At 43.8% G+C, this 288,358-nt stretch overlaps 5 protein-coding genes and 1 long non-coding RNA gene across 10 annotated transcripts in view; 3 read left to right on the forward strand and 3 right to left on the reverse strand.

Moving 5' to 3' along the window:
• Positions 1 to 14,381: 14,381 nt before the first annotated feature.
• Positions 14,382 to 98,952, reverse strand: ELOA (elongin A). Of its 2 annotated transcripts, XM_033955918.1 has the most exons (11): positions 98,820 to 98,952; positions 88,726 to 88,782; positions 82,973 to 83,085; positions 80,992 to 82,120; positions 80,405 to 80,519; positions 61,285 to 61,443; positions 59,865 to 59,962; positions 44,604 to 44,784; positions 17,349 to 17,460; positions 16,778 to 16,950; positions 14,382 to 16,636 (listed from the first exon to the last, which is right to left on the reverse strand). In XM_033955918.1, exons 1-11 carry the CDS (start codon positions 98,904 to 98,906, stop codon positions 16,575 to 16,577), a joined length of 2,286 nt encoding a protein of 761 aa, XP_033811809.1. In that variant the 5' UTR covers positions 98,907 to 98,952; the 3' UTR covers positions 14,382 to 16,574. The 2 variants fall into 2 exon arrangements, with proteins under 2 accessions (XP_033811809.1, XP_033811810.1); XM_033955919.1 differs by lacking the exons at positions 14,382 to 16,636; positions 16,778 to 16,950; positions 17,349 to 17,460 and adding an exon at positions 42,676 to 42,961.
• A 9,767-nt stretch (positions 98,953 to 108,719) lies between these two features.
• On the reverse strand, positions 108,720 to 132,364 carry RPL11 (ribosomal protein L11). Its single transcript, XM_033954180.1, has 6 exons — positions 132,227 to 132,364; positions 131,232 to 131,379; positions 124,598 to 124,704; positions 124,375 to 124,506; positions 122,186 to 122,296; positions 108,720 to 108,803 (listed from the first exon to the last, which is right to left on the reverse strand). The coding sequence occupies exons 1-6, from the start codon at positions 132,230 to 132,232 to the stop codon at positions 108,774 to 108,776; spliced, it is 534 nt and encodes a 177-aa protein (XP_033810071.1). The 5' UTR covers positions 132,233 to 132,364; the 3' UTR covers positions 108,720 to 108,773.
• Positions 132,308 to 162,815, forward strand: PITHD1 (PITH domain containing 1). The gene is made up of 6 exons (XM_033954181.1): positions 132,308 to 132,560; positions 138,909 to 138,952; positions 139,038 to 139,115; positions 148,639 to 148,743; positions 154,754 to 154,862; positions 162,435 to 162,815. Exons 1-6 carry the CDS (start codon positions 132,372 to 132,374, stop codon positions 162,534 to 162,536), a joined length of 627 nt encoding a protein of 208 aa, XP_033810072.1. The 5' UTR covers positions 132,308 to 132,371; the 3' UTR covers positions 162,537 to 162,815.
• Positions 162,816 to 192,127: 29,312 nt separating this feature from the next.
• On the forward strand, positions 192,128 to 245,916 carry MAN2B1 (mannosidase alpha class 2B member 1). Of its 3 annotated transcripts, none has more exons than XM_033955601.1 (24): positions 192,128 to 192,282; positions 193,912 to 194,014; positions 194,765 to 194,938; positions 195,014 to 195,207; positions 195,840 to 195,972; positions 196,221 to 196,366; positions 196,451 to 196,567; positions 196,697 to 196,779; positions 197,069 to 197,189; positions 213,723 to 213,801; positions 213,923 to 214,032; positions 214,239 to 214,346; positions 214,459 to 214,575; positions 214,727 to 214,930; positions 239,025 to 239,122; positions 239,487 to 239,604; positions 239,940 to 240,058; positions 242,801 to 242,902; positions 243,041 to 243,128; positions 243,263 to 243,343; positions 243,528 to 243,761; positions 243,942 to 244,091; positions 244,704 to 244,806; positions 245,394 to 245,916. In XM_033955601.1, the coding sequence occupies exons 1-24, from the start codon at positions 192,190 to 192,192 to the stop codon at positions 245,489 to 245,491; spliced, it is 2,973 nt and encodes a 990-aa protein (XP_033811492.1). In that variant the 5' UTR covers positions 192,128 to 192,189; the 3' UTR covers positions 245,492 to 245,916. The 3 variants fall into 3 exon arrangements, with proteins under 3 accessions (XP_033811492.1, XP_033811493.1, XP_033811495.1); XM_033955602.1 differs by having other exon boundaries at positions 194,813 to 194,938; XM_033955604.1 differs by lacking the exon at positions 243,263 to 243,343.
• On the reverse strand, positions 245,905 to 246,678 carry LOC117365315. Its single transcript, XR_004540400.1, has 3 exons — positions 246,577 to 246,678; positions 246,226 to 246,340; positions 245,905 to 246,144 (listed from the first exon to the last, which is right to left on the reverse strand). It is a non-coding gene; the product is annotated as an uncharacterized LOC117365315 (long non-coding RNA).
• A 1,851-nt stretch (positions 246,679 to 248,529) lies between these two features.
• The window catches only part of LYPLA2 (lysophospholipase 2), a 184,510-nt gene continuing 144,681 nt past the window's right edge, over positions 248,530 to 288,358 (forward strand). Inside the window, exon 1 of one of the 2 annotated variants that reach the window (XM_033955044.1) lies at positions 248,530 to 248,753. The gene's annotated coding sequence lies outside the window, so the exon portion shown is untranslated. Of the gene's footprint in view, positions 248,754 to 264,742; positions 265,226 to 288,358 lie in introns of those variants that run through there. The other variant, XM_033955043.1, reaches the window with a different exon arrangement.

The raw sequence follows: 288,358 nt of genomic DNA on the forward strand, positions 1-288,358 counted from the left end.
TGCAATATGGCAGACCTGTTGGTAATTTCAGGTCATTAGAAGTCAGTGCATAGATTGGAGTGCTAATTTTAATACTACTGAGGTAATTTGCAAAGCAGAGTAGGAAGCTGCAATGGACACACAGAAAAGCATGAGGTGAGCCATTGTGTACATTGATTGGTAAAATAAAGTCAACTCTAAACCAGTTCAACTAGTGATGATTCTTAGATGCACGGTGAGTTTTATGCATCTGGGCTTTAAGCAGGTAGTGCAGGGTTTAGACTGCATTGACAGTAAAACCTGCCCTAGTGCTTGATATATTTTTCTCACTACCATACTGTGCCTATTTTCTATCTCCTCTTTCTGATCTGTATTAAACATACCATTTAAATTTAGAAAGTCAATGTCATAAAACTTTCTCCAACTGGTTGAAGGTGCTGTTCAGGATGTGGTGCTGAAGTGCAGAGGCCAGTGGGTGCTGATCAAAAGTATGTGATAAGTGTATGATGCTATCGGGATTCTTGATACAGCCTTGGAGGACCCAGGAAGATGCCGGGTCCTCCGAGGTCCCAGTTTTATAGGCTCCGTCCCGACTATCAGGAGGCCACCCCATGGCGGGAAAAACTCACCCACCGCTAAGCTGCCTCCTGTCCTTTTACACCCACCCATTCATGCAGCGCACTCATCTCCATGGGAGGCAACGCGGGCCCTCCCTCCCCCAGTTACAGCCACCCATCGAGACGAGGGCTCTCCTTTAGATCAACTTCTCTTAGTGGGTACCAGAAAGAGAAGATGGTGTGGGAAACAAAACGTGACTACTGGGATTTACGAAGAGGTTCAGCACAAGCGTAAAAGCAATGGAAACAGCCATCTAGTTAAAGGGAGTTTGTCACTCGGAAGCATCAGCATTTTTCTGTTGAGCATCCATGAAAGAGCAGCTGGGGGTTCCTTTATTCCTCCATGCCTGCAGGTGGCACAGACCAAAGGCTCTCTGGACTCTGGTGTTTTCTGTAGACAGCAGGGGAATGCAGCCACACTTGTCTGCCCACCATCCCCTCATCTCAACTTGTTATACTGCTAGGGACAAAACTGACAGGATAAGGGGATAGGCTCAGTCAGAGGACTTCACCAACAAGTGTGACTGCATTCCCCTGTTGTCTATGGAGAACATCTGTTACAGGTAAGCAACTTTGTTTTCTGGTTCCTACTAAGTCAGTGCTAATTTTCAAAGCACTTAGACTTACAAAATTCTTAAGTCTATATCAGACATGTCAAATTCTGGCCAGCGGCCCAAATTTGGCCTGCCAGACAATTTCAGTTAAGCTGGCCCGCTGGCAGACAGGTACAAGCGCCGCATCAGATGCAAAAGCTGAAAGCGTGTGGGGCATTTACCAAACAGTGGCATGCCCAGGACCCACATCACAAAGTTGACACCCAGCAGTGCTTGCACAGAAGCTGAAACCATATCTACCCGAGTCGGAGAAATCACGAAGCCCATGATAACCAAGCCTGCAGCACACACTCCAGCTGGCCCAGCCCACCCCCTAAATACACACCTGCGAGGGGGGGTTGCAGGCATCTTACCCCGGGTGCTAAGTGCACATGGGGGCACCCCTTTACTCGATTTGCAATTATTCAATGCGGCTACACAAAGGATAGCGAGAGGCCGCGAGGCATACGTCACTGCTGGGATCCCCTGGAGCCACAGCTGACGTAGCCGGCCGGTGCCTGGTGGAACTGAGTTGCAACATCTTCACTGTGGGGCGAAGTCCAGGAAACATTTAGTGCCTCCCCTTTCCTCCTAAAAAAACAACAACCCTGAAAAGAGCCAAAGATAAACTTATTTAGTGACTGGTGGATTGTGTTGGTGGGTGACTGCAATGTATGGATTTTTTGAGTTAGTGGCTTGTATGTGTAATGCCCTAATGAGGTTGTGTGTGTGTGAATGAGTGATGGTTGATGAAGGCCAATTCTCTTTCCCGTCCAACCTGCTTTCTTCTATTTGCCCTCCTTCCCTCCCATTGACTCTCCCACCATCCTAGTTATCTTCCTTCTCCTGCTTTCTTCCTCCTCCAAATCTCAGGCCAAAAGGAAAGATGCCAGACCTCCGGGGGAGGGAAGGGAAGAAGAAAGGAGACCCTGGCAAGCAAGTTATGTCAGATTTGAAATGTGTATCCTGCCAGAGCTGGTGTTAGACCGCGAACTTGAGCTAGGATTTAACAGAGAGAGAAGTCTTTTTAAAAATTTATTTTGTTTACATCACAGAGCCGGGGTGGGGTTAGAGAGGTTGAAACCCTATACTTCTACTAAGACTAAGGGGTCCTTTTATTAAGGTGCGAATATAGAACACGCTAAATTGGTTACCGTACCTTAATAAAAGGACTCCTAAATATCTTATAAAAATTCAGACTGCGACTTAGCCTATGTTTTAGATTTTGGCCCCTTATGTGATTGAGTTTGACACCCCTGCTATATGCTTTGAAAATGAGCCCCTTATGTTCTGTATCTAAATTTTAGTTAATTTGGTAGCCAGAGACCCCACTATAACTGTTCACTATAATCTCAAGAAATGGAGGACATAGGGCTAGTCTGGTGGCTCAGTGACATTACTATGTGCTGTCATGCAGAGAGACCTCAGTTCAAAATTAAGACTAGGCCTCGGCTTATCTAAGACTGCCCAGGGCTGAGAAACCTCAGCTATTAAATAACAGGCCTAGTAGCCAGACATGGGCAACAAAAATGATGAGGATTTGACAACTTCCCTGTCTTCAACTTAGATAAGAGACAGCTGAGGGCAGAAAGACAGATGGCTGGTTTAAAAGACTGAGTGGAATGGACATGAATTATTTGTTTATTCTTTCTAAAAATACAAGAATTAGGAGGAGCATGTAATGAAGCTACTAAGCAGTAAATTTAAAACAAAAAAGAAAATATTTCTTTGCTGTACATGGAATTAAACTCTGCAATTCATTGCCAGAAAATGTGATAACAGCAGTTAGCTTAGCAGGGCTTCAGAAAAGTTTGGACAAGTTCCTTCAAGAATAGTCCATAAGCTATTATTAAGATAGAGCTGGTAAAATCCACTACTTATTCCTGGGATAAGCAGCATAAAGTGTTTTCACTCTTGATCACTTGGAAACAGGATAGTGGATTTGATGGACCTTTGGTCTGGCCCAGTATGACAATGCTTAGGTTCTTATGACACAAGGTCCTTGTTTCCACAATCCATATTAATGCATTTCTGCAAGCCTTCCAAAGAAGAGAAGTGAGAACCAATGTTAATATTACCTAATAGTTCCAGTAAAGCAACACCAAGCGATGATGCAGCTTGCAATAAATGCGAGAAATCATTTGAACTTGCATGCCAGAAGAGCTCTGATCTGCAGTAGAATGTTATACAAATGGTGCCAGTAGTTCTGAACCTGTTCTAGGGTAACTGCAAAAACAAAAACAGTGTGGAGACGACAATGTCCAAGATGCAGGTCTTTATTAAAAAACAACAACAGTCAATTAATCCACATGACGAAATGTCAAGGACCCAAAAGAATGGGGACTAAGGACCCAACACGGTCCATGTTTCAACGACCCTGTCTTCCTCAGGGGTCCCTGAAAGTCCTAATGCAAAAACATGAAACCTAAGGTGGTCAAGTATGGGAATGGACTGGTCCAAGTAGAAAACATCAAGAGCTGGAGAAGGGTAACTGCAGCCAGATTGCTTGCAAATTTCTCACATATGCTCGAGAATATCCTGGAAACCTGACTTGGTGAGAGTACTGACAACAGCTCTAGCAGGGAAGTTTAATGTACCTTGATAACAATACATTAGGAGTATTTACGACGTCACAGCAGCTGTTAATGCAGCATCAGTGCTTGCTACCAATCAATATGGTGCTTTTGTAGATTAATGCAGTATTTCCTGAGTTAACAGCTAACACACTATATGGTGTAAAATGGGCAAGACTGCACCTTTACAATTAACACAGCAAGAAACACAACTCAATAGAAAAACATAGGTAAGTTGTATTGCATTATCTACCATTCAGTTCATACACAGTAAAGAGCTTTTTTTCTCTGCACTAACTGAATAGAAAAATGTTAGGAGTATCCTTAATAACCCCAACAGTTACTGAATTTAGTGCATAGGCCCCTAATTTGCACAGAACTACTGAGTACAGCCTCCAGCACTGCAATTTAGTGCTCAGTCTTGTCTTTTACAATTGGTTCCTCAGTTTTTGTCCACATTTTTCAAAGACTGCATCATTATATCTTGGATCCCTGAAGAAGATGTGTTTAGCTCAAACACGACCCTTGTTGGGTCCTTTGATGATTAATGTGGATAGAGATTTTATTGTGGTTTTAGCTTTTATTGTTATCAAGACAGTTTGAATAAACTACAACTCAAGGTCCATGAACATGGTTTCCACAGTCTCGTTTGTTTGAACCAAAAATAGAAAAATAAGACAGATAGATAATCCAGTGTTTGCTTTTTATTAAGATACATATTCTCTTTTTTCATATAATTTACCTAGTTAAAATTTTCTTCATGGTAGTTAACCACAAAAAAGTAACATAGAAAAAAGTATTTACATAATTAGGGCTCAAATGAGTCCTCCATCTTCCTCCTGCCAAGATCATTATACCAAGTTTTTATTCAGACAGGAAAGATCATGGTAGGTTTTGCGCTTTTTTTCCATTAACATGTAAAGTGTTACATTGCACAGACAACCAAACACAGTAAAATAAAATACTGATGCTATTATATATTTGCTTTAAAATCTAAAACACCAGAGTTTAAATTATTCCCAAAGTAGTTAAATATTTCCAACTAGTTACAACAATGCCAAATTAGCTGCTTCCAGCACTTAGTTCAGTTTTACAGTGAGGGAAAGGGAAAGGGAGAGGGAGGGGGAGGGATGCACCTTCATCGATCAGGAGGGAGCAAAGAAAGAAGAATAGGAAAGAAAACGCAGAATATTAATAACTCCTGAGTCTTGCAACTGCTAGAATAAATATTAGAATCATTTAAAAAATTTCAAATGTCTACCAAAGAACAGAGGACATTGGTTGAAGTTCATCCAGCTTAAGCTGTGTTCCTCTGTAAGCAGTAATCAAGTGCAATAATGATTATATTACAGAAATAAAGACAATTGCTGTCTGACAAGGCCAAAAAATGAAGTGATGCCATGTACTGGAAAAGTGTAACACAGAGGGTTAAGAATCAAAGAAGAATAGGATTTCAAAGGCTTCTAATCACAGAGAATGTTTTAGGGTTGTTTTTTTGTTTTGTTTGAGGGTTTGTTTGTTGTTTTTTTTTGGGGGGGGGTGGGAGGGGGCTCTTTGGGCCGTTGATTGCTTTTAAATGATAGGTTTTGGCATAAGTGATTGTTTACTTAGATGTTTCGGGAGGCTAAAGTGGGGAGAGGTGGGGTGGGGCTAAGGTGTTGTGATGTGTTGCCCGCTTGTCCCTCTCCCCTCTTCACATCCCCAAATTGTCCTTCTCTTTCTTTCCATGAGTTCCATCCCTCACCATGATCCCATCTTATCTCCTCACCCCACCCTTTCTTTCCCTCCACCTCCCTTCACTCATTGATGCCTCCATCAGGCTGCTTCCTTCCCAACTTAATAGCAGCAAGAACAAATGGGAAGGGTGACCTTCCCTTCTGCTGTCTCTAAGACAACAGAGGCTGCAAAGAAAATCATGTGCAGGGTCAAAGCCCTGTGCATGCTGCTGCTGTGTCTGCTCATCTCCCTCCTTCTCCTCCCTCCATGAAACAGGAAAGAAAGATTAGGTTCTTACCTCGGTAATCTTTCTTGTATATGTGTCTAGGGCAGACTAGTTGGACCATTCAAGTTTTTATCTGCTGTCATTTACTATGTTATGTAGTAGTCCTGAATGTTAGGGTCTTGTATTTGAACTAGCAAGTTGCTTGCAGAAAAATGTCAATCGTGTTTTCCAACTCCACCACCTTCCCCCTCAGTTTGTACAAAAGCAATCAAGTAGAACTGAAATAAAAGACATAACAGGAAGTGGGAAAACGAGGAAAAATCCCCAACACTACAATTTTGTTCTGCTTTATAACAAACATAGGAAATAACATTATAAAATGCAAACGTGCAACTAGCACCAATTATGTATAGAGCTCAGAGCTACTCGCATGACCTGCTGACAAGCAAACTTAAACCGAGTTTCCAAGTTTATTTAAAATTTTCTATTCCACCCTAGGACGAACCTTCAAGGCAGCTTACAATCTAAAACATATTTAAAATATACAATATACAAAAAATAAACAACACAATACAAACCTAAATAATTTTTTTTTTTTTTAAATTAACATCAATGATATGCTTTTGTCTTCCAAGATCCTCACAGCACTACCTGTTATACCTGAGAATAAGCATCAGAAAAAAGATAAGTCTTTAAGTTTGCCTTAAACTTATCTACTGAGGTTATAGTTTTTAGTGCCAATGGTATCGAATTCCAATATTTAGGACCGTTTACAGCAAAAGTTGCATCTCTTACATGTCCATGTATAATATCTTTGTACAATGGAATTATAAGCAGTTGCTTATTTAAAGATCTCAAATTCCTACCAGCTACATATGGATTCAGCAAACTGTATGCATCATCTTTCTTTTTCTTTTCCTCTTAGTTCCTTTGAGAGACAAAAAATTCTTCAAATCCAGATTGATCCTAAGGCAAAAGGCAAAGCCCATATACAGGGCAGGGCTTCAGGATCACTAGACACATCTATAAGAAAGATTTCCAAGGTAAGAACCTAATCTTTCTTTCTAGTGCGATGTGTCTAGTAGTCCTGATAACTAGGGACATACCTAAGCAGTCCCCAGAGTTTAGGGTGGGCCCGCTGCACCTGCATTTAAGACAGAAGCCCTGAAAGCAGCGTTCTTCCCAGCTGCTATGTCCACACTATAGAACCTAAAGAGCAGGGCTGCCCAAGTCCAGTCCTCGAGATCTACTGGCAGGCCAGGTTTTCATGATATCCACAATGAATATGCATGAGAAAGATTTGCCTGCACTGCCTTCTTGGTATGCAAATCTCTCTCATGCATATTCATTGTGGATATCCTGAAAACCTGGCCTGCCAGTAGATCTCGAGGACTGGATTTGGGAAGCCCTGCTATAGAGGTATGGAGGGTAGACCATGTAGCCACTCTACAAATCTCCTTGGGCAAGACAGCCTTAGTCTCCGCCCATGAGGCAGAAACTCCTCTAGTGGAATGTGCTTTCAATGTAATCTTTGTTTGTTTACCACAGCCCACATATGCGGAGGAAATGGCCATTATAATCCATCTGGAAACCGGAGCTTTAGATGCTGGCTCCCTTACTTGGCATGATTTGTGAGAACAAAAAGGTGATCTGAAAGGCCAAACTTGTTGGTAACTTTGAGGTACTGAAGAATTACCTGCTTGACATCCAGCAGATGCATCGCTTTATTCTTTTTCTTAGACTGTAAGTCGAAAAGCAGGCAAACAGAATTCCTGATTGACATGGAAGGCCAAGAATACCTTCAGTAAAAAGGATGGAACCGTGCGTAAGGAAAGCCCTGCTTCCATTTACCTAAGGAACGGCTCCTTGCAGGGAAGAGCTTGCAACTCGGTAACCTGTCTTGCTGATGTAATTGCCACTGCCACCGGAACACTGTCTGGATTGTAAGATCCAAAAAGGAAAGCCTCCCTTATGGGCTTATACGGAGCAGTACTATGTCAAGGTTCCAGGAAGGGAAAGGGGAATGCACAGGAAGGTGCAACCGCAGAGCCCCTTTTAATGAACCAGAGAACATCTGGGTGAGAGGCCAAGAAGCCTCTCTCCCCTCGAGCTTGGGAACAGGAAAGGCCTGTATGATACTACTTGCACTTTCAGAGAACCTACTGAGAGCCCCTTCTGAAACACCTCCTGCAAAAATCCAGGACTACCGAAATAAGAGCTCACCAGGGTTCTACATCCTTCACCGCACACCATCTCTGAGAGGACTTTCACGCCTTAGCATAGGCTACTGCTGCGGGAGGCTTCTTAGCTCTGAGCAATGTGCCAATGATCAATGTGCTAATGAAAAATCCTTGCTTGTCAGGGCCACCCGCTTAAGAGCCATGCTGTAAGCCCAAAGTGTTCCGGATTCTCAACAGGAACCAGACCCTGAGTAAGAAGATCCACTTGGACCAGAAGTCTGAGGCTTTTGTCCCTCTGTAGACTAACTAGGTCCACATGCCATGGTCTGTGAGGCCAAACAGGTGCCACTAGGACTACCAAGCTGGGATGGATTGCAATCCTGCGAATGACTCATCTGAGCATGAGCCACAGGGGAAACACATACAAGAGCTTGTTCTCTGGCCACAGTTGTACTGTGTCCAACCCCTTGCTTCTGAGCTAGGATCTTTGATTGTATAAGCGAGGCATCTTGGTGTTCACCACTGAGGTCATCATATCCATCTGAGAAGACCCTCACCGCCAAATCATGACGACGAATGCCTCTGGAGACAGAGACCATTCCCCAAGTTTGAGAGCCTGCCAACTGAGAAAGTCAGCCTACACATTTTCCACTCCTGATAGGTGCATGGCCAAGAGAGCCTGTAAGTGAGCCTCTGCCCAACAGAAGAGAAGTTGAGCTTCCAGACACAATGGGGTGCTTCTGGTGCCTCCTTGCCTGTTGACAGATGCTATTGCTACTGCATTGCATAAGAAGAGTCCAATTGCCTTACCTTGTAGAGACTTCTCTAGTGTCTGAAGTGCTAGACAGATGGTTCAGGCAATTTATGGACCACTTCTGCTAAGCCAGACTCCAATGCACCTGGAATGGGTGTCTGTTGCAGTGAAACCCCCCCCCCCCCCCACCATAAAGGCTGGCATTGGTCGCCAGTAACTCCTAGAGAAAATATGAAGAGATAAGCCCCTGGAAAAGACAACCAGCCTCAGCCACTACCACAGGTTGCTCTTTGCTCCTGTATGTGCTCTTTCAATTAACCGCGGGCAGCAGCAGACGCTATTCACTCGAGCTGCAGTTTTCTATAAAATGTGTTGAAAATTTTGTGGATTTTGTACTATTTGATTTATAACAAGACTCCTGGCCCTTGTAGGCCAAAACACGATCGTGTCGAGTCCATCATAATAAAAGACTGAACACCAATTGGTCACCTTGGTGGTTTTGTTTGCTGTTCACTGGTGTGAAGGCAGTTTTTCCTGTTTGTTTCCAAGCAACTCATACTGAGGGGACCAGCAAGAGAAAAGAGAGTCTTGAAGAGGTCTCATGTGTGCTCTGGCCCAAGAAACCACCTTTAGGGTCGCCACCATGAACTCCAGGACCTGCAGATAATGCCACACTGTAGGAGCTCTGAAATCTGCATCTAGAGCAGTATCGCAAACTTTTTTGACCGGGGCACACTAAAACTAGTGTCCCCAGCTTGAGACATCCGGAAATGCGCTGGTGTCAGCATGCCAATGTGAGCGCATGTGCAAAGGCCCTTCAAATGGGCCTTGAACTGAGAGGACTTGCGCTGGAGAGAAGGGCCGGCAGAGAGAAGAGGTGCTGGCGTCGAGAGATTGCTTACAAGATGTGCCTCTCTTCGCGAGAGGCATGTCCTGTAGACAGTCATCCGGCGCCTCTCCTTTTCTCCAATGTACCGTGGCACACCTGAAATCTAAGGATACACACTGGTGTGCTGCGGCACACAGTTTGTGATACACTGCTCTAGAGCTTCAGTCTGCTTGGCTCCAGAAGAAACACTTAGCCAAAGGCCGTGTTGAACAGGACTCCCACGTACTCCAGGGACTGAGTCAGTTCCAGCTGACTCTTCTTGAAGTTGATTATCCAGCCTAAATCCTGGAGGAGTTGCACCACTCTCAAAACTGCCAGCTCACCTTTCTTCTTTGACAAATCTCTGATGAATCAATCATCCAAATATGGGTGCATCTGAGTGGTTGTGGAAGAGCGCTACTACCACTACCATTACCTTGGTAAAGATGCGAGGTGCCATGGCCAGGCTGAAGGGGAGAGCATAAAACTGAAAAAGCTGCTCTAGCATATGAAATCACAGTACCTCCTGTGGGCTGAGAAAATGGGAATGTGGAGATAGACCTCTGATAGATCAAGGGAGGCAAGATATTCCCACAGTACCACTGCTGCTATGATTGACCAGTATCCATGTGGAAGTGCGGTATCTTCAAAGCTGCATTGAATGACTTGAGGTCTAGAATCAATTTACAGTCATCTGTGCCTTTCTATGGCACAATGAAGTATATGGAGTATCTGCATCCGGTACTGGCACTATGGCCCGGAGAGCCAGTAGTCTGAATTTTGAGGGCTTTCTCCAGCCGACCAGAGATATTAAAAAGCGGTTGGGGGGGGGGGGGGGAGGAGGCACAGAAATCAATTTTATACCCCTCCCAGATTACATCTAGAACCTAGCAGCCTGCACCAGAGACCAGACTGACCAAAAGGCCGACAGCTTGACCCAAACTCCTGGCCATCCAGGGTCTATTGTCTGGTAAGGACTTGGGGCAATGGTCCATCACATTCATCTAGGTCCTTGCCAAAGAGCATTTGTCTGTGAAAACGAAACCTGCTTAGCATGGCTTTAGAGGTAGCATCTCTTGCCCACTGTCTGATCCACAGCACAGGCAGCATAGGCCAAGACCTTGCTTATAACTCTGATAAGATCATACAGAGCATCAGCAATATAATTTACCCCAGAGAGGAGTTTTTGAGGATATTCCCTATTTATCTGGTCAGAGGTCCGTGACAAACGTGTACCACATAAAGACGTGGCTGCCGTCTTAATCCGTAGAACCAAAGCTTCAAATTGATGCTTGAGGAGCAAGTCCACTTTGCAGTCCTGAGGATACTTTAACATCAGCCCTCCTTCACTAGGGAGGAACTTTCAGTTACTGACCTGAACATAAGCGAATCCACTTTCAGATGCACAAACAACTGCTGGAAATCTGGCGCTATCAGATACAGCTTGACCATGCTTTTAGCCACTTTTAGTGACTCCCAGTAGTCAGTGACCAGTTTAGTGATGTCCGGATATGAGGGAAAGAACGCTGTCAGAGCCAGAGAACTACTCATAACTGAGCATTGAGAAAATTAAGCTGACAAGACTTCCAGCTTTAACTCTTTCAGCAAGGCAGAAATAACACTTGAAAGTGCAGAGTCCCTCAACAACCAGCACACTGTGGGATCTTCCCCCTGATTCAGTGTCGCCACTACCTCTTAACTGCTGACCTCCACAGAAGCAGACTCTGCCAAGGAGACTTCATCCTGAGATAAAAGCAGCATGAAATCGGACTTGCTATCTTCCCAGTCTATGACAGACTGAACCTCCTGGTCCTAGTCTACGTCCTCATCTGGTTGGGGTACCTGTCGAGGGGGGAACCCCTACACTGACACCACTGGTGCGCTGCTAACAGCTGCTAAGGTCCCTCAGCAATTCAAATAAGCATTCCACATAAGGCTCACAAAATCCAGTGTTTAGCCTTTTACTAGGGGTCTCTCTGACACCGGCAGAGACCCCTTGCTTGTCCCTCTTGGGCTCTATTGCCTCCAAGTGACTGTGCTTGGCCAATACAGATTAAGAGAGTCCTGGGAGGAGTCTATTTTCCTGGAGAGGCACCTCCTGTGGATCCCTAGCCCGAGACTTCCACCCCTTCCCTTTGTGTGACATGAACGCTTCTCAGCCAACCATCCACTACAATGGCATGATATAGGGATAAAAGGGCCTGAGGAGTACATCCCAGTCAATTTTAAGCAAAATTGAGGTGTTTTGAGGCAGATGGAAGCAAAAGAAAAAAAAGATAATTTAAAATCCAAGATGGCCATTGCCAGAAAAATTGCACCAAAAACAGCCTGTGGAGACCTCCTTGAAAGAAACAAAATTACAGGGAAAGGAGCTTTGGAGGTGGGTGACCTGGGCTCTTGGGTCAGAAACCCTCAAATTCAACTTTTAAGGACCCCCCTCCAAATTTCCCCTAGGCTTCCATAGCTTTACTGGGTCATGTGGTGCCTGCCTGCTTTAGCACAGGATTTCAGCTAGAAACAAAGGGAGAAGAAATCTGCCTCACAAATTCACAGAGGAACCTGGTCTTCTGGCTGCCAGTCAGAATGAGGTCAGACTGAACCTCAACCCCTGGGGAAAAGTGCGCCATGAAAGGGGGTAGGAACCTCTGGGCACCGAGTCCTCCAAAGAACACTGAGCAAAAAAAAAATCCAAAAAACCTGAAAATAATAAAATGGCAGAGCAGATCAAAAACACTTCTGAGCAACTTGCTTGCAGAAAACAAACTGAGGGGACAAGAGCAGCTCCCTGGGAAGGAGGTGGAATTGGAAAACATGATTGTCAGTTTTCTGCAAGCAACTTGCTAGTTCAGATACAAGACCCTAGTGTTCAGGACCACTATACACATTGCACTAGAAGTAACATTATGGGGGAGTTAGGAAGAGGAGAGAGATGAACAGATCCAGCAGCGGCATGCCTCTCGAATCATGGAGATAGCAGCAGGGAAGGGAAGATTATCTTCCTATTTGTTCTTGCTGCTGCGGACTTGTGCAAGGAGGGGAATGGGAAGGCTTAGCCTCCACAAGCCTCTCACCTATGGGTTTTGGAAACTAACATGATGCCTTTGTTTTTTGCTCATAATATTTAGGTCACACTAGATTTATATTTTCAGTCAAGCAGCAGGGTGCACTCTCACAGTTGCTCTGAGGGGTAAATTAATTGGGCAGCTATCTGGGTAACTCCACTGAATATTGGCAGTACCTGGGTAACTCTTAAAAAAAGAAAAAGTAAGACAAAACTGCTGTCTTTCTGAAATGTGATCCACGTCACTGCTTCTCAGCCAAGTTTCTCTAGCCTTCTTTATGGGCATTATTTGACCTTGGGGTCTTTAAATGCCCGAGCTGCAGCTTCCATCCTTATGTATTTTAGACTGCTTCCCCCTCTAACCCACCCTGATTTCACTTTCTTGCCTGTCTGTATAGTCTTTTTGACCTTCTACTGCATTCGTATTTCTTCTATGATTTATGTTTTCTGTTCACATAAAGCTTTCCTATTGTCTCAATAAGGACAAATAACCTTAAGATATTAAGGTATTTTCCCTAGTGCAATTCATTGAGAACAATGCTTAGAACCCTGGGCCAAAATTTGAAAGAAACCCATTGAGCAATTTTTCTGCCACCTATGGGTCTGAATGACCCATATTGCATTAACTGAACCAGAAACTGATCTCAGTAGTTAAGATGGAGAAAGCAGATATAAATATTACTACACAGAAAGAACACCTCTGACATCACTGGGGCCCTTTTACTAAAGTGCTTTAGGCTGTTAACCAGAGAGTTTGGTGCATATTAACAGCTAACGCAATATATTTATAAATAGTGTGTGGTAACTTGCACTATAAGGTCACTTTTTGGGAGGGGTAGAACTGGGAAAGGCATGTGTGCAGAAAGCGTGTGGCTTGAATGTGCTGCTTTTTTGTGTGCTAATGCACAGATAGCACAGGACCATTTAATACCTCCTAAACAGGAGGCACAAAGTACTTCCACATGTCAATAGACATTTTAATGTGCTAACAGCAGGTTACATGCTGGGCACAGCCCCCACCCATAGGTACCATATTAATTTTGCACTTGGAATGTATGAATTTCCCGTGTTTAAGTACATTAAGTGCAAAATCTAACATACTTTAGTAAAACGGTCCCACAGGTTTGCCGGAGGAAAGCAGGACTTCTGAAACAAGATGACTTTAGCTACCTGATGGGAAAGCCGTGGCACAAAACAGTGAGAAATACTGCGATGATGTAAAAGATTCATGAATGTTTCCACCTACCATAAACAATACTCCTTGGGCAAAGTAATGCCATTGTGACCACTAACCTTCTTGGGACAAGAGAAACTCTACCTGCACCGTTTAGGTATAATGTAAGAGACTCAAAAATGTAGGAAATGCTACAGAAAAGAAAGAAGTCTATTGTAGATACTACTTAAAATATGTAAACTCGACTTAAAAATGACAAAAATATGTTTCACCTATGTTGGATACTATGAAAGAAATCATAAACTTGCTCTATTAATCCCTAGCCAAAATAGACAGCCATCATTTTAAATATAATCTGTAAATAATTTTCTACAATGTAAAATACTAACTTAATATTTTAAGACAAATACTTCATTCTAGTGTTTTTGTAAAGGTAGAAATACAATTTTCCTGCCAGGAAAGGACAGATCCCATTTTCATCATAAAAAGAAAGATGTGTGAAAAGGCTGAAAAGACAAAGATATCGGCCATCGGATGAAGAAACTCTGCATCAGGTTCCCTTTCTTTACACAAATTTAAAACAAAGTATCTGAAGTTTTAACACCACAAAAAAAAGAAGATAAGTCACAACAGCAGAAGAAAAAGTTCAAGGTTTTTTTAATGTAGGAAGTTTACAATGCAACAAAAAGAGAGAAAAGGAGGGGGAAACAGATAGGTGAATCTAATTTGCTGAGTCTGCACCTCCCTATAGCTAAATATGGGCTAAAAGTACAGGGACTCAACCCTCAAGACACTTCTGATAGAAATATGTCTTTTGACAGCTATCTTGACTTCCTTTTGAGATGTCTCAAGAGGCAAAGACAAAGGAATCTTATTCCACAACGTATGACCAATGATATTAAATAGAGTCCCAGGACATGTCCAGAAAGTCTTGATGGAATGATGAACGGTTTTGCTGGGAGTAACAGAGTGCAATAAAGAATTAACTGGCAACTCAAAAGTAGTAGCAGCCCTGTGTGATGGAAACTGTGAACTATAGCCAGTATTGCACTTTCAAAAGTGGGCCGACATAAGCAAATTGCTCTGTGCCAGTGATTAATCCAATGGCAACATTTTGCATCAACTGCATGTGTCTAATCTCCCTTTATGTGTAGATCTATGAATAGGGCATTGCAAAAGTCTAGATGTACAAGAATTTCTAAGGCCCTAGTAAAGAGCAGATGTGTAGACGGAAGGTCTGATCGGAATCAATGAGGACAGTGGTATTTGCAAGGATAATGTAATTCATTTATGTTCATTCCAGCCCTTATTTAAGTTCAGTTGCATCTGATTATCTTTTAATCAGGTTGCAACAAGGGTCAGTTTGGAACTAGGTGTGGCAAGATTATGAGAATTACAGGGGTCTAAATTTACTAAATTTGTATATCGTCTGCATAGATGTATGAGGGAAGCCATGAAAATATTAAACAAGAATCCCAAGCCAGACTTGGCCAAGTTTTTAACATCAGGGGCAACTTCTCATAACATGTTATTCAACCAAAGCATACAAAAGATCCGTTAAAAACCCAAACAAAGGCTTGTCATTGTTTTAGCTTAGTTTAGCTTTAGCAAACTCTAATTGCTGGAGTACTGATAAGCCTCAATGACATCAGCTTAAAAGGAGTTCAGTGTTTTGACCTTTCTGCAACAAACATTATTCCTAAAGAATATTCTGTATGCAGCAATGGTTTGAAGTCTGTTATTTCATGTGTTTCTGTTTTAAGCATTTCTAAAAAGCCCTTGGGGTTAAGCAATGTCAGAACGCCCTGTGTTACAGTTATCTTAGAGCTCTGTTTAAAAGGTATGATTTGTAAGGGTTTTTTTTTTTCTTTTTATTAGGGATATTTAAATTTTTCTCTTATTTATGCTACCTAGAACATCTCTAAATACAAGTTGGTCCATATGGTTAGTTTATGATACATATTCACAGTTATTCAAAATAGGAATGCTAATTTTTGCCTTTGGTTTTGCACCTATTTTTATATGATCTGCCTTCCCTGGTGTTTTATAGTCCTTGTAATGTTTTGTTTTTAATGTACCTGAAAAGCAATAAAATACTGAGAGACAAAAATAAGAAAAACCTATGTTTCTCATAGGCTTTATAAGTTGCCCTTGATGCAGGCTTAGTGATGAAAAATGGTCAAGTCAAGCTTGGGATTTCTCTCTCTTCCCTTCAACATTAAAGAATTTTTTAAAATTTCTACACTGTTTCTCTCTGCTGTCAACTGACCGTAAAGTATTATATTTCATGGCATCACTGATCAAAGGCATAAATAGGGAGTAGCCAAAAACAGACACTCTTGCTAAGAGGATTTCCGGAAGGAACCTTCTACAATAAATAAATAAAAAAATTAATTGGCTGAAAGCTGGTAAAAGCATGGCACTGAAAAAAAGAAGCCATGTACCATATTGGCACAGAACCCAGGACATGGGGTTCATTATGGAAATAGTTAAAAATTAGGATGATAAAAATAAAATTGGAGGCAATTTTTATTAAAACTATTTCCTTAAATTTGAAGAGGTCTGTATAACATTTAACTATGTCTTAAGTACTAAAATGATAAGGCTTCTCAGATCTTAAAGCCTAATTTCTTTTTTTTTTTCTTTTTAATGACAGGGAGGGACAGAGAGGAAACTGACAAAACTGGGAATGAACAAGAGGAGTGGTTAAGAGGAACTTGTTTCTTAAAATGCTCTCAGGTTACTTGTCCAACTTGTGTTCTTGCTGTTGATGCAATCTATAAAATTATTATTTCTGCCTCCAAAGAAAGTTCACAGTTCTGCCTTCTATAGCTCATCGCCTTGAAAACCGATTCTTAAAAGCTTTAATAGTCTTTGCCATCATTGGTGCAATTTCTGAAAGAAATAAAGCAAAATGTTACCTCCTCCTTGGCCTTTCATTACTTTTTCTTCACATACAACCTGTTTCTGCCAAGACAAATAATACTCAATAGCCTATAGAAATATAATGCAGTGAGTGTGTTTTGTGTGCCTTACTTTTCACTTGAGGCCGCCTGGGATCATGGGCAGCAGGGGTGACAGAATTGACAGGTGCAACTGAATGGGTACTGGTGCTGGGTCCATCATATATCTCCTGATTTTCAGTCTGAGCAGTGACAGGAATACTGATGCTGCCACTGCTGACAGGGGTGAATATAACAGGCTTTATCCTGCAACAGAATCATAGGTAATTATAATAAAAAAAAGAAGAAAGAAACACAGTGAGAAAATATTTGCTAGCTTTTCAGTTAGATAGAAAAAAGATAATCCAAGGGGATGCCATCTGTCAGAAATTCCCCTGCTCTCACCCTTTTGATCCTCACAGAAGCACAGAAAATAGCAGCAGCAAAGGATTGTTTGGCCTGGGTCTTACTGATTCAATAGAAAAACTCTAATAACATTTTGGAGCTTATGATCTACGTACATACTCCACTCATTAGTGAAAAGAATTGTCTTAAATTTCTTTTTTGTTTCCTACCCTTCTTGATATTTTTTTGGGGAAGCTTGCTAGATATTTCTCAGGGAAGAGAATACCTCATCCATTGAGGACATTTCTAATAAATCTTACCTTGTCTTTTCCATTATAGCTGTTCCTCCTGTCCCAAATTTCTCTTGTCTCCTCCTAACATCTCGGGGCGGTTTTGCTACTGAGTTGACAAATGCCATCTTTGCCTGTCTGCCTATCAAATGGAAAATAAACCGGAAACAGTAAATCTGTCAGCTCATTAGAAAGCATTTTGTTTAAGTACACAAGCATATGGAGCTGATGTGATAAATCAGTGCCATCCTTCAGGACAGCAGTTTACTCTGTTTTTTCACGCAACAAAAAAAAGAAATCCAACCGAATCTGCAGGAAAACCACCAAAACCATTAAAACTGCTGAAGGGTAGCATGGTCAACAGGCAAAAGAGCAAATCTATATTTCCTTCCAATATAAAAGAAAGCATAGTTACACACATGTGCAGACGTTATCAGAGGACAGCAAACAGATATTCTCACATGTGGATGACATCATCTACGAAACCCCGGCACAGACAGTCAAAAAGTATACTGTCACTTTAAATCTTTAAGACCACCCATAGCACATACGTGCTGGTGTCTTCCTGCCTGAAGTCAGCTCATGGGACCAACAATGCAGTAAAAAAAAGCTATGAAGCCAACTAGGAGTAAGAGAGTTGTGAGAATATCTGCCTGCTGCCCATAGATAACACCTGCTACAGGTGAGTACCTATGCTTTATCCAAGGACAAGCAAGCAGTCTATTGTCACATCACATGTGGGATTCCCAAGCTGCTAGGATCATGAATTTAAGACTGTTATTGACATCTACCATAAGTCTGGTGAAACAAAAAGGGTTGGAGGGAAGTTGGCATGTAAGTGAAGAATAAATAATGTAGAACTGCTTGGCCAAACTGACTATTCTGTCTAGAATGATTCTCCAAACAATAATGGGATTTGAAGGTATGAATTGAGGACCAGGTGGCTGCTTTACAGATATCCTCAATGGGAGTGGAACATAGATGAGCTACTGAAGTTGCCATTGCTCAAACTTTATATGTGCAGTGACACAGCCTTCAAGTGTCAGCCCAGTCAAAACACAGCAAAAAGAGATATTGTTCGCCAGCCATGTAGAGATGGCTCTCTTGGTGACAGGAGCTCTTGGCCTTTTTGGATCAAAAGACAGGAACAGCTGAGTGGAAGTCCTATGAGGTTTGGTCCGATCTAAGTAATAAGCAAGAGCATGTTTACAGTCCAATGTGTGGAGTGCAGCTTCACCAGGGTGAGAATGTGGACTTGGAAGGAAGACAGGAAAAACTATGGTTCAGATGAAATTCTGAGACAAATTTCGGGAGGAACTTGGGATGAGTGCAACCATCCTATTGTGGTAAAATGTTATATATAGTGGATCTGACACAAGTGTTTGAAGTTCACTGACTCAGTATGTAGATGTGAGAGATATGAAGAATACTACTTTCCAAGTGAGAGGTTTGAGGGATGAAGTCGAGAGTGGTTCAAAAGGAGGTTTTATCAGAGTGGAAAGTACATCATTAAGGTCCCAAGTCACCAAAGGAGGCTTGAGAGGTGGCTTGATATGATAAAGACCTTTCATGAATCTTGATACCAAAGGCTGTACAGACAATGGCTTTTTGTCCAATGGTGTATGAAAAGCACTAATAGCACTGAGATGAACTCTGATTGAAGTAGTCTTGAGACCAGAGTTGGAAAGGTGTAAAAGGATAGCTCAGAACCAATGGGAGAGGACAAGTGATTAGGTCTAGTAGGTGGAGATTACACCAGATTGTGAAGCGAGTCCATTTGAAACAAAAGCAACGCTGTGTAGAAGATTTTCTAGAAGCTTCTATGATAGCTGACACTGGTGCAAAGAGTGCAAAAGCATCTACTTGTTGGGAGAGAGATACCATGCTGTGAGTGCCAACGATTGGAGATGGAGGAGAGAACCCTTGTTCTGTGTCAGCAACTTTAAAAAGATTTGGAGTGTGATGAGTTCTTTAATGCTGAGTTGTAGGAGGAGGAGCTGGAACAACGACTGATGTGGCCACCGAGGTGCTATGAGAATCATGGTGGCATGCTCTTGGCAAAGTTTGAATAGAGTCTTCCCAACTAGCGGAATTGGAGGGAAAGCATAAAGAAACCTGCCCCTCCAGTTGAGGAAGAAGGTATCCAACTCCAGATTATCTGGACTGTAGATTCTGGAACAGAAGATTGAAGTTTGCTGTTGAGGGGGGATACAAAAAGGTCCACTTCTGGGGGTCCCCCAGTCTGAGAATATCTGACATAATATGGTTGAGTGACCATTAGTGCAGTTGTAGGAGTCTGCTCAATTTGTCCCTATGTGGGGGAGCCGGGCAGTGTGACCTTTTCTACTGTCATGCCTTCACCATCACAGAACAGATCCTGCTGCTCACCCAACTTTGGGCAAATCTGTGCCAACAACTGCAGGACCTCAGGCCCTCAGCAGACAGCTCTAGCCATAAATGTACAGCGAGTGATGATGATCTTTACAGGCAGTTTGAGCAGGCGATCATCCAGGATGAACTTGACCAAATTGCAAAGAGAGAACAGGAAGCAGCTGAGGAGAAACTGATTGCCTTCTCTCTACATTTGGAAGAAACCTTCCAGAATTGCTAAATTACAGGGCTTATTTGGGTGGTGAATAACTGGGTTGGGTTTTTGTTTTTAAATCTTTTGGGGGTTTCTGATACTAATGTTTTGAAGTTGCATCATCAGAGGCGGGAAGGCCTAGCAGAGGCTCTAAGGCTGCAGAAGGGAAAGCAATGTTACTTACCGTAACAGTTGTTATCCAGGGACAGCAGGCAGCTATTCTCACTAGTGGGTGATGTCATCCGACAGAGCCCCGATACGGACGTCTCACATGCATACTTGCTTGCAGAAACTCAGAAGTTTCGAGATGCCCGCACCGCGCATGCGCCAGTGCCTTCCCGCCCGATGGTCCGGGCGTGTCTCCTCAGTTCAGGTATCTAGCAGAGAAGCCAACCCAGGGGAGGTGGGTGGGACGTGAGAATAGCTGCCTGCTGTCCCTGGATAACAACTGTTACGGTAAGTAACATTGCTTTATCCCAGGACAAGCAGGCAGGTATTCTCACTAGTGGGTGACCTCCAAGCTAACCTCAATGGGATGGTGGGAGAGTTGGGAACTTAGGAGAATAAATTTTGTAACACTGTTTGGCCAAACTGTCCATCCCATCTGGAGAAAGTATCCAGACAATAATGAGAGGTGAATGTATGAACCGAGGACCAAGTGGCAGCCTTACAAATCTCCTCAATCGGTGTTGATCTGAGGAAGGCTACAGAGGCCGCCATTGCTCTGACCTTATGGGCTGTGACCTTACAGGGAAGTGGTAATCCAGCCTGGGCATAGCAAAAAGAGATGCAAGCCGCCATCCAGTTGGAGATGGTACGCTTTGATACAGGACGTCCCAACTTGTTTGGATCAAAGGAGACAAAAAGTTGAGGAGCAGTTCTGTGTGGTTTGGTGCGATCCAGGTAGAAAGCCAAAGCACGTTTACAGTCCAGAGTGTGAAGAGCTGATTCTCCAGGATGAGAATGAGGCTTTGGAAAAAATGCAGGAAGCACAATGGATTGGTTGAGATGAAATTCAGTGACCACTTTAGGCAGGAATTTCGGATGAGTGCGAAGGACCACCTTGTCATGATGGAATACTGTGAAAGGTGGATCCGCCACTAAGACCTGAAGCTCACTGACCCTGCGAGCAGAAGTGAGGGCAACCAGAAAAACCACTTTCCAAGTGAGAAACTTCAGCGGAGCCTTGTTGAGAGGCTCAAAAGGAGGTTTCATAAGGAGAGAAAGGACGACGTTGAGATCCCAAACCACTGGAGGAGGTTTGAGAGGAGGATTGACATGGAAAAGTCCTTTCATAAATCTGGAAACCACAGGATGAGCAGAGAGAGGTTTCCCTTGTAGAGGCTGATGGAAAGCCGCAATAGCACTCAGGTGGACTCGTATGGATGTAGACTTGAGGCCAGACTGAGACAGGTGTAGAAGATAGTCTAATACAGAAGACAGGGAGGCTCGCTGAGGCTCCTTAGAATTAGAAACACACCAGGAAGAAAATCTAGTCCATTTTTGGGAGTAGCATTGTCGAGTAGCAGGCTTCCGGGAAGCCTCTAATACATCCCTCACTGCCTGGGAAAACTGGTGAGGAGTTACGTTGAGAGGAACCAAGCTGTCAGGTGGAGAGACTGCAGGTAGGGAAGAAGTAGAGATCCCTGATGCTGAGTAAGCAGCGAAGGAAACACTGGAAGAAGGAACGGCTCAATGCTGCTGAGTTGAAGTAGAAGGGAGAACCAAGGTTGTCTGGGCCACCGAGGAGCTATCAGAATCATGGTGGCATGGTTGGTTTTCAATTTGACTAGAGTCTTTTGAATGAGTGGAAATGGAGGAAACGCATACAGAAAATGATTCCCCCAATCCAGTAGAAAGGCATCAGACTCGAGACGATGAGTGTAGATCCTGGAGCAGAACTGAGGCAGTTTGAAGTTGTGGGGAGCCGCAAAGAGGTCTATCTGAGGCGTCCACCACAGAGAGAAGATCTGATGAAGGGGTTTGGAATGGAGGGTCCATTCGTGAGGCTGGAGGAGACGACTCAAGTTGTCCGCCAAGACATTGTCCTTCCCCTGAATGTAGACAGCTTTGAGGAAGGCGTTGTGGCGAATCGCCCAATCCCAGACTCTGAGAGTTTCCTGGCAGAGGGAGGCCGAGCCTGTGCCCCCCTGCTTGTTGACATAATACATGGCGACCTGATTGTCTGTGCGAATGAGGACCACCATGTCGTGAAGCAGATGTTGAAAAGCCTGAAGAGCATTGAAGATGGCTCTGAGCTCCAGCAGATTGATTTGATGGAGGCGGTCCGCACTGGTCCAGAATCCCTGAGTGCGAAGCCCATCCAGATGAGCCCCCCATGCATAGGTCGAGAAATCTGTTGTGAGAACCTTTTGGTGGGGGGGGAGTGTGAAACAGCAAACCTCTGGAGAGATTCGAAGAGGTCATCCACCAAAGTAGAGACTGCTGAAGAGCAGGAGTGACAACGATGTGACGAGTCAAAGGATCTGACACCTGTGTCCATTGAGAAGCCAGGGTCCATTGAGGAATTCTGAGGTGAAGTCTGGCAAAAGGAGTCACATGAACTGTAGAGGCCATGTGGCCCAGGAGAACCATCATGTGTCTCGCTGAGATGGACTGGCGAGAAGACACTGACTGGCAGAGGTGAAGAAGAACATCCAGGCGCTGAGGAGGAAGGAATGCTCTGAGCTGAATGGTGTCCAGAACCGCCCCGATGAAGGGGAGAGACTGGGTAGGCTGTAGATGAGATTTGGGGAAGTTGATCTCGAAGCCCAAACTCTGCAGGAACCGAATCGTGGACAGGGTCGCCCAGACGATCCCCGGAGCCGAGGGGGCCTTGATGAGCCTGTCGTCGAGGTAGGGAAATACCTGAAGACCTTGTGTTATGCAGATGGCCAGGGGGGTAACAAACTCTGCATACTACTGATATGTCTCCTCAAGTCTGCTTATCTGATCTGGGTGTTGCCAAGACAACTTCAAAGGTTTCCACAACAAGTATCTTGACCTTTGTGACCTGGGAGTTGCCCAAACAGCATCAAAAGGACAGATGGAAAACCGGTCTCTATAACACCTCCTTGATTACATCAAAAGGACTGGCCAGGGGGGGTAACTGAAATCCACAAAGTCTGCTTCTCTGGCATCCTGACTTCCTTTTGCCTGTGTGTCTCTCAAATAACATCAGTAAAGCCAGATGGGAAAACCAGTCTCTGCAAACACCTCCTGGGTAACATCAAAAGGACAGGGAAACCAAACAAGTATCTGCTATCTTGACCTCCTTGACCTAGGTGTTGTCAAAACAGAGAACAAAAGAGCAAGACCAGCTGTTTATGCTTTACTAAGAACCCAGCAGCTTTTCACCCAATATAAAAGACGGGACTTGTCTCTAACCTTAGAATCCAAGACGTCTCCAGGGATACAGAATCCAAGACGCCTAAAAGGGACAGTCTCCCGTTTTTCTTCCCACCTATCAATTGCTGCAGGGGTTCCCAATTGTGAAGGAGGTCGATGCCTGGAATTACTGTGAAGTTATTTAATTCTTATATATATATATATATATATAATAAAGTGTTATTGTTTATGCTTTATATTGTATGTGTGCTTTTCTGAGTGTTACTGATCATCCCATTTGACAGAAATAAGTGGCAGAACAAATTGGTACCAGGAGTGGGGTTGATCAATGTGGTCAGAAAAGCTCCCTAGGAAACAAGGGGTTGAGGAGCAGGCTCCCAATCCCTCCATTCCGAATGGGAATGACAGTATAGGAAAATTAATGGCCACTGAGTGGTCTATAGAAGCAGGATTATGTGAATCCTGTACTTTTGGAAGTGGGGATCCACATGAATTATATGCCTCCTTACAAAAGGGGAAAATCTCAAAAGGAGAAGAGCAAGAAGGAATTTCTAGACAAGGAAGGATGATTTTGTCAGACTGGAGGAATTTGCATGAAGCTAAACAGGAATTACAATTGAAATTGGGAGAGCTGGGAAAGAAAAGGTGTAATCAACAGCATGCCATTAAAATACTACAATGTCAGAATAAGTTGTTAATGGATAAGGTAGACACCTATCAAAATGTAACAGAATATAAATATAAGAAACGGAGGCGGAAAGTGAGTTACAGAAAAGTTTAAATCTTAATTTATCATCTGCCGGATGACTGGAATCCAAACAAACGGGATGGGGATATTTGGGATTCAAATTATAATAACAGTGAGGAGGATATATGTGTTGAAGGAGAACAGGCAGAAAGTTTAGAAGCAGAGCCTGTGAGGAGACAAAGATTACAGGGAAGTCTGCAAACAGGAGAAAATCTAACTAGAAATAATGTTATGGAGAATGTTACTCCACATGAAATCATGGATATGATGGCACGCTTTACACAGCAGCCTGGGGGAACACTAATACAATGGGTAATTCGGGTGCAGGAGCTGGGCGCAGCAGGGATTATGTTGGATGCCACAGATGCCCCTAAATTTGTTCAAATTAGTCAAGAAGTAGCAGTACAAAATGCGTTACGGGAGGATCCTTATCCTGCAAAAAATGCCCAATGGTCTTTATTAGAGATAATTAGTAGGGGGTGTCACGAAGCGATATCCACTTGAATCTGATTGGCCCTCAAATGATAAAATTTGGTATACATTAAAAGATGCTCAAATGAAAATTAAGGAGGAGACTATGAAGGTAGCCTTAGTAATAGGTCACACTGACATATATATGTCATTACCTTTTACTGTGTCCATGAGAAATAAAATTATTAAGTATGCTGCACCGGCATACAAACAGGTAATGATAACTTTGTTGATCAATCAAATAGACAGGACTATTTTGGAAGCCTTAGAAGCGGTCCGACAGTTAGGAGATCGGGGGGACTGGGGACCTCAAAATACTTTTGATAAAAAGAGAAAAGGACAATCCAATTCAAACAGGGCTAAGCGGGTGTCTCGGAGGAATATGTTTTTGGCATTAATAAAAGATGGTGTAAAGAGGGAAGAAATAGATGGAAAAGATACAGGGACATTATGGGGAATGTACAAAAGTAGAGGACTGGGAAAGAAATCTATGCCACAAGCACAAGTGAACAAAGGAGAGAGGGAGGATATTTTGGTGCCAACGGCCCCCCCTGAGGAAACTGCTTCCATTCTTTATCCTGATTTAAAAGGGTGGAAGTGTTGGGAGGATCAATAATGTGAATGCCGAGCCTCAGTGTTTGCCTGGACCAAATTAGAACAGCGTCCACAGGTAGAGATAAATATTTAGTAGAAATCTGGGGAGCAAAAGGTACAAGCTGTAATGGACACTGGGGTGGAGGAATATAAATATCAGGATTGGGGAGAAAATTATACAAGCAGGAAGAATATTACAAATTTTAAAGGTTAACATTACAGCTTTCCGATGGAATCTATAGTTTTGGTAAATTGCCAGACATTCCTATGAGAACCAATGCATTTTTACTATTCCTATAGTGGAGCAATGTCCAGAACAATTTGCATCCACTTGGCAAGGGAGGCAATATACATCTACCAGACTACCACAAAAATACTTACATAGTCCCACTTTCTATCACAAGATTATAGCAGAAAGTGGGCAAAAGGATGCCGAGAGGTGATAGAGAAAGTTAAACAGAAAATTGTAAACTTCCCTTCTCCCCAAAGTAAAAAACAGACTTGGGCCTTTTTGGATTCTGGAGGCAACATATTTCACATCTGGGGTAACATATGGGGTAGGTTGGACAATAAAAAAGTAGAAATATTGCTAAGTGACCTTTATAATGTATAAAGTTTTGTTAGCTAGTATAAGGAAATTGCACTCCAAGTAATTTTGCAAATGTGTCTTTTACCTCAAACACTAACATTGTGAACCACTGTACCTGCACGTAAACCTCTCTTGTATATTTTATAGATTAAAACTTGCATTCTCTTACGATTGTGTGACAGAGCTTTGAAATGGAAGAAAATAGAAAAGAAGACCAGTAAAACTATATAGAGCAATTAACTTAAGTTTCTATCTCTCTTTCTTTTAGAAGCTTAGTATCCAGACATGGTCCGGAGAACCAATTTCACTGTGCCACATTTAAAATACTTCCAGCACTGTGACCTGATAGTGGGAATCCAATGGATACCAAATTTGTTTATGACTCTTTTGATTAATAGTGTGCTTATTTACAGATTAAATTCAACCCTGAATCATTACCGATGGAAGAAAGCATGCCGGAGCTCTGTGTTTGTCTGTTTCTGTTATGTGTTGTCTGTTTTAGCTTATGGGGTACCCCAATATCGCACATTGGCCATTTCCAGAGTTTATTCCACCCCTTCTATTAGTCCAAATGGTACCATTTCCCTTTCCAAAAAAGATTCCCCCACTTACAAGAAAGTATCTTATGAAAACCATGCTCACAATGATTTTATGCTATGGCTCATACAGCCCAATGATAATTTAGTTAGGGGTTATATTATAAGAGGATATCTGAAGAGAAAAAATTAGAAAGCATTATACCTGGTAAAATGGTGTTCATTGGTATTTGATATTTGCTAAATAAAATAAAAAATGGTCTCTCTTTATTTAACTTACCAGGTATAAACAGTGCAGTGCACATCTCTGACATAAGTTATTTTGGTATTACGATCAGTATGTGTGTATGGTCTCTCTTAAATGACATAATAATTATGTCCAGAACATAAAAAGGTATTTTCTGAATGTCCTACAGAATACCTTTAAGTGCATTAGTGTTGTTTCTCTTATCTCACACAAATACTACCGTACACACAATAATTGTGTCAAATGTTATCACATTCTGTACGTGTGTATGGTCTCTCTTAAATGACATAATAATTATGCCCAGAACATAAAAAGGTGTATGTTCTGAATGTCCTACAGAATACCTTTAAGTGCATTAGTGTTGTTTCTCTTATCTCAAACAACTACTACCTTACACACCAGTATGGTGTCACATGTTATCACATTCTGTACATAAAGTGGTTTTTCTTTTTTTTCTTCTTCTCGTTTACCACTAGGGGTGTTTAATGTAACTAAAGCATTGAAGCTAAACAGTCATGATGAAATATTTTCCTTGGAAAATCACGTACTGGGAATGTTATTCCATATAGACTTTCATCCCTTTGTGATAGAATTGGTCAGCTCTGCTCTCTTATTCTTATGATTTGGCTAACATGCTGGGTTAAGAGAAAATTTCACCAGATCAAGAAGATGATGACACGCAACCAGACATACAGTGCCGTGCCATGACGCTATTATGTGGCACCGACTTGGGAATAGAAGTGAGCTTATATCCTGCCACTTCACATTAGGGCTGGTCTCTGGGGGTGGTGCACGTGAATCTTACGTGAGTGAAGGCATGTGAGTGGCATAGCAAGCCTATTGAAACTGGAGCATAGCCAGACCCTAACCAAAGCTGCTAAGAAAAACGGGATACCAGATAACTGCAGTGATCGATGGTGAATATGATGCTACCCTAAATGTATGTAAGCCATGAGTAAGAGCACAAATATAATATTAATAAGATTATTAATTTCCATGATTCCCTATACGTGATACTTTCAAGTAAAATGCCTAATTAGCAAGAAATATTAGGGAATGCAAGAATACCAGGTTTAGAATATAAGGAAATAATTTATGAATGGAAAATTAATTTTTTCATTTTACCTAAATGTATAACCTGAGGTATAGTAAATACTATTGTTTCTGAAATACTGGCTGGCAAACAAGCATATTTTGGCTCCAGAGTAGCAGATGTATTTAGATGGGAAGGTGAATGGGTGCCAAATACTGCATATAATTATGAACTAACACTACGATACATGTCGTCAATGATATCACAAAGAATTAACTTTATCTCATTGATTTAAAACCACATCACATTCTGTACCCTTAGATAGAAAATGGTGTAATGTTGAAATGAAATAATGTGTCCTTTTACGGTGATGCCTTTGACATTGGGACCCCAATTAGGGTTTCCCACTTATCATGGGCAACAAATAAATGAACAAAGTAAAACAAACGTGTCATTCTATGACAATTTGTGCCAATGGACCATTCCACTGCAAGGTTATACCTTTATCACATAAAGCTTGCTAGCAGTACTGTTAAACTTGTGATTCATGCTATTCAAGCTCCCTTTTTCAGTATGTGTATATCAAATGTAAATATTAATTTTTCTTTTGCCGATGTATTTTATTGCCATCTATAAAGAAAGCAATGCAAAATATAGCAATCCTAAATAAAGCAAATCAGAAATGTACTTGCATTCTATGACAGATCACATTGAAGCTACCACTGCACACCCTTGGTGGAATGCTTTTACTAGAGGGAGGGCTACGGCACAAAAGGTGTTTCTTCACTCCTTAATCTATATTTGTTTAGTTATTCTTATGTTAACATTTCTTAATTGTGGGTTTACCTATTGTGTAAACAAACGGACACTCTCTCCCTTTATTCGGATGACTTTTTATTCGGAGGTGCAGACTTAAGGATCCAGGGGTGGACTGTTATGCAGATGGCCAGGGGGGTAACTGAAACTCTGCATACTACTGATATGTCTCCTCAAGTCTGCTTATCTGATCTGGGTGTTGCCAAGACAACTTCAAAGGTTTCCACAACAAGTATCTTGACCTTTGTGACCTGGGAGTTGCCCAAACAGCATCAAAAGGACAGATGGAAAACCGGTCTCTATAACACCTCCTTGATTACATCAAAAGGACTGGCCAGGGGGGGTAACTGAAATCCACAAAGTCTGCTTCTCTGGCATCCTGACTTCCTTTTGCCTGCGTGTCTCTCAAATAACATCAGTAAAGCCAGATGGGAAAACCAGTCTCTGCAAACACCTCCTGGGTAACATCAAAAGGACAGGGAAACCAAACAAGTATCTGCTATCTTGACCTCCTTGACCTAGGTGTTGTCAAAACAGAGAACAAAAGAGCAAGACCAGCTGTTTATGCTTTACTAAGAACCCAGCAGCTTTTCCAGCTTTTCACCCAATATAAAAGACGGGTCTTGCCTCTAACCTTAGAATCCAAGAAGTCTCCAGGGATACAGAATCAAGACGCCTAAAAGGGACAGTCTCCCGTTTTTCTTCCCACCTATCAATTGCTGCAGGGGTTCCCAATTGTGAAGGAGGTCGATGCCTGGAATTACGGTGAAGTTATTTAATTCTTATATATATATAATAAAGTGTTATTGTTTATGCTTTATATTGTATGTGTGCTTTTCTGAGTGTTACTGATCATCCCATTTGACAGAAATAAGTGGCGGAACACCTTGGTTCCGGAGTGCAGCGGCCACTACCACCAGACACTTCGTGAAGACTCTGGGAGGCGAGGACAGGCCGAATGGAAGCACTCGATACTGCAGATGTAGATGTCCCACCCGAAATCTGAGGAACTTGCGAGAGGCTGGATGAATGGGAATGTGAGTGTAGGCCTCCTTGAGATCCAGAGAGCATAACCAGTCGTTCTGCTCGAGGAGGGGGTAGAGAGAAGCAAGGGTCAGCATGCGAAATCTCTCCTTGACCAGAAACTTGTTGAGGACCCTGAGGTCCAGAATAGGCCGCAGGTCGCCCGTCTTCTTCGGAACAAGGAAGTACCGGGAGTAAAACCCCCGGTTGTGTTGGTCCACAGAGACCGGCTCGACGGCCCGGAGTCGGAGCAAAGCCTGAGCTTCCTGAAGAAGAAGGGCGGTCTGTGTCAAGTTGGAAGGATACTCTCTTGGAGGGTGGTCCGGAGGGACCCGAAGGAATTGAAGAGAGTACCCTTCCCTGACGATGGTAAGGACCCAGAGATCGGTGGTGATAGCCTCCCATCGATGATAGAAATGATTTAGGTGACCCCCAATGGGAAAAACAGGAGGAGGCAGAACGAGGTTGGTTATGCTCTCTAAGAGAGAGTCAAAAAGGCTGAGAAGCCTTGGGGACAGTAGAAGGCTGAGGTTTTTGTTGAGCCTTCTGAGGAGGCTGTCTCTTCGCTGGTTGTCTCGCAGCCGGAGCTTGCCTCGGAGTATAACGCCGCTGATAGATCAAGGGCGGTCTAGCAGGTCGAGACTGTTGAGGCTTAGGCTTGGGCCGAAGAATGGACTGAAAAGACTTTTCATGGTCAGACAGTTTCTTCGTCACGGTCTCGATGGACTCGTCAAACAAATCCGCCCCTGCACAAGGAACGTTGGCAAGTCTGTCCTGGAGATTCGGGTCCATGTCAATGGTTCGAAGCCATGCCAATCGACGCATAGCCACGGAACAGGCGGCAGCCCGTGCCGAAAGCTCGAATGCATCGTAAGAGGATTGCATCAACTGGAGACGTAGCTGGGACAGCGAGGCAACTACTTCTTCGAATTCGAAGCGAGCCTGAGACTCAATGTAAGGTGTGAACTTCCGAAGCACAGGCATGAAGAACTCCAAATAAGTTGCAAAATGAAAAGTATAATTGAGAACTCTGGAAGCCATCATGGAGTTCTGGTATATTCTCCTCCCAAACTTATCCATTGTCCTTCCCTCGCGAACCGGAGGTACTGAGGCGTACACCTGGGACGGATGAGACCGCTTGAGGGAGGATTCGACCAGCAGGGATTGGTGAGAGAGTTGAGCGCCCTCGAACCCCTTGTGATGAACCGTGCGGTACCGGGCATCCAACTTGCCAGGGACTGCAGGAATAGAGAATGGTGTTTCAAAACATCTCATGAACGTTTGGTCGAGAAGTTTGTGCAGAGGCAGACTAAGAGACTCCGCAGGAGCATTAGGCAAATACATAGTGTCGAAGTATTCCTTGGAGTACCGAGAACCGGAGTCCAGGGTAATGTCCAGGTCATCCGCCATTTGCCTGAGGAAAGAGGAGAAAGACAATTGATCTGCCAGTACAGGCCTACGAGAAGGACTGGACGAAGTCGAGGCCTCGGGATCCACAGAGACCTGGGATCGACAGGGTGAATAAGAGATACACGGCTCCTCGAACTCCGGCCCCTGCAGAGGAGACATGTCCGACGAAGAATACCCCATTCACGGCAGCTTCTTCTGTGGTGATACTGTAGAGTGGCGCGAGGAGTGCCGTGAGGAATGTCTGGACCGATGCCCCTCTCGGTGTCTGGAGGGGGATCTAGAGTGACGATGCTTAGAATGGTCCCCAGACGCCTCTAACGAGTAGATGGGACTCGAGGCCGTAGAGCGCAGAGGCGGGAGATTCGACACCTCTCAAGATGCAGTCCAGGCTTGGTAAGGAGTGCGGAAGAACTCTTCCTGTGATTTGCGATGCCCAGGGCTTCGATTATCCGAAGAGGGATTCCACACCTCTTCGTCCGGAGGCGTTATGGGCTCTAAAGGAGGCCGGCCTCGAGGGACCTGCCGCCAATCGCTGCTCCTCCTCGCCAAGCAGCGAGAGTGACCGGCGAGGAAGAGGAGGAGGGGGCAGTCCGCCCCCCGGAATCGGAACCGGGAGGTCACCCTGGATCGTTGCAATCAGGTTGGGTCCCATGGTTGTCATGAGCTCAACAAACTGAGCCTCCAAAAGGGACCGCAACGAAGCCGACAAGGAGGGATCCGAACCAAAAGGGACCTTCGTGGTCGAGTGCTTTTGCTTGGAAGCCTTCGGCACTTTGAGAACCACGGGTGGAATGGGAGGAGGTGGTACCTGGTCCGAGGAGACAGAGGAAGGCACCGGCGCCGAAGTCGAAACCGGGACAAACGAAGCCGGCTTCAGTAGACCCGGTGTAGCAGGAGTGGTGGAGGGCTTCGTAGATGCAGGCGAAGCGCCAGCCGAAGTCGAAGCTGAAGGGTCCTTTGCAGCTTCCATTTGAACATCGACTCCCACAAAAAACAGTGACGCTTAAACGCCCGCACTGTGAGAGTGGAACAAGGCTGCCACGATTTCGGGAAATGTTCCGGAACAAGACACTGCAGGCAGCGTCGATGCGGGTCCGTCAGCGAAATCGCGCGCTGGCACTTGCTACACTTTTTAAAACCGGTAATTGACCGGGACATAGGCCGAAAAAGCTCCGCCGCAAGATCGAAGGAGTGGGGCCTGAGCCACGCAGCCGACCCGGTCGAATCGCTGGAAGAAATTTTTTTTTTTTGAAAAAGAAACTAAAGAAATAAAACACACGATAAAGAGTAAACCAAACTCAAAACCGCGGCAATAGAAGGCAAAAGAACGGGAATTCAGTCAGCGCAGAATTGAAGTAAAACTTCTCAGCTCCGCGGAAAGAAAAGAACTGAGGACCATCGGGTGGGAAGGCACTGGCGGATGCGCGGTGCGGGCATCTCGAAACTTCTGAGTTTCTGCAAACAAGTATGCTTGTGAAACGTCCGTATCGGGGCTCTGTCGGATGACATCACCCACTAGTGAGAGTACCTGCCTGCTTGTCCTGGGATAATTGATTCGCTAAAGCTACGGAAGGAGAGAGCGGTGCAACTGCTAATACAGGCTAGTGTTACGGGGAGGGTTTGAAAAATCGCCTGGTTTTTTTTCTTTTGTACTTTCTTTACCGGAGTCAAACACAACTTCAGGCTGTGCCGAGTCAGGCCGGGGAATCCACAAGCCGGTGAGAGCCAATGAAAGCCTGTTAATTAGGAGGGGGGCGTGGTGCCGATGGACCTGGGAGACATGAGGGAGGGGGGCTGATAGGAGGAGAGGAGGGAGTGATGCTGCTAGACCTGGGAGGTGAGTGGGTAAGGAACTGCTTCTAGTCAGAGGGGAGGGAAAGGGAAGGGAGAAGAGCCCTGCTAGTTGGAGAGGAGAGGTGCTGTAGCTAGTTGGTAGGGGAAACAGAAATAGAAGTGAGAGGGAGAGGTGCTGCTGGATTGGGAACAGAAGAGAATGCTGCTGGACTTAAAATGGAAGAGGGAAAGCTGAAGCCGGACTGAGGGGAAAGCAGTGGAGGAGGAGAGTGGATGGGGGAAGGGGGAAGAGAAATGCTGTTGCTGCACCCAATTGGGGAGAGAGGGAAGGAGGGATAAGGAAGCCAGGAAGGGAGAGGAGAGGAAAGAGATGCCAAGACCATGGGAGAGAGGGAAAGGAAAAGCAATACTAGACCATGGAGGGAGAGATGTCAGGCATGGGGGGGGGGAGACAGATTCCAGACCAAGGGAAAGGAATGGAAATGGAAGGGGAGGACACAGATGGAAGATGGATGATTAGCATGGAGAAAGAAGAAAGAAGTGAGTTATCAGAAGATAACCAAACAGCAAAAGGTAGAAAAAATCATTTGCTGTTTTGTGATTACAAAATGCCAGATTTGAAAAGTGTATCCTGCCAGAGCTGGTGTTAGACCACAAATGTGACCTAGGATTTAACAGAGAGAGGGAAAGTCCTTTTTGTTTCTTTATTTTGTTTACACCACAGCGCCAGTGTGGGTAGGAGAGGGCAAAGGGGGTGTAAAATCTATAAAATAAACCCACCAGGATGTTTGAAAAAAACACCCAATTGGGCAGGAAAATCGAATCAAAAAAACAATTCAATAGGCTGAATCGAATTGAAATGTTTTTTCCTGAATCAGGGAGCACTAGTGCATGATAATGTTCCCAGCCAATCGTTCAGTTTACCTGCCTGAAAAGCTAGAGTTCTGTCCAGGAATCTTTTGTAACATCAGGCCTTTATTGTTGGGTGGGTAAATATGTGGATTCTACACGTGGGTCTAATGGTACGACCTAAATTAAAGTGGGAAACCAGATACATAGGGGCCAAACCAAAGACTGATTTGAAACAGAGACAAGAAAATTTAAACAAGACTCTTGCTTTGAGGGGCAGCCAATGAAGATTTTGATAATAGGGACTTATGTGTTCCCATTTTTTTAAACCGAAAATCAGATGTACTGCTGAATTTTGAATCATTTGGAGTCTTTGAAGTGTTTTCTTGGAAGTTCCCAAATAAATGATGTTGCAATAGTCCAGCATGCTTAGAACAGAAGACTGCACCAGTAGACGGAATGATGCTGCATCAAAGTATTTTCTGATGGTTCTTAGTTTCCATAATGTCGAGAAGCATTTTCTAGTCAATAAATCCATGTGAGCGTCTAAAGTAAGGTATTGGTCGAGAGTCACTCCCAGAATTTTTATGGAATCGACAATAGGGAAGTCCTGTCCATTCAAGGAAATTTTTGAATCTTTGATTTTATTGTTTGGGCTCGCCAGAAAAAATTTGGTTTTATCTGAGTTAAGTTTCAGTATGAATTCTGTCATCCATAATTCGATTTATTTTAGAACAAATGCCAGGTGATTCTTTATCTCGGAAGTTAGGTTTATGAGGGGAAGAACTATAGTGATGTCATCTGCATAGATATAGAATTCAACTTTTAAGCTTTGCAATAGATTCTCCAATGGGGCAAGATAGATGTTAAACAGGGTGGGGGATAGAGGGGAACCCTGCGGAACTCCGCAAGTGTTTGTCCATCTGCAGGATTGTTTATTATCACTGTAGACTTGGTAAGATCGTTTACTCAAGAACCCCTGGAACCAATTTAACACTTTACCAGAAAGTCCAATTGACTCCAAACAGTCAAATAGAATGTTGTGATTGACTATGTCAAAGGCACTACTTAGATCTAGTTGTAGGACTAGTGCACGGGAACCTTGGCTGAATAAATTATGAAGGAGATCTAGTAGTGAGGCTATAACTGTTTCAGTGCTAAAACCTGAACGGAAACCTGACCGATTCTCTTCAGCATGGAACTCTGGAACACTCTGCATTCAAACTTATTGTGTGCTCTGCCTTCTCTCCCAGGTGGAGTGCTTGATAAGTTCTGGAATTGTATGCCTTTTTCAAAGCAGGCTCCACAACTAAGGACTGGTAGTGTAATTGTAGCCTATCAAGCCTGGGCAAGATTGGATTCTCTACCAAGTATCGAGCTTGCACAGAGCTACTGGGACAGAGTGGTGCTTTCTAATTTTTAAATAAAGCCTCTTTCATTAAGTTATGGACAGGTACCTTTATGCAGTCCTTAGGCTACTCCTTGTAGTCCAAAGTATCCATCAGCTCTGCTCGAGGTTCTGTTTCTGATTCCATATTTATTGAAAGTGCTTGCCCCATCTGTCTGATAAATTTAGTAAAAGAGAGACTTTCTGGTGGGGACCTTCTGCGAGGAGATGGATCTGAAGGTATGCATTAGGACTCCTCTGCAGATAAGTCTGGATAATTAGAAGAAGATTGGCATGTCTGAATCAAAGACAACAGGTCTTCTGGATAGAGAACGTCAAGGTAAGCATCGAGGAAAATGTCACTGTGAACATCTCAAAGAGAACTAAGATGAGCTCTCTAGAAGATGAGGTTGTGTCTTCTCATTCAGGATGCGCGACGCTTTGGTGTCCGAGAATTGTCCCTCGAAGTAGTCTTTGGGCATTGCTCAAGCTGGGCTGAGACTGGGTTCGTCAAAGCAGGCATTTGCACTGAATGCAACTGCATGATCCCAGCTAACTCCTTCTCCAACAGCTGATCTTTAAGAAATGGTGCCAGTACCAATGTTGGCAAGGGTTCAGTGGATACAGGTTGCATCAGGTATCAAGGCATTAGTGACCTCGATGTTGAGGTACGCCTCAGAGAAAACACCAATTGTAGCGATGGTGATCTGGTCTCAGTGTGCTGCTAAAGCACGCCTGGAGGGGGAAACATGTTTATGCGTCTTAGCTTTTTTATGAGGTTACCCCAAGGAGGCAGCATCAACTAAGAAGAGGTGGAATGGGTTGTCGATGTCATCAGTGCCAGTGTCAATGCTGGAGTTGTTGGATGTTGAGTGTTGGTTATCAGAGACTCCAGCTATTCTCGATAGAAATCAAGCTGACCCCAAAAGTTTTAACACTGCAACTTCCTGGCTTTAAGTTACCTCTTCTGCAATTTAGAGCAGAGCGTGCAGGAAATGTCTTGGTGATCAGGACCTAGGCACTAGACATACCAGTTGTGTGGGTCCCGTATCTGAAATAGTCTTGTGGCACAGAATGCACTGCTTGAATCTTCTAGGAGCCTTGGGCATTTAAGGAAAAACTGCCGCCACAAGGTCAAAGGACTCTATGGTCTGGGGAGGTCAAGTAGACAGCAGCCCAAAAAAACTCCGATGCTCACAGCCTGAAAACAGGCTGGTGAGCTCAAAAGCCCAAAAACGAAATTCAATAAAAACATCAAGAACTTTTAAACAAAATGAAGAAAAAAAAAGAAAATAAATTAAATAGAGAAATATGACTTGCTAAGCAAGATGGAATCGATGGGGTTAGGAGAGACACTAACTGCATGGGTCAATGATTGGCTGAGTGGCAGACTTCAGAGGGTGGTGGTTAATTGTACCCTCTCTAAAACATCGGAGGTGACCAGTGGAGTGCCGCAGGGCTCGGTCCTGGGTCCACTCCTTTTCAACATATTCATAGGGGATCTGACTCAAGGGCTTCAAGGTAAAATAACACTATTCGCCGATGACGCCAAACTATATAATATAGTAAGTGAATGCAGTTTACAGAATTATATGGCGCAGGACCTGCTTACATTGGAAAGTTGGTCCTCAACCTGGCAGCTAGGCTTCAATGCTAAGAAATGTAAGGTCATGCCCCTCGGAAGCGGAAATCCATGCAGGACGTACTTCTTGAATGGAGAAACTTTAACTAGGACTTCAGCAGAACGAGATTTAGGAGTAATCATCAGTGCAGACATGAAAACTGCCAATCAAGTGGAGAAGGCTTCATCTAAGGCAAGGCAGATATTGGGTTGTATCAATAGAAGTTTCGTCAGCCGAAAGCCTGAAGTCATAATGCCGTTGTACAGGGCCATGGTGAGACCTCATCTGGAGTACTGTGTGCAATTCTGGAGGCCACATTACAGTAAAGATGTGCGCAGAATTGAATCGGTTCAGCGGACGGCCACCAGGATGATCTCGGGGCTCAAGGGTCTCTCATACGAAGAGAGACTGAACAAATTGCAGCTCTACACTCTCGAGGAACGTAGGGAGAGGGGAGACATGATAGAAACATTTAAGTACCTCATGGGACGTGTCGAAGTGGAAGATGATATTTTCTTTCTCAAGGGACCCTCGGCCACAAGAGGGCACCCGCTCAAACTCAGGGGTGGAAAATTTCATGGCGACACCAGAAAGTATTTCTTCACAGAGAGAGTGGTTGATCATTGGAACAAGCTTCCAGTGCAGGTGATCGAGGCAGTGTGCCAGACTTTAAGAATAAATGGGATACCCATATGGGATCCCTACGAGGGTCAAGATAAGGAAATTGGGTCATTAGGCATAGACACGGGGTGGGTAAGCAGAGTGGGCAGACTTGATGGGCTGTAGCCCTTTTCTGCCGTCATCTTCTATGTTTCTATGACTAAACAGAAGTGAAAATCAAAACAAGAAGGCACAAAAAACTATTAAGTTTAATGCAATTAAAGAAACTGAGAACTGACGGTCCCGCCAGCCAACAGCACACGCGCGTATAAGCGGACTTGTGACAGTACAAGGGTCCATACAAGGGTACTGTGGATGTCATCGCCCATGTGTGAGAATATACTGCCTACTTGTCCTCAGATAATGCGCTCAACTCTGGCACTTAAAAAAAACCTTTTCCTTAGTCCTGACCCTATACTACAGCTCTGAGTGGAAATAAAATTTTTAGCACAGAAGCAAAAGGGTCAACTGAGGTTATCTCAAATGACCCTTGTCAAAAGAGGTCTTTGATGGCTTAAATGGGCTCTGAAATCTTCCCTATCCCCCCCAGTGGACTTAACTCAGAAGACAGGACTGATGGGGCGTGGCTTGGGAGTGCAGCCAGATGGTCGGGTGAGGACTGAGCTCTGCATTTACAAGCATTTGAAAGTTATTTTAAGCCGCTAATTCAGCTTCATTTTTAAAGAATTTTTGAGGTTCAAATCTCATAATGGCCTCGAGTAAACAGGCGAAAAATGAAATGGCTGGCACAGGAGTGGGGAGTGCTAAAAGATCATAGATAGAGCCAGTGACTCCTTCTAAGGTGCCGTTGCCTAAGGATAATAATGGTGACATCATTGCACAGCTGAAGCTAATTACGGATATAGTTTCTGACAATGCTCAAAAATTGAAGGAGGTTAAAGATGAATTTAAGAATCTCATAGCACGTATGGAGCAGTTTGATTTAAAAGTTGAAAACATGAAAAAAAGAATGACAACAAATGAAATGGAATTAAAGAAATGTAAAGTGGGAAAAAGTGGATGCTTTATCTAAGGAGATGGAAGACTGTATTAATAGGGGGAAACGGAACAATCTGAGAATTATTGGGCTCCCGGAGGGAGTTGAAAATAATGATGCTGTTTCTTTCCTTGAGCAATTTCTTCCAAAGATTCTGCCTCTCAAATCAAAATATCCATTAGAATTTGAGAGGGCTCATAGGATCCCTGCAAGAAGAACTGGCAGGGATCCAAGACCACATCCGATGATTTTTAAACTTTTGAAGCATCAGCAGGTAATGGAAATTATTCGGCTTGCAAAAGAAAACAAGAATCTGAAATGTCAAGATTCAAAAATTCATAGTGTGTCAGATTTCGCTAAAACCACTGCTGAAAGAAGGAAAAACTTACTTGATTTAAGACCTCAAATGAGACATCTTGGTGCTAAATATGGATTGCTTTACCCTGCTATAATGAGGGTAACTTATGCCAATAAGTCACTAAGTTTTGATGATCCGGACAAGTTAAAAGAGTTTTTGGATACATGTGAGCAACCGATGGTGTCATAAAAGGAAATAAGGAAAAAAGAAATGTGACTCAATGTTAAAAAGACTTTATTTTGTTTGATTTTTATTTTTTCATGGCAGTGATTGCTATATAAGAGATTGATTCGTTGAAAAGATAGAATCTTATTTAAATTCAATTGCAATAACTGTCTTGGATACATGGTTCTGGTGGATAAATTCTTTTTAGAATTCTTCAAAAGAAGTTTCATGGAATTATGCAAATCAGTTCATGGACTAAGACCTCTAAATTCTATTTGCTAATGATTCCACACTTACTCCGGCGTTGACATTTTTGTAAATATCAGCAGGATTCATCGGACTTCATATGGACATACTACTGGATATATTGGTATAATATTTATGAAAGATATAACGTATTGTTCTTACTTTATGCCTGATCCAGAAATATTTCTTCATAAGGATATGTGCGATAGCGATGGATTTGTGCAAGTGTGAGGGGTCAACGTGGATTGAACTATATCAATTTCTAGTGTTTGAATTTATCGGTTCAGTCTTCTTGGTGAAATGAAAGAAAGATCTTCACTTTGCTTCGGGGATTGTAATTTGGATTTTGGATGTCATTACATGGGTTTCTTATGTAAATTGTTTTTTCAGCATGATTGGAAGGATGGATTTTGCTAATGGTATATTCCTCAGTCTGTTATTGTTCTTCAAAGGTAACACGGAAGCAATTTATACGCTAGAGGAAAAAAAGTTTCAAAGGACTAAGCATCGTTCGTATGAAAAGGAAGAACTGTTGCTTGATGGATGGACATGATGATATGAAACTGTTTAGGTTATTTATTTACACAACCTTGCGATTCTAATGTTTTATTTAATATAAGTTATCTAAATATTTATGATCTAAATAGGATGACTTCGGGTCATATTTAGTTATTATTAATTCAAAGGATAATTACAGAGTGGTGTGGATATTAAATGAAATAGGATGGGTATGTTTTCATTAATATTAGTACTAACTAATACATTATACTTTTGGAGAATTAATTGAGGAGATTTTATTTGTTGTTTAACTAGTTTAAGATTAATTTACTGGAGCACATTTAAGGTTGAATATGTTTTGAATGGAGTTTACGTGATGGTTCTTTTTAATACATTGATTTTTATGTTATGGACTAATAAGGAATGATTTGAGGGGTTGTTTTCAGATGGGACTTTATATAATAATATAAGAGTTTTATATTTTATCTCATTTCATTTTAAGGTTTCTTTAGACAAAAGGATTATAATTTAAAGTTTTGGATAATATTATTATTTAAAATATGGTAAAGTCATTTATTTCTTTGATAATTTGATTCTTAATGGTATTTTTTTAAAGTAAAGTTCATAATTAATACTATTATTTGCTAATGAATAATTAATATGCTTTAGTTACTAATGAAAAATATTTTGTATTCAACTTAATTGTATTTTAGTGGCTTATCATACTGCTATAATCAATTTAAATTTATGCTTGTGTAGAGTATTTCTTCACCTGATATCAAATGTGCGTTTCCAAGATTTCACTATTAAATGGGGGGGGGGGGTTAGGGAAGGTTGGGATAATAGGGGTAAGGTTCAGGTTCATATTTGTAAAATCAGGAAAATGATGCCTATTTATGAAGACTGGGAATATTTGTTTTATTGTTTTGGAAAGATTATTTTACTTATAATTTAAGGATGGATATTAAAATTTTCTCCTTGAATGTAAATGGCCTCAACCATCAGATTAAAAGGAAAAAAACATTAGCATTTTTAAAAAAACAGAATGCGGATGTCTACTATATTCAAGAGACCCACCTGTCTATAATAGAATCAAAGAAACTGGTTGGGTTGGGTTGGGGTTGGGTGAAACAATGTTTTTTCGCCCCTGCAGATGGGAAAAAAGCAGGGGTAGCTATTCTGATTAATAAAAAATGTTCAGCCAATTTTAAATTAGTAGGTTCAGATCCGAAGGGTAGATGGGTCCATGTGGAATGAGTATGGGAAATAATGCCCTGGCTTTGTTTAATGTGTATGCCCCTAATTCGAATCAAAATGAGCTCTTTAAAATGTTACAACAATTGTTACTCCCACTGGCTGCTTCTAAATTAGTTGTGGCTGGAGATTTTAATGCTGTTATGGATCCATTATTGGATAAAAAACCTTGTAGAAATATAAAATCATTAGGGTTAGATAATTTGGCGCATTCATGTGATTTAAAGGATATTTGGCGTATACTTCATTTTAATGATCAGGAATTTTCCTTTTGTTCACAAATTCATAAATCTTTCTCTAGAATTGATTATATTCTTGTCTCAACTCAAATAGTTCAGCAAGTGATTAAAGCTTCCATAGATCCAATTATTTTATCTGATCATGCGGGTGTATGGATTGAACTACAAATAGATCAACAAGAGTATAGTAGACCTATTTTGAGATTCTTAGATGAATTACAAATAAAAATTACTGAATTTTTTCAGTATAATTTAACAGATGAAACTTCTTTGGAAAATGTTTGGGATGCTTTTAAGGCTACTATAAGAGGTAATATTTCATACTCTGCTTTTATTAGAAAACAAATTAAAAATCAATATTCTAATTTGGAAAAGGAAATTAAAATTTTGGAATCTAAATTGATTGATAAGTGGGAGCATGACACTTTACAAGACCTTTTAAAAGCAAAAGGTAAATATAATGAATTAGCTTCGAAATTAATAAGGAAAGATCTTTTTTCTCAGCAAACTTTGTATTATGGAAATTCAAATAAGGCGGGTAGGTTATTGGCAAATTACCTTAAAGCAAAGAAAAGAAGAACAAAAATTAGTGCAATAAAAGATGAGAAAGGAGTTAAGCACAACCAAATTGATATTATTTTAAGTAAATTTTTATAAATATCTATACTCTTCTGAATCTTATGATGGTAGGGAGAAATATGGTTTAGATTTTTTGAATTTAATTATTGGTCCGAAGGTTCCTGATCATATGAAAAGAAGTTTAGATGAACCTATATCACTAAAAGAATTAGAAACAGCGTTGAAGTCTCTTAGAGTTGGATCCGCTCCAGGTGGTGATGGATATACAGTAGAATTGTATAAGTCATTTCAAAATTCCCTATTGCCTCATTTGTTAAATTTATTTCAATCCCAATTATCTAAGGAATATATTACAGGTACTGTGGCTGAATCATTAACAATTGTTTTGCCAAAGCCAAACAGAGATCCCACTTTGGTTTCAAACTACAGGCCTATTTCATTAATAAATGTTGATGGTAAACTTTTGGCTAAGGTTTTGGCTTTGCGCTTGGCCAAGGCTCTCCCTTTTATTATTGATATGCATCAAACTGGATTCGTTGCAAAAAGACATTCTTCTAATAATACTAGATTGGCCTTTCATATGTTAAATTTATCTAAAGAAATTGCTGATCCGGTTTTTTCTATATCTTTGGATGCGGAAAAAGCTTTTGATCGTGTTGAATGGCCTTTCATGTATCAAGCGTTGGAATGGTTTGGTATAGGTTCGGGATTTATACAAATGATTCAAACTTTGTATAGCTCCCCTTCTGCAAGATTATATATTAATAATAATTTCTCTGATCGTTTTACGTTGCAGAGGGGGGTTAGACAGGGTTGTCCTCTGCCTCCTTTGCTTTTTGATATTGCATTAGAACCCTTGTTATTAGCCATTCAACAAGCAAAGGGGATACAGGGTATTCTCTTTTCTGATAGAGAATACAAAGTTTCGGCATATGCAGATGATATTCTGCTTTATTTGAGAAATCCAGAAACTACCATTCCATGCTTATTAGAATTGATTGATACATTTGGAAAGTTTTCAGGTTATAAAATAAATTGGAGTAAGTCAGAAATTCTTCCTCTTAATGTGCATTGTAATAGAGGTTTATTTGATTATTTCTCATTTACATGGAAAAAGGATGAATTAAAACATTTAGGTATCCTAATAAAAAATACTCTGGAAGACACTTTGAAAGAGAATGAAAAACTTTTATTAAAAAAGTAACAGAAATGTGTGAGCAATGGAATCCTTTACATCTTTCTTGGTGGGGGAGAGTTCAAACTATTAAAATGATGATTTTGCCTGTAGTTTGTTATCAAATGAATATGATACCAATTTTTTTCAGGGGTCTTTTTATAAAAAACTTAATGGTATTCTTACAAAATTTGTTTGGCTGGGTAAAAGACCTAGAATAGCTTTAGTATCTCTGCAAAAGTCAATTGAGGAGGTAGGGGTAAAATTTCCAAATTTTTATAGGTATCATCAAGCCTATATTTTATGCCAGGGCATGTATTGGATCCTCCCAGAACTCTTTGACAATGCTCCAAATTGGTTGTACTTGGAGTGGCGTCTCTTGTTTCCTTTAAATTTAGTTCATGTTGTTAGTATCAAAATGCCTAGGAGATATAAACAGAACAAAATTTTGATTGATACATGGAAAACTTTGAGATGCATTAGTAATTTAACACCTATTCCAATAAATAAATCAACAAATCAATCTTTATGGATAAACTCCAAGATTCAAATTGGCGGATCTCAAATCTTATGGAAGCACTGGATTATTGCTGGTATAAGAACTTTAAATGATGTTATTTCAGAAGGTAAACTGCTTGATTTTTCACAATTGCAATGTAAATTTGGTCTTAATAAAGCACAAAGTTTTAAATGGTTGCAATTGAAGTAGGCTATTCAGGTGGGATTCCCTGAATGGAAAACTCTTAATAATCAATATAGTTTGGAGTTCCTATGCTTCCAGGCAGACTTCCTGGGACACCAAGCCGCGCAGTGGTACAAATTATTATCTGGATTTCTTAACAAAAACCCGAAAACTGGTCTTAGAGACATTTGGAGCATTGAGATTAAGCATCAAATTTCTGCTTCTCAATGGCCACGCATTTGGTCTTGGAGAATGAGATGTACAGTGTCAGCATCTATGAGACAAACTTGGTTCTTTTTATTACATAGAGCTTTTGGACCCCAGTTTGTTTGTAGAAATTGGATAGCTCTAAATCTAATAGATGCTGGCACTGTAATCTAGTAGCGGGGACATTGGACCATCTAATTTTTCATTGTCCTTGCATTAAGAACTTTTGGAATTCAATTTGGTCTCAAATAAATTGTTTATTAGAAAACCATGTGGCACTATCGTACGATACTGTTCTGTTTGGTATGTCTATGAGAAAAAAAAGTAAAATATCAGCACATAACAACAAACTTTTAATGATAATGACGGGTGTCGCTATTCAGTATATTACTAATAATTGGAAAAATTATACTAATCTTAATTATACATTTTGGTGGAATTCCTTATGTCATATTTATAAGATGGAAAGAGTAATTGCTTTACAGAAAGGTAGTTTTAATAATTTTATAAAGATCTGGGGGCCATTGGTTAAATATTGTAATGAATAAGCATCGTTTTCCTCTGATGGTATTTCTTTCATATAGGGGGGAGGGGGAAGATGGGGAAAAATTTGATTTAATAATGAGTTTATAATAAATATATGGAATGTTTAATGGTAGGGGGAGGGAAATTAATTTATTTACATATTTATGATATTATTAAAAGAATTTCAAGTGTTGTATGAATGTCTTTCATGTTGTTCTTTTGTACACTTGTTGTAAGTTTTAAAATGAATAAAGAATATAAAAAAAAAAAGAAGACAGGACTGATGTCCATTTGCTGAATATCAGCAGGTAAATCCCCAGACCACCCCCACAAACTGGATAGCAGTCAGCCCAAATGTTAAGAGGCATTATGTTCCACTGAATATTCAGGTTTGGCCTTGTCAAAGTGATTTAATAGGGCAGGACCCTCTCCTGTCTGGTTAAATCACTTTGACTATCGATTCCCTAGGTTTTTTTGTTTTTTTTACTGAGGCAGAAAGTAAAATACTTCAGTAATAAACCTTACATGTACACACACTTTATAACAAAAGCAAGATATCTCCAGGATTAAGAATCCTTTTTCGTTTCCATTCATGTATACTGATCCTGACATACTGCTGCTTTATGAATCTTTAGCAATTTAACACTTACCTTTTGGCTTATTGGCATGAGCAGAACGAATATTCTGCGTTAACATCAGCAGTCGCTGTTCTCTTGCATCATGGAGACGAAGATACATCTCTCTCCAGGACTCAAACTCCTCAGCTTTCTCTTTCTTAAAGTCCCGCTGACAGTGATTCATCCATAATCGATCTGTGTCCTCTACTAACACCTAAAATAGAAAGTCTGTGATAAGATTGGCAACTTCATGAAACACAAAGGAAAAACCTAGATATGGAGTCAGAGCATAGCAGCAGATCTCAGATACACAGCTGGAGCAGACTAGGCAGCACAAGATCACAAATGGAGCAGGACATAGCACAGCAACACATGAAAAAAATTAAGCCATGGTACAGCCATGGAGCAAATCAGAGCATAGCAGCAGATTCTGTAATTCAGCAGAGGACTCGCACAGAGCAGGATCACAACAGGAGCAGGACAGAACACAACAAATGGGGGAAATGAAGCACAGATAACACAGCTGGAAGAGGGCAGGGCAGAACATAGTAGCAGATGGGGAAATTAAGTCCAGGTGCACAGCTGGAGCAGAACAGTGAACAGAAGATAGGAATCATATGGGCGTGTGAGATAAACATCAAAATGACAGATAATATTTGATAAGCACAAGTATATCAGAGTAAGATACAGAGTGTGATACATTAGTGATTTCTATTCCGCCATTACCTTGGGAGTAATTTCATAAAGGAGTTTTCATGCATAAATGGCTTTTATAAAATTATCCCCATGTTAAGAATATCCAAGGTATGCAGGGTCCCTAAAAAGCACTAACATTTAGGCTTATTCTGGGGCACAGTTTTTTCAGAACACAGGTGGAATTGCAAATTATGTGCATTGTTTATAAAATATGCACCAACATTTACACCTGAAAATGCCAACAGCTAACACCAGGAGTTCTTCAATGACTTCTATACCCTCCTCCTGGAAGACAAAGTTCTATTTGCAACAACACTCCGCCAAGCTCTAGATGAGGTTGTTCCTGTCTACCTTATCTTTCATTCTTCTGCCTACATCATCAAGGATTCTGGCCATTATATAAGCTATGAAGGAAAGCATACCACATTCTCTTAAGGCAGTCACACCTGCTTAGATGAAACATTATTCCTCCCTGGCCTATCATGCTGAAACCTCCTCAAAAATGCTTCCTCACATTTTGAACTCACTGCAGATTGGTCTATGGCTTTATGCCCTAGATGAGCAGAAGAGATAAGCTCCTACAGTCTTTCATGTAGGAATACAAAACTGATGTCCAAGGGGCATGCTGCAAGATTTGCTAGCAGAGGGAGGAGTCAAGACTTCCATCAATTGAAGTTTCTTACTTCTCCTGGCAGGCCAGGATGTGCAATACAACACAGTTACTTACCGTAATAGGTGTTATCCAGAGACAGCAGGCAGATATTCTCACATGTGGGAGACGTCTCTGATGGAGCCCCAGTACTGACACTTTAAAAGTGCATCGCCACTTTAAGACTTCAGAAAGTTCACGATAGCCAGCGCTGCGCATATGCGAGGTGCCTTCCTGCCCAATGTAGGTATGCGGTCCCTCAGTTTAGTAAGCCATTTAAGAAGCCAACCCAGGGAGGTGGGTGGGTTGTGAGAATATCTGCCTGCTGTCCCTGGATAACACCTGTTACAGTAAGTAACTGTGCTTTATCTCAGGACAAGCAGGCAACATATTCTCACATGTGGGTGACCTCCAAGCTAACCAGAATGGGATGTTGGGAGTGTTGGTCTTTAAGAAAATAAATGTTGTAATACTGCCTAGCCGAAGTGCCCATCCTGTCTGAAGAAAGATTCCAGACAGTAATGAGATGTGAATGTATGAACTGAGGACCAGGTGACAGCTTTACAAATTTCCTCAATAAATGTAGATCTAAGGAAAGCTACTGAAGCTGCCATAGTTCTAACTTTATGGGCTGTGACATGACTCTCCAGTTGCAGTCCAGCCTGAGCATAACAGAACGATATGCAGGAAGCCAACCAGTTGGAAATCGATCTCTTGGAAATAGGATGTCCCAACTTGTTAGAATCATAAGATCAAAAGTTGAGATCTATGGAGGGTGTTTTCCCCGGAGTCTGTTATAGGGGAAAACACTCTCCAGGGATTCAAGACAAAGTTGGACAAGTTCCTGCTAAACTGGAACGTACGCAAGTAAGGCTGGACTCATTTAGAGCACTGGTCTTTGACCTGGGGGCCGCCGCATGAACGGACTGCTGGGCACGATGGACAATTCTTATGTTGCTTGGTTCTATCAAGGTAGTAGGCCAAAGCTTGCTTGCAATCCAGAGTATGTAGAGCCGCTTCTCCAGAGTGAGAGTGAGGCTTAGGAAAGAAGACTGGAAGCACAATCGATTGATTGAGATGAAATTCAGTGACAACTTTTGGCAAAAAACTTTGGGTGTGTGCGAAGAACTACTTTATCATGGTGAAACACTGTGAATGGTGGATCCGCAACCAGTGCTTGCAGTTCACTGACCCTTCTGGCAGAAGAGAAATGAGAAAAATGACTTTCCAGATAACATACTTGAGATGAGCCATAGACATAGGTTCAAATGGAGGTTTCATTAACCTGGAAAGAACTCCATTAAGGTCCCAAACCACTGGAGGAGGCTTGAGAGGTGGTTTAACATTGAAAAGTCCTTTCATGAATCTGGAGACCAGAGGATGGGCAGTGAGAGGCAGGGCTGTGGAGTCGATAGATAAAGCCTTCGACTCCGACTCCTCAGTTTCTGGTACCCACAACTCCAACTCCTCTGTATTTAATATGCTAATGTATTTTCCACGTTGATTAAAGGAAGGCAACATACACACCATTTAACCACAGAACTACTTGCTAGGAAGCCGACGCTCTACAGTATTGGTCAGTTTAAACAAAAGACAAAAAATGAAAACAATAAGGTTTTATTTATTGTTTTTATCAAGTGGCTATAAAGTAGTAGCATAGCATGCATAAAAATCAGGAACTTTACCAGTTTAAAAATATGAAAAACATTCTTTGGTAGTTTTAAAACAAAAACAAAGCTTAACTACATGAACAAAAACAAAAGCTAGACAACCTAAAACAGTTTATATATTAAACTTGGAATATAGTTGTACAGTAGAATAGCTGTTAAATGAAATCCAAAAATAACTCAATGTAGTGTTGTTCTAAGAAACAGAATTGCTTCTGCCAGATCTTCTTTCATAGAAGCTCTTAAATCTGACTTGATTATTTTTAGAGCTGAAAATAGTCTTTCAACGCTAACTTGGGTGGGTGGCATTGCTGTTATGGTTCTAGCCCCAGAACTGACAGCATTTGACCTGGCTGACAATGAGCCTTTGGAGACTGTGATCTAGGTTTACACCATTCCTTGTTTCACCTAGGTCAGTGATTCCCAACCCTATCCTGGAGGACCACCAGCCAGTCAGATTTTCAGGATAGTCCTAATGAATATGCATGAGGCAGATTTGCATGTCTGTCACCTCCATCTCTCTTATGTATATTCACTAGGGTTATCCTGAAAACCTGGCTGGCTGGTGGTCCTCCAGGACAGCGTTGGGAAGCACTGACCTAGGTCATTTCAGGTTTGCTTCAGCTCAGACATAAGAGCTGCCATACTGGGACAGACCGAAGGTCCGTCAAGCCCAGTATCTTGTTTCCAACAGTGGCCAACCCAGGTCATAAGCACCTGACAGATTTTAAGCTGCTTATCCTAGGAATAACCAGTGGATCTTCTCCAATTCCATCTTAATAACGGATTATGGATTTTTCTTTCAGGAAATTATCCAAACCTTTTTTTAACCCTGCTAAGTAAGCTAGCTGTTTTCACCACATAATTTCTCCAGCAATGAATTCCAGAGTTTAATTACACGCTGAGTGAAGAAATATTTTCTCTGGTCTTAAATCTACTACTTAGTAGCTTCATTACATGCCCCCGAATTCTTGTATTTTTAGAAAGAATAAACAAATGATTCACATCTACCAGTCCACTCCACTCAGTATTTTATAGACACTTCCTCCTGTCGGGTCCCTCAAGGTTCCATACTTTCACCTATTTTGAATTGTAATGAACCTCAGAATATTACTAATTTAAACACTAAATTGTCCAGGATCGCTGACTGGCTCCTTAGAAATGGTCTTAATTCTGAGAAATCAAGTGGACTCCAATAAGGTACAAAGAGCGCCCAACCCTTTCCACGCCAGTAACATTATATCGTTCCATAAGAGCACTCAGAATGATCCTAGATCAAACTATGACCTTTCAGCCTCATATTTGCCAAACCGTTCAACACTATTATAAACATAAAATGATATAAAGTCCCCAAGATAAGAACGTCACAACTTATGTACAATCCATACTTATGAACCAACAATTAACTCATTAATAACATGTGCTTCATAAGAACATAAACAGTGCCTCTGCTGGGTCAGATCAGAGGTCCATCATGCCCAGCAGTCCGCTCATGTGGCAGCCCATCAGGTTTAGGACCTGTATAGTAATCCTCTATCTATACCCTTCTATCCCTTTTTCCTTCAGGATATCATCTAATCCCTTCTTGAACCCCAATATCGTACTCTGTCCTATCATACCCTCTGGAAGCTCATTCCAGGTTTCCACCACTCTTTGGGTGAAGAAGAACTTCCTAGCATTGGTTCTGAATCTGTCCCCTCTTAATTTTTCCGAATGCCCTTTTGTTCTTGTAATTTTTGAAAGTTTAAAGAATCTGTCCCTCTCCACTTTCTCTATGCCTTTCATGATCTTGTAAGTCTCTATAATGTCACCTCTAAGCCTTCCAGGGAAAAGAGCCCCAGTTTCTCTAATCTTTCAGCATATGAAAGGTTTTCCATGCCTTTTATCAATCGCGTTGCTCTTTTCTGACCCCTCTCGAGTATCACCATATCCTTCTTAAGGTACGGCGAGCAATATTGGACGCAGTACTCCAGATGCGGGCGCACCATCGCCTGATACAACGGCAAGATAACTTCTTTCGTTTTGGTTGTAATACCTTTCTTGATAATACCTAGCATTCTATTCGCCTTATTAGAGGCCGCTACGCACTGTGCTGACGGCTTCATTGTCTTGTCCACTATTACCTCCAAGTCCTTTTCTTGGAGAAAAGGCGAGAGGGAGATTTAGAAGTCCTTGAGCATGCGCAGATACATGCTCAAGGCAGGCAGAAGCCGGAAGATCTTCTAGGCACCAGCACGATCTGTGCCTTCGTGCCGGTGCCAGACCGGGGGGGGAGGTAAGTTTAAATTGTTCGGGCAGGGGGGGATGCCGGTTGGAGCGAGGGGGCCTTTGTGAATGGGGGGGGAGCGATGCCAGTTATCGGGGGGGGGGGGTGCTCGCAAATCAAGTCAACACTCGGTTTGCGAGTCAAAAGTTTGCTGAGTGTTTTGCTCGTCTTGCAAAACACTCGCAAACCGGGTTACTCGCAAACCGAGGTTTGACTGTACTTCGTAATGTTGTCACTAGATGAGAGATGAATATAGTAGTCTCTGGTAGGGTAGAAGCAAAAAAACATGACATTTGAAATCATAATTTTTTTTAAATGGCATATATAGTTCAACATGAACAACAAAATTCAAGTACAAACTGTTTAAATTAAAATCTTTCAAAATAGTCTTTCAAGTTGTCTTGTGTGACATCCTGTTCGTAAGGGACACACTGTGAAAGATCAGTATTACAAGTCATTTCTGCAGTACCATCTGCATCGTGCAGTACAGGAGAAACGTCCAATGTGCAGCGGAAGCCAAAATTTGGAGGCCTCTGGGGTAGTTCCTTAGGTTCAAACAATTTTTATTGATGCAAACAACAAAAACATAGTAGCAAGGCACCCCGAAGGTGCACAATACCAAACAAATATGCATCATATAAATAGTATAACATACAAGGACAAAACAAGAGGAATATCAACCAAACTCCCCCCCCCCCCGCACACACCACCGAAAGCGTGCAGTGGAAGGAGAGCGGAAAGGCACTCCGAGGCCCTGGACTCTGATGAGTCCCGAAGATGCCACACCACTCCCCCCCCCACTGAATCTCCTGTACCCTGTCCATAGCAAAAGCCCAGAACCTACCCATACCCCTCAAGCCCACCCCAAACCCCCCACCCTCCCAAAGGTACTCCCCACCAATACTCGTCAGTACTCTCCCAGCCCAACTTTCCGAGCACCCACTTTAGGATATCCATCTCAATACCGCGCTACGGCCCTTTGGATGCAAATCTTGCAAATATGGTTCCCAAATATTCAGGAACAACAACTTACGCTTCCTGGCCCCTCCCACATCTCGCGCCTCCCAGATGGCCAACTGATGCAACTGGTTCCGCCAATTCCAAAACGCCGGAGGGTCAGGGACCGTCTAGCATTGAAGAATACATTTCCTGGCCAGTAAATTCATCTTCCTGCACAGAGCCTGATTCCCCCTAGGCAAGTGGCCAAAAGCCTCTGGCAAATCCAAGACAAAGTGAGCCGGGGTACTGCGCAGGGCTCTCCCAATCAACCCGGACATGTAAGAGATTATACACCTCCAGAAGCGCTGGATGATAGGGCAGGTCCAGGAGGCATGTCCCAAAGTGTGTCCCCCTGACCCACATTTATGACACAGTGGTGTAGGGAGACCCCCACTATAATACAACTGTGTATGAGTGTAATATGCACGTAATGTCACTCTATAATGCGTTTCCCTCAACCAAGAACACGGGGTAACCCCTGGCATCGCCCTCAATGAACGGGCTACATCCCATTGTCCCAAATTAATTTGCAATTCCCCTCCCATTTACCCCGGATGTTCTAGTAATCTTTGGCTGGTTGTAACTCTTGCAAGCTAGCATGAATGCTAGACACCGAGAGGGACACACCCTCCTCCCGAGCAAACAGTTCCCGCAGCCTGGCCCCCCATATGTAATCGCAATTGTGCTCTATCGAGGGATCCCACATAGTGCTCCACTTGATGACACGCAAACTGCGCACCCCAGGTCTGGGGTAGTTCCTCAACTAGGGGCGAGTGCCTGAGAGTGTGTGGTGGTGTGTCTGTGGAGTGTCTGTTGAGTTTTGTATGGTGTGTTTGTAGTATGTGAATGTGCAGTGCGACTGGAGGTTTTGCTTTTGATCTTTACACGAACAAAATTTGCAGATTGCGACTGAAGTGTATGGCGATATCCCATTCCTTTATTTCCTATATTATTTGGAATGTCAATGAGGGCGAAAAGTCAAAGCTCTTACTTATTATGACAGGAGTCGCCTTTCAACAGATTACATTTAATTGGAAAAATTGGAGTAGATTAAACTACAGTTTCTGGTGGAATTCTTTGTGTCATATATATAAAATGGAAAGATCATTAGCCATACAGAAAGGAAATTTTAATAAATTTCAGGATGTTTGAGGTCCATTTACAGAATATTGTAATGAGTACTGTATTTTCACGTAGATAACGCGCACCCATGTAAAACGCGCACACGGGTATAGCGCGTGGAAAACACAAATTTATGTACAGAAATTTTTATATACCGCGCACACCCGTATACCGCGCATGCTGCCCGACTCTCCTTTCGCCCGCCCCGACTCTCCTCTGGCCACCCCGACTCTCCTTTCGCCCGCCCCGACTCTCCTCTCCCCCTTGAAGTCCTGTCCCCACCCTGAAAGCCTGATGCCCCCCCCCCGACGTCCGATTCCCCCCCGCTGGACCGCTCGCACCCCCACCCCAAAGGACCACTCACACGCACTCCCACCCACACCCCCACCCTGAAGGACCGCTCGCACCCCCACAGCCTCCCGACCCCCCCCCCCATCATATAGAAGCTCCTACCAGTGTCCTGCTGCTTTCTCTTGGCGGTCCCGGCCCTTCCGTGAGCCCTGCGCTGCTTCCTCTTCCAGCGGTTCGCCCTTTCTCTAACGTCAATCCCTCTTGCCCCGCCGACTCCCCGACACGATCGGGGCAAGAGGGAGCTCAAGCCCTCTTGCCCCCCGACACGATCGGGGCAAAAGGGAGTCCATGCCCTCTTGCCCCGCCGACTCCCCAACTCCCCGACACGATCGGGGCAAGAGGGAGCTCAAGCCCTCTTGCCCCAGCCAACCGCGGCACCCCCGACACGATCGGGGCAAGAGGGAGCTCAAGCCCTCTTGCCCCAGCCAACCGTGGCACCCCCGACACGATCGGGGCAAAAGGAAGCCCAAGCCCTCTTGCCCCGCCGACTCCCCAACTCCCCGACAATATCAGGCCAGGAGGGAGCCCAAACCCTCCTGGCCACGGCGACCCTTACCCCCACCCCGCACTACATTACGGCAGGAGGGATCCCAGGCCCTCCTGCCCTCGACGCAAACCCCCCTCCCCCCAACGACCGCCCCCCCCAAATAACCTCCTACCGCCCTCCCAGCCGACCCGCGACCCCCCTGGCCGACCCCCCACGACACCCCCACCCCCTTACCTTTGTGTAGTTGGCAGGACAGACGGGAGCCAAACCCGCCTGTCCGGCAGGCAGCCAACCACGGAATGAGGCCGGATTGGCCCATCCATCCCAAAGCTCCGCCTACTGGTGGGGCCTAAGGCGCCTGGGCCAATCAGAATAGGCCCGGGAGCCTTAGGTCCCTCCTGGGGGCGGGGCCTGAGGCACATGGGCCCAACCCGACCATGAGCCCAAGGCCCCGCCCCCAGGAGGGACCAAAGGCTCCCGGGCCTATTCTGATTGGCCCAGGCGCCTTAGGCTCCACCAGTAGGCGGAGCTTTGGGATGGATGGGCAAATCCGGCCTCATTCCGTCGTTGGCTGCCTGCCGGACAGGCGGGTTTGGCTCCCGTCTGTCCTGCCAACTACACAAAGGTACGGGGAAGGGGGGTGGGGGTGTCGTGGGGGTCGGCCAGGGGGGTCGCGGGTCGGCTGGGGGGTGCGGTCGGAGGTTCTTTGGGGGGGCGGTCGTTGGGGGGAGGGGGGTTTGCGTCGAGGGCAGGAGGGCCTGGGATCCCTCATGCCCGTAATGTAGTGCGGGGTGGGGGTAGGGGGTCGCCGTGGCCAGGAGGGTTTGGGCTCCCTCCTGGCCCGATATTGTCGGGGAGTTGAGGAGTCGGCGGGGCAAGAGGGCTTGGGCTCCCTTTTGTCCCGATCGTGTCGGGGGGCAAGAGGGCTTGAGCTCCCTCTTGCCCTGATCGTGTCGGGGGAGCCGCCGTTGGCAGGGGCAAGAGGGCTTGAGCTCCCTCTTGCCCCGATCGTGTCGGGGGTGCCGCGGTTGACTGGGGCAAGAGAGCTTGAGCTCCCTCTTGCCCCGATCGTGTTGGGGAGTCGGCGGGGCAAGAGGGCTTGACGTTAGAGAAAGGGCGAACCGCCGGAAGAGGAAGCAGCAGGACACCGGTAGGAGCTTCTACATGATGGGGGGGGTCGGGAGGCTGTGGGGGTGCGAGCGGTCCTTCAGGGTGGGGGTGCGGGTGGGAGTGCGTGCGAGCGGTCCTTCGGGGTGGGGGTGCGTCGGGGGGGGGGAACTATGTAAAAAAAATTTTATATAGTGCGCTCACGCGTTTACCGCGCAAGGCTATGCACGGTTTGTAAAAACACGTATAACGCGCGCGTTATATGCGTGAAAATACGGTAGATAACATTTTTCCCTTAATAGTATAATTGCAAAGGAGGGGGAGGGGGGATTTCTATTCTTTTATTCAATGTTTAGATTAATAGAAAAGAATATATAATATGATATATGTAATTACATACAAAATGATAGTGATGGGGGGAGGGTTTAAATATCACTAACTTAAGTTGATAATGATAGAAAATCAAGTGATGTTTTTTAAGTTCAAATGTTATTTCCTGATGCACTTGTTATAAGTTGTAAAAATGAATAAAGAATTTAAAAAAAAGGATGGTTAAGAAGACTAAGAATGTTGTAATGCCTCTATATCGCGCCATGGAACGACCTCACCTGGAGTATTGCATTCAATTCTGGTCTCATCTCATGAAAGATATAGCAGTACTAGAAAAGGTTCAAAGAAGAGTGACCAAGATGATAAAGGAGATGGAACTCCTCTCGAATGAGGAAAGACTAAAAAGGTTAGGGCTCTTCAGCTTGGTAAAGAGATGGCTGAGGGAAATCTACAAAATCCTGAGTGGAGTAGAACAGGTACAAGCGGATCGATTTTTCACTCCGTCAAAAATGACAAAGACTAGGGGACACTCGATGAAGTTACAGGAAAATACTTGTAAAACCAGTAGGAGGAAAAAATTTTTCACTTAGAGAATAGTTAAGCTCTGGAATGCGTTGCCAGAGTTAGTGGTAAGAGTGGTTAATGTAGCTGGTTTTAAGAAAGGTTTGGACAAGTTCCTGGAGGAAAAGTCCATAGTCTGTTATTGAGAAGGACATGGGGGAAGCCACTGCTTGCCCTGGATCGGTAGCATGGAATATTACTACTCTTTGTTTTGGCCAGATATGGCCACTGTGAGAACGGGCTACTGGGCTTGATAGACCATTGGTCTGACCCATTAAGGCTATTCTTATGTTCTTCACTGTTGCACAATGCCATACAAGTTTCAACTTTATTCATATTATTTGATTGAACGCTTTACCAAAATACAAAGCGTTGTACAAAAGGTAAAAATAAGATTTTAGAAAAATCACATATACATAATTCGTTACCAGACCTACTTGGATATTTGCTTTTTAAAGCCACGGGAAACAGTAGGAAAGAGGGGAGGAAATACAATTTTAAAGAAAAAGTACATAAAAGGGAAGTACATAAGGAGGGTAGGAAGAAGAGGATTGCTGGCAGAGATGAGATCGAATAAGAGAACTATTAAAAATCTTAATTTGGAGATGGCTGAAATCGTAAAGTATTACATCTTGGTTGGACATTGTATTTTCAGTTAAAGGCTTCTTTAAAGAGAAGGCTCTTTAAACTGCTCTTAAATTTCTGCAAATCTTGTTCGAGTCTTAGATATAAGGGAAGAGAATTCCAAGTCATTGGAGCAGTTACAGAAAAAATAGAAGCACGGCGTGTTCCGATAATTTTCAAGGAAGGAACATTAAGGGTAAACTGTGAAGTAGATCTAAGAACTCTCGATGAGTTCTGTGGAATCAAAAGCCTATCTATAAATGCCAGGGCGTTGGTTTGTATAGTCTTGAAGACTAGAAGAGCTATTTTATATGTAATCCTATATGTAACTGGCAACCAGTGAGCTTTTTGCAGTAATGGGGTGACATGGTCAAATTTTTTTGAGCCTGAAATTATCTTTATTGCTGTGTTTTGTATAAGTTGAAGATGCTTTATGTCTTTTAAGTATGCCCCTTTTAATAAAGAATTGCAATAATCTAATTTAGATATTACTAGGGAATGAACTAGTATATTGAGGGAGTTTTTATCAAGGAGGGGGACTAGTGATTGTATCATCCTCAACTTATAGAAGCAATTTTTGACCAATGCACTGATTGATGTGCGAACGAAACGTAAGTTTATTGTCTATTAGTACACCCAGAATTTTAGTGTTGTTAGTTTGTTTGAGTGGCTTGTTATCAATTAAGACTGGGGCAATAAGTTGTACCCCTTCTTTCCCTGAAAAAAGCACAGTAGTGGTTTTGTTGATGCTTAGGAATAGCTTATTGACATTTAGCCAGTCGTGGATTTTGGCTAGCTTTTGGTTGATGTTAGAAATGTCGTGTGAACTTGTGGGATCAATTGTGTGCAGCTCCCACGGCAGACAGTTGTTTACAGTGTTGGGAATGGGAGACTACTTTGTAGGATGCTCACTCTCAAGCCAATTGTGCGCTTGGTTTAGTGAAACATCCAACATACTTGTTAATAAAACACTGATTTCAAATGTCATGTTTTTTTTGCTTCTTCCCTACCAGAGACTGCAGCACTCATCTCTCATCTGGCGGTAACATTAAGAAGTACATTTCACAAACTTTAAAATGTATACAAGTTATATTAGATTTTCAGTGTTGGTGCATTTTTGAGAGAAAAAAAAATTAGTTGTAGTGACTTATGAATCAAGCCTCGTATAAAAATGAAGCAACTTTTCTATCAAATGGTACTGGCTGCCAGATTCAAGCCAACTTTTTAAAATAGCCAACAATGAGAACATAAGCCGTACCTCTACTGGGTCAGACCTGAGGTCCATCATGCCCAGCAGTCCGCTCACGCGGCGGCCCATCAGGTCCAGGACCTGTATACTAGCCCTCTATCTATACCCTTCTATCCCTTTTTCCTTCAGAAAATTGTCCAATCCCTTCTTGAACTCCAATACCGTACCCTGTCCTATCACTCCCTCTGGAAGCGCATTCCAGGTGTCTACTACCCGTTGGCTCTTTTTGCATCCTTTTCTAAATCTGGGGATATACAGATTTTGCGCCTCGCTCACCGTGTCCTTGAATAAAGACCAGGCTTGCTCTACAGTCTGTGATTTCTTTTGACTTCATTTGACTGATATTACTTCCAGTGTGCCGAAAACGACACTGGAGGTACATTGGCTACCCACAAACCTACAGAGCTGCCTCTGCTGCCCACCCCTCCCCGGAAAGCTGCCATTGCCACTGACACTTTCATAAAGAAACTAGTATGGAAACTGTATGGAAACATCCCAGAATTACTTAAAAGTAATATACTTAGCTACACACCAAAAAGATCTCTGTGTTCTGAGAGTTTAGCTTTACTGAAGACGTCTGTGAATCCAAGACTTGCTGAGACACGTAAAAGAACTTTCTGTTGTACGGAGGTTATGAAACTCCTTAGTGGGTCAGATACGAAATTGCTGTGAAAAGGGTAGGTTCAGAAAATTACCAAAGACGCAGCTATTCGTTGATGCTTTTTTTTTTTACTTATTTCAGCTAAAATTGATGAATTATCTATATGCTCTTCTTTCCACATTATTGTATTTCCCTAAGGATTGTATGAATTTCCTTTTTATTATATGATTATTTTATCATGTATCTGCTTTTATTTTGTCGTCATTTTAACATTGTGTATGTAAACCATGTAAACTGTTTAGTTTTAAACGGTATATAAATTTTTTAAAATAAATAAATTTAGAGTACATTTTGTACCTTTTATTCTGTAATTCTATTAACTTGCATGTGTATGCCTTAATTGTTGATAAAGGCTTATTTCTACAATGTTTAATTGCTTTTTGTTCTATTTAGAAATAAAAGTTTTAGAAAATGAGGGAGACCATCTTCAGTCCATGCCACTAAGCAAAAACACAGCTTCAACAAACTTCCATTACAATGCCCAAGACAGAACTGGGGATCAACAGCTGCAGGAGCAGTACAGTTACTGATGCAGTCTACCAGACTAATCAAGTTTTAAGTTCTTATTAAAATTTGATGTGTACGCAATGTCAAATATTTCAAAGCGTATTACAGATTAAAATAGGGGAAAGACTTTCGAGCAGTTTATTACCAAATAATATATACATACAAAATTCAATACAGACACAAAAGGAAAGGGGGGTGAACTACAATCTTTAAAATAGAAAGACATATTATGGGGGCAAAGAATGAAAAAAGGAAGATTAAAAAAACAAAAAAACCCCAAAAACAAAAGAGAGAGAAATGAAAAGAAGAATAAGAGGAAGATTGAGTCCTATAAGTAAGGCCTGGTTAGAATTAGTTGATTAGGATATAAGATATAAGGTTTTACACATAAGAACATAAGAAATGGCTTCGCCGGATCAGACCCTAGGTCCATCCAGTCCGGCGACCCACACTCTCGGAGGCCAAGCCAGGTGTTCCCTGTTGAGAAACCTTGTTTACTCGTATCCCTCAATGTGATTTGCGAGAAGGTGTGTATCCAACTTGCCCTTGAATCCTGGAATGGTGGTCTCCATCACGACCTCCTCCGGGAGTGCGTTCCAAGCGTCCACCACTCGTTGTGTGAAGCAGAATTTCCTGATATTTGTCCTGGGCCTGGTTGTCTTGTCTATGCCTCAAATGTATCCTTATAAAGGAAACTTTTTAAAAAGCCATTAAAGTTTTCTAATGAAGTTTCCCCACGTAGATAATGTGGTAGGTTGTTCCAGAGCTGAGGAACTATAACTGAAAAAATAGATCTCCTAGTGCCTATTAGAGAATGACACAAGGAAAAAATCTGTCCCCGTCACTGCCCCGTCCCCGGACCACCATCCCCTTCATCGCCCCGTTCCTGCCGTCCCCTTCACCGCCCCATCCCCGAACCCGCCATCCCTTTCACTGCCCCATCTGTCGCCTTCACTGTTCCGTCCCCGCAGCATCCATCCTTCCCTCTCGCCACCTCACCGCCCTTCAGTGGCCCGAGAATCTCCCCCCTCCCCCTTCCCTTCACGGTGCTTTAGAAAATAAACTGATGCTGGTGAGGCCTGCCTGTGCCGCCCTGCAGTTGCGTGTGTGTGAGCGGAAGCTTCTCCTCTGATACAACTGGAAGTTGCATCAGAGGAGAAGCTTCCGCCCACACAAACGCTTCGCCAGCTTCAGTTTATTTTCTAAAGCGCCGCAAAGATAAGGGGGAGGGAGTGAGTGAGATAGATTTCGCCGGAGGTAAGGAGGGGGCTGTGTGCCTTCCCTCCCTTACCTGCGGGGACAAGGCCATTCACCACTCCACGAGGCGGTAGATGGCCTTGATCCTGTGCCCGCAGTGAGCACGTTTCCCCCCCACAATTTTGGCATGTTACCCGCGACTACTCGCAGCTAGCCACGGGTAACTACCACCGTGCCTATGACTTTTAGGGAGGGGATTGTCAAAAGATGCCGATCTGTTGATCTGAGTGTCCTAACTGAGGTATATGGTACAAGAAGACGGATTTTAAAGGTTAATAATACAGTTTTATAAGTGATTCTATAAGAAATTGGTAGCCAATGTGCTTTTCTCAGAAGTGGTGTCACATGATCATATTTTTTTGAATTGTTGATAATTTTTATTGTTGTATTTTGTATAATTTGTAATGCTAAACAAAACAAACCCAAGCAAGTGCAGAGGGACCCAGACATTTTGCTTCTCATTCACCTGATCTGCAGCTGGCAACTCCTGAGGTTAAGAAAATCAAATTTAGAATACTAAGTTGAAATTTCCAGTGACCAGCACTTGGAACCAACTTCCAAAGTGAGATCAATTACGCAAACCTACAATGAATACTGTCCCAGCACTTAAAATCAAAACTTAAAGCATTTCTGACAGAAAAGGTAAAGCTAAGACATAAGATAATTCACTCACTCTTGAGCTGCACTAAATTCCATGTACCCTTGAGGGACTTCCTGCATCCCCCCAGTTTTAGGCATTCTCCCCAGCATTGGTCACTCACATGGTTACACTCCTCAATTCGGTAGAGCTGCTCGGGAGTACATTTTTCCAGGACTGGCTCCAGCACAGAATATGGAACACCACCTACTTCATAGATTGCTGCAATACACAGAGAAAGGACCACAGAGGAAACATTTTAGCACCATTCAAGAGAAGCAGAGTTTAAATCCCAGGCCGTACAAGATCGATCGCTCAAAGAAGAACACTGATAGGTTTTCAGGATAGCCCTAATGAATATGCATGGAGCAGATTTGCATGCTTGTCACTTTCATTATATGCAAATCTCTCTCACGCATATTCATTAGGGTTATCCCAAAAACCCAACTGGCTGGTGGTCCTCCAGGACAGGGTTGGGAACCACTGGTCTAGATGTATACAGAACTCATGCACCATGGGCCTCTTAGTACTGTGGTCTCCAGCCCTTTCCATGTAAAGGGCAAAAAGTTCCAGGGGCCTCCAAAAGATTTTAAGCTTACAATTATAATTTTAAATACTAATTTTCATTCTACTAGCATACTGCCATCAATCAGTTCATCATCATGCAGATAAGTGTAAGCAATGAGGGTGAACACAATACACATTCCATGGCTGCCTGTCAGCCCACCTTGCTGCAAAGTACCACAGACTAAATTTCCAAGATTTATTAAGTCTCGATATACCGCATCACGTGAAGGCAACTAGGTAGTTTACAATGCAAACATTGATGGCATAGAAGTTGACAGAGGAGGGGAGCTGGAAATGAAAACTACAATATTTGATAGGATTGGTGGGCGGGAGGAGGGAGAGAGTCAAAGCAGAAAAAGTAGAGAGCTAGGCTGTGCAGTCATGCAATGTGAACCACAGAGGAGGGGGAGATGGTATGCTGGAAAATAGAAAAGGGCAAATCTAACAAGCTAATATTAAAATGGGAGGTGTATGTTGACCAGCAACCAGTAAACCTGTAATTCCACTTTGCTTAGACTTTCAGAGCTCAGCTGGTGCAAAGGTGCACCATCAGGAGATTTTGCCAATACTGCAGGTAAAGAAAAGGCCTCACAAAGCTCTGCTGGGTTGCGAGTCACTGCGTGATCACATTGATGAGCACGTGTATTCACAGGGAAAGGCGAGTCGACTAGCATTTGCATGTGTGCGAGTGTGTGCACGCGTGTCAATGTGACCATATAGGCACTTGTAACCCAGTGAAATTTCACAGGGCCTTTTCTCTACCCGCAGTAGCAGCAGGGGGGGTCGCTGAATATAGGACAACATGTTGAAGACCACTCACTCAGTAGGTGAAGAGAGAGACAGGCACATTTAGAAAAGAAAGAATATTTTCACTATCATACAGACTCTAAAAGATCTGCAATCCCAATAGCTAGGATAATTATACAGTTATCCTGGAATTTTCCCTCAACATATTTAAAATCCAGTAGCATACTCACAATCTATGTTGTTGGCCAGAACACGGATACATTGTTGATACAGAGACATCATCTTTGGAAGGCAAGTAGTTTTAGAACCAGAATAAACCTGCATCTTGGAGTTCAATCTGCGCCCAGTAAAGCCAGCTGTATCCTCATGTTCGGCTGCTGAGAAAAGCACTGTGAGAGCAAAAGAAGAGAGCTAAAAACCACAATGAACCAACCATTCGGATGAAAAAGTCACAAACAGGCACTGGCATCCCATATGGTAGGAAAGAGAGAAACAAGGAACATGACAGCAGGTGACAACTACAGGTCCTACTTACTATAATTGGCCCAGTTTCCATTTCTAGCATCTCATGACATGAAAAAGTCTCCGTCAACTATGAGGGTCACAAAGCTTCAGGTGGCAAGGATTCAGCTCTTTTCCATATCACTCACATATTTCAAATCAAAAATATACATCAGCAAAAATACAACATAATAACAAAGTATAAAACTGGAGAAGCCTAGTTCAAATTTATTATAGGCTTGATATATGGTCCATTAGGAGCCTTCCACAGTGTTTGCATTACAAATACATCAACAAAGAGGAGGCAGATTATAGAAAGGAACTATTTATTGGTAGACAGGATAGGAGGAGATAAAGAATTTGTAAGGTAGATTCAGACATTGCATCCCTTGATAACTTCCTCTGGTAAGACCTAATGAAAGGAAAGGGAGAATCAGGAGCAGAATGCATCATTGAAAGAGAAATTACGTACTTACCTTGGTAAGCTCTTTTCCAATAGATAGGTGAGACATTCTAGACAGTAGGGTTATATCTCTTTAGTCGCATGGCTGCAGAAGGAATCCACTCCGTATTTTTCACTCTGCCTCTGATCTATTTCACTGTACAGTTTAGCGCCCTCTACAGTTAGCACCCAATCCACATGAAACAGAAGCACCTGTAGCAACAGGCTTAAACAAATTATTCTGCTCAAAAGTAACTAAAGAGTACCGTTAACTGGCAATACAAGCTTCAAAGGAGCTCAGAAAGTACTCCCCAATAAATTGAAACATATATACAAATTCTTCCCAGCCCTACAGGGGCGACAGGCATCCAAGAATCAGCTTGGAGAAGCATAAACAGATTGAAAACTGAAAGCAGACGCAGGAAAGACAGGACGGGAGTCTAGAATGTCTCACCCATAGGCGTCGGAATGGGGGGGTTGAGGGGCGGCAAAGGGGCCATGGTGTAGGGACGCCATTCTGAAACAGGGCGAGATCAGCACACTGATTTCACCGCCCCTGTGAAAGAATTATGAGCCCCTGGGAATATTCCCATTCCCTCTCCCTTCTTGCCATGCAGCCATTCTAAGTAAAGGAAAGGGGGGGGGGGAATGGTTAAAGAAACTGTTGCCACCTTGGACCATGGCCGCTCCAAAAATTGTCCGGCATTAGGGGGGAGCAAATAGGGTAGCTGCCCTATCTAAATCAATTTATTAGGATTTGATATACCACTTATCAAGGTTATCTAAGTGGTTTTTTACAATCAGGTACTCAAGCATTTTCCCTATCTGTCCCGGTGGGCTCACAATCTATCCAATGTACCTGGGGCTATGGAGGGCTGAGTGACTTGCCCATGGTCACAAGGAGCAGCGCGGGGTTTGAACCCACAACCCCAGGGTGCTGAGGCTGTAGATCCAACCACTGCGCCACACACTCCTCCTATCTCCCACAGTAGCCTACAAGCAACTTCATCCATGCTCCAGGGCTCTAATGCTGTGCTCGTCGGCTTCCTGACCCTTCTGTGACGAAACCAGAAGTTACCTCATGATGGGGGAGGGAGGAGAAGCAATATCAATGACTGGTCTGATGTACAGGTTGAACAGGAGTAGGGACAGTAAGGCACCCTGAGGAATCCCATATTTAATGGGTTTGGATTCAGATTTGTTTGGGCCTAGTAGGATTGTTTATGTTCTCTGGTGTAGGAAGAAGGTGTGCCACTGATTCCGAGGTCTGTGAGTCGGTTCAATAGGAGCTGGTGATCAATGGGTGTCAAAGGCAGCGCTCAGGTCTAGTAGTACTACAGTGTTTCCCCGAAAAGAAGACCTACCCCGAAAATAAGCACTAGCATGATTTTCGGGGTAGGTCCAAATATAAGCCCTACCCCAAAAATAAGACCTAGTTGGATTGAACCCCGAAGCCCCTCCCGAATGTCCCTGACACTCCCCAATTTGATGGCGGCAGAACTTTCTCCCCTCTTCCCCTCCCTCATATGCAGCTTCTTTCCATCCCTCCTTCCCATCCTGCACATCAAAACCTCGCCAACTCTCTCACCGCGAGGCTGACATACTTCTGTTCCAAACAGCAATGGCGGCAGAACTGAACAGGCTGCTTCGCGGCCATCTCTGCTGGAACCTTCCCTGTGCTTCCATGTCACCGATGACATCATCAGTGATATGATAGAGGGAAGGCCATGAAGCAGCCTATTCAGTGCTGCCGCCATTGCTGATTGGAATGGAGGTATGTCAGCCTCGTGGTGGGAGGGTCGTTGGGGTTCTGCTGCACGGGAGGATGGGAGGGAGATATGGAAAGATGCTGCCTAGGGGGATGGGTTGTCAGGGCTCTGCTGCACGGGGGATGGGAGGGAGAGATTGAAAGATGCTGCAAGGGGATGGGTGAGAGATGATCGTTGTACACAGACACACAAAAAAAATAAAACATTCCCCAAAAATAAGCCCTAGTGCGTTTTTTGGCCCCATAATTAATATAAGACAGTGTCTTATTTTCGGGGAAACACAGTAGTAGAACATTGCTCCCTTTATTGAGCATTGACCAGCTGTCAGCGATGAAAATGATAGGAGGTTTGCGCCAAAAGACCTATGAGGAGAGACTGGAAGCCCTGAATATGTATACCCTAGAGAGGAAAGGAGAGACAGGGGAGCTTTGATTCAGACGTTTAAGTACTTGAAAGGTATTAACGTAGAACAAAATCTTTTCCAGAGAAAGGAAAATGGTAAAACCAGAGGGTATAATTTGAGGCTGAGGGGTGAGAGACTCAAGAGCAATGTAAGGAAATTCTTCTTTACGGAGAGGGTGGTGGATGCCAGGAATGCACTCCCGAGAGAGGTGGTGGAGAGGAAAACAGTGACGGAGTTCAAAAAAGTGTGGGATGAACACAGAGGATCTAGAATCAGAAAATAATAGTAAATATTGAAGCACTAAGGCCAGTACCGGGCAGACTTGCATGGTCTGTGTCTGTATATGGCCGTTTGGTTGAGGATGGGCTGGGGAGGGCTTCAATGGCTGGGAAGGTGTAGATGGGCTGGAGTGAGCTTTGGCAGAGACTTCAGTAGTTGGAACCTAAGCACAGCACCGGCAGAGCTTTGGATTCTTGCCCAGAAAAAGCTAAGGAGAAAAACTATGATGATGTCAGAAAAACTATGATGATGTCAAGGAGAACCGACTCTGTGCTGTGGCACACCCAGAAGCCAGATTGGGAAGGGAAAAGGGCTGGGGATCCTTGCTCTTCGATGAATGGTGGCAGACGGTGAAGCACTATTTGTTCCAAGATGGCTTATATTCATTTGGGGGCCCAAAAAAGGCAGTAGGCCTTATTTTCAGGTAGGGCTTATTTTTTCATGTACATGATCATTTCTCCTTTCCTCTCCTTCACCCTAATTCTTCCTCTTTCCTTTCCCCCACATGTGCAACATCTTTCCTCCCCTCTCACCCATCCCCTTGTGCCTTCCCTCTGCAGCATCTTTCTTTTTTTTTATATAACTTGAATATCTTTATTAAAAGTTTTTTGTTATACAAGCTACATGTGGATATCAGAGCTCAATCACCCCACAGTATGTGACAATCAAAAGACATCAAAATCAGTAATCACAAAAGCATAAACAAAACATCATGGATACATAGATATCCCCTGCATTAAATCCCAAATCCCCCCCCTCCCCAAACAGACTGAAACATTCCCTGTTGTTCCTTCAGGCAGTTATCCCCACAGCAGTAATCCCCCCCCAATTCCCCCAGCCCCAGTAAACTTAAACCAAAGTATCAATCTTGTCCATAATAACAGTCCAAGTTTGAATAGATGAAAAATAGTGCCCATGTCGTTTAGCAATGGAAAGTTCCATGGTACACAATTGATGAAATTTCAGAGACCATTCTAACATAACAGGTGCCTCAGATCTTTTCCAGTGATTAGCAATTAAACATTTAGCTGCAGCCAGTCCCCACCGACGGAGTTTAGTCTGCCACGTATGTTCACACACATTATGGAAGCCCAGTAAACATTCCACTGGCACCAACGGGAGCACAAATTGTAACAATTGGGATAAACAACCAACAACACGTTTCCAAAAAATTTGTAAAGGAAGACAATCCCACCATATATGCAGAAATGTGCCCCCAGCCCCCCCCCCACACCTCCAACACATTGCAGAAGACCCCGGAAACATTTTATGTAACCTAGCTGGGGTATAATACCACCTGGTAAACACCTTGTAGGCATTCTCCTGTATAAGAACACAAGAGGAGGCCTTACCCACCTCAAGACAAAGTTGGGTCCACTCCCTCTCCGAAAAAGAACACCCCAAGTCCCGTTCCCAAATGTCTTTATATTTAGGGTGAAAGATAACCGAGCCCCAAAAATATTGATAGAGAACTGAAATGGGTTTGGGCAGACTACGAAGTGTAAGCCACAGATGTTCTAAGGGAGCCCTTGACTTGATCGATTCCCCAGTCCAGCCCTGTGATTGAATAAAATGTCGGGTTTGGGAGTAAGCCAAAAAATCCCCCTTAGGTAAAGCATTACTCTTCTGAAAAGCCTCAAAGGATACCAAGATCCCCTTATGAAGGACATCAGAAAATGTCCGGAGCCCTAGACGCTCCCAGCGCAAAAAAACCGCGCTCTCCCTACCCACCGGGAAGAAGGGTTCATCACACAACGCCCCCAAAAGTGAAGGCACCATCCCTGCTCCCCATTTCTTCCGCGTCTCACACCATATCCTCAAGAGGTGAGTCAAAATAGGATTACTCAAAGTTCTGAAAACCACCCGTTCTGATAAAGAAGACCAAATTAAGGATTGTAAAACCCGGTTACCCATTAGTTGCTGTTCCAATTGGACTACACATTTTTGTTCAGCTATATCCCAATCCAACAAAATTCTCAACTGCGCCGCCCTATAATACCAGAACAAATTGGGAAGCGCTCGCCCCCCAGGCTCACGAGGCAACCACATACACTGGCGAGAAATCCAAGGCGGTTTCCCCTTCCAAATAAACTTAAAGAATAAAGCATGAAGTTCTTTCAACACCACAGAAGGGAGCGGTATAGGCAATGTTTGAAGAAATAATAAACGAGGCAGAATATTCATTTTAGTAACCGCTATCCGTCCCCACCAAGACAGCCACAACCCAGACTGCAGCATCTTTCTATCTATCCATCCCTCTCATCCCTCGTTAAGCAGAACCCTTTGCCCAGCTTCCATCCTTCCCTCCCTCCCATCCCTCATGCAGCAGAACCCTTGAGCAACCGCCGCCGCCCTGCAGCTGAGCCGCCAAACCCCTGCTGACCCTCCATCCTTCCTTCCCAACTGATCCCCGCCGACCGCGACCATAAATACCTTCCAGCAGAGGGGCGTCGGGCCAGCAGTACTCACAGGCTGCTTCGTGGCCTTCTCGCTGGGGCCTTCTGTGTACTGATGACATCATCAGTAACACAGCACACAGAAGGCCCCAGTGAGAAGGCTGCAAGTGCTGCTGGCCCGACAATCCTCTGTAGAAACGTATTTATGGTCACGATCGGAGGGGATCGGTTGGGAGGGAAGGATGGAGGGTCAGCGGCGGTTCAGCTGCACAGCGGGGGCGGGGAAAGCGTGGCTGCCTAATACTAGGTGGTAGGGCTTATATTAAGACCTACCCTGAAAATCATGCTAGGGCTTATTTTCGGGGAAGCACGGTAGCTAGGTACTTGGGACCTGGGTTAGCCACTGTTAGAAACAAGATATTGGAGCTTGATGGTAATTCTTATTTTCTTGTGTTCTTCTATCCAATGTGCTACTGAAGCCCTGGAAGCCGGCAGTCCCTTTTTACGTCTTGCAAACACAAACAAATGATCAGTATGCTTAAAGTCATTTGTAGCCTAGACAGTAGACCAGTGTATTTCAAACTGTGTGCCACGAGATGCTGGGGAGGAGGAGAGGCGCCGGTTGACTGCCTCTTGTGGTGAGCGGCACACACAGGTTTAGTGTGTCATGGCTTGACAAAGTTTGCAGGATACTGTTGTAGATAGTAAATAAGCACTCTGTGCATGTCCAGCAGACCTGTAGTCCTCTTCCTGAAAAGACGGCAGAAAAAGAGAATGATTCACATAGAAAGCCAAGAAGACTTTGGGCATAAAGGAAGGTACTGTACGTACAGATACTCCAGCCTCCAAAACAAGGAACGGATCGCAACATGACAGAGCCCGTAACTCCAAAATTCATCGCGCTAATGCCATAACAACCAAAGCTTTGTCTTAAGACTGAAGTCCTTAAGCATTACTTTCTGCAAGGGTTTGAAAGGTAGACCTTGCAACCAACAGAGTACCAACTTGAGGCTCCAATCCGGACAAGTTTTTGTAAAGGAGGGTGAAGGTGGTAAATCCCTTCAGAAATCTAACCATATCTGGTTGCGAAAGGAAGAACCAGAAATCTGTCCCCTCAAGCATGCAATAGCTGCCACCTGAACCTGGAGGGAATTTTACGCTAAGCCTTTGGACATGCCCTCCTGCAAAAAGTGAGAATCTGAGCCATCGATGCTCAAAATGCCCTGCAAACCACATCAAGATTCAAATACACGGCACACTCTAGCATATGTAGAGGATGTAGATCGCTTCCTTGCTTGCAGCAAAGTAGCAATGACTTCATCTGAGTATTCCTTCCGCATTAGTAATGACCTTTCAACAGCCAGGCTGAAAGACAGCCCTGAGACAGCAGATCTTGTTACACCGGAAAATGAATCGGCCCGTCCATCGCGAGCCTCATGAGATCCGAATACCAAGGATGGCGCGGCCAGTCTAGAGCAACTAGGATCACCTTCATTGGGTATCGAGTTATGTTCTTATGATGTATCATCCTGCCTATCATCGGCCAGGGGGGAAGCATGTACAGAAGAGATTGCTGAGGCCATGGTTGAACGAGTACATCTACTCCCTTGGACACTACCTCCAGCTGTCTGCTGTAGAAGCAAAGCACTTTGGTATTGCGAGTCAAGGCCATAAGATCCATCTTTGAAAGACTCTGTTTCTGCACGATGAGCTGAAATACTTCCTGTGAAAGCCCCTGTTCTCCAGGATCCAACACATTTCTGCTAAGAAAATCTGCTTGCTTGTTGGACTTTCCCACTATATGAGGTAACGGGAGAAGTAGGTAAGATTCCGCCCAATTAAGCAGCGTTTGAGCTTCCGCCATCAGCTGAGGGCGCGCATACCCCCCTGCCTAATGTACGCCACTGCTGTGATATTGTCAGACAGGATCCTGGTCACTTTGCCTTCCACCAAGGATGGGAATAGGTAGAAGGGCTGTGTGTACTGCCCTCAACTCTAGGCAGTTGATGGACCAGTGTCTCCTCCAGACTCCAAGTGCCCTGAGTTGAGTAGTACAGGCAATGAGTCCACCATCCCTTCAGGGTCACATCCATGGTGACTACAATCCAGTCTGGGAACGCAAGAGGCATCCCCTGGAGCAAATTGTGACTCTGCAGCCACTAGGGAATACTGAGGTATGCTTGAGTGGCCCAGTAAAATCAGCTATTGTAATCCTGAGAAACTAGAGACCACAGGACAAAAAAGACTGTTGTAACGGTCTCATGTTGAAGCGTGCCACGGTACCACCTCCAAGATCACCACCATGGATCTCAGGACTTGAACATAATCCACACCTTAGGGAGGGGAGATTGTAGAATGTGATGAACCTATAAACATGATGGCAGATAAAGGCCAAATGGCCCATCCAGTCTGCCCATCCACAGTAACCATTAGCTCTTCCTCTCTCTATATTGATCCCAAGTGCTTATCCCACGTCTTCTTGAACTCAGTCTCAGTCTCCACCACCTCTTCTGGAGTCAGGCGGCAAGATGAGCAGAGCGCAGGGCGGTGGGAGGTTGGGGCATAAGATTCCTTTCTAAAAATGTGATTAGCTTTAAGTAAAGCACCATAGCATATTGTGAAAATGTAATGAAGTATAGTAAGCCTGAAAGGCACAAGCATGATACATTTGTGTCTGACCTATGAGTCAGAAAAGCCATGAGCGACTGGTCCCAGCAGTCGCTTCTTCTTGATCGGTCAGCCCAGTCGTTATTCAAGATTTTAGTTTAGTAAATCGCAACCCTGCCTACTTTGCATGCCGTTTCCCTCATTTGCATGCATGGATAGGAATCGGATCGGTATACAGGTTAGTGAATTGGGTTGGAGGGAAATCGGGTCACAAAGTTACTATGAAGAGCCAGAAAATCTGCTAATAAGGGAGTTTCTAGTACTCTTTAACTTTGACCCTACTGAAAATGCTCCCCCCCCCCCCCCACTTTACAGGACCAAGATCTTTTTCAAAAAGAAAATGGCAGACCCTTATTCTAATTTATGCCCCTCCCCCCGCTCAAGCGTAGACCAATTAATAAACTTTTGCTGAAGACAGAATGCCCCCAAAAGTTAGACAGAGGAAGGACTAAATCACTGTTCTAGCATTTTCAAATATGGTTACAAAGTGCTGAAAAATACTAACAACTAGTTTTGTCTGGCTTCTTCTACACAAAGTGAGTGATTTCAAGGAGAGGATGAAATGTTGCTGGATATTGAAGGGAAGAGTGTGGCGCAGCCTCAACGTCCTGAGGTTGTGGGTTCAAATTCACATTGCTCCTTTTGACCCTGAGCAAATCACTTAATCCCCCCCATTTCCCCAGGTACATTAGATAGATTGTGAGCAAACTGGGACAGACAGGGGAAAATGTTTGAGTACCTGCATAAATTCTGAGCTCCCCTGAAAGAATGGTATAGAAAACTGAATAAATAAATATCCATACTTCCACCCAGACAAGTATAGAATGATAGATTTATGGCATTCCAGGATCTGTAACTATTATGATACCTTCATTCCAGACCTGACCGACGCACAGGTTGATCAGTGGTGGAGAGCTGGAACGCTCTTCCAGAGTCTGTTGTAGGGGAAAACACCCTCCAGGGTTTCAAGACTAAGCTGGACAAGTTCCTGCTAAATTGGGACGTACATAGGTGAGGCTGGACTCATTTAGAACACTGGCCTTTGACCTGGGGGCCGCCATGGTGAGCGGACTGCTGGGCAGGATGGACCACTGGTCTGACCCAGCAGCAGCAATTCTTATGTTCTTATGCATCTACCACCGTTTATGTAAAAAAGTTATTTCCTTATTCCCTCCTTCCAAATTGATCCACAATGCCTCTTCCTTGTCCTGCAGATCCTGCAATTGTGTGACTTTAATAGGATCTTTAACTAACAGTACTCGAATACGGTTTTTCATGGGGGAGACCGGAGAGGGCAGCAGGAGAGGCAGGGGAGAGCAGCTGGAGCGCCGGCGAGTGCAGGAAATCACTCGTTGTATGCTCCGACCGCCTCTTCCTGCACTAAGTTGGGCCTTACCAATCAATTGTACTTTTGAATTTATCCAAATTTTGTTGCAGACATTGCTCCCTTTTCCCATCCGTGTAGAGATATTCAGTGATTTAGTTACCTGAGGGCATATACTCACCCGGGGGCTTTGATTACCCTTCCCCATCACTTCTAGTTTAAAGCCCTCTTCAGTAGATTAGCCAGCCTGCTGCCGAAGACCCTTCTTTCCTTCTTTGATAGATGCATACTATTCCTTGGAAAATCATCCCATGGATCCCAAGGCTTGCACATAATCCCACACTTTCAGGAGGCGAGACTATAGAATATGACAAACCTATGACTGAAACGTCTCATACCTGTTTCTCGGAAGGAATACCTTTCCCTGCACCATATCGAAGTGAACTCCTAGATGTTCTAGAGTCTGAGATGGGCTCAGGGAACTTTTGGCAAAATTGATGACCCAACCTAATGACAGGAGAAGAGCAATCACCTGAGCCATCACCCAAATGCTCTCCTGATGAGACGATGCCCAAATTAACCATTCGTCCAAATACAGGTGAAACCGGAGCCCCTCCTTTCTGAGGAAGGGTGCTACAACCACCATCACTTTGGAGAATGTACAGGGAGCTGTGGTGAGACCAAACGGCATGGCTTGAAACTGAAAATGCTGGCCGAAAATGATGACGCGAAGAAAACGCTGATGTGGTGACCAGATGGGAATGTACAAGTATGCTTCCTTGAGATGTAGTGCTGACAGGAACTCCCCTGGCTGCACCACCACAATTACCGATGCTCACCATTTCCATGCAAAAATGTCTAACCCTCAGAAACCGATTGACCTTCTTGAGATCTAGAATAAGTCTGACAGAGCCTCCCTTCTTCGGAACAACAAAGTAAATGGAGTATCTTCCCTGACCTGTCTCCTCAGGAGGAAATTAAACTACTGCCCCCAGGTCTTTCAGTGAATTTGGGTGCACTGAACCACTAGTTTTTTGTCCGAGCTCACACATGGGGACACCATGAAAGCATCTGCAACAGGAGAGGAATAATATCTAAGACCCACTGATCTGAAGTGATCTGGGCCCATTCCTCCAGGAAACGAGACAACTGCCTCCCCCTAAAGTCAGCAGGGTGAGCAAGCGCCCCATCACTGTACAGATCGGGTAGCCTGGGTACGGGTTGTCTGAGACACAGACCCTTTGGCAGGACAAAAGGAATTTTTCTGGGAAAAATTGGATTTCTGATTGAAAGAAGGTTTTCCCGTCCTATAACACATTGAGACTTTGAATCACCAAAGTTTTTAACCAACTTTGTCAAGTCTTCACCAAATAATAAACGGCCTTTAAAAGGAAGTCTGATGAGGCACTGTTTAGACACAACATTGGCCACCCAATGGCGTGGCCATAAAGACCTTCTCAAAACTACTGACAAACATTTGACTAGCCAAAGCCCTAATGATATCGTATAAGGCATCTGCCAGGTACACCAAACCTGTCTCAACATCCAGTAACTCTGCAGGCAGCTGAGCTCCCGAGTCAACCATTGCATCAGTAATCTGCTGAACCCACCTAAGGCATGCTCGAGCAGCGTAGGAGCTACACACCGCTGCCTGCAATGTCAAGGCAGAGACCTCAAAAGACAATTTCAATGAGGCCTCCAATTTCCTTTCTCGAGTATCCTTAAATGCTACTCCCCCTTCGATCAGTAGAGTGGTCTTCTTAGTGACCACTGCCACTAGGGTATCCACTCTTGGCATCTTAAACTTGTCTAGCTCATCTTGAACCAGGGGGGTAAAGCTTCATCACAGCCTTCGCCACTCAAAGTCCCGCCTCCAGTGTCATCTATTGGGCCATAATCAATTCTTGAATGGTTTCATGAAGAGGAAAGGTTTTTGTTGTTTTTTTTTGGGGGGGAGGGCTTTCTAGAGCCAGCCATGAGAGGATAAGTGGGAGCGGAAGAGTGCCTCAGGCTGGGAAATTTTCAAGCCCTGGAGAACTTTAGATATAAACCCTGCCAGTTCCCTTCCTCTCGATGACAATATAGTAAAATGGGTAGTATCCATTTCTGTAATTTTTAAGCAGAAAACCTCTGCCCAATTCAAATGTGGTGTGCCTCAAGGTTTGTTCTTGGGCCTGTTCTTTTTAACATTTTTATATGCAATATTGCTGAAGGGCTGTCAGGTAAGATTGTCTCTTTGCATATGATACCAAAATCTGCAATAGAGTAGACATCCCAGATGGTGTGAATAACGAAGAAATACCTAGCGAAGCTTGAAGAATGGTCTGAAATTTGGTAGCTAAAATTTAATACTAAGAAATGCAAAGTCATGCATTTTAGGCTGCAAAAACCTGAAGGAATGGTACAGTTTAGGGGGTGAAGAACTTATGTACATGATAGAAGAACAGGACTCGGGTGTGATTTATTTATTTTTAAAATTTATATACGTCCACCTGGAACACATTAAAATTCATTAATACTTTAACTCTTACTCCAATACAACAATCTACATATCAATCCCTATGATTAAACCCCAAGATACAAATCGGCAAGTCTAAAATCCTCTGGAAACATTGAACGTTTTGTAGTCTGTGGTCGAAATCAGCAGACTGGCGAGTTATCTGTCCAGTTTTGCTACTCTGGTGGCATCTGAATATCTGACAAAAAAATCTAAAACAAGCCTAAAAGACATTTGGAGCATTGAAACAAAACAGCAGATTTCTGGTACACAGTGGCCACGGATTTGGACTTGGAGAATGAGATGTACAACGTCGGCATCTATGAGACAAACTTGTTTCTTCTGTTATATAAAATTTTTTGGACCTCTGTTTGTTTACAAAAGTTGGATAGTTCAAAGTCTAATAGATGCTGGCACTGTCATCTTGAAATAGGGACACTGGATCACTTGTTTTATTGTCCCTTGATACTCAATTTTTGGAAATCAATATGGGGAAAAGTTAATATGGTACATTGTTGAAAGCTAAGAATCCAATAGACGTTTATAAAAGCAGACTTCTGATTATGACAGGGATGGCCATGCAAATGATAACTAGAAACTGGAAGAATTGGGACAGATTAAATTTTTTGTTTTGGTGGGAAACACTATTACAGATACGAAAAAATGAATGCGGAACAACTGGGTAATAATAAAAAATTTTTTAAAATATGGAGTCCATTAGAGGCATTTGTTAATAAAAAACTGATTGATTGATTAACCTTTAATTCCTTGTTAATTTCTACACACATCCAGAGAGGGTAGGAGGGAGTAAAGTACTTTGTTTTAATATTTGTTTGAAGATAAGTGCTGTTATTTGTTCTATCTTATGTACATTTTGTTTGCGCTTGTATAAGTTCTGAAAATGAATAAAGATTTACAAAAAAACAATTAAAAAAAATTATATACCGTTTTATTCCAAAACGGTTTACAAATAGTTACATACATAAAATATTATAAAATTTAGAACAAACAGATTCAATCCTTACATAAAATCAATGTCTCAAAGAAATGCAAATAATTGTGTTTTCAGCATTTTCCTAAATGAGCTCTTATTTCTACATTTTCGAATTTGACCAACCAGGCTATTCCACAACTTAACCCCTGCACATGTAAGTGTCATGGCATCCATTTCCACATATTTAGGGTTAGCCTTCGTTTTCAGCAATGCTGAACTTTCAGAGCAAAATGATCATAATGGCTGATACTCAAGACATCAAACCTTTAAAAAACTTCAGGGATCGTACCATATAAAAATTGGTGACATATCATAATTGCTTTGTACTGAATTCTAAATGCAACAGGAAGCCAATGCAATTGTCGGAGATATGGAGTAATATGCTCATATCTTGATGTTCCAGTTATCAATCTAGCTGCAGCATTCTGTACCACCTGCAAAGCCCTGCACCTGGTATTAGTTATTCCCAGGTACAGGGCATTGCAGTAGTCCAGACGCGACAAGATCATTGCTTGTACAACAGCATGAAAGTCAGATGGTAACATTGGTTTTAAACGATACAATAAATGTATATGTGCAAAGCATATTTGCACTGTCTTTACCACCTGACAACCCATTGTAAGTCCTGATTGTATATGATGATCTTAAGGTGGCCAAACAGGTTGAAAAGGTGACAGTGAACACTAGACGGATGTTAGGGTGCATAGGAAGAGGTATGGCCAGTAGGAAATAGGAGGTATAAGACTCTGGTGAGACCTCATTTAGAATATTGGTACAATTCTGGAGGCTGCACCTTCAAAAAGATATAAAAAGGATGGAATTGGTCAAGAGGAAGGCTACTAAATGATGCGTGGTCTTCATCATAAGGCGTATGGGGACAGACTTAAAGAACTCAATATGTATATTTTGGAGGAAAGGTGGGTGAGGGGAGAGATGATAGAGACATTTAAATATCTACGTGGCGTAAATGTGCATAAGTTGAGTCTCTTACATTTGAAAGGAATTTCTGGAATGAGAGGGCATAGGATGAAGTTAAGAGGTGATAGGCTGAAGAGTAATCTAAGGAAATAACTTTTTTACAGAAAGGGTAGTAGATGCATGGAACAGTCGTCCGGAAGAGGTGAGGGAGACTGAGACTGAGTTCAAGAAGGCGTGGAATAGGTACTTGGGATCTTTTAAGAGAGAGGAAGAGCTAATGGTTACTGCGAATGGGCAGACTAGATGGACCATTCGGCCTTTATCTGCCATCGTGTTTCTATGTCCCATCATTAAAAAACATGTATTCAAACCAAATATGTATTGACAAATCTCTCAAAGCTTTACCAATTTTTCTCAGTCCTGCTTAAAAGCTTCTATCATGAGTCAGCATAATACACACAAAGAGGAGCAACATCAGAAAATTGAAAAAGAGGATCATAGGGCCTCTTATAGCATTCCGCTATTCCAGTGACAACTCCAGTGATCTAAGTCATATAATCATTTGTTTCTTCCCTCACTCTCTCCCTTATCCACTTTCTGTACTCATAAAAAGATATTCAATCCTTAAATATTTTCAATTAAATATAACTTTTTAGTAACTATAAAAAAAAATTTCTTCCAACATCTGAGAGATTAGAGAAGCTGGGCCTCTTCTCCCTTGAAAAGAGACTGAGACGGGACATGATCGAAACATTCAAGATAATGAAGGGAATAGACTTAGTAGATAAAGACAGGTTGTGTTCACCTTCTCCAAGGTAGAGAGAACGAGAGGGCACTCTCTAAAATTAAAAGGGGACAGATTCCGTACAAACGTAAGGAAGTTCTTCTTCACCCAGAGAGTGGTAGAGAACTGGAATGCTCTTCTGGAATCTGTTATAGGGGAAAACACCCTCCAGGGATCCAAGACAAGGTTGGACATGTTCCTGCTGAACCAGTCTCGGTCAGGGCACTGGTCTTTGACCTGGGGGCCGCCACGTGAGCGGACTGCTGGGCGCGATGGACCACTGGTCTGACCCAGCAGCGGCAAATTCTTATGTTCTTAGTACTTACCTGTCCCTCAGGACTCCAGCGCTGCTATAACTGTCACTCCCAAAGTGGAGGGCACAGCAACTTAACTGCCCCTCCTAGCATTTTGGTCCCCTGACCTGCTTCGGGGGATTCATAACCACACATGCCTAAAACACAAACAATACATAAATCACCCCAGTGTTGAAACTACCACATACAATACCAAACGCTAAACAAAACTCTATAGTTCTTTTACCTCACAGCTGTCCACCGCTCTGACTTTCAAATCAATCGCCAAAACCTGCTCAATCTACCCCTCTGCTACATCACCCATAAATGGCCGCTTCCTTCTCTACGTCATCCCTCCACCTGCCACATCCCCAGGAATATTCCCACCTACAATATCATCGGCACACCTCCTCCCACCTCCCTGGTCTTCAAATCACTGCCAAGTTCAGACATGTAAAACCCCGCAAAGCTAACTTCACCTACATCATCACCAACATCAGTATTCCTCTTCCCTCACACTGCTTCATCGTTCTTCAAATAATCTGCATATCCACAATCTAACAAAACCCCGCCCATCCGTCCCCACTCCCCAAAGCCCCCACAAATTCAAAACTAACAACCTACTCAAAAACCACACATACTTGACTCTTATCCGCATAAACCACCCAACCTATACACACTCAAACATCATCCTCTCCTCAGTTTGAACACTACTCCAACCCCAAACAATACCTCACATACACCTTCATTCACCCAGCCAAACCCGCCCCTTCCTCATTCCCACAGACACATGTATACAGGACTGAGATAAAATTGGGAAAGCGTTACAAGAGATTTGTCAATGCATATTGGGTTTGAATTCATGTTTTTTGATGATGGGAAATTTGAAATGGGCAGAGGTTTTCTGCTGAAGAATTACTTAAATGGACACTACCCATTTTAGTATATTGTGGTCAGAATATTATTGGTGTAGTCATTGAATCATATTAGCATTTCTTTATTATTTGGAGTTCCTCTCAATGAAACAGGTGAAGTGCTGTGGGATCATCTGGCTCACCCCCAGGGATCTCATCCATCTCTAGGTCCCCCAAAGCCAAGTCATCCGAGGATGCGAGCAATGTAGATATAGCTAGGGTTTGCGCCAGGGATGACACAAGGTCATGCTCCAATATCAAGTGCACTCTATGGCGCTTTGAAGCCTGCCGATCCTGAAGCGAACCAAGAGTAAGCTGATCTGCATTTGAAAGGGATGGTTCCCCTAAAAAAGCAGGCAGGAGATCAGTACGTCTAGAGCTGTGCAGCAAAGGCTCAAATCAACAGTAAAACAAACTCAGGGGAAAAAGGCACAGATGGGCCTGCAGGTTGACACATATCCTTAACTGCATCACTTCGCGCCAATGGAGCCCCCGAAGTAAGTGCCGCAGCCAAAGAGGAGTTAATGAGGTCCTGTCCCAATCCCTCCCTATCTGCAGGAGAGCTACCCTGCAAAGAAACAACGGCCACCGAAAGAGAAGGACAATGCGGCCATCTCTCCTCAGAATGTGAAAACAGGGCTCTCTCCAACACCATCATGGCTTTGTCAGCCTCTTCCTCAGCACAGCAGGTCGAACACACTCTCGACAGTGTTTGCCACTTCCCACAGTGGGAACACTGTTTAACTGCCTCTGCCGCCATAGAAATACAGAGCTGCAACTAAAATAAACCTGTAGGTAATTAAGAATTTAAAATGGTACACACCAAATTTTGAGGCCAACAGAGAAAGGGAAAAAGCTAAATAAACTCACCTCTGGGAATTGAGGGAAGATTGTTCTTGTCAGAGTCAGGAGCTGGTGAGGCTCTGGTACTAAGTAGTGTCCTCTTTTTTTTCATATGTGAATGGAGAAAAACCTTAAGATACTAAAATTCCCACAATAGAGAAGGGAGGGTGGGGAAGAAACCTGGGGGGCCAAGGTATAGGCCCCAAAGCTGGCATCGCTCAGCCAGTACTACTAGTGAAGCAAGCAACAGGAGCCCAGAGCTAAACTAGAAGAAGCTAGGAGCTAGAAGACTGTCATTCATCCGCCTGCTGGAGACAGAGCATACTAATAATTTATTTTCTTGTATACCGCCCTACCAGTAGTTCTGGGCGGTTCACAACAAGAGAAACTGAGACATTTCAGTGAAAAAATACAGTACAGAAAACATATTACTACTTTAAATACAATATCAGTAAAAAAACAATTCAATTAAAATGCAAATTCCTATATAAAATACACCATTGTTTGATATGCTGTTGAAAAAGTTAACATTCTTCCTTATCAAATAGGTAAGTTTTCAATAATTTCCTAAATATGAGGTAAGAGTGGGATTGGGCAATCAGAGGGCACATCCAGGAACTCATCTTCCCCGCTTAACATTCTAGTGTCCTGTCCAAAAAGGTTTTATAACGACAGGCCTTTACAGCAGAGAAGATGAACATACCGGAATTTCTGGTGCATTTATTTGACTTAAATAATTTCAGGTAAGATACCAGATAAGAAGGCAGTAAACCGAAAAGTGCCATGTAACAAATACACTCAAATTTAAAAAACGCTCTGGCTTCGAATGGAAGTCAATGCAATCTAGTATAAAAAGAACTTACATGGTCATATTTCTTAAGACCAATAATCAAACAGATTGCAGCATTCCGATCTAATCGAAGTCTTAATAAAATAATTTTTGTTAACCCTAGATAAACGATGTTACAATAATCCAAGGTAGACTGGACCAACAGCCGGAAGGACTCTGTATCAAAATATTTCTTAATGGTCCTCAATTTCCATAGTATTGCATGGCATTTTGTAGTTAACAGATCCATATGCTTCCTAAAAGTTAGACTACGGTCTAAAGTTATTCCCAGAATTTTCAAATTAGGTACTATCTCAAAACATTGACCTTTCAATTGGATAGTTGTTTCCTGGATTTTATCGTTAGGGCTAGCTAAAAAAAAAATCTTAGTTTTTTCAGAGTTAAATTTCAGCTTGAACTGCAACATCCATAGTTCTACTTTTTCCAAGACATTTGAAATCTGAGTAATCAATTCACTCGAGAAAGCTTTACAAGGTAATAATATGGTCAGGAGGCTTTCCATCCAATAAGACAGAGTCAATTCAGTGCTCTTTATCGCCACCTGCTGGTAGATGGACGCAACCCATTGGTCTCTGGATTCATCTGCTGCTGGCACTAAGGAAGTATAAATGCCAAGCCACTTATAGGAATAGAAGCATTTAGCATATGCTTGGGAATGCACCTTTGTAAAGGGACCCATATGTGTCTTTGCCTTATTTGTGCACCTTATTTTATGTAGCTATTTTGTACTCTTTTCCAATTAAATGTGTGCATTCAGTTGTTATTCACAAAAAACTTTGGTTTGCTGGAATATCATTACAATTTAAAGAAATAAATACAGACCAGGGAGGGATGCTAGCTCACTAGCCGAGTGGTGGCCATCTAAAGCAGACTTCCAGTAGACAGTGACAGAATCCAAGCACACACATAAGAAGAGACAGAGAATAAGTAATTCCAGAACTAGCACCTAAGCTTAGAAGGAGGTTACAAGAGCCAGAACAGTGACATAAACCACAGGAGACATAGAAAGGGTCATTCCTAGAACTAGCACCTGAGCTTAGGCACCCTTTGCACACATATATGCACAAAAATATCAATAAGACTCATGTCCACACTATAGCATGTATAGGCAAAGGGGGCAGGGCATGGGCATAATTTCTAGAATATTGTAACGCACCCTTGCTGTATCTAGGCATGCTCAGATGCACCTGCTCTAAAACTGGTGTAAATGCGGGCTCCTAAACACAAGGCACACCAATGCCAGCCTATGTTAGTATTCTTTAATGGAATCTGATGCCCAGATGCTATTGAGGAATCAGCGCTCACTGTGCAGCATCAGGGTATCTACAAAGAGGTGCCCACTTACAGAACTGCCAGCAAGGGGACCAGGTGGCAGAGAGGGAGACGAGCACAGATCAAATTAGCCTCATGGCAGCACAGAAAGTGGGCACAGTTTGCATCTTTTAAGTTTCTGTGTTTCTTCCTTCCAGCTCCTACCTTTCTTCTTCTGAGGATAGAAAGGAACAGCTTCAATAGAGGGTAGAGGCCGATAATTGGGCTGAATCGGAGGCAAAGGAATATCTGGTAATGCTGGTACCACATCTATTTTCATCTGCAAGTAATTAAAAGATAACATTGACCATAGCTCTGCAGAGAAGCTACATATGATAAACGTACCTGCCCTGTAACGATATAATTTGTTTATTCTGCTTATTTGTTGGGATTTATTAACCACTTTTATGAAGACATTCAGCCAAGAGGTTGTTCAACAGGCATAGCTCAATATAAACTTACATTATATTAAAAGTATAAACAATAGTAAAATGAGCAACTGTAAGCATAAGATTTAATCAATCAAGTAACTGAGACTAGCAAATGAAAACTTAGTAATAGCAATGAGCTGATACAGAATCAGAAATATACAAATGATAAAGCTTTAATTTGTAATAGAATGAATTGACCCATTAGCTGACTACTGCTAGTGCTCAATTAACATGCAATTAACTACTTCTAGCTATTTCCATAAGTCGTAGAATTTAGCATAATTCTCATGGGGTATAAAAGTTAACTTTCAGCTCATTTACCTTTTTGGGTTTAGTTGGCGATGACTGTCTCTTTTTTGTCTCTTGATCACAAATACGCTTCTGATCTTTGAGCTTTTTACTAGAATCAGAACTCTTGCTACTGGTCTTCGATCCAGTTCGCTTGCTGTTTCTTCCTTCCTTCTCAGATACTGGTGCTAGGCTATGGACAAGTTTTTTCTTCTTCTTTTGAGGCTGATCATAACTCAGGTAAGATTCAAAGGACATAGTTGGTTGTTCATACTCATCATCCAGCTCAACTTCTTCCAAGTTTGGTGAAAACAGCACAGATTTCTTTTGCTGCTCAGTTGTGTCAGAGCTCTTAGATTTCCCTTCATGCCTTTTACTTTTCTCCACTTTCTGTTTGTCTTTATATGAAAAATCCATGTCTTTCTCTGAGCTCAGTTTTAATTCAGTTGCACTTGTAAATTTCTTTGGATCCTTCTGTTTCTCTTTGATAACCGTATCTGAAAGTTCCTCTGTGCATGGCTGGGGCCTTTCTTTGCCTGAGCTGGTAAAAACAAGCCCACTTTCCCGATGCTTGTTTTTTTTAGACGTCTGCCCTCCACTGTCTAAAGTTTGTAACTTTTCCTGTTTGCTGACTGCTGAGGGCACGTCTCGATGATGTTCTTTCTTAGAACTTTTATCGTCTCCCTTGCTATCAGCTCGGTGCTTTTCTTTGTGGGGGGATTTGTGCTCTTTGCATTGACCTGGTGTACCTTTCTCCAAGGTCTGAATTTGGCTCTTTTCCTGACTTCTATTTGCTTTCCTATGACATTGGTTTTCCTGTGCCTCCAATCTATAATGGTCTCTGTTCAGATCTGGGGGGCTACTGAGGGGTTCCACTAGTTGCCCTTGTTCATCATCAGAATATTCTGGATTTGAATAGTGATCCATGAATGGCTGACACCAGTTCCCATCCTCTCTGCCTTCACTGCTGCTATAACCCGCTATTCTGTCAGTGTCAGAATATTTTTTCTGCTTTTTCCCTCTATCACCTTGACCAGGATATTGCTGGAATGATTTTCCTAAGTCATCGTCTATGTCGCTCTTGCATTTAGGAGAAGGAGCTCTAGGCCTTTTTCGGGAACTGGACTTGTCATACTCTCGCTCCTCAGATGCAACATTATTTCTGCAAAGAAAAGTATAATCCAAAATTACTCCAAAAAAGGTACAAACTTCAAGTCACACTGCACATAAAAAAGAACGATATTACAGGCAGCAACAAGAGAGAGCAGATCTCATGGAAAGCAAAACAGAGAACTGTCCATTTTTCTTTGGGCAAGCCACTTCTTGAATCCTGGCACTAACTAGCTTAGTCTCAGCCAGGAAATTAAAACCAAACCATTAAGTAGCACAGTTTTAGAGAAGAAGACTAAGAGTGGAGAAGTAGCCTAATTGTTAGTGCAACAAACTTTGATCCTAAAGAACTGGGTTCAACTCCCACTGCAGCTCCTTGTGACCCTGGACAAGTCACTTAACCCTCCACTGTCCCAAGTACAAAAACAAAGATTATGAGCCCATTAGGGACAGAGAAGTACCTGCATTTAATGTGTACAGTGCTGCGTTTATGTCTAGTAGTGCTATAGAAATAATTAGTAGTAGTAATAACCGTAGTCTTAGAGAGACAATGAAAACCAAAACATTAACTAGAACCAAAGCATTACCTAGCAGAGTCTTAGAGAGGAACTGAAGATCAAATCTTTAATTAGCACAGCGTGAGCGGGGAAATTGAGACCAAAGCATTTGAAATCAAGCTTTCAGACTATGGAAAAAAAATAGGTGCTTCTTCCTCATATCTAGAGCACCCCAACATTTCACAATCACCCTGCATAAAAGTTGCTCCCTCTTTCTGGGAAGAGAAACCTCTCTCAAATATCTTTTTTTTATATATACTATTCAAATCATGTCACATCTCACTTTAAAGCCGTGCAAACAAGCTTAACAAATATCACAAACAGAAAGGGAAAAGTTCTTGACTTACCGCTCTACCTCCTGTGGAACCAGCTTCTTCCAACGGGCCACAAGGGTCTTAGCAAAGTCTCCAACACATTCATGTTTTCTCAAGCTGTTCACAGTCTTTCCCACACCTGTTTCCTGTAGGACATACAACAGTTACCAAAAGTTTAACCCCTTGAATCCACAGAAGAATGAAAGTCCAAAACAAAAGAAATGGTAGAATCTGATGTTACTGAAGAAGGCTTTTTTAACACGAGAAGATAATCCACAATCTTTATAAAAAATAAAGTTTATCCACAACTTTCGTCAATGAAGAGGACCCAACACGGTCCATGTTTTGACCTTTAGTGTTTTCCTCAGGGGTCACGATTGATCTCTCCAAAGAATTAGTGAATGTAGTAACCTACATCCAAGCGCAGGTGAATATTTTCCTCACTCTTCCAGCATTTTGCTTGGAAGACTGGGCGTCCAAGTGACAGATGAAATTTAATGTGGACAAATGCAAAGTGATAGAAAATAGAGGGTAGGGTTAAATAGTCATTTTTCTCAATGGAGGAGCGTAAATGGAGGAGAGTAAATAGTGGAGTGCCGCAGGGATCTGTACTAGGACCGGTACTATTTAACTTATTTATAAATGATCTGGAAATTGGAATGACGAGTGAGGTGATTAAATTTGCAGATGACACTAAACTGTTCAAAGTTGTTAAAACGCATGCAGATTGTGAAAAATTGCAGAAGACCTTAGGAAATTGGAAGACTGGACATCCAAATGGCAGATGAAATTTAATGTGGACAAATGCAAAGAATAACCTGAATCAGTTACCGGATGCTAGGGTCCACCTTGGGGATTAGTGCCAAGAAAAGGATCTGGGTATCATCGTAGACAACACGATGAAATTTTCCGCCCAATGTATGGCAGCGGCCAAAAAAGCAAACAGGATCCTAGGAATTATTAAAAAAAGGGATGGTTAACAAAACTAAGAATATCGTTCCATGGTGCGACCTCATCTGGAGTATTACATTCAATTCTTGTCTCCTTATCTCAAGAAAAATACAGTGGCACTAGAAAAGGTTCAAAGAAGAGCAACTAAGATGGTAAAGGCGATGAAACTCCTCTCATATGAGGAAAGACTAAAATGATTAGGGCTCTTCAGCTTAGAAAAGGGACAGCTGAGGGGAGATATGATTGAAGTCTACAAAATCCTGAGTGGAGTAGAACGGGTACAAGTGGATCGATTTTTCACTCCGTCAAAAATTACAAAGACTAGGGGACACTGGACGAAACTGTAGGGTGGAGGTGAGAATCCAAGATGGCTGCAGGCTGGATGTGCTGAGGAACACTCCTCAGAGTTTGGCCGATTTCGAAAGGGAATTTTCGTGGGAGCGATCTTACTACCCACCTGAAATGCCGAAGAGACGAGGTCGGAGTGCCGCTGCGGCCTTGTGGCGCACCGGAGGAATCTCTACCGGCGGTATAGAAGAGCTCCTGAGGAGAATGCAAAATGCCCCGTTCGTGTCGGCAGTTGGCCTGCTGGAGACGCTGGGAGTAGGCAGGACCGCAGCAACTCTCCTTGGGCCGGACACCACTCTCAGCCCGGATGCAAGAGCACTGCCCTCAAAGCCTCAGATCACAAGCTCTCCACAGAGTGAGGAGACCCACCAGGTCGAATTATCTCCTCCTCTGGAGGCTAGTATTGTAACATCAGAGAGCCTGGGAGATGGGGCACTCCAGCAAGAAAGCCCCACTATGGAGACTGAGGCAATAGCATCGTTGGGGGAAGGACGTGTCCAGAAGGGAAAGTGGCAAGCTGATTCAATTGATGGTGAGCACTTTTTCACTGAAAGGAAAAAAATTCTTATAAGTAAGCCCGTCGAAGTGACTCTGGAATCGTTATGGGATCTTGTGACTAACTTTGGTAAAGTCATAAGTCCTCATTTCCAACATATAGAAGGGAAACTGATTGAACACACAAAAGAGATAAAAGAATTTAAAATGGACATGGCTTCTTCTAAAGTTACTATTGGAAAAGTTGAACAGGAGCTAACATCTTTTAAACATATTCAAGAGACATTAATTAAAGATAATACAAATCTTAGGAGAAAAATTGAATCTTTAGAAAATAATGCTCATGGTAATAACCTAAGATTGATTAACTTCCCAAGGATCGCTATGGTGTCCCCTAGGGAAATGATCAAGCGATATTTACAGGGAGTTTTGGAGGAATGTTTATCTCCATTCTCTCAGGTTTATTATTTGCTTGTTAGAAGTCAGAATACCAATCATGAAGTATCGGATGTATCAACTTTACTTGAGACATCAGACAAAGAAATGGCAATCTCAGCTACATTAATCTTGACAATGGCTCTTCAGCCAGATAAGGCATGGATTTTGAGATTATTTTTCAAAAAATAATTTCTTGGATTTAAAATTCAGATGTTCCCTGATCTATCACGTGAAACGCAGAAGCGCCGTCGTGAATTTCTTAGCTTTAGGGGCCATATTCTATTTAAGGCATTCCTGTAAGTGTATAGTGTTCCCCCCGTCGTTCACGGTATTTTCAGACCGCGAACCGCCAACAAGGAGAGGGTAGCAGGAGAGAGCAGCTGGAGCGCCGCGAGTGCAGGAAATCACTCTCGGTACGCTCCGACTGCCTCTTCCTGCACTAAGTCGGTCCTTATCTAATCAGAAGCTGCTTTGACATGCAACTCCTGATTGGATAAGGCCTGACAGTGTAGGAAGAGGCGGTCGGAGCATACCGCGAGTGATTTCCTGCACTCGCAGTGCTCCGGCTGCTCTCCTGCTGCCCTCTTCCGCTGCCCTCTTCAGGCTACCCCATGAAAAACCATATTCGCGTTTTTTTTGAGATTCATGGGGGTTCCTAGAACGGAACCCCCGCGAATATCGGGGAAGTACTGTATAGTATATCACCGTGAAATTAAGTAGGTTTTCTTTGATCCTTTTCAATTAACTATCTTCTTGTCGTTATCCCGTTTGGAGAAAGAAAATCATTAGCTCTTTAGATTAATTTAGTCATTAGCTCTCAGCTCTACAGTCTTGATATTATTTGAACATTTGCTTAATGTCTCGCTCTTTATTAACCTTGGATCCTTTTGGAGGACTTGAGTAAAGTTAAACATATATATGTTTCTTTTTTTTCTTTTATTGTTGGAATGTTAATTCTGATGGAATTGTTCTTGTGTTTAACTTCTTTCTGTACAAGTTATTATGTTTGATATTGAAGTTTGAAAGTGATAAATAAATAAATTAAAAAAAACAAAACTGCAGGGAAATACTTTTAAAACCAATAGGAGAAACTATTTTTTTCACTCAGAGAATAGTTAAGCTCTGGAACGCGTTGCCAGAGGTTGTGGTAAAAGCAGATAGCATAGCTGGTTTTAAGAAAGGTTTGGACTAATTCCTGGAAGAAAAGTCCATAGTCTGTTATCGGTAGCATGGAATGTTGCCACTCTTTGGGTTTTGGTCAGGTACTAGTAACCTGGATTGGCCACCGTGAGCAACCGGAAGTTGCGTCAGAGGAGAAGTTTCCGCCCACACACACGCGACTGCATGCAGGCTTGGCAGGCTTCAGCGAGTTACTTTACTAACGCTCCACAAAGGTAATGGGGAGGGAGATAGATTTGGTAGGTAGGAAGGAGGGAGGTGGCCGCACGCGTTCCGTCCCTTAACTGTGGCAATTCACCGCTCCATGGGGCGGTGGATGGCCTTGTGCCTGCAGTGAGCACTTTTTTCCCCTCCACTGTTTCGGCGGGTTACCCGTGGGTAACAGAAACCATGTCATTCTCTACTTCCTTGTGGGTCAAATGCCCTAGGCCATGACCTGCAGCTTGCCATTAATTTCCAGTAAATTTGATGTTCAGGTTTATACATGCAAGGAAATAACCTACATTGTCATAGGTATTGATACTTGATAGGTCTTTTAATGTGTGATAGGATGATTGTTATCTTATGACTTGTTATGTATTTGTTGCTGTCTTTTTATTATGGATGTTCTGTTGTAATCCACATAGAATTATTGGATATGCGGACTATAAATTTGTTTAATTAATTAATTAAACAAATAAACTACACTTCAGTGCTGTTTCTGCAAGGGACTACAATTTAACACTGGCAGTCTCATTCGAACACAGCAGCCTGCCATTATCCCTCAAGCACTGCTGTTAACATGCAGCTTTTGACCACCCCACACTGAACCAAACTAGCACTCCCCCAAGTTGCAGCCAACACAAAACCAATCATTCTGTGGAAATGCAAAAACAAAAGCCTTTACCCCATCTATGTTGTCCACCTCAGTTTACTGTGTTCTCAGTCCTAGTATCCTGGCACAACTTAGGTGTGGGGGGGGGAGTGAATTTGTAAATAACCCAGAGCTCCTTCCAGCTGGCTGCTTCAAGCACTCTTTAGTCTTTAAATCATCATTATTATTAATCAATGCCTTAAACCAGGAGTGCCCAAAATGTCGATCGCAAAGGCAACACTGGAAGATCGCAGAGCCAGTGTTCTCCCTAGCATTCCCACAGTCACTTTCTCACCTTTAAAGTACTGTAATTATGGCAGCCTGCAGAGCGAACATAGGGGCTGCTGTTAGCCTCTGTAGCACGTTCCCTCTGCCGCGGTCCCGCCCCCCGACGTCAGAGGAGGTGCGGGACCGTGCCAGAGGGAACATGCTACAGAAGCCAATGGCAGCCTGCCACGTTCACTCTGCAGGCTGCCGTAATTAACTTTCAACTGTGGTAGGCCCAGAGGGAAGAACTGACCTGACAGTCACTATGTGCAGGGAAGCAGTGAAGGTAAGGCCCCGCACCAAAGGTGGGAGGACTCAAAATGTTAGCAGAAGGAAGATAGAGAGGGAGAAACCTGAAACAAAGGGGAGACAGAAGAGAGGGGGGCAGATGTTGGACTATGGGAGGTGCAGACAGAAGAGACAGAGGGGGAGAGACCCTGAGGAAGAACAGAGGAGGGAGACATGTTGCCAATAGGGTTGGAGGAGAGAGAGGGATGGGGAATGTTGGTTGGGGAATGGAACGAGGTGCACTCGGTATATATATAAATAAATATGGGGTATTTTACTAAGGCGTGCTAGCCAATTTAGCACGCGCTAATCCATAGAATATAATGGGTGCATTAGCACTTAGCGTGTGCTAAATCGGCTAGCGCACCGTAGTAAAAGAGAGGGTATATGTTTAGTGTTTTTATTGTTGGTAGATCGTTTTGACTTGGTCATTTGAAAAGTAGCTCGCAAGCCCAAAAAGTGTGGGTACCCCTGCTTTAATCAAGTCAAATACATTTTTGTTTTCAAGTTGTCTGAGACCAACTCAAACCTGACTCCCTGGTCTAAGAGGAGGGGAGGGCGCCAAACAACTTCATATCTCATCAGGTGTGCTGAGACTGACCATCCTCTGAAGTCCAGAAGAACTGTAGATGGGATGTCGTAACCATCTGCTGGAGAGCAGTGTGTTGCATGGGGGCTTTTACAGGCACAACACACTGCTCTACAATCTGGCATTATATGCTGATTGGTGAACATAAGCCATCAGTTCTGGGCTGGACTGGTATAGTCGGAAAAAAAGGAAGTAAACAGAAATATTATCAAAGGAGCAAGAAAAGTGGGTCACCACAGCAGAAAAGAGCGACAGCACAAAACTCAGGTAAAAAGCCAATTTAGTGATAGAGAATTTTGTTCAGAAAAAAAAAACAATGCATGTTCACAAACTGGAAAAATAAAATAGCAAAAAATTAAATTTTTGAGCATTTCTTACCACAAGGATTTCAACTGTGACTGGCAACTCTGCTAATCTCTTCAGACTCTTCAGCAGCTGCCAAAAAATACAGAACAAATTTTAAACTGAAGATTAATAATTTGAAAGAAAGTACAGCAGAAGCAACTCTCTCTGGAGGGTTTGAAATTAAAATAAAGTCTTCTCAGAATTTAACTGTAAAATTTACCAAGGACACAGGTTATTTAAGAAATAATGCTTCCAAGAACTTAAATCTAGATTCTTAACTTCCCAAAGGTTAGATTATCTGCAAAAGAAATATTTTAAAAAGCATTTGATGGAAATACTGGCGAGGTAGGGAGTAATCCTGCAGCCAGAATCTGCCAAGGGGATACAATATTCTCTTGCACCGAAGATATGTCTCCAGAGGCTTCTGTCCAGCAGGGAAGGGTCAGGATGGACATTGCTGTGGGAGATTCAGTCATTAGCATTCAGATAGCTGGGTGGCTGGTGGACTTGAGGATCACTTGGTCATTTGTCTGCCTGATGCGAAGGTGGCAGACCTCATACCTAGATAAGATTTTAGACAATGCTGGAAAGTAGCCTGCGGTCTTGGTACATGTGGGTTCCAATGACATAGGGAAATGTTGTAGAGAGGCTCTGAAGCCAAATTTAGGCTTAGGTAGGAAGCTAAACTCTAAAACCTCCAGGATAGCATTTTCAGAAGTGCTCCTTGTTCTACACGCAAGACCCAAAAGACAGGCAGAGCTCCAGAGTCGATGAGGGGATGGTGCAGGAAGGAAGGTTTTAGATTTGTTAGGAACCGGGCAACATATTGCAGAAGAGGGAGCCTATTCTGCAAAGATGGGCTCCACCATAACCAGAGTAGACCCAAGCTGCTGGCATCAACATTTAAAAAGGAGACAGAGCAGCTTTAAAACTAGAAACTGAGAGAAGGCCAAGAATTACTCAAAGAGCATGGGTTAGGACATGGTATCTTTAAAAGATATCAACACATTAGGGATGATAAGGTATCCCAAAACAAGACCATAGTTGACCAGGTGTCCTTAAATACAGAGCAGAACAAGTTTAAAGAATGCAAATTATCCATGTTGACTGCTGAGAAAGTTGTAAATAGGAATGACAAACATTGTTTGAAATGCCAGAAGCTTAAGAAACAAGATAGGAGGGTTCGAATATATTGCACTGAAAAGATAGATATTAATAGGCATCTCTGAGATAGGGAATGGGATTGTTTTAACTTTAGTATTAATAAGATGCATTATTTCATTAGTTTATTAAGCTTATGAATTATATTTAATATTAATTGTGTGTTGTATTGAGACTATTGTATTAAAATTATTAAAGAATTAAAAAACAAACAAACGTGGTGGTAAAAATTATATCGCAGTGATAGGGTGGATCGAATTGGTGGAGGCATAGCATTATACAGTACATTAAGAAGGGCCTTGAATCAAATAGACTAGAAATTTCTACAGGAACCAACATAGACCTTGGAATCCCTATGGGTAGAAATTCCATGTGTAAAAGGAATATGTATGGGACTCATTAGCATGAGACAGGACTGAACTGAACAGTCAGTGTAATCAGTTGACCAAGGACTTAGATGAGGCACAAACTAATCTCAACACTAAGAACCCAAATAGTTCAAGCTGATTTGTTAATGAGGGCAGAATTGAAATGTTTAAAGGCTAAATTGGCCTCACAGAGACAGGTTAACACTGTGCCTTGGTCTGTATTAGAGAAACAAATCACCTCAGAAGCTTCATAGTGGGACAGAAAAACGGATACCAGGCCACAAAACCAGAGCAGGAGGATCAGACCGACACAGAGGAGGAAATTTCACAGACATTCCAGAGCAATATCTAGAGCGATAGGGAGGTTACTATAGCCCCTGGGAATGAATGTAGGGCACCAGTAACAGTTGTGCGACAAGACTCCAAGAAAGACAGTGACACTGAAAGAAGAGTGGAGAAAGCTAGCTCTATGTCTTAACATAATTAGTGCAAATGGGATACTGATATTCCGATTCACTGGGGTCTAGGGAAGTATAAGAAGAAAAATTCAGATTTTGATAAGCTTATGCACCTAGCCTTGGGACCACACTATTATAAATTTGGCTCTCTCACTCATTCATACCAGTTTGTAAAGATGGGCACTGAACAACTATTTCATTGCACCCCCTTGCAAGTACTCAGATCTCTTTCACTTTTGCCAACGGACACGCTAGAACAATTTGCATAAAGAGTATGGGTGATAGACGCAGTACTTACAGAGCACGAACACTGGCCCAGTACAGAAAATTATGGTCAGAGGTACCAATAGCAGATTACTTTGAAGACACCTATATTGCCTGAATGAATTGAAGAATACGTCAAGCACCACGGTTTCCAGTTCAACTGAGTGCTCTTGGGATTGGTCCCAAAGTGATGGGCTGGGTCAGGAACTGGTTGAGTGGAAGGTGATCAATGGAGATCGCTCCGAGGAAAGGTATGTTACCAGTGGTGTGCCTCAAGGTTCTGTTCTTGGACCTGTTCTTTTTAACATTTTTATAAATGATATCGCAGAAGGGTGGTTGGGTAAGATTTGCCTCTTTGCAGATGATACCAAAATCTGCAATAAAGTAGACACGCCAGATGGTGTGAATAACGAAGAAAGACCTGGCAAAGTTTGAAGAATGGTCTGAAATTTGGCAGCTAAAATTTAATGCTAAGAAATGCAAGGTCATGCATTTGGGCTGCAAAAATCCGAGGGGGTGAAGAACTTATGTGCACGATGGAATAGCGGGACTTAGGTGTGATTGTATGTGATGATCTTAAGGTGGCCAAACAGGTTGAAAAGGTGACAGTGAAAGCTAGGATGCTAGGTTGCATAGGGAGAGGAATGGCCAGTAGGAAAAAGGAGGTATTGATGCCTATGTATAAGTTTCTGGCGAGACCTCATTTAGAATATTGTGTACAATTCTGGAGGCTGCATTTTCAAAAAGATATAAAAAGGATGGAGTCATTTCAGAGAAAGGCAACTAAAATGGTGTGTGGTCTTCGTGATAAGGCGTATACTTTGGAGGAAAACCGGAAGAGGGGAGATATGATAGAGATGTTTAAACACCTACGTAATATAAATGTGCATGAGTCGAATCTCTTTCATTTGAGAGGAAACCGCAATGAGGGGCATAGGATGAAGTTAAGAGGTGATAGGGTCTGGAGTAATCTGAGGAAATACATTTTTATGGAAAGGGTGGTAGAAGTGTGGAACAATCTCCCGGAAGAGGTGGTGGAAACAGAGACTGTGTCTGAATTCAAGAGGACCTGGGATAGGCACGTGGGATCTCTCAGAAAGAGATAATGGCTACTGTGAATGGGCAGACTAGATGGGCCATTTGGCCTTTCTCTGCCACCATGTTTCTAAGTTCTCTGGGACATGCAGAAAATGTGATCGAGAAGCTGGGACGTTGAGACATATGTTTTGGTGGTGTGTACCCATATAGGGTTTTTGGAAAGAGATACAGAGCTTTATTCTTAGAGTGGTTGGGGTTCTTTTGTGGGGACAAAGGAACAAATGGTGCTGGATTTACCTGGTGACTTCAGAGCCTTGCCTAAGGAGAAGCAACTGTTGTGTCATAAAATGTGTTTAGTGTCTCGGAAATGCATTTTATGACACTGGATTGAAGAGGAGCCCCCTGAGTGGCATTGGAAGGCCTCCCTTTATACATTGGCAGGGATGGGAAGCCAAGGGGAGACGTAAAGCAACAAATACTTTTATGAAGGTGTGGGGTCCCTATTTGGATATCTTATCACTTATTGGGCGATAATGAATTGTGAGGTTGGGGAAGAAGTGGAAGAGGGATGTGGAGGAGGGGGTGGTATTTTGGGGGGAGAGTCTTTGCAATCTAGTTGCTTAAGTTTGGGGGATCAAGTAACAGTTAACCTATGAAGAGAATAGGATTATTTGGGTGAAAGCTGTTGCTAACTTGTTGGTTGGGGTATATGGATTTCTCAACCTATGGCTGCACTAGTTCGGGTCCATAAGAAAACAAGGCCTCGGATTGTTGTTTGTTGTAGTCATGGGGGGGGTCTCTATTTTGCTTTGGGTGTTAAATAGGACTGGGATAAAGGGAGGGGCGAGACAGGTAGGGAGTTGGGGTATTTCTAAGTTAAAATGCATTGATGACTAGACACCCTTGATAGCAGACTTGAGGTTGTATTCTGGATATACTGTGTTGAGAATCTTGTGTTACTGGTTTTGTGGACATTATAAGTCATCAATAAAAATGTTTGATCCTAAAATATATTAAAGGTTCACAGCAAACAACATATGCAGTGTACAAAAACATAGTCCAAAGTTGAAGAACTTCACTTATCTGTATCTTAAACATCCTGCATTCACTGCAAATTCACTTATCCAAAACAACCATAAAGTTCAAACTTATATCTTGACAAAGATCTTCATTTTGATGGTCCTCGCTAGATGCTTCAGGAAATGCAATCCTAACATTTAGGGGCTGATTCTACAAAGGGTGCCATCCTTAAAAGGCTCAACAATTGCTTTAAAAAAAAAAAAAATTATATAAAAGACAGGTGCCTATTGCATGGCGCTTAGCAGCGCCTAACGCCTAAGTGGGCGTTTCTTTGGGCAAAGTGTTACTTAGGCACCACTAAGCACAATTCTCCAAAAACTTAGGTGCCTGAAATATAGATGTAAGTGTTAAAGACCTAATTTTTATACAGTGCTACTAGTCGCAATTGACACGTGGCCAGTACCATTTTTTTCTAAGCAGCAGCCAATTTAGGTGCCATTTAGAGAATCAGCTGCCTATTGACTACTACAACATTTTTTGAATTAGGTAGCTAGTAGTGTATATTAGTGTTATAATTATAAATTTTGGGGTTACTACCTACTTTGAAGACATATGTTCTTGTAAATACCATTGGCCAGTCTTCATTTTTCTCTGTTTGTATTTAGCATCTTGCTGGTAGTTGGGCATAGCTGCTTTATTTGTGTTGGATTCTTTTCAGATAATATCCTTTAAACTCTGTTTTGTTTGGCTTCCTTAAGTGGAAGGTTTGATTTGCTTTTGAGTTTTGTTTGAATAATTTTTTCAACTGATTGATTCTGTTTCTTCGGCATATTTCTGTACAAGATGCTATTATTTGATAGAACCTTTTGCATTTTTATAAGATAAAATTTTTAAAAGGAGTAGCTGCAACAGCTAAGAACCTAAATCAGGTATGAACATTATTTTAAAATACCATTTTGGGAAGAACAGATATATTCCATAAATTAAAAAAGGGTAGAATGATGGCTAATTAGCTGGCATAGTAAAATATAAGGTATGAGAGAGAACTATAACTAGAACATAATAAAGGAAAAAAGATCCAAATGTAGAAAACAGGGAACAGTATGAGCAATGACAAGCAGGGCTGTGGAGTTGGAGTCAGAAGCAATTTTGGGGTTACTGGAGCCAGAGTTGGTGAAAATGTACCAACTCAAACTCTGACTCCTAATAGAGTTAAATTGTATGTCATGTAAATATTATAATGCTTACATTTCTTATTTCACAGATAAATTGATTAACCCTTTTCATGTCTTACTTTTAGAGTACCGTATTTTTTCCTCCATAAGACGCACCTGACCATAAGATGCACCCATCTGTAGAGGAGGAAAAACCAAGAAAAAAATTCTGAACCAAATTGAGTGCCCTGTATCCTGTCCCCCTCTGGTGGTCTAGTGGTAGGCTGGGACAGGGCACTTCTAGTGGTGGGCACATCTAATGGCAGGCAGTCTAATGGCAGCCAGCCAGCCCCAAGCCAGCCAGAAACCCCCCCCCCCCGCTATCTTTTTAAATCCCTCTCAAAACAGCAGTCTCAGTATTTTTATCATCCCCCAGGTACCTTTCTAAAACACCCCCCTCCCCCCGCAGGTACAATTTTTTTAACCCCCCCGTACCATTTTAAAAAATCCCCTCCAAGCCCCTTTTTAAAACATCCCTCCCCCGCAAACACCCACCTTTTTAAAACATTCCCCCCCCCCCTGGCAAATACCCACCGCTGTCGTACCTTGTTAAAAACATCCTGGTGGTCTAGCTGATTCTTCCCTGGCTAGCTGTCTCCTATTTCTCGGACAGGACCAGCAGAGGTCAGGCACGAGATTTCCACGCTCCTGCCTGGCCCTGCACTGCTTTCTGATTGGCTACAGTCATTTCTCATGTCCCCAATCAGAAAGCAGCGCAGGGCCAGGCAGGAGCGCGGAAAGCTCGCGCCTGACCTCCGCTGCTCCTCTCCGGGAAATAGGAGATGGCTAACGAGGGAGGAATCATGCTAGATGTTTTTAACAAGGTACAACAGCACCGGTGGGTGTGTGTGAAAAAGGTGCGGCAGCAGGTGTTTGCTGGGGTGGATGTTTTAAAAACGTATGGCGGCAGGTGTTTGCAGGGGGGGATGTTTTAAAAAGGTGCGGCAGCAGGCATGTGGGGGGATGCTTTAAAAAGGGGCATGCAGGGGGGGGGGGGATTTTTTAAAACGGTACGGAGGGGTTAAAAATTGTACCTTCGCTCCATAAGATGCACCGAGATTTCCACCCACTTTTGGATGGGAAAAAAGTGCGTCTTATGGAACGAAAAATACGGTAAATGTTGATATTAAGTTACTACTACTAGTGGCACCTAGAAAATGATATGGGGACAAAATTTGTCCCCACTCCCACGAATTGTATGATCCCATCTGCACAAGCCTCGAATAGTAATGATTTTATATTGAAATAATTTTATTAAAGTATTTTTAAAAACCAATATTCTGTACAACTGTCATTTTATAGATCACAAATAGAGAAGAATCAATAAAACCCCTGTCTTTCCTCCCCTCTCACAAATATTTCCCTCCACTATCAAGACAACCAACAATCAAATTAGTAAAAAATGTTACAAAACCCAAGGAGTAGCAACATTCCATACTACTGATACAGGGCAAGCAGTGGCTTCACCCATGTCTTTCTCAATAACAGACTATGGGCTTTTCTTCCAGGAAACTGTCTAAACCTTTTTTAAAACTAGCTACACTATCCACTCTTACCACAACCTCTGGCAATGCGTTCCAGAGCTTAACTATTCTCAGAGTGAAAAAATATTTCTTCCTATTGGTTTTAAAAGTATTTCCCTGTAACTTCACCAAGTGTCCCCTAGTCTTTATAATTTTTGACACAGCGAAAAATCAACCCACTTGTACCAGTTCTACTCCACTCAAGATTTTGTAGACTTCAATCATATCTCCCCTCAGCCCTCTCTTTTCCAAGCTGAAGAGCCCTAAACGTTTTAGTCTTTCCTCATACGAGAGGAGTTCCATCCCCTTTATCATCATCTTGGTCACTCTTATTTGCTAACAGAATACCTCACTCACACACAAATGCCAAATCTATAAGAGCTGACCAAAAATGATAACAAATTAAACCAAAATCCCAAGCCACACCTTGCATGTAGTACAACACCTACATAGATAAATAAAGGAGTCGGAGTCAAAGTCAAAAGTTTTGTGTATTAACTCCACAACCCTGCTGACAAGTTACAGAGATTCAAAGCTCTGCTAATGGGAAGAGAATTTGAAAAGAAGCTTGCAGTAGAGGCAAAACCTACAATAAAATCTTTTTCAGTTACATTAGAAACAGAATTCTGTGTGGGAATCAACTGAGCCATTAGATTATTCCTTTTATTCCATAATGCTCAGGAAGAACAAGGCCTTAGAAAGAGACTAAATTACTCCCTCCTTTTACTAAGCCACGGTAAAGGTTTCTACTAGAGAATGACACGGTGACAAAATTCATCACCGTTCCCGTCCCTGCGGATAACCGCGGGAAACCATCTTCATGTCATTCTTTAAGGAGAGAGGGAAGAATCAGAGTATGAATGGCCACAACCACTGACCCGCAAGCTTTGTTTTGAAGAATGATGGTGTAGAAGGACCGAGTTCGAAATAGACACTAGAAAATGACATAAGATTATTTCCCGCGGTTATCCACGGGGACGGGAACGGTGATGAATTTTGTCACCGTGTCGTTCTCTAGTTTCTACTGCAGCCTGGAGCACTAAATGGTCTGATGCTCATATAATTCCTAGGAGTGTCGGAGCAGCGTCAGAGCATTTAGCACCCCAGGCCGTGGTAGAAACCTCTAATACAGCTTAGTAAAAGAAGGCCTTAATTCTTTGCTTAAAAGTCATTACTGAGGAAGATATAAGGGCAGCAAGTCATCTGGACGAGATAGCATACACCCCACAGCACTGAAAACTCAAAAATGAAAATTTGAAGATTTACTATTGGTAATCCGCAACCCATCATTAAAATACTTATAGTACCTGAAGACTGGATGGTTGCTAATGTAATGCCAGTTTTAAAAAAGGATTCAAGAGGTGATCTAGGAAACTACATACCAATAAACCTGAAGCCAGTAGAGAATAAAATGGCAGAAACTATTTTAAAGACCAAAATTACTGAACACAGACATGAATTAATGGGACAAACCAACATAAATTCAGCCAAATTAAGTCTTGCCTCACCAATCTGCTACATTTTTTGAAGGTGTCACTAAACTCCTAGGTATTTATTTATTCAATTTTCTATACCGTTCTCCCAAGGGAGCTCAGAACGGTTTACAATAATTTATTCAGGTACTCAAGCATTTTTCCCCTGTCTGTCCTGTTGGACTCACAATCTATCTAATGTATCTGGGCTATGGGGAGATAAAGTGACTTGCCCAAGGTCACAAGGAGCAGCATGGGTTTGAACTCACAACCTCAGGGTACCGAGGTTGTAGCTTTAACTACTGCACTAGTTAATATAGTGTATCTAGATTTTTAGAAAGCTTTTCACAAAATCCCTTGTGAGAGCCTCCTGTGAAAATTAAAAAAGCTTTGGGATAGAAGGCAATGTGCTAGAGAAAAAAATAAAACAAAGTAAGGTTAAATGGCCAATTCTCTCAAAGGAGGAAGGTGAATAGTGAAATACCAGTACTTAACATATTTATGTTATTTTGAAATAGGATGAACGCAAATGGATGGAGTGTGTCCAAAAGAAGGCTACTAAAATGGCTGGTGGCCTTCTTCATATGGCATATGGGGACAGACTTAAAGATCTCAATATGTATACTTTAGAAGAAAGGTGGGAGAGGGGAGATATGATTGAGACTTTTAAATACCTACATGATGTAAATGCGCACAAGGCAGACTGGATGGGCTATTTGGCCTTTATCTGCCATCATGTTTCTATGAAAGGAAGCTTTGGAATGAGAGGGCATAGGATGAAGTTAAGAGGCTCAGGACTAATCTATAAAGTACTTTTTTTTTTTTTTTTACAGAAAGCATGGTAGGTGTATGGAATAGTCTACCGGTAGAGATGGTGGCGAGAAAGCCTGTCTGAATTAAAGAAAGTGTAGGACAGGCACATGGGATCTCTTAGGGAGAGGAGGAGATAGCGGATGCTGTGGGTGGGCCATCACGTTACTAGGTTTCTAAAATTATTCAACATTATTAAACTGCATGTGAATTATGAGAATGTGCTGGAGGATCTTGGGAGACTGGAAATCTAAATGGCAAATAAACTTTGATGTCGATTAGGGCAAAATGTTGCACTGGGAATAATTCTCTGCATAGCTGCGGCCAAACAGCAAAGAGAAGGAAAGACAAAGAATTTCATGCTGCCTCTCTATTCCATGCACCCTGAGCACTGTGTTCAAGGCTGGTTGCCATATCTCAAAAAAGGCAGGGCGAACTTTGGAAAAGAACTCTTATAAGAGGGACGGCTAAAGAGATGAGACAGCTAAGTGGAGTGGAACAGGGAAATGCTTCTGCACTCAGCCTAGGCAACTTGGACCATCTCTGGAGCTCGTTAGCAGGCGAGTAGGTTTGGGAAGAGTCTCCATTCCCGAGAAGCAGCACGAGCCACGGCAAGACAACGGCCGGGGGCTCGTTGCGCACTCCTAGTCAAGCGTGGACCTTTCTAGGCCCCCTCGTAGGAGGCGAGTGAGACCGGCTCTCGCGCTCTCTGGCTCTAGCCGGACTGCCCAGCCTGCGTTTCCGAACCGAGACGCCTTTTCCAGGCCCACGGACAGCTTTCGCGTCTTCTGCTTTTTACCTTTTTCGGTTCGGAATTGGCCGACAGTCGCGACTGCAGTCTCCCTACAACTTCCAGCACTGATTCCGCCATCTCTACCGCGGGCATTCCATGACCGGAAGTGGCTGCGGCACCCAATGAGCGGCGCGCTTGCTGGGGCGTACGGAAAGGGAACCGGAAATAACGTCTGTCTTGTTTGGGCACCTTTACGCCTGGCACGTTAGCATGACGTATGCAATGACGTCCTCTCCCTGTCTTGGACTACATTTAATTTTGTAGCCCTTAGGCTTATAGCCCTGGCAGGAGAACCCCCAGCGTCTCAACCTTTAATAAAGTTTCAAAAAGAACTAAAGCCTTTCTTCCCCCTTAGGCATCTCTTCCACCCCAATTCAGTTAGCATCACTTTGTTTCAAAACACAAATTAGTTTTGTAATTCTTTTTCACTGAAAGGGTGGTTGATCACTGGAATAATCTTCCACTTCAGGTTATTGAGGCCAGCAGCGTGCCTGATTTTAAAGCCAAATGGGATAGACACTGGGATCTATTCACAAAGAAAGGTAAAGGAGGGTCATTGGGGTGGGCAGACTAGATGGGCCATGGCCCTTACCTGCCGTCTATGTTTCTATGTAAACTCAAGATGATACGGCCCCTTGCATCAATTCTAGAAGCAAAATGTCTTAATAACCTCATTCAGTCCTTGCTTATCTCCACCCAAGACTACTATAATTTCCTTTACTTTGGGCTTCCCCAAAGAGAGACTAGATTACAAATTATTCAAAATACTGCTGCAAAAATTATCAGCAATGCAAAGAAATTAGACCATGTCATACCTAAGGTGACCATACGTCCCGTTTTCAGATCCTCTGTCCCATTGTCCCCACACACAGCTTCAGGACGCCCAAAATGTCCTGTTTTCAGAGACAGCGTCCAGAAGCTGTGCGCAGGGACAACGCAACAGGCGATCGCTTCCTGTCCCTCCCCTGCTGCACCAAAAAAAAAAAAAAAGCCTCCCTCCAGGCCCGATTTAGGTCCACCACCACTGCTCCTCTGCTGCCACTACTCAAACGCGGAAGCTTTCTTCCCGACGTCAATTCTGACGTGAGAGAGGACGTTCCGGGCCAGCCAATCGCTGCCTGGCTGGCCCGGAACGTCCTCTCCGACGTCAGAATTGACATCAGAAAGAAGGCTTCCGGGTTTGAGTAGTTTGCAGCAGAGGAGCAGCGGCGGTGCACCTAAGTCGGGCCTGGAGGGAGGATTTTGTTTTCCACAGTAGGGGGGGGGAGGGGAGGAGGTAGGCAGGCTGGCTGGCGCTGGGGAAGAGAGGTAGGTAAGCAGGTTTGGGGGGGGAGGAGGTAGGCAGGCAGGCTGGCTGGCTCTGGGGGAGGGAGACAGGCAGGCAGGCTCTGAGGGAGGCAGACAGACAGGCTTTTTGGGAGGGGGTGGGACGAAGGCTGGAAGCAGTGAGGGGACATAGGAAGGAGGGATGAAGGAAGGAGAGAAAACGGCAGAGAAGGGGGAAAAGGCCTGGACCAAAGGGGAAAGACAGGAGGCAGAAGCAGGACTTTAGAAGGTGCAGACAGAGGGGGAGAGCCCCTGAGGAAGAGCAGAGAGAGGCAAGATCATAACAGAGGAGGGAGAGAAAGGAAGACCTGAAACAAAAGGTACAAAGGAGAACTGACACTGGATCTGGGGGCACTAAGGACATTGGAAGGAAGGAGGGAATAGAAAGGGACAACTGTTGTGCCTGAGTGCAGAAAGAAATGAAAGATAGGATGCACAGTCAGAGGGAAACGCAACCAGAGACTCATGAAATCACCAGACAGCAAAGGTAGGAGAAATGATTTTATTTTCAATTTAGTGATAAAAATGTGTCAGTTTTGAGAATTTATATCTGCTGTCTATATTTTGCACTATATTTGTCTATTTTTCTATAGTTACTGAGGTGACATTGTTGAAAACCCCCCAAATATAAATAATTAACATTTTCTCTGCGTATAGGGTGCTTTGTGGTTTTTTTAAAATTTTATGGTTACCATTATGAAATAATAAGATAGTGTGTACATTAAAAATGAATGGAAGAAATTGGGGCAGGGCTAGGGCAGGATTGGGGGTGGGACTGAATATTAATAGATGTCCCGTTTTGATGAAAAAAATAAATGGTCACGTTAGTCATACCTCTTTTGAAAAAGGCCCACTGGTTGCCTATCTCCCACAGAATCACATTTAAAAATTCTCTTTCTTGCCTTCAACAGTCAGGCCAATCACTCTCCTTTATTTAACGACAGACTTCTGATCCCGTACAAAACCTCACATACTTTACGATCATCTCTGCAACATCTTCTTACAGTTCCATCTGTTTGTCAGTTATTTTATGGCAACTCACAAAACTATTCTGTAGTCGCTCCTGCTCTCTGAAATACCCTCCTCTTAAAACTGGAAACTAAAATTAATCATTTTAAAACTAGCCTTAAAATCTCGCTTTAAGGATGCTTTTAAGATTTAATTACATGGATTACCTAAATCTTCCCTTTCTCCATAGCATTCTTCCCATTACCTTTTCAATTTTTATTTTATAAAATTGTAAACCCTCCCCTTATGCCATGTTGTGACAATTCAAATTCATATACACACACACATCTATATCTCTCTATATATCCTTTCCCTTGTTTTAATTATTTTTGTTTTAAAAATTGTTTTATATTGTAAACTGCTTTGGCATTAAAGTGGTATATCAAACCATAATGAACTTGAAACTGCACCCTACTAGTACATAAGGGTTATGAAATTTCCTATCTTACCTACTTAAATCTCAGTTTATTTTTGCAAAGTAAATTCAACAGCTGTGTACAGTACTATTAAATTTCAGGTTCAACATAGCATTGCCCTTCAAACATGCATAGGAGGTGTTAGACTCAATATCTATCTTACCCTTGTCATTGTCTTCTACTACACATATTCAATCAACCTACATCACAAGCAAAGCCTAACCTACTTGTTCAAGGGGGGGGGGGGGGATACTAGGCTTAGGCAAAGAATTAAAGTGTTCTCCTCAGGAAGGTCAGAAAATATTGTAAAGTTACTGAAACAGGACATCAAAAGCCTAAAACTACTGATTTGTACCTATTAGCAAAACCAATAGGCTTAAAGGCCTTAAGGAATTCCATCAGGAACTTAAATCCTATCCACATAATAGGGGTCAGACCAGTGTCCAAACCCACATTAGATTATGTTTAACCTCAGATAATTAATGATCAGGAGCAGCTTAACAGATGATCAAATCTCTGCTGCCCTCACCTTTAATTTCTAAATTGCTAGGCCCTTTGGGGATCGGTGTGAGCAAATTAAAACATGTGGCTTTTTGTACTTTTCTCAGGATTGGGGGGGGGAAGCACAGTTAACAATTTCCCCATAGAAAACACATTCGGTAACCTATAACACTTATATTGACTTACCACTGAAAAGGTGTGAACTAGAACTTAGAAACACATGCACAGGGTCTAGACTCCATAAATCACATATAGAGTCTTATTTGACTTATTTATCTTGTTTAACTTATAGACCTCAGTGGTACCGCCTGTATGCCACTATACTTTTAGATCATACAGTATTCAGGCACCCCTAGTCGTCATCGGTCTCAATAATACATACTTTAGATATTTTTAATCGTTTATTTTAAATAATTAAATAAGTACTCATCTTCATCTATGCAGTTGGGGGTAGGCATTCCGACACAGATCTATGTTTCGCTCAAAGGGCTTTATCAAGGAAATCCCCCTTAAATCAAACAGCTCATGTTCCCCGCTTTTGTAGATTTAACCAGTTAAAAAAGGGTTAAGAGCAGACAAAACAGTTACCAAGGTACTCCAGATGCTGAGATGGGGCCAACCGACTCTTGGAGGGGTTGACTACCCATCCCAGCGAATGGAGAAACTTCACCACCCGAGCCGTGACCCGGGTGCTCTCCTGAAACAACTTTGCCCAAAGCAACCAGTCGTCCAGATAGGTATGCACCAGAATGCCCTCTGTCCACAAGGCTGCCGCAACGACAACCATAACTTTGGTGAACATCCGGGGGAGCTGTGGCCAGGTCAAAAGGAAGCACACAGAACTGATAGTGCTGACCCAAGATCGCAAAACAAAGGAAGCGCTGAAGGGAGGCCCGAATTGGAACTTACAAGCAGGCCTCCGTCAGATCAAGAGAAGTCAAGAACTCCCCTGGTTGAACCACTAGAATGACAGACCGCAGAGATTCCATGCAAAACAAGGGAGTTGTGAGAGCCCTGTTGACCCCCGTTACATTTAAGAGGGGCCAAAAGGTCCCCTCTTTTTGGGCACCACAAAACAAATGTAGTACCTGCCGGTGCCGCATTCCTGAGGGGGGACTGGAACAACTGCTTTGAGGTCTAGCAAGCGTTGAAGGGACTGGCGTCTTCCATGCCTGCCCGATACGGTTAGGCTAGAAAATGATCTGGTAGAGAGCGGGCAAACTCCAGAGCATAACCGTCCCGCCCCACCTCCAGGAGCCACTGATCGGACGTGATCTCGGCCCACTTGAGAAAAAAAAACTCACGCAGCCAGGCACCCACTGGACGCAAAGGGGGCACCAACAAGGAGTCAATGGGCAGAACGGGCAGTAGGGGAACCGGCGGAGGGATTTCCAAACCCTCGACGGGTCCCCCGAAAGGACTGCATGTGCTGATAAAAGTGACCCTGGGGAAACCCCGAAGCCTGAAAAGCAGCATCCCTATACCCAGGTGGTATTTGCGGAACTCCCGCAGACGCCCCCAGGTAGTGCCCCCCGAGATGCAGGGCGGGCATGGTCCTCAGGCAGGCAAGGCACTTTACGGTCTGTCAGTCTGAACCAACTTATCTAAATAAAAAAGAACCCCCAAAAGGGAAATTTAGTAAACTTATTTTTGGATGCGGCATCCGCCGATCAAGCGCAAAGCCACAAGGTATGGTGTGCTGCCACTCCAAAAGCCCTAGACTTGGCAGACGTCTGCACCAAGTTAAAAAGAGCATCCGAGAGGAACAAGGCAGCCATCTCAATCTTTGCTACCTCCTGAGCCCCCAAGGACCAGACATCAGACTCACGATCCAGGACACGCTCGGCTCACCAAAACACGGCACGAGCCACCAGTCCCCCCCAAATAGCCACCTGGACCCCCAAGGTAGACACATCAAAATTCTGCTTAAGAATGGTCTCCAACTTACGCTCCTCAGAGTCCCGTAAGGCAGAACCGCCCTCCACAGGCACAGTATACTGTTTAGCAATCGCTGAGACCACCGTGTCCACCACTGACAACTTCAAAGTAGTCCTATCCCCCTCCGGGATGGGATACAAATAAGCCATGATGCACGCCAACCAAAATGGCTCCTCCGGCATATTCCACTTTACCAGTACGAGATCCCTAATATCCTGATGCATAGGAAAAGAGCGGGAAAAAGTGCGGATCCCCCTAAAAAGAGGGTCCCTCACACGCGGGGTCTCCGGTGGCGCTTCCTCAAAATGCAGCACCAAGGAGACCTGCTGAATCGGGTCTGGTAGCTCATCCCTCTGAAAAAGGAGCACCACGAACGCCTCTTCGCCGGAAGGTGGGAAACCCGCCACCCCCTTGAGAGGATCCTGGAAATCCTCAAAAGGGTCCAGGGCCTCATCAGGCCGACACACTCCTCTGACCACCAATCCTCATCCCAAGCCACCCTCGGGCGCTTGGACTAGGGAGGAGGAAGAGGGGACGCCAAAGGAGAAGAGGGAGGCAAAGCCGCAGGGGTGCGGAGGGAACTCCCCCCCCCCCAAAAAAAAAAAAAAAAAAACCCTGGGCACACGTGGGATCCCTAGCCACCTGAAATAGGCTCTGCACAAAGCAAAAATTAAATCAGAGGAAAAACCCCCGGGGTCCCATAGGACTCCCTGCCACAGCAGGGGACCCAGCTGAAACCTGCCCCTGTTTTTTTCAATACAGGGGGAAGGTCACCTGAGGTTACAGACAAAATGGAGGGGCCTGACTGAGAAAATGGCGAAGTTCCCACCAAAAATAACTCCTCCAGGGCCTGTAGCAGCTGGGAAGCCTGAATTGTCCCAGCCGCTAAAGCAGGCAAGCCGGCATCAGCTGTTTAAAAAAAAAAAAAATCAGCTGAGGGAATCCCTCTTTGGGTGGTGGGGGGTGGAAGTCCGGGCTTTCCCACTGCTCCCTGCCAACTCGCAGGGCACTAGGGCCGGGGAGCCCTGGACGCCTGTAGCCGCTGCCGACGGGGCTCCACGACCATACCGGCCCAAACAGCTGTTTTCAGGCCGTCCGCAAGTGCCTCGCATCTAGACCAAATTGAGCACTACTTCTGCTGAGAAGTGCTGAATTGCTCCATACGCGACCTAGCTAAAAGAAAAGTGCCGGTTAAAAAATAGTGATTTACAGCACATTTAAAGGGCAAGCAACCCTTCAGACCGGCAGTACCTCAGGATTCTTTTTATTAACAGAACAGACTCCACTGGCTCTCAAAGCAATATGCTTTGCTTGAATTAGGGGACAAGGCTTACTGCTGAGGCACCTCTAAAAAAATGTGGGGCGGTGGAAGAAATGGGGGGAGGGACCCAGCACAAGACCCGCCAGGTTTGACACCCCCGAGGTCAAACGGAACCCCAAACAGGGCCCACTTAAGTTCAATCCGGCACAAAAACAGGGACCAGGATCCCTAAACAAATTCCAACAGCCCTACCAAGAGAGATGGGTACAGCTCACCACACCTGCTAAAACTGAAAGAAGACTGATTGGAATAGGGGAAGGTACCTCTTATGTACTACTCCAGTTTTGTTTCAGTCTCCACCTGCTGGTCATGATGAGATATTTACCGGGTCTACCAGGCGCTAAAGAAATGGAGATTCACATTCAGTCTGAGTACAATGTCTGCTCCTCAGGTTAACCAGAACTACGTTACTACTATGTTACTATAACTGGGGATAATATGAAGGATGGGTATCACCACAGACCAGCAACACCTATGGGAGGTGGGGGTTGGGGGGGAGCTCAAGACACGTGTATCACACTGCAAAGGCTGCTGCCCTCTGCCTAAGAATTTACTTATAGACAAAGTACTCGGGAACATTTAAATCTGGGAAAAAGTGGATAACTGCATCTAAAAGGTTCAGTGACATAACCTATAAGCTCAAGCAACACAAAATCTGAACTAGCATTAGAAATAGTGGAAACCTTTGAAAATAATTGAGTAGTTTTATAGTCAGGCACAAAGTTGTTGAAACATTTTTCTTCTAATCATAGCAAACTGGCTCAAATTTCTTAAATTTTAAAATCAAGGTTTTTTTTGGTCAGTTCAGTTCCCAGCACACACTGCAAGTTAATATACAAGATCCAATGTTAGTCGTCATTGTAACTCCTTATTACTCAACATCTCTCAAAAAGAAACGCGACATCTTCAAATCATTCAAAACACCGCCATTAAATTGATTTATAATGCAAAGAAATATGATCATGTTACGCCTCTATTTATCGATGCTCATTGGCTTCCTATCAGCCACCGTATTTTATATAAGGTAATGCTGCTTATTTTTAAAACCCTAGTCCACAACGAGCCTCAGTTTATATCAAGAATGTTAATTCCTTATAATCCCGTACGTTCACTCAGATCATCCTCTCAAAACATACTAGCTATACCTTCCCTTAAAACAATAGGAACAAGAGCTGACATGTTTTCTGTTATGGGCCCACAATGGTGGAACTCTTTACCACAACATATTACAAATGGAAGAGATATTCTTTCTTTCAAAAAATCTTTAAAAACTCACCTTTTTAAAGATGCTTTTAATACTCAATATTAAAAATTTTTTTAGTTTTTTAATCTTTTACCTACCCCCGTTCCCTTATGTTTTATCCCGTATTTGTTTTTCTATATATAACAGATGTAATCTTTGCCCTTCTTTCCCTCCCATTTCAAGTCTGTCTTGTCTTAAATTTGATGTTAATGAATTTTAATTTGTATCTCTATAATTTTATGCTTTTTTTACTTATGTACATCGCTTTGTAAACAGATTCAACAATACATCAAATATTAATAAACCTTGAACCTTGTCAAACAAACCCAGATTCTTCCTCAATCCATGGAATGCTCAGCGAACACTAATTTTTGTGTACAATGTTTAAAAAAAAAAATAAATGTCAACACTTTAACCCACCTTCCCAAGGTATATTCTGTTTTTAATAGAACTTATGTACAATGAGTCCCTTCCCCGCTCCCCCCCCAAAAAAAAAAAAGGCCCAGATGCTCTAAGATCGCCATAAAATCCCGTGGGTCACTGTTGTGCCAGTATATTGTCTGATTTGAAAAACAATCGATATTCAAACAACTTCGCATGCAAATGAGGTTTGTAGAGACCTGCAGAGATCCCATATGATCAGTCACTGAAGAAAGTGACCAATATGTATAGAATAGTTCATGGAAAGAGGCATGAATGTGCGCATGCATGAAAGCATCAATTATAGGCATACCTTCTTTTATTAAACTTGATATACCACTTTAGTTGCAGCTCAATTCAAAGCAATTTACAATAAAATACATCAATAAAATGAAAATAGAATGCCATTAAAAAGATAGTATACTATATTCATACAAAAGAAACAAAATCATTCAAAGTCTAACACTGCAAAAATGTGCTCTCCATTAGTTTTCACAATTAAACAAAAGCGGATGTCATAGGGGAGGGGCAAAAGTGAAAACTTTTTTTTTACACTGCTTCTGCGGGTCAAGTGATCCCCTCATGCAATCAGCAGCCCCATCACCAAATATGAACTTTTAGCTCGCATGTAATGGGGGCTCAGATGTGCCTGAGCTGTGTTTACATAACCAGCGCCTCCAGACCAGCCGGTAATTTGGGGGCATTAAAAGTTGGTGCTTCAATTTGTGCATCAACAGGCAATGTCAGAGCATCACTCGGAGCGCTAGTTTTAATATTAATGACCTCAATATACTACATTTACACAGCAGAGTCAGAGGCTGCTAGGAAGCACAGAAAATATTGCGGTGAGCCATTATGAGCATTGACAAGTAAAATACTTTGATGCTACACCGATCAGAACTGGTTTAGCATCGATCGTTAAACTCATGGTAGGTTTAGAACATCGGGGCCTAAGTGGTTACCAATGGCAAAAGACAAAGGACTTGCTAAAGTTATAAGGAGAAACAGTGGGTTAAGTGTAATTTCAAATCCAATTTCTAGTTCAATCCACTGCTCTAACCATTTGGTGACTCCACTGAAGGGAAGTAGGGTTTAGTTTATTTGTTTTATTTTCTTTGGCTCTGAAGAGTGATATCTGGATTAAAATTCCAATAATCCTAATATATTATTTCACCAGAACATAGACCCTTGAATCAACAGCTAGAAACTTCCTCAGCACAAGATCAGGGCAGACTCCTATTTTCCTGGGCGCCACACATCATCCCCTCAACGCAGACTTATTGACTTGTCAAGTGGTCCAGCAAAACAAGAAGCATGGGTCACATTAAGCCAACAGTATATACCATATAAGTCACAATGTTCCCTTCCTACTACCATATAAACTGTCCCCTGACCCTACCTCATACGCTTCACAGTCTGGATCTGTCAGGTCTGCTTAGTACAGATTGCATATGATCTATGGTAAAACAGTTTCCCTAAATAGTTTCTCCTGAACTGTAGGAATAAAATACCCAAGATGTATGGAGTCTGATTTGTGACCATTACTAAGCCCTTACGGAAGCTGTGAAAGGTAAAGAAGCTCACAGTATCCAGGCCTGCCTAGAAGTCTCTAAGATGAAACAGGTAGCTGTAATCCATTCTGAAGATCCTACAGAGTAAGTGCTTCCAGAGTCTTACAAGGTCCAATAAAGGATTCAAAATTTGCTCCAGAAAATGGAGAAAAGGAGACGGCACACACTTGAAATCAGAATTTTCTTTATTAATGCTTGGTAACATACAGAAGCATCTCATTTGCCAGGAAGGATAATTCCATCATACTGCAAGAAAAGGAGAGGCAATTTCAGCCAAGTTAAAGTAATTTTTCAGTTACTAATTTGGTGCAGACACAAGACTAATGTTAAGGACAACAGAAAATGTAAAGGCAGGCACAGACATACATCGAGCACACTGCATGGCCCAAAGTGGGAGGGGAAAATGTTTACTGCACTATGAGTAGGGCTTCTAGGTTTTATATTCAAATTTCATTTGAAATTTGTAGTCAGAGGAAATGAAGGTGTACCATTTTTTTTTTTCAGTTGCTCATTTGTAAGAACTAAGAATATCACTAAGTTGAACCAAGTATTGGCAGCTGCAGGAAGCTCAGAGCTGCCCATGGATGTAGTAGATTTCTGAAACAAGCCACCGATAGCCAGAAGCCCTAGCTATGATGCAGTAACGAACTCCTAGGAAATCTGCACCAAAATCTTTCCCTTTAGAGATTTTATATTACAACTTAGTTATATCATCAACATTTATACTAGTATTAGTCCTGAGTGACTTCTGTACAAGAAAATTAAAAATATTTGAAAACTCTGCACATTTTATATGCAGAATTTTACCATTGTAAGGGCTGGCAACTCCCCCTAAATGAGAACTAAGATTCAATATCAATTTGTGTCAGTACAAAGAAAGAACCATTATGTATCTTACCCGATAATGTTCATTCCTTTAGTCACAGCAGATGAATCCAGACGAATGGGTTGTGTCCACCTACCAGCAGCCAGAGATAGAGAACACAAAGTTGAGCTCTGCCATATTTACGATGATCTGCTCACTGGTACTTCAGTATTCGTCATGATAAAGCAGAAGTGGCCCAGAACTCCCTCCTCACAGCTATAGAGCATACTGAGGTCATTCCAAGCAGGCATTATAACTATGAAGAGGAAGATGCACTCAGGCAGGCATCCAAAACAGCGTTCCACAATCAAAGATAGCAATGTGCTAGGCAGACAACCAAAATGGCATTCCACATCCGAAAAGGACGACGCACTAGGCAGACAACCAAAGCAGCGTTCCACATCTAAAGATAGAGACGCGCCAGGTAGGCCACCAAAGCAGCGATCCACAAGACGCAGTAAGTATACATCGAGAGTGGTGCACTACAACCAAAGATGGAGACGCACCATGCAGGAATGCAAACAAGCTGCACATTTGAAGAAGGAGATGCGCTAAGTAGGCATCCAAAATGGGTGGTCAAGTAGGCAAAGTGGCTGTCTGCATCTAAAGGTGGAAACGCACTATGCAGGTTTCCAAAGTGGCCCTGCACATTCAAAGATGGGAGATCTGCTAGGGAGGCATTTGAAGTAAGGCAGGGAGTCAGTGGCGTTTCACATCCGAATATGGAAAACACACTAGACAAGCATGCAAAGTGGCTGTCTATATCTGAAGATGCATGAAGGGAAAACACAAAATAAAGAGTGGAATTGTCCTAATAAAGACTGGTGAACACAAACTATTGTGTAAATGTCCTTTTATTAATCAAAAGGTTCAAATGACTTTATTCATCCAATAACTCAATGACCCGACCTATACATGTTTTGGCCAAACAGGCCTGCTTCAGAAGTCTTGAGAATCTTCTAGATAATACCAAATCATGTTTTAGATGATATATAGGTTCTTAAGTCAATGTTGCAGTATAGAATCTTCTGCAAAAGAGGTTGGAGCCATAACAGTCCTTGACGTTCTGAAACCACTCCTCAAAGAGACGCCAAACTCGCACATAAGCCCGAGAGGTGGAAAGTCTCTGGGAACCCAAGAGGTGGAAAGTCTCTGGGAACCCAAGAGGTGGAAAGTCTCTGGGAACCCAAGAGGGTGGAGATCATCTTATTTGAATAACCATTTTTTTTTTTTTTTTACTTAGATGTTCCCTTTCAAGAGCCAAGCCATAAGATAAAAGGGACCCGGATCGAACATTGGAATAGGACCCTGCGTCAGAAGGTCAACTGAAAGGAGTAGTAGAAGAGGATGTGTCACAAGAAGACAAACTAGATCTGCGTACTACAGGCACCTGGACCAGTCTGGAGCCACAAAGACCACATGGCCAATGTGACAAGCAATGCGAAGGACTCTGCCCACCATTGGCCACGGGGAAAAAACATACAGAAGGCCAACCATCAGCCAAGGCTGCACCACAGCATCCAGCCCCTCGGCCTGGTAATCTCTGCGCCAACTGAAGAACCTCGGCACTTTGGTGTTGACTCTCGTGGCCATCAAGTCCCTGGCTGGTCCCAAGCCTGCACAATCAACTCGAAGACTGTGGGACTGACACCACTCGCCAGGATCTAACACATGACTGAGGAAGTCCGCCTGGATTTCTCCAATCCTGCTATGTGGGAAGCCGAGATGTGCAGAAGATGTCTGCCCAAGCCATCAACAGAGAAGCCTCCTTTGCCACGAGATGACTCTTGGTGCCCCCTTGACAACCGATGTAAGCCACCATCGTGGCATTGTCCAAGAGAACCCAAACCAATTTTTCCTTCAGCAACATCTGGAACACTAGCAACGCCAACCAGATGGCTCTGGTCTCCAGAACGCCTCTTACGGAGACCAGCTGCCCTGAGCCGAGCGACTGAGACACTGAGCTCCCTAACTGAGGAGACTGGCGTCCGTGATATGCACCATCCACTGAGGCTGATCCAGACTCACTCTCTGCACCAGATTGGAAGACTAACAAAGAATGCCTCAGAAAACTGAGCTTGTTCACCCTTGAGAAGAGAAGAATGCGTGGGGATATGATAGACTTTTAAAATACTAAAAGGATTTGATAAAATCCAGCAAGATGCATCGTTATTCATATTGTCAAAAGTGACTTGGACGAGAGGTCATGGACTGAAATTGAGAGGCGACAGGCCCAAGACAAATGTCTTGAAGTTCTGTTTCACACTGCGAGTGGTGGACACTTGGAACGCTCTCCCGGAGGAGGTTGTGACGGAGACCTCCATTATAGGATTCAAGGGCAAGTTGGATGCACACCTCCTTGCAAATCACATTGATGGATACAGGTAAACAAGGTCTCATCTGGGAACACCTAGGTCTTCATCAGGAAGCACCTAGTTAAGCCTCCGCATGTGCGGGTCACCGGACTAGATGGACCAAGGGTCTATTTCGGTGATTCGGCATTTTTTATGTTCTTATGTAACCACAAGCGGAGGCTGCGACGAACTAACCCACAAAGCAGAACAGGAGAGTCCATATCATGCATCTGAGGCGACCACCGAAGAGCATACTGAAATGGGTGTATGCGAATGCAAGTCCAAGCCCACCTGACCTGTCCAGGGAGGCCGCCATTGACCCCAAGACCTATAGAAAATCCTGCACCCAAGGACACTGACAATCTATCAGGAAGCAAATCTGCAACTGCAACTTGCACACTCGGGGCCTCTGGAAGGAAGACTTTCCCGAGGTATCGAAGAGAACCCTGAGGTACTCCAGGCGATGAGATGGAGCCAACCTGCTCTTGGACAAGTTGACCACCAATCCCAGCTAGAATTCCACAACCCGAGTCGTAACCTGGGAACTCTCCTCAAAGGACTTTGCTTGAATCAGTCAGTCATCCAAATAGTGATAAACAAGGATGCCCTCCTTGCATAAGGCCACCACCATAATCTTGGTGAAAGTCCGGAGCCGTGGCCAGACCAAAAGGAAGCGCACAAAACGGATAGTGCTTTCCCAAAATCACAAAGTGAAGAAATCGCTGATGGGAGGCTTTCATCAGATCGAGAGAAGTCAGGAACTCTCCAGGCTGGATTTCCAGAATGACAGATCTCAGAGTCTCCATACAAAAAGATGGAACCCGGAACACCCTGTTGACACCTTTCAGATCCAAAATGGGCTGAAAAGACCCCTCTTTCTTGGGCATCACAAAGTAAATGGAATACCTGCCGGTGCGAAATTCCTGAGGGTGCACTGGGACCACCAAATGAAGTCAAGCAACCTTTGCAGCGTTTGATGGAAAACCCGATTCTTCCAAGCTGCCTAATAAGGAAAAGAAAGAGGAAACAATCTGGCAAGGGCCAGGAAAACTCCAGAGCATAACTGTCCCGAATAACTTCAAGGACCCACTGATCCGTTGTGATCTGGACCCACTCCTGGTAAAACTCCTGCAACTGGGTTCCCACCAGCATCAGGGAAAGGGCCTGCAAGGAGTCATTGGGACTGGGGCGGCAGAGGGGCTTCTGGAGAAGTCACGACCTCCCACCCCCAGAACCCTGAAAGGACTGCATGCGTTGAAAGAAATGGCACCTGGAAGGAAAAAAAGCTGCTCCCTGACCAGGATGGAATCGATGAAAATCACACAAACACCGGGCAAAGGTGGGCAAGAATGGTCCTCAGAAGACAGACCACCTTAGAATTAGTCAAGGCCTGAACCAACTTGTCCAAATCCTCGCCAAACAAGAAAAAACCCCGAAAGGGAAATTTACAAAGCTTAGCCTTAGATGCCACATCCGCCAACCAATCCTGGAGCCACAGCTCAATTTTAGCAACCTCTTGATCCACCAAAGACCAGTCAGACTCCCAGTCAAAACCACACTCAGATCACTGGAAAAAAAGTCTGGACCACCAGATCACACATCACCGCCAGGGCAGCCATGTCAAAACTCTGCTTAAGAAGAGACTCCAACCTACGATCCTGAGAGTCCCGCAAGGCTGAGCTGCCTTTAACTAGCACCGTATGCTGATGCACATCAACCACAGGAGATTTCAAGGTAATCCCATCCCCATCAGGAATGGGATACAGCCGAGCCATGGACCGCGCCAAATGAAAAGACCTTCCATTGTGTGTGCACTGCTTCCCCAATATCCTGATGCATAGAAAAGAATAAGAGGCTGAACAGACCCCCGAAGCAGGTGGTCCACCACACACGGGGGCTTCCCCAAAGCAAAAAACTAACAAAACCTGAATAAGCTTCTGTAGCTCTTCCCGCTGAAAAATGCGCATCATTGATGTATCCACATCAGCCAGCATCTCCATAAAACACATTTCCGTGTTATCCACCCCACTTCCCTACCCCCGAGAGGATCTTGGGGGTCCAAGTCTTCATCAGGCAAAAACGCACCTGCAAACAGAAAATCCTCTTCCTACGAGATCCGCGGCCACTTGGACGAAGATGGAGGGGATTGGGCCAGAGCCGACGCTGATAGGGCCAAATGGGGGTGGATGCGGAAGGCAGAAACCCTACAGAAAACCCAGAGATCCCTGGGGAAAAAATAGGGCAGCATACAAGTAAGCCATGTACATTGCTAAACCAAAATCTGGGGCAAACCTCCTTGGCGACAAAGCAGAACTCACTGCTACAGCAGGAGACTCAGCACAAACCTGTTCCTGTCTCTCTAAGTTGGGGGGGGGGGAGGGTCACCTGCGGCCACAGGCAAGATGGTGGCACTTCCTGCCAAAACCAGTGAAAAACCTGCCGAAAACAACTCCCCCAAAGCTTGCAGTGGCAAACGGGCCTCAACAGACCTAACTGCTAAAGCAGGTAAGCCAGCAGCTGCGAAAAGGAATCCCTAGCACTATCAGCAGTAAGGGAAACTGCCAGCAGCTGACAAAATTCTTGTGTGGGCAATGGGGGAAGCCTGGGTTTGCCCACTGCCTGCTGCCTACTTGCAGTGCACAAGCAAAGGAGAACCCTGCTCACCGGCACCCGAAGCAGACTAGTATTCCCCTTTGTGGCGGCCAGTGCACTTTTTGCACACACCAGCCACATCGACCATGCACAGAAGGTAAGCATGGAAGGGCACAAGAACATTCCCCAATGTGGCAGAAGGGGCCAAAACGCTAAATCACAAAGTCCTCTATATAGCCCGGGGTTTTAGCAAGAACCAGTTGCCTTACATGCTGGCGAGGAGGGAAAGAGGATCAGGCAGAACACACGTGCTCATATCCCGTAACTATTAGAAATTACAGCACATACTGTGTGGTTAGAAGCTGAAGTAGGCCTCATCAGACAGTATTTAAAAAAATAAACCCCATCCCCATCAACTGGATTTAGTAAATGTGATTATTAAATTTTTTTTTTTTTAAGAGAAGGGAGTTAGGAGTGCAGGATCAAGTTAGGAAGGAGTATATAGGGGATGGGTAGGGAACTGCCACCACCAATTATACCCCAAGAGGCACCCAGAAAGCCTCTTCCCCTGCTCACTGATTCAGCAGAGCCAAAACAGGAGCGAAGCTGCACCTGTAGCTGGACCAAACCATGCTGAACAGCAGATGAGACTAGGAGCAGGATAGAGACCATTCACCTGTGGATAAGAAGAATACTGAAGTACTGGCGAGCAGACCATCGTATATATGCCAGAGCTCAACTTTGTGCTCTCTATCTCCACCTGCTGGTAGGTGGATACAACCCACTCATTTGGATTCATCTGCTGCTGTTAAGGAAAAGTAATTCAGCTTTCTAGTACGACTACAAAGTAAACTGTGTACATTCTAAACATCCCAAAATCAATTGGGAAGAAATGAGTCTCAACAAAAACTCACTTCCCAAAGAGCGAATAACAGAAAACAAAAAAGAAAGTGACTGTATTTAAGCAAGGCGATTCAAGAACACTGCTCATGCACACATTTCAAAAGTACTTAGAGTGGGTTGTCAGACTGCGGGACAAGCCCGCATTGATGAAGCATCTGATATGGTCACCTTCTAATCATAGCATGTGAGTAGTGTATACTTTTTTTCATTTTAAAGCAAATAACGTGAAAACTCAAAAACGTGAAAAGTCTTACAACTTATCTGACAAAAAAGCTGAACAGGATTCAAACACGTTGTGGATTCTGATGCGTTTCACCTGGGCTGACTCCTGTATTGCAGTGTTCAGATATGATTCTAAAACAAAAAAGATAAAAAGGTTACAAATCTGTTGCACGAAACTCAAAACACCAAAAAAAAATGCTCAACTTATACAAAAACCAATCATGACACTACAGGAAGTACCTGCCACATTCAGCTACAGACGTCTTCACAAATGTTGAAATGCCAAGAAGAAGCACACTCAGACATTTAAAATTCCCCCTCCCCACCAGAACTGACCTCAGAGGTACGTGTAGACAGATTTGAATGCGCTGTCATGAATGGTGCAGGAACGCCCACCATTCAACTTCTTTATTAAGTCCCAGTGGTGTCATAGTTTATCAATGAAAGATCCATGTGGACAATGTGTAGTGTGTCCCCATGTGTCGATGATCCTATTCATCCACGGTTACAGCGCACATACTCCTAAGACAGCTACGAGTTGCAACACACTGGGAGTGGTCTACCTTGTGAAGTGCCAGTGTGGGCTATCATACATCGGCCACACTACCAGGAGCATCAAGACACGTATAGTGGAACACTTGAGCAAAATATGCTGCGGGGATATCGCAGCTCCTTTAACTATCCATTGGCATGAAAAACAACATACCCTCAATGACTTGAGATATACTGTGCTAGAGGATCCGACATTAGTGCAGAGGGGGAATCTTGCAGTGATCATTTGGAGAAGGGAGCAGTTTTGGATCTTTCATTGGCAAACTGTGGCACCAATGGGACTTAACAAAGAAGTTGAATGATGGGCGTTCCTGCACCATTCATGACAGCGCATTCAAATCTGTCTACACGTACCTCTGAGGTCAGTTCCAGTGGGGGGGGATTTTAAATGTCTGAGTGTGCTTCTTCTTGGCATTTCAACATTTGTGAAGACGTCTGTAGCTGAATGTGGCAGGTACTTCCTGTAGTGTCATGATTGTTTTTTGTGTAAAGTTTAGCATTTTCTTTGGTGTTTTGAGTTTCGTGCAACAGATTGTAACCTTTTTATCGGTTTTGTTTTAGAATCACAACTGAGCACTGCAATACAGGAGTCAGCCCAGGTGAAACGCGTCAGAACCCACAACATGTTTGAATCCTGTTCAACTTTTTTTGTCAGATAAGTTGTAAGACTTTTCACGCTTTTGAGTTTTCACATTATTTGCTTTAAAATGGGAGAAAAAAAAAAAAAAAAGGAATACACTACTTCTCACGTGCTATGATTAGACGGTGACCATTTCAGACGCTCCATCAATGTGGGCTTGTCCCACAGTCTTGACAACCCACTCTCTGAGCACTTTTTAGTTCATGAGCAGTGTTCTTGAATCACCTTTGCTTAAAGTTTAAGTACAGTCACTTCCTTTTGTTTTCTGTTGTACATTCTAAATGTGACATTTTGCATCTTAATTATGAATACGATTACATTGTACAAACCATGACTTAACTTCCTGTCCAGCCATTTACCGTATATACTCAAATATAGGATGAGATTTTTGGGCCAAAAAATGGGAGTCTCATCCTATATTCGGGTCATCAACCCAACCCCCTCCTGGGCGATTCGGTAGGCCGTGACAGAAGGGATGCCTCCTATCCCGGCCACTTTTTTTTTTAATCCCTCCCGCCCCCCGCAGGCTTACCTGCCATTTTTAATCCCTGGTGGTTCAGCAGTGTACGGGGCAGGAATGATCTTTCTGCACTTTGCCCCGTGCTGAGCCTCTCCGTCCCCTTTTGGCAGCTAGCGGCACACCCAAGAGGGCCGAGCTCTTCCTGCTCGGCCCTGCACCAGTTCTCATGTGACGAGAACTGGCGGCGGCCATTCGGAGAGCAGCGTAGGGCCGAGCAGGAAAAGCTCGACCCTTTCGGGTATGCCACTGGCCGCCAAAATTGAACGGGGACAGAGAGACTCGGCACGTGGCAGGACACAGAAAGATCACTCTTGCCCCGTACACCGCTGGGTCACCAGGGATTAAAAATAGCAGGTAAGAGCGGGGAGGGGGTTGGTTAAAAAAAAGTTAGTCGGCCGGGACATCCCTCCTGTCCCGGCCTACCACTAGACCATCAGAGGTAGGAAGGTGAGGCAGGATACAGTCTAGCATGGAGTGAGGGAGGCTAGGTGCAGAGCCTGGCATGGAGTGAGGGGGCTGGGTACAGAGCCTGGTAAGGAAGGGAACCCTGGGTGCAGAGCCTGGCAGGGTATGGCACTTGAATATTAAGCCCCCTGTCTTATATTCGAGTCAACCATTTTTCCTCCTTTTTTGGAGGAAAAATTGGGGTCTCGACTTATATTTGGATCGACTTATATTCAAGTATATACAGTAAATCGAATACATCTTGTTCAGAATTATTTTCTAGGCTTCTAGTCTTACTTCAGTATATAAACCAATAGCCAGTCATTGGATGCTGTTCCAAATCAATCACTTATAAGAACAAAAAAGGTCCATCAAGCCCAGTATTCTGGTTTCCAAGTAGCCAATCCAGGTCACAAGTACCTATCAGAATTCCCCCCAAAAAACCCAGATTCTGTGCTGCTTAACTCCAGGGATATCACATCAAGGAGAGATCAAACCTATATACAATAATTGATAATCTGTGCAATATTCTAACTTTTTTAATGAATCCTCAGATGGCTGGTGTAAGCAATGAAACACACCATTTTCTTCACCCACTTCAGCAGCCTGACTTCACAGGTTCCAAAACGTTTTATATTTTATTTCACATTTTATTTTCTTTTTCTTTAAATAATAAAAAATGCACTTATCTGCTGACTTATGGCATTGCAAGACTCGCCCCTCTCAACATAACCATGTTTCAACTCTTTCATCAGGGTCAAACATGATCATGTCAGGAGGGGCAATCATTGCAATGCCATAAAGGTACAAGCGGAATAAAAATCACTAATGTAATGTAATGTAATGTAATAAACCAGCAGATAAGTGCATTTTTAATAAATTTAAAGAAAAAAGGAAATGGAAAACAAAGATGAAATGTTATAATGCCCTTGTATCACTCTATGGTATGGCCACACCTCAAATATTGTGAGCAGTTCTGGTCACTATATCTCATAAAAGATATAGCAGAATTAGCCAAGGTAAAGAAGAGTGACAAAAATGATAAAAGGAATTGGTTGACTTCCCTATAAGGACAGGCTAAAGTGGCTAGGGAGAAGAGACAGCTCAGGGGAATAATTTGAGCATGCTGGGTTTACCTGAATCTGTGAAGGACTGACATATCAGTTTTTTCATTCCTGGCTCCCCGAGCAGCTGAGGAAAAAGCCTCAGACGAGAGCCCTACCACCACAGCAGTAGTGTAAGGCGGAGAATCTCATTGGCACAAAAAACCTCCCGATTATTTCAACATGGTCAAGAAATTGGTGAGGGCAACCTCACAGAAGTTCAAAAGAGACGAGCTGCATTATGCTAACCAGTAGGTTTATCCCTGGTTATCTAACCTTTCAAAACAGAAATGTAAGGATTTTGATTCTTCGGACCCTTCAGAAGAGAGGGTTTCATGTCTAATTCTGACGATGATTTTTTTAAACAGAGACAGTTTTGGGGGGTCTAGTTGGAACCAATCCTAGAGGAAGCCCAGAGAGCGCAATCAAAATCGAAGGTGCCTAGCCACCAGGTCCCAAGGAACAGTGTCAAGCATCCAACAACCGAACAGGTAGTGTTTAAGGAATTTTTTTGCCCAGCATCCTTTTGATAACACAGACCAGTCAGTGATTAAAAATGCATCTACAGTATATGGAAACCTCCGACATCCCCAAGTTCCCATTTGGGCACTTTCAAAGCCTAGTCACAAGGGATATTAAGAAATTTGTTGCTAAAGGGATATTATCAACCATATAACCTGACTAGAAATGAATTTTTGGCTCTGAAATCTCTGCGGTCTAACCGCACACTACGCATATGCGATATGCAGAGCGGACAAAGGAGGAGCTGTTGTCGTCCTGGACATGTGCAAATATGAAGCTGAAGTTATGCGACTTTTGTCTGTTCCAGCAGATTACCTCGAATTAGAGCTAGACCCTACACCTTTTTTGATGGATGACATAAAATGTCTGACTACAACAGGCTTTGAAAAACGTTTTTTGACCAAAAAAGAGTTTGAATATTTAAACACCACAGATCCAAGAGTTCCAGTATTCTATATTTTGCCAAAAATACACAAAGATCTTGTGAACCCTCCCGGACAACCAATTGTTTCTAGAAAAGGCTCGGTGTTAGAACCTCTCTACTCGTTTGTTGATGTTTTCCTCAAACCCATTGTGACTAAAGGCTGTTCTTGAGAGATTCCCCTCTTTTTTTGACTAAATTATCAGAGATATCCTCCATTGAAGAGATCACATTTTTTGTAACTTTTGACGTCAAATCTCTATACACAGTTATTCCGCAGGAGGAAGCGATTTCCATCATCACGGATTTTCTATAGGTCCACCTTGTCAATCCTAGAATCTCGGTCAATTTTTTGATCAAACTTTTGGCTCAGGCAATGCAGAAAAATTATTTTAGATTTAAAGACAGATTTTTCCAGTACATATCCGGGGTAGCCATGGGGGCCACAATTGCCCCCTCTGTGACCAATCTTTTTATTCAGAGATTTGAAGATGTATGGATTGTGAACCCATTTTCTAATTTTGTGCCGACTTGGATGCGTTACATCAACGACATTTTTGTTATTTGGACGGGTTCAAAAGAAGATCTTGACTCTTTCCGTAGCTGGCTCAATTCCAAACATCCTAGGTGGAGTTCAGCAATAACAGTATCAGGTGCAGATCTCTTTTCTAGATGTCTGTCATCAGAGGGCCCAAGTCTATTGTGACATCTGTCTTCAAGAAGTCCACTGCTGAGAATTGCAAAAATGTGTTTCTAAGAACCATCCTTCATCATTGAAATGCAGTCTTCCCACTTCAGTTTTTTAGGTACTGTAGGATCTGTTCAGATATGCCTCGTTTTAAACATCAAAATAGACAACAGTACACACGTCTGAGAGACTGTGGTTGCCCCACTGCGGTATTAAAGAAAGCTTATAAAAGAGCGAAATTTTTGAAGAGATTTACTCTTCACCCCCAGAGTGAAAGACAAAGATGACAACACTGTTACATGAATCCTACAATATTTCCCTAAGATGACAATGGTAACTAAGATTCTTAGGAAGCATTGGGAAGTGATGCAGCTTAGTCCCAAGTTCGAAGACAACCATTTCCGTATTACCTACACAAGACAAAAGAATTTTAAAGAACTGCTGAGCCCGTCAGATGTTGGTATAAAAATGCAGATGGACAAAGGGATGGGGGGGCCACTACAGATGTGGCAATTGTTTGACCTGTAACATCACTTTGGAATACATAGGAACATAAGAAACGCCTTCACCGGATCAGACCTTGGGTCCATCTAATCCGGCAACCCGCACAAGCGGAGGCCAAGCTATGTGCTCCATGATGGAGACCTTAATTACCCGTATCCCTCAATGTGATTTGCAAGAAGGTGTGCATCCAACTTGTGCTTGAATCCCAGAATGGTAGTCTCCATTACAACCTCCTCCAGGAGAGCATTCCAAGCGTCCACCACTCGATGTACGAAACAGAACTTCCTGACATTTGTCCTGGACCTGCCGCCCCTCAGTTTCAGTCCATGACCTCTTGTTCGTGTCACATTTGACAATGTGAATAACGATGTTTCTTGCTCTATTTTGTCAAATCCTTTTAGTATTTTAAAAGTCTCTATCATATCCCCTCGCAGTCTCCTCTTTGAGGGTGAACAGTCCCAGCTTCACTCACCCATGTACTGGTAAACCTATGCAATAAGATATGTTACTAAATGTACAACTTTTTGTAGTATATATGTTCATTTGACCTTGTCCAAGGATTTACATATGGAAGACATCACGCTCGTTCAGAATCCAGGTGACTGAACACAAAAGCTGCTCTCTCACAACAAGTTAGAACCTTCCCTTGTCACCCACTATTGAAATGGCTTCGGGAAATCCACTGCTTATTCCTAGGATAAGCAGCATAGAATCTGTTTTGTTACTTTGGATCTAGCTAGGTACTTGGGATGGCCACTGCTGGAAACAGGATACTGGGATTGATGGACCTTCAGTTTGTCCCAGTATGGCAATTCTTATGTTGTGATAGTTTGATATTTTAAATCTATTTATAATAGCCACATTTAAGTTCCAACTCCAGGGATAAGCAGCAACTTTTCTCCACAGACTTAACAAACCTGTTTTAAAATGTGCTAATGTTGCTGTGTGCCCCTTATGGAATTCTTTTCAGAAAACCCAACTGATTAGTAGATACCTGTTCCCCTCAGGAATGGAGTTGAGTGAGATGAATAAAAGCAAATCGCTTTACACACGTTCACTTGACCCAAACTGATGGCTTTCAAATTTGTATTATTTGTGCAGCATGCTACTAGTTTTGTAAAATGCAAACAGGTTCCTCAAGGGACTAACAGTGTGCAAGCCAGAAGGGGCTGCAGCAGATGACAGGCTGCAAAGACTAGTGGACAGGTTAAGTGCTTACGATGGCCCTATCAAGCTGTAGGGCTGAGAAGGGGACATTACTCTCCTCCTCTCCCTGCCAATTCTTTTTCCTTGTTTACCTTCTGCTGAAACCAACGCATGGCCTCCTCTTTACCAATTCTGTGTTTGGCTCCAATGCAGCCAGTCTTGCGTTTTTTGTCTGCAATGCTGAAACCAGGCCTGCCCAGTACCTGTACAGGAGAACATATTTACTGCAAGGAAAGCAAATTGAGCACAGCACAAAGACACCCCAACCAACCCCTTGATATATGGAGTCAGGTACACCGTACTACTAATGCCTTTGAGATGCATCTGTCCGAAGGGGCTAGTTCAGCAGCACTGGAGAGTACTGTTGGTGCAGTTCCTCCAAGCCTCCTGGGAATGAAAATCAAGGTTGGAGAAATATTTGGAAGGCAAAAAACAAAAGGAGAAAAAAGCAATACAGTCTGCAGTGAGTGAAGCACAAACCAAAACAAAGAGAACTGCAGACAAATGTACAAAGATGCAGGCTAAATTTATTAAATCAGAATTTATGAATGCGGATAATGTTACCACCTTGAACCAAACCAAAGGACCCGACATGGTCCGTGTTTCAGTAAACACGCCTTCTACAGGGGTCCCAGGTGGATAAGGTATCAAAAAGAGCCCCAAACAAAAAAAAAAACTTAGCCTGTGCAGGGAAGAACAGTAGCAATGAAACAATTGCTACGGTGGAGTTTTTAATGTGATTGTTTCATTGCTACTGTTCTTCCCTGCACAGGCTAAGTTTTTTGTTTGCGGCTCTTTTTGATACCTTATCCACCTGGGACCCCTGAAGAAGGCGTGTTTACCGAAACACGGACCGTGTCGGTTCCTTTGGCTTGGTTCAAGGTGGTAACATTAACCGCATTCATAAATTCTGTTTTATTAAATTTAGCCTGCATCTTTGTACATTTGTCTGCAGTTCTCTTTGTTTTGGAAATATTTGGAAGACCAGCACGCAACAGCACCTTTTCCCATAATGCAAACAAAATTCTCTTTGAGTCCCTATCCAAAACTGAAACATACTGTGGTTGCCAAATTGAATAAAGACCAGACCATTCTATTCTATCCTTTCATATTCTATACTGCAAAATTTACAGAAAAATTTATAAAGGATAATACAGCAGTTTTCCTTAAATAATGAACTAATAAGGTTTGAAATAGAGAATGACACGGTGACAAAATTCATCACTGTTCCCGTCCCCGCGGATAACCGCGGGAAACCATCTTCATGTCATTCTTTAAGGAGAGAGGGAAGAATCAGAGTATAATTGGGCACAACCACTGACCCTTAAGCTTTGCTTTGAAGAATGCTGGTGTAGAAGGACTGAGGTTGAAATAGACACTAAAAAATGACATGGGATTATTTCCCGTGGTTATCCACAGGGATGGGAACGGTGATGAATTTTGTCACCGTGTCATTCTCTAGTTTGAAACAAAGTTTTGTGGGAGTTAAAAAAACAAACCACCACCAATCGGGAATTACAGCCTCTTAGATAAGGAGGAAGGTTGTTCCAGTGAGATAGATAAAGAGGAAGATTGTTCCAGTGAGATAAAAAAAAAAACAAAAGTAAAAGCACAAGAAAAAAATACCTTTATCTACCGAGTCAGTAAATGAGATACATTAAATGAAGATATAGTCGACAGCCATTTCAGTGGCTGGCCCACAATTATGGAAAGCCTTATGAGGTTCTTTAAGATTATGTAATCATTTGCAATCTTTTAAAACACAGTTAAAAACTCATTCGTTTAAGGAATTTTAATAAAATGGATGATTTTTGAAGAAGAATCATGTAGCAGATCTTGAGACTTGTAAACTTATTTTTTCTTGTTTAAATGAGTTTCGCAGTTAATAGTTCTGTAGTAGTTTTAATGTATGTGATGCATTGACATGTTAAGTTATGTATGTTTTATTGTAATCTGCTTAGGTTTTAAGCGGAATGGAAATTTTTAAATACTTTTAAACATTCTGATCTATCCAGATCACACCAGAGCAGTGCTTGCCAAACTTTCCAAAGCCACACCACCATTATTGCAGCCATAGAAAATACATGACCATTGGCAAGACAGACATGTTTTTATAGACAGCCCACCCAGACTGTGATCCCATTTGAGAAGCCCTGCACTTAAGCAATGAGCTGTTTGACTTAGTAAATGTGCAAGTGATTATGATTTGCCATCCCACACTGACTGGACAAGGTATTTTATTACAAATTTTCATTACTAAGAGTAGAAAGAAAATACATACCACATAAAAATCCAGGCCATAAATGCCAATGCTGGGATCATATTTGATTCCCAGATCGATGTGTTCCTGGATTCCAAAGCCAAAGTTGCCAGTATCAGAAAAGTTGTTTTTCCGCAACTCATATTCTCGCACCTGAAATATTGTAATTTATGTTTAATATAATTTCTCCAAGCAGCAAGTGATCACCCCCACCCTCCCTCAGGAGCTATAGAGAAGTCCTCACCTTCAATCCTTTCTCTAAGATCTCCTCTGCTTTAGCCCCACGTACTGTACAATGGACTGCGATCTTCTCATTTCTCCTGATGCCAAAGGACCTAACAGTATACCGAGCTACAAGAGAAGGACTGCATGAGAAGCTATAAACCCAGCAGAAAAGTTACTATATAAAGACCCCAATTCTTCATTCTTAGTTACAACATCTGTGATTAACATTAGTGCTGCCCGATTCACGATCCGAATCAGTTCACTGATTCACTTCGGGTGAATCGATGCGAATCGGTTCAAAACAAAAAAAAACCCGGTTTCCCGATTCGCCTGACCCTCCCCCCTCACCCCCTAAAGCAGGAGCGGCAGCTGCTGCACCTGCTTTAGAAGGCGAGGGTCAGTCGGGAAGTGCTGTTGTCGGCTTCCCCCCCCCCCCGGCGTCCGGCTCCCACCCCTTCGGCCTTCCACTCCCCCCGGCCTTCCCTCCGGAACAGCCTGCAAGCAAGATCGCAGTGTTAGCGATCAATACCGCTTCGGAGCTGGTTCCTCTGTCGCGGTCCCGCCCCATCTCTGACGTTAGAGAAGGGGCGGGACCGCGACAGAGGAACCAGCTCCAAAGCGGTACTAAGATCGCTAACACTGCAATCTTGCTTGCAGGCTGTTCCGGCTGGAAGGTAAACAGTGCGGGGAGGCTAGGGGGGGGAAGTGGAAGGCCAGGGGGGTGGAAGCCAGATGCCGGGGAGGGTGGTAGTGAGCAGTCCTTCGGGGTGGGACAGGTCTTCAAGGGGGGACAGGCAGGCCTTCAGGGGGGGAACAAGCCTTCAAGGGGGGAGGCAGGCCTTCAAGGGGGGGACAGACCTTCAGGGTAGGGGGGCCCTGGTATAGAAGTACACGGAGGAAGGAAAGGGGGGGTTCAAAGAGATGTGCATATGCTGAACTTTGGGGAGGAAGAAATGGGTCTGAAAATAGAGGAGAGGGAGAGAGATGATGGACAATGGGATTTAGGGAGGGAAGGAACAGAAAGGGAGAGAAGTTGGACGCAAGGGATGGTATGGGGGGGCGGATAGAGATCCTGGATAGGAGGGTAGTTGGGAAAAGAAAGGGAGAGATGGTGGACCCTGGGGTGGTGGGGAAGGAAGGGGTTATTCCATGTCAAGTGATCAAGGGCTCCCTGCATGACCATCACAGATTTTGATAAAACTTTATGCACAAAGTCCCACATGTATCGAACGAACTTTGGTAGTTTTAGTTTCGCCTGTGGAATATTCGTAGAGATATAGCCATTTGTTTGACATACAGTACGACAGTGACATTCTGACAACTTTGAGACACAATATCTCACGAGCTATGTTTCCAAAAAAACTGAAACTTAGCTACCCTGCACAACTTTTGGAGCTCTATTCAGTGCTACCAATAATAATTTTTGTCGTGCACTGAGTGAATGGCTGAATTACAGTAAACTTGGCCGAAAAAATTAGTGCTCCAAAAAAAGTCAAAGTTTGACATTACTTAGCTCCCACAATAATTGAGTAATAAATGCGAAATTTGGCGTTTTTTTCAAAAGTACAATTTCAACCTCCAAGCTCTTTCCATTAGTTTACAAATTAAGTGTAAAGTTGCTAATTTGTGTAAAAAGGCCAAAAATAGGGTATTTTCAGCCTGCTTTTACAGAAAAATACCTTTCAGAAACTCTTTCAAATCAGACTCATTAGAAAGAGCATATTTCAAACACCCTAGAAAAGTGGGCTTCATTTTTCAACGCAGGTTAACAATGCCCGAAAAAGGGGGGACAAAGTTGGGAGATGTCACCATGGCAACGGCCTACGTTTCAACTTACAATTATGTCACTTTTCCCACTGTTTTTCCCTGTTTATTTTTACTCAAACTTTGGGTACAATTATAGTGTTCTTAATTAATGATTATTCCTAACTAGAAATTGAGGTGATAATTTTGTTGCATGCAGATCACAAATTACAACTTGTTTTCTTTTTCAGATCCACATTATTATTAATTCAGTTTAAAATGGATGCCAACGAATTGACTAATAATAATCCTTTTCTGCCAGACTGTGCCATTGTGCAAACATTGTTGTCAGTGTCATGACAACACATTTTATTCTAAAAAATGTGGGCTCATTTTTTTACATAATTTGTCAACCGATGAAAAATTGCTTATCACTCGGCGCTCTGAAGTTGAACTGATGGATAAAGACCAAATCTGCCTCCACTACAAAGCAAAGTATCTCGACAAATACGAATTAAAGCAAACATCGTGTTGTAATCCATTTGAAAAGAAAAATCACATTGTTCAAAGTGGATTGTTAAAAGTCGATCTTGCCATGTCTAATGATTTTAGAAAAGTGGCAAAAATAAATATCAAGCCAGGTCAGAAACTTTGCAGTAGGTGCAAAGCCCAATACGTTTCAATGAGTGAAGCTACTGCAGCATCTTCATCTTCAGACGATTTTGATATCAGCATCTCCGATGCAGTTGATCAAAGCTTGACTGCTTTAGGAACCTCTCCATTGAAAATTCGAAGGTTAGCTAGTAGAGATAAAGCCGGCTATGTGATACGACAAATTGAACGTGTGCAGAATGTGATAGCCAAGAAGATTACATCTGCTGCTGGAGTTTCAGATGAAGAAGTTGGGCCGTCTCGTCAGTCTGAAGGATGCAAGTTATGTGAAGATTACACTGACCTCATTGAAGAAATGAAAACGAAAATTGCAATATCCAACAGATCAATGAAAGTTCAATTATTGACGATGGCCCCAAAAAGTTGGTCAATAAAGGAAACAGCAATGAAGTTTGGCGTTTCAGAGCGCATGGTCAGAACAGCCCAAAAAGTAAAGAAAGAGAAAGGCATTTGTTCTACACCTGATGCAAAAATTGGCAAGTCCCTTCCAAAAGAAATTGCAAATAGAATTCAAGATTTTTACGAAGACAATGAATTCAGCAGAATATATCCTGGCAAAAAAGATTGCATTTCAGTCCGCCTCAATGGTTTAAAAGTACAAAAGCGGCTGCTGTTGTGTAATTTAAAAGAGCTGTACGTGGCGTACTGTAACAAATACGGAACTGAAATTGGTTTTTCCAAATTATGTGAGCTCAGGCCAAAGTGGTGTGTAACCGTTGGTGCATCAGGTGCACACTCCGTGTGTGTCTGCACGATACATCAAAATGTAAAGCTCATGCTACAAGGCGCCAATGTCAAAGAGAACTACAAAGTTCTTATGGAAAAAACTGTGTGCGACCTAAATGTCAAGGACTGTATGCTACAACGATGTCAAAACTGCCCTGGTGAAGAAGCACTAACAGCATACCTGGAAGAAATATTCAAGGATTTAGATCCAGAAGAATCAATAGAATTTAAGCAATGGGTTCACGCTGACCGTGAAACATTAGAAACAAGCGTACTAACCATGGACAACTTTATTGAAAGACTTGCAAGCAAGATTTGGAAGTTGACAAGCCACCATTTCATTTCAAAACATCAAAGTGAATATTTGAAGATGTTGAAGACAGGCTTAAAAGAAACGGAAATGATCGTTTTGATGGATTTCGCTGAAAATTACTCATTTGTTGTACAGGATGCCGCCCAAGGCTTTCACTGGGAAAATTCACAAGCTACGGTACATCCTTTTGTTGCATATTACCTCAATGAAGTGGGCACATTGCAAGTTGTAAACTGTTGCATTATTTCTGATCATATGCAACATGATATATCTGTACACGTGTTCATTCAAAAGTTGATCGAATTTTTGGTAACTCAAACAAACATTACCAAAATATACTACTTCAGTGACGGCTCAGCTGCACAATATAAAAACTACAAGAACTTTGTGAATTTGTGCAATCACAGAAATGATTTCAACATTGAGGCTGAATGGAATTTTTTTGGAACTAGCCACGAAAAATCACCCTGCGATGGAGTTGGTGGAACAACTAAACGACTGGCTGCCCGGGCTAGCCTCCAAAGACCATCAACGGATCAAATATTGACGCCAAAGGATCTATTTAACTTTTGTGACCAAAATATACACAGAGTTAAATACATTTATGTTCCAAAAGAAGAAATTGAAGAAAGCAAAAAGTTTCAAGAAGAAAGATGGCATGAAAGCAGCACAGTAGCCGGTACCAGAGAGCACCATCAATTTGTACCAGTCGACTCAAACTCGGTTTGTGTCAGCAAAGTTTCAAATGACACAATAAATTTTGTTGCCAAAATTTCTGATACTGCCATTCCAAATTTGAAAGTGTCCGAAATCTTTCCTGGTTGCTACGTTGCCTGTACTTACGATAATCAATGGTGGATAGGCAACGTTGTTGAAGTCTCAATTGAACAAAATGATGCATTGATAAAATTTATGCATCCTCACGGTCCAGCTCATTCGTTTTATTGGCCAGAAAGGCAAGACGTTTGTTGGGTTCCAGAGCAACACCTCATCTGCATGCTTTGTGCCCCTTCAGTTACATCATCCGGCCGCCAATATCAATTTCCAGAAACTGCATTGAAGAAAGTGGCTCAAAAATTTAACAGAATGTTATAAAGATTGCTGGCAGTTAAAATCAAAGTGGACTTCACTTCGGCTTGGGAACTATATAAGATACCCAATTTAGGCTTGGGAACCTAGGATAAGACACCTTAATCATTGGCTTTGGAACCAGAAAGATACCAACAAAAGGCTTTGGAACCTTGACAAAGAAACCAAATGCGAGGCTTGGGAACCTGGACGAAGTGGCCCACCCGTGGCTGGTATTGCACAGCTATCGGGCGTGACCCCTATGGCGATGGGGTTGCCAGTTCAAACTCTTGAACTGGTAGTGACAATGTCACCATGGACCAACGCAATAGAGTAGTAGTAATACTACGTCAATACAAAACTGTAACTTTAAAAATGACAGAACTATGTTGAAATAGAGGTTGTTGCCGTGGCAACGTCTCCCAACTTTGTCCCCCTTTTTCAGCCATTGTTAACCTGCGTTGAAAAATGAAGTTCACTTTTCTAGGGGGTTTGAAATATGCTCTTTCTAATGAGACTGATTTGAAAGAGTTTCTAAAAGGTATTTTTCTGTAAAAGCAGGCTGAAAATACCCTATTTTTGGCCTTTTTACACAAATTAGCAACTTTACACTTAATTTGTAAACTAATGGAAAGAGCTTGGAGGTTGAAATTGAACTTTTGAAAACAACGTTGTACTGAGACATTATGCGCCAAATTTTGCATTTATTACTCAATTATTGTGGGAGCTAAGTAATGTCAAACTTTGACTTTTTTTGGAGCACTAATTTTTTCAGCCAAGTTTACTGTAATTCAGGCATTCAATCAGTGCTCGGCAAAAATTGTTATTGGTAGCAATGAACAAAGCTCAAAAAGTTGTGCAGGGTAGCTAAGTTTCAGTTTTTTTGGAAACACAGCTTGGGAGATATTGTGTATCAAAGTTGTCAGAATGTCATTGTTGTACTGTATTTCATTGTGGTATGGGGTCAAACAAATGGCTATATCTCCACAAATATTCCACAGGCGAAACTAAAACTTTACCAAAGTTTGTTTGAGACATGGTGGACTCTGCATATGAAGTTTCATCAAAATCCGTGATGGTCATGCAGGGCACTTTCCAAGAATCTGATCACTTGACATGGAATGATCCGAAGGAGAGATGCTGGATGAAAAGGTAGTTAAGAAAAGGTGGATCTGTGGAGGGAAATGAAAAAAAGGAAAGATGCCAGACCTCCTGGGGAGGGAAGAGAAACGGAAGGGGAGGACAGAGATGGAAGACGGGATGGTTAGCAGGGAGAAAGAAGAAAGGAGACCCTGGCAAGCAAGTTTTCAGAAGACAACCAGAGCCTGAGACCAACAAAATTTGAATAATGACCAGACAACAAAAGGTAGAAAAACTAATTTTATTTTCTGTTTTGTGATTACAATGTGTCAGATTTGAAATGTGTATCCTGCCAGAGCTGGTGTTTGACCGCAAACGTGAGCTAGGATTTAACAGAGAAAGGAAAAGTCTTTTTTGTTTATACCACAGCACCAGTGTGGTTAGGAGAAGGCAAAGGGGGTGAAGAGGCTGTAAAATAAACCCAACAGGATGTTTGGAAAAAAAAAAACCAAAAACCACCAATTAGGCAGGAAAATCAAATTGAATCGAAAAACCAATTCAATAGGCTGAATCGAATCGAAATTTTTTTCCTGAATCGGGCAGCACTAATTAACATCCCCTCTCCCACAGGCACAGCATGAACACTAACCCTTTCTGAACAGGGTTATGGCATCAATTCAAGCTGTATATCCAAACAGAATTCAAGGCTACTAGTAGATACGTGGGATTCAAACAAGAAGGCACTAGTCAGACATAAAAGGTGCACCCTGTACACATGTCCATCAGTATACATTTCTCTAATACATCAGATGGGAAAACCCACCACCATAGCAAGCAATCCATATCCATATCTTGGGAACGTTGACCAATTTGTGCTCCACAAAACAGAAAAGTACCCCCAATCATAACTGAAAAATGGCAGCTGTGTCTCATCTTCAGTTATTCTTCAAGTAGGAAAGATGCAGTAATTGAATATCCCATATTCCTCCAATCTTAAAAGAAAATTAAAACTAACCATACCTTCTTAGAAGCACTTACACCACTGCCTTACCTTTGGAGAAGACTGGTGTCTGACCAGTGAGCTGTTCCAGCACCTTAGCAGCACGTGTCAGTCTATCACCACTTTCACCAACACAAATATTAAGACAGAGTTTACGAATGCGCAGTTCACGCATAGGATTCTCCTTTTCACCTTGATCCTAAAGAAAAGCAATTCAGAACATTATAACACTGGTCCTCCCCCAAGCATTAACCCATGTAACAAGGGAGTAGCCAATAGTTTATGGATTTTTCTGCTTTAAATTATTTTCAAAAGCTACTCCTTACAATTTTTGTCCACTTTCCTAAAACACAAACATATTATTACACAAAGAAAATATAAACCTACAGCAACCATCATCAAACTCACCTTTATAGCATGGGTAAAAACTTTTTCAGGTGGGACCCTAGCCAGACCAGCAGTAATAAAAATAATACTAATTAGCCTGAAGATATTCTGAACTTATAGGAAACCATAACACAGTTTCAGCGCTTGCCGATTTCCAAACTGAACATTTTACTGGAATCGAGATCATTTTATTTATTAGAATTTATTTACAGGTGAAACTTAAGCCATAGACCGTTACAGCAGTAAAAAAATATTCAAATTACAATGAAAGTATGGCACAGTCTGCTACATTACAAGGTCGACATATGACAAAACATGATGTTAGCAAAGGTGGAGCATATAGAGACAGCAGTAGGAAACTAAAGGGACTCATTGCAAGAAGTTGCAGAGGTCAGAATTGTAAGCCCGGGTGGGGGTGGGAGCGGGTAACAGTGCTGTTGCTGCTGCTGCTCCCCAGGCGTTTGCTCCGAAGAGAAGGAGGAGGCCGTAGGAGACTCCAAGCAAGAGGTCTGGCGGGAAACCCGGTCCCTCCTCCAGCTGCGCCAGCCGCACTCGCTGCGATCGGCCGGGCCGGCACGGCTGTTCGTCTCCTTGCCATTCTACCAGGCAGAACCGCTTCAGCAAGGCGGATGCAAACGGATTGCCGAAGCGCCACTCACCGCCATCCTGAAGAACCAGAAGAGAGAGCGAGACTTCCGGCTCCAGCTTTTCACGCGCTCTATTTCAACCGGAAGTGAAGGCCGCCGCCAGGATTGGGCTATTCTTTATCACGTGACTCGGAAGCCGCTGTGGCTCGGGCTCAATATGGCGCACAGTCACGGCGGCGGGGGTTGTTCGTGTGCGGCAGAGCGGGAGGAGGACCCGGAGCGCGGCGTTGCTTATGGGCTCTTCCGTAGGATCGACCTGGCGAGGCTGACGTGTCTGAACGAGAGCCGCGAGGGCAGCGGGCGGCTTGTCTTTAGAGCGTGGGAGGAGCGCGAGGACCGCACGCAGGTGACTGACTGGTTACCGCGTTTCCCCCCTGGGGCAGCAGAGTCGAACTTCCTCTCTGGACAAGCTTGAAATTCGTGTCTGCTGCACAAGTCTGTGCCCCCCACTGTCCGGTTGATAGCCGGCTCCCACAACCGCTCCCTTTCTCGTAAGCCCCGGTTCGGTACTTTCCTCTCTTATATACGTTTTGTCGGGACAGATTTCCTGTTTTGGGCGACGCTACAATCGGGATATCTCATTCAGCAGACTGAAGTTGCCATCCAGTAGCTCCTACTGTTGTCAGTGCCTGCAATTAAATCTCTAGTTCTTTTGCTTTCAAAGGATGTTTGTATGTCACTCTAAAATAAATATATGCTAGGTTCCCTCTTTCAGATCACCCGTTTTACTTTGTTTGCTTGCAGTTTTTATATATAGTCACGTTATTCCTTCTTTCTCCCTATGTTGTCTTTCTGGCATAGCATATAGCTTGAGAACTGTATTCCAGCCATATTCTCCACTGCCACATGTATAATATGACCCCCATTAAATCTAAATTGTCATCTTCTGTGACTGTCTCTAGATCTCAATGACCTACTTAAACTTGTAACTATGACTCTCCTCATGAGACAGATCAGCCAGAGCTTCTGCAACAGCTGGTGTTTCTTGTCCTCATTGCACTGCTGTCTTTCATGAGGTGCCCTGTAGCTTCTTCAGATTTCTACAGTAATGAGTTTTCCAAGTTTTATTTCTTTGTGTTTGGCTTTTCATTAGCTCAGTGTAATAATCCTCTATAATAAAACCCTAAACGCGCATGCGCACAGGGTTTTGTGATCCGTGACAGCATGCTGTGTCCTTTCGTGGCCATATTCTATTTACGGCGTGCAGCGGCTTACGACGGCTATCGGAGGTGCAGGCATTTGAGCGGCGGTGGCAGTTTCACTGCTGATAGCTGGCGCCTAGAGGAACGGCTTGAGGGTGATGTGAGGTGTCCCATGCTGGTAAACATTCTGAAATGCTCAGGGAAGTGGAGGAGGAGCAGGGAAGAGGTTCTGCTAGATTGGGGGGGGGGTGAAAGGAAGGGAGAGAAGAGCTGCTGCTGGACAGGGGAAGCAGGGAAGGGGTGGTAGTGGACAGTCGAGGAAAGAGACAGACAGAAAGAAAGACAGACAGAAAGCGGCCAAGGAGAGAGAAAGACAGACACACACATCTATTCTAGCACCCATTAATGTAACGGGTTTAAAGACTAGTAATAATAATAACAGTTTATATACTACAATACCGTTAAGTTCTAAGCGAGGTACAAATTGATTGAATTTAAGAGGGGGAAGAGGAGAGTTAATAGGACCGGAAATGCGTTGTTGAGGAGAAAGAGATTAATAGGACAGAGGAATCACTATGGAGGAGAAAGAAGATGAGTGGGTCAGTTGTCTAGATACTTTAGGAACAGGTGAGTTTTTAGACGTTTTCTGAATTCCTTATAAGTAGTGGGTCTGTGCTTTAATGCAATACCACCAAATATGTTCGAAAGTACCTATTTCTACACAACCTCTCCAACATTTATCCGATCCATTCCCATACATAGCTCGCAATCGTACTGGTGTATAATACCAGCAAAAAAACATTTTATATCCATTCTCTATCATATTACTGTCTATAGTTCCATATAAAAGAGTGTAATATTTTTAATCATTCCTTATCCAAATAAGTTTTACCTATGATCTTTTCCCAGCAGCGTCTATAGTTCAAGGGGGGATGAAGATGCTCCAATTGTGCATTATATAATCTAGTGATACTTCCTCTCCCACTGTCTTGTAACATGGCCTTCCCCAAATCCCAGTATTGAACAACAACTGATTCTTTTAGAACCACTTTTCTAATAAAACTTTCAACTTGTCTGTAATAGAATAAGTCATTTGGTACATATTCTTCTTTCAGTAATTCAAAGGGAACAATTTTCCTGTCTTCCAACAATTGATCTAATATTTTAAGACCTTTCTTTCCCCAAACGTGAAAGGCCACATCAACTTCTCCTGTAGTAAAATTGGGCATATATATAATAGCTGCCCCCATAAAATATTTTTCTTTAGCACTCTCCAGACCAGTAGAGGTTAATGTTTACGAATGGGTATACAGTATATCCAATCATGACCAGCAGGTGGAGACCGAAAACAAAACTGTGAGATAGTACATAAGATATCCCCTTCTCTATTCTCATCAGTCTTCTTTCAGTCTCCAGCAGGTGTTGAGTGATCTGTACCCATCTCCCTTAATAGGGCTGTTAGAATTTGTTTAGGGGGTTTCTAGTCCCTGTTTTTGGCCGGACAGAGCTTGGGCGGGCCCTGTTTGGGGGTCTGTCCAACCTCGGGGGTGTCAAACCTGGCGGGTCTTGAGCGGGGTCCCTCCCCCCACTTCCTCCACCTCCCCATATTTTTTTTAGAGGAGTCTCAGCAGTAAGCCTTGCCCCCTAAATCAAGCAAGGCATATTTTGCTTCGAGAGCCTGTGAAGTCTGTTCTGTAAAAAAACAAACCAAAACTTAAACAAAAAAAAACACAAATGCTGAGGTAGTGCTGGTCTGGAGGGTTGTTTCCCTTTAAGATAACTGTATTTTACTGTATTTTTTCATCTAACCAGCACTGTTTCTAGCTAGGTTGCATATGGAGCAATTGTGCTCTTCTTCGGGGGAGTGTGACACAATTTGGTCCAGCTGCGAGGCACTCGCGGCTGGCCTGAACTCGGCGGTTTAGGCCGGTGAGGTGGTAGAGCTCCATCGGCAGCGGCTGCAGGCCCAGAGCTCCCCGCCGATGGTGCCTCGCGAGTTGGCTGGGAGCAGTGGGGATGCCCGGTCTTCCCCAACTGCCCACGGAGGGATTCCCCGAACCAGCGATCGGGTTGCAAAGGATTCCCTCTCAGCTGATTTTTTGACAGCTGATGCCGACTTGCCTGTTTTAGCGGCTGGGACTGTTCAGTGTATCTGAATCCACAAATCAAGAGTATGTCGTATTACAGAGTTAGAATTCTTAGCTATTACAGAAAGTTGTTAAAGTTGGAGCCAAGGTATCGTCCACAGTGGGGGCGCTCCCAATATCACCTGTTCCATACATACCCAAGATTTTCTACTATCCCATTTCCAGTTAACTAAAAATCATAATTGGGCAGCTTGATAATAATATTGAAATTGTGGTACTGCCAATCCTCCCAGTTTTCTAGGTTGATACATCATAGCTCGGGAAACTCTCGGAGTCTTATGGTGCCAAATAAAAGCAAATGTCTTCCGCTCTAACTGTAGGAAGAATTTTTTGGGTAAGGATGAAAAAAGATATAACAACCTCGGAAGCACCACCATCTTTATTGTTTGTACTCTGCCCAGCCAAGAGATGTTTAAATGTTTCCATCTTTCAATATCCTGCCAAATCACTTTCAAAAGTGGGGGATAGTTGGCAGCATATAGCAAATCTATATATTTTGTTAAATTGATCCCCAAATATCATAATGATTGTTTTTGTACAATCTCTCTGGAAGCTGAACGGATGGGATCTTATATCTCTATTGGCTTCAGCTGCAGGGCAACTGTAGTGCAGGAAATTAGAGTAAGCGATGTCTCAGCATAGCTGCCCATTGAAGATTGCTCGTGTACTCGAAGCACCTTTGATGCAATAAGTACTTGTTCTCCTTACAGTTGCATAGTGGACCCAAGACCATAGTGATGAGGATGTGGTCACTATTATTATGATCTTTGTTAGTGGCAGCCTTTAAGGAGCAGCTCATGCAGAAAATCAGGGACTGGATGGAGCACTTCTTTGCTCAATGCAGTGCTGCAACTTTGAGGGCAGATACCATCTATCCAATACTGGAGACTTATGCACTGCCTGAAAGAGACACCCCAACACTGAGGTGTGGAGGGGGATAGAGCCATACTGGTGTCCATCCCTAGTTTTTTAGGGGAAGGAGGTTCGCTGATACATTAAGAATGCTCATAGTCTCAATGTCTCAGAAGGCCTGATCTGCAGTCAGTGGTGTGAGGGAGGCAGAAACCCAGACTTTACCACCTGAGTTATTTTTTGAGTCTGAGTCACTGCACTGCTGGGAACCTCATGATGAACCTGAGTGCAGTTAGATCTTACCAGGAAGAAGGTAAAGCAGTCTCTGCACAGCTTTTTAGCTTTTCACTTCATGTAGGGCTTGCTTCTTCAGAAGCCTTCCACAGGGTTGTGTGACTTCAACCTTGTACTGACCTAGCTGATGACAGCTTGTTTTGCACCAGTAGGTACTGCCTCTTGAAGTACTAGACCTGGAAGATCTTAGTTTCATGGTGGGGTATACAGTCTGCCGAGTTAGTGAGCTCCAGAACCTAGTGGCTGATCCACCTTAACACATTTTTTTTTTTAAATTCTTTATTCATTTTCACTTCAATTAACAAGTATTCAATATGATATCTTATAATATACAAAATCACTTGTACATTCTTAACCATAAATCTTAAATACTTTAAATTACCCCCATCCCATCCTCCCAGCCCTCCCTATATCAATAAAATTCATTCATATATGTATTGTATCCCTTCTTATTATAAAATTTCAAACATTTAAAGGTGTCTAATCATTTGAATATTCAATCAGTGGCCCCCATATCTTTCTAAACCTATCATAATTCCCATTCTGTAAAGCAAGAACTCTTTCCATTTTCTATGTATAACATACTGAATTCCACCAAAAGGTATAGTTAAGTCTTGTATAATCTTTCCAATTTCTAGTGATGTGTTGAATGCCAACTCCTGTCAATATTAATAATAATTTATTGTTAGATATTGAAATTTGACTTTTAAACCTCATTGAAGTACCAAATAAAATTGTGTCATATGACAAGGCAACAAAGTTTTCTAATAACAAATTAATTTGGGGCCAAATTGATTTCCAAAAGGTATTAATACAAGGACTGAAATAAATTAAAAGATCTAAAGTCCCTGCATCCTTTACCTTAACACATTTTTTAAATAATAGTGATTCTGCACACTCATTATTTCCTAAGCTAGCGTCGGAATTCCATAACCAGGCAATTGTCTTTCCAGTTTTTTTCCTAAGCCTCATTTTCGCAAAGGTAAAAGTTCACTGCATACTGTGGAAAGCTTTGGGGGGTTTTCTCTGGAGTAGACTCAACCCCATAGAAAGTCCACCCAGCTTTTTACCCAAATAGGATGGGGCCTGTCTTTGGTAAAAGCACATTATCCAACTTGGCTATCAGATTGTATTTCCTTCATTTATGCCCAGGCTGGGCTGGCTCTAGAAGGTTATGTTGCAGCTAATAATGATTGTGTTGGTAGCCCACTGAAAATTGGTCTTGTAGAACTCTGACAAACATCTGTCCACACTTTCAAACCCCACTATTGCTTGAACAGGACTTGTACCAATGCTGTAGATTTGGCCAGCTTGACCACCCTCACTTCCCCCCCTTCTCTTTCAGTTCCAGACTGCTTTTCTTAAAAAGGAAAAATTTGGCCTGTTGCTGTATGAGACAGACCTAAGTGGTTTACAGCCTAAACAGAAAGGAAGTGAATGCCAGTTATGAGGGTCATTTCATAAATAACGCACACTACTTTAAAAAATGTACGTTTGTTTGTTTTTCAAGTATTTCTTTACAGTCCTTCAATATAGTTTCCTTTCTTTGCAATGACCGAGTCCCAACGTCTGGGAAGCTTCATTATTCCATCCAAGACACCGTTTTAGTTAGTTGCCGAATGGCTCGGGTACTGGCGGAAGAAAGCTCTTCCAGAGATGCAAAACGATGTCCACACATAGGTTGTTTCAACTTTGGAAAAAAGTTGAAATCTGGTAGTCTCATGTGCGGCCTGTAGGGAGCATGAGGTAACGCCTCCCAGCTGTATTTAAGTAGTTTTTCAATGACATTCCCTATGTGCCGGCGAGCATTGTCGTGAAGAATAAGTGGCCCAGCCAAGAGCATCTGAGGTCAGGTTTTGTGCATTTTTTGCAAAAAATCACGATAATACACTGCTGTGACACTTCTTCCACATGGAAATTTGTCTGTGATGATGATGCCTTCATGATCATAAGCAAAAATCATTATTTGTTTGACTTTTGGTTGAGCTCATTGAAATTTTTTTTGGTGATGGGGAAGAAGGAGCTCTCCACTTGTCATTGAAAAACTACACGAATACGGCTGGGACTCGGTCATTGCAAAGCAGGGAGACTATATTGAAGAATTGTAAAGAAATGCTTGAAAAAAAAAATAACATGTAAATTAAAAAAAATAGTGTGCATTATTTATGAAATGACCCTAAGTATGATAGGAAAGAACATAACAAACTCAATAGCTTTTCTAGAAAATATTTGTTTTTGATGGCATGTTTTTTATTTCAGTTTGTGGAGAGTGATGATGATGAGGAGCTTTTGTTTAATATTCCGTAAGTATTTCAAATGGATTAACATTATTAAGATATTACTGGTACTCTGCCTTCTGGTTTCTTCTCATCATGCTTTTTTTATTAGCTTTACAGGTAATGTGAAGCTAAAAGGAATAATCCTTATGGGGGATGATGATTGCTCTCACCCATCTGAGATGAGACTGTAAGTGATACCATATTGGATTCTGGACTTAACCTTCATTAAAGGCAGATAATTTTATTTACTTCTATTATTCAGACCTTGGGTGCTACTTTGTTTCAGGTTCCAAAACTATGTGAAGACTAAATGAGGCTCCTTATAATAGTCCTATCTCTGGAGTTGGGGGATATCAAATGATTTTAGTTCTTTGGAGGAATCTGAAAAAATGTTTATTCTTTATTGTCCCTCCAGACCGGCACAGAAACTGATGGGTAATAGCTCACAACAACTAGCAAGCAGGTGGAGACTGAGACACAAACTTTTAGCTATAGTGCAGTCTCAAGTACAAACAGTCTGCTCTCAGTTGACAGCAGGTGGAAGTGGTAAGCCTGTGCAGTCTTTCCCTGGTTTAGTGTAGAGCTGTTGGATTTTATTTAAATTGGCCTTTTTGTCCCCGATTGTGGTGCCGGATTGAGCTTGGGAGACCCTTTCGGGAGTCCGTCTGACCTTGGGGGTGCCACACTCGACTGGTTGAATCCCTCCCCCCCATTTCCCCCACCTCCCCAAATTTTTATCTTTAGAGGTGCCTCAGCTGTAAGCTTTGCCACCACTGCCTGTAAGGCATATAGATTTGATGGCCAGTGGAGTCTGTTCAATTATAAATTAAAGTTGTAGTTAAAAAAAAAAAAAAGTCCTGAGGCAGTGCTGGTCTTAAGGAAAGCCTTCAATTAAGGTTAATTGACTTTTATTGTTAACTGGCACCTGTATTTTTTTCTTGTGATTTTTGCAATGAGCACTTTTAAAGGGAAAAAGTGCTCATTGTGTACCAGATGTGCAGTTGATGCGGCTGGTGTGTGCACAAAATGTACCGGCTGTCGCAAAGAGGAATCCTCGCTGACTTCAGGTGCCAGCAAGCAGGGTTCCCCTTCGCACATATACCGCAAATTGGCAGCAGCCTTCCAGTTTCCCTTCTTTAATGGCTGGATCTGTTCAGGCCTCTTTTCCACTGCAGCCTTCAAGGGAGTCTTGTTTTTTGTTTTGTTTTTTCCAGTGTGTTTTTTGCTGGGAAGCTCCGCCATCTTGTCTGCAGCTTCATGTGACATTCCCCCTGTCTTAGATAGACAAGAGCAGGTTAGAACATAAGAATAGCCTTACTGGGTCAGACCAATGGTCCATCTAGCCCAGTATCCCGTCTTCATGGAGGCCAATCCAAGTCACCCATGCAAAAACTCAAATAGTAGCAACATTCCATGCCACCGATCCAGGGAAAGCAGTGGCTTCTCTCATGTCTGTCTCAACAGCAGACTATGGACTTTTCCTCTAGGAACTTGCCCAAACCTTTTTTTTTTTTAACTAGCTACATTAACCTTAAAAAACATTGTTTTTTTATTTGTATTTTTTTGTAGGACAAGGCAGTTAAGACAAGTCTGTGTTTCAATGTATGTGTTTTTGTAATGTGTGTTTTTGGGTTTGTTTGTTTGTTTGTTTTTTTTTACTATGTATGTGCTTCTAATGGGTCTCCTGCCTTGGCAATTAGTCCTGCTTTGCCACCAGGGTATTTTGGGGTTTTGTTTTTTGTTTTTTTTTGCAGAATTTGTTTTAGCCTTGTGCAAGGCTTATGTGCAAGCAGCCAGGTGTCCTGTTTCTTCCCCAGGAGCTTTTCAGGAGAGAGGGGCTTTTGCCTTCTATGTCTACCCCTGTTCAGCCCCCTTCAATGTCATCCCTGGACCCATCCCTCCCCCCCCCCCCCGGGTGTTCAGCCAAGCGGCTGCGGGTCTCGTGGGAGAAGGATGTTTTTCTTTGGGGAGACGTTTTCTCTTGAGGAGGACTTGTTGGATATCCAAGATCCGTTTGGCGGGACAGATGCCACTGGAGTGTGTTTTTCGGAGCCACCAGCTGGCGAGGTTGCGTCGGTGGTGCACATTTTCCAGCGGGAAGAGCTCCAGGAACTTATTCTTCAGGTTTCATCGGTTTTGCATTTTGAGGAAGACGCAAAGAAGCCCCTGCTTCGGGGGATCTGTTCAGCCTCCTGTTCTTTTCCTATGCATCAGGATATTTGGGACATAGTACTCATGCAATAGAAGGCGCTGTACATGCCTTTTCATTTTGCGCAGTCCATATATTGGCTATATCCCATCCCTGATGGGGATAGAGATACCTTGAAGTCTCCTGTGGTTGATGCTGTGGTCTCGGCCATAGTGTGTTGACATATGGTGCTGTTTGAGAGCGGCTCGGCCTTGCAAGACTCTGAGGATCGTTGGCTGGAGTCGTTTCTTAAACAGAGTTTTGATGTGGCTGCCCTGGAGGTCCAGGCAGCGATGTACGTCGGTCTAGTGGCTTGGGCTTGTTTTTGGTGATACGAGTGTGTCCTTGACTTGGAGCTGGTTGACTGGTCCTTGGTGGATCAGGAGGTGGCTAAGATTGAGCTGGGCGCTTCTTATCTCTCAGATGCCATTTATGATCTGTGGGCTTCGGTCAAGTCCATGGCTCTAGGAGTGGTTGCTCGCCTTACCTTGTGGCTCCAGGGTTAGTCGGCGGATGCAATGTCTAAGGCTAAGCTTACTAAATTTCCCTTTTGGGGTTCTTTTCTTGTTTGTCGAGGATTTGGACAAGTTGGTTCAGGCTTTGACTGACTCAAGGTGCCCCATCTTCCTGAGGACCATTCTCACCTGCTTTTGTGGGGTGGAGTTGCATGGGGGCGTTTGCGTGGTGTTTGTCCATTGGGGGCAGTTTCTTTTCCTTTCAGGGGCCATTTCTTTCAGTGCATGCAGTCCTTTTGGAGTGCCCATGGGGGTGGGGGGGTGATCATGACTCCTCTGGAGGCCCCTCTGTTGCCCCCCCGGACCAATGATCCCTTGTGTGCCCTTTCCCTGGTGCTGGTGGGCATCAGGTTACAGGAGTTTTACCAGAGGTGGGTCAAAATCACAACGGATCTGTGGGTCCTGGAGGTGATTCAAGACAGATATGTTCTGGAGATTTCCTGGCCCTTGCCAGATCATTTCTTCTCCTTGTCAGGTGGCTTGAAAGAAACGGGCTTTTCGTCAGACACTGCAAAGGTTGCTGGACCTCAAAGCAGTGGTTCCAGTGCCTTGGGAGTTTCGCACCAGCAAGTATTCCATTTAGTTTGTAGTGCCCAAGAAAGAGAGGTCTTTTTGGCCCATTTTGTTTCTAAAAGGAGTCAACATGGCGCTCCGGGTTCCGCCTGTTCACATGGAGACCCTGAGATATGTCATTCTGGTGGTCTAGCCTGGGGAATCTCTGGCTTCTCTAGATTTGACAGAGGCCTACCTACATATTCATATTTGGGCCTCTCACCAGCATTTCTTTTGCTTTGTGATTTTGGGAAAGCACTGTTAGTTCGGTGCGCTTCCTTTGGTCTGGCCATGGCTCTGCGGACTTTCACCAAGATTATAGTGGTGGCGGTGGCCTTATGCAAGGAGGGAATTCTGGTTCATACCTATCTGGATGACTGGTTGATTCAAGCAAAGTCATTTCAGGAGAGCTCCCGTTGAGGAGTTCCTGCTGTCGCTGGGATGGATGTTTTAAAATAATTAGCTAGCATATTCGGGGACGGAGGATTTTCATGTTGTGAGCAACAATTTGAAGAAACACTTGTCAAATTGGTAACCAGTTTAAACAATAACTTTGTGTCTAGTACAGTTGATCTAATTTGGGTAGCATAATATGCTTTTTTTTCCTTGGTAACTTTTTATAGTCGCGGGCTAAATTTCTACATTTTTGTTCAACAGATTTTTAAGCCATGCTCACTTAAGTCTTCTTACTGAGCTGTTTAATGTTAACAATTTCAAATCCAACCACTTATCCATTTTATAATTATATATTTTAATCATTTACAGTTAGGGGCGATGTCATAGAGTAATATATGACTTATTAAATTCCATTGCTTGTAGAAATTAGCCATGGGCACAATAGTGGAGATTGAATCAGATTTAGTCCAAAAATCTGCTAATATAAGATCTTGTGAATAGCTGCTGCATAATGGTCTGGTTACATTTTTTAGTTAGCTGCCAATTGAGATTGACCTGATATTGATAATGATCTGAGTACAAGGATGGCGTTCATATTCCCTCTGCTACTGAAATAGCAGGAAACAAGGAATTCTTCCTTTGATAATGTTACTAGGTCTAAGTGATGACTTTTACAGTGAATGGAGGAGAAACTAGGAATACTATATTTTATTATTGATCATTTTATTTTAGTATTTCTATACCACTTATAACCTAAGTGGTTTACATTCAGGTACTCAAGCATTTTTCCCTAATGTACCTGGGGCAATGGGGGATTGAGTTGTTAAATGCATGTGGAATGTGAAAAATTTGACAAATATACTAGAGAGATCAGATGTAGAACCAGTTCTAACTGCCACGTTGTTTGTTCAATTAGCATTGGATTCGGATAGAGACTGGTTATTAAAAAAATGGTTTTCAAACATAAAGATAAATTATTTATGAATTACAAAATTAGAATGTATCCGGACGTATCCAGAATAACTCCAAAAAAGAGGAAGCAATTTTTACTTTTAAGACCTATTCTATATTTTCTTTTTTGTTATGTTGATACTGTTATTTTCTAAATGATTGTTGTGATCATGGAAAATTGAAAATTCAATAAAGAAATAATTTTTTTTAAATGTGCAAAAATAAACAAAGCCAGAATCTTTAAACACAATAAGGAAATAAGAAAACCAACCTTTCGCATAGTTTGAGAGTTAAGTTCTTTATCTATGCAGATGATATTACTATAGTGCTTCACAAACAACCACACTCTCAAAATGTTTGCAGCACAGTAAACACACACGCCATGTGAATGCTAAGAAGTAATTCACAAATAGTATCTCAAACCCTAGCTAGAAACAAGATAGGGATTAGCATGCACCACCGGCTTAATATTGTGAAAATTATCACGAGGTAGGAAAAAGCCTCATATCTCCTCCTTCATCCCAACAATATATAAAAATTGTAGATATATAGGAGGCTTTATAGGGGTTAGTATAATCACTGGCATAAAAAACCTCCTCTATAATGTTTCACTAAATGAAAGCCTTGTGCAATGCAATAAAATCCCTACGTTGTTTATACTACATTGAGAGACTACAAAGTGACAGAGCAACTAATGCTTCATCAGAGCAATACTAAATATACTTGGAGGAGATATACCACCCATCTATACTATAATGCTTCCAGTTACATCCTTTACAGGGGAGATAAAAAAACCAAATTTCTTCATTATTAATTCATATTGAGCAATGGACAATGAGGGCCAAACTTAAACTTAATCTGGAAAAATCAAAATTTTTTTGGCTAGTCCTTCTGATAATATAAAAGAAAAGGAATTACTATTGAATGGTCAAACTTTCTTAATTTCTGCCTCAATCAAAATCGTGGGTGTTATAATGGACCGCCATTTAACTTTGGATGATCACGCAAATCTATTGACAAAAAAATGTTACACAATTTTGTGGAAACTTAGGACGATAAAAATTTTTTTTGATAGTGTATCTTTTAGATTATTAGTACAATCCTCCATTTTATCTGTTCTGGATTATTGTAATATAATATATGTGGGATCTCATAAAAAGCTTCAAAAGAGATTGAGACTTATCCAGAACACGGCAGTGAGAGGTTGTAAACTGAAAAAACACCATGAACATCTTCTCTCGCACCAAGCAGCATCATGGGGTAAAGACCTAGAACAATTGCTTTCGCCCACTACTTATGAGGAATTTAGGAAACGTCTGAAAACACACCTGTTCCTAAAGTATCTAGACAACTGATCCTCTCTTCTCTCTCCCCTCTATAGCGATTAATTTGTTCTATTGATCACTCTCTCCTCAAAAATTGATTTCCTGTCCTATTAACCCTCTTTCTTCCTCCCCTCTTAAAGTCAATCAATTTGTACCTTTGCTTAATCTTTGTAAACCGCATAGAACTTCACGGTATTGCGGTATATAAGCTGTTATTATTATTATTTTTGGTCTGAAAAAATATGGCCATGTTACTCCATTTTATCGACAGTTGCAATGGCTGCCTTTTGAGGTATGTCCTTTAGGAAACTGCTAGAAACTGATTTGTTTGATAAATTTGTAAACTGATGTCTTAGCATTTTGATTGGTATATTGTTCACATATTTGCTATTTTAGCTGATTTTAATGTATTTTTAATAAATTGTATTTTATCTCATGTTTGAATTTTCTACTGTATATGAACTGCCTAGAACTATATGGTATGGCGGTATATGAAAATAAATTCTTATTTATTATCTTATTTTTATTTTTTTTTTACTAAGGTAGACTAACCGATTAGCGTGCGCTAAATGCTAACGTGTGCATTTTAGTCTATGGACGCGTTAGTGTTTAGCGTGCGCTAATTTGTTTAGCGCACCTTAGTAAAAAAGGGCCTTCGAGCTCCTTTTACAAAGCTGCAATATTGTTTTTAGCTACATCCACGCTATGCGGCTAGAACTAACGCTAGCACGCACGCTAAAACCACTAGCACAGCTTTGTAAAAGGAGCCCTTAGTCTTCTAAACATATTTGCTGTTCTCTGAGGTACTCTTTTACTAAGCTGTGTTAAGCCCTAATATGTGTCTATCAAAGCTTAAAAGGGCTTCACTCAGGCATGCACAAAGCACATGCAAAATAATGGAGTGGAGAGTGGGCGTTTCTGCTCTAATCGGCACATTTACTGCAGGCTGTTTGAGCTCTTACTATCTACAAAATAGATGGCGGTAAACTGCTCACATGCTAATTTTGGTTAATATGCCATGTGCTAATGCTATACTAGTGCATGACTATTAGTTGAGAAAACAGAATATTGGCCATTTTCCAGCAGTGAGGAAAAAATGACTTTAGCATACTCTTATGTGGGTGTTTCCTGTGAGCTAAGACCAACTTTTCCTACACCTTGGTAAAAGGACCCCTAAATGTTGTTTCTCCTGCTCAATATTAGTTTTACAATACTACCATATTTTTTGCTCCATAAGATGCACTTTTTTCCCCCAAAATGTGGGTGGAAATAAGGGTGCGTCTTATGAAGCGAATACAACAACGCCCCCCCCCCTCCCCCCCGGATATAAAATGCCTGCCCTGCTTGACAGGATTGGGTTACTGCCATTGTCCATTGCAGTTCTCCAAGTGCTGCTCGGCTAAGCCTCCCCCCCTGCTACTCTGGCACCGAGTTGCTGGTGAACTGCAGCTACTTGGGACTGAGCCACGTCCCTGCCGATCTCCCTTTGCAAGAGAGGAAGAAAAACTTTTGCTTCCTCTGTCCAAATGCTGCTCAGCTAAGCCTCCCCCCCCGGGCTGCTCTGGCACAGAGCTGCTGGTGAACTGCAGCCACCTGGGACTGAGCCACGCCCCCACCAATCTCCCTGGCTAAGCAGCGTCCATGTAAGTGCTGCAAAAGCCTTATCTCGTTTCCCTGTCACAATGATAAGTTGCAAGGGGGGAAGAAAAACTTTTGGTGCCTCTCTTCCCCCTCCCCCCCGTTACTTGAATGATGCTCCATGCTACATTTTGCTTTACTTTGACAGCATGCATATTGTTTATTAACTTTTGCCTTTGACCGCTTTAGTTTTGATTTGTAGAGTGAGTTTGTTTGTGTTGTTGGGAGTGGTAAATGTGCTCTTGTTCTTTTTCTGGGCTGTGATCGGTGCTCCCGCAGAAATATCTAACTTAAGATTATCGGTCATTTTCTTCTTGCATTAAGACAAAGTGAAAGGATTTGGTGAATGGAGATAGATGTTGCTCTAAAGAGCACAAGTGATCTGTCTGAGATACAGTAGGTTATCACATTTTTCAGTACATCTTAATTCTTAATTACCCTGTACTCTAAATTATGCAGTTTCTAGAAGAAAGTTAGAACAGGCTTTAAACACCTGCACTGCTAAATGTTTTGGGGTTTTTTAATATAAAAAATTTTAATGAATGCGGGACATTATCTAACAGTTTTACAATACAGAGTTATTGGGTGGGGGGACCCTGCCTGCCTGCCCTGTCCCAGCCTACCACTAAACCACCAGAGGGGAGGACAGGGTGCAGAGCCTGGCAAGGAGTGTGGGGTTGGGTGCAGAGTCTGGCAGGGAGAATTTGGTTCAGAATGTGTGTTTTTTTTTTTTTGTTTTCCTCTAAATCTAGGGTGCATCTTATGGTCAGATGCATCTTATGGAGCGAAAAATACGGTATATACTATATCCGACAGCCTGGAAAGGCATTCAAGGAGTACAAAATTGCTGCTGGATTTTATCTATGTTAAGAGTAAAAAGGCTGTCAGTCAGGAGCAGTGAGGAAGGACATTGGGAGGAAGAGGAATTTCCCATAAGGCTTTATTTTGTTACTAGTCTTATAGCCCGTTATATTAACGGGTGCTAGAATATGTGTGTGTCTGTCTTTATTTTTTTTTTTCTCTCTCCTTAACCGCTTTCTGTATTTCTGTCTTTCTTTCTTTTTTTTTTCCTTGGCTGTCCACCACCACCCCTTGCCTGCTCCCCCTGTCCATTCTCCCCTGTGTCCTCCACCACCCCATCACTGCTCACCTTATCCAGCAGCAGCACTTCTCCCTTTGTTTTACCTCCTCTTGTCCATCATCACCTCCTTCCAGCAGTAGACCTGCTTTCATTTTTCTGCCCCCCCTGTCCATCAGCACCTCTTCCCCTGTCCGTCAACCCCTTTTTCCTGCTCCCCCTGCCCAGCAGTACGCCTCCCTTCCTTTTTCTGCCCCTCCATTTCCCTGTGCTGCAGCATTTCCCTCCCACCCCACTTCCCTGTGCAGCATTTTCCTCCCCCCCATACCTTCCTCTTTACCTCCATGCCATACCATTCTCTCCCCCTCTGCTGCCTTTCCTCCTTCAACTTCATCGGGCGGCAGCAGCAGCATTTATAATTAATTGCTGATGCCGGCTTCAGGTCTTCCTCTCTGGCGGGTCCTATCTTCATGAAAACATGAAGTCGGCAGGACCCGCCAGAGAGGAAGGCCTGAAGCCGGCAACAGCAGCGAATTTTAAACGCTGCTGCTGCCTGAAGAAGCCAGGCCTTAACCACAAAGCTGGGGTGGGGGGTGGAGGTTTTTAAAAGGTACAGTGGTGGCGGTGTTGGGGGGGGTTTGAAAAGCCATCAGCCGTGAAGTATGTTGCCTGCATACTTCACAGCCGACGGCTTTTCAGGACTTTAAAAACTTGCCTGTTTTATTTTTAAATGCTGTCCGGGCTCGGCCGCCACGATCTGCAGCCACCGATTGCCGCCTCGGGGGGGAGGGAGAGAGAGCTTCGTGCGCATGCACACTCCTACCTGCAGTGCCCTACAGCGCACGGAAAACAGAACACACAGATGGAGTGACAATGCGCGGCTAGCGTTTTATTATATTAGATATAAAAAACTAAACAAAGCTATCATTTTTGTTAAATGCAACTAACTTTTGCTATTACCATAGAGGATCTAAAGCTGAGCAGTCTATTTGGAATATGAAGTGTGGGATTGTATGATGGATCAGGCTTCAGTTTATGTTGCCTGACATTCCCTTCTTCTTTTTTAGGTACAAGAATATGAACCATATGTGCTTTGATGACACAATTCGGGAGGCTGATCAGGTGTTCAGTCTGAATAGAGACATCCATGGTGAACTGGAGTATCCTACAAAGTATGGGAGTGGTGGTTGTTCTGGATGAGGCTTTTAATCTTACAAAGTATGAAGGGACTGAAAACTGGGAATGAAGTTGATTCTCATGGAGAAGACCCTGAGATTTATCTAGGGGCCAAGGATATTCAGTGCTGGTATTGGCTAACTATGCACATAAGTAAGAAAAGAGAATAAGCTGCCTAGAAAATGGTGGTGAATATGCATATTTCTAATGGTCAGCACCATTCAAGAAAGTGTGGGATAGGCATGTGGGATCTCTTAGAGAGAGGAAGAGATAATGGTTACTGAGGATGGGCAGACTGGATGAGCCATTTGGCCTTTTTCTGCCATCATGTTTCTATTCCCAATTATTGTGTTGCTGAATATCCAGCTTTAACTTCAAACACCAGGGCTTGCATTCAAAGAAGCTCTGACTGGCATTTGAATATTTCCTTGATCTATACTTTCGGCAAATAAAGAGCTGCTTCTTATGCTCCCTTGCAGCAAACTAACTTATGTACAGTTCTTCTATATGTGAACTGCCTAGAACTATGTGGAGTGGCGGTATACAAAAATATATTATTATTATTTCTTACATATTTCCTGAATGCTATTGAAACAGGGTACATTCAAGTACAGTAGGTTTTTTGGAGGGGTTTCCTGTCTCTAGACAGCTCACTCTGAGGCATTGAAGGGTTAAGTGACTTATTCAAGGTCAGAAGCCATGCTGGCTCGCCCTCAGCTGTCCATTGTTTTCTATGTGCTCGCAGATGCTGTCCTTAACCAGTGCTTCCATCATCTTTCCCGGAACCGAGGTCAAGCTCACCGACCTGTAGTTTCCTGGGTCACCCCTCGATCCCTTCTTGAAGACAGGCGTGACATTTGCTATTTTCCAGTCCTCCGGGATCTCGCCAGTTTTTAAGGATAGGTTATATATTTGCTGGAGTGTTTCCGCTATTTCGTTTCTCAGTTCTTTTAATACCCTTGGGTGGATTCCGTCCGGGCCTGGTGATTTGTTGCTCTTCAATCTGTCTATCTGTCAGAGGACATCCTCTTGGCTTACCTCTATTTGCTCCAGTTTTTCATCTTGATCCCCACTTATGATCTCCTCGGGCTCCGGAACATTGGATGTGTCCTCGCTCGTGAAAACCGACGAGAAGAACTTGTTTAACCTGTCGGCTACCTCTTTTTCCTCCTTTATCACTCCCTTTCTGTCTCCATCATCCAACGGTCCCACTTCCTCCCTTGCCTGTTTCTTTCCCTTTACGTACCTGAAGAACGGCTTGAAGTTTCTCGCTTCCCTCGCCAGCCTCTCTTCATATTCTCTTTTTGCTTCCCTAACCACTCGGTGACATTCCCTTTGGTGTTTTTTGTGTTCCTTCTGGTTGTCTTCAGTCTGGTCCTTCTTCCATTTTCTGAACGATATTTTCTTGTCCCCTATCGCCTTTTTCACTGCATCTGTTATCCACATCGGGTTTATTGTTTGATTCTTTTTGCACCGTTTCCTAAACCTGGGGACGTACAGGTTTTGTGCCTTGTGCACCGTGTCCTTGAGTATGGACCAGGCCTTCTCAATGGTCTCCAGCTTCCCTGAGCCGCTTCTGAATTTCTTTCCCTCATAGCGTCGTCATTCCCTTTTCTGAAATTGAGAGCTGTCATCGTGGTTCTCTTTACCTTTGATGTTCTTACTTCTAATTTGCACTGGATCATGTTGTGATCACTATTTCCCCCTATTACTACCACCTCCTTTGCGAGTCCCCCTAGTCTGTTGAGGATTAGGTGGAGAGTGGCATCTCCTCGCGTCGGTTCCATGACCATCTGTTCCATGAAACAGTCCCTCACAGCCTCCAGAAATTTTGTTTCCCTCGTGCAGTTGGAGTGTCCAATGCTCCAGTCTATCCCAGGGTAGTTGAAATCCCCCCATCACCACCACCCTTCCGCTTTTGTATTGCTGCCTCAATTCAGCTTCCAGGTCCTGGTCTTCGGCTTCCAGTTGTCCTGGTGGGCGATAGTATAGTCCCAGTTTTATGTCAGCCCCATTTCTTCCTGGTAACTTAACCCATAGTGATTCCAAACCGTCCGCCCTTATTGCTGTTTCCATCCTGGTCGAGTGAATGGAGTCCCTTATGTATAGCGCTATTCCTCCACCCTTCTTGTACGTCCTGTCTCTCCTGTAGAGTTTGTACCCTGGTAGGACCACATCCCATTTGTTGTCCTCAGACCACATCCCATTTGTTGTCCCATGTTTCTGTGACTCCAATTATGTCTAGGTCCTCTTTGTTGGCTATGACTTCTAGCTCTCCCATTTTGGTTCTTAGACTCCTTGCATTTGTGTATAAGCAATTCAGGTCCCGGTTGTTTGCTTTCCCTGCTGGTTTTTCTCGTGGTTTGGTGTTCCCTCTGACCCCCTTATGGGCTGTTGGCTCCTGAGGTTCACTTTGTTCTTCCTCCTTCTGCGGCATGCCTTCCCCATCCTCAGCCTGCTTCCCCAATTTCACATGTCCCTCTATCTCCTGCTGTTCGTTCTTCTTTTTGCTCTCTAGTTTCATTTGTTCCTAGTACCCCTGTATTTCATCCTTTAGTTCTTTTTCATATTTTTCCTGCTCGTCCTTAAGTCTCTCTCTACTTTTCCCCCGTTCAGTATCTTCATTTGATACTCTTGTCCGAAGCGTCGTTGTTAGATCGTCTGTCGGCTTTCCCCTTCTCCTCAGTTTAAATCCTTGTCTATTTCATTCTTGACGTTGCCAGCATTCTTATTCCTGCCGTGCTCAGGTGCAGTCCATCCCTCCTGAAGAGCTTGTTCTTTCCCCAAAAAGTGGTCCAGTTCCTTACAAAGTGGAAACCTTCCTCTTCGCACCATCTCCTCAGTCATCTGTTTATTGTTTGCAGCTCGGTCTGCCTTCTCGCATCCGCCCTCAGTACTGGCAGGATCTCAGAAAAAGCTACCTTCCTTGTCCTCAGCTTCAGTTTCCTTCCCAGGGTCGTATCTCCCTTGTCCCTCCTTTCCTCTAGGGCAGGGGTAGGCAATTCCGGTCCGCCAGAACCAAGTCAGGTTTTCAGGATATCCACAATAAATATGCATGAGATAGATTTGCATCTCAAGGAGGCAGTGCATGCAAATCCATCTCATACATATTGTGGATATCCTAAAAACCTGACCTGGCTCCGTATTCAGGGCTTCCAGTCTCTCCTTGTACGTCTTCTGGCACAAACCTCCTGCCATTTTCATTGCCTTCCACTGGACCGCTTCGCCAGATACGTCTCCAAAATTGAACACAATACTCCAAGTGGGGCATCAACATCTACTTACTTCTATTGGTCACAGCCTAGCATCCTTCTGGCAACAGCCACCGCCTTGTCACACTGTTTCTTCACTTTTAGATCTTCAGACACTATTGCCCCAAATATCATTTAAGTTATTTAAAATGCTCAAACAAGGCACTTTTCTTATTATATTAAGGTTCTGTCGATATGTTTCGCCTCCTCGGCTATGTCGAGGCTGTCCCCTAGGTGCAGAGAATAAGCAAAATTACTACACTTAGTCTGTGTTTATTCCCAGTGTTTTATCCTAAGAAACATCAGTTTTTAACATTTTATTCTCCTATCAAGTTTGTCTCCACCAAAAGCAAAGAGGAAAAAATACAATATAAAGGATCGATGACAATCTGAGCAGCTCTCTTAAGACAATATGATAGATTGCTGCGCTCAACTCTGAAGATCCTGAAAAAAGTAAAATGATTTCTTAGAGTTGAAGTCGATTGTGATTGCATATTTGGGGTGATATTTCCTTTTGAATACTCTTGCAGTCAAAGATTGGAGCCATATTTATACTCCTATAAAAGTTTATGCACCCATTGTGCAAAACATAGCACACTTCTGCTCTCAAAGATACTGATGCAAAGATGTGATCTGGGAAGCAAAACACAAGTTTTCCATGTGCCAGCACCACCTAGTTTTCTTGTCCAAATGTAAGAGGTTTTTACCCTAGATCAGTGTTCCTCAACCTTTTTACACCCGTGGACCGCAGAAATAAAATAATTATTTTGTGGACCGGCAAACTACTAAGACTGAAATTTTAAAAAACCATTTCTGCGAGCTCGGTCCCCACAAACCATCTGATCCCATCTGCACAAGCCACAGTTATGATTTTACATTGAACATATTTTATTAAAGCATAAAAAGAAACAATATTCTGTACAATTGTCATTTTATAAATACAAATATACAGAGCAAGGACCAACAAAACCCCTGTCTCCCCTCCCCTTCATATATATCCCCTCTACTATCAAGAAAACTGAATAAGCCAAATTATTGCAGAATGCTATACAGAAATATCATGCTAACAGAATACCATAGTTACACATGACAGGAATAGTGTTAGGAGAGTGCCCCCTGGTCAGAGAGAGCCCTGGGCTTTGCAGTCCCCAGTTATATCTCTAGCAGGATATATATTTCAAATCTGATATATTCTAATGACAAAATAGAAATAAAATTATTTTTTTCTACCTTTTTGTTTTCTCTGATTTCTGCTTTCATCTTCTTTTCACTCTTTTCCTTCCAGCATCTGCCCTGTCTCTTCAATCCAGCATCTGCCCCTTCCTCCACTGTTTGCCTTCTCCCCCTTCCATATGTATCTGACTTCTTTCTATGCCCCTCTCCCCTTTCCATCCAGCCTGTGCCTCCTCTCCTTTTTACATCATTTATTCCAGCTTCACTGCTTTCTTCATTTTTATCTCTCCTACAGCAGATCTAGCATCTGCTTATTTCTCTGCTGACCCCTTCCCATCATCAATCTCTCTACTTTCTCATATCTCTATCTCCTCTTCCCCTCCTCTAATCACCCTGCTAGCTGTTTCCTTCCTTTTTTCCTTCTCCCTTCCCTCTTCCTCCTATCCAGCAGTAATTCTCTTCCCTTCCTCCCCTCCCAACAGCATCTCTCCTTCTCCTTCCCTCCAGGTCCAGTAGCAGCTGTCCCTTTTTTCCCTTGTCCAGCAGCTTTCCAGACACCTTTCCCTCCTCCCCTTCCAGCAGCATCTCTCCTTCTCCTTCCCTCTAGGTCCAGTAGCAGCTGTCCCTTTATTCCCTTGTCCAGCAGCTTCCCAGACTCCTTTCCCTCCTACCCTCCCAGCAGCATCTCTCCTTCTCCTTCCCTCCAGGTCCAGTAGCAGCTGTCCCTTTTTTCCCTTGTCCAGCAGCTTCCCAGACTCCTTTCCCTCCTCCCCTCCCAGTAGTAGCTGTCCCTTTTTTCCCTTGTCCAGCAGCTTCCCAGACTCCTTTCCCTCCTCCCCTCCCAGTAGCAGCTGTCCCTTTTTTTCCCTTTCCCAACAGCTTCCCAGACTCCTTTCCCTCCTCCCCTCCCCTCCCAGCAGCATTTCTCTTTATCCTTCCCTCCAGATCCAGTAGCAGCTGTCCCTTATTTTTTTCCTTGCCCAGCAGCTTCCCAGCCTCCAACAGTGGCTTTCTCCCCTCCCAGCAGCTCTCCTTACTTGCCAGTGCAGTGATTCAGGAAGGCAGCCTCTGGTCCTTTGTTGGGTTGCGCCGCCTCTGAGGAAAGAGGAAGGTACATCATCAGAGGCAGCCGTGACTCAGCAAAAGCCCCACAGCTGCCTTCTTGAATTGCTGCGCTGGTAAGTAAGGAGAGCTGCTGAGAGGGGAGAAAGCCACCGTCGGAGGCTCCCCATGATCTCTCCGGCCTGGCGCGGACCAGCTGGAAATATCTCATCGATCTCGCCGGCCCTGCATGGACCGGCAGAAATTTCTTGCGGACCGGCACCAGTCCACGGACCAGCGGTTGAAGAACAGGGCCCTAGATGATATGTTGTACAACAGTTGTTGGTACACTGTTCTGTACCGTTTTGGTGATGTGAAACTGGAAGACTTTTATATAAGTGTTCAAGAGCAAGTAGAGGTGAAACAGACATGATTTGCAGCAAAAGTTTCTTTTGAGTTACTGTTCAAATGGAAAATTTTGTACATTACTCTGAACTCTGATCTAGATGGAATCAGACTTTATTTAATTTTTGTTTTTCAGAATTGCTCGGTTTTCAAATGTATACCATCTCTCTATTCATATATCTAAAAATTTTGGAGCTGAAAAAACTAAAATTTATTACATAGGCCTGCGGGGAGAATGGACAGAGGTAAGCTGTCATGACAAACTACATCACATAGTAGGAATGTAGAGAACTATATATCCAATTAAAACTGTATATGAGGGGCTGCTGAAAAGTTCTCAGCCCAACCAAGAAGAGAATGATGTGAAGCCATGAAACTTACAAGTTATTCCACACTTTTCTTGACACTTTTCATTTCTTTTTTTGAATATCATTTTTATTAAAGAGGCAACCAGATTTCATTTCATATCATTGAAACAAAAAATGTGGAACTTGTAAAGATTCATGGCTCCACATCATTCTCTTCCTGGTTGGGCTGAGAACTTTTCAGTATCTCTTGATAGCAAAGGCAATGTGTAGAAGAGGAAGTTGAAACATGAAGTCATGTCTGTCTGTGTAATCCTGATAGTAATGCCTTGTTGGGTCTTTTGACTTATGCCACATGCAGAAAGTGATGCATAGAATTTTATTTCACTGAATTAAACTCCACAATTTTTAGATCCTCAGTTGCTGAGTTTCAGTTACTAACAAACCTTTAATTTGCCTTTTTTTGTTTTTAATACCAGGGAAACATTTGACAGTTTTTCTGTCCCACACACTTTTCTTGTTTAATAATTGTGGAAACTGCCAAATGACAGACGTGCAGCATGAAGAATTCTGTTCCATCCCTTTAACCGTTTCTGGTTATGGTTCAGATGAAGACTCTGGTCTTTTTCAATGACCCCTAGTCTAAAGATTTGTTGAAGCATATCAGGTGGTGTGGTGGTTGGGGTGGGCTAGCAGCTCTCACTTTTTGTAGCAAGATAAATTGACAGAATGGCGCATCTTAAGAGCCTAAATATTTGTAAGTATGAGGATCTCTTCTTATGGGTAACTATGGACAGGGTCCCTGGCCTTCCATAATGCAAAATCAGTCTTTCTAAAAAAATATCCCAAGAAATTGAAACATAGAAAAATGAAGGCAGATAAAAGACCATATGGCCTGTGCATTCTGTCCATCCATGCCATCTAGTCTCCCTTAGAGATCCCATGTATGTGTCCCAAGTTGGTTAAAAAAAAATATATATATATATTATCATTTATCTTAATCATTCAAAGAGCAAACTTTTAATACCAGGCAATACATTTAAAAAAAAGAAAGAGGAAAAAATATATAATCTACTCCAATTATTTCTCTCATTTCCTCTTTCCACCTTTGCTAATATGTGGAATACATCTGGTCTGGGCTTCCATGATTGCATTTTTAAATAACATCCATGCCTGGTTTACAGCCCTAACCTTTGCAACTGATCTTTTTAGCTTCTTTTTAACCATTTTCCTCATTTTATCATAGTCACCCTTTCGAAAATTAAATGCCTCTATATTAGATTTCTTTTGTGATGTCACTCTCAATATCAGCTCAAATTTGATCATGTTATGACCATTGTTTCCCAGCAGACCCAACACAGTTAACTCCTGTACTATGCCTTGCATTCCACTATGGTCCAAATCTAAAATAGCTCCCCTCTTGTCGGTTCCTGGACCAGTTGCTCCAAGAAGCAAAAATGACATATTGGAATTTTACCTCCCTAACACTCATTGATGTAACATTTAACCAATCAATGTTGGGGTAATTGAAATAATACTATTTTGAAAATTGAGAAGCATATGGTGTTTCACTCGTGTGTAGACACATACTCGGTTTCACTAGTCACTACCGTGTTTCCCCGAAAATAAGACAATGTTTTATATTAATTTTTAGGCCCAGAAAAGGCACTAGGTCTTATTTTCAGGGAGGTCTTATTTTTTTCATGAATAATGATTATCTCTCCCTTCCTCTCCACTCCAATTCTTCCTCTTTCTTTTCTCTCCCCCACATGTGTAGCATCTTTCCTCCCCCTCCCTCCCATCCCTTGTGCAGCAGGACCCTTGCCCAGCTTCTATCCTACCCTCCTTCCCATCCCTTGTGCAGCAGGACCCTTGCCCAGCTTCTATCCTACCCTCCCTCCCATCACTTGTGCAGCAGGACCCTTGCCCAGCTTCTAGCCTACCCTCCTTCCCATCCCTTGTGCAACAGGACCCTTGCCCAGCTTCTATCCTACCCTCCCTCCTATCTCTCGTGCAGCAGGTTCCTTGCCCAGCTTCTATTCTACCCTCCCTCCCATCCCTTGTGCAGCAGGATCCTTGCCCAGCTTCTATCTTACCCTCCCTCCCATCCCTTGTGCAGCAGGACCCTTGCCCAGCTTCTATCCTACCCTCCCTCCCATCCCTTGTGCAGCAGGACCCTTGCCCAGCTTCTATCTTACCCTCCCTCCCATCCCTTGTGCAGCAGGACCCTTGCCCAGCTTCTATCCTACCCTCCCTCCCATCCCTTGTGCAGCAGGACCCTTGCCCAGCTTCTATCCTACCCTCCCTCCCATCCCATGTGCAGCAGGACCCTTGCCCAGCTTCTATCCTACCCTCCCTCCCATCCTTCGTGCAGCAGGTTCCTTTCCCAGCTTCTATCCTACCCTCTCTCCCATCCCATGCAGCAGAACCTTTGAGTGAGCACCGCCCCCAAGCACCTACACCCACCATGCAGCTGAATCCCCATCCTTCCCACCCTCCCATCAGAACCCCACCATGAGCCTTACTTACCTCCCTAAGCAGCGTGGGGCCGGCAGCACTCTAAACAGGCTGCTTTAGCCTTGTTCGCCCGTGAACTCTACAGCGTTACTGATGACATCATCAGTAAAGCGGCAGAGTTCAAGGGCGGACAAGGCCAAAGCTGCCAGCCCAACGCTGCATAAGGAGGTAAGAGGGCCTGCAGCCAGATTCCGATGGGAGGGAGGGAGGGAAGGATGGGGATTCAGCTGCGTGGTGAGTGCGAGTGCCCGGGGGGGGGGCTATCTCAAGTGTCCTGCTGCTCAAGGGATGGGAGGGAGAGATGGGAATCTTCTGGCAAATCCCAGGACTAGGGCTTATTTTGGGGGTAGGGCTTATATTAAGACCTACCCTGAAAATCCTGCTAGGGCTTATTTTCGGGATAGGGCTTATTTTCGGGGAAACACTGTAGAACCCCCCAGGTTGTCATAAATTAATCCCCAGTCAGAACACTACTATCGGACTTCTGAGGAACACCTGAAAAATTTTTGGGGGAGAAAAATATGGGTCTTTAAAAACTCCAAAATCAGTGCTACTAACTCGGCTTAATAAATTGTATTTTTAACATCTTCAATTCACACCCTCGAGAGACAGTCCCAGGAGACCGTCGATAATCCAAATGTGCTGTAACACAAAAAAACAGCACTTCTATTCATCATAAAAACGGAAAGGAGCACTTAGCTTCGGCACAGGATCCTGCAATGTTCTACTTTCTGCCGGTCCACTCAAAATCCAGGCTACAGATGTCTTTTTCAATGTCACCCAACAGGGAATCCCCCGTTTCGCTTGTCAGAGCTATGTCAGGGGTTTACCAATAAGACAGCGCTTCTGCAAATATACTTTTGCACAAAATCTCTCGAGGGTGTGAATATGCTTTATTTACTGTTTCTTTCTTAGATAGTCGTAGGGTCATATTATATGCTTATTTACTGTTTAATTCTTTAAAGGTAATGAAATATAAAGAGTTTTCCTGTTGTCCTAATTAGAATAATGGACAATAAATTGAGACTATAAGTAAAGAAATGATCTAGGGGTGGGCAGGAGAGTGGAGGGTGGGAGGGAAAGGAGAATAAGCTAGACCCTATCTCTAGCAGCAGGTTCAAGCTTACAAAACTGTAGAACTATAAAAGGCTATTATTCTAAGGAGACTAGCTGAGTAAAGTTTGCTCTTTTAAGATCTAAACTGTCTAAAGAAAGTAATCTACAATTGAACTATTAAAGCTCAGAGCAAAATAATGTATGTTACTCAAAGATATGTCTTCTACATTTCTCCTTTCAGAAAGAAAATGTCCTCTTCCCTCTTTCTCTCCTGTCATATCACCCTGTCTCTTTTTTCCTCCAGAGTATACTGTATATCTTTAGATCATCCAGTATCTCCTTATAAGTCTTGTGGTGCAAACTAGAGAATGACACGGGGGAATGTAGGAATGCCACAAAAGAAACACACACACACAATCTTAGAATCGGGAGGAGGCGCAAGTAAGGGCTAGCTCCGAGTCCCTATTTATTATGCTTCTAAGCTAATGACATCATAGTAACTCCCTCGTTTACACATCTCATGATTGGTGGGTACAAAGGTACATGGTTTTACATTGGTGGATACAAAGATAGGTACATGCTTTTTACCACGTGATCATCCTCCAACTCAGCACTTAGACAAGGGCCTGATTAACACGTGGACAGGGCCTGAGTCTTTGCACATATGCAATGACTGTGCAATGCCTGTCAGCCGATGTTCTTACCAAATAAGGACAGTTCAAATAAGATAAGCATGAGACAGTCCAAAGATTATAATGCATGCTCCTTAGCCTTAAGCTGTAGGCAAAGTCTGATTGTTGCCCATATAAGGGATGCTTATACAAGATAAGGAATAAGGGTAAATGTGTCAGGTTAATATGTGACAAATGCAGTCTTGTGACAAGATGCTAGTATTTTTCCTTTACTTAGAATGGCTGCATGGCAAGAAGGAAAAAGGAATGGGGATAATTCATAATTCTTTCCCAGGGGCTCATAATTCTTTTCCAGGGGCGGTAAAATCAGTGTGCCGATTTCGCCCTGTTTAAGAATGGTAGAATGGCGTCCCTACAGGGGAAAAATTCTGTCCCCGTCACTGCTCCGTCCCCAGACCACCATCCCTTTCACCGCCCTGTCCCCGCCGTCCCCTTCACCGCCCCATCCCTGCAGCATCCATACAAGCCTCAGTACTGCAATATTTAGCTTATTCCTTCCTTATAAATCAAAGTTCTGGCTGCTGAACTAGAGAAAGAGATGTTCAGCTGGCAGGGCTTTGTTTATACATTTTTATCAACACAACTAATATACTACTTTATCCTAAAGAAAAAAAAAAGGAAATAAATAGAATTTTTTTTTCTACCTTTGTTGTCTGGTTTCTGCTTTCCTCATCTTCTCATTCAGTTCCTTCCATCCACTGTCTGTCTTCTCTCAGCGTCTTCCATTTGCTCTGTTACTGTGCCTCTCCCTTCACTCCCCCCCACCCCAATTGGTCTGGCACCAGGGCCGGATTAATCAATAGGCCCAGTAGGCACGTGCCTAAGGCCCAAAACTGTGAGGGGGGTCCGCTGAAGGAGGAAGATTCACCTTGCTATTTTTTTTAAACAGCAATGCCCCCCCCCCGGCAACGGCAATGGGCCCCCCTCCGACGGCAACAGACTGTCCCCCTGCTCGCAGCAACGGCAACACAGCTGGATCTGTTACTGGATGGTCCCGCGATGACTGACTGCTTCTGCCAGTCCATCCCCCTCCGACGTCACTGGCTCTGGAAGAAGTGACGTTGGAGGGGATGGACCGGCAGAAGCAGTCATCATGGGACTTACCTGTAACAGATTCGGACACATTGCTGTTGGTGCAGGGGGGGGGGGAGGCTGTTGCCATTGCTGCAGTGGGGGGGCATTGCTATTGCTGCGGGGGAGGAGCATTGCCGTGGGGGGGGGTAACCCGTTGCCGTCAGTGGGCAGAGCCGTCAGCAGCAATGTTTGGAGGGGGGAGAGAGAAAGGAGCATGGTAGGGTAGTGGAGGGAGAGAAAGGGTCAGGGTGGTATGGAAGGGTTGTGAGAAGGATGATATGGAAGGGTGGTGGAGGAAGAGAAAGAGGGCAGGGTGGTATGGAAGGGTGGTGGAAGGAGAGAAAGGGGCTGATGGAATTGGTGTGCAGGGGAAGAGGAGAGATATAAGGGGAAGGATACTGGATAGAATTGGGTTGGAGGGAGAGAAAGGAGGCAAATGCTGACGGAAGTGGGAGGAAGGGAGAGGAGAGAGTGAAATGCCCGACCATGGGGGTGTGGGAGAGGGAAGGAGAGGAGAGAGATGCCAGACCATTGGAGGAGGAAAGAGAAGATGAGAGGGGAAGAAGAGATGGAAGGGAGAGACATACAATTTCTGGAAGAAATACAGAAGGACAGAAGATGAGGAGAGCAGAAACCAGAGAAGACAAAAGTAGAAAAAAAAATTTCTATCTATTTTTTTTTTGCTTTAGGGGAGATGCATCACTGTTTCTGTGGTGTTGCATTGTATGCAGAGTCTAGCTTCTTGGTGGTTCTATTTAACCTTTGTCTATGTATTTCTATTTTATCCCCCCTTTTACAAAACTGTAGAGCATTTTTTAGCGCTGGCCATGGCTAAAAATCGTACTACAGTTTTATAAAAGGGGGAGAGGTTAGTTTGTGATTACATATTCCATCCTAGGCGAAGGTGTTTTCTGTGTTCTGTTTGTATGAAAGACATGGTTTTTTTGTTAGCGTTGACTAGCCTTGTTGGCGAAATGCATCAGGCATAGTTCTTGGGAGCATCTTGAATTAACCTGATTTGAATCTCCTTATTTTCTGCCAGTCTTCTTTTGTTTCACGTTGGATTCTTTGGTGGACTGCTTGCCTTGTTGTTTCGTTGCAAGTTAACATACATGGAGTGGAACGTACTAGAGGAGTTACAGATTTGGTTGTTTATACATATGGGTTACGTTGTAAACTTGCTTATTAATATAGACTTATATTTCAGATAGTATTACTGCTTTACAAATATTTGAACACTTTTATATATGCGTGGAAAGGGTTCAGAGTTAAAGTCCTGGGTAGGTAGGTGGGAAGGGAAGAAAGGGGGATTTGTTCAGAGATGTTTGGGGATTGCATAGAAGAAAAACTGTGCACTGGTATGCTAATCTTTGTTTTGAATTTTTTTAAAAAAGAAATACAAGTGGAAATAAAGAAGTAAATAAGAAAACAGATAAATGGGGCGGGACATGGGTAGGGGTGGGGCGGGGCCTATATATATATATATATATATATATATATATATATATATATATATATATATATATATACACACATATATATATATATATATATATATATATATATATATATATATATATATATATATACACACACATACACATAAGGTGGGATGTCAGCAATTTGCCAATATAGCAACCGTGGCTGTCATAGGGAAAGTGCAATTTATCAGACATTGAAAAAGGCATGATCAGCTACTGGGCCAATGATGGCATCATTTCAGAAACGGTGGAGTTTATGAACTGAGTGGAACCTTTTTGACAACAATGTGGTAACTATTAGCAGGTGGTCATAATTATGTGACTCAACCATGTATATAACTGTTATATATTAATAGAAGAGAGAGTGAAATGTGTTTGACTTAAGTCTATTGATTTTGTGTATTATGTATGATGATTTGTTAGGTGTAAGTAGTTTGTATAGATTTTAAAAATAAATATTTCACACAAAGCACACTTTTTAGTGGTTGAAAGTTCTAGGACAAGGGTCATAATGTGTATCACAAATGAGGTTAAATCAGGAGTAATGATAGAAATGATTTCTTCCAGCAGACTTCATTGTGAGAAGTGAGACAAAAGCTAGTGTTCTAATTGGATCTGTGGCGCTGCAAAAGGAAGCGCATACTGAGTCTTAACGTCCTCAATGTGCAGTCATATTTGTTTCTCTTGTACAGGCTCATCGACATGAAGTGACTCTGTGTAATTATGAAATTGCACCTAATCCAGCAGATCACAAGATTGAGCAGATATCACCTCAGATGCCTTTCATTTCCTAAACCTGACCAGGCAGCTGCTCCTCTGGCTTTAGCAGCAGGAAGAAGCATTCTTGGTTTATTCTGAGATTATATCGAAGCTACCTTTTGGTTGTGAATTTTTATTTATAGCTTGATATGAGATTGTGTATCAAATTTGTGCCTTCTCTTGAGTTCTGATGATCATTCAGCTGTCCTGGAGGACCCCAATCAATTTTTGTTTCTTTTGATATGGAATTGGATGGATTTTCCTTGAACCTCAAAAATGCTAATGACAATAAATGGATGTTTCACTAAACAATATCCAGGTTTCTTTATTTTGCATTCTGATAATAGTTCTAAATGCTTATAAGTGCAATGAAAATGTTAGTGATCTTAAAACATCTTCATTCTTTTGATGTGCATAAGAACATTAGTTATAAGTACCTAGAAAAATTCCCCCACCCTCAAATTAGCTGGCATTTATGCTATTAACCTAGGGGTAAACAATGGTTTTCCCCGTGTCTACATTATCAGTAACTTTATGGGCTTTTCCTTCAGGAACTTGTCCAAATTTTTTTAAACAGAGCTATTACACCTGCTTTTGACACATTCTCTAGAAATTAATGCCAGAGCTCAATAACATGTTGAATGAAAAAAATATTTTCTCCAATATGTTTTAAACCACTGCTTAGTAACTCCGTTGAGTGTCCTGGTAGTCTTTTGTACTGTTTGAAAGACTAAACAACAGATTAGCATTTAAAGGAGCTTCTGGAATTGTTAAAAACTTGGTAGCTCCAAGTCCATGCAGAAAAATGCACACATGAATTCATGATGAAGTTAACTAAAGGAGCAACACAATTCATTTAAAACAATCGGAGAAAATATTTTTGTTCTTCAATATTGCATAGTTAAGTTGCTTTGGACACATCACTAGAGATAAAGTCCATAAATCATTAAGGCAGACATGGGGAAAGTCACCTGGAATCTGTTCTGTGTCTTTGCCACTTTTGGAAACTGGATGCTGGGCTAGACAGACCTTTGATCTGACCCAGTAGGGCAATTTGTATGTTCTTATGACATGTGTGGGAGGGGAATATGTTGGACTATGTTGAGGAATGCATTGCTGCAGGTCCAGCAAGAGCAGGGGTGGAAGGCTGCATGAATACTGGCACTATCCCTAGGGCTGTAGGGAAGAAGAGAAATAAAGTAGTCTGTATTTTCCTTCCCCACCCCCATAGTCTCAAGAATCTCTTCCTTCCCTCTCAATGGTCTCATGCATCTTTCCTTCCTACCCCTTTCTGTGCCCCACAGTACACATGCAGTAGTTCTCTTCACTTCCTTAAAATCCAAACCCAGTAGTTCTGTCTCACCCCCAATCCCAACATTGTGCCTCTTTCTTACTCACTGCAAACAGTTCTTCCTTCTTTCTTCTGATACCATAAGACTAAAGAAAAGTTCCCAGCCCAACTTGGTACAGTACTGACGATTAACTTCAGCACGGAGGCTCCTTTTGATCTGTACCCACTGATACATACAAAGTGTGAACAGAATGTGTCACAGGGGATGGAACCAGCAGGGCCTTTGTGTATGTTGTGCCAAGGCTTCTCTGGGTTGAAGTTTAATTGCTGGTACTGAGTTGGGCAAAGCACTTTCTTTAGTCTCACGGGACTGGAAGGAAGAGGGGAGATCTGCTTGCAGGCCACATAAAATTTGTTGTCAGGCCGGTTGCCCACCTCTGACCTAGACCCTTGGTCTTCACTCCCAATCTCTGAGAATAGCCAATGGGTCAGATTTTCAGGATATCCCTAATGAATATTGAAGACCCTAGGCCTTCACAGATAGACCACTCAACTCTATGCTGATACAAATAATATGAGTTTTAATAATCAAATAGTAATAGCTTACAGGAACAAATCAAACATCATACAGAGTGATAGAGCATACACCAGACTGGCCAGACTGATGGAGAACTTCTGATGAGTTCTGAAACTATGGTTGAGGGAGCTTTCTTTTATATGATTCTGGCAGCTCTGGCCCACGTTGGTGCATGTTACATTTCACACTTTCATTGGTTAATCATATTCGTTATTTCATATATTAAGCTATGGATTGGTTAATAATTGAGTGATTCTGTGTCACGCCTTTTTCCATCTAATTCTACCCTCCTTTCCCCATAAGTGTTCTCTTAATATATCAAGAACCTCCCTCGAGCACCTGGGCCTAACGGTTCTCCAGCTCTTTGGTTAGCCTTCTTGTATACTTCTGTCCGTGGTTCGTCTTTCCTCTGGTGAAAGTTATCATGTTGCTTATATTTTTCATTAGAACTGTTTTTCTCTATAACTACGCTCTCTGTTTCTAGGAAAAAGCAAAAGTGTCTTTCACAGTTCACAGCTTCTCTCAGAGTTAATAATTTCTAGTCAGAGAGCCTATTTTGCTTTTTCAGCAGCCATTTTAGGGCTTAGCTGTACTGGCCTTGCTTTGGCCTGCTACTGCTGTGACAGGGAAATTTTCAGGGGTCTTCACCTGAGCTTACAGGATTTTCCCTCCCCCTCCTCAATATGTATATGAGAGATTTGCATTCCTATTTAACCTCCATTGTATGCAAATGTCATGCATTTTCATAACATAAGAATAGCCTTACTGGGTCAGACTAATGGTCCATCAAGCCCAGTAACCCATTCTCAGGGTAGCCAATCCAGGTCACTAGTACCTGGTCAAAACCCAAGGAGTAGTAATATTCCATGCTACCGATCCAGGGCAAGCAGTGGCTTCCCCCATGTCTTAATAACAGACTATGGACTTTTCCTCCAGGAACTTGTCCAAACCTTTCTTAAAACCATCTACGCTATCCACTCTTACCACATCCTCTGGCAACGTGTTCCAGAGCTTAACTATTCTCTGAGTGAAAAAAATTTCCTCCTATTGATTTTAAAAGTATTTCCCTGTAACTTCGAGTGTCCCCTAGTCTTTGTAATTTTTGACAGAGTGAAAAATCAATCCACTTGTACCCGTTCTACTCCACTCAGGATTTTGTAGACTTCAATCATATCTCCCCTTAGTTGTCTCTTTTCCAAGCTGAAGAACCCTAAACGTTTTAGTCTTTCCTTATACGAGAGGAATTCCATCCCCTTTACCATCTTGGTCGCTCTTCTTTGAACCTTTTCTAGTGCCACTATATCTTTCTTGAGATGAGACTAGAATTGAACACAATACTCCAGATGAGGTCGCACCATGGAGCGATAACCAGGGGCATTATAATATTCTTAGTCTTGTTAACCAACCCTTTTTTAATAATTCAAGTTCAAGTTTCAAGTTTAATAAAATTTTGATTAATCGCTTATTCTTTAGCACTCTCCAGACCAGTAGAGGTTAATCTTTACGAATGGGTATATATCCAATCATGACCAGCAGGTGGAGACTGAAAACAAAACTGTGGGACAGTATATAATATACTCCCTTCTCTATTTACATCAGTCTTCTTTCAGTCTCCAGCAGGTGTTGAGTGATCTGTACCCATCTCCCTTGGTAGGGCTGTTGGAATTTGTTTAGGGGGTTTCTAGTCCCTATTTTTGGCTGGACAGAGCTTGGGTGGGCCCTGTTTGGGGGTCCGTCCAACCTCGGGGGTGTCAAACCCGGCGGGTCTCGAGCGGGGTCCCTCCCCCCACTTCCTCCACCTCCCCACATTTTTTTAGAGGAGCCTCAGCAGTAAGCCTTGCCCCCTAAATCAAGCAAGGCAAATTGCTTCAAGAGCCTGTGGAGTCTGTTCTGTAAAAAAACAAACAAACAAAAAAATCCTGAGGTAGTGCCGGTCTGCAGGGTTGCTTCCCTGTCAGTTTACTGTATTTTACTGTATTTTTTTCATCTAACCGGCACTTTGTTTCTAGCTAGGTCGTGTATGGAGCAATTGTGCCCTTCTCCGGGGGAGTGGGACACAATTTGGTCCAGCCACGAGGCACTCGCGGCTGACCTGAACTCGGCGGTTTGGGCCGGTGAGGTGGTGGAGCTCAGTCGGCAGCGGCTGCAGGCGCCCAGAGCTCCCTGCCGATGGTGCCTCGCAAGTCGGCTGGGAGCAGTGGGAAAGCCAGGTCTTCCCCAACCGCCCACAGAGGGATTCCCCGAAGGATTCCCTCTCAGCTGATTTTTTGACAGCTGATGACGACTTGCCTGTTTTAGCGGCTGGGACTGTTCAGGCTTCTCAGCCGCTACAGGCCATGGAGGGAGCATTTTTGGCGGGAACTTCGCCATTTTCTCTGTCTGGCCCCTCCATTTTGTCTGCAACCTCAGGTGGCGGGACCCCTGCTGGGGCAGGGAGTCCCTGGGGACACCCAGGGGTTTTTTGCCCCCAATTTAATTTCTTTCTTTGTGCAGACTATTGGGGGTCCCACGTGCACCTGGGGGGTTTCAGGGGGGGGGGTTCCCTCCGCGCCCCCTGTGGCTTTGCCTCCCTCTTTTCGTTTGGCGTCCCCTCTTCCTCCTCCCTCATCCAAGCGCCCGCGGGGGGCTTGGATTGCAAATTGGTGGTCAGAGGAGCGTGTTGGCATGATTGAGGACCTGGCCGCTTTGGCGGGCTTCCAGGATCCTCTAGAGGGTACGCCCGCTGGCAGCGGGGCGGCGGGTTTCCCGTCTTCCAGAGCAGATGCGTCCATGGTGCGCTTTTTATTCAGAGGGATGAGTTTTTAGACCTGATGTAGCAGTTCTCCTCGGTGCGGCATTTTTGAAGTTGCGCCACTGGAGACCCTGCGTATGGGGGCCCCTCTGCTTCAGGGGGTCTGTCCTGTTTCCCGCTCTTTTCCTGTGCGTCAGGATTTTCGGGATTTTGTCCTGGCGCAGTGGACTATGGGCGCCATTTCGGTTGGTGCGCACCTTGGCTCATGGGTATCCCATCCCGGAGGGGGATAGGGCTACCTTAAATTCGCCAATGAGGGACGCGGTGGTCTCGGCACTTACTAAGCGGCATAGCGTGCCTGTTATGGACGGTTCTGCTCTTAGGGTCTCTGAGGAGCGTACGTTATAGACACTTCTTAAGTATAATTTTAATGTCTCTGCCTTGGGAGTCCAGGCGGCTATTTGTGTGGGGCTGGTGGCTCGCACCGTGTTTCGGTGGTCTGAGCGTGTCCTGGATCGTGAGTCTGATGACTGGTCCTTAGTGGATCAGGAGGTGGTGAAGATTGAGATGACTGCCTCGTCCCTCTCGGTTGTTCTTTGTGACTTGGTGCGCGGCTAAGTCTGGGACTTTTGGTGGCCGCACGCTGTACCTTGTGGCTTCGTGCTTGGTCGGCGGTTGCCGCGTCCAGAACTGAACTTCCCAAAATTTCCCTTTCGGGGGTTGTTTTTGTTTGGAGAGGACTTAGGATATGGTGGTTCAGACTCTGACGGACTCTAAGGTGCCCCATCTGCCTGAGGATCGTGCCCGCCCGTGCGTCTCGGGTTGGCATTGCCCGGGAGCGTCTGCGGGAATTTCGCAAGTTTCGCCTGGGGCATGGGACTGCTTTCCAGGCTTCCGGTTTTTCCCCGGGGTCGGTTGGCTTAGTGCATGCAGTCCTTTCAGGGGGCCCGTCGGGGGGGGCTGGGAGTTCCCCCCCGGTTCCCCTGCTGCCCATCCTGTGCGATGGCTCTTTGCCAGCGCCCCCTTTGGTTCCCGTGGGTGCCTGGCTTCGCAACTTGTTTCCCAAGTGGACCGAGATCATGTTCGATCGGTGGGTCCTGGTGGTGGTGCGGGACGGTTATGTTCTTGAATTTTGCCCGCTCTCTGTTGGATCATATCTAGCCTCTCCATGTCAGGTGGCATGGGAGACGGTAGCCTTTTGCCAGACCCTTTAGTGCTTGCTAGATCTCAAAGCAGTTGTCCAGTGTCCCCTCAGGAGTGCGGCACCGGCTGGTACACCATTTCCTTTGTGAGGCCCTAAAAGGAGGGGACCTTTCGGCCCATCCTTGGTTTAAACTGAGGTCAACAGGGCTCTCAGAATTCCCTTTTATTCGCATGGACACTCTGCAGTCTGTCCTTCTGGCGGTTCAGCCAGGGGAGTTCCTGACTTCTCTCGCTCTGCCTGTTTCCATTCGGGCCTCTCCATGAAAGATCAGGTGGACTCCATAATCAAAAAGAGTTTTTTCACCCTCTGGAAACTTAAATCCATTAAAGCATACTTTGATAACTCTGTCTTCAGAATCTTGGTACAATCCCTGTATTAAGTCAACTCGACTACTGTAACATCGTCTACTTATCAATCCCTCAAAAGAATATGCGACGATTGCAACTAGCGCAAAACACTGTGGTCAGACTAATCTTCGGTCTAAAGAAGTTCGATCACGTGACGCCATACTTCAAACAGCTACACTGGTTGCCGATGGAAGCTCGTATAAAGTTTAAGTTCGCCTGCCTCTGTTTTAAAGTTTTCTACGGTCTAACCCCCAAATACATCACTGACCTATTCTCCTTCTCAGCCAACAAACACAAGAGAAGCTCCCACTCGCACTTCGTTTCTCCCCCGGTTAGAGGATGCAAACTAAAAAAACACCATGAGTATCTTCTCTCGCATCAGGCTGCTCTATGGGGTAAAGACCTAGAACAACTCCTATTGCCCACCACTTATGAGATATTCAGGAAACGCCTCAAAACCCACCTATTCCTGAAAGACCTAGACAGCTGACCCACTTCCTCTTTCCCCTCTCTTGCCCTTTCTCCCAATTGTTCCCCACATCCCTTAAGTTAATTCAACTTGTATGTCAACTCAACTTGTACCCCAATAATCTTTTGTAAACCGCATAGAACTTAACGGTATTGCGGTATATAAACTGTTATTATTATTATTATTATCAGCTCTTTCTTTGCTTTGCAATGTTGGGTCTGCACTATCAGTTCTGTATGCTTCCCTTGGGCCTAGCCACGACTCCCCGGACGTTCACCAAGTTGATGGTGGTCATCACGGCAGCATTGCAGTCGGAGGGCATTCTGGTGCACCCCTACTGGGATGACTGGTTGATTCGGGCGAAGTCGTTGCAGGAGAGCGCCCGAGTTAGGGCTCGGGTGGTTGAGTTTCTCCGGTCACTGGGCTGCGTGGTCAACCTTTCCAAGAGTCGGTTGGTCCCAGCTCAGCATCTGGAGTACCTTGGGGTTCTGTTCGACACCTCCTTGGGGAAGGTCTTCCTTCCAGAGGCCCGGGTAAGCAAATTGCAATCTCAGATTCGCCTTCTTTTGGCGTCCCGGTGTCCTCGAGCGCAAGATTTCCTCCAAGTCTTGGGGTCGATGGCAGCGTTTCTGGATGTTGTGAGGTGGGTGCGGGCCCACATGTGCCTCTTCAGTATGCTCTGCTCCGTAGATGGTCACCCCAGAGGCACAGTTTGGAGGTCCCTGTCCCTCTGCGAGGCTTGGCGCGCTGCAGTCTTCATTGGTGGCTCCAGACCTCTCATCTGGTCCAGAGGGTGAGTCTGGATTATCACAGTGGACGGTGCTTCTCACGGATGCCAGTCTCCTCGGTTGGGGGGGCTCAGTATCTAGGTCACTCAGCTCAGGGCACCTGGTCCATGGAGGAGGCGTCCTGGTCGATCTACGTGTTGGAGACCAGAGCCGTCCGTCTGGCGCTGTTAGCCTTCCGCTCCCTCTTGATGGGCAAGTAGGTCAGAGTCCTGTCTGACAATGCCACAGCGGTGGCTTCTGTCAATCATTGGGGCACAAAGAGCGCTCAGGTGACGGAGGAGGCGGCTTGGCTCATGCTTTGGGCGGAGTCATGCCTTCTGGACCTCTCGGCCTCTCACATAGCCGGGGTGGATGTTCAGGCGAACTTCCTCAGTCACATCTTAGATCCCAGAGAGTGGTGTCTCAGCCCCGTGGCTTTTCAGTTGATAGTGCAGGCTTGGGGTCAGTCCCTGATGGACCTGATGGCCACGAGTGGCAATGCCGAGGTGTTCCGCTTCTTCAGTCATCGCAGGAATGGACTGGCCGAGGGTCTGGATGCTCTGGTTCAACCATGGCCAACAGAGGGGCTGTTGTGCATGTTCCCTCCGTGGCCATTAGTGGACAGAGTTCTTCTCCGCATTGTTCGCCATCTGGGTCTGGTGGTTCTGGTGGCTCCACATTGGCCTCGACATCCGTGATATGCGGATCTGGTGACCCTCTGGTGGCGGATCCTCTTCCTCTGCCTCCCTTGGACGACCTTCTGACGCAGGATCCCATTCCCATGTTCGACCCGTCTCCCTTCTGTCTTACGGCTTGGCTTTTGAAAGGGTCGCCTTGGTAAGAAGGGGTATTCAGATAGGGTGATCTCTACACTCTTGGGGTCCTGGAGGCTTTCTACCTCTCAGGCTTCTGTGTGGGTTTGGCACTTCTTTGAGGGGTAGTGCCAGTGCGGGGAGTGGTCTCTCTTCGCGCTTCTCTACCTAACATCCTAGAGTTCTTGCAAGATGGCCTGGATAGAGGCCTGGCTTCGGCTTCTCTCCGGGTTCAGCTTGTGGCCTTGTCAGCCTTCGGGAGTTTGTGACGGTCAGCGTTTGACAGCCATTCCTGATGTGATTTGCTTTTTGCGGGCGTCCAAGGTGCTCAGGCCTCCCGTGCGGCCCTCTGTTCCCTCTTGGAATCTCAGTCTGGTTCTCTCTATTCTGATGCACCTGCCCTTCGAACCGTTGGGCGGCTGCTCTTTGAAGGACCTTACTCTGAAGGCGATCTTTTTGGTGGACATTTCTTCCGCTAGGCGTGTTTCTGAGCTACAGGTTTTCTCTTGTAGGGCTCCCTTCTTGGAGTTTTCTAGGGAGCAGGTTGTCTTGAGGCCTGTTCCTTTTTTTTCTACCAAAAGTAGTTTCTCCTTTTCATGTCAATCAATCTGTGGTCCTCCCGGTCTTGGGTAGTTGGGAGGGCTCTTCTGAGCAAAGACAGCTGTGCAAGTTGGATGTTGGTCAGGTCCTTCGCTCTTATGTGCAGCGGACCCAGGAGATCAGGAAATAAGATCATCTCTTTGTCCTTCTGACTGGTCCTCTTAGGGGGCTTGGCGCTTCTAAGGCTACTATTGCACGCTAGATCAAGGAGACTATTGCTTCCGCTTCTCTTCTGGGGCAGAAGCCCGTTCCGGAGTTTCTCAAAGCTCATTCTACTCTGGGTTAGGCGGCTTCTTGGGCTGAGTTGTCGCTCGTGCCTCCAGTGGACATTTGTAAGGCTGCGGTTTGGTCTTCCTTGTATTCCTTTGTCAGACTCTTTCAGGTAGATGTTCTGGCGCGTCAGAACACGGTGTTCGGTGTGTGTGTTCTGGTGTCAGCCCTTCGGGGGTCCCGCCTGTGTGAGGGACTGCTTTGGTACGTCCCATTCGTAAAGATTAACCTCTACTGGTCTGGAGAGTACTAAAGAAGGAGAAATTAGGTTCTTACCTGCTAATTTACTTTCTTTTAGCTTCTCCAGACCAGTAGAGGTCCCCACCCTCTCTGTTATTGGTGTGTTGGTTCTGTTGTGCGGGCAGTTTTTTTTTTGCTGCGGGTTCTAGTATTTTTCTAGGGCCGGGGAGAATTAAAGAACAGCGGCTGTGGCTCGGCTGGCTTAGCTGGCGAGCTGTGGGGACATTTTTCCTTTGGTATTTCTCCTCTGCATTTTCCAACAGCATTTGGGTATGTTAGTTGTTACTCCTGTTCGGAGTATTGTTTATTTCTGTTTCCAGTTCTTAGTTCTGCTTGGCTATTTGGCAGACTGATGTAAATAGAGAAGAGAGTATATTATATACTGTCCCACAGTTTTGTTTTCAGTCTCCACCTGCTGCTCATGATTGGATATATACCCATTTGTAAAGATTAACGTCTACTGGTCTGGAGAAGCTAAAAGAAAGTAAATTAGCAGGTAAGAACCTAATTTCTCCATCTTGATTCTAAGCGATGTACATAATAAAAAATTACAGTGTTGGGGAAACAAAACAATGCATGACAAAAATAAAGTCCTACGGGACTATTAACAAATTTGACAAAACTAAAAACAGAGGGAAAAGGAAAAGAACTATAAGTTATTTAACAGAAAGCGAGACATTCAGGGAAAAATCATGGGGGGGGGGTAAAGTTTAAAAGCTTCAATAAAATAATAGAGTCAGATTAAAATTGACTAAATAACTAATTTTCAAAGGCATCTTTAAAAAGAAAACTCTTCAATTTACTCTTTAATTTCTCCAAATTGTATTCTTCCCTCAAGTAAACAGGAAGAGAATTCCAGGCTTGGGGAGCCGTAACAGAAAAAAATAAATTGTCGTCTCGTATTAATAATTTTGAGAGAGGGAATCGTTAGCAAATGCTGTTCATTGGATCTCAACATTCTATTGGAAGTATATGGAATTAATAATTTATAATTCCTAGTATCCTGTTTGCTTTTTTGGCCACCGCCACACATTGGGCGGAAGGTTTCATCGTATTGTCTACGATGACACCTAGATCCTTTTCTTGGGTGCTAATCCCCAAGGTAGAGCCTAGCATCCAGTAACTGTGATTCAGGTTATTCTTTCCAATGTGCATCACTTTGCACATTAAATTTCATCTGCCATTTGGACACCCAGTCTTCCAATTTCCTAAGGTCCACCTGCAATTTTTCACAATCCGCATGCGTTTTAACAACTTTGAACAGTTTAGTGACATCTGCAAATTTAATCACCTCACTCGTCATTCCAATTTCCAGATCATTTATAAATAAGTTAAAAAGCACCGGTCCCAGTACAGAAGACCTCTGCAGCACTCCACTGTTTACTCTCTTCCTGTGAGAAAAATGACCATTAACCCTACCCTCTGTTTTCTATCCGATAACCAATTCCTAATCCACAACTGAAGTTTGCTACCTATCCCATGACACTTTAATTTTCTCAGGAACCTCTCGTGAGGAACTTTATCAAAAGCTTTCTGAAAATCTAGATACACAATATCAACCAGCTCACCTTTATCCATGTTCATTAAGGGTATCCTGAAAAACTGTCCTGTTTGCCTTGAGAATTGGGAGTGATAACCAATTGCTTACCCTAGAGCAGTGTTTCTCAACTTGGTCCTGGAGTACCCCTTTCCCAGTCAGGTTTCCACAATATGCATGAACTTGATTTGCATACTTGGGACCTGGGTTGGCCACTGTTAACCACAGGATACTGAGCTTGGTGGACCTTTAGAGCAAGAATAGCCTTACTAGGTCAGACCAAAGATCCATCAAGCCCAGTAGCCTGTTAGCACAGTGGCTAATCCAGGTCACTAGTACCTGGCCAAAACCCAAAGAGTAGCAACATTCCATGCTACCAATCTAAGGCAAACAGTGGCTGTCCCAGTATGGCAATTCTTATAGTCATTGTTTATATTTATTGAAAGCTTCTATACATTACATTACATTACATTACATTAGTGATTTCTATTCCGCTTGTGCCTTGCGGTTCTAAGCGGATTACAACTAAGAAGATATCTAGACATTACCTAGAGAATTATATAACAGTGATTCATGTACATTCCATGATACAGTTGAGAATTACAACTTAGAAGATATCTGAGTTTATCCAATGGAATTACATAGTAAAGATTCGAGTACTTACAGGGTACAGTGAAGATTAACAGTATATTCAGGTAACAGAAGAAGATTACCTGACATTGAAGGAAGAAGCTTATTTGATACATGTGGTAGATGCTTATTTAGGAATCTGGATATTTTTTGGTAGGTATGGTTTGAGGGATTGACTTATGTGTTACTCACGGGGGAGAAGGCATGTACGAGTGGGAGGAGATTAGTAAGTGAGGACGTGTTTTTTGAATAGAACAGTTTTGATTTCTTTTCGAAACACTTTGTCTGTTGTATTGATTATCAGTTTGGTGATGGTGGGGTCAATTTTCGCTGCCTGTGTTGCTAGTAGGCTGTCGTATACCGTTACTAATGACCAGGGAGTCAATTCAAAGCGCTTTACATGAGCTTCTGTAATGGTGTTACAATTACAGGTGTGGAGGGGCATAATCAAAAGATATATCTAAGTCCGATTTGGACGTAGGCACTATTTGCCTAAAGTCAGCAATGGCAAAATGTCCATTCTTGAAAATTACATCCAAAATGCTTTTTTTTTTTTACAAAAATTGTCTTATCTGTACGTCCAGATGTTTGATCTTCCAGACCGCCACTACATTTATCTTTATACCACATTTTTGACCAAAAATGTGTCCAACTCCCAAATGCCTAGAACCAGACCTTTTGGACCTGGGAGAAGCCAGCATTGTGATGGACAGGCCACCCCAGACATGGAAATAGAGTAGTGGGGCAACTTACAGGGCACTGCTGTGAACTTCACAAAAAGGGTGCCACATAAACATCTCTCTAGAACTCCTTTATAGGTTATGGTGAGCCCCCCATAACCCACTATACCCACCTATCTACAACCCCAGTAGCCCTTATGGCCGTACAGTAGGGTTTGGGGGCCTCACATTTTCCATGAATGTAGTTGCTAGAGTGGCTTATGGCCTGAGCTGTCCTCTCTATGGTTCACTAGCTCACTCCCCAGACTACTTAAGCCACCTCTGTTCAGCTCTACTAGGCTGATGTTCCGGAGGCAGATATGTACATGTGAGGGGATCAGTGAACCTGTGGGGAATGTGTGTGGGTGTTTACTGTCAGCATTTTCAGTTGGCCTAACCAACGTCAGCAAAGGCCTATATCAATCTGACTCTGGAATGTTGATGCACATAGATCCTAAATGCTCCTGCACAAAATTTACATACATTAAGCATCCAGCCAGACTGGATTGTTTATCAAGAAGATAGGCTACTTGATTGGGACAAAGAAGCCAGAGACTAATCCCATCTACCATGCCTGCAAGTATCACACTTTTCCTTATCAATTAAACTAACCATTGTTTCAAACAGTTTAGAAATTATAAACAGAAAGATACTGGGAAATACAATAGTTTCCATATTTAGAATAAGATTCCAAGCTTATAAAAGCCTCCTCTCTGCAACATCTCTCTCTCTCCCCCCTCGCCCGAAGCTTGGAATATCACCCCCCCCCTCCTTTTCTCTCTCTACCTCTCCTGAAGCTTGGAACATCACCCCCACCCCGCTTTTCTTTCTCTACCTCTCTTTGTCCTCACAGCACCTATTCAGGAAGCTGTCTGTTCTCTCTCATTCACAAGAGCACAGAAGCAGTCTCAGTATTTGTAAAACTTATTCCTTAATTGTAATCATTATGAATCTTGCTTTTCTGTAATATTAAGCTTATTCTGCACAATATATATTTTGTCTATGTAATCACTTCTGGCTATGCTTGTCATTTAATTTTACTTCCTAATGAATCTTCTTCGAGGGTATTGAACCCGGGACCTGGCAGATTATAAGGCCGCTCCAACATTACCCCTCCAAACCCTACATTTGAGGGGGGGGTAAACCTTACATTTACTTTGTCCTTGCAGTGGTTATCTGGTCACTTTGAATGGTTCATAGACAAAACCGCCGAAGACAAAGGCGCGCGCCGACAACTGAGCGCAAGATGGAAGTGCGTGCCGAAGAAAAAGAGTGTTTTTAGGGGCTCCGACGGGGAGGTTTGTTGGGGAACCCCCCCACTTTACTTAATACAGATTGCGGCGGCATTGGGGGGGTTGTAATCCCCCTCATTATACTGGAAACTTAACTGTTTCCCTGTTTTTTAGGGAAAAAGTGAAGTTTTCAGTAAAATGTGGGGGGTTACAACCCCCCCCCCCCAAACCCCCCACAATGCCCCCACAACGCGGCACAATCTGTATAAAGTAAAGTGGGGGTTCCCCCCACACCCCCCATCGGAGCCCTTTAAAACAGTCATTTTCTTTGGTGCGCGGCTCCGCGTTGCGCTCAGTTGTCTGCACGCACCTTGACCTGACACCCTTTGTATACCTTTGGGCACTTACATTATCTAACTCACAAAGTATAAGTTTCATCTAGGCCAGGGGTTTCAAAGTCCCTCGAGGGCCGCAATCCAGTCAGGTTTTCAAGATTTCCCCAGTGAATATGCATGAGATCTATTAGCATACAATGAAAACAGTGCATGCAATTAAATCTCATGCATATTCATTGGGGAAATCCTGAAAACCCAACTGGACTGTGGCCCTCGAGGAGGGACTTTGATACCCCTAATCTAGGCAGACTCGTCAAACATTCGATTATCGCTATAGGATGATTTAAGTCTAGGTCGGCTCACATCCTACTCTAACCACTTTTCCCCCCCCAAAAAACCCTTTCAGCTCTGTGTACACAGCAGGATTCAAAGGCCTAAAACAGTGGTTCCCAATCCTGTCCTGGGGGACCCCCAGCCAGTCAGGTTTTCTAGATATCCCTAATGAATATGCATGAGAGAGATTTGCATATAATGGAAGTGACAGGTATGCAAATCTCTCTCATGCATATTCATTAGGTATATCTGAAAACCTGACTGGCTGGGGGTCCCCCAGGACAGGTTTGGGAACCACTGGCCTAAAATGTTCCTTGATATGTCCAAAAAGTAATTTTGATTATTGGCACTTGGATGACCTGTCTTTTAGATCGTCTAAGTGGCAACTTGGGTAGGTTTTTAGACGTATTTAAGTTTTGATTATGAGCCCCCTAGTGTTTTCTGAGATGGATTTCCATATAGACACATTTATACCATAGTCAATCATCCTACATATACAGGCAGTCCCCAAGTTAGACACCCGACTTAAGTACAACTTGTACTTAACAACACAGTTGTGGCTTCATTTGATTTCAGAGCAGCATATCATAAAAACATAAGAATTGCCGCTGCTGAGTCAGACCAGTGGTCCATCGTGCCCAGCAGTCCGCTCACACGGTGGCCCTTAGGTCAAAGACCAGTGCCCTAACTGCTTACGTTCTGTGGTTTAGCAGGAACTTATCTAACTTTGTCTTGAATCCTTGGAGGATGTTTTCCCCTATAATAGCCTCCGGAAGAGCGTTCCAGTTTTCAACCACTCTCTGGGTGAAGAACTTCCTTACGTTTGTACGAAATCTATCCCCTTTTAACTTTAAAGAGTGCCCTCTCATTCTCTCTACCTTGGAGAGGGTGAACAACCTGTCTTTATCCACTAAGTCTATTCCCTTCATTATCTTGAATGTTTCGATCATGTCCCCTCTGTCTCTTCTTTTCAAGGGAGAAGCTGCCCAGTTTCTCTAATTTCTCACTGTACGGCAGCTTCTCCAGCCCCTTAACCATTTCCAGTGGCATAGTCTCCTACACTTATCCTATAGCAGACTAAGGAATGATGCATGGCCATATTAAGAACAATGTGAGGTTGCAAATGCTGTACCTTGGAGGGAACACTGGTAGGGACAGTTGGACCTTTTGGGAGTAGAGGTAAGCAGCAAGAATCTTAAAATCTGCAAGTTCTGAGTTACATACAAATACAACAAGAACACTGTTAAAAATGTAACTCATTCTTAACTCAGGGACTGCCTGTATACATATATAATATAGTATTGTTTACTAAGTTCATACTAAACCTACTTATTTGCACACAGGATATCCTGAAAAACCTGACTGGCAAGGGAGTACTTCAGAACCGAGTGCTGGCTGTATCTCAATGGTTCCCAAACCTGGTCCTGGACGCACCCCAGCCAGTCAGCTTTTCAGGATATCCGAAGGGCGAACTTCCCCAGGACCTGCAAAACTGCTCCATTGCGGTCCAAAGTTGGCTGCTGCATTGCAGGGGTAGAGGCCAAGGCAGCTTGGGGCGCAAGTTTAAGACCGCTGATTTAGATCCTCCCTCATGTTGTTCACACATTCGGGTGTCTACCCATTTGCAGATGTTATCTACAACAGTGTTTCTCAACTTCTTTAAGCCAAATACCCCCTAAGCCTCACAAATATGAAGAGTACCCACGCCCAAGCTCCACCTCAGACCCACCCAAGCTCCTCCCCTGACTCTACCCCATAATAATACTAATTGTGATGCAATTTCTTCTATCCATTTTCCATATACACACAATATAATCTTATCTAATATAATAAAACGCTAAGCGTGCATGCGCACTCTACCACCGTGTTGCCTGATGTGTTGTTCCGTGGTTGGCAGAGTGCGCATGCGCGCATACAAGGGTCCCTCACTTCATCTAACATAGCGGTCTTGGCAGCGACTCCCCCCTCCCGTCCTCACTTCATCAAACTGGCCGGCAGCGCTGGACTCCCTGCTCTCCACCTCTCAAGCTGTGGTATTGGCTCCTCTCACGAGCCTTCACCAGCGTCAGAGAAGGCTTCCGATGCTGGCGGGGATCATGAGAGGAGCTGCCGGCGGCACTTTTAAACTTTAAAAAAAACCTTCAGCCGCAGCAGGCCAGCTCGCAGGAAGGGAAGGGGGGGCCGAAAAAGAACAGGACTCCAGCTACTGGAATGCAGGCTACACCGCGGGAAGGGAAAGGGGAGGGGCTGAACGGAGTAGGCCAGATCGTTAAGAAAAGAGAGGGGCCAAACGGAGCAGGACAGCTCGCGGTAAGAGAAGGGAATGGGGGTGGGGGAAAATGCTGCTACTGCTTCACAGGGACCTGGAGGGGAAGGGAAATACCGCTGCTGCTTCTGCAAAGGAAAGTGGGGAGGGGAGAGAAGGGAATGGGGGGTGGGGGAAAATGCTGCTACTGCTTCACAGGGACCTGGAGGGGAAGGGAAATACTGCTGCTGCTTCTGCAAAGGAAAGTGGGGAGGGGAGAGCAGGGAATGGGGGGGTGGGGGAAAATGCTGCTACTACTTCACAGGGACCTGGAGGGGAAGGGAAATACCGCTGCTGCTTCTGCAAAAGAAAGTGGGGGGGGGGAAGGAGGGAAATGTTGTTGCTGCTGCACAGGGAAATGGGGTGAACATGCTGCTGCACAGGGAAAAGGAGGGAAATAATGACAGACAGACAGCGGGAGGGAGGGAGACAGACAGAAAGAAAGGAAGAAAGATACAGGGGCAGGGAGAGGGACAGAAAGACAGACAGAGAATGGTGGCCAGGGAGAGAGAGACACACAGTGGGAGGGAGAGAGACGGAAAGACAGACAGACATATATTCTAGCACCTGTTAATGTAATGGGCTTAATGACTAATGAACACATAATGGTGACCACAAAATTAAAAAAAAACCACAAAGCACACTGTACACAGAGAAAATGTTAATTATCATTTATATTTGTTTCTTTTTTTCCAAAGGGGTCAAGGCAAATGACTTTAAAATATGCAGTGTTGCCTCAGTAACAACTACAGAAAAATAGACAAATATAGTGCAAAATATAGACAGCAGATATTCTCAAAATTGACACATTTTGATCACTAAATTTAAAATAAAATCATTTTTCCTACCTTTTGTTGTCTGGTGATTTCATAAGTCTCTGTTTGCACTTCCTTCTGACTGTGCATCCAATATTTATTTATTTCTGCTTCCTGCACGCTTCATCTCCTCCGGACCTCATTCCTTTCCCCAACCAACATCTCTGGCCTTCCCTGCATTCAACTTTTCTTCCTCTCTCCTCCACCCCTATTGGCAACATATCTCCCTCTCTCTCTCATTGTCCATCTGTCTTGAGAGTTCCAGGCACCTCCCCCACCCCCTCTACTACCACATCCAACATGTCTCCCTCTGTCATCCCCCAGATCATGTGCAGCATTTTTTTCACCACTGCCCACCAGCCCCATGCCCATTTCTCCTCTTATCACCCCTCTCCATCACTATGTTCAGCATTCCTCCCCCTTGTATCCCCTTCAATCTGTCCCTCTGGTCCCTTTCCATCACCATATCCAACATTTCTCCCTCTCATCCTTCTATTCCCCATGCAATCTCTACCTCACTCCTCTCTCTCTATATGCCCAATTTTCCTTTCTTCTTTTCCCCATGTGCACCATCTCACACACTTGTGCCCACCAATTCTCCCTTTCTATTCTCTCCCTCCTATGCCCCAAGTTAGTGCTCCCTTCCTCCATCCCTTCTGTGTCCCATGTTCATGCTCCCCCCTTCCTTCTGTGTTGAGTTTGTGCCCCTCTCCCTGCCTTTCAGCCTTTGTCCCAAAATTAAATTGTACGCCGGGGATCCCTGTCTGCCCTGAAGCTGCTACCAGGGATCCCACCTGCACCCCCCCCCCAAAGCCGACCAATTTACTTGCTCTCTCCGCCCCAGCGAACTTTGTGCAGGGACAGAGTGAGCAGCGATTCACACACTGCATGTGGCTGGCCTACAAGCCTTCCTTTGGATGTCAACTCTGATGTGGGAGAGGAGGTTTCTGGGTCAGCTACTTACGTACAGTGTATGAGTTGCTGCACGTTAATATGATTATGCATATGTGATTATGATCTGTCTTGCTGATTTTGGAACACAGACCATAGAAGTATGCCCAGTATTGGCCTTTCTTTCCCATTGCTGGAGTTGTCTTCTAAGCACTACCATTAATAGCCATTATGTAATTTACACTTTTTTTAATACCATCTGTTTTCTATTTAGGGATCCTCTGTGTTTATCCCATACATTTTTATCTCCACCACCTCCATCAGTCCTCAAATTTATTAGAAATTTCTGTCCTGCCTAATTGGCCTAATTGCCTTCTAGGCAACTTAAAATTAAAATAGAGGAAGAAGTGCTAAGAAAAAGATATAGACATGATTGTGAGGAGAGGAGGGAGGAACTACAATGTTTTGAAGAAAAGTGTGTGTGTGTGTGGGGGGGGGGGGGGGGGGTTGGTGATAGATAGAGGCTAAATGTGTCCTAGATACCTGTCCTGAGCTTAGTTTAAAGAGTATGAATCTTTAAAGAGAAATTTTTCAGATCAGACAGTACCGATAGTTCCTTTAGAGCCCAGACTTGGACCCATCTCTCATTAATCTCTCAGAGACCTTTGATTTCAGCTGAACGTCGGCACCAAAGGGAACGTGGTCTTCCAACTTGTCTCTATTACAAAGAGTCTGTGCATCCAGCACCAGAAACCTCTCTCGTTAAATGTCTTATAGGACTGTTATTGATATTGAATGTGTGGGACACATGGGATGCAGTCCTCTGTTTAGAGGAAAATCAGCCAGGATGCTGGGGTAGGGTTTGGTCCAGAGATTGAATTCAGGAGACCGAGCAAAACAAGATGTAGCTTTTGTATGGGTGAGAAATAAAGTTCTGTAGAGTTACATGGATGTGGTGGTGTTTATCTTGCTGTCCACAAAGGTTAAGAAGAGACAGTAAATGTTCTATTATCTGCTCCTGTAAGGGGAGAGTGACACTCACTTTAGCAGAGTAAATCCTAAATGGAGGTGTTGGCTCAGAAGAACTTGCTGTGGTTAGGTGAATGGCCTTTGGAGGAGGAAAGGACCTTGCCAGCACCAAATGTGGCTCCTTCACCCGTTCTTCTCCTGCTGCTTGCACCTTTCTGAAGTGATCATTCTGTTAAGTTCAAATTAATCTTTACTGTAATTCTTGGGTTAAAACAGATCAGAAGCAAGCTACAAGAAATAACACAAATAAAGTCACCACTAGTTCATCAATAAACTTAAAGAACTAATTTTTATTTTTATTTAGAACTCTGCTCAGAGACATGAAGGCTGAAAACTCGGCCTCACCTACCAATCATTGCAGTGTTCAAAAAGGATTTTAAATTTAAAGAACCTTTAAATATGCTAGCTAAAAAGCTATGCTGAGAATATAAATGCTTCCATGAGTTTTATAGTTATGAAAAAAAGACTTAGCTTTGAATAGTGACTGGTTCCGACGTGCACGTTTCGTGGCTGCGTCAGGGAACCGACAATACAGCTGGATTTAGAGCTGGTAGTGAAGTCACTGAAAACAAAAGATAAATGCTATGAAACAACAATTCTTTACAATACATTTAGTTTACAAAAGCGTTATAGCTCTATCTTATGGCTATTTACCGGAAGAGTACACTCACCATGCAATTAAAAAGCTAGATCTCTCAAAAAGACGTTTCTTCTCTAATGTCTCAAACCGGGCAAGCAAAGTACAGACGCTATTTAAGGATAATGCAGTGCCGGTGAGACTACTACGTCAGAACCCTGAATGCTATTGCATCATTATGCTCACTAAACTTTAAACTATAATGCTGCACTCGTTCTTCACAGAAAACTGCTACTCGCTAGTGAAAGTGAAACAAAAACGAAACAAAGTAAATTGTACAAAGTAAATTGTACAAAGTAAGTTGTAAACGTCCTTCCTTAGCAGAGAACATGTACAAAGCCAATGTTATAAACAATCACAAGAAAGCTCTCCATTCAACCTCACTGTTTAACCCTTTAGGGGACAGGGTGCCCAAGGTGTAGATCCATTTCTGCTCTAAGGCATACAATTTAGCCTGCATATCACCTCCCCTAGGTAACATTGGGGCATCTAGAATTGAAAATCGCAAGGAAGACACAGGATGTTTTTTCTGAAGCCAATGTGGTGTGAGAGGAGCTTCTACAACTTCTTTGACTATCCTGCTCACATGTTCCCCAATGCGTACACAAATTTTTCTAACAGTGTGTCAACAACTGGCAGGGGCATTGAATGATATATACCACATTTTTGGTGTTACAATGAGTGGGTTTTAAAGATCTACGGTTGATTACCCATTCAGGAAGTTGTAAGTCTTCCAGCTTAACACTGTACTGGCACATAGAACATGCAGAACATGGTAAATGAATTCCTCTCTCATTTTGTTTAATCGTTTCAGAACGATAAAGGGCTTTAGTGAGGTGTTGCCTCAGATTCCATGCTCGCGAGTAGGCAAATTTTGGAAAAGTACTGAAGCATTCATGATATTGTAGAATGCTCCAATGCTGTTGTATAATATGTTTTATCTGGAATGCATGCTGAGAATACGGCAAAACACACACTGTTTCAGCTTCATTGGACTTCACAGTCGGGGACAGCAGCACTTCTCTATTTGACCAGTATGCTCTTTTATATGCTTTCTTAATGACGGAGGTGGGATACCCCCTTTCCTTAAACCGCTCCTTCATTTCTTCAGATTTATGCTCAAACTCAATCCTAGATGAGCATAATCTTCTTAATCTAAGAAACTGACCCGTAGGAATATTTCTACGTAAATGTCTCGGATGATGACTGTCATATCTGAGAAGATTATTACGGTCTGTTGGTTTCCTATAGATAGAAGAGCTGAATTTCCCATTTACAATCGAAATCCTCATATCAAGAAATGGCAAAGAATGCATGTTAGTTTGGGCAGTGAATTGCAACGTGGGGTCTTGTTGATTCAGCCACTCTAGAAAATTCTCTAATTCAGTATTTGTACCAACCCAGACAGCAAATACATCATCAATATATCTTTTCCATAATAAAAAATTTGGAAAGTTCTGGGAGGGATATAGATGTTGATCTTCAAATGCTGCCACATAGAGGCATGCTATCGTGGGTGCCATCTTTGCTCCCATGGCAGTGCCACAAATTTGAAATAAAAAATGTCCATCGAATTCAAAATAATTTTTACTTAGTGCTAGTCGTGCTATGGTGACTAAAAAATCAATCCGCTTGGTGGACAATCCTTGAAGACTCAGATGTTTCTGTATAATCAAAACGGCTGCTTCTTGTGAGATATTTGTGTACAGGGCCGCTATGTCAAGAGTAATTAGAATTGCATGATCTGGAATATCTTGATAGGTGTTCAAAATATTCATCATGGAGGCAGAGTCTTTTACATAAGAGGCACATAAAGGGACTTGATCTTTGAGTTGAAAGTCCAAAAATTCCGATAGTGGTTCTAAAATGGAGCCTATGCCTGCTACTATAGGTGGATCTATCAAAGATTTATGGATTTTAGGCACAAAGTAGATGACAGGTGTAATTGGATGTTGACATATAAGAAATTTATATTCACCTTCAGTAAGAGTCCCTGATTCTAAAGCTTGAACTAATAGAAAGGAAATAATTGCCTGTAATTCTTCTAAAGGGTCATTATCAATAGGTTGATAATATGCAACATCTGACAGCTGTCTCCAGGCTTCTCGTGTATATGTACTGGCATCCATAACTGGCCTTCATGTCTCTGAGCAGAGTTCTAAATAAAAATAAAAATTAGTTCTTTAAGTTTATTGATGAAATAGTGGTGACTTTATTTTTGTTCTATTGACCTCTTGAGTCACTCGATAGTAATTTTGATTTGAATAAGTTACCCCTGCATATCTTTTTTGACTTACAAGAAATAACACAGCAAAAGTAGATTAGTCACATTGAACATTGTCATTGACTGATGCCATCCTGTTTTCTTTTATGAGTATATAGCAAACTGCTTGCCTTTTTTGGATCTTATTTCTTTTTACAGTGCAGTTATCAGACCAAATTACATTAGTAACCAAAATTAGAAATTTAACATTGTGGTTTAGAAGTTGGGACATTGGATCATTTGATATTTTTCTGTTCCTATATAAATGCCTTTTGGAAGTTAATTTGGCCCCAAATTAATTCACTGTTAGAAAATCATGCTGCCCTTTCATATGACACTATATTATTTGGTAATTCAATGAGATTTAAAAGCCAAATTCCAGCTAATAATAATAAACTTTTATTAATTTTAACAGGGGTTGCCATTCAGCAGATTACAGAGAATTGGAAAGATTATACTAAATTAAATTATACTTTTTGGTGGAATTCAGTGTGCCATATTTATAAGATGGAAAGGGTATTTGCTCTGCAACAAGGTAATTATAATAAGTTTAAAAAGATTTGAGGGCCATTGGCGATTTATTCTAATGATCAGACATCTTAAACACCAAAATATTAAATAAGATAAGGGGGTGGGATTCTGAAGGATAATAATTGTTATTTATTGGTATATGGGTAGGAGGGATGGATTTCTTATATAATTATTTATTTGAAGTAATACAAATAAGAATGTCAAGTGATGAGTTAAGGTATTTCTGAATGATTGTTGTACACTTGTTGTAATTTATGAACATGAATAAAGATTTTTTTTTAAAGAAGTTTAACATGTGAGCTTAACAGGTTGCTTGGAAAGCCAATGAAAACCATTCATGCCTAGATGCCAATTCTCCTGAACTGCAGATGATTTAAGAAAATTACAAAAGAATAAGAAAAGTAAGATTTTAGCAATGGTTTATCATACTCTTCTACAAAAAGAATAATAATTTATAATAATAATAATTTATTTTCTTATATACCCCCTCACTAGCAGTTCTGGGTGGTTCAGCAAATAATATACAATTCCACAGTGGTAATACATTGTGAACAATCAAAACAGCAATAGCTAATATACGATTTAAAATCCTATAATTAATAAAATAGATGCATATATTTAGTTTGGCTGGCTTGCAGTTGGATGATCTAAGATGGGATCTAAATAATAATAACAGCTTATATACCGCAATACCGTTAAGTTCTATGCGGTTTATAATAGATTAAGCGAGGTACAAATTTATTGAATTTAAGAGGGGGGAAGAGGAGAGTTAATAGGAACAGAAATGCGTTGTTGAGGAGAAAGAGATTAATAGGACAGAGGAATCACTATGGAGGAGAAAGAAGATGAGTGGGTCAGTTGTCTAGATACTTTAGGAACAGTTGAGTTTTTAGACGTTTTCTGAATTCCTCATAAGTAGTGGGTGAAAGCAGTTAGAAACATAGAAAAATGACGGCAGAAAAGGGCCAAAGCCCATCAAGTCTGCCCACTCTAGTGACCCTTCGCCTTGATTTTGCTGACCACCCCCTGCCTTTACACCATTAGAGATCCCACGTGAATATCCCATTTATTTTTAAAATCTGCCACGCTGTTGGCCTCAATCACCTGCAATGGGAGTTCGTTCCAAAGATCGACCACCCTTTCGGTGAAGAAATACTTTCTGGAGTCACCATGAAATTTCCCTCCCCTGATTTTCAGCGGATGCCCTCTGGTGGACGAGGGTCCTATAAGACGGAAGATATCCTCTTCCACCTCGATACGGCCTGTGATATATTTAAATGTCTCAATCATGTCCCCTCTCTCTCTTCGTTCCTCAAGTGAGTACAGCTGCAATTTATTCAGCCTTACTTAATACGGGAGATCCTTGAGCCCTGAGACCATCCTGGTGGCCATCCGCTGAACTGACTCAATTCTCAACACATCTTTCCGGTAATGTGGTCACCAGAATTGAACACAATATTCCAAATGAGGTCTCACCATGGATCTGTACAGTGGCATTATGACTTCTGGCATCCTGCTGACAAAACCTCTATGGATGCAACCCATCATTTGCCTTGCCTTGGAGGAAGCCTTTTCCACTTGATTGGCAGTTTTCATGTTATCACTAATGATTACTCCTAAATCCCGTTCTGCCGTGGTCCTAGCTAAGGTCTCACCATTTAGCGTGTAAGTTCTACACAGATTTCTTTTACCCAGGTGCATCACTTTACATTTTTTAGCATTGAAGTTGAGCTGCCAAGTCGATGACCATTGTTCCAATAGTAGTAGGTCCTGCGTCATACTGTCAGGCATAGTGCTTTTACCTACTATGTTGCACAGTTTGGCGTCGTCGGCGAATAATGATATTTTTCCTCTGAGCCCTTGGGTCATATCACTTATGAATATGTTGAATAGGATTGGGCCCAAGACCGAGCCTTGTGGCACTCCACTGGTCACATTCGATGTTTTGGATGGGGTACCATTTACCATCACCCTCTGAAGACTACCGCTCAGCCAATCCTTAACCCATGCAGTTAGTGTTTCCCCTAATCCCAGCGATTTCAGCTTGTTCAATAACCTGCGGTGTGGGACGCTATCAAAAGCTTTGCTGAAGTCCAAATACACTATGTCCAGGGACTCCCCGGCATCTAGTTGTCTTGTTACCCAGTCGAAGAAGCTAATCAGATTTAATTGGCAGGACCTGCCCTTGATAAAACTGTGTTGATGGGGATCACGTAGATCTTCCTCATCCAGGATTGTATCAAGTTTCTGTTTGATCAGTGTTTCCATGAGTTTGCTCACTATGGATGTGAGACTCACCGGTCTGTAATTCGCAGTCTCTGTCCTGCAGCCCTTTTTGTGGAGTGGAATAAAGTTAGCTGTTTTCCAGTCCAAGGGGACTCTTCCTGTGCTTAGGGAAAGATTGAAGAGCACGGATAATGGTTCCGCCAGGACTTCACTCAACTCTCTGAGCACCCTGGGGTGTAGGTTGTCTGGTCCCATGGCTTTGTTTACTTTGAGTCTTGAAAGTTTGCAGTAGACGTTACTGGACGTAAACTTGAAGTCTTGAAACGAGTCTTTCTGGCTTTCCCTTGTCCGTAACTGTGGACCGGATCCCGGCGCCTCACAGGTGAAGACCGAGCAGAAGTATTCATTTAGTAGTTCGGCCTTAGTGGAATCTGATTCTGCATAATTCCAGTCCGATTGCCTGAGTCGTTCTATACCATCTTTGTTTCTTTTCCTGTCACTAATATACCTAAAGAAGGATTTATCCCCTTTCTTAATGTTCTGCGCTAGATTCTCCTCTATTCGGAGCTTGGCCTCTCTGACTGCCTTTTTGACAGCTTTAGACCTGTCTAGATAGTCTTCTTTTGCCTCCTGCTTTCCTAAATGTTTGTAGGCAATAAATGCTTTTTTCTTTTCCTTAACGAGGTCTGAAATTTCAGAACTGAACAACTGGGGTCTTTTGTTTATCCGACTTTTGCTGACTGTTTTTATATAGCGATTTGTTGCTTCATGCAGGGTGGATTTCAGAGTTGACCACATATTCTCCACGTTGTCAGTTTGTGCTTGGTTTTGCAGCTCCCGATGGACAAAATCTCCCATACGTTCGAAGTCTGTGCTTCTAAAGTTGAGGACTCTCGTCACTGTATTTGATCTAGAGAAACCCCTCTTGAGGTTAGGCCACACCATGTTATGGTCGCTGGAGGCCAGCGTATCGCCTACCGATACTTCTGTGATGCTGTCTCTGTTGGTGAGTACCAGGTCCAGTATCGCCTGGTTTCTAGTGGGCTCCAGTACCATTTGTTTGAGTCGTGAACCCTTTATGGAGGTTAATATTCTTCTGCTGCCACAGGTAATCGCGGAGAGTGTGTTCCAATCTGCATCGGGCATGATGAAGTCCCCTAGCAGAACTGTGTCCCCACGCAAAGTGATGTTCTCTATATCTTCGATCAGTTCTATATCTTTGTCTTCCTGTTGTCTTGGAGGTCTATATACCACACCAAGGTATAGGCATTTTTCGTTCCCTCTGGCCAGGTTCACCCAGAGGGATTCCCCGGAGTATCTAACATCCGTGATTCTGGTAGTTTTGATGTTTTTTTTTAGTGTATAGTGCTACCTCTCCTCCTAACTTGCCCTCTCTTTCACGACGAAGCAGGTTGTAGCCTGGCATAACCATATCCCACCCGTGCGAGTCCGTGAACCAGGTCTTGGATATTGCCACCACGTCTAGGTCTGCATTCATTATTTCAGTCTCCAATTCTAGAATTTTGTTGCCCAAACTGTGTGCATTAACATGCATAGCCCTCCATATCTTATTGTTGTTAAGTCCCTGTGAAGAGATTCCCTTCTGATTTAGTGTGACTCCCAGTTTATCGTGTATAGTATGGGTACTTACCTTGGACTCAGAAGTGTGGTTGTGGCTCACCACCTCAGGATAGTTTCTTACTGCTCTGGAATGTGAGTGGGTACCCTCCCCCAACTTACCTAGTTTAAAGCCCTACGAAGTAGGCAGGCAAGTCGATGTCCGAATACGTTCTTGTAGACCCTTTAGCGCCTCTCCATGGTCTAGGAATCCAAATTCATCTCTATGCATCATCCGCGAAGCCACTCGTTAGTCCATTGGATACGCTCTTCTCTGGCTTTGCCTTTGCCTCTTACTGGGAGGATCGATGAGAAGACCACCTGTGCTCCTATCTGCTTTAGCTTCTTAACCAGGGCTCCAAAGTCTTTGGGTATGTTCTCCAAGGTGCTCCTGGCAGTGTTGTTCGTACCTACATGGATGAGAAGCATGGGGAAATGATCATGAGGTTTTAGAAGTTTATCTAGACAGGTGGTGACATCTCGGATCTTGGCTCCAGGGAGACAGCAGACCTCCCTTGAATGCATATCTGGTCTGCAGATTGGTCCCTCAGTGCCCCGCAGCATGGAGTCCCCAATGACCACCACTCTGCGCTCCTTCCGGGGGGGGGGGGGGGGGGGTTGAACCGTGAGCTCCTGAATTGAAGCTATGTGCTGGGTATCTTCCTGAGCCTCTTCTGGTACCTCCTCGGCGGTTTCATCTTGTAAGATCTGGAATCTGTTCCTCAGGGTGAGTTGTGGGATCAATGTAGAACTACCCTGTTTGTGAGAAAAGAAAGAAGAAGGAACTGAGAAAAGTGGGGGGAGGGGTTTCTGTGCTTGCCCATGGAGGAGGTTACCAGCTGCCAGGAACCAGCATCTCCAATCATTTCCTGTACCCCAATCGTTGAATTTAAAGCTGGAGGTTTGGGTGTCACGGGGATGGACTTGTCATGGGTCTGCTCTGTTGATCTAGGTCTTTACCCCACAATGCTGCATGATGTGAAAGAAGGTGTTCATGGTGTTTTTTTTCAGTTTACAACCTTTAACTGGGGGGGAAATGAAGTAGGAATGAGAGCTTTTCTTGTTTCTGTTGGCAGAGACAGAGAAAAGGTCAATTATGTATTTAGGGCAAGTCCGTTTAGCGCTTTAAAGCAGAAGCAGGCGAATTTAAACTTTATGCGTGCTTCCATCGGTAGCCAATGTAACTGCTGGTAGTAGGGTGCTACATGATCAAATTTCTTTAGTCCGAAGATTAATCTGACCACTGCATTTTGCATTAGTTTTACACGTCGCATATTTTTATGGGAAATGGCTAAGTAGGCAATGTTACAGTAGTCATGTTGACTTAGTATGAGGGATTTTACCATGGTTCTGAATGCCGACGTATCAAAATAAGCTTTAATGGATCTGAGTTTCCAGAGAGTGAAGAAACCCTTTCTGATTAAGGAGTCCACCTGGTCTTTCATGGTTAGGCATTGATCTAGAGTTACGCCTAGTATCTTTATGGTGGGCTGGATGGGGTGATTAAGTTCATTGATGCATAGAGGTGTTTTGGTGTCAAACAGATATGATGAAGCAATGAAGAATTTCTTTTTTTCTGAATTAAGTTTGAGCTTGAAGTTTGTCATCCATTGCTCCATCATGTTTATGGCTTCTGAAGCCTTGGGAATAGTTTCCGAGATAAAGTCAGCAAATGGGTTTATAATCGTGAAGTCATCTGCATAACTGAATAGTTTTATCCCCAGCTGAGTTAATTGCAAGATCGGTGAGGACATGTAGACGTTAAATAGCAATGGAGACAATGGTGACCCTTGTGGCACACCGGATGGATTGCTTCAGGTATCGGAAAGCTCATAATTGAAGCGTACCCGATAGGTGCGGGATGTAAGGAAGCCACGAAACCAGTTCAGCACCTCTTCTTTGATACCAATGGCGTCTAGGCATTGTAGCATTTTCCTATGGTTTACCAGGTCAAAGGCTGAACTCATATCAAATTGCATAACCAATGCATTGAGGCCCCTGCTAAACAGTAGGCGCAGGTTGTCTAAAATAGCTGCAATTACTGTCTCCGTACTGAATAAAGGTCTGAAACAGGATTGGGTTTCGTGTAGAAGAGAGAACTGATTAAGATAGTCCATCAGTTGGGTATGTACTAGTCCCTCCATGATTTTTACAATAAACGGAATGAATGCTATTGGTCTGTAGTTGGTTATTAGGGCTGAGGGTTCTTTGCAATTTTTTTAGAATTGGGGTTATTATTATATGACAGTTATTAGAGAGGAACTTCCCGTTTTTTAAGTTGTGGGCCAGGTATTGTAGCAGCGATAGTTTGAATTGTAATGGTGCCACTTTCATAATTTCTGGGGGGCATGAGTCCAGAACGCAATAAGTTTTAGAGTATTTGTTGTATAGTTTGGTGTAATCACTCCATTTTAGGTCTTGAAAGGAGCTCCAGATCATGTCTGCTGATAGCAAGTGTGAAGAACATGAAGACACGTTATGTGTTTCAGCCACATCGGAGCCTTAATTTTGGTTGTCAGCCCAACATCTAATACATATGCCTCTGGCAAAAATAGAATGTCTAGTAATATTCCAATGGTGTCCAACAATGTACAAATGCGTGTACTACTTGGAGGAAAAGTTCAACCATACTGGGAGGCCGGCCCCAAGCTCTTATCAAAGCCGGGGCCTTCCAAAACCCACTGGGTAAATCCGGACAGCTGGTAATCCTATTTACATTGTTACTGAAGATATTCTAATACTATGCTTGTCATGCTATGTCTCACCATGTTATGCTTCACCATGCTTTTGTTAACTGGATTCCCATATCTACCATTTTGTATTTTGATTGAGAAAATTGCTTTTGTAAAAAAAAAACCCCAAATGTCAACATAAAGTGATATAACAAGTTTTGTTATCACAATAATGAAGAAAAAGTATGAACAAAGATAAACTTAAGCCCACGTGGTAGTTAACCTTTGTTCATGTAAGAACTACCACGTGGGCTTAGGTTTAACTCTTTTGCGTTCTCTTCATAATTGTGATAACAATAAACTACTTGTTCTGTAATAAAAATACAGAAATTGCATTAACCGAAGTTGGGCGTTGCCTCGGATTCCTTTTACAGTATAAGCCTTCTAAGCCGCTCGGGCGCTTCCAACGTTACGGCGTCCGTGGCGTCAGGGGGCGGAGTCACGCTCTGCAACGGATCCGCCTACGTGTTGGCCAATTGGAGGGGAGCCGCGCCACGTGACGTTGGGGAAGTGTCAGCTGCTGCGGATCATATGACCACCGGCTGGCTATGGCGGCGGCTGAGAGACCGTCGGCTCTGCTGCTGCTCCTCTTTCTGCTTGTCCTCCCGTTCCCGGGAGAACTGCAGACCTGTGGATACCCGGTAACTGGGGAAAAGGGCGTGAGATCGGTGGGGAGGGGCACGTGGCTATACGGTAACTGGGGAGGGAAAGGGGCATATGGCTATCTGGTAAGTGGGGAAAAAGAGGGATCAGGGGGCTTATGGATAGCCAGTAACTGGGGAGGGACTTGGAGGTCTTCTAATCAGGGAGGGGGCCCTATGGATAACCAGTAACTGGGGAGGGGGGTGGGACTTGGAGGTCTTCTAATGGTGGAATGGGCCTATGGATAGCCAGTCACTGGGGAGGGGGAGGGACTTGGAGGTCTTCTAATGGCGGAGTGGGCCTATGGATAACCAGTCACTGGGGAGGGGGAGGGACTTGGAGGTCTTCTAATGGCGGAGTGGGCCTATGGATAGCCAGTCACTGGGGAGGGGGAGGGACTTGGAGGTCTTCTAATGGCGGAGTGGGCCTATGGATAGCCAGTCACTGGGGAGGGGGAGGGACTTGGAGGTCTTCTAATGGCGGAGTGGGCCTATGGATAGCCAGTCACTGGGGAGGGGGAGGGACTTGGAGGTCTTCTAATGGCGGAGTGGGCCTATGGATAGCCAATCACTGGGGAGGGGGATGGACTTGGAGGTCTTCTAATGGGGGAGGGGCCTATGGATAGCCAGTCACTGGGGAGGGGGAGGGACTTGGAGGTCTTCTAATGGGGGAGGGGGCCTATGGGTAGCCAGTCACTGGGGAGGGTGAGGGACTTGGAGGTCTTCTAATGGGGGAGAGGGCCTATGGGTAGCCAGTCACTGGGGAGGGGGAGGGACTTGGAGGTCTTCTAATGGGGGAGGGGGCATTTGGGTAGCTAGTCACTGGGGAGGGGGAGGGACTTGGAGGTCTTCTAATGGGGGAGAGGGCCTATGGGTAGCCAGTCACTGGGGAGGGGGAGGGACTTGGAGGTCTTCTAATGGGGAGGGGGCCTATGGGTAGCCAGTCACTGGGGAGGGGTCATGAATATCTGCAATAGCTTAATGGTTAGTGCAGCTCCTTGTGACTCTGGCCGAGCCACTTAACTCACTGTTGTGCCAGGTACAAAAATAAGAACCTGTATACAATATGTAAACTGCTTTGATTGCAGCAATAGAAAGGCAGTAGATCATACCTATCCCCTTTCCCTAGTAGTCAGGGAGGGAGAGAGGTCTGTGGATATCCAACAAGTGGGAAGTGAGGAGGATCCTGTTGATATCTGGTAATCAGGGGAGAGGGAGGAAAATCGATGGATCCTTATCTGCTGGGGTTTGGGAAGGGGAGCAACCTTGTGTGTACCCTGAATCTTTCTTAGCTCTGGTACCTGGATATGGATCTCCGGGTTTTTTCGGGGCAGGCTGGTACCGACACTATGAGAAAATATCAAGGTCAGGCTCCTACCTGGCAAATAAGTAAAACCAAGATCCTCTAGATTTCATGACTTTCACCTCAATCCCTGCTCCTCTTATGGCTCCCATTTTGCAAACAGTCATCTGCTGGAAAAGTACAGAAAGAACTTTGTTTCTTAATTGCTTGTTTAGGGTTGTTTTTTTTTTTTTTTTTTTTTACTGTCTAGAGTATTGGTTTTAGTAAGGGGCTGCTGCTCTGATCTGTTTTAGACTCTTATCAATGTTGATTTTATTTTACTCTAGTCCTGCCCTGCCACCAAACCAGATCTTTTGAATGTCCATCTGGTGCCCCACACTCACAATGACGTGGGCTGGCTGAAAACTATAGACCAGTATTTTTATGGAGGTGAGTGTGAATGATGAGCTCTTCTCTGTAATAAGTGGCCTATTGTTAAACAAAACTAAGTGTGTGTATGCCAGGTTCTTGGTTACTGGGAGTTTTGGATTCAGAGTCTCTCTCAGTGCTGCTCTGACCTTGGGGATTATGATTAACACATGTGTGTTCTGGCATTGATTATACTGGAGGCAGTGAGGCAGCATGAATATGTCCTTGAGTCTTGCATCATCTGCTTTCTGCTCAGATGAAAGCGTGCATTATATTCAAGAACGATGCTAATGCTTTCCTTGAAGCCTACGTCATTGCCCTGAGCTCCTCTGTACACAATCGCTGTCATGGAACAATGTCAAATTCATTGTATGACTTTACTATCCACCTGCCCAGGCCAAAATAGAACAGACCAAAATAGAACCTTTCCAGCAGGTATCCAAGCCGCCCACTGGGGCAGCCACCTCAGCAGTTATGGTGAGGGTAGAGTAAGATCGAGAGAAAACCTAAAATGTGAAATAACTTACTAATTTCACATTGAATGGTGAAAGTGGAATTGTTGTGTGCTGTGACTTTAAAAAGGCAGAGTGGCAGGCTGCTATGTGGAGCTCTGAAACCTGCAGAGCCCCCTATTAATTTGCATTGCTGCCTCCTCCTGTTTATGTACAGACTGTAAGCTCCTTGGGGTAGAGGTCCTTACAACTTCCACTTGCAGTGCTGTTTCTCTGTTTGTCTGCTCGCATCATTAACTGTTTTCATTCTGTCCCACAGCCCGTTCGAGTATTCAACGGGCTGGGGTACAATACATCCTGGACTCAGTGATCCCTCAGCTCTTGGAAGACCCATCCAAGCGCTTCATCTATGTCGAGATTGCATTCTTTTACCGTTGGTGGAAGCAGCAGTCAGAGGGCATGAAGCAGGCAGTAATTCAGCTTGTTAATGAGGGTGAGCATCAAGTTTAAAATGACAGTTCCAGAAGCAGGAGAGCTCTCGCACTGACTCTTTCTTCCCTTCCTGCAGGGCGATTGGAGTTCATTAATGGAGGCTGGTGTATGAATGATGAGGGGACCACCCACTATAGTGCCATAATTGATCAGATGACTTTGGGCTTGCAATTCCTGGAGGAAACTTTTGGGGAGTGTGGCCGCCCACGTGTGGCCTGGCATATTGATCCATTTGGGCACTCCCGTGAACAGGTGTCCCTCTTTGCTCAGGTATGCCACGGTTGGAAAATTAAAAGGGGGATGTATCAGGAGAGGAGCTATAAGGGGTTTACAGATTTTAGCACTGTACAGCTACATCCTTTTCTGTGAGACAGAGACTGTCTGAATTCAAGAGGGCCTGGGATAGGCACGTGGGATCTTTCAGAGAAAGAGAAAATGGTTATTGCGGATGGCCAGACTAGATGGGCCAGTTGGCTTTTATCTGCCATCATGTTTCTATGTGAGTAACTGGGTGGCACAATCAGCTAGTATCAATTACCCGTGGACCACTTCCTGGGTTCTGGAATAGGACCAAAGACTGGAGATGGCAAGCAGTATATCTAATCTAATCTTCGATTTTTATACCGGGACATCTCCCAACGGAGCTCGACTCGGTATCCTCTTAGCTTTAGCTGACTGGTGAGGAGTTGAATGTTACATAACAGAAAAGGGAACTGGCTTTTCTTTAGTCTGTCACACACCTGGAGCCCACCATAGGCTCCCACTTCTACTGAATTGCCAGAGAGGCCAGATAGGAATTGAGACTGAAGCCTGAGGTTGGGGGAGGGGATAGCTCTCGCTTCCTTTTTGGATTGTCTTAAGAGACTTCTCATTTGCTTGTGCCTCCCCTTTTCTCTGATGAGATGGGTTTTGACGGTTATTTCATTGGTCGCCTGGATTACCAAGACAAGAACAATCGAGAGAACTTGCAAACAATGGAGTTTATCTGGCGGGGCAGTGCCAGCCTGCAGCCTCCGGCAGCAGATCTCTTCACTGGTGAGCACTGGGTGGGGAAGGGGCTGTGGGGGAGTACTGCACAGAGGATTTCCAGTTAGTTTAGGCAGATGGTGTTGCCGAGGGCAAGAGGTATGGGGTAAATTCAGCAGCTTCTGATCAGTTGGGGCCTGGGAGCACAGGAGAGCTGATTTGGCAGGGCAGTTGGGGAATGTGTTGAGAGGACTGCATGTTTGTTGGCTAATGCTTTGGCCTATTTGGGTGCCCTAATGGTGGCCTTTACTCTCCAGGCGTGTTACCAAATGGATACAACCCTCCTGTCTTCATGTGCTGGGATGGGTTCTGTTCCGATGATCCCGTGATGGATGATAAATCTTTGGACGGTTATAATGTGGACATTATCGTTTCCAGGTTCATGACAATTGCATATTCACAGGTATGCATGAGGTGATAAAGGGGGGGAGGGAGGAGGGGGTTTAGAAGAGAAAAGCAGGAGAATCAGAACATGTTCTCTTTGCAGGCTGAAGTTTACCAAACCAACCATCTCATCATGACAATGGGCTCAGACTTTCAGTATGAGAATGCCAACCTGTGGTATAAGAACATGGACAAACTGATCCGTTATGTGAATGCTCAGGTACCAGTAAGGGGGGAGGGCTTTCTCACAACATGACCCAGCTTTGCCCAGAAGTGTTATGTCTCTCCCACCCCCCATTTTCTAGTGTCAGATAGAACAATATTAGTTTTTTTGTTTGTTTCTCTGCAGCAGTCCAATGGCAGTAAAGTGAATGTCCTGTATTCTACTCCCAGCTGCTATCTGAACCAGCTGCACCAGGCCAACCTTTCCTGGTAGGAAGAGCAGAATGGGTGGGATTGGGAATATCCTGACCAAGGCAGGGATGTATGTGTCCCATTGGGAAGGAGGACAGGTCTGGGCTTTAGCCCTATGAGCCCTGTGGATGCAGTCATGGGGATTTAACTCCCTTTTTGCGGTGGGAGTGGAAGAGGCTCCTAAGTGACACCATGTGTGTTAACTTGCTCTGCTCAGGAGCCTAGAGAGGTGACGACATTGGGGGAGGGTCTTGTATCCGGTATTGATTCCTTGATGTCCTTAGTTGAGCCATTCTCTTCCATACAGGCCCATGATACATGAAGACCTCTTCCCGTATGCGGACGGTCCACACCAGTTCTGGACTGGATATTTTACCAGCCGGCCTGGCTTCAAGCGCTATGAGAGGATGAGCAATAATTTATTGCAGGTGAGGACTCCCAGTTCCTGTACAAAGAAGAGTGTTTTGGGGAAGGGCGGATGCTCAAAACTAAAGCAGTTTGTGCATTATTTGCATACATGTTGTGCTCTGCAGGGTGCGGTAAAGATGAGCTGTTTTATTTGGGTTTTTTTAAATTATGCTTATTATGTATGGTTACTTGGAAACTGCCTAGGTGTATTTAAATGGCTATTAATGAGGGCCTTTGCAGGTCACAGAATTAAATAATGGCCCTTAATGTCAGGGACAACATGAGTGGTTTTCAGGAGACTTCTTATCAATTTTTCACATTAAACTGTGGCTTTTTGTAAATTTTGCTGAGAGTGAAAAACAAACGTCTGGATCCAAGATGGCCACTTAATGAAGTGTGGCACTGCAGCTCTCCATTTATTAAACTTTATTTCAAAGCCCTTAACAGCTGATGCCTAAGCGGAAGGGTGGGTCTCGGGCTTCCTTTTGCCTATCTCAGCTCCTTTCTTCATGTCTTTGATTATATGGCTGCTAATATTTCAGGTATTTTGGATGATCTGGGCACTGAAAAGAGCCCAGATATCAGAAGCAAAGTTTTGCTCGGGTCACACACAATGAATAGTTAAGTTCTGGAACTCATTGCTACAGGATATGATAACAGCAATTAGTATATCTTGGTATGAAAAAAGGTTTGGATGAAAAGGCCGTAGTCTGCTATTGAGACGGGCATGGGGGAAGCCACTGCTTGCCATGGGATTGGTAGCATGCAATATTGCTACTATTTGGGGGTCCAAAATCTTGCTACTCTTTGGGGATTCTGCATGGAAAGCACAGTTACTTACCGTAACAGTTGTTATCCAGGGACAGCAGGCAGATATTCTCAACATGTGGGTGATGTCATCCATGGAGCCCCGCAGCAGACAGCCTCACAAGCAGACTTGCTTGAAGAACTTTGAAAAAGTTTGCGAGTGCTGCACCGCGCATGCGCAAGTGCCTTCCCAACTGAGTCAGGGTGCGCGTCTCCTCAGTGTGTCCTCAGTTCAGATAGCTAGCTAAGAAGCCAACCAGGGGAGGTGGATGGGTTGTGAAAATATCTGCCTGCTGTCCCTGGAAAACAACTGTTACAGTAAGTAACTGTGCTTTATCCCAGGACAAGCAGGCAGCATATTAACATGTGGGTGACCTCCAAGCTAACCAGAAAGGGTTTGTGGGAGTGTTGGCAATTTAGGAAAATAAATGTTGTAAAACAGACTGGCCAAAATGACCGTCCCTTCTGGAGAAAGTATCCAGGCAATAATGAGAGGTGAAAGTACGAACCGAGGACCAAGTGGCAGCCTTGCAGATTTCCTCAATAGGAGTTGATCTGAGGAAAGCTACAGACACCGCCATTGCTCTAACTCTGTGGCCTGTGACTCGACCCTGCAAAGGGAGACCAGCCTGAGCATAGCAGAAAGAGTTACAAGCAGCCATCCAGTTGGAGATGGATCTCTTCGACACCGGATGCCCCAACTTATTTGGATCGAAGGAGTTGAAGAGCGGTTCTGTAAGGTTGGGTACGTTGCAAGTAAAAGGCAAAAGCACGTTTACAGTGCAGAGTGTGAAGCGCTATCTCTCCAGGATGAGAATGAGGCTTTGGAAAAAACACTGGTAGAACAATGGATTGATTGAGATGAAATTCTGAAACCACTTTAGGTAAGAATTTAGGATGTGTACAGAGGACTACTTTGTCATGATGGAAAACTGAAAGGTGGATCAGCAGCTGGAGCTTGTAACTCACTAACTCTTTGAGCTGATGCGAGGGCAACGAGAAACACCACTTTCCAAGTGAGGTATTTAAGATGAGCCGAATCTATTGGTTCAAATGGAGGCTTTATCAAGTGAGTAAGAATGAGATTGAGATCCCAGACCACCGGAGGCGGTTTGAGCGGTGGTTTGATATTGAAAAGTCCTTTCATAAATCTGGAAACCACAGGATGAGCAGAGAGGGGTTTCCCTTCAATAGGTTGATGGAAAGCTGCAATTGCACTGAGATGGACTCTAATAGATGTAGATTTGAGGCCAGAGTGAGATAAGTGCAGTAGATAATCTAAAACTGTAGACAAGGATGTAGATAACTGTTGCATATGATAAGCAGTATACCAAGTAGAAAATCTAGTCCATTTCTGGTTGTAACATTGCCTAGTAGACGGCTTCCTGGAAGCCTCTAAAATGTCCTGTACAGATTGAGAAAACTGTAGAGGCAATTAAGTGGAAAGGAACCAAGCTGTTAAGTGAAGAGACTTCAGGTTGGGATGAAGTAGAGACCCCTGACTCTGTAAGCAGAGAGGGAAAAACTGGTAGAAGTAGAAGGTAATACCATGGTTGTCTGTGCCACCGAGGAGCTATCAGGATCATGGTGGCATGTTCTCTCTTGAGTTTGATTAGAGTCTTGACAATCAGAGGAAATGGAGGAAAGGCATAGAGAAACTGATTTGTCCAGTCCAGAAGGAAAGCATCCGCCTCGAGGTGCAAAGGAGACTATATCCTGGAGCAGAATCGAGGCAGTTTGTTGTTTTGGCGGGACGCAAAGAGGTCTATCTGAGGAGTCCTCCACTGAGCAAAGACTTGATGTAGAGGGGAGGAATTGAGTGCCCATATGTGAGGTTGGAGAAGGCAACTCAATTTGTCCGCCAGACAGTTCTGCTGACCTTGAATGTAGACAGCTCTGAGGAAGATGTTGTGAAGCACTGCCCAATTCCAAAGCCTCAGAGCTTCTCGACAAAGGGGGAGAGATCCTTTGCCTCCCTGTTTGTTGACATAGTACATGGCAACTTGGTTGTCTGTTCAAATGAGGACTACCTGGTCGTGAAGAAGATGTTAAAAAGCCTTGAGAGCATTGAAAATCGCTCTAAGTTCCAACAGATTGATATGACATAGACGATCTGTGCAGGACCAATGGCCTTGAGTATGGAAACTGTTGAGATGAGCCCCCCAAGCGTAAGTTGAAGAATCTGTTGTGAGAATCTTCTGATGAGGGGGCGTGTGGAACAGCAAACCTCTGGAAAGATTGGAAGAGAGCATCCACCAGTGGAGAGACTGTCTCAATGAAGGAGTCACTTGTCACCGGCAGCCTCAGGGCAATGGGTCCTAGGGCACCAGTGTCAAGAGAAAACTCTTGTGAGCCGCTGCGGGCAGCACATGGAAGAAAAAAAAAGGTTAGCAGAAGTGAACACCACCACACCAGGTAGGTATTGTATCAAAACAGCAAACCAAACCAAAAGGAAAGACCAAAGGTCCAACTGTCTGCAGTAAAAAACAATCCAGAGCAAACAAACCAAAAACTGCAGACTTTGTACACGATGCAGGCAGACTTTATTATGACAAGTAAATCTTTGATTAAAAACCTTTTACCAGGCAAGGGACCCTTGCCTGGTAAAAGGTTTTTAATCAAAGATTTACTTGTCATAATAAAGTCTGCCTGCATCGTGTACAAAGTCTGCAGTTTTTGGTTTGTTTGCTCTAGGTATTGTATCAAGCAATAACTGGGTTTATTCTTCAGAAAAAAATATTCAAACCAGCTTGCTTGTTTCAAGTTCAATCAGTTTCATATTAAAAAAAACACAATCTTGTCAGGATGTTCCAGAAATAACATATAGTCCCAAAACAAACAATACACTGCTTAACAGTCTCTGGATTAATGTCAGTCAAAGTTCAAAAACACATAATTCCAGCTTTTCCAAAGCTGCTGCTGGCTCTCCAGCCGATTAATAGTACAAACTTTAAAACATTAAAAAAACCCAGTCTTTTGGGCTGATTTCCCTCAGCCTGTGCTAGTGCTATGGCACTAGGCCCCAGCAGTTGACTTGCTGGCCAGGGAGTGTGCTCTGCGTGGTTGCAATTTGCCAATCGTAAGCCCTCAATCCCACCACAGAAAACGTGGAGCACTCTCCACTGCCTGGGACTGGTAACAACCCTTCCCTCACCCAGGAGAAAAAAGAAAAAAAAAACCCCAAAATTTAAAATAGTTCTTTTTCAGTTCTTAGAGGTGCCTCTAAGCACCACACCTTCTTCAGGGTTACCAAAAAAACCCCCACACCTTCAGTCAACTTAGTTAAGCAGTGTTTCAGTTAAACATTTAGACAGTTTAAACTACTTGCCTCCAGCCCAGCAAACCTCCCTTGGCAGGACTCCATTCCGTGGCTCAGCATATGGCTCCAGCTCCATGTCCTGGAAATCTTCAGGCATGAAGTTAGGTGGTTCTAAACCAGCCTCAGTCAGCTCCATACTTTCCAGCTGTTCACTGCCATTCAGAGCTCTCAACTCTGAGTCTCTCTGCCTTTCCTCTTGCTGCTGCTTCTCCTGCCTCTTTAACTGTTCAGCTCTCTAGTATAATAGCCTGCAGTCACGCCCCAAACCCTCAGGTGAAAAGGTTTTCCGGCTGTTTCTACTTCCAGCTTGCAGATGACTGCTGGGAACTAACCTAGAGCTGTGTGGGGGTTGGGAAACCTGCAACTCTGCTCTCCTGCTCCCTCTAGGGGTCAAAGAAGGAAAGTCATCAAAATACTCAGTTTGGGGTTTAAATTGAGCTGTTTGTGGAGCGTCTGCTTTTGGGCTGTGCACTGCTCTGGGGACACTCCTAGCAGGCATAGGCTGAATACCACACACTGTAATGTGTTGAGAGAGTGGGTCACAAGCTTGCTGCCACTGAGATGCCAGGGTCCACTAAGGTGGCATAAGGAGTCATGTGAATTGTATAAGCCATGTGACCGAGTAGAACCATCATTTGTCTCGCCGAGATTGACATGAGAGGAGACACTTGGTGGCAAAGGCGTATGAGAGCATCTTGATGTGGTTGAGGTAGGAATGCTCTGAGCTGAACAGTGTCCAGTACGGCTCCGATAAACTGTAGAGATTGGGAGGGAAGCAACTGGAATTTTGGAAAATTGATTTTGAAGTCCAGACTTTGGAGGAACGTAATAGTCTGGGTCGTTGCAATAACCCCTTGTTGAGAGGGGCATTGATGAGCCAGTCGTCTAGATATGGAAAAACTTGAAGGCCCTGCATCTGCAGGGCTGCAGCTACCACCACGAGGCACTTCGTAAAGATCCTGGGAGATAAGGCGAGCCCAAAAGGAAGGACTCAGTATTGAAGATGGAGATTCCCCACCCGAAATCTCAGGAATCTGCAAGAGACTGGATGAATTGGAATATGAGTGTAAGCCTCTTTGAGATCCAGGGAGCATAACCAATCCCCTTGATCAATCAAGGGGTACAGCGTTGGTAAAGAGAGAATCCAAAACTTCTCTTTGACTAGAAATTTGTTGAGGGCTCTGAGGTCCAGAATAGGTCTCAAATCCCCTGTCTTCTATGGGACTAGAAAATAACGGGAATAAAACCCCATGTCCCGTTGATTCAAGGGAATCTCCTCAACAGCTTGGAGGCGAAGAAGGGCCTGAGCTCCCTGAAGAAGAAGGGGAAGTTGAGACGCATTGGAAGGAAACTCTCTTGGAGGGAGATCTGGTAGTACTTGCAGAAATTGAAGTGAGTACCCCTCCCGAATGATGTTGAGAACAAACTTTTTCAAAATTCTTCAAGCAAGTCTGCTTGCCAGGCTGTCCGCTGCGGGGCTCCATGAATGACGTCACCCACATGTTGAGAATATGCTGCCTGCTTGTCCTGGGATAATGTTGCCACTCTTTGGGGGTTCCAAAATCTTGCTTATTCTTTGAGATTCTGGAATGTTGTCACTCTGGATTTTTGCCAAGTACTTGTAACCCAGATTGGCCACAGTGGAAACAGGATGCTGGGCTAGATGGACAATTGCTCTGACCAAGTATGGATATTCTTATGTTGTAAAAATGTTTGGACAGGTTCCTGGAGGAAAAGGCCATAGTCTGCTATTGAGACAGGCATGGGGGAAGCCACTGCTTGCCCTGGATCAGTAGCATGGAATGTCGCTACTCTTTTGGGGTTTTTGCCAGGTACTTGTGACCTGGATTGGTCACAGTGGAAACAGGATCCTAGGCTTGATGGACCATTGGTCAAACTCGGTATGGCTATTGTTATGTCTGAAAACCAGGCATCCTTTTCCCTGAACAAACTGATGCTTCACCGTAAGACTTTTAAATGTAAGAATTTTGAATTTTCCACTGATGGTGACTTTCATCTAAGGAGCTAGTTTATAGATTTCTCAAGGAGATGATATGTTATTCTCAAGATTCTTTCTCACCTTTTGCAAAATGTTTAGTGGCCTTGACCAGTTGTGAAATCTTTTTCAACTGTTGAACCTCCATTGGTGGAAGTTTCCTCAATTTATTTATTTATATTCCACTCCGTCAAAATATTTCTAGGCTGTTTCCAGCTTAACATATATAATTATTTTTTTTTTAAATTCTTTATTCATTTTCACTTCAATTAACAAGTGTACAATATGATATCTTATACTATACAAAATCACTTGTATATTCTTAACCATAAATCTTAAATACTTTAAATTGCCCTCCCTATATCAATAAAATTCATTCATATATGTATTATATTCCTTCTTATTATAAAATTTCAAGTATTTAAAGGTGTCTAATCATTTGAATATTCAATCAATGGCCCCCATATCTTTCTAAACCTATCATAATTCCCATTCTGTAAAGCAAGAACTCTTTCCATCTTATACATATAACATACTGAACTCCATCAAAAGGTATAATTGAGTCTTGTATCGTCTTTCCAATTCCTAGTGATGTGTTGAATGGCAACTCCTGTCAATATTAATAGTAATTTATTGTTAGACATTGAAATTTGACTTTTAAACCTCATTGAAGTACCAAATAAAATTGTATCATATGACAAGGCAACAAAGTTTTCTAATAGCAAATTAATTTGGGGCCAAATTGATTTCCAAAAGGCATTAATACAAGGACGGAAATAAATTAAATGATCTAAAGTCCCTGCATCCTTATTACAATGCCAGCATCTATTAGACCTAGAAGTATCTACTTTATGTAAACGAACTGGGGTCCAAAACACTCTATGCAATAAAAACAACCATGTTTGCCTCATAGATGCCGACATTGTAGACTTTAATCTCCAAGAACAAATTTGTGGCCATTGAGATGCAGAAATTTGGTGCTTGATCTCAATGCTCCAAATATCCCTCAACCCAGTTTTCTTTTTTTTATTCAGATATTAATTAAGTAATTTATACCACTGTGCGTCTTGGTGACCCAAGAAATCCGCCTGAAAGCAAAGGAATTCTAAACTATATTGATTATTAAGATTCTTCCATTCAGGGAACCCCTCCTGAATAGCTTGCTTCAACTGCAACCATCTAAAATTTTGGGTCTTATTTAAACCATATTTATGTTGCAATTGTGAAAAACTAAGCATCAAATCATTTAAAATAATATTATTCAAAGTACAAATATCTCCACTAACCCATTGCTTCCAGCCGAATTGACATCCGCCAATTTTAATCTTGGAGTTCAGCCAAATGGATTGATGTAATGATTTAGAAATTGGAGTAGGTGTCAAATTACTAATATAACGTAAAGTTTTCCAGGTATCAACCAATATTTTATTCTCTTTATATCTTCTAGGTATTTTTATACTAATCAAATGCACCAGATGTATAGGAAACAGGAGTCGCCATTCTAAATATAACCAGTCTGGGACATTTTCCATGAGCTCTGGGAGGATCCAATACATACCCTGACATAGAATATAGGCTTGATGATACCTATAAAAATTTGGAAAATTTATCCCTCCTTCTGAAATTGATTTTTGTAAAGATACTAATGCAATTCTTGGTCTTTTACCCAACCAAACAAATTTCATAAGAATACCATTCAATTTTTCATAGAAGGACCCCTGAAAAAAAAACCGGTATCATACTCATTTGATAGCAAACTACAGGCAATATCATCATTTTTATAGTTTGAACTCTCCCCCACCATGATAAATGCAACGAATTCCATTTTTCACACATTTTTGTTACTTTTTTCAATAAAAGTTTTTCATTCTCCTTTACTGTATCTTCAATATTGTTTTTAATAAAGATACCTAAATACTTTAAACCCTCATCTTTCCAGCTAAAGGAAAAAGAATCAAATAGTCCCTTGACACAATGAATATTAAGCGGGAGAACTTCAGACTTACTCCAATTAATCTTGTATCCTGAAAACTTTCCAAATCTCTCTATCAATTCAAGTAAGCATGGAATGGTGGTCTCTGGATTTCTCAAATAAAGCAGAATATCATCCGCATAAGTAGAGAGTTTATATTCCCAATTCGAATAAGGAATACCCTGTATCTCCCTTGCCTGATTAATAGCAATTAACAGGGGCTCCAAAGCAACATCAAAGAGCAATGGAGATAAGGGACAACCCTGTCTAACACCCCTACGCAAGTCAAATCTATCTGATAAACTATTATTAATGTACTAGTCATTAAGCCCGTTACATTAACGGGTGCTAGAATATGTCTATCTGTCTTTGTTTCTTTCTGTCTCTCCCTGCCCCTGTCTCTTTCTTCCTTTCTTTGTCTCTCTCCCTCCCACTGTCTATCTTTCTGTCTGTTTCTCTTCCTGGCCCCCTTTGCCTGTCTGTGTTTCTTTCTTTCTGTTTCTCTCCCTGCCTGCTGTCTTTCTGTGTGTCTGTTTTTCATTCTCATGCGCTGCCTGCCTATCTTTCTGTCTCGCTCCATGGCCCCCTTTTGTCTCCCCCAAAGCAAACCAAGATTGCTCCCTGGCCCCCTTTCCCTTTCCCCCCTCCCCCACTTCCCTGTGCAGCAACAGCAGCATTCCCCCTTCTGTGTAGCAGCAACAGCATTCCCCCCTTCCCTGTACAGCAGCATTCACCCACACTTCCCTGTACAGCAGCAGCATTCCCCCTTTTCCTGTGTAGCAGCAGCATTCCCCCTCTTCCCTGTGCACCCACCCCTTGCCTGCTCCCCCTGTTCCCTTCCTTTTCCCTCCCCCATCCAGCAGCATTCATGTTCTGCTCCCCCTGTGCATATGCCCCACAGAAATTTACTTGCCTCACAGAAAAGCGCTGCACCGCGCTGTTGCTGGCCTCGGTGTCTTCTCTATAGTGCGGCCAACCCTAGCGGAAACAGGAAGTTGTGAGAGGGCGGGCCGCAGTGGAGAGGAGATGGTGAGGCCAGTGGCAGCACAGCGCAGCGCTTTTCATTTAAACGCTGTGAGCATGCGAGAGGGAGCAGGATGAAAAATAGATGCCGGCAGGGGGGTTTGGAGGTCAGGGCGTGTGCGGCAAGCCGCCGCTTGCGCCTGAAGATTTTAAAAGGGCGCTTGGCGTTGGGAAGTTGGGGCGCATGCGGCAAGCCATCGCTGGCGCCTGAAGATTTGAAAAGCAAGTCGGAAGTCCGACGCAGGCATGGATCGTGAGAGTAGCCATCGCTGCGTCTTTGAAAGAACCGTAAGCCGCGCATGCGCACTTCCTATGTGTGCTACAGCTCACGGAAAACGGACGCACGCATAGGAAGTGCGCATGCGCGGCTTACCGTTTTATTATATTAGATAATCTTGCACCAGGGGAGCTATACAGCGTCTGAATCATTTGAATAAAACCAGATCCCACCCCAAACCATTCTAATGCTTGATACATAAAATTCCACTCCACTCTATCAAATGCCTTTTCTGCATCTAGAGAGACCAAGAAAGTTGGATCATTCATATTTTTGTTAAATTTAAAATATGAAAAGCCAATCTAGAATTATGAGAAGAATGTCTCCTTGCAACAAATCCTGTTTGAGTATCAATAATAAAAGGGAGAGCTTTTGCCAATCTTAAAGCCAATAATTTAGCAATAATTTTCCCATCCACATTTATTAATGAAATAGGCCTGTAGTTTGAAACCAAAGTAGGATCTCTGTTTGGCTTCGGCAAAACTATAACCAACGAATCTGCCATAGTACCTGAAATACAACCTTTAGTCAGTTGATATTGATATAACTTTAACAAATGTGGTAAAAGGTTAATTTGAAATGATTTATAAAATTCTACTGTATATCCATCACCACCTGGAGCGGATCCAGCTCTAAGAGACCTCAATGCTGTTTCTAATTATTTTAGAGATATAAGTTCTTCTAAACTTCCTTTTATATGCTCAGGAATTTGTAGTCCAGTAATTGAGTTTAAAAATTGCCTACCATCTTGTTCTTTGTTTCTATAAGTCTCTGAAGAATATAATTCCTTATAGAAAGCCAAAAATTGTTGTAAAATATGCTCATTTTTAGTATATGATTCTCCTTTGTTATCTTTTATTACAACAATCTTTGTTTTCCTTTTTTTTGCCTTAAGATAATTTGCTAATAATTTCCCAGCCTTGTTTGAATTTCCATAATACTGAGCTTGCTGATGACATATCATTCCTATCAAGCTTTGAAGATAATTCATTATATTTGACTTTAGCTTTTAACAAAATTTGTAATGTACTTTGTTCCCATTTATTAATTAACTTATTTTCTAGAATTTTAATTTCTTTTTCCAAATCATAAAATTGTTTTTTAGTTTGTTTTCTAACATGCGCTGAATATGAAATATGACCTCTCATTGTTGCTTTAAATGCATCCCATAACACCTCACTATTAATATCACCAGAATCATTAAATTGAAAAAACTCAATCATTTTTGATTTAAACTCTTCAAGAAAATTTAAATCTGCAATCAAAGTATTATCAAATCTCCAAATCGGCTTTACCTCAACTTGTTCATCTAATTGTAATTCAATCCAAACACCACCATGATCAGATAAAATGATAAGATCTATGATGGCTTTAGTCACTTTCTGAGCTATTTTATTTGAAACAAATATATAATCAATTCTTGAAAAAGACTTATGAACTTGTGAACAAAAAGAAAATTCCCGATCATTAAAATGAAGAATACGCCATATATCTATTAAATCACAAGATTGAGCCAAATTATCTAACCCTAATGATTTTATAATTTTACTTGGACTTTTATCTACAATCGGGTCCATTACAGCATTGAAATCTCCAGCCATTACCAAATTGGAAGCAGCCAGTGGTAATAATAATTGTTGTATACTTTTAAAAAACTCCATTTGATTCGAATTAGGAGCATATAGATTAAACAAATCAAGGGTATTATTTCCCATGCTCATTTTGACATGCACCCACCTTCCCAATGGGTCAGCAGCAACCATCTGAAAATTCGTTAAACATTTCTTACTTATTAATATAGCAACCCCCACCTTTTTTCCATTTGCTGGAGCAAAAAAACATTTTGAAATCCAACCTCCTTCCAGCTTCCTAGATTCATTAAATGACAGGTGCGTCTCTTGAATGAAATATACATCAGAGTTCTGCTTTTTAAGGAAATCTAACATTTTCTTTTTCTTGATCATATGATTGAGGCCATTTACATTTAATGAAAAAAATTTAACCATCATTCAACTAAAAATCTATTCAATATACATTTTTAATTATTATAGAATGATTAGACACCAGCACTATCTTAATTTCTAATAATAAATAGATTAAATATCCATTCCCTTTATTCCCAAAATTCCTCATTAAGCTTATTATTAAAATCCCCCCCATCCCCATCCCTCCCAAACCCTCCCACCAATTGGTAACACTTGTAACGCACATAGGATATGTAATCCCTACACTCCCCCCAGGCAACGTTTAAAACATTTCCTCTTTATCATAAGAATAAAAATATATTTGTTTTTAAAATAGCCTTATCTTAATTCATTTAATTAAAAAATTAAATACTCCTAATAAAGTAAAATTCATAAACCTTTATATTTGATCAATTCTTAACTCAAAAAATCAATTAATTACCCTCATATACTATCCTTTACCCCATTATAATTACATTATCAATCAATCACATTTAATATAATTGCTCCATAACTCATTATTTTAAAAAGAAAAAAATAAAATAAACAAATCAATTATATAGTTAATGAAATCACATTTCATAGACATAAATCTTATAAAATCGAGACACCATGCTTCAAATTCTTAAATTCATACTCAATTTCCTCTAATTCATTAAATCCACTGCCTCAATTAATAATATCCAACCAAATCTTAAAAAGAACCCAGTAAACAAATGACACATAACATTTATGACATCCTTCCATCATCATACCATGACCTTCATTCAAAAGAAAAAATACCGAAAAGAACACAAATAAATAAACTCAGACCAGAAACATCCTTGAAAAGCAATAGACTCTCTTTAGACTTAACAAAAGCTCAATAATAATATAACTTTAAGACGGTTAATCCTCTTCATTTCTTCCTTCTTCTATTTCTAAAATAATATATCTGGAAATCAGTTAATCCTCTTTATATCTTCTTTCTTCTTTTCCTGAAATAACATATCTGGAAATTAATCAATCTTTTTCATTTATTCTTTCTTTTATTCCTGGAAACACTTCACATAGACATTGGCTTTGATGTGGCAAGGAAACTTTTCAGTTTTTCTGGATCCTCAAAGTAAAGTGACTTATTTCCAGAGGAAATTCTCATTCTTGCAGGGTTGTATAAGCCATATTTGTATCCTTTCTCTTTTAATTGCGCTCTAAGTTGAAGAAACTGCTGCCTTACAGCCACAGTACTTTTTTCAAAATCTGGCAAGAATATCAGCTTAGAGCCTTTGTAGTTTAAATTTGTATCAGCTTTTGCTAAGCTCAATATTTCAAATGCTTGACTGAACCTCAGAAGTTTGAAAATCAGAGGTCTAGGCTTGGAGTTTTGTGTGCTAGTTCATTTTCTAGGGGGTACTTAGTGTTCAGCTGCAGCAGTTTTGGGAGCAAATTCTCAGGAACTGAACCGGGTTTCCCCCCTCCAAATTTTCTGCCAGTCCAAAAATTTTAATGTTCTTTCTTCTACCACGGTTCTCATAGTCCACCAGCCTTTTCTGTAACTCTTTGATGATTTTATTATCTTCTTTAGCTTGAACAGCAGTTAGTTCCATCTGATCCATCCTGGATTCTAAAACTGTCATTCTTTGAGAAGCAGCCTGTAACTGCCTGTTAATGTTTAACACTTCTTCTTTTACATCTTGAATGCTTTCTGCATTCTTCTGGATCTGTTTTGAAATTTTTTTAAGTTCAGCCATTATGTCTTTTTTCCCCGATTTCTTCTTCCTCAGGAAGTGGGGCTTTTGCCGCCGCCGCCAAATCTTGCTTGAGGCGCTTTGCCGTACCGGATGTCGCAAAAGCCGCCTCAATTTTCCCCTGGCGTGTGCTGGTCATCTTCTCACAGCACCCGGACGACAAAAATTAATAATATATTTATAATAACCGCCGCCTGGCTATCAGAGCTCCACGATCACACCTCCATCCACTGCACGTGCCAAGCCACGCCCCCCTTAACATACATAATTAAAAACAAACAATACAAACTTATCTAAAACAGTAGACAACATCACAATTGTACATAGTAACAGCAAATATCAATCCTAATTCTGATACTAAATACAGTGTTCCACAGGGGGCTCTGCTATCCCCCTATTATTCAAGCTCTACATTAGGCCCATCCATAGCCCCCAAATACAGATACACTCCTTCGCGGATGACATCCAACTGTATCTACTGCTAAGAAAAATCCGTGATGCCCAGATCACAAAACTCCTAAACTGCCTCTCGGAAATCAAAAACTGGATGTCCGTCAACAAATTACAACTAAAAGCTTCATCCGCCCCTCGCTGCACTGAGACTTGACTACTATAACTGCGAAAGACCAAGCACCCAGCCTAGGAATGCTCCTCGACTCCAAGCTATCGCTTTCCGACCACATCTCTCGGGTGGTATCTTCCTCATTCTATACTACCTACGCCAATTCCAAAAAATAAGGAACTGCTTTTCTGAGTCTGACTTCACCCAGCTACTCTATGCCTTAATCCTCTCCCGCTTGGACTACTACAACGCGCTATTCAATGGTCTCATGGCAAAGAACGTACGACGTCTCCAGCATGTACAAAACGCAGCAATCGGACTTCTAAAAAAACCTCCATCCCCGCGTCATCAGCTCACTGGCTGCCCACAGCCAAACGTGTCTTCAAGGGCCTGATGCTAGTGTTCAAATCCTTGCACGACTTGGCATCGGGCTATATGATGACCAAGCTGAACAGGTCCCTTCGATCCCAGGATGTAATACGCCTCAAAACGCCCCCTTGCTGTGCCCTTCAACTGCAAACCACTAAACGATGTTCCTCCTCCCACTTCATACTGAGCCACTGGAATCAATTGCCCCCACAGATCAGATCCCTTGAAGGACTCCTGAAGTTTAGGAAAACAATAACCCCCCCCCTCCCATGACCGATAGATGACAAAGAAATGTATATGGATACATGACCCTCGATAGGTGTTACGTTAGGATAAAAATTTGTAATCTATATATTATGGACATTGATATTAGATCCCAGGTATGTGTTGAATTAGTATAATAACTTTATAGTATGTATTAGGATAAAACGTGTACTGAAAATCTTACACAGTAAGGAAAACTATGGCAAATTGTAACCGGTAAAACTGTATATTAATATTAGACCCCTAATATGTCAGGCTAGGATCAAAACTTGTACTGAAATTATGAATGTTAACCTGTAACCCATTCTGAGCTATTTGGGGATAAAAAACTTTTTTTTTTTTTTTTGTAAATAATTTTTATTCTTTTTAAATTCTTACATCAAGTGAAATACATGTATTACATTCAATTATGAAGAAACACTTGAAATTATCAATAAATGTTCTTACATTGTAAATTAAAGAAACCCTTTATCAAAATTTTATATCATATTATTATTACAATATTTTTCCCTTCCCTACCCCCTCTATATGTTCTATACATGTGTTATGATATCTGATCAGTAGAATAATTTGTCAATGGTCCCCATATTTTATTAAATTTTTTAATATAACCTTGTTGTAATGCCATTACTTTTTCCATTTTATATATATGACAAATTGAATTCCACCAGAAAGTGTAATTTAATTTAGTGTAATCTTTCCAATTCTGAGTAATTTGCTGAATGGCGACCCCTGTTAGAATTAATAAAAGTTTATTATTGTTAGCTGATATCGGACTCTGTGTTCTCATTGTTGTTCCAAATAATATTGTATCATATGATAGTCCAACATGATTTTCTAATAATTTATTAATTTGGGGCCAAATTAATTTCCAAAAGGAATTAATACAGGGACAAAAGAATAATAAATGATCTAATGTCCCCACTTCTATCTTACAATGCCAGCATCTATTAGATCTACTACTATCTAATTTCTGTAATCTTGTAGGGGTCCATAAAACTCTATGTAATAAAAACATCCATGTTTGACTCATAGATGCTGACCTTGTAGTATGTATTCTCCAGGACCAAAATTTTTGCCATTGAGATGCAGAAATTGTCTGTCCTATCTCAATACTCCAAATGTCCCTAAGTCCTGTTCTCTTTTTTTTGTTTGAAAATTCATATATAATCTTATACCATTTTGCAGCTTGGTGTCCTAGAAAATCTGCTTGAAAACAAAGGATTAGCAAACTATATTGATTATTAAGATTCTTCCATTCAGGGAACCCTTCCTGAATAGCCTGCTTCAATTGCATCCATTTAAAATATTGTGTTTTTTCTAATCCAAATTTTTGTTGCAATTGTGAAAAACTAAGCAGTGATCCATTTATTATTACATCTTTTAAAGTACGTATACCTGCTATTATCCATTGTTTCCATACTATTTTAAATCCACCAATTTTGATAAAAAACTAATTAAATAAAAGAGAAACCTTTGGAAAGGCTCACATTTAAAACTGCAAAATGGCGCTGATGTGCACTTGCACTCAGGGTTTGTCTGGACATGTGCACAAGAGCCACACTTACTGGCACATTCCTCCCCTTACTTAAGCATGCATATCATTTGCCTATGATTTCTTCTGAGTATGCTTTGCATTAAGGGCTTTTGAACATTGATCCCTGAGGGCATAGGGGCTGTGGTCTTCCCAACAATTGGCGCCCTCCCAGCATTCTACCTTAAATCTTTGGGCAGCCACTGCGCAGTGTCAAGGAGCAGGTCTGCCCCAGAACCCTTCATTCTACTTCCGGAGGCAGGCCTGCTTCTTGACACTGCGCAGCGGCTGCCTGAAGATTTACAACTACAGCACCGGGAGGAGGTGGTTTGTGAGAGGTGATTGCGCTGGGGCAGGCGGCACTCCTGGCCCCCCCAAACAGGATAGTATTCCACAACCCATGCCTGAGGGGAGGGGCGAAGCCAAGTCTGAGAAATGAGTGAGCTGGTACTGAAAGGGGTACAGCAACCTGCTGTGGGATCGGGGTAGGGTGGAAGGAAAGGCCAAAAAGCAAGAAAGCTGGGTTCAAATCCCACTGCCACCCCTTGGGAAAATCACTTAACCCTCTATTGTCTTGGGTACAGACTTAAATTATAAAGCCTTCTGGGGACAGAAAAATTCCTAATGTATTTAAATGTACCTTGCCTTGATGGCAGGTTGGGAAAGCCCAGGGTTTTTGTTTTTAATGAATCGAGGAAGTGAAGAATCCGAGTGCTTTTCTGCTTTTCTCTCCTCTCAGATGTGTAATCAGTTGGAGGTTTTGGCTGGCCCAGTGTCCAGGGAAGGACCGTACGGGAAGGGTGACAGCTCCATGCTGAGTAAGAACCGATTTATTTCTCTCTCTGCTGGGCCCTGGTGGGGTCATCTGTTTCTTGTACTCAGCAGCCTGGCACCCACATGCATGTGATCTCGTGTTCTCTTGGGATTTTTTTCTTACAGAACGGGCAATGGCCGTGGCTCAGCATCATGATGCAGTTTCCGGCACAGAGAAGCAGCATGTGGCTAATGACTATGCCAAGCGCCTGGCAGGTGGCTGGGATTCATGCCAGGTAATAGCAGCAGGGTCTCTAATTTCTCTTCTTCATTTCCAGAGCTCAAAGTGAATGTGGCTGAAAGTAACTGCCTATCAAAAAGGAATTTAGATGTGCTCTGAACAGGAAGAGCTGCTGTTGTGTTTCAGGAACTCGAGAGGTGCCTGGGTGGGGTTGGCAAGGTTCAATGCTGCCACCTGTGACCAGGTGCTTTTTCTTTGCAGATATTGATCACCAATGCTATGGCCAGCTTGATGGGTAGGAAGGAACATTTTGTGTTCTGTAACTTATTGAACATCAGTGTGTGCCAACTGACTGCAACCTCCAGCGAGGTAAGAAGCTGGGGGCCCCTCAAAGCATATGACATCATGGAGACCTTCAGCAGGGGCTCCCCTCTCTTTCTCCCCCATCCTTGTGTAACATAGGTTGCTTTTGTTTGTGCAGTTCCGGGTGATCCTTTACAATTCCCTGGGGCGCAACGTGCAAACGTACGTGCGAGTTCCTGTCAGTGGACTGGTGTTCAATGTCACAGACCCCAGTGGGCAGAACATACCAAATGAGGTAGGCAGTGTGCTTGGGATATGTCTTCACATTGTCAGCTGCACCTGAACTAGCACAGGAACTAAAACGAACCGCAGCAGGGACGTGCGTACATGAGGACAGGATTACCTTTCCAGTGTAAATGTTTTGGGCTTTTCTCTCTCCCCTTCAGGTCGTTCCCATATCTAACTTCACTAGAGCCCTGAGCTATGACGAGACCCTGGCTAACAACGAGCTCCTTTTCCAAGCATCAGTCCCTCCGCTGGGCTTCTGTGTCTATTCTGTAACTAAAACCTCTGTGGATCCGCTGCAGAGGACCAAGGCAGAGCAGGAGCTGCATCGTGCAAAAGCAGTGCCGCTGCAGATCGAAAACAAGGTAAGAAGAAGTGACACCAATACATGCAGAACAAGGTAAGAGGGCAGGCCTCCTACTATAGTGCTGAAAGGCCTATGCAGTGTTGTGGCTATGCTGGGCCAATGGAGAGCCTTCCTCCTTTTGAACTTGTGCATTGCTGATTTTTTTATTTTTTTTATTTTTTAACGAGGGTGAACCACGTAAATCTGAGTATGGGGAAGTTACTGCTTTAAATTTTGTTCAAAAATTTTACATTACCTTCTTCCAGGTTACCACCTCTTCCCCCCCCCCCTAATGTTTTTTCCATTTATGGTTCTCTCCTGCACTCTAAAAATATTGAATTGTAGTTCTGCCCTTTTTTTACCTAGTGTCTCTGTTGGTCTGTAAGGGGTAAATTCTCTATTACTGCGTTTATTTTAGGCGTGCTTTAGACGTCAGAAGTAAGTGAATAATTACGGAGTTAAGGGTCTTAATTAATGTTAATTGGGAAATAAACGGCACATAGACGTCCCTAAAAGGTAGTTGACGGACTGACGTCTATAGAAAGCATAGTCCCGTCTCCAGCTCTGGACTTGGGCGTTCCGTGGGCGTGCCATGGGCATGCCAAATGGAGATGCTAGATAGGCGCTACCTGAGCGGACAACTGCGTCTAAATATCGTGTATTATGTAGGCGTAAGAAACCCTGGTCTAACTTGGATTTCAATGCCGTTTCAACTTTCGTAATTGCGGCTCTTTGTTAGACGCGAGGCAGACGTCCCCTGTGTTTTTTCATCAATAATTCCAATAGTGAGTTTGAATAGGTAATTTTCATCTTTTCTCTGTCCTAATAAATATAATGACACCATATCAATGGAACACATTATATTGCATGGATAACAAACCACATTTCTGCCCAAACAATAATATAATTTACACATGGCTTTTACAACCCCCTTTTTTTTCTCAACAAACAGCACTGCAATCGGCTCTCTTTTGAAAGCAAAGAAAAAACAGCACACATTATCAGCACTTAAAAAGAGAATAAACAGATACACACCTTAACATTCAGCTTCCCTCATTGCAAAATGGAGGTCTTCAGTTGCACAAAACTGACTTCATTGTGACCTCATCAATCTGCACCTTCAAAGTAGTATGCCACAATTAAAAGATGTGCTGGGTGTAGAACTCACAACCTCTGGATGTTAGGAGCACAGGCTGGCTCCTAACACATAGAGCTACAGCTGCTTCTACTTAGGTCCATCTCACCACCCTTTCATATCATACTTGACTGAGCTGCCTATGCTCATTAGCTATCATATCAGGATGAACTCAAATAAGTTTAAGCAAAGGAATGCCTAAAGATTTGGAAGGTTTTCAAGTAGAAAACAAATATCAAATATGTATTAAAGAATTGCAGCACAAATGACGCTGATCGGTAAGGGCAAAAAAACACCACTTCTTTAGCACTCTCCAGACCAGTAGAGGTTAACTTTACGATTGGGTATATATCTAATCATGACCAGCAGGTGGAGACTGAAAACAAAACTTTGGGACAGTATATCCTAGCCCCTCCTCTCTATTTCCCTCAGTCTTCTTTCAGTCTCCAGCAGGTGTTGAGTGATCTGTACCCATCTCCCTTGGTAGGGCTGTTGGAATTTGTTTAGGGGTTTATTGTCCCTGTTTTTAGCCGGACGGAGCTTGGACGGACTCTGTTTGGGGGTTCGTCCGACCTCGGGGGTGTCAAACCCGGCGGGTCACGAGCGGGGTCCCTCCCCCCACTTCCTCCACCTCCCCATATTTTTTTAGAGGAGCCTCAGCAGTAAGCCTTGCCCCCTAAATCAAGCAAGGCATATTGCTTCGAGAGCCTGTGGAGTCTGTTCTGTAAAAAAAAAAAAAAAAAAAAAATCCTGAGGTAGTGCTGGTCTGGAGGGTTGTATCCCTTTAAGAAAACTGTATTTTACTGTATTTTTTCAACTAACCGGCACTTTTTTACAGCTAGGTCGCGTATGGAGCAATGAGCACTTCTAAAGGGAAAAAGTGCTCATTGTGCTCCAGACGCGAGGCACTCGCGGCCGGCCTGTGCAAGCGGTGTTCAGGCCGGTGCGGTGGAGGAGCTCCGTCGGCAGCGGCTGCAGGCGCCCAGAGCTCCCCGCCGATGGTGCCTCGCGAGTCGGCAGGGAACGGTGGAGAAGCCCGGTCTTCTCCGTCCGCCCACGGAGGGATTCCCCGAGCCGCCGACGGTCGGGTTTTAGAGGATTCCCTCTCAGCTGATATTTTGACAGCTGATGCCGGCTTGCCTGTTTTAGCGGCTGAGACTATTCAGGTCTCTCAGCCGCTGCAGGCTGTGGAGGGAGCCGTTTTGGCGGGAAAGACGCCATCTTCTCTGTCTGGCCCCTCCATTTTGTCTTCCACCTCAGGTGACCTTCCCCCTGTTTTGGCTAAGCAGGGGCAGGTTTCTGCTGGGTCCCCTGCTGTGGCAGGGAGTCCCTTGGGACCCTCGGGGGGTTTTTCCCCTGATTTTTTCTTTTCTTTATGCAAAGCCTATTTTCAGGCGGCTGGGGGTCCCGGTTGCGCCCAGGGGGTCTCGGGGGGTGGGGTTTCCTCCGCGCTCCCTGCGGCTTTGCCTCTCTCGTCTGACGTGACGTCCCCTCCGCCGCCTCTCTTGTCCAAGCGTCCGCGGGTGTCGTGGGACGAGGATTTGTGGTCGGAGGAACGTGTCGGTCTGGAGGAGGACCTGGACCCTTCTGAGGAATTCCAGGACCCTCTGGAGGGGACGGAAGCTGGCGGCGGGTTGTCGGGTTTCCCGTTCTCCAGTGACGAGGCGTCCGTGGTGCGCCTTTTTCAGAGAGATGAGCTGCCTGACCTTATTCAACAGGTTTCTTCGGCTTTGCGTTTTGAGGACGCGCCGCCGGAGACTCCGCGTGTGGGGGACCCTCTGTTACGAGGGATCCGGTCCGTTTCCCGCTCTTTTCCTATGCATCAGGATATTCGGGATATTATTCTTGAGCAGTGGAAAACGCCGGAGACGCTGTTTCGGCTGGCGCGCAGCATGGCTCGCCTGTATCCCATTCCTGAAGGGGATCGGGCTACGTTAGCTTCGCCAGTCGTGGATGCGGTGGTCTCGGCTATTTCCAAGCGGCATACCGTGCCTGTTGAAGGCGGTTCTGCCTTGCGGGACTCTGAGGAGCGCAAATTGGAGACCATCCTTAAGCAAAATTTTCAAGTCTCTGCCTTTGGGGTCCAGGCGGCTATTTGTGGGGGACTGGTCGCTCGCGCCGTGTTTCGGTGGGCGGAGCGGGTCTTGGATCGAGAGTCTGACGACTGGTCTCTGGTGGATCAGGAGGTAGCGAAGATTGAGATGGCTGCCTCATTCCTCTCGGATGCTCTGTATGACTTGGTGCGGATCTCGGCTAAGTCCATGGCTTTTGGCGTGGCCGCAAGGCGTGTGTTGTGGCTGCGCGCTTGGGCGGCGGATGCTGCGTCCAAAGCTAAGCTTACTAAATTTCCCTTTCGGGGGTCGTTTTTATTTGGAGAAGACTTGGATAAGTTGATTCAGACTCTGTCGGACTCGAAAGTTCCCCGTTTGCCGGAGGACCGTGCCCGCCCGGCGTCTCGGGGTGGTGCGGCCCGGGGGCGTTTGCGGGAATTTCGCAAGTATCGCCCTGGGCGTGGGGCTGCTTCTTTCCAGTCTCCGGGGTTTTCCCGGGGTCGGTTCTTCCAGCGCATGCAGCCCTTTCGGGGGGCCCGTCGGGGGGCAGGGAATCCCTCCGCCGGTTCCCCCGCTTCCCGTCCTGCACAATGACGCCTTGCCGGCGCCCCCCTTGGTTCCGGTGGGGGCCCGGCTGCGCGACTTTTTTCCCAAATGGGCCGAGATCACGTCCGATCAGTGGGTCCTGGAGGTGGTGCGGGACGGTTATGCCCTGGAGTTCGCCCGCTCTCTGCCGGTTTTTTTCCTCGCTTCTCCATGTCAGACTCCTGGGAAGACGCTGGCGTTTCGCCAGACCCTTCAGCGCTTGCTAGATCTCAGGGCAGTAGTTCCGGTGCCCCCCCCGGAGTGGGGCACGGGCAGGTACTCCATTTACTTTGTGGTGCCCAAGAAGGAGGGGACTTTTCGGCCCATCCTCGATTTGAAAGGGGTCAACAGGGCTCTCAAGGTTCCCTCTTTCCGTATGGAAACGCTGCGGTCGGTCATTCTGGCGGTTCAGCCGGGGGAGTTTCTCACTTCTCTCGATCTGACGGAGGCCTACTTGCATGTTCCTATTCGGGCCTCTCATCAGCGTTTCCTGCGCTTTGCGATCTTGGGTCGGCACTATCAGTTCTGTGCGCTTCCCTTTGGGCTGGCCACGGCTCCCCGGACGTTCACCAAGGTGATGGTGGTCGTCGCGGCAGCCTTGCGGTCGGAGGGCATCCTGGTACACCCCTACCTGGACGACTGGTTAATTCGGGCCAAGTCGTTGCAGGAAAGCTCCCGGGTTACGGCTCGGGTGGTGGAGTTTCTCCGGTCGCTGGGCTGGGTGGTCAACCTTTCCAAGAGTCGGTTGGTTCCGGCTCAGCGTCTGGAGTACCTCGGGGTGCTGTTCGACACCTCCTTGGGGAAGGTCTTCCTCCCAGAGGCCCGGGTGAGCAAATTGCAGTCTCAGATTCGCCTGCTTTTGGCGTCCCGGTGTCCTCGGGCGCGAGATTTCCTCCAGGTCCTGGGGTCGATGGCGGCGTCCCTGGACGTGGTGAGGTGGGCGCGGGCCCACATGCGTCCTCTCCAGTATGCTCTGCTCCGGAGGTGGTCTCCCCAGAGGCACGGGATGGATGTTCCGGTTCCCCTGCGAGGTTTGGCGCGCTGCAGTCTGCGTTGGTGGCTCCGGACCCCTCACCTAGTTCAGGGGGTGGGTCTGGATCTTCCGCAGTGGACGGTGCTCCTTACGGATGCGAGTCTCCTGGGTTGGGGGGCCCAGTGCCTGGGTCACTCAGCTCAGGGAACCTGGTCCACGGAGGAGGCCTCCTGGTCGATCAACGTGTTGGAGACCAGGGCGGTCCGGCTGGCGCTGTTGGCTTTCCACTCCCTTTTGTTGGGCAAGTCGGTCAGAGTCCTGTCGGACAATGCCACGGCGGTGGCTTATGTCAATCGTCAGGGGGGCACCAAGAGCACTCTGGTGGCGCAGGAGGCGGCTCGGCTCATGGTTTGGGCGGAGTCGCATCTTCTGGACCTTTCGGCCTCTCACATTGCCGGGGTAGAAAACGTTCAGGCGGACTTCCTCAGTCGTCACTTCTTGGATCCGGGAGAGTGGTGTCTCGGCGCCGAGGCGTTTCAGTTGCTAGTGCGTGCTTGGGGGCAGCCCCTGATGGATCTGATGGCTACAAGTGGCAACGTCAAAGTACCCCGCTTCTTCAGTCGTCGCAGGGACGGTCTGGCCGAGGGTCTGGATGCTCTGGTCCAACCGTGGCCAACGGAGGGGCTGTTGTATGTGTTCCCTCCTTGGCCATTAGTGGGCAGAGTACTGCTTCGCGTTGTTCGCCATCCGGGGCTGGTGGTTTTGGTGGCTCCGGATTGGCCTCGTCGTCCGTGGTATGCGGATCTGGTGAGGCATCTGGTGGCGGATCCTCTTCCTCTGCCTCTCGGGTGCGATCTTCTGACGCAGGGTCCCATTCCCATGTTCGACCCGTCTCCCTTTTGTCTTACGGCTTGGCTCTTGAAAGGGGCCGCCTGAGTAAGAAGGGATATTCCGACAAGGTGATCTCTACACTTTTGGGGTCCCGGAGGCTTTCTACCTCTCGGGCTTATGTACGGGTTTGGCGTCTTTTTGAGGAATGGTGCCGAGCGCGGGGAGTGGTCTCCTTTCGCGCTTCTCTGCCTAACATTCTAGAGTTTTTGCAGGATGGCCTGGATAGGGGCCTGGCCTGGTCTTCTCTTCGGGTTCATCTGGCGGCCCTGTCGGCTTTTCGGGGGCTGGTGACAGGTCAGCGTTTGTCAGCCATTCCTGATGTGATTCGCTTTCTTAGGGCGGCCAAGTTGCTCAGGCCTCCCATAAGGCCCTCGGTTCCCTCTTGGGATCTCAATCTGGTTCTCTCTGTTCTAGTGCGCCCTCCTTTCGAGCCGTTGGATGGCTGTTCGTTGAAGGACCTTACGCTGAAGTCGGTCTTTTTGGTGGCCATTACTTCCGCTAGACGGGTGTCGGAGCTACAGGCTTTTTCTTGTAGGGCTCCCTTCCTGGAGTTTTCGAAGGAGCGGGTTGTTTTGCGGCCTGTTCCTTCCTTTCTGCCGAAGGTAGTTTCTCCTTTTCATGTCAATCAATCGGTGGTCCTCCCGGTCTTGGGTAGTCGGGAGGGTTCTTCTGAGCAACGACAGCTGCGCAAGTTGGATGTCGGTCGGGTCCTCCATGCTTATGTGCAGCGGACCCGGGAGTTTCGGAGCTCCGATCATCTCTTTGTGCTTCTGGCGGGTCCTCGGCGGGGGGCTGGCGCTTCTAAGGCTACTATTGCGCGCTGGATCAAGGAGATGATTGCTTCCGCTTATCTTCTGAGTCAGAAGCCGGTTCCGGAGTTTCTCAAGGCTCATTCCACTAGGGGTCAGGCGGCTTCTTGGGCTGAGTCGTCGCTTGTGCCTCCGGTGGATATTTGTAAGGCTGCGGTTTGGTCCTCCTTGCATTCTTTTGTTCGGCATTATCGGGTAGATGTTCAGGCGCGTCGGGACGCGGTGTTCGGTGAACGTGTACTGGTATCGGCCCTTCGGGGGTCCCGCCCGTGAGGGGACTGCTTTGGTACGTCCCAATCGTAAAGTTAACCTCTACTGGTCTGGAGAGTGCTAAAGAAGGAGAAATTAGGTTCTTACCTGCTAATTTACTTTCTTTTAGCTTCTCCAGACCAGTAGAGGTCCCCACCCTGTCTGTTGTTGTTGTTGTTGGGGCTGTTGCGCGGGCAGTTTTTGGTTTTTGCTGCGGGTTCTAGTATTTTTCTAGGGCCGGGGAGTATTGAAGAACAGCGGCTGTGGCTCGGCTGGCTTAGCTGGCGAGCTGTGGGGACCTTCTTCCTTCGGGAATTTCTCCTCTGCATTTTCCAACAGCATTTTTGGGTATGTTATTTGTTACTCCTTTCGGAGTATTGTTTTTTCTCTCTGTTGTTTTCCAGTTCTTGGTTCTGCTTGGCTATTCGGCAGACTGAGGGAAATAGAGAGGAGGGGCTAGGATATACTGTCCCAAAGTTTTGTTTTCAGTCTCCACCTGCTGGTCATGATTAGATATATACCCAATCGTAAAGTTAACCTCTACTGGTCTGGAGAAGCTAAAAGAAAGTAAATTAGCAGGTAAGAACCTAATTTCTCCTTTTCCGGGTATGACGCCTAAACGGAACAGATTACTTACAGTCATATATCCATTAGTACAGTGCTTAGAATGAAGATTAGCGTGTGAGAAAAATGGAGCTCCATCTCACATGTATTCAACCACACTTGGGAATATGGGTTTGGGGCTCAGTGAAAGCAGCGCTTTTAACCATTGAGCTACCACTCTTTTGTCTCAGCCTACTATGAAATTATAGCTAAACTCCTTTTCCCTTAGCACTTCACTAAGATATGATATGACAAGGGAGCCAGAGACATTGGAGCAAAAGGTGCTGTAGCTCAGTGAGTAAAGGCACTCTACCAATCTTCCGGGCTTTGAGGGTTCAAATCCCAGCCTGTATTTTTTTTTTTTTTTTTTTTTTTGAAATAATGTTTATTAACAGAGGCAACACAGAAAGTACAGAAATCCAACGATACAAGGACACAAGGTCCAAAAAGAGGAAATATAACTCAAACTGTACAAAACAAGCAGGCAATCACAAAAAAGAAAAAATTTCGCCGGACAGGCTCTGCACCCTCCAGTCGCCATCTGCAATTTCTTTTTATTAAGAGAGAAAACAAAAGCAACCCCCCCAAGCATACCACAAATGCACTAACACCAAACATACCATACGATCCACAACAATCACTCCACAGACACCCCCAACCCACTCACAACAGCCCACACCATTCAAGGCTAGCTGCACCAAAGCCCTTAAACAAGAAGAAAGAGAAAAAAAAAGAGAGAGGAGAGAAAAGAGAGAGAAAAACAAGGGAGAAAAGAGAGAGGAGAGACAAAAGGAACTGAGGCCTCAAGAAGGGGTATCCAGCTGTGCCATTGATTCCCCAGGACAGAGCAGCAAAGCCGCCCTCCAGAACCCCACATAGCAGCGAAGATCAATCCCCCCCCCCTTGGGAGAACGATGAAGTTCAAAGTGGGCTACCTGAGCAAGCCGGTGTAGCCAATGAGTAAAGGAAGCCACCTGGTCAGACACCCAATACTGCAAGAGGAGTTTTTTCACCAAGAGGATGGCTAGATAGAGGAATTTCCGCTGAGGGAACGAAAAACCAGCCTCCTCCAACACTCTCTGATCTCCCAATAAGAGCATGCCATAGTCACGCGGAATAGGGCGGTGCACAATTTGCTCCAAAAAAGGAAGAGCCTTCAACCACAAATCAGTGGAGGGGCATTCCAAAAAATGATGAACCAAAGTCCCAGCCGAACGGCTACACCTGGTACATTCCGCCCCCTCCCAAAGGCCCATAAGAGCCCCGCGTTGCCTAGAGATATACGCCCTATGCAATATCTTGAACTGCATTTCCTGGAGATCGGAGGAGCCCCCCAACCGTCTTAGATGGCCAAACAGTGCAAGAAACTCACTCCGATCCCCCCCCAGTCTGTATTTTACTTGTGGCATATCTACCTTCCAGGTGCATCTTGATGATGCTTTCCACTTCTTATAGGAGTTGAATATAACATTACTGTACAACTTTGCTGTGTAGCAGAAAAATAAACTTTTCCCCCTTCCATGCTAAGAATTTGAGTTCAACTCATCTTATATTTCTCCTTTTAAACATGGCATACTTTGTTAGTTTTTATCATGGTAAAGTATACATTTCTGAAATCGTGAAGAAACAATAATATACAACTGCAGTGTTTTGTCTCCTAGCAGAATTAACTGCCTATAAGAAGCAGTATAAGCAAATCAAAACTGCTATAAGCACAAGAAAGCATTTCTAGCTCAACACGGTAATGCTTCTGTTCCGACCTCTGACCTCTGAAACTCCCCGGTTCGACTCCCACCTTTGCTCATTTTAATAAGGTCCTAGTTTTTTCCTATTAGCTCTTATAACAGGGTCTACATGGTGGACTTTGCCATTTGTAAGGTGCACATTTCCCTTTCCAGGCAAACCTATTTTCAACTTACCATGGCTCGGACATCCTAAGCAGTGATGAGAGGAAACCTTTCCTCTGACAGCAAGATGACATTTGTGGATCGCCTGGTTAATGTGCTCTATTACGCCTTGTCCATCTTCTCAAGCACCCTGGTTCAAATCCCATCCTCACCTTCACTTTTGTTTCCTTGCATCCTAACAGTTCTCAGAAGTGGTGGAATTTGCTGTTTCTCCTCAGCATTCTGCAGCCACAGGTGCATGAGATACTTTCATTTGCTCCTAACTACAAGCCATTCTAGTAGGAATGTGTTTCTTTTGATGCAATATAGGCATTGGCTAACAGCTATGAGTTAAATCAAACTTCAGAGGGCTTGGACAGGTGTTGAAGAATGATCCAGTTAGGGGGGATGTTTTTGGTGGGGGGAGGGTGTTCAGCATGAGAGAGAACAGGTTGCATTAAATATTAGACAATGGCTGCACATAATAAAAGCTGAAGCAAAATATTGATATGTAAAGGCAAGGCTAAAGAATTACCAGGTGTCCTGGCTGAGAAATGAATATAAACTATTTGCTAACCTTACTCAAGACTTGAACCCTCTGAAGTATGGAAGATGAAAAGCAATGCCTTAAGGCATAGAGCTATAGAGGTAACTTTGTTTAGAACATAGAGCTTCGTATCAAAGCTTAGAACGTCACTACAGCTGTATATGGCAAAACGACATCCAAAGCACTTCCAATTAGATTTGAATCCTAATGGTTCCTATGACGTCAGCCGCTAATTAGGCGTGCTTAGTATATAGAAAGCTTTAACACAGCCATTTTTCCTATGTGAGTTGGTGTTTGTGGTGTTCCGTTTCCTCAATGATGAAACTTTGTACTATGACTTGCCTGTTCTCCTTTATACTCCCTTCTGCCTTTGACACTCCTCCCCACCCCCATTATCTGTATTTCTTTAGTTTATGGATTTTTCTGGGTGTTGATGTGAGGGATTGTTGAGGACTTAGGTTTTGTGTTAAGTGTGGAGGGGAATCAATTGTTAGGGAAAAGAAGGGGCCAGGCCAGGTTACACACAGATGCCCACACCCACCACTCTCTCTGCTTTCATAATGTCATGGTCTGCCCCACCTCCATATCTGCAACTCTTCATGCAAGAAATTCGATTTCCGTTTTGGAGTCATGTTGCAAGGTGCAGTCATCTTTTCAGGCTACTTGTAGAACACGTTCAAACACACCCCCATAGGACACCCAATGAGGTGTGATGGGCGTGGTTAGGAAGCGGGACAAGCAACCGCACCTGTACGGCGCCCAATAGGCATAGAGACCGTTTTCACGCCATACTGACGTCAGATGCATGGGTATAAGAAGGTCCAGGTGAGCAGTGTTTCCTTTCTATTCTGTCCTATTGCTTATGCAGATGTTTGAGACTTTACTCTGTCTTAATCTTTTACATTTTTTTTCCTCTCTCTGCCTCCCATTTCTCTCTATTCCACAGAGCCATTAACAAGCTACATGTCATTCTAATATGTTGTTTTATCTTTTCTAGAAGAAGCTCAGATAGTAAGTCCAGGTGAGAATGATATTTTGTAAGCTACTTAGGTGTCCTTATGATAGAACTAAAGAAACCAACCAGCAATAACTAACTTCTCTTTATGGGCTTTCATTGTGTGCTATTGTTTATAATAGTTATTGTATTTCTGATATCTCCTACTCTCCATTCCACAGGGCTGACAAAAATAACTGAGAAGACTGATAAAGACCATGCTGGTAGAAATTTTGCTGGTAGAAAAATGGATATGTAAGTAAAATGGATGTGTTCACACATCTGAGAGGGTTTACTCATAGAGCTAAAGTTAATTCTTTGTAGAATCAAATTAAAGGCAAGTTAAAATCAGGTGAGGAATGGTTCTGTGTATTAACTCATTGATAAAAATAGGTCGGGTGTGTTGGTGGGGGGGGGGAAACACTGCCATTCAGTGGACATCCAATCAGTGTACATGGTTCAGGTGGAAAACTCCTAATGAGTACCTAATGGCTGCCATTTTTAATAAGGAGTCTAAAGGTATGTTAGCACCTCTGTTACTTCTAGGTGTGTGTTCTGCCACAACTTCAGTGTTTAATTTTGGAGACATAGGTCTTTGTTAACAGTTTCTCTCTATTCTTCATTTCAGGTTAACTATGCTCATCACCTATGTGTTTGCCAGAGAGAGACCAGATGAGCAGCTCAGCACACCAGCTTGCACCTAGCCAAACAGTTGTAGGTGAGAATGATATATGGTAACCTTTATTTGCTTACTCTACTATTCTTCACTTGAGTCACTCTTCTGATGAGTGAAATAAATGTTCACAAAGCTAACATGTTTCACACTTCTATTGTTCTCTTCACACAGGTATCCTTGATGACTTTCAGGAACAATAGTAAATTGATAATGTTGGCCTCATAGAACACCATGGCACGCATTCCTGCTGTTATATGCACACAAACTTTTTGTTTTCAGTTAGTCTATTCCCTCACATGAGTTCTAAACAGTAGCAATGGAGGATTACAGGTGATATTAACCCACACCATCAGCGAGTTAAGGTTATTGCTTTAACAACTATACCACGGTGACATCTAAGCAGCTCAACATAAATGAGGTTAACACATTGCTTCAGGGAAGGGAGGACAGATATGGACCTTGGGGGTTGAACCCCCTGTTTGTGAACCTTGTGTAAACCAGCTTCTTCTCTTTTCTGTTTTCAGGCAACTGTAGTTTTTCCTGCAGTATTGTCAGATGGAGTTTTGTATTACTGAGAGCAGTGCAGCTGTGAGCATCTTTGTGGTTTCCACACCTGCTTAACCAAAATAGTGCAGCTCAAGAACCAGGAGGATAGATTGAGGTATCTGGCCTTTACTTCCATCACCTTCAGTGAAAGGAAGAAAAACCCACATGTCTCATTTGGATTCTCCTGGTGTGGAGCCACCTCTTACTAGCAGTAACCCTATTCCTCAACAACAAATCTACCACAGTGACTTATATTCTCTTCCTTATGTAGCCATTTACTTTGGAACAGGGACTGGCTTACTTTGCACATCATAGCTGAGATGTCATCATCTACCTACAGTTGCATATACCCTTGCATTCACTTGCTTCTTTCCTAGATTCTGCAATGATTTGACATAAGAGTGGCTAGCAGGTAATAGAATGAATGACAGACCCCAATAAAGATTGTCAAACTTTCTATATGTCACCTTGTTGTTATATGACACCGCCTAGCCCGCCTACTCCACAGGGCTTTAAACTAGGTAAGTCGGGGGAGGGTACAGGCACAAACAACATACCAGGCGAACTAAAATGCCAATACATTTATGAGGCTGAGGAAAGTAGACACCGAAATTCTGGGTCAGGGGTGAGTGCACACACTTTTGAGTCGGGAGTAGGGTCACATCATATTTATGGGTCACATTGTAATTCCGGGTCTAGGGGGAGTACACACTGTAGTTCTGGGTATATGGGGAGTACACATTGTGATTCTGAGCCTCAGGAAAGCACAAATAACACAAACAATGCTAAAGGTGTTCAAATAGCTCAAACAGGAATATCCCCACTGAGACATAACAAAAATATAACATGGAGGGCTATGTAGGTCAACGCACACAGTTTAGGAAACAAGATCCTGGAATTGGAAAAAGAAATAAGGAATGCCGACCTGGATGTGGTGGCGATATCCGAAACCTGGCTCACAGACTCCCACGGGTGGGACATGGTCATACCGGGTTACAACTTGCTTTGCCGGGACAGAGAGGGTAGGAAGGGAGGGGGTGTAGCATTATATACTAAAGATGACATTAAGGTCACGAGAATCTCAGATGTCCAGTATACTGGGGAATCCCTTTGGGTTAATTTGGCCAGAGGGAAGGACAAATGCTTGTATCTTGGCGTAATTTACAGACCCCCAAGACAACAGGATGACCTGGATATGGAAATAATCGAAGATATAGAAAATATCACCTTGCGTGGGGACACAGTATTGCTAGATGACTTCAACATGCCTGATGTGGATTGGGTTACACTTACCTCTGCTTCCGGCAGCAGCAGGAGGCTATTAAACTCTATGAAAGGAGCAAGCCTCAGGCAACTGGTGTTGGAACCGACAAGGGATCAGGCAATACTGGACCTGATACTTACCAATGGAGAAAGTGTCACAGAGGTCTCGGTGGGCGACACATTGGCCTCCAGTGACCACAACATGGTATGGTTCAATATCAGGAAAGGTTTCACTAAATCTACTACACTAACCAATGTCCTCAAATTCAAGGACACAAATTTCAAAGAAATGGGAGACTTCGTTCACCAGGCGCTACAAAGCCAAGAAGAAACCGATAACGTGGAAGACATGTGGTCAACTTTGAAAGCAACCATACAAGAAGCAACAAACCGCTATGTAAAATCAGTAAGTAAACGGCGAAGGAACAATAAGCCACAGTGGTTTACTGCGGAGATCTCAGACCTGATCAAGGAGAAGAAAAAAGCATTCATCTCTTACAAACAATCAGGGAAGCAGGACTCTAGAGCAGACTACCTGGCCAAATCAAAAGCCGTCAAAACAGCAGTCAGGGAGGCTAAATTCCTCATGGAGGAGTCTCTAGCAAAGAACATCCAGAAGGGAGATAAATCCTTCTTCAGGTATATCAGTGATAGAAGAAAAAACTCAGGCGGGATTGTACGTCTTAGGAAACCAGACGGAGACTATGTGGAAAAGGATTCGGAAAAAGCCCAGCTATTAAATGAATACTTCTGCTCAGTCTTCACCCGAGAAGCGCCAGGGCTCAACCCTCAGCTACAGACAAGGGTTGGCTCAGTTGACCCGTTTAGTAACTTTGAGTTTACGCCCAGCAGTGTCTACGGTGAGCTGTCAAAGCTCAAGGTTAACAAAGCAATGGGGCCGGACAACCTGCACCCCAGGGTGCTTAGGGAGCTGAGTGATGTCTTGGGCGGAGCCACTGTCCGCGCTCTTCAACCTCTCCCTTAGTACAGGCAGCGTCTCGTTGGACTGGAGGACGGCTAACGTCATTCCACTCCACAAGAAAGGCTCAAAGATGGAGACAGCAAACTACAGACCAGTGAGTCTAACATCGATAGTGAGCAAACTAATGGAAACTCTAATCAAACACCAATTAGATAAGATCCTGGATGAGGAGAATCTACGGGATCCCCGACAACATGGATTTACTAAGGAGAGATCCTGCCAATCCAACCTGATCAGTTTCTTTGACTGGGTAACGGGGAAGCTGGATATTGGGGAGTCCCTGGACATCGTGTACCTGGACTTTAGCAAAGCATTCGATAGCGTACCACACCGCAGGTTACTGAGCAAGATGAGTTCTATAGGATTAGGTAACACATTGACGAAATGGGTTGGGAGCTGGTTTGGAGGTAGGCTCCAAAGGGTGGTGGTGAACGGCACCCCCTCCGAAATGACGGAGGTGATTAGTGGAGTACCACAGGGCTCAGTCTTGGGCCCAATCCTATTCAACATCTTTATAAGAGACTTGGCAGAAGGGCTTCGAGGTAAAATAACATTATTCGCCGATGACGCCAAACTGAGTAATGTAGTGGGCAAATGCACAACAGACGTAGATTCAGTGCCAGACAACATGATGCACGACCTACTCCTACTGGAGCGATGGTCTAGGACATGGCAACTCAACTTCAATGCCAAAAAATGCAAAGTTATGCACCTGGGCAGCCAGAATCCATGCAAGTCTTATACCCTTAATGGCGAGATCCTAGCAAAAACGGTAGCAGAACGAGACTTGGGGGTAATCGTCAGTGAGGACATGAAGTCTGCCAATCAAGTGGAGCAGGCTTCGTCCAAGGCAAGACAAATCATGGGCTGCATACGAAGGGGTTTCGTCAGTCGTAAGGCGGAAGTCATTATGCCATTGTATAGATCCATGGTGAGGCCCCACCTGGAATACTGTGTGCAATTCTGGAGGCCGCATTATCGCAAGGATGTGCTGAGACTGGAGTCGGTGCAAAGAATGGCCACCCGGATGGTCTCGGGACTCAAAGATCTACCATACGAAAAACGGCTTGACAAATTACAGCTATACTCGCTCGAGCGCAGAGAGAGGGGGGACATGATCGAGACGTTCAAGTATCTTAAGGGCCGCATCGAGGCAGAGGAAGATATCTTCTTTTTCAAGGGTCCCACGACAACAAGAGGGCATCCGTTGAAAATCAGGGGCGGGAAACTATGAGGTGACACCAGGAAATTCTTTTTCACTGAAAGAGTGGTTGATCGCTGGAATAGTCTTCCACTACAGGTGATTGAGGCCAGCAGCGTGCCTGATTTTAAGGCCAAATGGGATCGGCACATGGGATCTATTCACAGGGCAAAGGTAGGGGAGGGACATTAAGGTGGGCAGACTAGATGGGCCGTGGGCCCTTATCTGCCGTCTATTTCTATGTTTCTATGTTTCTATATTGAAAAGGGCCCATTCAGCAGTCCCTCCTGAACCCCTATCTACCTTGGACTCTGTCCACTAAGCTGATGATGCTACAAGGCTAAAACCACACAGGAAAGTTTAAAGTAAATATAAACCAATATTTTTATTAAATTATTAAAACTTTTAAAAATGTAAACTTTTTAAAAAAACTATTTACATATATAACAACATATAACGCAGGGAAAGAGGGTGGGTGCCCCCCAAGAACAGCTTGAGCTACCTCAGGCGAGGGGGGCGGAAGAGGTGCAGTCATTGAGAGGGTGTATGGCTGCTGGCACCATGCCCTCTTTCGGCTACCAGCCGCAAGAGGGCATGTTCCATCCTCTCCACACACCCTCTCAATACCTGCACCTCTTCCAAGAGGGCAGAGTAGGGCTCTATCTCCCTGACCGCTGAGGCTGGTCGGGCTGTTCCTGGGGGGGAACAGCAAGGAAAGGGGGTGGGATGGGAACAGGAAGGGCAAGAGAGTGAGGGGAAGGGCTATGGGTGGGGGAAGGGGAAGGTCCAACAGGGGATGGTGGTGGGGGTCCTGGAGGTAGTGGTGGGGCAGGCGGTGCGGGTCCAGGGGGCAGTGGTGGGGCAGGCGGTCCAGGGGGCAGTGGTGGGGCAGACGGTGTGGGTGGCTCAGCGAGCTGCCATGGGGAATCTTCCTCTTCTTCCCCCTCCTCTTCTTCCCCCTCCTCCGCTGATGACAATGACGGAGCCCCCTCCCTCACTTCCGGGGCCCAGGGTGGGGTCATGGGTGCCACCTCCTGAGGGGGTGCCTGCGCTGCTGCTTGACAAGAGGGAAATAGGATACAGTCAGTTATGTCCACAACACTTTTGAACATGACATTCTTTACTATGTTATTTTCTTCAAATGCTAATAACAGGATGCAAAGCACCTACTCCACTGTAAACATCAAAATGTAGCGTAAGTAAGTGAGGCAAGTAGAACACCATAAAGCCATTGTGACATGATATCACAATAGCAGGTTTACTGCAGATTTTATGATTACGAATGGTTTACAGCTACTCAAGCATTTTCATCTATTTATTCTGGTAGGCTGATCACAAAGAAACACACGCTGGAGTCATTACTCACCGGCTTCAGCGCGCAATTCCTCCCTCACCCCCTCAAGGAAGGCCCGCTCCTGGCGCCTCAGCAGCCGACCCCTTTTCTTGAGATCCTCAACCTGGATAATAGAGAGAGAGAAAGAACAGAGAGGGAGGGATATGATGAGTGCCATCTAGCACTGTGGCATAACATGTTTACTTAAGTATTGACCTCTATAAGCACATAAAAATGGAGTAAGCTGCCCTCCAAGAGCCCCTATCCGCTTTGCTGCCTGCCTCCACCCCCTTCTGCCACATGTTTTACATGAATGTATTCACGTACTCCAGCATTTTCCCCTTTCTGTGCTGGAGGCATCGCTATCTCTCTACTGTACCTGGGACAGTGGGGGGGGGGGGGGGGGGGGTTGAGGTGACATGGCCAGCATCACAAGGAGGAGTGTGGGATTGAACTCACAACCCCAGGGTGCTGAGGCTGTAGCCTATCAGCACTGCCCCACATTACAGCATGTCCTGGTGAGCTTACAATCAAGCAGCAGGGGCAATAAAATAGTTTGATCAGAAGGAGCAGCGTGGCTTGAAACCCCTGACGTCAGGGTACTGACGCTGTCACTTTAAACGTCATGCCACTATCTCCCTAGACTAGCAGATTGATACAGGAAAGTTGTAGGTACTTGAAATGACATAGCAGCACTTTAATATATTTGTTTTCCTTTGGCAAAGTTGATTTCAAGATGTTTCTATTACAAATGCGATGCTCGTGACCCAAAAATTAATTGTGTGCATGTTGTGAATGGAATAAGAACATAAGCAGTGCCTCCGCCGGGTCAGACCATAGGTCCATCCTGCCCAGCAGTCCGCTCCCGTGGCGGCCCAAACAGTTCACGACCTGTCTAAATCACCAGAAGGGGCCCCCATGCCTCCTTGGTTTCCTAATTGAGTCCTATCTTCCTATCAAAGTCCTAGCCCTCCGGTCTTGCACCTGCACGACCTGGTTGGGTTTCTACATTTATTTTCTGGTTAGCTTTCTCAGTATCCCACGATCCCTTTATCCCTCAGGAATCCATCCAGTCTCTGTTTGAATCCCTGTACCGTACTCTGCCTGATCACTTCCTCCGGTAGCGCATTCCAAATGTCCACGACCCTCTGGGTGAAAAAAAACTTCCTTGCATTCGTTTTGAACCTATCTCCCTTCAGTTTCTCCGAATGCCCCCTCGTACCTGTTGTCCCCTTCAGCCTGAAGAATCTGTCCCTATCCACCCTCTCTATGCCCCTCATGATTTTGAAGGTCTCTATCATATCACCCCTGAGCCTCCTTTTTTCCAGAGAGAAGAGCCCCAGCCTATCCAACCTCTCAGCATATGGGTAGTGTTCCAGCCCTCTTACCAGTTTTGTTGCTCTCCTTTGGACTCTCTCAAGTACCTCCATGTCTCTCTTGAGATACGGCGACCAATATTGAATGCAGTATTCCAGATGCGGACGCACCATCGCTCGATACAGTGGCATGATGACTTCTCGCGTCTTGGTAGTTATGCCCCTCTTTATGATGCCCAGCATCCTGTTGGCTTTTTTTTGAGGCCGCTGCGCACTGTGCAGATGGCTTCAGTGATGCATCCACCAGCACACCCAAGTCTCTCTCAAGATGCCTTATAGGAGCTGAATTTGTCATTTGAATATAATAATAATAATAATAATAACTTTATTTTTCTATACCGCCATAGTCAGGCGACTTCTAGGCGGTTTACATTGCAAGAAGGCTGGACATTCAGCGAATAACAAGAGGTCTCAATACAATACAATAGGTCAACATATAATACAGTACAATGAGTCTATGTACAATACAGTACAATGTAATGCAACATGTCTAGATACAATACAATATAATAGATCTAAATACAATACAATACTTAAGTCTTGATAAGTCTTAATACAATACCATACAATGGGTCTAAATATAATACAATAGTGTAGAAGGAAAGTCCTGTACAGATTGGTGTTCAGAGGGTAAAGAATATCTGAGTATTTTTTTTTTTTTTTTTTTTTTAATTTCCATTTGAATTGGAGTTCTAGGAACAGCGAATATATGAGTACATGAGGAGCTTCTTGCGGGAGAGAAAGAAAGGCATTTTCAGGGAGGGGAGTCCTAAAGAGGGAGGGGATAATATTAGTCAGTTAATTTTGCGAATAGGGCGGTTTTGATTGATTTGCGGAATGCACTGTAAGACAGATTGGGTTTGTTTATGTAGTTTTTCAGCCAGACTTGCTGTCTGTTTGCTTGGAACTTAAAGGTTCTATCCAGGAATGATTTGTATCCTACTACTGCTCCTTTGGGATGTGCTTTAATTTCAGTATTCAATGTAAAAGATTTATTATGCACAATTGTAGTTTTTAAAAGGAATCAAGATTTACCCACAAAAACATGACCAATTTGATTGAGACAGGTTTCCATCATCATTACTTTTTACATGATTATTTGTGAGGGCCTGACTTGGAATACTTACTTCCCTGGGACATGAGGCTCTTCTGTTATACCGCCGGGTCAGGCGGGTCCAGGACTCTCTATACTGCAGGTATGACCTGCGGTGGCCAGGAACCACGAAGTAGTGATGCTCCCAGGGGAGAAACAGCCTGGCCAAGAGTCTGGTGTCAGCTGTGGAAAAGTTTGGCTGTCTCCTGGCAGCCATTTTAGGAGAAATAACTGCGTATGAAGAACGGGTGATTCTATGATGTCACAACGCAAAAAAAACGCAATGATGTTTTTGTGCCGCTTGGGCGTGCTTGCAGCGGCTGATCCGCGCTACATCAACACTGTTGATTACATCCTAAACCACGCCGATATCGCTGTTATACAAAAAAGTATAGCAGAACGCTTAGAAGCTTACCATATAAACTTAATGAAACTTCACCTCCCCCAAACACAATGACAAGTTATAAATGAAATAAATGAAGAATGGGAAGTAATAGGCATAATCTCAGGAGGTTCACATATTTTAGCTATGCATGTTTGGGTGGGTGGAAAAAAAAAATAATATTATGTCTTTGGTAACCTTAGTCAGGACTTGAACCCCTGACCTTTGGAAGATACATGCAGTGCTTTTAAGCACTGAACTATGTTGGGGATTTGGGAATGGGAGTCTCCAGAAATGACTTTAGGTACAAGCTTAGAAGCTTACCATGTAAACCTAATGAAATTTCACCTCCCCCCATGTATTTAGGTTCACACTATCTACATTTGAACAAACACAATGACAAGTTATAAATGAAATAAATGAAGATTGGGAAGTAATAGGCATAATCTCAGGAGGTTCACATATTTTAGCTTAGCTATGCATGTTTGGGTGGGTGGAAAAAAAAAATAATATTATGTCTTTAGTAACCTTAGTCAGGACTTGAACCCCTGACCTTTGGAAGATACATGCAGTGCTTTTAAGCACTGAGCTATTTTGGAGATTTGGGAATGGGAGTCTCCAGAAATCGCTTTAGGTACAAGCTTTGACAAGGGGCAATTATTGCAAGTATCTACAGGTGTATTTGATCTGAGAACACCCAATGAACGTCCAAAACGATTTCAAAATTCTAACGGCTTCTATGACGTCAGACGCTACTTTATGGTTAGGGTTAGGGCTAGAGTTAAGTAGCTCAGTGAGTAAACGCGCTGTACCAATCATCCATAGGTTGTGAGTTCAACTCCTGGCTTGTCTTTTACTTGATTATAATATGAGGGGTTTATGCTGCAGGAGTGTGTTGTTGGGGTGTTGCAGGGGTGTCTAGGATGACAGCGAACAGTCACTTGCGTTTTCAACAACGCATTTGAATTTCTTAAGACGGAACCTTAGTGAGCCGGGGGAGGAAGGTCACTGCAGCCTCGCTCCTCAGATAAAAAGGTTCATTTTTTAGGGACCGTGTAAGCTGATCTGGGACAGTCTTCAGTGACTCGGAGCCCTCCTCCCGGCTGGGCAGAAGGAGGAGGCTTTGGCGGTGGTGGTTTTGGTGGTGAGTGAGGGCGGGAGGGGGGAGTCACCTGGCTGCTGCATCTGCACTCCTGCTGGCCACAGACCTACTGATCACAGAGCAGAGATCAGAGAAGCACACAGGTATGTGCGCATGCGCGGCTAGGGTTTTATTATATAGGATATACACCTATCGCATCTCATTTTCATCACAAACACATTAGCGAGACTATACACAATACATTACAAAGTTGAGCTTGGGTTTGATAAAATAAACAGCATAATTTTAACTCTATTATATTTATTGAACCATACTTAAGAATATGGGTGTTGCATCCGTGACAACGGTGCTTTACACCATTGAGCTACCAGTCTTTTGCCTCACCTGACTGTGATATGATAGCTAAGTAGAGTATACTTTAGCACATCACTAAGGTATGCTATGACAGGGGAACCAGAGACACAGGTGTAAAAGGTGGTGTAGGTCAGTGAGTAAAAGCACTATATCGCTCATCTATAGGTTGTGAGTTCAATTCCCGGCTTGTCTTTTACTTGTGGCATATCTACCTTCCAGGTGCACCTTTATTTATTTGGATTTTTATCCCGTCCTCCCAGTAGCTCAGAACGGTCTACAATTGAACATACACAGTGGAGAGTAACTAGACATATAAGTAATACAACAGGTTTAAGTGATTGGACTTATAGATTGTGGAGAGAATTAACAGGGAGAATACAGCAGAATGAGAGAAGGGGGAAATACAGTAGTTTAGTTTAAGGAAAGTTATATGTGTTTAGGTACAATTTGTCAGTGGAGGGAGTAAGAGAGGATTATACTGGAGTTTGGGGAGGTGATAGGAGAGAGGAGGGGTGGGCGTAAGGGGGGGAGAAGACAGAGGAGATCTTTAGTTGAAGAGGAGGGTCTTTACCGATTTACGGAATGTTAATAATGAGTTCTGTTGTCTGAGTTGGGGGGGGAGTTGGTTCCAGAGGTGTGGAATGAAGTGGCTGTAGGATCGTTTGTGGGCAGTTTCTGTGAGCAGGGATCTTCCGGGGGGGGGGGGGGGGTGCATAGGCGTATCTCTGACTTTGAGTGGAGGGTGCGAGTGGGGTTGTAGATGGGAAGCTTGGATTTTATGTAGGAGGGGGTGGTGGAGTAGATTCTCTTGTGGGCAATTGCCAGGGCTTTGAAAGTACAGCGTTGGCTAATTGGGAGCCAGTGTTCAGCATGGAGTGCCGGGGAGATGGGATCGTGGTAGTTGAGGTTGTGTAGGAGGCGGATGGCTGCATTTTGGACCCGTTGGAGGCGTTTGATATTATTTTTGGTTAGTCCATTAAATAGGGAGTTACAATAATCCATTCTGGAGAGGACATATGCGTATAGGAGTTGGGCGAGGTCTGGTGTGGAGATGTAGGGTTTGATCCTTTTCAGTTGGCGAAAGTAGTAGAAGGAGGTGGAGATTACTTGGGATATGTGGGCAGATAGGGATAGGTGTCCGTCTAGGGTTACTCCCAGGCTGCGAACTTGATCTGCTGCCGTTAGTAGAGTGGAATCCCATGTTAGTATAGGTCGTAGGTATTTGGTGTTTTTGTTTCTGATCCATAGGAGTTCGGTTTTGGAGGCGTTAAGTTGAAGTTTGTTGTTTGACATCCAAGTTTTCATGTCAGTGAGGCAGAGTTCAAGGTTAGCAATTTGGGATGGCCGGTTTTCGCCTAAGGGGAGAAGCAGCTGGATGTCATCTGCATAAGAGTGGATTTTGATGTTATATTTTTGCGCTATGTCGATGACAGGTTTGATGTAGAGGTTGAATAGGAGGGGGGATAGAAGGGCGCCTTGAGGAACACCATATTTGATAGGCTTAGGGTTAGATTTATGTGTCCCTAGTAGGACAGTTTGGGTCCTTTGGTGGAGGAAGGAGGTGATCCATTGGAGGGCTGTGTCTTTGATTCCGAGGTCGTGGAGTCTAGATGTGAGGAGGTGGTGGTCAACTATGTCAAAGGCAGCGCTAAGGTCAAGTAGGACTAGTAGGGCGTCGCTGCCTTTGTCGAGTATTGACCAGCTGTCGTCGATGATATCAAGGAGTACTGATTCTGTGCTGTGGCCTTTACGGAAGCCGGATTGGGCTGGGGATAGGGCAGCTTGTTCTTCAATGAAAGGGTGTAGACGGTGGAGCACAATTCGTTCAAGGAGTTTGGAGACAATTGGGAGGTTGGAGACTGGGCGATAGTTGCCAGGTTCATTAGGATCAAGGGAGGGTTTTTTGAGAGTGGGCTTGATAATAGCTGATTTCCAGTCCAGGGGGACAGTTCCTTGATGATGTCACAATGAGGTCAGCATTGTGCTGCTGGCTACTTCCTCTTCCTGTGAACTAGAAGCCACATTCAGGTCTGATCTGTGTTTTGATTCTATTTCTAAGTTGGGCCAGTTTAAGTTATGGGATTTACCTTTGTTCTGAAGAATGAGCTGATTGTAGGAATGTTTTAAGACCAGGAGAGTGTTCTTTCGAGCAAGATATCACTTCTAAACTATCCTCTCTGAAATAATGTCTCTGGGAAATCCAGAGAAAGCTTATTGGATGACTTAGGGTGCCTTTCCTGCCAGTCTTTGTGGAACTTAAACAAAGTTTATAAGAAGTCTATATGGTGTTCAAAGTCCTATCCTTTCAACTTCTAATAGGAGGTGAGTATGACATTCCTGTACAGCTTTCTGTGTAGCATATATCTACCGGTTCCCACCTTCCATACTGATAATGTAAGTTCAACACCCACTCGGTATGTTTCATCTTCTAGTTCTCCTTTGAAACATAACATATTTTTTTTCCTTGTATTAATGGTAAACTGTACAATTCTGATATCCTAGAGGAAAAAGATACAACACAGCAGTGTTCTCTGTCTGCCATTCCCTACCTCACTGATATTGACAGATCAACTAATATATAGTTTACAAAATGGTATACTGTGTTTTGGTTATCCTTTTCATCATCCTATACTTACAATGCTGAATGACTGATAATAAATCAGTAAAGAGTATAAAAAAGTATAATCTAAAAAAAAAAACAAAAAAACATCGTACCGACGTCTATCTGGCGTCTAGGAAAGGTCCATTGGAGACGTCTCAATGACGTTTCAGAAAACTGCGTCTATCTTGCGCCAAGCGATTGTAGAGACGTCTACCGTACGCCTAAGTAACGTTTGATTGACAGTTGCGTTTGCCGGACGTCTAAAGCACGCCGAAGTTAGACGTAATAATAGAGAATTTGCCCCTAAGTCTGTTGGTCTTAACTATTGTTTCAAAATTTTTAAATGTTATTTTAAAATAAATGTTGTTTTTTTTTCAGTGTTGTAACTCGCTTAGTAAAAATTAAATTAAGCGACTCATCAAATTAAAATAAACTTAACCCTTGGGGAATGAGGATCTAAAATTTCCTTTTCCTTCACAGCACCTCCATGTTCTGTTTGACCCAGTTACAGGGCTTATCAGCAAGATCGAGAACTTGGACAGTGGTATCACCCTCCCCATCACCCAGAACTTGTACTGGTGAGAGGCCCTGAATTAGGGGATGCATTTCATCATCTCCCGCGGGAGGGCAGGGTGTTTGGATTTAGCTCAGGCCTTGCTGGTAGCAGCCAAGGTCAGTAGGTATTTCTTTGTCCCTGGAAGCCTTAGTCTGTTTGAAGCTGATGCAGCAGAGGGTTAAGTGACTTTACCTAAGGCTGCCAGGAGCTGCAGTGGGATTTGTATTCTGGCTTTTCCGATTCTCAGCCCCTGCTCTAACCATTACACCGCTCTCTTGTTTGGTAAGGGGATGGGAGAGGGCATGAGGGCAATTTGGGGTGCTTGTTGTTTTTGGAGGGCATAGTATTGATGTTTTTATGGATACGTATTTTCCTGCTTCTTGCAGGTACAAAGCTAGTTCAGGAAATGCCGACAATCCCCAGGCCTCAGGAGCTTACATTTTTCGACCCAACCACTCGGAGCCAATCCCCATTGCTAAAGCAGTTCAAACACACCTGGTGCAGGTAGGTGGAGTTTGCCAGCTTCCCCCCTCCTCCCTGCTGCAGATGGGTGGGGGAGGCTCTAGCTAAACAAGTGTGTTCCTGGTAGGGGTCTATGGGCTCCTCCTGGTGCAGTTGTTTTCTCTTCAGGCCTGGGCAGGATCTGTGTTCTTCTCTTTCCATCTTATCCTTGTGGGTGTAGGTCTTATACATTGTGCATTGTGGACAGGGGAAAGAGGGGAAGTTAATACAGGACACTAGCCTCCACCCCAGCTGTAATGGGGGCAACTGCTGCCTTGCGTTTGTTAAAATGTAGAATCTGACATACCTGCCTTGTCTATTCTTTGTCCCATACGTAGAACACACTGGTGCAGGAGGTTTACCAGAATGTCTCCTCCTGGTGCTCCCAGGTAGTTCGTCTCTACGCGGGGCAGAAGTTCTTGGAGCTGGAGTGGACAGTGGGGCCCGTACCCTTAGAGTGAGTAACCAACTTGCATTCTCTTTCCAGATAAGGTGTGTGAGGATTTCTGCAAGATGCTATGTTAACACTAATTCCTGGGATGGAGGATGGCTGTATGCTTTGAGGGGTAGAACATTGGCTGGCCAGAGGGGTTCATTCACGCAGAAACTGACGCAGAAATGATGGAGGAAATCAAACAAGAATGCAAGACAGGCAATGTAATTATATTGGGAGACTTCAATTTCCCAGGGATAGACTGGAAACTAGCAACCTCCAACTGCGGCAAGGAAGCCAAGTTCCTGGAGGTGCTAGGGGATTGCTTCCTGGAACAAATGGTAAAAGAGCCGACAAGAGGCAACGCCACCTTGGACTTGGTCCTAAATGGCCTCACGGGACCGATAACAGAAGTGGAAGTCATAGTTCCACTGGGAACGAGTGATCATAATGTAATCAACTTTAAACTACACATCAGGAAAGGGAAACATGCCAAAACCTTAACCACCACCTTGAACTTTAAAAAGGGTAAATACGATAGCATGAGAGCCATGGTAGAAAAACGACTCGAGAAGATGATGGACAAACTTGAAACGGTTGATCAGGCATGGACACTACTGAAAAATACTATCACAGAAGCACAAGATCTCTACATTCCGAAGATTTCCAAAGATCGGAGAACAAAGAGCAAAAGAGAACCGGCATGGCTTACCATACAGGTGAAGGAAGCCATAAAAGAAAAGAAGGACTCTTTCAAAAAATGGAAATGCATAAAGACAACCGAAGCCTGGAACAAACATAAAGATGATCAGAAGAAATGTCACAAGGCGGTGAGGAATGCAAAACAGGAATATGAGGAAAAAATAGCCCAGGAGGCCAAAAACTTCAAGCCCTTCTTTAGATACGTGAAAGGGAAAAAACCTGCAAAAGAGGCAGTGGGACCCCTGGACGACCAGGGAAGAAAAGGGTACGTCAAGGAAGATAAACAAATCGCAGACAAACTAAATTCCTTCTTTGCGTCCGTCTTTACGAAGGAGGACACCTCAACAATACCTGAAGCGGAGAAAGTGTTTGCAGGAGAAATAGAAGACAGCCTCACCACAGTTGAAGTGGACTTAGACCAGATATACTATCAGATCGACAAACTTAAAAGCGACAAATCCCCTGGACCGGATGGGATTCATCCGAGAGTCTTAAAGGAATTGAAGGTTGAAATCGGAGAGTTATTGCAAAAACTTGCAAACCTGACAATCAGAACTGGACAGATACCGGACGACTGGAGGATAGCGAACGTCACCCCAATTTTCAAAAAAGGATCGAGAGGGGAACCGGGCAACTATAGACCTGTGAGTCTTACGTCTGTCCCTGGCAAGATGGTTGAAGCACTGATCAAGGATAGCATAGTCCGGCACTTGGACGCATATGACTTAATGAAACCCAGTCAACATGGATTCAGGAAAGGGAAATCATGTTTGACTAATTTACTCCAATTTTTTGAGACCGTGAACGAGCAAATCGATAGTGGGAAGCCGGTGGACATAATATATTTGGACTTCCAGAAAGCGTTTGACAAAGTTCCACACGAAAGACTTCTCAGGAAACTACATAGCCATGGCATAGAGGGGGATATACAAAGATGGATAGGCAAATGGCTGGAAAACCGAAAGCAGAGAGTGGGCATAAATGGGAAGTTCTCCGACTGGGAGAAAGTGACTAGTGGTGTGCCCCAGGGCTCGGTACTTGGGCCGATCCTTTTTAATATTTATATCAATGACCTAGAGGAAGGAACATCCAGTGAGATCATCAAGTTTGCAGACGATACAAAACTATGCCGGGCAATCAGATCGCAGGATGATAGCGAGAAACTCCAGAGCGACTTGTGTCAGTTAGAAACATGGGCGGAGAAATGGCAGATGAAATTCAATGTGGAGAAATGCAAGGTAATGCATTTAGGCAATAAAAATAAGGAATACGAGTATACAATGTCAGGTGCAACTCTGGGGAAGAGTGAACAAGAAAAGGACCTGGGTGTGCTGATAGACAGAACCCTGAAGCCGTCGGCACAATGCGCGGCAGCGGCAAAGAAGGCAAATAGAATGTTGGGCATGATAAAGAAAGGAATCTCGAGTAGATCGGAGAAAGTTATAATGCCGCTTTATAGGGCAATGGTCAGACCACACTTGGAATACTGCGTCCAACATTGGTCTCCCTACCTAAAGAAGGATATAAAACTGCTGGAGAGGGTGCAGAGACGAGCAACAAAACTGGTGAAGGGTATGGAGAAACTGGAATACGAGGACAGACTTATAACACTAGGATTGTTCTCCCTTGAGAAAAGGAGACTGCGTGGGGATATGATCGAGACCTTCAAAATACTGAAAGGAATCGACAAAATAGAGCAGAGAAGATTATTTACATTGTCCAATTTGACACGGACTAGAGGACATGTAATGAAGCTAAGGGGGGACAGGTTCAGGACTAATGTCAGGAAGTTCTGCTTCACTCAGAGAGTGGTTGACACCTGGAATGCTCTCCCAGAGGAGATTATTGCGGAATCTACCGTCCTAGGCTTCAAGAGCAAACTAGATGCATATCTCCTTAAGAGAGGCATATAAGGATATGGTGGAATATAAATTACGCCAGGTGTACACCTGGCAGGGCCTCCGCGTGTGCGGATCGCCGGACTTGATGGACCGAAGGTCTGATCCGGAGAAGGCAGTTCTTATGTTCTTATGTTCTTATGTTCTTATGTTTCCTTGCTGGCAGTGACGATTACGGGAAGGAAATAATCAGCCGCTTCGAGACTCCCTTGGCGACCGAGGGGATCTTCTACACCGATTCAAATGGACGGGAGATATTGGAGAGGAGGTAAAGCCAGGAATTGCTTTCACTTAATCTCAAAATGGCTGGGAGGAAAAGGCCCTCTGCTGTCTTGGTTGTGCCCTCTCATTTCTGGGGGTGGGGAGCACCAGGACTTGTTATTGATCAAATCTTGTGGTATTTCAGGAAGGACAGCCGTGAGACTTGGAAACTGAGCCAAACTGAGCCAGTAGCTGGAAATTACTATCCTGTCAACAGTCGTATTTACATTAAGGTACGAACTAGCACATTTTCTCCAGTGGTATACTTTGCACTCTCTGGATTATTCCGGCTGCCTAGAGCTGAGAAACCACTACCAGTATCTCAAGTTGACATTTAAAAAAAAAATTAAAAAGAATTCCCTTTCAGGATGAAAAGATTCAACTAACTGTGCTGACGGACCGGTCCCAGGGAGGCTCCAGCCTCCTGAGTGGCTCTCTGGAACTGATGGTAAGAGCCCCCATTTCCACAAGTCTGTGTTTCACCCCTCCATACTCAGAATAGAGACCCTGGTTTTGGAAGCATATCCTCAAATCCGCCTTCCATGTGGTTAGGACCAATGAAATGTCCAAGATCAGTTTCACTGCCTTCCTTCTCTCCCCTCCCCTTCTTTTTATATTGCATCCACATTTAGGTTCATCGACGCCTGCTATTTGATGACCATCGTGGGGTGGGTGAGCCGCTGCTGGAGGATGGAGCGTATGGCAAGGGCCTGATCGTCCGGGGCAGTCATCGCCTCTTTGTGGACAGCGTGGAGGCATCAGCAGATCTGCATCGGCTGCAGGCTCAAGTGGAGTTCATGGCAGTCCAGACAGTCTTTGCTCCTGGAGTGGAGTCCCCCAATCATCAGAAGGCCGATTATAAGAAGGTATGGAGGCTTGGCTTTCATGGGTACATTTTTACTCTGACAGCCATCTGCTGTACTGTACCCAAGCAGTTGTTGCAGTAGCGACTGACAGAGCTGCTCCTTGACAGGAAATGGCTGGGTTGGGAGGTTATGGTTAGAATGAAAGGCCTTCTCTCTAATAGTTGTCCCTCTCATTGACAGTTTTCAGCTCTGCGGGAGGCCTTGCCCCCCAACATCCATTTGTTAACACTGGCACAGAGAGACCCGAACTCCATCCTCCTCCGACTCGAGCACCAGTTTGAGAAAAGAGAAAGTGCTAACTTCTCACGGCCAGTCACTGTTAACTTGCTGGTACAGTTGCCTCCCATCTCTTACTCTGTGTGCACCGTCCAGTGATTTCATATCATTCAGGGAGAAAGTATGGAGTCTGGGTAAAATCTGGGGTTGCTAACTTGCATGAGTCATAGTAGCATAGTAGATGACGGCAGCTAAAGACCCATGTGGGTCCATCATTCATTATCAAGGCAATGTTGAATTAACAATAGTCCCGTATACGATGTCATCCCCTGAGAAGGCGACACGTGTACTCAGATGATCTGAATGAAGATACGCATACTTGTGAACTGACATCAATGCTGGACACAGTCCATATAAGTTTGTCCAGCATCAGCTTCGCTTCGAACACCATAAATGAAGTTAGTGTTTTTGATCAGTTCAGTTTTGTGTCGATACTATCCTCTTTCTATCCCACACCTTCACCGTTTTTGCCTCTACAGGGAGAGTATTCCAGGCATTCTCCATGAAAAAATATTTCCTGACATTACGTTACAAACTCATTATGTCCTCTAGCTTTTCTACTTCTCTGGGCTAAAGCCATCTATCCTTTATCAGATCAGAGAGGAAAGATCTAGACCCTGTTCTTGGCCAGGTCCATGTGTGATTCATTAATTCTGCTCCTTTTAGGATCTCTTTTCCCATTTCAAAATCACTTCTGTCCAAGAAATGTCCTTGGCTGCAAATCAAAAACAAGAAAGCACATCACGCCTGCGCTGGACTGCAGCAGCTGGTGAGTGACTGATTTTGTGTTTGCTAAAGTTTCTTTATTATACATTGCAAAAAAGTTAAACTCCCTTAAAAAAAAAAACCCACACCTATGAAAAGGACATTCAACTAACCAGATTCTATCATCTATTCCTGTATGACTCTAGAAGACATTAAAGGCTTCAAACATTTTGTAGGCCTTTCTTAAAATGTTAAAGGTTCTAAATTTAGGGGGGGGGGGGGAGAGCCTATTCCAGAGACAAGTTCTCAACCCTGGCCTTGAAGAGCCCCACTACCTATGCATGAGGGAGATTTGTACATCTTACCTCCATGTTGGGTAAGTTTCTCTGCTGTAAAGTCATTGTGGGTATCCTGAAAACCTGACTGACTGCGATGAGAACCCCTTATCTAAAGGGATGAAAACAGAAGGGAACTTAAAAATGAAGGGGTATAAGGAGACAACAGATCATTTGGCACCAACAGAGGCATGGGGGCTTTAAGCTCCGCAGAAACACATGTATCCTTTTTAATAGGGGGGAAGAAGAGAGAAATCTTTTACTAGAGTATTGTTCTGCTGTGTTCCCCCCCCCCCTTTTTTTTCCCATTTTGCAGATAACACTCCTCCTCCACCCAATACTCCAAGTCTTAATGCCATGGCTATCACCCTGGAGCCCATGCAGATACGTACCTTCATATTGACCGTGTACTAGCAGAATTCCGTATGAAAGCAGTGGCCAGAGGCATCTAATGTTCTACTTCAACCCAAAATACAGCATCAAAGCTCCATCATCACAGCTGATGTGACAGTTTTTAATGCTGAGCCACCATGGGAGGGAGAGAATGTAGCTTTTGGAGAGGGAATAGGACAGCACTGCCTCCTGTTCCCTTCAATGCTGTTCAGTTACTTGTATCACAAGAGGTGGTGAGTGAGAATGGAGTTCCAGACGCCACGACAATTAGTGATTAGAACAAGCCATCTATGTCAACATCCCCCTGAAGCACCCAGGCCCTAGCCTTTATGCTGTACAGGGACTCTCCCAATAACACCAGATGCCTTCTTGAATAGCAGCATTAAGGGGTTCAAGTGACTTCAGCTGTGCCTTACTTTAATAAAGATGCTGACTTGAGTAAAACATAGCGGTGTTTATTGAAAGCTCTTTCATCCACACATGCTTGAAGAGCCACAGCAGCCTCCAAATGGCCTGAGGTTGGGCCTGTGCCAGTTGGTCAGTCCCTGAAAAGCTGTTTCTTAGAGCAGGAGTCCTCTTTAGGAAACAAAGAGGGCCTGGGGCGGCTCCTCTGCTGTCACAGACACCACAGAGTCATGGGAATAGCAGCAGGCCTCAGGCCTTGTACAGCAGCCCTGGAGAATTGTGAAGAACCACAGTTAGCACAGACTTAATCACCCACCCACCCCCCTTCTTCAGAACCCGGCCTACACTACCTGGGGGAACTTTTTGTAGGGGAAGTTTATAGTTCACTCTGATCCTCTTCCTGCTCTTTCCGCTTATTCTGGTGTCGCTTGCTTTTTTTCTGTCGGAGATGTTGAAATCCCTCCCCTGAAAGACAGTACAAGATCAGGGGTGGAGCTGTACTAAGCATGTTACCTTCACTCCTGTGTTTGGGGGGGGGTACAAGATGCACCTACAAACTCACCAGAATATATCAGCATTGGGGAGCGACAACACTTCCAGACCCCAGACATATAAAGGAGAAAGAGGGCAGGAGCCAATTTCCCCTCCAACCCAAGATCCAGCAGTAGCTACCCCATCTGTGCCCCCCTCTACAAACTTACCCCACTTTAGCCTGGGTCTTGGGTCCCCAGTAGGCTTCAGGGTTCTTCTGGAAGCGTTTCAGACCCTGTTACCGAGATTTGGGGTTGGCATCCTCTCTCACATCGAAGCAAGCCTGGAAGCTTAGCAGGAGAAAACAAGAAGATTGCAAGGGAGGGGGAAAAAAAAAAAAGAGGCACTTGGCTACATTTTCAGGGCCTGGGTACCACAAGCAGAGCCCTCTGCATGCTCCATCACAGCTGGGCTGGCACAAGAGAACTAGGACTGCAGGGAAAAAAATGTACAAGCTTACACATTTGTAAAGAGCCCATCCCCACACTCATAGCTAGAGGAACCTCTGGTGTGTTATCCCAGATCTTTTGACAGGCTTTTTGCCACCCTTCAGCTCCTGCTTGGGTAGAGGCCTCTTCCCTTTGCACAAAGATTCAGTACTTGCAAAAGCCCGACATGACAAAGGTAATCCCTCTCCCTCCCTCCCTTTCAGCAGCTCTTAATGAATGAAAGCTTAGGTGCCCCACCCGATCTACAGTTCTCAACTCCCATCTTCAACAGAAGCATGACCCTCTAATACAGAGAAAGACATACTATAATGTTCAATGCTAAGTTTGTTTATAAAATCCCTTAATCTGATTAGGGCTTTGGTTCTCTTCAATAAGGTCCATAGTAGCCCTTTCAGGACCAAGGGACATATTTGTCCCATAACTTTAAAATCCTATAAATTTTGATGGGGATAGTCTACAGTTCTAAATTTGATATGTACGGATTCCATATGATACTGCCTTTATGTAAACAAACTGGTTCCGACATTCATTCATTAGCGTCGTTGCCAGATTGACGAGAAGATTCACTTGCCACACTGTCCATAAGCCAGAAGTGTGATTTTTTTTAAAAAAAAATAATGATATTTCACAAAAAAAAAATCAATTTTTTGGCATCTGCAAGCCCTTTTTACCATAAAAATGTCGTCAAAACCACAAAAATTGGCCTACGATCCTTATGGTCCTGAAAGGGTTAAAAAGTGCAATAAAATCCTGGTTCTGGGCTTTGCCCTAGAGTCCTAACAATTTCTCGATATATTTGAGTTCTCTGTGTGTCCTGTTTAAAAAGAATAAATCAAAAACATTAGACGAACAAGTGAAATTAGGTCTTACCTGCTTTGTTTCAAGTCCTTCCAGACTAATAGCTATTTTAAAAAAACCCAGCCCAACCTCTCCTACCAGCAAGTGATGCCCAAGAAGAGCTGATAATAATAAGTGGTATTGTTTCCACAACAAGAACTTCCCCATCGGAACCAGCACTGAGAAACTGAAATGAAGAAGGAGAATCTCCCTTATGGCTTCTGCTTGAGCTGTCCTTCAATTCCTGCAACAGCCTGGGTGGGTTCTAGCCTGGTCTGCAAGGACTCGAGGAATGAAAGTTAACAAGTTCTAAAAATCTCTCATCCTTTCATCAACCCACCACATCAATCTACCAGACTGAACCACAGTGTGCAGGATAACTCACATATCACCTACTGGAACCTAAGAAATACCATCTGGCTAAAGCCTTAGAGGAGAGTTATTGGTACTTGCTGATACCCCCTCACACTCCTCTCTACCTTGGCTTCTCCTTAGCTACACTGTTTCAGCGAATGCTGTTAATATGCGATTTATTAGAGAACCTCAGGCCCTCTCCTGCTTTTGTCCCTGCTCACACAGCCTCCGGTAAAGCTGCCCCCTGCCTCGTATCTAGGCTATGCTGAGGATATGGAAAGCTGGGCTGCTGCCAGACAGTCGCTCCCTCTTGACAGGATTCTTCTTTTCCTGGAATGGGAAGTACAATACTCATGAGACAGAGGCCACATGTACATAGTGGGGGGGTTAGAGGAGGGTGCTGTAACTGTCTTTCCTAACCCCCTCCCCCTCCAGTGGCAGCCAGCCCTCTCTCCTCACCCAGCTACTCATGATTTCCCAGATGAGAGAGGAAGGTGCATCGTGGCCAGCACGGAGTTTAGCAGATCTGGAGATGGGAAAAGAAAGGCAGACATCTGGTTACAGCACTGAGTCCCTGTTCCCAAGGCTGGACTCCACCCCCTCTCAGCAGCTGCTGTACTCACCTCATCTGTAGGAGGGGAGGGATGTGACAGTGAATGACACTGCTGAGTTTACGCAGGTTGTAATATAAGGGAACATCCTGCCAGGTGAGAAACTGCATGTTACAAGAATTCAGAGAGCGCAGTTCAATTTAGTCTGGAATTCTTATGCTTTCAGGTAGATTTCATGGGACATCAGGCCGCAGTGGTATAAATTAATATCTGGATTTGGTAATAAAAAACCAAAAACTGGTCTTTGGGACATTTGGAGCATTGAGATTAGGCATCAAATTAATGCGTCTCAATGGTCACGAATTTGGTCTTGGAGGATGAGATGTACAGTGTCTGCATCTATGAGACAAACTTGGTTTTTTCTTCTTCATAGAGCTTTCTGGATCCCTGTTCGTTTGCAAAAATTAGATAGCTCTAAGTCTAATAGATGCTGGCACTGTCATCTTGAGCCTGGGACATTAGATCATCTTTTATTCTATTGTCCATTTATATTATTACTAGTGTTTAAGCCCGTTACATTAACGGGTGCTAGAATATATGCCTGTCTATCTTTCTTTATTTATGTCTCTCTCCCTGCTCCTGTCTCTTTCTTCCTTTCTTTCTGTCTCTCTCCCTCCTGCTGTTTTTCTCTCTCTCCCTGGCACCCTTTGTCTGTCTGTCTTTCTTTATGTCTGTCTCTCTGGTCCCCTGTATGTCTTTATTTCTGTCTGTCTCTCTCCCTGGCCTCCTTTGTCTGTCTGTATTTCTTTCTTTCTCTCCCCCCCCACACTTTCCTTTGCAGAAGCAGCAGCAGTATTTCCCTTCCCCTCCAGGTCCCTGTGAAGTAGTAGCATCATTTTCCCCCACCCCCCCCATTCCCTTCTCTCCCTCCCCCCCCACTTTCCTTTGCAGAAGCAGCAGTGATATTTCCCTTCCCCTCCAGATCTCTGTGAAGTAGTAGCAGCATTTTTCCCCCACCCCCCACCCCCCATTCCCTTCTCTCCCCTCCCCCCACTTTCCTTTGCAGAAGTAGCAGCGGTATTTCCCTTCCCCTCCAGGTCCCTGCTGAAACAGTAGCAGCATTTTCCCCCACCCCCATTCCCTTCTCTTACTGTGAGTTGTCCTGCTCCGTTCGGCCCCTCCCTTCTCTTAACGCGATCTGGCCTGCTCCATTCGGCCCCTCCCTCTTCCCTTCCTGCGGGCTGGCCTGCTGCGGCTGAAGGTTTTTTTTTCAAGTTTCAAATTACCGGCGGCTCCTCTCATGATCCCCGTGGTGGCTGATCCTCCTGTAAAGAGCAGCCTGCGATGGTGGCCGGCTTTAGCGAACCTTGCAGGCCGCTCTCCAACTCGGTAGCACGTTCCCTCTGATGCAATCCCGTGCGTCAGAGGGAACGTGCTACCGAGGTTGGAGAACGGCCTGCGAGGTTCACTAAAGTCGGCCACCATCGCAGGCTGCTCTTTAGAGGAGTATCAGCAGCAGTGGTGGTGGTAGCGGCGAGTTAGAGCGGGAGGTGTGTTCCCTGCTGAGGACGCGGGCAGGGAGAGAGCTTGCCTGGCTTCCATGGTGAGTGAGGGTGGGAGGAGGGGAGTGGCCAGAATGTTCCCTGCTGCCGGATTGGCGGCCACGGATCACACACCACAGCGGCAGGGAACACGAAATCCTAAGTGCGCATGTGCGCTTAGTCTTTTATTATATAGGATTTTGGAAATCAATTTGGCCTCAAATAAATAGGATGTTAGAAAATCCAGTGGCCTTGACATATGATACTATTTTATTTGGCACGTTAATGGAGCAAAGAGTCAGATTTCTTCAAAAAAACAATAAGCTTTTATTTATTTTGACTGGAGTTGTCATTCAACAGATTACATTCAATTGGAAAGATAATAGCAGATTAAATTACAGCTTCTGGTGGAATTCCGTTTGTCATATCTATAAAATGGAAACAATATTAGCAACACAGAGAGGATATTTTGGTAAATTTCAGGAGGTGTGGGGACCATTAACAGATTTCTGTAATGAGTAATGAACATTTTCCCAAAGATAAAATAATTGTAATGATGGGATGGGTGTGGGTGGATAATATTTTAGAAAATCGTATAATGTATAAATAATATATGAATATGTTTGGAGTATTTTTTTTTTTTTTTTTTTGTTCAAAAAAGTTTTATTGGTTTTAAGAAAAGCATACCAATATATGGAACAATGCTAACAGAAAAGATCTTACTGTGTACACAAATACAAGCAGATGTAAAATGGCACAAGTACATTGGTATAAAGGATTAACAATTTAGTATAAAATAATATCTTAGACTAGTAAAAGCAATGGCATTGAGATATGAAAGCTAAAGGATTGGGTTACTTGGAGGCTTCACAATATCGGGTAAGAGGTGACCAGACACGTTCGTATACATGCAAACTGTTGTTTTTTTCGGCTAATACCCTTTCATATTTTCCTGTCAAGCAGATGGAGTTCCACCAGGTATGGTAATTAGATTTCGACAAATCTTTCCAATTGTAAAGAACATTTTGAATGGCTAATGCCATAAGTATTGTGAACAATTTAGCAGAATGCTAAATTGACCCTGGGCCATACATATTATTATGGAAAGAGAAAGTGGTTCATCTATGTCCAGTATTTCTGATATCGTGGACCAAACTTTGGACCAGTAGTCTGTAAGTAGTGTACAGAAGAAGATAAGGTGTGACAAAGTACCAGTTTGTGTTTGACACGACCAGCAGTAAGGTGATGTAGAGGAGTCAATTTTGTGTGATAAAAGAGGAGTCCATGTAGCTCTGTGGAGTAAGAAAAATATCGATTGGAGTAATGATGCAGATCTAATCGATTTGAAAAATTGGAGCCATACATTGTACCAATCAATTGCATCTGAAGGAAGATTTAGGTCATGGGTCCACTTGGTCACAGTGGGGCTAGGGGCGTCAGTTGAAGACAAGGTTTGAAGCAGTTTGTACCATAAAGAAGCTGTGCCACCCATCACCGATATTGAGATGTTGTGTGAGATGAGGCTAGGAACCGTCTGTACAGAAAGGATGGAAGGAAAGGAGCTCAAAATACAATGTCGTAGTTGTAGCCAGGAAAAGTATTGACTAGAGGGCAATTGGAATTTGTCAGACAAATCCAAAAACGATATCCAGTTTCCTTGGTTCAGGATGTCTTGAATGTACTGTATTCCACATCTTTGCCATAAAGGCCAGGAAATAGGTTTGTCTTGGATTCTTAGCTGCGAGTTATTCCATAGAGGTATCAAACTGGTGGCAGACCATGGAATGGGAAGGGATTTGTCAATTGAAGATATAACCTCTTTCAATGAAGTCAGAATCGGGCTCATCCGTTCGGTTTTGGATAAAGAGAGGCATGCGATACATTGAATTTTGATTCTACCATAAACGGCTTCCTCCAGTTTAATCCAGGCGGGTATGCTGGCTTGAGGAGAGGCAGAAGAGGAACAAGACCATTGTTGAATTAGGAAAGCCTGATGATATTGTAGAAAGTGAGGAAAGTTTACGCCACCTCTAGCCCTTACTGTCTTCAACTTTGATAAGGCAATCCGGGGGTGTTTCTTGTTCCATAAGTATTGGGAAAGTAAGGAATCCATTTGTTTATATATTTGTTTGGAGAGAAGGAAAGGTAGCATACTTAGGATGTAGATTATTTTAGGTGCTATAACCATACGTATTGCTTCAAGTCTGCCCCACCAGGAGAGTGAAAGAGGAGACCATTTTTGAGTCAGATGTTTAACAGTGGCTATCAGGAAATCAGCATTGAGTTGACTGGTTTCCTCTAGAGTTGGTCCAAAAAGGATCCCCAAATATTTCATTTGAGAGTCTGACCATTCGAAACCGAGTTGACTCACGTCATATTTAACGTCTGGGCAGTTGAGGGGCATGATTATGGATTTATTTTTATTAAGTTTATACCCAGACTCTATGGAATATTTCCCAATCGTATTCAGTAAGTAGGGAAGAGATGAAGGTGAGATATATAACAATATGTCATCAGCATATGCCGAGATCTTTATTTCTTGGTTAAGATGGCGGAAACCTTGTATATCTGAGTTGTGTCGTATGGCAATAAGGAGAGGTTCAAGAGCCAGATCAAACAAGAGTGGGGACAAAGGGCAGCCCTGTCTAGTTCCTCTGCTAGGATTAAATGAGGAGGATAATTTACCATTTATGTATGTCTTGATCGAGGGAGACGTATACAACAATCTAACTCTTTGAATGAATGTAGGTGGGAATCCGTACCATTGTAATACTTTAAAGAGGAAGGGCCACTCAACCCTGTCAAATGCTTTTTCAGCGTCTAGACCTATAGCTAATAATGGATGGTCGGAAAGAGAGGTTGTATCATGTAATAAAGAAATGATGGTTGAAAAGGTATGAATATTGTCTGAGGATCGGCGTCCAGTGATAAAACCACATTGATCAGGGTCAATAAGTTTGGTACTAATCTGTTGAATTCTGGAAGCCAAAAGTTTGGCGTAGATCTTGGCGTCGACATTTATTAAGGAGAGTGGACGATAGTTGGTGATCTTTTGTGCATCTTTGCCAGATTTTGGTAAAACAATTATGGTAGCTTCAGTAAACGAGCCATATGGGTTGCCAGATTCGAGTAGATGTTCAAGATAGCTGAGGAATTGAGGTAATATTAAATCCTGGAACTCCTTGTAGAATTCCACAGTTAGCCCATCTGGACCAGGAGTTTTACCAAGAGCCATCATATGAAGTGTTTTGGAAAGTTCTTCAAGGGTGATGGGTGAGTCCAGTGCTTCAGCCTCCCCTGATTCTAGCCTGGGCCTGGGCAGGTCATCTAAAAAGGAGAAAGCAGAGCAATTTTTTCCCAGTTCTGAGGTGTATAGAGTGCGGTAGTAATTCATAAAGGCCTGAGATATGTCCATTGAGTCGGTGAGAATAGTTGAGTCATCCAGAGTAATACTAGCTATATCCGATTTCCCTTGTTTATTTTTCAGAGAAGCAGCTAGAAGATGGCCACATTTATTACTTTCAGCAAAGTATGAAGTCGATTTCTGGAAAATAGTATGTGCTGCGGATTTACTCAGTGTAGTGTTATACTGATATTTCAATTTGCCAAGTTGTTGCAAAAGAGACAAGTCAGAGGGGGTTTGCTGATGTAGAGTTTCCAGACGTTTGATTTCCAAATCCATTTGATTCATTTCAGATCTCTGTTTTTTGTGTTTGTGGGCAACATATGATATGATATGGCCTCGAATACATACCTTAAAGGCATCCCACCAGGTGTTCCACGAAGTGTGCTCCGGTAGATTGAGGAGAAAGTAGTCGTTAATGGCTGTTCTGACGTGTTCAGTAAATCCAGGATCTTGTAAAAGGGTCGAGTTAAACCTCCATTGCTTTTGTGTTGGTGCAGGTAGCGAGATGTTGAAAGTCATAGTGATTGCAGCGTGGTCTGAGATAGTAATAGAGTGTATGGTGGATTCCGTCACCTCAGTTATTAAAGAATTACTAATCAAGAAGTAATCTATTCGTGAGTAGGAGAGGTGGGGGTGGGAGAAAAAGGTATAAGCAGAGTGATTAGGGTGCTGAAGTCGCCAGACATCAGACACGTTCAATGCAGTGTAAAGTTGTTGTAATGCAAGCCAAGCTCTTGATTTTTTATATCTCACCTGAGATTTGCGATCTTTTCCAGGGTCAGGAACTAAGTTAAAGTCGCCACCAAGGATGGTTTGTATATTGGAGTGGGAAAGGGCAGAGGCTGTGATTTCGTGAAAAAATTCAGGGTTATCTGTGTTTGGGGCATAGATATTATATATGGCATAGTTGTTTGTACCACAGGTAATAGTGACCCTAACCCATCTGCCATGTAAGTCTGAGGACGAGGAATGCACAATTAACCCCTGACGCTTCCTTATAAAAGTTAAAACACCTCCTTTCTTATCCAACGCAGGGGAAAAATAAGGGGGGAAAGCCCAGGATAAAAATAATTTCTTAGAGGCATTTTCATCTAGATGGGTTTCTTGTAGCAGGACTATATCCGGATTGAATTTTTCTATATATGATAAAAGTTTCTTTGCTTTGATTTGATTGTTTAAACCTTTAGCATTCAAGGATAGAATTTTAAGTGCCATGAGCAGTCATGAGTTGAAGGAATGCAGACCTAGATACATATACTATCTCATGGGCAGAACGACCATATACATATGCTGAAACATTATACCAACTTATTATGTGAACCGTGTGTTTGAAGGGGGAAAACATCTTGTAGTATAATACACAGTGACACTGTGATGGAGACATCACAAAACTAAAAATACCTGTGGGGAAAAACAGCTTAAAGACATCAAGGAACAGCAGGGGGAGAAAGCACCTAGAATAATGAATTTTAAGGATGAAATATTCCACACTGAGAGAAATAAAACAGTAAGGCATCCAGTAATGAAGCTGATACCACTTAAATCAGTTATTAAGGTAGTAATATATAGTAATATATACGATCATAAAGCATGCCACAGAAAAGGAAGAGTGATATGTGCACCATAAACGAGGGAAAGAGAAAAAAACATGCCAGTAAACACCCATATATAATACAGTCATGCAGAGTGTTATAACATGCTAAAAGTTAACCCAATTAGCAGAAACCTGGCAGACAAAGAGTCAGTGCATGGAGATCAAGAATTGCAACACACACAGCATGCATTAACCAGTGAACTAGCATGCTATGAAAAGTGTCATTTTAAAGTTAATGGTGCCATAAAATCAGTGGTGGCATAAAACATGCATAGTGATTCACAGCACACATCAAACCTGATGAATGGGAGTTGGAGAGTGTTGCTCAATAAAAGCAGCCAGATCCTCAGGGTTGAGAAAATCTTTTGTAGTGTTGTTGAGAGTCACCCTCATTCTAGCAGGGTAGAGGAGCCCATATCTTGCAGCGAGCTGCTTCAGCTGAGGGCGATATGAGAGAAGTTGTTTTCGCTTGTAGGCCGTCGTCTTACTGAGGTCAGGGACGAAAAGTATGGCGGCTCCCTCGTGTTTCAGAGGAGCACGTATCTTGGCACGTTGCATGATGTCAACTACTTGCTGGTACCGGAGCAGTTTCACCACTACAGGGCGAGGGAAGCGGTCCGAGGAGGAGCGATGCGAAGGAATGCGGTGCGCTCTTTCTATTTCAAAATCTTGCGTGAAGGTGAGGTCAAGGAACTTCGGGATCCATGTGGTCAAGTGTTTGATTAGGTCGCGGTCAGGTATTTCCTCAGATAGCCCCAGAATTCTAAAGTTGCTCCTACGAGAGCGATTATTGCTGTCTTCCAGCTCCCTTTCCAGTGCTGTGATACGCTGAGCCTGTTTCCTGAGATCAGTTATATTATTAGTGTTCACCTCCATCTTGGTTTCCAGAGAGGTGACACGTGTTTGGATAGCCAGGAATTCAGCAGTGAGAGAGCTAAGTTTTTCATTAATTTCTTCTGTGTCCGATTTTGTGTCAGACACCAGGCATTTTAAATCTTTAATTTCGTCAAGCAACTCCCTGTTGCTGACCGTCGGCGTTTCCGGGAGCGGCGTCTTTGAGGGAGAAGACGGCTCAGGCTTGTGCCTCTTGTTGATCTTCTTGTCCGACATTGCCGTTTCGGACGCTGAGTTGAAAACGCGGTGCTGAAACGAAGCAGGAAGGGTGCAGAATCACAGTGCTGATTTTAGCGTGCAGGAACGATTTTCGATGCGGGTGGAATAAAGATTCTTGAAGTTGGTGCAGGAGCTATTCTCTCACGCTGCCATTCCTCGCGGGCTCAGCAGCGCCCCCATGTTTGGAGTATTAGGGTTGGAATTATGTAAGGGGAAGGTTGGGAGGGGAGGGATCTCAGATCTGGTATTAAGGGATGTAATTAGGAATATTTTTAGTATATACTAAAAATATTCCTAATTACATCCCTTAATACCAGAATTATATATACTGAATTATATATAATTTAGGTATTAAAAGGGTTGGGAGGGGTTTTTTATTCATTATATTTATGTGGTACCTGAAAGTTACTACTGCACAAATAATGGTAACAAGTTCAAACTAGATACAATAAAAAATGCAACGAATTTGTGTTATACTTGACTGGAAACTATCCAGATCGAGTAATACTGGTTTTTATATGAAACCCTCAAGAGTCCTGCACTGCTCAGTGTACTCACTGAAACAGCTGATGGCAGGTAAGCAGTTATCTTTCATTGGGTTTTCATATTTTTGACTTTTTTTTTTTTTACTTTTTTACGTTTTTTTACGTTTTTTAGCAAGTAATCTCTTAAGCGTTCTGAATGCACTGAATTACATGCGACTTAGCACAAATAACTGGCGACACTTATCTTTAGTGAATCGCTGAATGTGTAACAGGAACGCTCAGCCGGTACACAGAAAGCCCGACGGGACCCGTTTCGCCGGTTGTGGCTTTATCAAGGGTCAAGCTATTCAGGAAGAGATAACAAACATTAATTATCTGTACTCGAAATCAAATTTGAACAGTCAAGTTAAAGTATATGCACTAACTGAAGATACTCACTGTGCACAGCTAGACCCGCGCTTCACAGGTCAAAAATGGCGCAGGCAAACTGCCGGAAGTACACTACTGTATTTGATATCAAGAGTTTGATGATGTCACTAATTACTTCCGTGTTCAATTTAATGTTTATTCTGTTACAAACCCTTGCTTGTTGGTGATTAGAAGAAAGCATACCAATCTATAGCACTATTCAGACCAACTGGTTTTACTATATTTAGAGCAAAAATCCACCGGCATTCTTTTTGATGTAATTGCCTCTGTTTATCCCCCTCCTCTGACGTGGGCCTCAATTTTGTCTATGCAGAAGCATTTGAGGCCAGTGAACTTATGTTTAAAGTGAACACAATGTTCAACAAGGGGAGCTGTCATTTTACTGTTTTTAAAATTGGATTTATGCTCTATTAATCTGATTCTAAAAGGTCGGGTTGACATTCCGACATACCATTTGGAACAAGGGCAAACTATCACATAAATAATGTGATCTGTATTGCATGTCAAAAAGTGTTTAATGGTATAACTTTTTCCGTTGGCAGGGTTGGATTGGATCATTACACAACACATTGATCATTTTGAGTTTGATACGCACATTAAAACCACTGACAAAAATACTTTTTTAGATTTCAAAAGTTGTCATCCTTTGGGTCTCAGAAGAAATTTACCTTTTTCCCAGTTCCTCCGTTTAAGACGTAATCGCTCATCTTTATCTATTTTTGAGAAACAAGCTAAAAGATTGAAGAACAAACTAAAGGAAAGAGGATACCCTGATCATATCCTACGGAAGATAACCAATGTTATGCCCATCTTTAAAAAGGGATCGAGAGGTGACCCGGGGAACTACAGACCGGTAAGTCTGACCTCGGTTCCGAGGAAAATGGCTGAAGCGCTGATAAAAGATAGAATCGAGGAGTATCTAGAGAGGCATAAACTTATGAAAACAAGCCAACATGGCTTCTGCATGGGAAGATCGTGCCTGATGAACTTATTGCACTTCTTCGAAGGAATTAACAAACGGATGGACAAAGGGGACCCCATAGACATTGTATACTTAGACTTCTAAAAAGCCTTTGACAAGGTACCCCATGAACGCCTGCTTTGGAAACTAAAGAACCATGAGATGGAAGGATACGTACACAGATGAATCAGGAATTGGTTGGCGGGCAGAAAGCAGAGGGTAGGAGTAAAGGGCCAGTACTCGGACTGGAGGAAGGTCACGAGTGGTGTTCCGCAGGGGTTGGTGCTTGGACTGCTGCTATTCAATGTATTTAGAAATGATCTAGAAACGGGGACAAAGAGCGAAGAAATAAAATTTGCAGATGACACCAAGCTATTCAATGGGGCTAGGACTAAAGAGAACTGCGAAGATTTACAAAGGGACCTAAACAAACTAGGGGAGTGGGCGACGAGATGGCAGATGAAGTTCAATGTAGAGAAATGCAAAGTCTTACACGTAGGAAACAGAAACCCGAGGTACAGCTACACAATGGGAAGGCTGTTATTGATGAGAGTTCCCAAGAAAGGGACTTGGGGGTAATAGTGGACATGACAATGAAGCCATCGGCACAATGCGCAGCGGCTGCTAAGAAAGCAAATAGAATGCTAGGAATAATTAAGAAGGGTGTTACAAGCAGAACGAAAGAAGTTATCCTGCCGTATCGGGCGATGGTGCACCCACATCTGGAGTACTTAGTCCAATATTGGTCGCCGTACCTGAAGAAGGATATAGCGATACTCGAGAGGGTTCAGAAGAGAGCGATGCTTTTGATAAAAGGTATGGAAAACCTTTCATACACTGAAAGATTCGAGAGACTGGGGCTTTTTTCGCTGGAGAAGCGGAGACTTAGAGGGGATAAGATAGAGACTTATAAGATCATGAAGGGCATAGAGAAAGTGGAGAGGGACAGATTCTTCAAACTTTCAACAACTACAAGAACAAGAGGGCATTCCGAAAAATTAAAAGGGGACAGATTCAGAACCAATGCTAGAAAGTTCTTTTTCACCCAACGGGTGGTGGACACCTGGAACACGCTTCCAGAGGGAGTGATAGGACAGGGTACGGTATTGGAATTCAAGAAGGGATTGGACAATTTTCTGAAGGAAAAGGGGATAGAAGGGTATAGATAGAGGGCTGGACCTGATGGGCCGCCGTGTGAGCGGACTGCTGGGCATGATGGGCCTCAGGTCTGACCCAGCAGAGGCATGGCTTATGTTCTTATGTTAAGTCTATTCCCTTCATTATCTTGAATGTTTCGATCATGTTCCCTCTGTCTCCTCTTTTCAAGGGAGAAGCGGCCCAGTTTCTCTAATTTCTCACTGTACGGCAGCTCCTCCAGCCCCTTAACCATTTCCCGTGGCATAGACTCCTACAATTCTCCTGTAGCAGATTAAGGAATGATGCATGGCCATATTAACAATGTGAGGTTGCAAATGCTGTACCTTGGAGGGAACACTGGTAGGGACAGTTGGCCCTTTTGGGAGCAGAGGTAAGCAGCAAGAATCTTAAAATCTACAAGTTCTGAGTTACATAAAAATACAAGAACAATTTTAAAAACATAACTCATTCTTAACTCGGGGACTGCCTGTATACATATATAATATCGTATCGTGTACTATGTTCATACTAAATCCTACTTATTTGCACATAGGATATTCTGAAAAACCTGACTGGCAAGGGAGTACTCCAGGTCCGAGTTGAACATCTACCCTAGTGCTGGATGTATCTCAATGGTTCCCAAACCTGGTCCTGGAGGCACCCCAGCCAGTCAGCTTTTCAGGATATCCGAAGGGGGAACTTCCCCAGGACCTGCAAAATTGCTCCATTGCGGTCCAAAGTTGGCTGCTGCATTGCAGGGGTAGAGGCCAAGGCAGCTTTGGGGTCTTCCCCCTCTCCTTTCCTATCTTGAAATAAGTCTTAACACAAACTACACCAATGTTTCACAGAGCACGAGGTGCAATGTAAGTGTATCTTTCCTTTAAGTGCCATCTTGGATTCCCCCCCCCCGATTGTCCCTCCACTTCAACATATTCGTAAGTCCTCTTGCTGTCCTGATTCAGTTGTATTCTCTTATGCCCTATTTTTATGCAGACAATATAATGTTAATTTCTCACTAGAACCCATTTTTTCCTGATCTGAGTGCTCCTCAGTCTTGCCTCAATCTGTTTGTGACTGGCAACAGACTCCAGGCTCACTGCTTGGTCCTTAATCCTTCAAAGACAATAACATCTCGGTCACTGACCAGTCACTGTGCCCCCTCCATTATGCCGATCTCTCTGGTGAATTATTTTTGATATTTTGGCATCCACATTGATTACTGTCTTTTCTCAGCTCTCAAGATTCTTTGTGTGAAATTGTTTTTTTTTTTGTACCTGCCTACTGCTAAATAGGCAGAAGAACCATCAGCAATCTGAGATACACAGATGATACTACCCTGCTGGCAGAGAGTGAGGAGGACCTCAAGAAGTTGATCTTGAAGCTGAAAGAAGAAAGTGAGATGGGACTTAACCCGAACATAAAGAAGACTAAAATCATGACTACCGCCAACAAGAAAGTACATATTAAGATCAACAGTGAAGAAATAGAAGTGGTTGACTGCTTAATTTTCCTTGGATCCCTCATTGATCACAGTGGTGGTTCAACAGTAGAGATCAAGTGACGATTAGCAGCCATGGTGAGCATGGACCAAATATGGAAGTGCAAGGGCGTCTCAGTCACCATCAAAGAGTGATCACTGCCATTGTATTCCCAATTGCAGCATATGGCTGTGAGACATGGACACTAAAGAAAGCAGATAGAAGAAAAATTGACACCTTTGAGCTGTGGTGCTGGAGACTTCTACGAAGCCCATGGACAGCTAGGATCACCAACAAAGATGTTCTTGATCATATAAACCCAGCGTTATCCCCGGAAGGCAAGATTACCAGACAGAAACTGACCTATTTTGGACATGTGATGAGGGCAAATTCACTAGAAAAGGAGGTGCTACTTGAAATGGTCAGTGGTAAAATGAAGCAGGGGAGACCAAAGCCTCATTGGCTGGACATCAAGAATGACACATGAATGAACATCAAGCAATTGAAAGAAGGCATGGAAAACAGGAAAGCATAGCGAGGACTGGCCTGCAGAGTATCCAAAGGTTGGACATGGCTGAATACATAGTAGTAGTAGTAGCTTACTGTTAAAAAGGGACATACTCAGTTTCTTGGATGTCAGATCAGAATGTTCGCTGCCCTAAGGAAATTCAGAAAATGAGAAAATTTTCCTTTTGCTTAAACCTGCAGTACTTCAGATGGGAGCTCCTTTTTTTATTTATTTTTAAAAAAAACCTTTTCAGCTTTCTGCCTTTTTGAATAAGACAATGGACTCTAGTTTTCCAATTAGAAATGTAACTGTTGATACACATGATACATGATACACATGGTGTTAGTCTTTAGAGTGCAATCAATTCACAAGTATTATTTTCAAACTTCTTTATGGAATATTTGATCCTCTGATTCCCTTACATTGGAATGCCTGTAGAACAGGGGTGAGCAACTCCGGTCCTCGAGGGCTGGAATCCAGTCGGGTTTTCAGGATTTCCCCAAAGACTATGCATGAGATCTATTTGCATGCACTGCTTTCAATGCATAATCCATGGGTCTGCAAAGTCCCTCCTTGAGGGCAGAATCCAGTCGGGTTTTCAGGATTTCCCCAATGAATATGCATTGAAAGCAATGCATGCACATGGATCTCATGCATATTCATTGGGGAAAATCTGACTGGATTCGACCCTCAAGGAAGGACTTTGGAGACTCCTGGCATAGTCAGTGGGGAAATCCTGACTGGAATCCATCCCTCAAGGACCGGAGTTGCCCATCTCTGCTATAGAATCTGCTAGTTGAGGAACATACAGAAGTACAAATTATCATTTCCCTCTTTCAAGGGAATGAAATCAGCTGGGAAACTTTGTCAGTCCTATGTTTCCAAGTTGGTAGAGATTTGGAATGGACTTCCTGGTGTTATTAGAATGATAGACCAATTGCAATTATTTTGGAAAATCTTAAAAACCCTGTTATTCTCACAATATCTAATTAGCTTACTTCCAGAACCTACTAATTGTTAACATTTCAAGATTTCCTTCTATAATAAATTTAACTAATTTTTATTATCTTTTATTTCTCCTTATTTTATGTATATTCTAGTCTCTTGACTTCTTGTAAACCGAGTCGAGCTCTGAAGAGAGATGACCCGGTATATAAACTGAAGACTAGATTAGAATATATTATGCAATTTAATGTAGATATATAGTCATGATATTTCCTTTGATTTTCTACCCTGCATTGCTGCGGACTTTATAAAAAATTATTTGTCCTTCTTGTGTAATGGCTGGTATTGCCGTTTCCTCTTGGGTTGATTTCTATATTTCTTTTCAAGTGAATTGTTCTTGGAATAATATTTGAAATTTCTAATAAAAAATTATGTTTTTATGTACACTGTCAAGATCTGTGCCGTGTGTAGTTATGTAGAAAAGTCTTCTGTGCAATGCTTTTGGTGGTGAGTTAACTAAACTATTACAATTATCACGTGCTTGATTTAGTAATGCCCACTTAAAAAAAAACAACCCAACCAACCTGCAACCTGTTCAAAATACAGCTATTTGTATCTTGATTTGTGTATGGTGATTTGAGCACATCACACCATTTTTAATGTGTTACTAGTGACTCCCAGTGCAACACAGGATTAAACACAAAATCATAATTCACCTAGCACTTCCTATACAAAATCCATCATGCATCTGGCCTTGCTAATAATTCCTTATACAGTGGTGCCTCGCATAACGGACGCCTCGCACAGCGAACGCTGCGCACAACGAACTTCAGGTCTTGCTTCCCACAACGAACTTCGTTTCACACAACGAAGTCGCCCGAGCTGCATCCTTCCGCGCAGGCACCGCGCTTAACTGCCCTCTCTCCGCCTGGCTCCCTGTGCAGTGGCGACTGTCGGCTCGCAGGGGCCCGGCGCCTACTGCTGATGCGTTGGGGGGGGCGGAGCTACTCTCGCCGCGCTCAGAAGAAGAAATGTTTTATGTAAAAGCAGCACAAACTCGGGGGAAAACGGCAAATGCTGGGACTGTGAGCTGCCCCGCCAGTAGAGCAGAGATCTGCCTTGCAGAAACAACTGCCTTCTGACCGGCCTTTATCGCTGAAACAAGCACTGGCGCTACAGCCGACACCCCGCCGAGAAGAGAAAGTGATGTCGGCAGGGAAAGAAGCACGGTATCAAGCAGCTACTACATCTTCCCCCGAAGCGTCCACATACCCTGCAGCGCATAACCCCGATGGTGTTTGCCGCTTCCCACACTGGAAACAACTTTTAACCACCTCTGCTGCCATGTTACTGCACCGAAAAAGAGAAAAAACTAACACCACAGAACATGAAAACCACCGGGCCAACCAAAAATAAGCCAAGAAAAAAAAAATGAACAGGTAAGTCCCAGTTTTTGCCGCTGAGACTCTGCCCTCTCTCACTGTAAAATTAGACTCTACTTAGTCTGTCTTTAAATTTAAAAAATGTGTGTTGTTTTAAAAAACAATTATGTTTTTAGATGTATCTAAATAAACATAACAAAAAATTTATCTTTTTTTATGTCATCTTAGCATATTTTATGCTGCAGAACGAATTATTTTTTTTAACATGTATTGTTATGGGAAAACGCGTTTCACATAACGAACTTTTCGCATAACAAACTTGCTCCTGGAACCAATTAAGTTCGTTGTGTGAGGCACCACTGTATTCCTACTCCTTGGGTTTTGGCCAGGTACTAGTGAGCTGGATTGGCCACCATGAGAATGGGCTACTTTGATGGACCATTGGTCTGACCCAGTAAGGCTATTCTTATGTTCTTTCTAGTGCACAGAGGGTGATGAGATGGTGCTAGCTTTTTGGAACTCTTTACCAAGAGCTCTAGTTGCAGATGTATAACCATTTTACAGGAAGTTCAAGGTGGAATGTAAGGCCTATGACTAAAGATGCAGATATTTTTTTTTATAGTGGCAAGCCTTAATTGATGGAAAAACAAATAGAGCATGTGTGCTTGGAGAACATATATAGGTAATTTGCAAAAGTGAATGAGTGTACAAGATAATTGGGCATTTGACCTGATACCATCTATGCATCCAAACAAATTTCACTCTAGCCTCTACAGCCAGCCAATGGAGTTCACGAAAAAAAGGAGTAACATGATCGAACTTTTCAGATTAAAAATCAGTTGAAAATGCATTATAATAACTTTATTTTTTATTTGTTTTTATTTATTAACCTTTACAAATAGGCTACCACATTACATTTAATTGTAAATTAAAGCCGTTTAATCTTTCTAGTAGTGCTGCCCTCCACTGGGGTAATTCTGCGCAACTGCGCTGCAGAGGCTGGGATTTGTGCAAGATGACCCGAGTCCCGACGAGACGCCGGCGCGAGCTGATTGCTTCGAGGACGTGCCTCTCGCGCTGGCGTCTCCTCAGGAAACGGGTTGAGCTCGCGGGCAGATGGTGCCAACGCGCATGCGCACATGATGTCACAATGCGCCGACGTCACGTGCCGTCGTCTGTACGCTTCCGGCCGGGGGACTGGGCATCTTTCTCTTCCCCCGCAGCGTTGCCTTATTTCTCGCTCTCCCCACTGCTCCTATTTTGCCCCACGGCTGGCCGCGTGCGCTGGATTGTGGAACGAGTTTGGGCTGGAGCGAAGCGAGTTGTCCGTGGCAAAGGCTCCCCGCCGCCACCGCTTGGAAAAGAAGGGCCTTCCTGGAAGTGACGTCATATCTACGGGCGACGTAAGACGCTAGCGGAAGTTGCTGGGCGCGAGGCGGCTCGTGCCGGAAGCGCCGGGGAGAGAGGACGGACGGACGGACCTGGGCCCAGACGACCTCAGCGAGTCCCCTCTCCCCGCACGGCCATCCCTGGCCCAACGCCTCCCAGCAGGACTCTCGCGCGCGCCTTCTGCAGAACATGCAGCGGAAAGAGACTCGCAAGGCAGCTTAAAGGCCACCAGGGAAGAGCCGCATCTTAGAAGAAAAACTGTAAGTTGCTACTTGTTTGCTCACGCTTTTCCTCCAATCTCTAGGCTTAACAGGACGGCTGAAAGGGAGCCTTCAAGCCATTCCCCGGACATCTTGATTCCAAAACACAGAACTGCATGTTACAACTTGAAAATAGTGCAAAAACGCTACCACACACATTTACACCTACTTGAAGTTTCTGTCCTTTACTGCTTTTTTTTTAGCATTCAGTTTTAGCTGTGCTTCGGACTTCATTTAGATCAGTGGTCTCAAACTCAAACCCTCTGCAGGGTTACATTTTGGATTTGTAGGTACTTGAAGGGCAATTTTGCATGAGGTAATAAATTATAAAGAGTTTTACCTCATACAGAATTGTCATTTCTTTAATAAGGCATTAACTATTTTTTTCTGTGGCCCTCACAATTAAAGTTTAACATCTTTCCTTTCTCAAAGGTGACATTTTAATTACTATATTGAAAATAAAATCATTTTCCCTATCTTTATTGTCTGGTGACTTTATTTTTCTGTGCTTTTAACTATGTTTCCAGGTCCTTCTTGTCCATTGACAGTTTTTCTCTCCGTCTTCACTTTCTGCCTTGCATCCATTTTTAAATAAATAATATATGAACTGACTTCGCATTCAACACAAACCTGTCTATGAAGTGTAATCAATATGTTTTAAGTTGCTCAGAAATGTGAAACTCAACAAGGGGGGAACGCACCCCCCTAGAGTGGGAACAGAGTTTACCTCCCAGTCATTGCAACTGTTTCTGTAGAGATCACACTTCAAGCCAGGATGTTGGTTAATAAAAATTATTACAGTCCTTGAAATGATATAAAGTATAGGATTTTCTCCTTTCTTCTTATACTTGTTTTATACTTGTCAGAACATCACTTATGCATGATTAATAGAATCATAACTTAGCTCAATGAGGGGTTTGGGGACCCCAAACCCCTCATTGAGCTAAGTTATGATTCTATTAATCATGCATAAGTGATGTTCTGACAAGTATAAAACAAGTATAAGAAGAAAGGAGAAAATCCTATACTTTATATCATTTCAAGGACTGTAATAATTTTTATTAACCAACATCCTGACTTGAAGTGTGATCTCTACAGAAACAGTTGCAATGACTGGGAGGTAAACTCTGTTCCCACTCTAGGGGGGTGCGTTCCCCCCTTGTTGAGTTTCACATTTCTGAGCAACTTAAAACATATTGATTACACTTCATAGACAGGTTTGTGTTGAATGCGAAGTCAGAAGCAATAGGGATTAAGTGACTTGCCCAGGGTCACAAGGAGTGTAGCTCTAACCACTGGATTTAGAAGTTGGCTTCTTTTGGGATCTTTAACTCATCGTCTGCTAGGACTCGAATCTGAGTCCGTGGCACCTAACACAGAATGGAATTAGTATGGCAAAGTAATGAAGAATGGTCCAGCAGCCCCCACCCTTCCTCCACCTCACCTTATATTCCTTCCGAGTTTGCCGGCTTCCTTTTTCCCGAGCCGCACGCGTTCAAAAAAGCCCTGCACGCGCGGCTGCGCGAGTCAATCAATCTTCTCCTCTGATGCAACCGGAAACAGGAAGTTGCAGGAGAGGAGAAGTTTGATTGACTCGCGCAGCCGCAAGTGCAAGGCTTTTTTGAATGCGTGCGGCTCGGGAAAAAGGAAGCCGGCAAACTCGGAAGGAATATAAGGTGAGGTGGAGGAAGGGTGGGGGCTGCTGGACCATTCTTCATTACTTTGCCATACTAATTCCATTCTGTGTTAGGTGCCACGGACTCAGATTCGAGTCCTAGCAGACGATGAGTTAAAGATCCCAAAAGAAGCCAACTTCTAAATCCAGTGGTTAGAGCTACACTCCTTGTGACCCTGGGCAAGTCACTTAATCCCTATTGCTTCTGACACAATGGGCAGTTCCAAAGACCAAGACTGGCCAATGTCAAAGACAGGATGCTGGGCTTGATAGACCCTTAGTCTCCTCTGTTTTTAGTGATCAACAAAGTTCTATGTTTCTATAATCACCCTAATTCTGTTAGCATTGGACTAGATATTCAAAATGATTTAAATGGCCAGGACAGGCTCCTGGCTGTTCAAATCATCTGTCCAGGGCTAACCAGGCATTTTCAATCTTCATGTTCAGCCCAAATGGTGTCACACAATTCAGCAAAAATACCCAATGTTGTTCCTCATAATTTAAATATTGCTCATAGAAGGAACAACATTGGATATTTTTGCTGTCTGTTGTTCTGCTGAGCACTGGCATTGAAACAGCAAAATGCATTTATTGCATACTTGTCCTCTGTCGGAAACATTATGGTGGTATATTAGTTGTGTTGATAAAAATTTATAAACAAAGCCCTGCCAGCTGAACATCTCTTTCTCTAGTTCAGCAGCAGGAACTTTGATTTATAAGAACGGAATAAGCTAAATATTAGAGTACTAAGGCTTATATGGATGTTGCGGGGACGATGACGGTGAAGGGAACGGCGGTGATGGGGCGGTGCAGAGGATGGTGGGACGGGGCGGTGACGGGGTCAGATTTTTTCCCTGTGTCATTCTCTAGACTGAAGCAAGCAAGAGCAGCAAGTTGTAGGTCTCTCTCTCGCTCTTCTGTGCCTCCCTCCAGCGAGTATTTAGTTTCTGGCTGGCTCCCATGCTGCAGGTGTTTTTCTGTTTAAAACTGCGGGTGATGGCTCCTCGCGCGATCTGTGCCTGTGTCAGAAGCCTTTTCGGGAGCACTTCTGAACGGCTTCTGACGCAGGCGCGGATTATGCGAGGAGCCACCGCTGCATTGAACGGAAAAATGACTGCAGCAAGAGAGCCAGCCAGAAACTAAACACTCAATCATTGTGTACAGACCACGGGCCGCAAAATAGTACCTGGTGGGCCGCGAGTTTGAGACTGCTGATTTAGATCCTCCTCGTGTTGTTCACACATTCAAGTGTCTACCCATTTGCAGATGTTATTATCTACAACAGTGCTTCTCAACTTCTTTAAGCCAAATACCCCCTAAGCCTCACAAAGATGAACAGAGTACCCATGCCCAAGCTCCACCTCAGACCCACCGAAGCTCCTCCCCTGACTCCACCCCATAATAATACTAATTGTGATGCAATTTCTTCTGTCCATTTTTCATATACACACCATATAATCTTATGAATACATAATGGTGTCGATCTGGGGGCAAATCAATAATATTCTTCAAGCTGATATCCCTTTGACATATGAAGCAATAATATTTGGAACTATTCTTCATGTTAAACCCACTTTGGATAAAAATAGTAGTCGCCTTTTTATGATTTTAACAGGAATAGGAGTTCAACTGATCACATCTAATTGGAAACATCATGATAGGATTAATTTTAGTTTTTGGTGGGCAACTGTATGTGCAACATATAAATATGAAAAAATTATGGCAGAACGTTTAGGGATTAGTAAATCCTTTAATGGGATATGGGGTCCATTAACTAACTTTGTTACATTATAATTATAGTAGATTCCTTTGCACATCCAGGGTGGGTGGTGGATTATTTGTTTTAATATTATTCATAGTATAATATATAAGACTAGTGTTTAAGCCCGTTAGATTAATGGGTGCTAGATGTCTCCTGCTTTTGAACCTGGGCAGGGGCAGAGCCGGGGCGGGAGGGAGTGACGGTGGGAGAGCAATTTCAAAGCTTCAGCAGCGGCGGCTCCTTGACCAATCCGCGCTTACAACGTCCCCACACTTGTGGCTGGCTCCCCCACCAAAGCCCTTCGCAGCGGCAGCCCCTCCCGCATCCGTCCCCACGTCCCAAGCCTCTCCGAAGGCCGGCTCCCACGAAAATGGTACCCCTCTGTCCAAAGCCGCGGCGGAAGCCTCCCTCAAGACACATTTCAAATCTGACATATTGTAATCACAAAACAGAAAATAAAAGTATTTTTCTTACCTTTTGTTGTCTGGTCATTATTCATATCATGTAGGGGTCCCAGGCTATGGTTGGCTTTTGATAACTCGCTTGCCAGGGCCCCTTCTTTCTTCTTCCCTCCCTCCATCCCTGCAGCTGAAGACAGGCACCTCCCCCCAGTGGTCTGAGACAGGAGGGAGCAGTTAGGACAGGGTCTGAGGGCAAAGAGGGGCTCAACAGCACACAACCACCTTTCCTTCCCTCCCTCCATCAGGTGCTCCAGTGGTCTGAGACAGGAGGGAGCAGTTAGGAGAGGGTCTAAGGCTAAAGAGGGGCTCAACAGCGCCCAACCACCTTTCCTTCCCTCCCTCCATCAGGTGCAGTGAATCCACCAATGTTAAAAGGAGCCGCGTCGAAATCGGAGGCCTGCCACTGCTGTAGCACGTTCCCCTCTGCCTTGGTCCCGCCCCTTCTCTGACATATGGGACCGCGGCAGAGGGAATGTGTTACGGTGGCGGCAGGGCTCCAATTTCAAAGCAGCTCCTTTTAACAAAGGCGGAGGTGAACTGTACCTGATGGAGGAAGGGAAGGAACGGTGGGCCAAATTTCGGCAACGGCAGGAATTGTTTTGCGGGCCAAGCACCGTGAAACTTTGTTTCTTTAGGCAGCCCCGGTTGTTTACTTGGATTCAATGTGAGCCGGGTAAGGAAGGCCGCCGCAGCCTCGCGGCTAGGTAGGGGGACAACAATGGCGCTTATACTCAAGCCCCCGCCGCAGCTCCTCTCTCGATCCTGGTGCGGTTCGAGAGGGGAGTCGTGGCGGTGGCTTGAACATAAGCGCGATTGTTGTCCCCCTACCTAGCTGCGAGGCTGCGGCGGGGTTTCCATGGCAACCCGATCGCGGATCTCAATGTAGGGCCGGGTCTGGCGGCGCCATGTAGTGCGGAAGCGGGAGGCGGGACCTCAGCACAGCGCCGCCGGCCCCCAGGAGCTCGAGGCCGGCTGCGGACATTTACTGGCGTGGCATGGTGCAGGAGGAACAGTGATCGGTGGAGAGCAGATGATGACAGTGATAGGTGGCGCGAGGTGGAGAGTAGGTGATGACGTAAAACGTGCGCATGCGCACTCGTGTTTTCGCGACGGATCAGGGAACACGTTTTTTTTAGTGCGCATGCGCAGCCTAGCATTTTATTATATTAGATTACTGATTATAATTAGGATAAGAAGGGGATTAAAATTTGATGAATGTAATAATTTTTTTTTTTATCAATAAATGTTTATTGAAAGTTTTTTTTTTTAATGTAAAAATATACAAACCAGAAATGAAATATCAGGGACAACAGATTTGCAAGCAAGCATACAGAGACCACAACAAAAGATCTACAAGTCTCATAAAGCTCCCCCAACAATACCAACAAGCCTCCAATATTCATCAGTTACCAGAACTCCACTTCCCCCCCCCACCCCCCAGCTCCACCTCTAAAAAAGAGGGACACCCTGTTGATTCTGCAGGAGAGTCCCCCATCCACAATCCCCCCCCAAGAAAGAAGCTTAAAATAAAGATTCGATTTTTTTCAAGTATTCGAGTCCAAGTCCGTGTGTAAGTATAATAGTAACCATGACGCTTTGCAATAGACAGTTCCATTTGATAAATAAACTGAAGCTTTAAAGTCCAATCCAATTGAGTAGGTGCCAGTCCCTGTTTCCAATGAGCAGCAATCAAGCATTTGGCTACCGCCAAACCCCAGCGTCGAAGCTTAGTTTGCCAGGAATATAAACATACATTACAAAGACCTAGCAAACATCCTTGTGGAGAAAAGGGCAATAAAATTTGTAACAATTGTGATAAACATCCCACTACCTTCCTCCAGTAAGGCTGTAGAACAGGACAGTCCCACCAGATATGCAAAAAGGTCCCCAAGGCCAACCCACATCTCCAACACAATGCCGAAGCACCAGGAAACATTCGGTGGAGACGTTCCGGTGTATAATACCACCGGATGACCACTTTATATGCATTTTCCTTAATAAGTGCACAAGAGGAGGCCTTGCCTACTTCCGTAGTAATCATTGCCCACTCCTCAACAGAAAAGGTACAGTTCAAATCCACCTCCCAAGCCCGCTGGTAGAGAGCCGGAAAAGAAAAAGAGCCCCGAATATATTGGTAAAGAACAGAGATAGGTTTAGGAAGGTTCCGAAGAGTGACCCACAGGTGAGCCAAGGGATCGAGAGATTGAATGGACCCCCGATCCCACTTCTGAGAGTGAAGAAAATGACGTATTTGAGAATAGGCCAGAAAATCTCCTCTGGGCAAGGCAGCACTAATCCGGAAGGTTTCAAAAGACACCAGGACCCCCTTCTGAAGCACATCTCGAAAGGTATATAACCCTAATTGTGCCCACCGCACAAAAACAGAACTCTCCCTACCGGCCGGGAACAGGGGCTCCTCCCGCATCGCACCAAGAACTGATGGGACTACCCCAGCCCCCCAACGCCGTCGAGTAACACACCACACTTTCAAAAGATGTTCCAAAAACGGATTCCCCGGAACCGCCAATTTCCGGACACCAATGGAAGAGGACCAAAGCCAATGTTTCAAACATGGGCGTCCAACAAAATGCTGTTCCATCCGCACCGCCAATTTAAAGTCGTTGATCTCCCAATCCAATAAGAGCCGTAGTTGAGCGGCCCGGTAATACCAAAACAGATTCGGCACCGCACGCCTCCTTCTGTCCCTGACCGCCCACAACGCAGCTCTGGAAATACGAGGAGATCTCCCCTGCCAAATAAAACGAAAAAACAAAGAATGTAACTGTTTCAACACCAAATAGGGGACAGAAATCGGTAACGTTTGAAAAAGAAAGAGCAAGCAGGGTAAAACATTCATTTTTAAAACTGCAATGCGACCCCACCACGACAACCAAAACCCATTCCAGCGTTGAAGATCTGTCCGGATTTGGTGAATAATCCGAGCATAGTTAGCTGTATACAATTGGGATAAGTCAGCAGGTAAACGAATCCCCAAATAGCGGATATCCCCAGGAGCCCAGCGAAAAGGAAACCAGACAGCCAAACGACGTTGATCCTCCGCCCCCAAATTAACACTCAGCAATTCAGATTTATCCATATTCACCGTAAACCCCGATACCTGCCCATACTCCAAAAAAAGATCAACCAAAATTGGCAACGAGTCCTCCGGGTCTCAGACATACAATAACACATCATCGGCAAACAGTGCTAAACGATGTTCAATATCCCCCACCGTCACACCTAATAAATCTCCATGTTCCCTTATACGAATGGCCAGAGGTTCCATAGAGAGAGCAAACAACAGAGGAGACAAAGGGCAACCCTGTCGAGTGCCTCTCGCTATGGAAAAAAACTCGCTATAAACCCCATTAGTACGCACAGTGGCTCTAGGGGCCTCATAAAAGGCTTGCACCCAGGTCAAATAAAAAGCCCCCTACCCCATCCGAGTCATCACCCGCCATAAGAACTCCCATTCAACCTGATCGAAAGCCTTCTCTGCATCAATCACCAAAAAGGCAATCTTAGCAGAAGTACGCTGTGCAGCCCACATGAGATGTAACGTTCGTCTAATATTATCACAAACCTGCTGCTTTTGAACAAAACCCGATTGATCCAAATGCACCAAAGAGGGCAGTACCCGTCCTAAGTGAAGTGCTAAAACTTTCGCTAAAATTTTTGCATCAGTATTCAATAACGAAATCGGCAGATATGACCCACACCCAGTAGGATCCCTGCCCGGTTTAAGCAGGACCGAGATCCCGGCCTCCCCCATAGTGGAGGGCAATGGGGAACCGCCCCGTACCCCATTCGCAACCCTAACCAACAGCGGAGCAAGAACCTCACAAAAAAGTTTATAAAACTGATTAGTATACCCATCCAGGCCAGGCAATTTACCCAACTTCAAATTCGCAATGACTCCCAAGACTTCTCCCAATTCAATAGGCTCATTAATCAAATCTCTATCCACGTCCGAAAGTCGAGGAAGCTGCAACTCCGAGAGATATCCCTCAATAGCAGTGGGATCTTGCCCCCTCGAAGTCCGATACAAATCAGAATAATATTTATGGAAGAGCGAGCTAATAGCTGAATCTGTACGATGCACTGTACCCCTCGAATCCCTTATCGTTGTAATAGCCGCTCTCGCCTGCTTCAGCTTAATAAGCCTAGCCAAGCGAGATCCAGGTGTATTATTATACTCATAAACCGTTTGATGCAAGCGCTCCCTCAAAAACTCATATTCCTCCATCTGCAGTAAAGAAAGTTCTGCACGTACCTTAAGAAGATGCTCATATACTAAGGGGTCCTGATGTCTCTGATGTAGCCTCCCCAACCGCTCTAACTGTTCATGTAGTGCCAATGAACGCTGCGCCCGTAGACACTTACGACGAGCACCCCACTTAATAAAAATACCCCGTATCACCACCTTCAGGGCATCCCACAAAGTCGCATCGCTGACCGTGTTATTATCATTAATCTGAAGGTACTGGTCTACTGTCACACTCACCTTCCGAACCACAGCTGGATCTTTCAATAAAGACTCATTTAGTCGCCAAAAACGACGTCCCTCCCCTGCCCAATAACCCGTACAAGCTACCCATACTGGCGCATGATCAGAAATTTGAATAGCTCCAATTTCAGCCTGTCGAATCCCACCCCACGAATTACGATGGGCCCATAACCCATCTATACGTGCATACGATCTATGTGCATGTAAATAATGAGTATAGGAGCGCTGTGTGGGATGAGACAACCTCCAGCAGTCCACCAAGCCCAGAGAAGAAAACAAAGACAGTAAAGCCCGTCTAGCAGCCTTAGACGGAGATCGAGTCCCACCCACAGAATGATCCAGAGTAACATCTGGTGTAACATTAAAGTTCCCACCAAGGTAAACAGATCCCCTCACCAAACCGACCAGATCAGCTTTAAGAGACCCAAGATAGCTGGCCTGGCCTGTATTGGGGCCATACAAGTTGATAAGGGTGATGGTACAACCCTGCAAAGTAGCCACAAGGGCTAAACATCTCCCTGCACCATCACGGTAAACTTGAGTGACCACAAGCCCCAATCCCTTTCGTACTAATATGGCCAGACCCCCCACCTTCTTCCCTGGTGTCGACCCCTGGTGGGTCCAGATCTGATCATAAGATGGGGAACGTAAAACTGCCACATCTCGAGGCCTCAAGTGTGTTTCCTGAAGTAAACAAACATCCCATTGCATGCGAGCCAATTCTTTACACACAATACTATGCTTATCCGGACTATTAAGCCCATTAACATTCCACGAACCTACAGTGAAAAGCTTCTCATCCACCCTCCCCTTCCCACCCCCCACCCTAACCCCCCCAGACCCCACGCCCCTCCCCCTCCCCTGCGCTGCATCGAACCCTTAGCTCCAATATTCGCCAGCGTGTAGAAAGTGCAATCCTCCCCCAAAGGCAATCATCACCCAACCATAAAGTCAAAGAAACTCCCAAAGAATGCATCCACCAACAGTCACAATGTGCCACCCAACACCTCTACCCTGTATTCAACTCCCAAGCACTCCCCCCACTCACCAATCCCCCAACAGGCAAACAATGAATCTCATCACAACCCAAACCCAAACAACCAGATAACCATACAACCCAATACACGCACTTTGGTAATATTACGTGCTAAACAGAAAGAAAAGCACCAGTCCAAGAGAACATTGATTTAATCAAAGTCTCCAACTCCACCAGGCAGGTCCATAAGGTCCACTCGTAACCGGCCAAGTCAAAGCCCGGTATCAAGGCAGACCAAAAAAGAGTTATCAGTGTTCAAACACCTTCAGGTCTGGGACCTCGCAGATTTCTTGCCCGAGCGCAGCGCGGTACTCCAAGGCTCACTCTGTGCAGATGTAGATGCCACAGCCGGAGGTCGCTCTCCGTCCAGTAGAGACCCACAGCCCAGGGCTCGCATCTCCGCCCAGGCTTCCGACACCGTGCTCACACGCCGAGATGAACCATTGATGGTCAGCCACATGCCGAAGGGAAAGAGCCAACAATATTTATGGCCCCCAGAGTGCAACGCTCGCGTGACCTCTTGAAACGCTCTACGCTTCTGCAATGTAGACCATGCCAGATCCTGAAAAACTCCCACAGTCAAATCTTTCCACCGGAGAGCAGATTGTTGACGGCCTGCCAGCAAAATCCGTTCCTTTAAGGTAAACTCCCCAAAGCAAGCAATGATATCATGAGTGCCCTGGGCTCGGGCAGCACCCAGACTGCAATGGGCACGCACCAGCACAATGGTATCAGGTATATCAGCCCCATCAGCGCGCAGCAAATGCTCATAAAAAGCTCTAACCACCGCCTTACAATCTCTGTAAGCCTCAGTTTCAGGGATGCCTTTAAAGCGCAGATTGCAGCGCCGAGAGCGGTTTTCAAGGTCCTCAACTTGATTCTGTAGATCCCAGAGCTCATTGGATAGGCGTCCCGTAACATCAGTGGTAGTGGACACCGCCGTAGTTAGTGTGGCCACGTGGTCTTCAGAAGCCGAGACACGGGCTCCCAATGCACTGACCTCAGCTCTGCAATCGCCGCTCTTACATCCCCCCGCACTCCGATGATTTCAGCCTTCAGGTCTTTGAACCAGTCTGTCATGGATTTCGGAGGTGCATCTTCAGCCTCCCCCATCTGATCCGGAATGCCCTCATCCTCCGACTCAGAGGGAATCGCCGATCCGGCCGCCATCTTTTTTTTCTCCCCCATGCTGCCCGATTTTTCCGGCGGGTCACCAAAAAATTTAAATTTTTCAAGGCGTTTGCGAGTCGCCATAGAAGGGAGACCCCGGATCGCGCAAAAAAGTGGCAAAAAACCGCACTTTGGAAGCGCCCAGCACACAGTTAAGCAAAAGCCCAACGGAGCTCCTGCTTTAAGCTGCCATTCAACGAGATGACGTCACTTCCTCTCTCTGAATGTAATAATTTTGATGATAATAATGTATTTTCATATAGTTTTTTCTGATGTTTAAATTGTATACATTATAAAGTTTGAAATATCAATAAAGATTTATAAAAAAAAAACAAAAACAAACAAACCCCACAAAGCACACTGTACACAGAGAAAAGTTAATTATCATTTATATTTGTTTCTTTTTTTCCAAAGAAGTCAAGGCAGATGACTTTAAAATATGCAATGTCGCCTCAGTAACAACTATAGAAAAATAGACAAATATAGTGCAAAATATACATTTTACATTTACATTAGTGATTTATATTCCGCCATTACCTTGCGGTTCAAGGCGGATTACATCCAAACTAAAACAAAACTTACATTAAAAATTTGAAGGAATAGAATAAGCGATGACATATAATTTTTAAGGTAATATATGTTGGGTAAAGAGTTACCAGAGGGAAGTGGAGGTCTTTAGGAGATAAGAATAGGGTGAAATTATGAGTTTTAGATAACGTTTGGTAGATAGAAGAGTATTAGACAGCAGATATTCTCAAAACTGACACATTTTGATCACTAAACTGAAAATAAAATCATTTTTCCTACCTTTTGTTGTCTGGTGATTTCATGAGTCTCTGGTTGTACTTCCTTCTGACTGTGCATCCAATATTTCTTTCTTTCTGCCTCCTGCACGCTTCCTCTCCTCCGGACCTCATTCCCTTCCCCAACCATCTCTGGCCTTCCCTGCATCCAACTTTTCTTCCTCTCTCCTCAAGTTCCTCTATTGGGAACATGTCTCCCTCTCTCTCTCATTGTCCATCTGTCTTGAGAGATCCAGGCAACTCTCCCACCCCCTCTACTGCCACATCCAACATTTCTCGCTCTCTCATCCCCCAGATCATGTGCAGCATTTTTCACCCCTGCCCACCAGCCCCATGCCCATTTCTCTTCTTATCACCCCTCTCCAATACCATGCCACATCTTTCCCATCACTATGTTCAGCATTCCTCCCCCTTGTATCCCCTTCAATCTGTTCTTCTGGTCCCTTTCCACCATCATATCCAACATTTCTCCCTCTCATCCTTCTATTCCCCATGCAATCTCTTCCTCCTCTCTCCCTCCCTATGCCCAATTTCCTTTCTTCCTTTTCCCATGTGCACCACCTCACACACTTGTGCCCAACAATTCTCCCTTTCTATTCTCTCCCTCCTATGTCCCAATTAGTGTTCCCTTCCTCCTTCCCTTCTGTGTAGAGTTTATGCCCCTCTCCTGCCTTTCAGCCAAAATTAAGCTGTACGCCGGGGATCCCTGCCTGCCCTGAAGCTGCTGCCAGGGATCCCGCCTGCCCCCCCCTCCCAAAGCTGACCAAGTTACTTGTTGGAGCTGTGCTTGCTCCCTCCACCCCAGCGAACTTTGTGCAGGGACAGCATGAGCAGCGATTTACACACTGCATGTGGCTGGCCCACAAGCCTTCCCTCTGATGTCAACTCTGATGTTGGAGAGGAGGTTTCTGGGTCAGCTACTTAACGTACAGTGTGAGTGTGGGGACGTTAGTATGATTATGCATATGTGATTATGATCTGTCTTGCTGGTTTTGGAACACAGACCATAGAAGTCTGCCCAGTATTAACCTTTCTTCCCCACTGCTGGAGTTGTCTTCTAAGCACTACCATGAATAGCCATTATGTAATTTACACTTTTTAAATACCATCTGTTTTCTATTTAGGGATCCTCTGTTTTATCCCATACATTTTTATCTCCATCACCTCCATCAGAAGGGTTTTCCAGGCATCATCTACCCTCTCTCTGGAAAAGTATTTCCCGATGTTACTCCCCATACCCTTTTTGTCATCTTCCTATGAGCTGCTTGGCCTCAAGCTCAACACAGTACTCAAGTTTATTAGAAATTTCTGACCTGCCTAATTGGCCTAATTGCCTTCTAGGCAGCTTAAAATTAAAATAGAGGAAGAAGTGATGAGAAAAAGATTGTGTGTGGTGGGGTTTTGGAGATAGAGAGAGGCTATATGTGCCCTGAGCTTAGCTTAAAGAGTATCTTTAAAGAGAAAAGTTTTCAGATCTGATGTAAATTTTTCAAGAGAGGTAGGAATGCGTAAAATGACGGGGAGTTTGTTCCAGAGGTTAGGATTGTGTGCAGAAAAAAATGATTCACGGATGTGATAGCTGACAGGTTAAATGAGTTCTTCACGTCAGTCTTCACGATGGAGAATATAACCAACAATCCGGAACCCGAGGAGATCGTAATAGGAGACCAAGACGATAAGCTGGTAGATTTAGAGGTGAGCCAAGAGGATGTACTCAAGCAGATTGACAGACTAAAGAGCGACAAATCGCCAGGTCCGGACGGCATTCACCCAAGGGTACTCAAGAAACTAAAAGACGAAATAGCGGAGCCACTTCGACAGATATGCAACCTATCCTTAAAAACCGGAGAGATCCCGGAGGATTGGAAAATAGCAAATGTCGCGCCCATCTTCAAGAAGGGCGCAAGGGGGGACCCGGGAAACTACAGGCCGGTGAGCCTTACCTCAGTCCCGGGAAAGATGATGGAGGCACTTATTAAAGACAGCATCTGTGAGCACATCGAAAAAAATGGGCAACTAAAACCGAGTCAACATGGCTTCTGTAAGGGTAGGTCATGCTTCACAAACTTATTGTACTTCTTTGAGGGAGTAAACAGCCAGGTGGATAAAGGGGAATCTATAGACATCATTTACCTTGACTTCCAAAAAGCCTTCGACAAGGTGCCACATGAGAGACTGCTTAAAAAGATATGGAACCACGGGGTACAAGGGGAGGTCCATCGATGGATCAAAAACTGGCTGGCAAACAGGAAGCAGAGGGTTGGCGTGAAGGGCCACTACTCAGACTGGAAAGGGGTCACGAGCGGAGTTCCGCAGGGGTCGGTGCTGGGACCGCTCCTGTTCAATATCTACATAAACGACCTAGAGGCGGGAACCAAGTGCGAAGTCATTAAATTTGCAGATGACACCAAACTATACAGCAGGGCCCAAACCAGGGAAGACTGCGAAGATCTCCAAAAGGATCTAACGCAGCTGGAAAAGTGGGCCGAAAAATGGCAGATGAGCTTCAACGTGGAGAAATGCAAGGTCATGCACGTGGGGAAAAAGAACCCGATGTTCACATACAAAATGGGGGGAACACCACTAGGGGTCAGTAACCTGGAGAGAGACCTGGGAGTGATGGTAGACGCATCACTAAAGGCATCGGCGCAATGCGCCACAGCCTCTAGGAAAGCAAACAGAATGTTGGGTATCATTAAGAAGGGTATTACGACCAGGACGAAGGAAGTCATCATGCCGTTGTATTGTGCAATGGTACGGCCGCATCTGGAGTACTGTGTCCAGTACTGGTCACCGTACCTCAAGAAAGACATGGCGGTACTTGAGGGAGTACAAAGAAGAGCAACTAAACTGATAAAGGGAATGGAAAATCTCCCATATACCGACAGATTGAAGCAGTTGGGACTTTTCTCCCTGGAGAAGCGAAGACTTAGAGGAGACATGATAGAAACCTTCAAGATCCTGAAGGGCTTAGAAAAAGTAGACAGGGACAGATTTTTCAAATTAAGGGGCACCACGAGCACAAGGGGGCACTCGGAGAAATTGAAAGGGGACAGGTTTAGAACAAATGCTAGGAAGTTCTTTTTCACTCAGAGGGTGGTGGATACATGGAACGCGCTTCCAGAGGCTGTTGTAGACAAGAAAACCTTAAATGGTTTCAAAGAAGGTTTGGATAGATTCCTAGAAGAAAAAGGGATTGAGGGGTATAGATAGGTATAGACCATTGCTCAGGCAATGGGCCTGATGGGCCGCCGCGGGAGCGGACCGCTGGGCAGGATGGACCTATGGTCTGCCTCAGCGGAGGCAACTTCTTATGTTCTTATGTGTTTATGGATGACTTTACAATAGGATGGGATGACTAATTGGTTTTGATCAGCAGATCTTAACATCTTATGAAGTATGTAAGGAGTAAATAGACAAGAGAGATTTAAGAGGTTCATCTGATTGAAGAGTCTTGTAAATGAGTGATAGTGTTTTGAATGTTATTCAGAGGTTATAGGGAACCAGTGAGATTCCTTTAGTAATGAGATGATATGATCATATTTCCCGGCATTGTATATCAGTCAGATGGGGTATTTTGGATGATTTGAAGTCTGGTGCCTATGAACAGAGAATTACTGAGTGAATTAAGATATTGAGAGCTGGGGAATAGAGATCAGTGAGCGGATTGATCTTATTTGCCAGATATGAAAAAAACATATTTTAAGTATCTGAAAGATATGTGCAGTAAATGAGAGTTGCAAGTCTTAAGATGTGTGTTGAGTTTACAAAATGTCGATGTGTTGTATAGTAAAATTAGAGCAGAAAGGTTGACTTGGTCTTTAGGATCAAATAAGATGGCTTTAGACATCTGTGTTTAGTTTTAACCTATGCTGGAATAATCAGTTTGAGATGATAAGTTTGTGTTGATGTCATTGATCTCAGCCATGGTATTATTATTGGCTTCATAAACATAGAATGTGAGGCCCAGTGATTGACCTAAGGTTAGTAAAGGGACAGGAAAAGATTAAATAGCAGCGATGATGAGATTAATCCTTGGAGTACCCCAGTTTTTGATTTAAAAATTGTTGACATTGAATTTTGAAAGTTTACCTTGTATGTATGATTGGATAAGTAAGAGGAGAACCATTCCAGGACTATATCACATACACCAATTTCTTCTAATCTTTGAAGGAAGAGTGTATGATCTATTAAGTCAAAGGCTCCAGATAGATTCATAGATCATAATAACTGGTTTGGATTGATCAAAGGCCCTATAAATTAATGTAATGCCTAAAAGGGCTGTTTCGGTACTGTGTTTTCCTGAATTATGTTTGGTGTGGGTGAAGTGTGTTTGAAATCATAGAAAGGATGAATGGTAGTAATGAGGATAGTGATTTCTTAAAGAATGTGGTTGGAATGGGATGTTTGATTGTTATTGTGGTACGCATTGATGTAATTGTATGTTGAAGTTCTTGAGAGGACGGTATATTGAAGTTAAAGAACATACTACAATAGAGAATGAGATTTTGTGTTGACTGTTGTTTTTACATAAGGCTCTGTTGCGGCAGAGTAGATCTTAAAATTGCCATTGAGTATCACATTCATTATAAATTGTTGCTACTTGTTTTTACAACATTGATTGGCAGGAAATCTCCAATTTTGTTAGACTTCCTTGAACCTCAAATCCCCCCTCCCTCATGACCTCAAGCCCTGAAGCTGAGACATGAACCCCCTTCCCCAAAGCACCAGTGTAGCAGTGGTCCTGAACTGCAAAGTGCCCCTCCTTCAAGCCCCGAAACGGCAGAAGCAGACAGCGGACCAGAGCCATGAACCCTCTCGCTCCTTACCTGAAGCTCAGCCGGTCAACAGGAGGCAGCCTCAAAACAGGCTCCATTTTGTCTTCCCCTTGTAGTACACTCCTCCTATCCTCTCTTGTTTCGTCTGGCTCCCTTGGTTTTTCAGCTCCATTTGTGTCTTCCCAGCACTTTCTCCACTCAGTATCTTCTCGGGATACTGGCTTCCGAATCATCGACACCTGGTTGACTGTCGGCTTTCCCCTTCTTCCTAGTTTAAAGCTTGTTCTTTTCCTCTCCTGACGTTGTTTGCTAGTAGTCTCGTTCCCGCCGTGCTCAGGTGTAGTCCATCTCTCCTGAAGAGCTTGTTCTTGCCCCAGAACGTTGTCCAGTTCCTCACGAAGTGAAATCCCTCTTCCTCACACCATCTCTTTATCCACGCATTTATTGATAGTAGCTCCGTCTGTCTCTTCACATCCGCCCCCGGTACTGGCAGGATCTCCGAGAACGCTATCCTCCAAGTCCTCATCTTCAGCTTTCTTCCTAAGATCTTGAACTGTTCAGTAAGTGCATTCCTGCTTTAGTCTCTCCTGGTGACATCATTTGTCCCGACGTGGACTATCACTGCCGTCTCTTCTGTCTCTGCTCCTTCAAGGATCCTTTCAATTTTGTCGATGATGTCCTTAATTCTTGCTCCTGGGAGACAGGTCACCAGCCGATCCTCTCTCCCGCCTGCTATGTGACTGTCTACCTGTCTTAGGATTGAGTCTCCCACCAGGATTGCAGATTTCCCTTTCTTCAGCTTCCTCTGTGGTCACAAGTCCGTGTTCTTGGTGCTCTTCATTTCTTCTCCCTCTAGGCACTGGTAAGATCTTGCCGCCTCTTCCTGCAAGTTTCCTCCATGGGTTCCCTCTGCCTTGGTGTCAGATGGTTCTTGTCCTCTGCTTAGTGCATCTTCCTTGTTTCTGCGCTGCTCGTGTTCTTGTTCTTCCACTCTCCTGTAGGCCTCCTCGATGAACTTCTCGAGTTCCCTGACTTGTTCCTCGATGTGCTTCTCTCTCATAGGGTCTTCAGCTGTCTGGAATGGGTCTTCCGAGTCCCTCCAGTTCCCGGATCCTATGCTTCAGACGACTGACTTCGCTTTTCAAGCTTTTCAGTTCCTGACATCGTCCGCACATATACGACTACCTCCCTGAGGGGAGGTAGTCGTACATGTGGCAGTCCATGCAGTACACTGGGAAGCTCATCTCTGGGCTCCTTCAGCTTCCATTCTTGTCCGCCTTCTAGAAGTCCCTGTACTCTGTGCTTGTGCACTCACTCCTGTTCCTGGCTTTTCCTTACCTTCTTCGTCTTCTGCTTCCCTTCGCTTGTGCGTGCGTGTTTACTGCCTCTTCCTAGCCCTCTGTGCCTGCCAGTTCCTTTTGCTTGTGTATGTGTGTGTGTTCTCTCTAGAGTCTGCCTTTTTCTGCCTTCTACTGCTGCCTTGTTTGTGTGCGCTTATGTGTGTGTGTTCTCTCTAGAGTCTGCCATTTCCTGTCCTTCTGCTGCTTCCATTGTGTATGTGTGTGTGTTCTCTCTAGAGATCTGCTGCCCTTGTGTATGTGTGTGTGTGTGTTCTCTCTAGAGTCTGCCTTCTCCTGTCCTTCTGCTGCTGCCCTTGTGCTGAAGTGCGCGTATGCTACCTCTCGGACCTGCCTCTTGAGCCTACCCTTTTCTTTTCTTCTGTTCCTGCTGCTCTTCTTCTGTGCCCTCTGTGCCTGTCTCTTCCCTTAGTTCGTGTGTGGGTGTGGTCCTTCCTGGTCCTACCTGTTCCTTATCTTCTGTGCCTGCTGCCCCTTTGCCTTACTATGCTTGTATGTGTATACTTCGCTTGTATGTGTATGCTCTCCTTTGCGCCTGTTACTTCCTTACCTGCTATCCTTGTGTTCCTGGATGTAGTGGCCCGGCCCTTCTCAAGGCTCTTCGCAAAGGCGCCCTTCGCAAAGGCGCCCTTCGCAAAGGCGCCATCGCTCGATACCACAGCAGGATAACTTCTTTTGTTCTGGTTGTAATACTCTTCTTGATTATACCTAGCATTCTATTCGCGATGAATTGCTGCAGCGGATGCAGTGGGCAGCATTATCCATGTCAGAAAGTAGCCTGCTGAGAGCACCTGGACAAGGCGAGGCCGGGGTTGTCTCTCCTGGGCTGGAAACCACCCTAAGCCTTGACGTGAGAGCTCCACCGCCGTGACCCCGGTCTACCAGTTCTCCAGGGGCAGAGAAAACCCCAGGGATGGGGGAGGTACTTTCCCCTGAGGCAGCAAGAACAACACTAGAGACTGAGGAAGCAGTGCTCTCTGATCAGGGAGTAACTGCAGAAGAAACCGGGATAGATCAAGCAACCGGAGGTGAAGGACTCCAGCCAGAACCAAACCAGGAAAGCTTTTCTTCTTCTGATGGTGAGCATTTTTACACCCAGCAAAGGTTTCCAATATGGGAGAAACCAGCTCAAGTGACTTTAGATTCATTATGGGATTTGATTTCAAACTTTGCTAAGACTATTAGTCCCAATTTCCAATACATTGAGGGAAAATTGATTCAACATTCTAGAGAGCTGAAGGATCTAACTGCAGATCTGACTGTTTCAAAGGCTTCGATTCAAAAGCTCGATCAAGATATGCTCATGGCCAAACAAGTACAAGAGTCCCTAATTAAAGATATTAATTTTAGAAAGAAATTGGAAACACTTGAAAATAATTCTCAGAATAACAATTTGAGACTTATTAATTTTCCTAGACTAACTACGGTTACTCCTAGGGAAATGCTCAGGAGATACCTGATTGAAATATTGCAAGTTTCAGAAGAAACTTTACCACCATTTACTCAAGTGTATTACTTGCCAAATAAAGACAGGGCTCAATTGCAGTCTAAAATATTGAACAGGCACCACTGAATGTTTCTGAAATTTTAGAATGATGAAAAAACAAATCTCCCTAGCCCCAAGAAGGGAAAAACTGTGTTCAGGGGAAGAGACTGCCCGCACAAACGATTGGAGTAAAAGAGTTACTCACTTGAGATAGTCCTAAATAACTAAAGAATAATTTATAAAGAGAGCCCTCAGTCACACAACCAACCTCCGACCTCCGGAGGAAACGGCTGCCACTGGTTCGCACCTAGAAGGTGTCAACTGTGAAACATCCTAGGGCTCTCTGTGAATTTAGTGCTAAATAACTCAAAAGTGCTGTAGTGCAAACAAATCAAAACGTGCACTGCAAGCAGTCTCTTCCCCTGAACCAGGGGGGCAATAGAACCAAGTGTCCAGATTCAATCTATTGAAGCCAAAAGAAGATACTTAGCTTCTCTGATAAGCAGTCAGTAAGTCACCAACCGTCCTATTTTTTGGGTTGTTTTTGATTCAGTCTGAAATTTTAGAAACATCAGATAGGGAGATAGCTGTACCCTCTACAATGATTGTGACTGTAGCTCTCGCAATGGATAAAACATGGTTATTGAGACTTTTCTTTAAAAACAAACAGAAAGATTTCTTGGATGTAAAATACAAATGTTTCCTGACCTTTCTAGAGGAACTCAAAAGCGTCGTAGAGAATTTCTGTTATTGAAACCTGGAGTCACTTCACTGGGAGTGACGTTTTACTTAAGACATCCTTGCAAGTGTATTATTTGCTACCGTTCAGTTAAATATGTCTTTTTTGAACCTCAATAGTTAACTGCTTTTCTGGCTTTGTCTCGACTGGGTAAGGAGAAACCAACAGCTCTATAGTTTGTGTTTGACGAACTTGCTGCACTTCTTTGAGGGAATAAACAGACAGATAGACAAGGGCGATCCGGTCGACATGGTATATCTGGATTTTCAGAAGGCGTTCGACAAGGTTCCGCATGAATGACTACTTCGGAAAATTGCAAGCCATGGAATTGAGGGTGAAATACTCACTTGGATTAAAAACTGGCTGGAGCATAGGAAATAGAGAGTGGGGGGTAAATGGACAATGCTCGGACTGGAAGAGTGTCACCAGTGGGGTGCCGCAGGGCTCAGTGCTTGGACCCGTGCTCTTTAACATCTTTATAAATGATCTGGACATAGGTACGACGAGCGAGGTGATTAAATTTGCAGATGATATGAAGTTATTCAGAATAGTAAAGACGCAGGGGGATTGCGAAGATCTGCAACGTGACATAATCAAGCTCGAGGAATGGGCATCGACATGGCAGATGAGGTTCAACATGGATAAGTGTAAAGTGATGCATGTCGGTAACAAAAATCTCATGCACGAATACAGGATGTCCGGGGTGGTATTTGGAGAGACCTCCCAGGAAAGGGACTTGGGAGTTCTGTTCGACAAATCGATGAAGCTGTTCACAAAATGTGCGGCGGCAGCAAAAAGGGCAAACAGAATGCTAGGAATGATAAAGAAGGGGATCACAAACAGATCAGAGAAGGTTATCATGCCGCTGTACTGGGCCATGGTATGCCCTCACCTGGAGTACTGCGTCCAGAACTGGTCGCTGTACATGAAGAAGGACACAGTACTACTTGAAAGGGTCCAGAGAAGAGCGACTAAGATGGTTAAGGGGCTGGAGGAGCTGCCGTACAGCAAAAGATTAGAGAAACTGGGCCTCTTCTCCCTCGAACAGAGGAGATTGAGAGGGGACATGATCGAAACATTCAAGGTACTGAAGAGGATAGACTTAGTAGATAAGGACAGGTTGTTCACCCTCTCCAAGGTAGGGAGAATGAGAGGACACTCTCTAAAATTGAAAGGGGATAGATTCCGTACAAACGTAAGGAAATTCTTCTTCACCCAGAGAGTGGTAGAAAGCTGGAATGCTCTTCCAGAGGCTGTTATAGGGGAAAACACCCTCCAAGGATTCAAGACAAAGTTAGACAAGTTTCTGCTGAACAAGAACATGTGCTGGTAGGGCTAGTCTCAGTTAGGGTGCTGGTCTTGGACCAGAGGGCTGCCGCGTGAGCGGACTGCTGGGCATGATGGACCATTAGTCTGACTCAGCAGTGGCAGTTCTTATGTTCTTACATTAATATTCTTTAGCTCGCAATATTGTAATCTATATTTTGAGGACTTGAGTTGGGTTAGTTGAAAAGAATTTTCTTTATTAACTTTTATTTAAATAGGTTTGATTGTGATTTATATTGGTTATAAGTCATATCTTCACTAACTTACTTTCTGTACAAGTGATTACTTTGGTATGCTCTGCTAGGCATACTGTGATTTTGTGTTGAAAACGCAGCTTCCTATGAAAATGTTGCTACTTCTGTTCTTCCTGTAAGATACAGTGCCAACGAATATCTGGGTTTTAACTTTTTACAGTTTTATTGCTTAACGTTTAATTGGTAAAATGTTTGTTCATATCCATGCGACTAAAGTATATTATGTGTGTAACCAATATGTTAACCGCATAGTTTTATGCGGTATATAAATTTTTAAATAAATAACTTGTGCCTACCTAGCGCCCAACTCGTGCTCAAAAGTAGACCTGATTTTGCTACGCCTACATTTTAGGCATTAGGTAGACACATTAGGATGCTGAGCGGCATGTGATTCTCTAAATGAATGTCTATTTCAAAGCCACTCCCTATCCCATTAGGCACAGTTTGTTCCGATGGGCATCCATAAAATTGTGGATGCCAATTTTGTGAACCGTGTCCAGCCTTTGGAAGTCTGACTTTACTTGAACGCCTAAGTCAATGGACATCTACATTGTGGCATAAAGTAAGACGTCCTTTATAGAATCTGCCCTGTAATGTCTTTGCACCCGCCGATGTAGCTGCTTTACGGATTGGCTTTGCCTTCTTTTTTATGTACCTAATGGTAGATTCATTAATGCCATAATTCTGAGCATCAGTGGAGGCTTCTACAAACTATATCCAATAATTCAACCTTTTCTGGTAAGATCTTCATGTTTTTTTCTCTCGGGAGCACTTTCGGTAGCACTAGGAGCCTTACACTTTGTAGCCATACTGTGAATATGGAGGGAGACAGACCTGTTCCTGAAGGAGAGGCAATACTTCTCCGATGATGGTGTTTGCTGAAACTTTCTCTCTATACCCCTCCCCCCCAGCAACAACAGTAAGATTAATTAGGCAAACAAGCTTTCCTACCTCCTACAGTTTGGCTGAACCACACCGAAGCAAGTGCTGAACTTCTCTCTCTGCATGCTTTTCTCCGATGCTGCCGTTTGCCCGACCACGCTAACGCAAGTGCTGAACTTTTCTCTTTGCACACTTTTCACACGCACACAAACTACACTCCCTAGAGAAGAGGATACTTTTTTACAGTGTTCCCGCTAAGGTGCGCTGGCCTGCGCGCGCGCACAAAATATTACATCGCAGCGCAAAGTTTCTCTTCACAGCGCACACACGCGTCGCAAAGGTAAGGGGAGGTAAGGTAAGGGGACGCATTGGGGGGATTGCACTTCCCCACAATTGCCATGCTTCGGTTCCTCTTCTTCCTTCCTTCCTCCCCCCCCCCCCCCCCGCGGGACCCTGCGGCACCATCAGCTCTTACTCCCTCTAATGTCGGCCCTGCAGCTCCAGACTTCCTCGCACCTTCTCCCCTCCCCCTTTGGATCGCTATTATTTTAAATGTTATAGCCGCGGAGCTGTATCCATCAGTGGAGATGTCTAACCTCGGCCTGCCCCGGAACTCTTACTGCAACAGTGACTTCCTGTTCCTGCCTAGACGGGCGGCTGCTGCAGTAAGAGTTCCGGGGCAGGCCGAGGTTAGACATCTCCACTGATGGATACAGCTCCGCGGCTATAACATTTAAAATAATAGCGATCCAAAGGGGGAGGGGAGAAGGTGCGAGGAAGTCTGGAGCTGCAGGGCCGACATTAGAGGGAGTAAGAGTTGATGGTGCCGCAGGGTCCCGCGGGGGGGGGGGAGGAAGGAAGGAAGAAGAGGAACCGAAGCATGGCAATTGTGGGGA

Source organism: Geotrypetes seraphini, chromosome 8 (assembly GCF_902459505.1).
Source record: "Geotrypetes seraphini chromosome 8, aGeoSer1.1, whole genome shotgun sequence".
Classification (NCBI taxonomy): domain Eukaryota; kingdom Metazoa; phylum Chordata; class Amphibia; order Gymnophiona; family Dermophiidae; genus Geotrypetes; species Geotrypetes seraphini.

Bases quoted from the DNA above. Each gene is read 5' to 3' on its own strand.
- ELOA (XM_033955918.1), bottom strand. From the start codon at position 98,906: ATGCCCGCGGTAGAGATGGCGGAATCAGTGCTGGAAGTTGTAGGGAGA. The intron at 83,086-88,725 runs GTAAGAAATGCT...TATGTCCTACAG, and splicing joins TCACAGTTGAAATCCTTGTG to GAAACAGGTGTGGGAAAGAC. The intron at 59,963-61,284 runs GTGAGTATGCTA...TGTGTATTGCAG, and splicing joins TCTGGCCAACAACATAGATT to CAATCTATGAAGTAGGTGGT.
- RPL11 (XM_033954180.1), bottom strand. The intron at 122,297-124,374 runs GTATGTATTTTC...TCTCCTGTACAG, and splicing joins ATGGCCTGGATTTTTATGTG to GTACTGGGCAGGCCTGGTTT. The intron at 108,804-122,185 runs GTAAACAAGGAA...CTTTTCTTGCAG, and splicing joins TGCGTTGGTTTCAGCAGAAG to TATGATGGAATTATCCTTCC.
- PITHD1 (XM_033954181.1), top strand. From the start codon at position 132,372: ATGGCGCACAGTCACGGCGGCGGGGGTTGTTCGTGTGCGGCAGAGCGG. The intron at 132,561-138,908 runs GTGACTGACTGG...TTTTTATTTCAG, and splicing joins AGCGCGAGGACCGCACGCAG to TTTGTGGAGAGTGATGATGA. The intron at 148,744-154,753 runs GTATGGGAGTGG...TTTGTTTTTCAG, and splicing joins GAACTGGAGTATCCTACAAA to AATTGCTCGGTTTTCAAATG.
- MAN2B1 (XM_033955601.1), top strand. From the start codon at position 192,190: ATGGCGGCGGCTGAGAGACCGTCGGCTCTGCTGCTGCTCCTCTTTCTG. The intron at 196,780-197,068 runs GTAGGAAGAGCA...TCTTCCATACAG, and splicing joins CACCAGGCCAACCTTTCCTG to GCCCATGATACATGAAGACC. The intron at 214,033-214,238 runs GTAATAGCAGCA...TTTTCTTTGCAG, and splicing joins GTGGCTGGGATTCATGCCAG to ATATTGATCACCAATGCTAT.